The sequence below is a fragment of the Moschus berezovskii genome, chromosome 4, assembly GCF_049115385.1.
Source record: "Moschus berezovskii isolate FMDL1 chromosome 4, NW_MosBer_1.0, whole genome shotgun sequence".
Taxonomy (NCBI): Eukaryota; Metazoa; Chordata; class Mammalia; order Artiodactyla; family Moschidae; genus Moschus; species Moschus berezovskii.
The window spans coordinates 54987954-55262131 of NC_142463.1; the positions used below are offsets into that span (position 1 = coordinate 54987954).

The 274178-nt window shown below is 37.9% G+C and overlaps 4 protein-coding genes and 2 non-coding genes across 32 annotated transcripts; 4 read left to right on the forward strand and 2 right to left on the reverse strand.

Annotated features, from left to right (window-relative positions):
* Positions 1-4478: 4478 nt before the first annotated feature.
* USP33 (ubiquitin specific peptidase 33) lies at positions 4479-57752 on the reverse strand. 2 transcript variants are annotated; one of them, XM_055402122.2, is made up of 24 exons: positions 57546-57752; positions 35837-35968; positions 35576-35629; positions 35090-35152; positions 33770-33922; positions 30687-30789; positions 29875-29944; positions 28489-28602; positions 27351-27429; positions 25510-25927; positions 23197-23337; positions 21867-21982; positions 20570-20742; positions 20374-20444; positions 19717-19750; positions 17563-17608; positions 16950-17130; positions 16370-16496; positions 15247-15416; positions 14205-14286; positions 13400-13508; positions 7320-7422; positions 6092-6160; positions 4479-5662 (listed from the first exon to the last, which is right to left on the reverse strand). In XM_055402122.2, the coding sequence occupies exons 2-24, from the start codon at positions 35915-35917 to the stop codon at positions 5505-5507; spliced, it is 2715 nt and encodes a 904-aa protein (XP_055258097.1). In that variant the 5' UTR covers positions 35918-35968; positions 57546-57752; the 3' UTR covers positions 4479-5504. The 2 variants fall into 2 exon arrangements, with proteins under 2 accessions (XP_055258097.1, XP_055258096.1); XM_055402121.2 differs by having other exon boundaries at positions 20374-20468.
* A 25403-nt stretch (positions 57753-83155) lies between these two features.
* On the forward strand, positions 83156-162396 carry MIGA1 (mitoguardin 1). Of its 3 annotated transcripts, none has more exons than XM_055401323.2 (16): positions 83156-83271; positions 86171-86283; positions 96927-97104; positions 102785-102921; positions 105059-105185; positions 107785-107918; positions 108646-108769; positions 133875-133972; positions 147933-148051; positions 148298-148370; positions 149058-149144; positions 150960-151058; positions 152485-152619; positions 153937-153990; positions 156584-156700; positions 158799-162396. In XM_055401323.2, exons 2-16 carry the CDS (start codon positions 86185-86187, stop codon positions 159015-159017), a joined length of 1800 nt encoding a protein of 599 aa, XP_055257298.1. In that variant the 5' UTR covers positions 83156-83271; positions 86171-86184; the 3' UTR covers positions 159018-162396. The 3 variants fall into 3 exon arrangements, with proteins under 3 accessions (XP_055257298.1, XP_088691531.1, XP_088691530.1); XM_088835405.1 differs by lacking the exon at positions 83156-83271 and adding an exon at positions 83286-83598; XM_088835404.1 differs by lacking the exon at positions 83156-83271 and adding an exon at positions 83606-83807.
* On the forward strand, positions 87982-88089 carry LOC129541935 (U6 spliceosomal RNA). The gene has a single exon (XR_008682973.1). It is a non-coding gene; the product is annotated as a U6 spliceosomal RNA (small nuclear RNA).
* On the forward strand, positions 117669-117778 carry LOC129541934 (U6 spliceosomal RNA). The gene has a single exon (XR_008682972.1). It is a non-coding gene; the product is annotated as a U6 spliceosomal RNA (small nuclear RNA).
* Positions 162397-169879: 7483 nt separating the features above from the next.
* On the forward strand, positions 169880-230752 carry NEXN (nexilin F-actin binding protein). Of its 9 annotated transcripts, XM_055401316.2 has the most exons (15): positions 169897-170306; positions 182215-182350; positions 194544-194622; positions 195856-196047; positions 196259-196334; positions 196419-196567; positions 202190-202231; positions 203407-203604; positions 203693-203869; positions 205540-205728; positions 211862-212059; positions 219212-219433; positions 224262-224447; positions 224705-225059; positions 225155-230752. In XM_055401316.2, the coding sequence occupies exons 3-15, from the start codon at positions 194596-194598 to the stop codon at positions 225166-225168; spliced, it is 2025 nt and encodes a 674-aa protein (XP_055257291.1). In that variant the 5' UTR covers positions 169897-170306; positions 182215-182350; positions 194544-194595; the 3' UTR covers positions 225169-230752. The 9 variants fall into 9 exon arrangements, with proteins under 9 accessions (XP_055257296.1, XP_055257297.1, XP_088691547.1 ...); XM_055401315.2 differs by lacking the exon at positions 182215-182350 and having other exon boundaries at positions 169898-170306; XM_088835422.1 differs by lacking the exon at positions 195856-196047 and having other exon boundaries at positions 169902-170306.
* Positions 225699-262358, reverse strand: FUBP1 (far upstream element binding protein 1). 16 transcript variants are annotated; one of them, XM_088835418.1, is made up of 23 exons: positions 262142-262358; positions 255989-256079; positions 255101-255163; positions 254255-254293; positions 253256-253295; positions 252762-252811; positions 252598-252669; positions 252416-252473; positions 250748-250910; positions 250554-250652; positions 250327-250428; positions 249965-250067; positions 249763-249863; positions 249248-249389; positions 248519-248679; positions 244643-244794; positions 244476-244555; positions 241132-241260; positions 238818-238892; positions 231498-231557; positions 231271-231416; positions 228608-228654; positions 225699-227705 (listed from the first exon to the last, which is right to left on the reverse strand). In XM_088835418.1, the coding sequence occupies exons 1-23, from the start codon at positions 262259-262261 to the stop codon at positions 227675-227677; spliced, it is 2124 nt and encodes a 707-aa protein (XP_088691544.1). In that variant the 5' UTR covers positions 262262-262358; the 3' UTR covers positions 225699-227674. The 16 variants fall into 16 exon arrangements, with proteins under 16 accessions (XP_088691544.1, XP_088691543.1, XP_088691545.1 ...); XM_088835417.1 differs by having other exon boundaries at positions 252762-252814; XM_088835419.1 differs by lacking the exon at positions 231498-231557 and having other exon boundaries at positions 262142-262356.
* Positions 262359-274178: the final 11820 nt, after the last annotated feature.

Genomic DNA, 274178 nt, shown 5'->3' on the forward strand with positions numbered 1-274178 from the left:
TGAAAAGACCCTGATGCTGGGAAAGATCAAAGGTGGGAGAAGAAGGGGACAACAGAGGATGAGATGGCTGGATGGCATCACCGACTCAATGGACTTGAGTTTGGGTAAGCTCCAGGAGTTGGTGATGGACAGGGAGGCCTGGTGTGCTGCAGTCCATGGGGTCACAAAGAGTTGAACACGACTGAGCGACTGAAGTGAACTGAACTGAACTGAGCAGTATATGGGTCTTAGTTCCTTGACCAGTGATGGATCCCATGCTCCAAGCAGTGGAAGCACAGGATCCTAACCATTGGACTGCCAAGGAATTCCCTTTTTATTTTGAAGAATTTCAAACCTAGAGAAATTGCAAGAGCAGTTCAGTTCAGTTCAGTCGCTCAGTCGTGTCCGACTCTTTGCGACCCCATGAATCACAGCACGCCAGGCCTCCCTGTCCATCACCAACTCCCGGAGTTCACTCAAACTCATGTCCATCGAGTCAGTGATGCCATCCAGCCAACTCATCCTCTGTCGTCCCCTTCTCCTCCTGTCCCCAATCCCTGCCAGCATCAGAGTCTTTTTCCGATGAGTCAACTCTTCGCATGAGATGCCCAAAGTATTGGAGTTTCAGCTTCAGCATCAGTCCTTCCAATGAACACCCAGGATTGATCCCCTTTAGAATGGATTGGTTGGATCTCCTTGCAGTCCAAGGAACTCTCAAGAGTCTTCTCCAACACCACAGTTCAAAAGAATCAATTCTTCGGCACTCAGTTTTCTTCACAGTCCAACTCTCACATCCATACATGACCACAGGAAAAACCATAGCCTTGACTAGACGGACCTTTGTTGGCCAAGTGATGTCTCTGCTTTTTAATATGCTATCTAGGTTGGTCATAACTTTCCTTCCAGGGAGTAAGCATCTTTTAATTTCATGGCTGCAATCAGCATCTGCAGTGATTTTGGAGCCCAAAAAAATAAAAGTCTGACACTGTTTGCACTGTTTCTCCATTTATTTCCCATGAAGTGATGGGACCAGATGCCATGATCTTAGTTTTCTGAATGTTTATGTTTCAGTTCAGTTCAGTTCAGTCACTCAGTCGTGTCCGACTCTGCAACCCCATGAATCACAGCACGCCAGGCCTCCCTGTCCATCACCAACTCCTGGAGTTCACTCAAATTCACCTCCACCGAGTCAGTGATGCCATCCAGCCATCTCATTCTCATCGTCCCCTTCTCCTCCTGCCTCCAGAATGTTTAGGACCCCTATAATATAGAAACTGTATATTCACTATTTTTTTACTTTTTTTCTTAAATCAAAGTATAGTTGATGCATACTACTACGTTACAGGTATACAATATAGTGATTCACAATTTTTAAAGTTTATACTCCATTTATAGATATGGTAACATATTGACTATAATCCCTGTACTGTACAATATATTCTTGTAGCTTACTTTATATTTAGTAGTCTGCTTCTCTAAATCCCTTACCCTGTACCACCCCGCCCCCGTTCCCACTACCTACTGGTAACCTCTAGTTTGTTCTCTGTATTGGTGAGTCTGCCTCTTTTGTTACATTCATTAGTTTGTTGTTTTTTAGAATCCACGTGAAAGTGATACCATACAGTATTTGTCTCTTATTTCACTTTAGCCTAATACTCTCCAAGTCCACCAGTGTTGCTGCAATTGGCACCATTTCATTCTTTGCATGGGCCAGTGAGTATTCCATTCTGTAGAGTATTACTTGTTTATCTGTTTATCTATGGATGTACACTGAGGTTGGTTCCATGTCTTGGCAATTATAAAGAATGCTCTTATGAATATTGGGGTGCACGTATTTTTTTGAATATGTTTTTGTATTTTCTGGATATATATCCAGGAATGGAATTGCCGGGTCATACAGTAGCTCTCATGGACGTGGATTTGAGCAAACTGCAGGAGACAGTGAAGGACAGGGAAGCCTGGTGTGCTGTATGTAGGCCACGGAGTTGCAGTCAGACACAACTCAGCGACTGAAAAACAATGAATAGCAGCTTTATTTTAGGTTTTCTGAGAAACCGCCATACTGTTTTCCACAGTGGCTATACCAATTTACATTCCCACAAAACGCACAAGGGTTCCCTTTTCTTCACATCCTAGCCAACATCAGTCATTGTGTTCTGATGACAGTCACTGTGACAGGTGTGACATGATATGTCAATGTAGTTTTGACCTGATTCACCAATTAACACTTGCCACCTCTTTGTGATCTCTCTTCCTGCTTTATCTCTCACATATGTTTATCTCATAGAGCATGATTTCAGTCCTGAAAACTTAACCATGTATTTCCTACCAAGGTCATTCCTTCCTACTACTTACTATAGGAGTTATCACACTAGACAGATTTAATACTGAAATATTATCTAATGTATACTCCCTGGCTAATCCAAATTTCCCCAACTGTCCTAATATCACTCCTTATAAATTTTGTCCAATCCAGGATCCAATCAAGGACCACACGTTACATTTTTCTGTAATGTTTTCTTAATCTTCAGGCTTTTGTTATCTTTCATAACTAATTTTTTAAAGCACCAGGGAAAATTATTTTGTATAATATGCCTTTTTAAAACAATTATCTTGATTTCCTCCTTCATGATTAGATTCAGATTAAATATTTTTGGCAGCCTTCTTGACATAGATGTGTCCTTAAAAGTTACACATTTTGAAAAGGAGAAAGAGAATAAGAGATTATATCAAGTGCCAAGTTAAGTATATATAACAATACCCCTAACTATCATAATCCTATTATCAAGTATGACAGACACACAGATGTTCAGACCACCCTTCAAGAAAGCACTCACTACCAGATGAGAGGAGTGCTTGGCTGACAGCATCTTGCTGTTAGTCCCTCCAGTGTCAATTGGACGTCATTCTCTTTTCCAGGTAGTCCCTACTAACAGTAAAGAGCCAAGCCATTTCTGCCCAGTGTGAGACTTCTCTAATGGACAACCTTAGTTAGGTTTTCACTGTGCTGCAGAGACTGTCAGGTCTGCATTATGGTCTGCTAACTCCTGTTCAATCCTGCTTCCTATTTTCTTTCACCGATGTTACTCTTCAAGAAAGCATTTGCACTTCTTGCTCCATCTCAGTGTCTGCTTCCTGGAAAACTCAGCCTGAAACATTCTTGTTTAAGAGATGAAAAAAAAACAGATCTGGGGACTTTAAGTGCTGTTCCAAACCAATTCATAGTAGAAAGATGATTTATCTACTATTAAGAGGATATGAATATAGGCAAACTGACTCCAGGGTTCAAAAACTAATCACCTTCATGTTATAAATCAATGTAGTAGTCTTAAAATATTGTAGGCCCTCAGTATCTCTTAACTGCAATTAAGGCAATGACAAGACACTCCAGTACTCTTGCCTAGAAAATCGCATGGACAGAGGAGCCTGGTGGGCTGCAGTCCATGGGGTCGCTACTAGTTGGACACGACTGTGCGACTTCACTTTCACACATTGGAGAAGGAAATGGCAATCCACTCCAGTGTTCTTGCCTGGAGAATCCCAGGGACGGCGGAGCCTGCTCGGCTGCCATCTATGGGGTCGCACAGAGTCGGACACGACTGAAGTGACTTAGCAGCAGCAGCAGCAGCAGTTCCAAGAAAATCATCCTCAGAGAAACCGAATTTTTTAATATGATTATCTATTAACACATATGCCAACTTTTAGCTGAGTCTATGGGGTTAACCCTTTATGTACTATTTTGTTATGCATTTAGATGATTATAATGTAAAAAAAAAAGTGTACTCTTTCTTTGGCCATCCCATGTGGCAGGTGGAAATCCCCCAACCAGGGATCTAATCCATGTCCCTTGCATGGAAGCGTGGAATCTTAACCACTGGACCACCAGGAAATCCAAGACCAGTATTCTTATTATATATCCCAATGACAGATGCTATTAATGAATCTAATGCTAACACCATAATCTGTTTTAAAATAATTCAGTGGGTGATAATATACCATGGTGAATGAAAACAGTGGTATAAAGTTACAGTGACTTTAGTTGTAGTCCCATATCTGCTACTTCTCTGCTGTGTGTATGATTTTCGGCAAGCCACCTAACCTAAGTCATAGGATTGTAGCCAGGATTAAGTGTAAGTAATACACTTTAGTATAGTGTCTGAAACATCATAAATGGAAAGCACTAAACCTTTTTTGATTATCTCCCAAATGCCAGACATTATACTAATCTCTGGTGATTTAAGACAGATCAGTCATATCATTCAATCCTTGAAGAGGATCACAGCATAATCATGAGAAAGAAGAAAACTAAAAGCTATCTATATTTTTAAAAATTCAAATAGATTCTAATGGCTGTTTAATTTCATTAAATACCAAAACTTTAAATACTATACCAACTGACTTAATTTGCATACTGCTGATTAAGAAATAACAAGACATTAGTATCAACAGACTTTATACCCTTCACCCTTAATATCTGTCAAATAAATACAACATCCAAGTTATACATTTTTAAATCATTTTTATTGAACTGATTTTAATAACACTGTTTTAGCTGGTGGCAGCTGCCCCAGACCAAAACAAAGCCATTGTGAATGCTATTCAACATCCTCAAAGTAATCCCATTTGTTTTTGTACTTGGAATATAATTAAACTTTTGACATCACATAATCAAGCAAATAGCAGTGCATACTATGTTATTCAAAAAGACTTTATGCATTTCATTTAAAAAATCATTTTGCAAGAGGCTTCAGCTTTAGCAACACATTCTACACTTCATGCTCCCAAAATAAAAGTGCCCTAAAACTAACCCTAAGGTTTTTTTTTACTGTTATTAATGAACACTATTCAAGGTTATAGGAACTGAAATTTAACATTTTACAGTATAAGAGGCAATAAATTATTAATATCTGCCAACACAAATTCCACTCAGACTAAATACATCATTGCTACATTCAAAAAGACATTTTGTAAATATTAATATGCTAATTCATATGCTGCAGTGCAAAAGAAGTGACACCCTAACAGTTTCCTGAGCTTTAGGAAATTAACAACATCTTTCTGACTGTGACTCTCAATTTAAAATAGGCTCTTTATAGTATGAAGCCATGTCAAAACTATACAATTAAATTAGGTTTTTAGAGAACTAAAAAGATTGGTCAGAGTTATGGTGGTTTAGGGTAATGAAAAAGTTTTCAAAGCAAAAGTATTTACAAAGCTACAAAGGACTACGGATTTACATGTAGTAAAAAGATCAAAGATAACCTGATTACCAAATGATCACAATTATCCCTTCTCTTTCAAAAATATTACACTGAAAGACTTTATAAGTTATCTAGCATTAAATATGCCAACCTGTAGAATATTATACATTTCAACACATTCTTCCATAATGCCCAGTAAGAAGGAATAAAAGCTAAAACATTAAAAATCGAGAAAATAAACATGCTTTTAGGAATGTTTTTGCATGGGAATATGCTAGGGGAAGTGAAAATGATTTCTCATCAGAACTCTATATATCCTCAAAATTACAAAGACCGAGTTTCTACTTCAATTTTTTCTTCTGCTTGTACTGCATCAGGATCAACATGAACAACTGGAGGTCGCAAGATAACTTCGGGCCCTCCACCATATATAGACTGTAGAAAATTCCACGTTTCTTCAGAAATCTGACCAGAATCTGCTCCTAACAATCAAGTACATAGAGAAAAAGCAGTATTTACAAACTTTCATATTGCAAAAGCTTTCATAATGTCCCCGCAGTATGAATACTCTAGAAATAATAGAGAAGTTTCAGGACATGAATCTTCAGTCTATCAGTCCATATGGTTATAGGCTGCAACTTTATGGTCTGCCTTAAAAAGTTAGAGATTCTTTTGCCCACATATTCTTTTTTTTTAATTAATTTTTATTGGTGTACAGTTGCTTTACAATGTTGTATTAGTTTCTACTGTACAGCAAAGTGAATCAACTATATGTACACATATAGCCCCTCTCTTTTGGACTTCCTTCCACTTTAGACCACCACAGAGCACTGAGTATTAAGAGTTTCCTGAACTACAGAGTGTAACAAATCACTAACAAGTGAAGGCTTAACAGCATTAGTCAAACTTACCTTGCCTGAGTATCACATTGCCACATTTGGTGACTGCAATTTTAGTGTTATCAATAGGACCTGGAGGATCTAAGTTAAAAGGCAAAACAAACAATCAACATGTATAAATGCACCAAACAACTACATATTTCTATACCTGAATTAATGAAGGATATAACTGTTTAATCAGATTATTTTTTAGTCAGATTATTCTAGTCAGCTCTGAACTGTCTTATTCCGAGCTTCTTTCTTTTTGGGTCTTAGCTCCCCAAAACAGAACCAGGAAAGCAGACAAGTGAAGTTTTCTCACTACCATCCAAAATGTAATAAAAATAATTTCTTAACCATCCATTTGGGGATTACAGATTAAAATGTACTTTTAATGCTACAAAAGAACAATTCCTTTGTAATTTAAAAAGAATGCAACTCTCAGTTTCAGACTGTCATTAAAAATATTATGCAATGAAATGTTAAAATGCATATATATATATATATATATATTTTTTTTTTTGGCTGTACCTCAAGGTTTGCAGGATCTTAGTTCGCTGACCAGGGATTGGACCTGGATCCTTGGTAGTGAAAACACAGTATCCTAACCACTGGCTATCAGGGAATTCTCAAAATGAATCCTTTTTTAAGGAAGAAAAACTTTGTTTTCCCTCTGAATACAAAAGTATAGTGCACCTTCATTATCAAAAAACTTTTAAAAGAAAAAAAGGCAAAAGAAAGAAAAAAATATTGTGATCCCACTACAGAAAGATAGGCAAATTGTTTTCGCATCTTTCTGGTCTTTTTGCCTTTGTACATGTTTGCCTTTTTTTTTAAAAAACAAACAAACAAACAAAAGGTTCCAACTATGCATACTATATTATAACCTTTTTCATATATCAAGAACATCTTATTTCTTAATTATTAAACACTGTTATACAAATAATTTTTAAAGTTCATATAGTATCCCATTGTAACGGATGCACAGTAATTTAACCAATCTTATTGTTGGAAGGATCAAAAAAATTTTTTTAATATTAAGATTGTAGACTAATTTTTATTTAGCTCCCTTATACTTTCCATGAATATGCTATAATTTGTGAAAGTTTTTAAAAAATTAAAAACAACCAAAATATAAACTAGACTGTATGATCCCTGATCTCTTGTTCAGTAGTTTAATTCCAAATATATATATTCAAAAAACATTTGTCAAGTAAACAAAAAATTTGCAAAGAATTTTGTCTTTCTGTTAAACACTTACCTCCATCTTTACCCTTCACAAAACTTTCCCATTCTCTAAACCATTGCATACTGATGCAATAAAAAGTAGCTGGAGAGTCCTCCTCTTGAAATGCTCTGTTAAGCTACAGAGGGAAAAAAAATCAGTCACTTAAAGTCTAGAACGTGTTTTGTAGCAGAATACAACCATTCTACTTCACTATCTGATGAGGAAAACTCCTTATACACAAATAATGTGATGTACTTTGATGCTAAGTTATCTTAATAGGACATGTTAACACCTGATAAACATTCAATCAATCCATCTATTGAGTTTTAAGACAAAAAAACCCTAGAGTTATGGAATAAATACAGACTTGCATTTTAAAAAACAGCTTTAAAAAATACAAAAGTTTTATTAAATAATCCACCTACTATTAACACAAAGTTCAATAGTTTTCAGTTAAGTTTACAGTCCTTCAACCGCTACCACAATCCATTAAAACATTTCTGACACCCCAAAAAGTTCCCCTGCACCCGTTTGCAATCAATCACTTCCTCTCAGCCCCAGGCAAGAGTTGATCTACTTTACCTTTTTTAAAAAGAAGTTTCATATAAATGGAATGAGACATCACAGAGTCATTTTTTGTCTTATCTTCTTTCACTTGGCATAATGTTTCTAAGATTCATCATATGCATGCATCAGTAGCTCTACCTTTTTTATGCTTAGTTGTATTCCACTGTATGGATATACCACACCTTGTTTATCTATTTGGCACCAGTTGGGTGTATCAATTATTTCCAGTTTGGGACAACTACAAGCAATTCTGCTATGAGCATCTGTGTACAGGGTTTTGCAGACTTTAATGATCATTTCTCAGGTGTTTTGTGAAAGTTGCTCAGTCTTGTCCGACTCTTTGAGATCCCATGGACTATACAGTCCAGGGAATTCTCCAGGCCAGAATACTGGAGTGGGTAGCCTTTCCCCTCTCCAAGGACTCTTTCCAACCCAGGGATCAAACCCAGGTCTCCCACATTGCAGGCAGATTCCTTACCAGCTGAGCCACAAGGGAAGCCCCATTTCTCTGGAGTAAATACCTAAGAATGAGATTGCTAAGTCACATGTTGCTGCTGTTGTTCAGGCGCTAAGTTGTGTCCGACTCTTTGTGACCCCACGGAAAATCCCATGGACGGAGGAGCCTGGTAGGCTGCAGTCCATGGGGTCGCACAGAGTCAAGACACAACTGAGCAACTTCACTTTCACTTTTCACTTTCATGCATTGGAGAAGGAAATGGCAACCCACTCCAGTGTTCTTGCCTGGAGAATCCCAGGGATAGTGGAGCCTGGTGGGCTGCCATCTATGGGGTCGTAGAGTCAGACACGACTGAAGCGACTTAGCAGCAGCAGAACTGGATTTGGGTCTACTTTCCTAACGTACGTTTCTTCCAGTATCAGCATTGCTGGTCTTACTGATTGTCTCTTAACTGAGATGATATCCCATCCCACATTATCTCTGACAATGTAACTAACTTTATACAAAATAAATGAAGAAGGGGGCTCACATCCATACAATTTACTAACTTTCAGTTCAGTTCAGTTGGTCAGTCGTGTCTGACTCTTTGCAACCCCATGAATCACAGCATGCCAGGCCTCCCTGTCCATCACCAACTCCCGGAGTTCACTCAAACTCACGTCCATCGAGTTAGTGATGCCATCCAGCCATCTCATTGTCTGTTGTCCCCTTCTCCTCCCGCCCCCAATCCCTGCCAGCATCAGAGTCTTTTCCAGTGAGTCAACTCGTCGCATGAGGTGGCCAAAGTATTGGAGTTTCAGCTTTAGCATCAGTCCTTCCAATGAACACCCAGGACTGATCTCCTTTAGAATGGACTGGTTGGATCTCCCTGCAGTCCAAAGGACTCTCAAGAGTCTTCTCCGCACCACAGTTCAAAAGCATCAATTCTTCAGCGATCAGCCTTCTTCACAGTCCAACTCTCACAGCCATACATGACCACAGGAAAAACCATAGCCTTGACTAGATGGACCTTGGTTGGCAAAGAAATGTCTCTGCTTGGTTGGTCAAAACTTTCCTTCCAAGGAGTAAGCATCTTTTAATTTCATGGCTGTAATCAGCATCCACAGTGATTTTCAGTTCAGTTCAGTCACTCAGTCATGTCCGACTCTTTTGGAGCCCCCAAAAATAAAGTCTGACACTGTTTCCACTGTTTCCCCATCTATTTACCATGAAGTGATGGGACCAGATGCCATGATCTTTGTTTTCTGAATGTTGAGCTTCAAGCCAACCTTTTCACTCTCCTCTTTCACTTTCATCAAGAGGCTTTTGAGTTCCTCTTCACTTTCTCCATACGTTATTGTTGTTTAGTAGCTAAGTCGTTTCCAACTCTTTTGCGACCCCATGGACTGTAGCCCACCAGGCTCCTCTGTCCATGGAATTATCCAAGCAAGAACACTGGAGTGGGTTGTCATTTCCTTCTTCAGGGGATCTTCTCGACCCAGGGATTGAACCTGAGTCACCTGCATTGGCAGGTAGATTCTTTACTACCGACCATCACCTAAAAGTCGCTGGCCTACTGAATACTGTTTTTGTGCCTAGGTGACAAAACACTGTGGGTCTGGTACTGTCCTATATGATGCAGTATATACCCCAAACTGTACAGTCCATGGGGTCGCAAAGAGTTGGACAAGACCGAGCAACTTTCACACAACACCAGAGAAATGATCATTAAAGTCTGCAAAACACTGTACACAGGGTTTTCTTAAACATCTGACACAAATGATAAAAACCTAGAAATACTGATATAATACTAGCATCTAATCCTCGGACTCTATCATTTTTCTAAATAATTCAATAATATTGTTTTTAGCCAAAGAATCCAGTTAAGAATCACCTATCGGGTGATTCCTGGCAGTCCAGTGGTTGAGACCCTGCGCTTCCATTTCAGGGGGCATAGGTTTGACCCCTGGTCCAGGAACTAGGATCCCACATGCTGCATGACCAAAAAAGCCCCCTCAAAACCAGGAAATCCCAAGAATCACCTGCTGCATATAACTTCACATTTCCTTTAAGGTGACACAGTTCCTTAGTCTTGACTTTCACAATCAGGACAATTTTGAAGATTACAAGCCAGTTATCTTATAAAATGTCCCCCAATTTTGGTTTGTCTGACTTTCCTCATTTGAGATTCAGGTTATGCATCATGTACCAAACAAGTGATGCTGTGTTCTTCTCATTGTATCCTTTCCTGGCAAATGATTTTGATATGTTCCATTGCTACAGATGTTCACTTTAATGACTTCATTGAGTTGGGTGCCAATCTCTTCTCTTTGAAATTAATAAGTATTTTGTGAGAAATAAGTTGGAACTATGTTAATATTTCATTTTGCATCAGTCTTTCAAATTTATTCACTTATTTATTTATAACAGTATGGACACAATATCTCCTATTTTGTTTAAAGGCTTACAATACTATTATATATATAATACCATTATTTGCCAACAAAAGTCCATCTAGTCAAGGTTATGGTTTTTCCAGTGGTCACGTATGGATGGATGTGAGAGTTGACTGTAAAGAAAATTAAGCGCAGAAGAACTGATGCTTTTGAACTGTGGTGTTGGAGAAGACTCTTGAGAGTCCCTTGGACTGCAAGAAGATCCAACCAGTCCATCCTAAAGGAGATCAGTGCTGGGTGCTCATTGGAAGGGCTGATGTTGAAGCTGAAACTCCAATATTTTGGCCACCAGATGCGAAGAGCTGACTCATTTGAAAAGACCCTGATGCTGGGAAAGACTGAGGGCAGCAGGAGAAGGGGACGAGAGAGGATGAGATGGTTAGATGGCATCACCAACTCAATGGACATGAGTCTGGGTAAACTCCAGGAATTGGTGATGGATAGGGAGGCCTGGCATGCTGCAGTCCATGGGGTCACAGAGAGTCAGATACAACTGAGCGACTGAGCTGAATACTATTATAATTTATTTTGAAGCACAAACTGTCCCAAATTCGGCAAGAAAAAAATCCCTTCAAGCTGGCTTCTGTGTACTTCTGACATTTCCCCATCATTCTTCAAAAACGTCTTAACTTTTTGGAACAGTATGAAATTCCAAGCTCATCTTGCAATTTCAGCCCTGAAAGCAACCATTTCTCCAAGGAGTGCTGGTCACTTTGACTACAGAAAGATGTTTAGAAACCAAGTCTGAAGAAAGCTGGGTATGCTCAATCCTACTGGAGTTATCCAGGCCTTTTCAGCAACAAGAGTTAGGAAATTAATTTAGCTACATCATTTATTTCTATATACATATACGCATACACACATTCCTAACTCCATATGTATGTGTATGGGCTTCCCAAGTGGCTCAGTAGTAAAGAATCCACCTGGCAATGCAGGAGACACAAGAGACTCGGGTTCATTCTCTGGGTTGGGAAGATACCCTGGAGGAGGAAATGGCAACCCACTTCAGCATTCCTGCGAGGATAATCCCATGGACAGAGGAACCTGGCGAGCTACAGTCCAGGAGGTCCCAGAGCTCGACATGACTGAGCACACACACACATATGCACATGTCTATTGACAGTGAGTCCACAAAGATATCTACAATTTTAATCCAATAACAAAGAGTCTGTTTTAGTTTTCTCTCTTTCAATATTTGTAACTCCTTTATCTGACAATATGAAATCTGGCTCTCATTATACCTGTATTATCTGATCAATCCTACACATGAAATCAATCCCACACAAGGAATCAGTCCCTCAAATCTACCACCACCACTATGCTGTGCCTCCTCACATATCCATCTCCAGCCAACATGGACATCCATGTCTATGTTGCCTGTGCTCCAACACCCTTGACCAGGCCCACACTACTACAAAAAGCTTTCTTTACCTTGTCTGGGCTTTGAATCCCCACTCTGAGCCAACTGTCCCTGCTCCTGTCTCTAGGATGGCAGCCTACCCACCTTCCATATTTCCTGAAAGTCAGCTATGGTCTTCTTGATCTTCACTGACCAGTCCTTTTAGTAGTTATTTAAGTCTTGCATTGCTTGTATTCCTATTCTACTCAAAATACTTAGAATGGCTTCTATTGATCAAACCCTAATGGATACAGTCATTAGCCATCTATTTAAGTATTCATGGAATGACCTATTTTTAATATTCAACTAAAACTTGCCTCTTTATATTTAGGAAGCAAATGAGGCTCAAGAACAATAAATCAATCCACACTGGTAATATTCTCCTGTGTATGTAAAAATGTCTTTACTTTATTTAGGCAAGGGCACATACACAAAAACACCTGTAAATCTATGAAAAGAAACAGGTATGTGTGAAGAGAAGCGTGTGTCCACAACATGAAATGTACTATTCACCTATAATATCTATTCAATAACTTCTCCCCGTCTTTTACTAAAAGAATCTCAATTTTCCCTTACAGAATTATCCCTCCACCAATATAATTTGAACAGGAATATAATGAACATGCCTCTCAAGTGACCCAAACTCTAGTAGGATTCTCTACTAGGAATTCGAATAAATAAATAACTGGAGCCGTTTTACTGACAGTACCACTTTGAAGAAACTTACTTCATGCTACCTAGTCAAATGGAAGTGTACTCTCTCTCTCCATAAAACCTGGTTATTCAGCTCTTCCTACTGATTCTGTGATCAGACTTTCTATTGCCTGTAATCAAGAAACATCTTGTAATATATTCACTTTGTGGGAACTAGGTATAAGTATAGACAGCTCCTCCAAACCATATTTACTTTACAAAGGGGTGAAAGTAGAGAATGCAATCTGAGTAGATGCTTTCCGAAAAATCACTAGTTTATCGAAATCTATAATTGACTATTTCAGTAAGATTTCCTGCCAGTGCCAATACTTAAACCAAAATTTATTACCAATCCATGAAAACAAAAATCCACAAAGGAAGAACTTAACTCACTAGAACTACAGTCACCTTACTGGGGTCTCTCACTGTTAGGTGCTCGTAACACTTAAAATCTATTACAACTCTTTCATCCAATCATTTCTCTTACAGAGTTTTTCTAAGGGTCACTTCTTTTTCTTTATTCTAGATCATTTTTCTAATTTGAAAAGCATCATTTTTTTACCCGAATAAAAATTTCCAATTCAGTTTTTCTTCTTTTTTCAATTTTCTCCGCTTCAATCTGGCAAGTGTGACAAATGTACAGATGGTTGACGGCTGGTCCTCCTCCATACCTAAGGCATGAAGATTATTAATAATTATGACAATTTGGAAGAAAGCTGATCTAGGAAATGTATCCAAGTTTTCATAAAACGTAAAAACTGAATTATTGTGAGGACTTGATTTTATGCTTTTCAGGGTCTATGATTATATCAGTTTATTGATTTGTCTGCTTTATCTATATTTGAACGTTCCCTTATAGCTACTTTTGTTACAAAATGTTTGTGGCAACACTAACATACAATAAAAGAAGTAGCTGTCAAAAATTAGCATATTTATATGTTTATAAATCTTAAGTTATACATAGTCACAGTTTTAATCAAGTTTTAATCAGAAGGAGACTTCCCTTGTCCACTCAAGTAAGAATTCATGAAATGAATTATTTTCAATATTTAAGAAATATATTAGGGAATTACGTAAAACATTTTTAAATAAAATTTAAAACTTTAGAGAGTTAAATACCACAGCAAAGCTTTACAGATACAGATTATCAGAACAGAAAAATTAGAATTAATTATCTAGATCAGGGCCACTCTAGCTACAAAAGTCTCTCCAGTCATGCTTCAGAGTGAATAAATGAAGGAAAAAGGGAATGTTCTACATAAGCAACATGCAGCACAAGGAGCACAGACAAAATAACCAATCTCTCTTTAACAAATTTCATAAACTCATTTTCACAATATCATACTATCTGATTAAAAAAAACAAACCTGCTATATAGGTTATCCCAAATGTTCTGAGGCAGCATCAAAACCAGGTCTTCAATATAACCAGCTTTTCGTGGAGGAACACCTAGAAAAGTTTAAAATGAGTCTGTCTCATTCCTTTTGTTAATTTTAACTGATTAATTCCTAGCATTTTTTTTGTTAGTCTTAAAAATTCTCCCCAAGAGGTAGAAAATTAACTATAAACATATGTTCCTGAAGATGTATTTTCTCTTGAAATATAAATGCTAAAGCTGAAACTCCAAATTCTTTGGCCACCTCATGCGAAGAGTTGACTCACTGGAAAAGACTGATGCTGGGAGGGATTGGGGGCAGGAGGAGAAGGGGATGACAGAGAATGAAGTTTAGATTTTTAAATCCAATACAGGACATTTCTACTATCTCTTGAAGTTTCACTACAAAAATAATTAGTAAATGAGAGTAACAAGTCTTCGACCATGAAATTTAATTAAAGCTGTCACACTAAGGTATTATTTGTCATGGGAATAAGCAGTAACACAGTCAGTCACAAAGGCAGAAGTTATATTTAGCAAATAACTGCATGAGATTTTTTTTGTTGTTGTTAAATTCCAAGTACATTTTTCTGGTTAAGAAAAGAGCCAGCTATTCATTTAGACAAAAGGGATAAGAGCCATGGATACAGTTGAAGCTGGATGTCTCTCAGCTGAGAAAAATCATGAGCAACAGAAGTGCTCCCTGTACGTTAATTGGTTGTTTATGCATCTGTCTTTATTATGAAACTGGAGATTTGAGAACAGAAACAGTGTTTCTGGTATTTTTAGATTAGTACAGCCTTTGGAAATGGTACCCAATAAATATTAATATCTATTCTACGAAGAGGCTATAGATTACCCATACTTACAAGAAAAAACTAATTTCTGAGACCATAGTAAATTAAACACATTTAATTTGGAATGCAGATGGGGAAACGGAAAATAAATGGAAGAGAAAAATCCTTGGCTCTTGCCTTATCTGTAAATTATTTAATAGCAAATTCCTACTACTACTTTTCATTTGAGTTTCTTACCTCCATGAATACAGAGAAAATCATTATTTGAAATAGGGCCAGGTTCAGCAAAGGTCTTAAATTTATTTAGCCACTGTCGAGAAATATAAAACTGAAGGAGACTTGGTTCCATTATGTTCAACAAATTCGATATTCTTCGCCTCTCTTTTTGTGCTTCTTCACTGCTCTTCCTATTAAGGACAGTGATTCATTATATTCAATAAGCATTTTACTCCATTAGGCTAGTAAAGTGGATTTTTCCACTTCCTTATTAGACTTTGCATACACACTAATAGAGTTATCCCTCCATACCCATGGGGGACTGGTTCCAGAAACCCTGCAGATACCAAAGCCTTATATAAAATGGTGTAGCATTTGCATGTAACCTGTGCATATCCTCTCATATACATTAAGAGATTACATAATACCTAATACAGTGTAAATGCTATGCAAACATTAGTATATAGGGCATAAATGGTAAGTAGATAGTTACTGGTGAGCAATTTCAAGTTTTGCTTTTTGGAACATTCTGGAATCTTTCCCTCCCCAATATTTCTTATCTGTCATTGGTTGAATCCTCAGATGCAAAACCCATGGACATGGAGGGTGGACTGTACTGTGAATCTTATTAGGTCTTGAATATTATTCATAAGAAATATATTGTACTTTGCTCCCCGCTTTCCCCATTACACTATAACCCTAGGGGTGATATCTAGGTGATAACTACTGGTATCCACATAACTACTGTTAGAAAACAGACACTCAATGATTGCTAATAAGACAGTAGCTTGTACAATCTTTTAGAGGAGACTATAAAGTATTTTATACTAATACCTCCTTAACTCGCTATGTTAGGAGAAAATCTGGTATTTAGTTCCTACTATCAGTGCCTAATTTTTAAAAGTAAAACAAATGTTTCTAAAACAAAATATAACCCTTTGCCCCTCAACTAAATGATTTAACATTTTCTTAACAAAAAATCATTCTACACAAACTTTCACTTTTACTCACATAATGAGATTTTACTCATTTCTAATCTTTACTCAGCAGTCCACTTTGAAAGTCTTAGAAGTCACTATTAACCTCAACATGAGACACTTTGTCATCTTTGTCAAAACAGCCTACTCATGAGTCATAACCTCACCTGTAAAAGAGAACATAAGCTTCTGCATTTTGTACAGTAGACTCTGAAACTTCAGTGACACTCTGGTCATCAAATTCATACCAGAGATTATTTAAATTGTTTCGGCAGTAGGCAATATAATGTCCACCTGAATTTAGGCAGAGAAAATTTAAATTATTTAAGTGAAACAAAATTAACACAAGAATGGAAGATAAAACTAGTTTTGTAGCCTCAGTTCCTACCTAGCAGAGATATAGCAAGAACTACACTATTTTTTCCAGTATGTACCCTTACTTATCACCATCACTGGAGGAAATGAAAATCAGAACAAAGAATGAAATCTTAAAAAAACCAGTGTACAAATAATCATGTTAAAATCCTTACTATTTATCTTAACACAAAATGTATTTCTACTATTTTAAATATGAGAGTAAAATTATTCAAATTCCTAAAAATTTCTGGTGTTTTTAAAAACCAAAATAATTAATAAAAATCTACTTTTACACATTTTTTTCTTTTGTTCAATCAGGCCTTGTTTAAGAGATCAATTCAGATGTTTCTTTTTCTAATGTAAAATCATATGTCAAACTTGGATACTTACTACTTGCAGTTCCATGGTGACAAATGACTGACAGAAGATCATAGGTAACAATTTGCGCTGGACTATCTTTAGCAAGAAATGGTTGAAGATCCAGGCCTTCCAGTGGAAATGAAACATGGGTACTGATTTTGGTGGAAAACATCAGTTCATGTCTGAATCTTTTAAGATGGATGCACAAAATCTTTTTAAAAGAGAAAGGTAGGATCATTTCAAAATTTCTTGTTCTAGATAAAGGAGTCTATTGTCAAGATTAAATAAAATCATCCAATTTTGATAACCTGATTCCAGAGATGTTAAAACGTGGAAATCCTGAAATGTGGTACTTCCTAAGTCCATAGTCTTAAGTCCATAGCTACTGGTTTTTCCAATTTTACACGTTATACCTGCAAGACCCTACAATATCTGATTAAACTGTGTTTAACATAGTTTTACTTACTGCTAGGGGCACTTACTTGATATGCAATCCAGTATTTTTTAAATGGACAATCATAATGGGTATACATAGCAACTGGTCACTTCACTCTTCAACAAATGCTAAAGAATTCTCTGCACTGTGTTATATTAAAGCTTTACCTACCACATAAAATAAAATGAATTGTCATAAAGCCCATACCTCAGGAAACTTTTGTACTTTACAGAACTTTACTCCATTTCTCAACCTAAGGGGTAAAAAGGGAAAATCAATTTTAATAAAACTGTTTCCCATACAAATCTACAAAACTTTTAGCATTTTCAAATATACAGCAAAATCTTTTAGAAAATGCAGAGACAAAGGTATCAAACTAAAAATGCTTACTACTGAATTATATGCTACCAATTAAAAACATACTAATAAAACACTGGAATCACTTTCTGTAAAATATTAAATTAAGATAAAACTTCAGAGTTACATAATTCTTTGATGAAAAATCTACTTTCTATGGTCTGGCTATGCCTTTAGAACATTCATGTATCAATTGAAACTGGTTAAATTAAAATCCTAGTTTTATAGAATTGGTTGGTCAGGTCAATATATTATATAACCTTTATTCTTTTTTTTTTGTAAAAATATATCTATTTACTTGGTTACACCAGGTTTTAGTTGTGGCATGTGGAATCTTTTATTAATAGGCCCCCTCCATTGGGAGCATGGAGTCTCAGCCACTTGACCACCAGGGAAGTCCCTACAACCTTTACCCCTGAATGTGGAAATGAATAACTTGAAATAAATAAAGAGTGATTATTACTAATAATCAATTTTTTTTTTTTTGGCCATACCACATGGCTGGCAGGATCTTAGTTTCCCAATCAGGGATCAAGCCTGGGCCCTTGGCAGTGAAAGCACAGCGTCTTAACTACTAGAGTGCCAGGGAATTCCCAATAATCAATATTAACATATACTTGACAGATCTCAGGGCTTCCCTGGTGGCTCAGAGGTTAAAGCGTCTGCCTGAAATGTGGGAGACCCAGATTCGATCCCTCGGTGGGGAAGATCCCCTGGAGAAGGAAATGGCAACCCATTCCTGTATTCTTGCCTGGAGAATCCCATGGACTGAGGAGCCTGGTGGGCTACAGTCCATGGGGTCACAAAGAGTCGGACACGACAGAGCGACTTCACTTTCACTGACATATCTCTATCTTGGATTTTGGATTCTGGGGTGAATGCAAGTTCTTTTCCACCTTCACTACTACCTTTTTATCAGCTGGCACTGTTTTCCCAAGAAAGACTCCCTCTGGGCCAACTCTGTCTTCAGCTATCAACTGTGGCTTCCAGGACAAACTGATAATACTTTCCAATTCACTAGAAGTGTACTTTTTTCTAGAAAGTACAAGGCAGTTTTTCTTCTTTACTGACCAAACAGTACACTATACCTTTTTGTCATGAAGAAGACCAATAGCTGTAGATCAACATTTCCCTAGGTTTTTGACAAAAGCCAGAAGTTTGTATTATGAAGATTTTGTATCTTATTAGGAGGCCTTTATTTTTCTATTAGAGACATTCAGAAAAATTTTCTAGTTCATTCTACCTCAAACGTATTTGCTTTCAATTCTTCGTTTTTCTTTTCTAACTCATCAACAAGAAGACTTAAAAGCCTAAATTTATTACAAGATAGAAAAAGGCAGCTAGTACAGATATAAAGAAACAAAATCATACATTTTCGTTTTTTAAATAGTATGACGCTTTTTATTGTTCTTATTTTACTTATTTTTTAATTGGAGGATAACTGCTTTACAATGTTGTCCTGGTTTCTGCCATACAACTTGAATGAGTCATGATTATAAATACATTCCTTCCTTCTTGAGCTTTCCTCCCTCCTCAAATACATACTTTTCTTATCTTTTTTATTTGGCCCTCATACAGCAGGTAACATTACAGACAGTATAACCTTTCTGAATTTTACGTGGACTTGAAACTATGTACCTTTATAATTACTTTCACTTCTTAAATCTAGCCTGTGAAGGTGAGAAACCAGAAGAGAATACTGCATTTATGACAGCAGAATTAACCTATGTAATAAAAATGCATGCTATATATCCTAGTATATGTCTATAATATATATAGAAAATGTTTTTTTTGCAAAATGACATACTTACCTTATCTCAAAATACACTGTCACATATTAGCTAAGCCTATTAAATTTGTTAAATTTTTACCTTGGATTTGTTTTACAGAATAGGTTTCTTCATTTTTACTAGGATAAATCTCACATATCCAATTCAAATAACCAAGAGAAATATCATTTAAAATACAAAGCATGCAATTAAAAGCATTGCCAATGATACTTACTTTTTGCATTTTTCACAACTGTACATATTGTCACCTGAGAATAGAACAGATATGGTTATTCCTCTCCAACTGAAAGCAAGTTATTTTCTTTTGGTTTTGCAATTCTTTGAGTTTGTCATGCTGATCCCGTAGAACAGTAACACATTTTTTTAGTCTCTGCTCAAGTCAGCATGTTAACCTTGCCTATAACACCCTTCACTTCCCTCTTGTTTTCAACCCAGAAGGCCTATCTCAAATAACAATGTGCCCACTTATTCATTCAACAAAATTTAGACTATCGTATGTTGAAGCAAGCTGCTGACACCCAAAAATAGTGAAGGAATGGATTTAAACACTACTGAGAAATTCAGACTAATTCAGATATACAGTCTTTTATATTGGCTGAATTTTCTCTTTTTTCAATCTCAGAGAAGATTTAACACACTTCAAATATCGTATTGTCTAGTACTATAGGAGTCTGTATCAATTATTTCAGGATATTACTTATAGTACTTATGTCGTCATGATAGATGCTGGCACTGTGGCAATATGGGCAAGCACTATTTAAGCTGCTTCAAAATTTAGCTTTTATGAATACGTTTCATATTTAGTCCTACTAATATTTTAGCTCACTCACAACAGTTTGGCCATAGATGAAAACTATTTTGTATTTCTTACCTTTTAGTTCATCTCTGGCAAAGAAGGCAGCAAGACAATCTTGCAAGGTTACTATTGGACCCCAAAACCAGCTAGGGACACATGAGACAACAAACCTGAAACATCATTGACAGAAAAAAGAAAGGAAATGTTCTGCCAGTACAGCAGAAACAGCAGTTTTAACAATGAACTAATAACAAAGAAAATACACACATACCTCTTCACGTACTCCATGAAAAAAGCTATCCATCCTTGTGGAGCATATGCTTCACCACATGATCCTGCTTTGACTATAGATGTTGGATGACTTGATGAATGCAGCTTAGCAAGGTCTTCCTTGCCAGGAATCGGCAAGGACAGATCTTGAAAGGTCTCGAGGGTTACAGACACCTAAAATTGTTTTGTGTTTTAAGAATGGGATGAAAATAATCCAGCACAAACACCTGAGGACAGATTTTAGACGGCAAAGATCCAAGCAAATTATAATAAGGAAAAAAACCAAAATACCAAACTGCTTTTTATAGTAATAACAAAGCAAAAATAGTAACAACTAAAGTAAAACTGCTTTGTACCAGGCACTGTTCTAAATTTAATATTCACATAAACCGTTAACTACTAACATCCCCATTAGTTGAGGACACAGTGGTAAATAGAAGTACCTCACACCCAGCCACTGTAGCTTGAGGTTCAAACTGTTTATCACTACTGAATTTATTTTTGGAAATGACCTCTAGTGACAGTTATTAAATGTAGTTTAAAAAACAAGATGCAAAACCTAAACAGCAGAAAACATTTCAGGATAATTCTATAAATAACTGATACTAAAATAGGCTATTGAAAACCCTTAGATTTGACTTAATTCTAACACAATAACAGAAAACTTTCTTTGGGTTCTTTTTTTGAGATATGTCATTTTACATTTATTTTAATTATATTCATCACTATACTGAAGTAAAACCATTCGTAAAACCTCTAAGAAATTCAGGAATTTAGAGGTATTATTAAAAATTTCATGATATTAATTTACACTCTTCTGTATAAACCTGATACTACTTTTATTATCTGAATCCAATCTTAACATGAGAAAATATTTACAAACCATACAACCAAGTGAGATGATACATTCATAGCCTTGTACAAGTCAGTAACAACTGTTTCCTACTAATTTCATCAGCCTTGGGAGAATATGCATGTATTTCAAATTCTGGTTGCTGAGCAACATATCTCTTTTATTTGTGACCAGAGATGAAGAACTGAGTTAATTCTTCCTGCTAATGCATGCCTGTTCAATGACAAGTCAAGACCCATCCTTAAAAAAGTATGCTGCTAATACTTCCAAAAAACAAGTTCTACTCTTAGAATCAATTTATACTTATGCAAACACCTGAAATACATGTATAATCATCAACAGCAAAGAGAAGGAATTAAAACTAAAACTTCTCAAACCATCTTGTCAGTTTTTTTTAAAGCATTTGAAAGAAATTTCCTGTGTATTATAATTCTCACATACTCACCCTGTCACAAGTCAGACACTGAACTGAACTAATGATTGTTCCATCAAATATGTCCGAAATAACACTTCGGTATTTCTTGTGCTGTTTTTTTTTCTTTGGAGATAATGTAGATTGAACTAGGATTGAAAAACAAGTATAGAAGAATTTTTTCTTTTAGAAATCAAAATAGTTCCTTTACATTTTTTCTGAAACTATTAACAACAATATTACTCTGCTGAAAAAATCTGTCAAAATACCATTCAAGGGCACTACCTAAAGTGCTCTACTACAAAGCACTACTACAAAAAACAACCAAAAATCCTCAAAGAGAAACCGTGACGAAATAGAAAGGGTTCAGTCTCCCCATCTTGACTTCAACCAGAACAGTTTTGCTTTTACTTATTTGTTGTTGCATCCAAGTAAGGCTTTATTTGAAGAAAGGATTCTATTAAGCTTCTGAGAATTCTTTATATTCTAGATATAAGTCCTCTGTCAGCTATGTGATTTACAAATATTTTCTCCCAATCTTTTCATTCTCCTAATAATTTTGCCAAGAAAGATTTTAATTTTTTTTCATTTATGGATCATGCTTTTTATGTCTTTGATGTCTTTAAATAATTCTAACACAAAGCCATGAAGACTCCTTTAACTTCACGCAACATTAAGCATAAAATTAACATAAAATCCAACCATCCCACATCCAGGTGTTTACCCTGAACAAGTGACAATTTATGTTCATACAGAAACTAGTACATTAATATTTATAGCAACATTATTTGTAACTGCCAAAAACTGGAAACAAATTCAAATATCCTTCAGTGAGTATATGCACTCACTGAGTTCAGTGTATTACACAGCATAGTCACACAATGAAATACTAAGTAATAAAAAAGAACTATTCAGACATGTAATCTATCTCAAATGCATTAAGCTAAGTGAAAGCAGTCTATTCCAAAAGACTATGTTCTTTATGATTACATGTATATGACATTCTGGAAAAGGAAAAATAATAGGAATAGAGAACAGATAGGGCTGGGGCTTTGGGAGGGAATGGAATAGTACTATGGATGGAATAGTACTATGAGGGACTATGAGGGACTTCTTTGGGGAGCTGGAACTGTTCTACACTGTTTGTGGTGGTGGTCGTAACAATCTATGTACGTGCTGAAACTCAGAACCCTATGCCAAAAGAGTAAACTCTATCATACATAAATTTGTCCACACACACAAAAATATTTTAAATCAAGGCTGTATAAAATGATGCTGTCAATACTAAAAAGCCTGAATAATACTTCATAATTAACACTTTAAATTATCAAAGCAAAGGAACATGAGTAACTGAAACTTCTACCTTTTTTGTGTGTGGGTGGCAATCCTGGCCACAAATTGCCTGATTTAGGTGGGCTTGCTGATAATCGTGGATTAACACCTTCATTTGATGGGAGAATCTGTGGTGTAGACAGGTCATTCAAATGGACATCAGTAATATATTCTGTAATATTTAAAATTTGTATTATTACCTTAAATAGTAAAATTATTCCACCTGTCAAAGAAAGCTTTTTTCATTTGAGATTTTGAACACAATTCACATTAATAAATGTCAGGTGAAATACTCAACAGACATTATGCTTGCTAAGTGAGTAACAGTGATTTTTCCCCCTAAGAGTCCAATTAATGTTCATAACACATTACTGTTGTAGATAATACAGAAAGTGTGCAGTGGAAATATAAAGCGGAAGAGGACTGTATTTGTCCTAATTTAGTATTTAAAAACCTAAAGCAAATTGGGGCAGTTTTTAGAAAGCTTTAAAACCATATGGGAGAAAAAGAGATTATCTTCCTAAACTAACATAGTAATCAAAATCCAGGAAGAAATTTAGGCATAAAATAATTATAAATTATTTTATTCTTACTGTAATAAAAGGAAATAAAACCCTCTGTCAGAAAAAACATCTTTTTTTGAGAATTAAATTATGAATCAAGAAAATATAAGCTCTATGAGAGCTATCTTGATTTGCTGTTGGATTCCTAGTATATAACATATGTTTCATGGCGAGAGACTGCTAAAAAAGCATTTGAGTGAAGAAAAGAGAAGTGTACATAACAGATGCTGAAACAGAATGATTTCAGAGATTTTTCCAGGTAATGCACAAGAAATGACTGTTATGACTTTCACAGAGGCATTTCTCATTATTATCTCAACCATGACTAAAAGGATACTGGTAATACTAGGGAAAGAAAATAGGAGAGGAGGAGACTCACTCTAGGCCTTTTAGAAGGGAATAAAGTTAATACAATCTAGGTCAGGGAAGGTCAGGGATTAGCAAATGATCCCTACAGAAGACCAGATGGTATATATTTTAGGTTTTGCGTGTCATATATCGTCTTTGTCACATTTTTCAATCAGAAAACGTAAAAGCTCAGATCCCTAATCTAGGTCATCAATTAGTAAGAATAAACTTGTTATGGAACAATAAAGAACTAGTAGGTCGCTTAATTAGGTTTTTTATGAGGAAAGGCCAGATAGCAGACTGCTAAGTCTTTCACTACTGAAATTTTACATAACTAATGATTAAACAACTTCTAACCACATCTAAACTTCTAAACATTATGTCAGTATAATCAAGGGGCCTGACACATTTTCTTGACTAGAAGGCATTTATGCATTGCACACAAGTATTACTGCACAAGTATTAATGCACTGAACCACGAGTATTCCAGTGGTTAAGGAAATATCCTTCTCCTGAAAAAAGTTGTGTTCATTCAAAAACATCAGTAAATTTAGTACTGTCCACTATTCAGTAATTATAGAAGATAAATTTTTTATGTTCCTTGTCTGCCATTTATTTTAAGATCAGAGAATCTGAACCTATGATGGTTTGATTTTATGTGCTTTGGAGAATTAAATACCACATTAAGCTAAGAAAAGTTAACCCAAGAAAAAATAAATGTAAAATGCAAAACAACTCAACTGTCTTTCATTTGGCCACTTGCTCTTTATCAAAAGAACAGTGACCAGTACTGTGGTATAATCTATCACAACAGAGTTCATTGTAATACAGCCAAGCAGACACTAAATATTTTGTAGCTGACTTGACTCCAATGACAGCAATCTAAATCTAATAGTCTACAATTTGGATTACTTTGCTGTTTTACAAATCTGCTTTAAATGACACCAACTTAATACTCACATGCAAATAGTACTAAACTCTACTAGTTAGACCACTCCAGTGTTCTTGCCTGGAGAATCCGAGGGACAAGGGAGCCTTATGGGCTGCTATCTATGGGATCACAGAGTCGGACACGACAGAAGCAACTTAGCAGCAGCAGCAGCTACTAGTTAGAAAGCGCAAAAGTAACATCTACTTAATTCCCTCTTTTTTTTTGGCTGTACCACGCAGCATTGGGATCTCAGATCCCTGAATAGGGATAGAACCTATACTCCCTATAGTGGAAGCACAGAGTCTTAATCACTGGGCTACCAGGCAAAGTCCCTCCCTACTTCTTTAAATTAGTATGGCTGAACTATAAGGTCACAAAGTGCACACAAAATATTAAGTTATTTTAGAAAACAGTAAAATTACAAATATAATCTGGAACACATATTTTGTACCCTTTGTCCACAAATGAAACACTATCATTTGCAAATTATAAAAATTGTCACCTGAAGCTCTGCTGTGTATTTGCACTTTGACGGTTTCCTGGTTGTTCAAATCAGCTGTTTCAGATACAGAGTCTCTGTCTTTACCTAATTCCCCTTCAGAATTTACTTTATTAATCTTGTTGAATATCTTTTCTTTTTGCCAATCTTTTGACATTTCTGAATTGTTTTCATCATCCTGAATTAACATTGTTGTCTCATTATTATCTTCAGAAAAGCTTCTAGAGCCATTTTCATTTTCAGCTTTATCACTGCTGCTACAAGATTCACAGGACTGAAAATCTACATCTGACTGGCTCTTGTCTTCCTCCATGGTCTCTTCAGTCATTATAGTTTGAGGATCCTCTTCTACTTCCATGACTTGTTCTTTCAATTCTTCATGAAGCAGATCCATTAAACATCGAAGGAATTCTTGAGCATCCTATTATATATAAGCAACATGGACAGTACCATTTCATTAAAAATATGTGTATAAAGAAACTTGAGAGAAAATACACAAAATGTGGTTAGCAACTGATTTCTACACGTGTAGCATTACACTGTGGACATACAACTTCACAGAACATAGGGCACTGGAGGGATAGGATGCTCTAAGTACTATAAAGTTAGAAAAACAAAAAAAAGAAAACAAAAGCAAGGAAAAACTGAAGATGTATTTCAATAAAAACTTAAAAAAAACAACAACAAAAAGCTGAGGATGATCTGAAAGTAGCTTTAGTACTGCTGTTACTGCAAAAAAACTTGAGGAGTAAGGTATAAAGAAAACATGGATTTGCCTCATCAGACAATAAGAATTCAGAGAGATATCAAATTCAAGTATGTTTGGCTTAAAATTAAAGCTTTATCTAATTTTGTACTATATCTCAAAATCCTCGATCAATCTAGAATGTTTATCAAAAATACAAATTCATAGCCCCCAAGTTACATCTATCAAATCAGTGTCTGTGACCCAGAAATTTTTAAAACATTAATTATTTGGCTGTACTGGGTCTGAATCCGCCTGCAATGCAGGAGACCCTGATTCGATTCCTGGATCAGGAGGATTCGCTGGAGAAGGGATAGGCTACCCACTCCAGTATTCTGGCCTGGAGAATTTCATGAGGTCCATGAGAAGTCCATGGGGTCACAAAGAGTCAAACATGACTGAGAGACTTTCACTTTCACTTTTTTCTTTCACTGGGTCTTAGCTGAGGCACTTGGGACCTTATGTGAGATTTTTTAAAAGTTTTAATGTGAGATTTTTTTTAGTTATAACATGCAAACTCTGCTGCATCATGTAGGATCTACTTCCCTGACCAGAGATCAAATCTGGGCTGTGTGCACTGGGAGCACACAGTCTTAGCCCCCGGACCACCAGGGAAGTCCCTATGATACAGGTATTTGTACAAGAAAAAGTTCATAGGGAACAGGTATTTATTTGAAAAAAGGAAACATATGTGACGATTAGGTATTAACGTGAAAAAATATTACATAAAACAACAATAACTGAAACTGCCACTGGTATCAATTAAAAAAAACAGGTCAATGAAGTACATTAGAAAGTTCAGAAATAGACCTATTAAGCACAAAAATTAATGAAGAAGAAACTTTCAAAAACAGATTAAGAAAATTCTTAAATCTGTTGTTTGCTACATTTGTTAGCTGTATGTGAAAAATTAAATTTGGATCATATTGTAATGTGAAATAAATGACAGTATTAAAAATATTTAATTTAATTATAAAATACAGAAAATATAAGTAAAAATTTATCTCTGGATGTGAAACTTTTCAAAGCTAAAGCACTAGAAAATACTGGCATATTTACACACCCCCAAATTTAAAATTTCTAAGCAATAAAGACCTACCTGCTGAGAATACCCCCGAAATGTTGGATTTACAGTTTTAATTCCTTGAAACAGAGTAGTAGGCACAACTGATCCTGGCCTAAGGAAGAAAACATTTTTAGGAAGAAACTTGTGATTTTGTTTTTTTTTTAAAGTATCCAGCAATTATTTAATTTATTTATTTTTTACTATGCCTTGTAGCATGCGGGATCTTAGTTTTCTGACTAGGGAATCCAACCCTGCACTGGAAACTGAGCATCCTAAACACTGGACTACCGGGGAAGGCCCTAATTTTTATTTTAGAAATGAGAAATCAAAAATTCAAAGAGTCAAAATGAAAAGTGTTCGTTTCAAAAAATCAAAGTGGCCCAGTATTAAGCTTCAAAAGTTCATGAAAATAGCTTATTCTTTATATTAAAGCTATAATTTATTCCTCTCTCCCCTAAAAAAATGACTGTGCTCTATCATACGATTTTTCAAAAAATACTACTTAAAATATTTTAATTACTTAAAATTCCTGCCAAAATTAAGATAAGGATACCTAGTACACTACCTAAATAAAAATTTTAAACCAGTTATCAAATACCCATGAAAACAAAAATGAAAAGTAAACCATAAGAGATTTAATCATCTAGAATCCTGTACTATGACACTTCTGAAGTTTAGTAAACTTCCAAGTATATGAAATTCATAGTTTCAGAGCAAAGAAACTTAAACACAGCAGTTAAGGGCAAGTTCTAGCTATAGAGTAAGGAACTTGGAAACATTAGAGAAAGGTAATACCCAATAGGGATAAACGACTAAGAGTTCTAATACAAAAAACTTTATAGCAGACAATCGCTCTTCTAATGCTACGCTTAGAAGAGTAAGAATAAATATAAGCAGAAAAATAAACATTCATATATGTCTCTATGGCTGATTTTAGCATTGTGAGAATGTCTACAAAATTCAGAAGTGTAATAGCCACTGCAGCAATTTAACATTTTATCTCCAGTCCAGATACTTCATTTGGATGTTCACTGTCAAATGTAATGTGGCCAAAACTGAATGGCTCAATCTGTCTCTCTTCTACTTCTTACATCTCTCTAAATGCACATGCAAATATTTACATTATTCAGTTTAAAATATAATAAAGAAAATAAACATAATAAGAACACACCTGCTTTTATGCCAGAGCTCTGTCATCAGTTTGAGATAACTTTTACAAATAGCTGGTTTCTTATCGGTTCGAGCCAGTCCTCCACAATCAAGAAAAAACTGTGTCAAAGGCGGGCTAGTTTAAATAAAAAGAAGTTTTATAATTGAGTCAAAGCTTAATACTGATTGACTTCTAGTCATTCAATGAACTATGACAAATAAAGCACTGTATCTCTTATCTCTTTGCTCCCTTTCACAGCTTCACATTCATTTCCTCATTATTTTGCTGAGCACATCAGCAGATTTGACCCACAACATTAGAGTCCTCAATGCTGTCAGATCACTTTTCTACTTTTGTTCCTTACCTCTCTGGCAACTCTTTCCCCTCTTTATTATTTTTTTCTGCTCTAATCAGGTGTCTAAATATCAGGGTTCCTCAGAACTTGATTCCATGACTTTCCCTCTCTTCCCTGGATGATCATCTACAGAACATTTCATACTGCATCTACCTGCTTCACAGGACTAAGATTGAGGGAAAAAAAAAAAAAAACTTAACTGCTTTATTAGAGACTTTCCACCTACAGAAAAATATAAAATACTTTCCTAGGATCTCTGAACGAAAAGTGATTAGAGGAATTAGTTCAAGCTCCTCCTTTTCTAGATGTAAAAACAAACAACTTCCTCAAAGATGTACAACTCCCTAGGAGCTCAGCCAGGACCAGCATTCTTAGGAAACCACACTCACAGAGTAGTAACCCTATCAGGACAACAATGGATTATGTCCCAACTCAGTTTCTTGCTTACTCTACCTTAGGAGTTAATTAACAAGAAAGAGGAAAATTTTTCAGGAACATTTGTACATTTAGTTAATCCAGATAATTTAAGTGAAGGCATTTCACGTGTTGAGAGGGGTGACAAAGAGGTACAGCAAGGGATTAATGGGATACTGCTGGCTAGGGCGGAGAAGGCAATGGTAAGCCACTCCAGTACTCTTGCCTAGAAAATCCCATGGACAGAGGAGCCTGGTAGGCTGCAGTCCATGGGGTCGCTACGAGTCAGACATGACCGAGTGACTTCACTTTCACTTTTCACTTTCACACATTGGAGAAGGAAATGGCAACCCACTCCAGTGTTCTTGCCTGGAGAATCCCAGGGACGGGGGAGCCTGGTGGGCTGCCGTCTATGGGGTCACACAGAGTCGGACACGACTGAAGTGACTTAGCAGCAGCAGCTGGCTAGGGAGACTGAACATAATTATTAACTTTTGAATATGACTGTATTGAGTATATTTCTTTCTTTCCCCTCTTTCACTTCTCTTTTTTTTCTAAGCATACTAGAGCATTCATGGTTTTCTGCTCCAAGAATAACTTTAAACAACTATACTAACAAAATTAATTTCTCTACTTACCAGTTAGAAAGAGCCTGCAAAGCTGCATTCATATAACAAGTATTTCCAATATTTTTCAAACCTGTAAGACCTATTAAATATTATGTTATGTCATCATTCAATAATCCAATGACTCAACTTCATGAGTGTTCACTAAGTATATAACTAGGTAATTATTACAGTTACTAAGCCATGGTAAGGAAATACAAAATACATTATAGAAATACAAATAGCAACAACTTGAATAACTCAAAGAGGGGTTAGACTTACACCAAAGTGATAATTTTCAGAAAATTATTTAGATATACTCTTAATGGGCTAAGATTCCCTTATATGAATTATAAAACAGAAAAGTTTGTACAAAACTATATATACAGATAGTTTATAGTTTATACCGTGGGATTTAGTAAAGTGATGCCAGAGAAACCAAGTATCAAAACTGTCAGTTTGCTTTTTTCATAAATAATAATTTTTCTAGGTAAAATTTCAGTTTTTAAATAATACAATTACTTTATTGATTTCTTACAATCAAATATTGCCAGCTAGCATTATTTTCACTCATGCATCATTAAAAACAAAAGGATATTTCCTTGGTATTTTCAAATGATGGATAATGCAGTAAATAAAAAAAGTTAGAACTTAAAATACACCTAGATTAATTATACAAACTGGTGATTTTTTTTAAAAAAAGCATTAACAAATAGCTTGGTTCCTAGAATTTATTTTTATAATTATCTTATCACCTCTAGACTTTGAAATTTTCACAATATAGTCCCCTAAAGAAATGGGCAATGGCATACAAAGGAGTGTGTTATATAGGAGAATTATTTTACCTCTTGCCTTAAGTTCATCTTCTTCTTCTACTTCTATATCCAGATCATCAAATACAGCAACCAGAGGAGTTTTTAATGTTGTGTTACTGGGTATTTTAAAATCCTTGATAACAGAAAAGATAGCAGGCTTAAACAAATCCTTAGGTTAAATTTTTAGAGAATATTTTACTCAACTGATGTGTAGACTTCTACAGTCTCTCCTGATACTTGTTACTGAAGTTATTTTGCATTCTTTTATGCATATGAAATAGTTTTAAATATTTTCTAAAATTCCAAAATTAATTCCTGAAAATTGGATTAACTCAAGAGGTTGCAACTGGTGACTTGCTGGTCAAATGCCAGTCCACACTATTTAAATTAAAAAAAAAAAATTTTTTTTTAAGGCCAAAAACCTAAACAAAAGCAAAACTTCTGAGCTAACATTCTAAACACTGGGATAGCTCACATAAAAAAAATCAAATTTTGCTGCTGCATGACAAAAACCAACATAATACTGTAAAGCAATTATCCTCCAATTAAAATTTAAAAAAAAAAACTCAAATTTTACAAGTTCTCTTCTAATAGAAGAAGCTCAAAGCACATTGCACCCAGTTAGCAAAAATCAGTGGGAGGCTGAAATTGAATAGCAGAATGCAACTTAGCACGTGCTCTGGTTCTCAAACTTTACAGCTTATTCCTCTTCCACATGGCATGCATATGCACTCATACCCACCCACTTTATACATTTACTTTACCTTCCTGGCATTTGTAGATACTAGACATTTGGGAAGGCCCATGTTCTCACTTTGTTGTATTGAAATACAGAGAAGTAGAACAGTTTTTCAGATAAGGCAATGGCACCCCACTCCAGTACTCTTGCTTGGAAAATCCCATGGATGGAGGAGCCTGGGGGGCTGTAGTTCATGGGGTCGCTACGAGTCAGACACTACTGAGTGACTTCACTTTCACTTTTCACTTTCATGCATTGGAAGAGGAAATGTCAACCCACCCAGTACTCTTGCCTGGAGAATTCCATGGACAGAGGAGCCTAGTGGGCTGCCGTCTATGGGGCTGCACAGAGTAATACACTACTGAAGTGACTTAGCAGCAGCAGCAGAACAGTTTTTAGAAAAAAATCGTTCAAAATCTTACCTCCTAGAATACTGTTTGAAAAATCTTAATGACATTTGACTGATTTCCAATATTGTTAACTTGTAATTAATGCTCTGATGAATTGGGTTCAAATAGCCTATAAATTTTATATCACTAAAGAAATCTGTACAAATAACTTTTTCTTCTGAGCAATTTCTTTAACAAGATCACTGGGAAGTTGTATGAAATTAAATTCATGTCTTTTATGTGTTATAAAAATAACTCACCAGAAAGTTATTTACAAGCTATCAGAAAAGTATCAGTATTCTTATTCAACCAGACTCAGCATTCATTAAGAGGTTGCACTGGGTCTTCGTTACCGTGCACGGGCTTTCTCTAGTTGTGATGAGCGGGGGCTACTCTTCATTGTGGTGCGTGGGCTTCTCATAGCAATGAAGACCCAGTGCAACCAAAAATAAAATAATAAATGAATAAATAAGTTATGTATATATTAAAAAGTCACTTCTTTAAAAAAAAGAGCTGCAATTATAATCTATCAGGTAGAAATGGCAGATGGCTGTTTTAACATTTTTCTTTAGTGATGATTATTTTCTTGATGTGTTTTTATTTGATTTCTTCTTCGTGAACTACCTGTACTTATTCTTTGATTAATATAAATTGTTATCAGTTCCTCGTGTGATCAAACTTTCAATTATCACGTTTTTGTTAGTAATATAAGAGGGTTCACACAAACTTCTTTTCAAACTACCATGGCATTAACAAAACCAAAAAACGTATTTCTGGATGATAAATAGGTATCAGGAGAGAAATAGCAATGATCATTTATGAACTAGAGTCATTCAACTGTGAAACTAGAAACACAACAAGTATACCTTGTCTAAAATCTAGTCACTTTAGGTTATATTATATGTGAGGCAAACAAATTTACTATCACAAATTTCTACCATCAGAATGTAATACAAAGATTCAACAGAAAAAATCTTTAAGAACTGGCATCAAAGAACACAATTCTAGAAACACACTGTAATTTCTATAACCCACAGGGAAAAAACCTCACTGATGTGTTAACTAAAACAGATCAAATGATAATTAGAATAAGCAGACACCAACTACTCTTATTTTTCCATTTTCCTCTCCTATTTCCTTCTCTGGGGCACTGCGAGGCATGTGGAATCTTGGTTCCCCAACCAGGAATCGAATCCATGCTCCCTACAGTGGAAGCATGGAGTGTTAATCACTGGGCTGCCATGGAAGTCCCTCCCTTTCCTATTTTTATAGAACTTGAAAATTCTCAAATGTAAGTAAGCAATCTTTGCAAGTTCACACATATTTTGTAGTCAAAGATTGATGTTAAGTTTTAATATATTGTGGTTTTCAATAAATTAGTAAAACGTTCACAATAATAGACATGGGAGTGAAGCAGGGAGGGAAAAGAGGAAAAGACAGTTGAATGAAGGCAGTGGCACCCCACTCCAGTACTCTTGCCTGGAAAATCCCATGGACGGAGGAGCCTGGTATAGGCTGCAGTCCATGAGGTCGCTAAGAGTCGGACACGACTGAGCGACTTCACTTTCACTTTCCTGCATTGGAGAAGGAATGCAACCCATTCCAGTGTTCTTGCCTGGAGAATCCCAGGGACGGGGGAGCCTGGTAGGAGGCCGTCTATGGGGTCACACAGAGTCAGACACGACTGAAGTGACTTAGCAGCAAAGAAGGCCCATCATCTCTCCTAGAGCCAGTTGCTTAAGTTTTCAAAACCTATAAGGTGCTTTTCCATCTTTAGACACGTGTGAGATTCCATTTTACCCTAATCATTCTACAAAAGAAAAAAGGTCAGATTCTGTGTCTCATTTCAGGAAAAAAGGCACATTATGGAAACCTGATAAAGTAAAAGTGAAGAAGGATTCTTTAAAATTTCAGCTACATGATAAATTCTGAAATTATTTTCTGAAAATATTTAATATTTTAATTCCATGGACTTAAATTATTACCTGTACGCCATTTTCTTGTATTTGGTGAAGTGGTTTTACATGAGGTAATGAAGGCTGAGTTCCTAATTTCCTATCCAAAAATACTTCTTTGCTGCAAGCATAACACCATACTCGAAGGGTGGTAAGGTTCACAGTTAGATAATGCTTTGTCTCCTAAATAATTTGATGAGAGAGAGAAGAGGAATAAAAATTAGTTATACTTGAAAGCCTTTCAAAAGATCATAGAAGATAAACTGCTGGCCTTTAATGAATAACAATATATTCAAAAGAGATTTAAACCAGAGCACCAAATAAACATTACTTAGATAAACCACTACTGCTTTAGCAGTAGCTACTTTAGTGAATAGTAACAATATCCAAGACTACTACAAAAATTATTCTATTATTTTCACCACTATTCAGTATAAAGTTAAACAAAGAGCTGTTATGAGAGTCTGCTTTGCAGTTAGCAAGTAATTATAATACAAGAAAACTGACAATAGCACAGTAAGTGTTCAAGTACATCAGAATGGCAAAAGAATACAAATGACATGAATTAAAGCACAAAAGAGCTCAAGCAACAGTGAATATATGATCGTGGATATGTGAAATTCTTGCCTTTCTCATCTGGAGTTCTGCAAGACAATAATGCCCTACAGAAAATGATTTGAATAACCATTTTCTCAGTTCTCCCAAGAATGGCACATAGCACCATCATTGTCGATGCACCAAAGAGAAGTAAATTAATTATGTATGAAGATGCCTAAGATTCTTAAGCAATTTTCTTGAGGAACCCTGTCAAGAATAGTTGATGCTGTAGAGATAAATATAAATGAAAAAGATGGTTCATTCTCAAGAAATGTATACTTTGGAATGGGAGCTCTATCTAATCTGTAAAAGCAGCATGCCAGAATTACACACGAGCAGCAAACCACCCAGGTGATGCAGATAGGAGACTCCAGTAAGGAGGATGTTGAGCAAAAGGTAACATGAGTTGAGCCTTGAAGTCAGTCAGGGCCCTGTCAGAAGCCTAGACTTCTAGTCTTGACTTCAACTTCCATATCCTAATATTTCCAGCGAGCACCTCCATACACCTGGAGGTACATTTCTTAAATCACTGCTACTTTAATTACCATCTCACATTACCTAATATTGACCTTTCCAGCAATTCCCGTCCCCACCTTTTTATGAGCTAAGATTTAACTCATTGCTTATTTTAAAAAAAGAATAAAAGGACAAAATTTTGAATGACAACTTGAATTAATAATGTTGTATTGGTTTTTCTTTTTCCTCAGGCTATATTTAAAAAATGTCTGGCATGAAATTTTTCTATATACATACCTGAGAATGTATGGTGCTATGATCCACTTGTGATTCACCACAGCCAACATATGAACACCTATTCTATAAATATATAAAAAGGAAAATAAGGCATTTTATAACGTACATTTACAATAATAAACATTACAATTACATTTACAATGAAGTTCTGATCACATTTTAACCTTAAGATTAAATGACTTCCAAACTTAGTTATTTTAACCAAAAGATACCAGGCACAAAAGAATATAATCAGTATACTTTTAAGCTAAAAGATATGTCACCTCTAATAAAAAGTAAGTGTAAAATATTTCAGTGATTTACTAAACTCTGCAAAAAAGCATTGTAGTTAATACCCAAAGTTTAAAGTTCAATTTTTATTATCAATAACAATCTTTTTAAAGTACGTTCATTTATGAAATCCTGTGTGAAAAAAATCTTCTAATTCACCCTATTCAGATATAAATTTTTATAATATCAAACTTTTGAGAAGAAACACACACATACCTCCAGGCATGCCCAAAGGTTTGGTCCTCTGACTTTACAATCCTGACAAGAACCCTGTGAGAAGATCGCAGAGATAAAACATCACCATTCCATTAACACGGCCAAACACATATATTCACTAATATCATACATAAAAATGTGGATTCATGAACACAGGATATTGTAGTAATTTATTTAAAAAAAAAAGAATCCCACATGTTTGTTTGAGAGAAAAATGAGTATGGTTTTTTAAAGGAAGGGAAAAAAAGCCCTCTATCTTACATGAGATTTTTGTATTAAATCTTCTTTAGTTATTTCACCAACTGAATCCAAATGTGGACAATGACTTCGAAAAGATGACATTTTGTTAGAAATGTTTTCCTGTTTCTCAAGGCTTTCCAAATGAGGTAACACCTAACAGAAAAATTGACCAGAAAAGTTAATTTTAAAAGTGCTAATATATGAAAAATTATTAAAAGGCAAAATAAGAAGCATACATGTTTATAAGTTTGCCCCACAAAAGTATATATTTTCAAATACAATGAACCTATTCTCACAATTGAATTTCACAACTGAATTTTGCTCAGTTCAGTCGTTCAGTCATGTCCGACTCTTTGTGACCCAATGAATCACAGCACGCCAGGCCTCCCTGTCCATCACCAACTCCTGGAGTTCACTCAAACTCATGTCCATCGAGTCGGTGATGCCATCCAGCCATCTCATTCTCTGTCGTCCCCTTCTCCTCCCGCCCCCAATCCCTCCCAGCATCAGTCTTTTCCAGTGAGTCAACTCGTCGCATGAGGTGGCCAAAGTATTGGAGTTTCAGCTTTAGCATCAGTCCTTCCAATGAACACCCAGGACTGATCTCCTTTAGAATGGACTGGTTGGATCTCCTTGCAGTCCAAGGAACTCTCAAGAGTCTTCTCCAGCACCACAGTTCAAAAGCATCAATTCTTCGGCGCTCAGCTTGCTTCATAGTCCAGCTCTCACATCCATATATGACCACTGGAAAAACCACAGCCTTGACTAGCCAGACCTAGTGCCCTACAAAACTGTATATTTTCAAATACATTGAGGTTATTTTCAGAACTCACTTTCAACACTGGAAGTTTATCTACTAATAAATAATCATTTTATTAAAATTGACAACTGTGAGTCAATGTAAGTTTGTTTCTCCACTACTTTTGCTGTTTTTCCCCCTTCTCCAAGTTCATTTTTTGAGGTAGATGAAAGGGAAAAAACATCAGGTTATTTAAGTATTTACATCCCCTATTTTTCTTTTAAAAAGATTAACCCTTAGGCTAGAATTGGAATGAAAAGAAAAAGAATTCAGATGGAAACTATTTTCACACTAGCAACAGCCCCCACTGATGATATAAATAAAACAGTTTGGTACAATATACCTCGATAGTCACTGTGTGTATCAGTTTCTCCACCCCACACCACTCACACTTTAGGCCAGATAATTCTCTGTAGCTGGGGGTGCCCTGTACATTGCAAGACAGCTTAATAACATTCCTTCTTCTACCCACTAGTTGCCAGAATTCCCTCACTACCACCCTGAGCTTCAATCATCAAGGTCACTACACAGTGTAAAATTATATTCTCTAGGGATGGGGGAGCCTAGTGGGCTTCCGTCTATGGGGTCACACAGAGTCGGACACGACTGAAGTGACTTAGCAGCAGGAGCAGCAGCAGGCAACAAAGTTATCCCAGGTTGAGACTTTGACCAGACTTAAAGAGCTTGAAAGCGAGAGTGAAAGCTGCTCAGTTTTGTCTGACTCTTTGCAACCCAGTAGACTACACGGTCCACGGAATTCTCCAAGCCAGAATACTGGAGTGGGTAGCCTTTCCCTTATCCAGGGGATCTTTCTGACCCAGGGATCAAACCCATGTCTCCTGTGCTGCAGGCGGATCACCTGAGTTACCAGGGAAGCCCTTAAATATTTGATTTGATGAATCTTTTTGTTTAATTATGTTTGCTAACAAGGCTATGGTTTTTCCAGTGGTCATGTATGGATGTGAGAGTTGGACTGTGAAGAAGGCTGATTGCCGAAGAATTGATGCTTTTGAACTGTGGTGCTGGAGAAGACTCTTGAGAGTCCCTTGGACTGCAAGGAGATCCAACCAGTCCATCCTAAAGGAGATCAATCCTGGGTGTTCATTGGAAGGACTGATACTAAAGCTGAAACTCCAATATTCTGGCCACCTCATGCAACGAGTTGACTCACTGGAAAAGACTCTGATGCTGGGAAGGATTGGGGGCGGGAGAAGGGGACGACAGAGAATGAGATGGCTGGATGGCATCACCGACTCGATGGACATGAGTTTGAGTGAACTCCGGGAGTTGGTGATGGACAGGGAGGCCTGGCGTGCTGTGATTCATAGGGTCGCAAAGAGTCGGACACGACTGAGCAACTGAACTGAATGTGTTAATATCAGCACATTTATAATTGTGTACATTTATTTTAAAACACTTACAAATGTGCTGAAATATTGACGCATTAGTAAATATATTAAAAAGGTTCTCTCAAACCAAATCATTTTAATAAGTCCAATATTACACTACAACCTACAAAATACAACAGGAATCACTCTGAAGTTAATGTTGATTAAGTCATGATTTCTAAATATCCCATTACTGCTGCTACTGCTGCTAAGTCACTTCAGTCGTGTCCGACTCTGTGTGACCCCACATACGGAAGCCCACCAGGCTCCCCCATCCCTGGGATTCTCCAGGCAAGAACACTGGAGTGGGTTGCCATTTCCTTCTCCAATGTGTGAAAGTGAAAAGGGAAAGTGAAGTCGCTCAATCATGTCCGACCCTTAGCGACCCCACGGACTGCAGCCTACCAGGCTCCTCCATCCATGGGATTTTCTAGGCAAGAGTACTGGAGTGGCTTGCCATTGCCTTCTCCGATCCCATTACTACACAATATCAAATAAGCCATGCTCCTTGCTTTCATAGCATGAAGTAATTGCTGGGACTTGCCTGGCAGTCAAGTGGATAGAACTCCAAGCTCCTAAGGCAGGGAGTATGGTTCTGGATCCCCAGCTGGGGAACTAACATCTCATCTTCTGTACAGTACAGCCAAAAAAAACCCCAAAACTAAATTTAAATAATTGCTAATATTTTCCATTTTTAATTTATGTATGGGGGAGGGCTTCCCACCCACCTCTCACTTCCTTGTGAGGTTGAATCATCTTTTCCCTCTTAGCCAATTACTCCCATTTCCAACCACAATGGAGTAACAAGCACCAGATTTACCCTCTAGTTCCAGAAAAACATTTATTTCTGCTTTATTGACTATGCCAAAGCCTTTGACTGTGTGGATCACAATAAACTGTAGAAAATTCTGAAAGAGATGGGAATACCAGACCACATGACCTGCCTCTTGAGAAACCCGTATGCAGGTCAGGAAGCAACAGTTAGAACTGAACATGGAACAACAGACTGGTTCCAAATAGGAAAAGGAGTACGTCAAGGCTGTATATTGTCACCATGCTTATTTAACTTATATGCAGAGTACATCATGAGAAACACTGGGCTGGAGGAAGCACAAGCTGGAATCAAGATTGTCGGGAGAAATATCAAACACCTCAGATACGCAGATGACACCATCCTTATGGCAGAAAGTGAAAAAGAACTCAAAAGCCTCTTGATGAAAGTGAAAGAGGAGAGTGAAAAAGTTAGCTTAAAGCTCAACATTCAGAAAACTAAGATCATGGCATCCAGTCCCATCACTTCATGGCAAATAGATGGGGAAACAGTGTCAGACTTTATTTTTCTGGGCTCCAAAATCACTGCAGATGGTGACTGCAGCCATGAAATTAAAAGATGCTTACTCCTTGGAAGGAAAGTTATGACCAACCTAGACAGCATATTAAAAAGCAGAGACATTACTTTGCCAACCAAGGTCCGTCTAGTCAAGGCTATGGTTTTTCCCGTGGTCATGTATGGATGTGAGAGTTGGACTGTGAAGAAGGCTGATCGCCGAAGAATTGATGCTTTTGAACTGTGGTGTTGGAGAAGACTCTTCAGAGTCCCTTGTACCGCAAGGAGATCCAACCAGTCCATTCTAAGGGAGATCGATCCTGGGTGTTCATTGGAAGGACTGATGCTAAAGCTCAAACTCCTATACTTTGGCCACCTCATGCGACAAGTTGACTCACTGGAAAAGACTCTGATGCTGGGAAAGGTTGGGGGTGGGAGGAGAAGGGGACGACCAAGAATGAGATGGCTGGATGGTATCACCGATTCTGTGGACATGAGTTTGAGTGAACTCAGGGAGTTGGTGATGGATAGGGAGGCCTGGTGTGCTGTGATTCATGGGGTCACGGAGAGTCGGACACGACTGAGCGACTGAACTGAACTGAACTGAATGGTTTTTCCAGTACTCATGTATGGATGTGAGAGTTGGACTGTGACGAAAACTGAGGGCAGAAGAATTGATGCTTTTGAACTGTGGTGTTGAAGAAGACTCTTGAGAGTCCCTTGGACTGCAAGGAGATCCAACCAGTCCATTCTAAAGGAGATCAATCCTGGGTGTTCACTGGTAGGACTGATGGTGAAGCTCAAACTCCAATACTTTGGCCACCTGATGCGAAGAGCTGACTCATTGGAAAAGACTCTGATGCTGGGAAAGATTGAGGGCAGGAGAAAGGGAAGACAGAGAATGAGATGGCTGGTGGCATCACCGACTCAATGCACATGGGTTTGGGTAAACTCTGGGAGTTGGTGATGGACAGGGAGGCCTGGCGTGCTGTGGTTCATGGGGTTGCAAAGAGTCAGACACGACTGAGCGACTGAACTGAACTGAAAAACCTCCAAACTGAAGCAACACAAAACATAAGAACAAATAATACCATGGCATATCAAAAACAAGTAGCTTAAAACTGGTAACAGAAAGGACATCTTAAAAGCAGCCCCAAAAGATCCATAATGTAAACTAGAAACAAATAAGCCAGAAGGCAGAGGAGCAACACCTTTAGAGTCTACTGAAAGAACACCATCAACCAAGAATTCTATACGTAGGAAAACATCTTTCGAAAACAAAGGCAAAATAAAGACATCTTTAGTCATACAAAAGCTGAAGGAATTTATCACCAGCAGACTTGCACTATAAAACCTGTATGTATGCTTCAATATATTTCCATATAAATCATATACAAATAGAGATACATAATATCAATAATATTGGCATTGTTTTATTTTCTTCAATAATATTTTTTAAAAATCTCTTAAGTCTAATTTTTCATGGATATACGTGAGATGCATTCACACATGGATACATGCACTCAATCAATCTTCTAATAATAGACATTTCCTTTGTTTCCATATGCTGTCATTTAAAAATCCATCTAAATGTAATGGGCGTGCCATTAGATTTGTATTTGTATTACATGGGCCAGTTTATAAAAATAGAGTTTGCAAGATTACTTTCCAAAAATGCGATAACAACTCATATTTCCACTCATAAAGGAATACTATTTTCTGCACAGTAACACCATTTTCTCTACTAGCAACAGATACTACTGGTTTTTTTTAAACTTTTGTCATTTGATGGGTGTGCTGTTATATTTCACTAGTATTTCATTTGCATTGCCCAGACACGACTGGCTAGCTCAGTCAGTGGAGCATGAGATTCTTTAATTTGCATTACCTTGACAACCTGTGAGAATAGACTGAGTGTCTTTTCATCAATTTTATAGCCTTCTAGTTTTATTAATTTTCTTTAACGGTTCTTTAAATCTTTTGCCCTTCTTACAGTTGAGCTGATAACTTCTTCTTGTAAAAGGAATCCTGTCTTCTACACTGCAACCATTTTTTTCAAACTATTTGTCTATTATTGTTCAGCTGCTAAGTTGTGGCCAACTCTTTGCGACCCCATGCACTGCAGCACTCCAGGCACCCCGTCCTTCACTATTCTCTCGGAGCTTGCTCAAATTCATGTCCTTGGTGTTGGTAATGCCATCCAACCACCTCATCCTCTGTCATTCCCTTCTCTTATTTGTCTATTATGTTTATCCTAATCATTTTTAAATGTACAGTTCAGTAACATTATGTATATTCACACTGTTGGGTAATCAATTTCCAGAAGTCATTTCATAATGCAAAGTGAAACTCTACAGCATTACACAGCAGTTCTCCATTCCCCCTCCCACTAACCACTGGCAACCACCATTTTACTTTCTGTCTCTACAATTTTGATGAGTCAGGGTATTTCACAAGTGGAATATAGTATTTTCTTTGTGTTTTGCTTATTTTATTTAGCATAATGTCCTCAAAGTTTATCGATTTTACAGCATGGGCAGGAACTTCCTTTCACAGTTTGATTAATATTCAATTGTGGTGATATCTATTTTCATTCATTTACTTGGCTGTGCTGGGTCTTAATTGTGGTACATGAGATCTTTCTAGCGGTGTCATTTGAGATCTAGTTCCTTGACCAGGATTGAACCTGGCCCCCTGCATTGGGAGCTCAAGTCAGCCACTGGACCACAAAAGAAGTCCCTCCACTGTGGTTTTGATTTGCATTTCCATAATTACTAATGTTGAGATCTTTTCACGTGCTTGTTAGCTTGTAAGGTTGTTATTTATATACCTTCTTTGGAGAAATGTCTATTCAAGTACCTGAGTCATTTTTTTAATCTAATTGTTTGCTTTTTTGTTGTTGAGTTGTAGGAATCCTTTATATACTCTGGATATTTAACTCCTTATTGGATATATGATTTGCAAATATTTTTACCCATTCCATAGGTGGCCTTTCCACTCTCTTGACTGTGTCCTTTGATGCATGATAATTTCTAACTTGATACAGTTCAATTTATCTATTAACTTTTGTGACCTGTGCTTTTAGTGTCATATCCAAGAAATCACTGACAAATCCAATGTCACAAAGTTTCCCTCTCTGCTTTCTTCTAAGTGTTTTAGTTCTTATGTTTATGCCTTTGATCCACTAAAGTTAATTTTTGTATGTTTGGGTGAGGTAAAGATCCAATGCTGTATTTTTGCTTCTGAATATAGTTTACCCAATACCCTTTCTTGAAAAGACTGTTATTTTCCCCACTGAATGGTCTTGGCACTCATCAAAAAACATTTGTCCAGGGATACCTTACTAAGATAGTGAAATAGGATTTTGAGTTCACCTCCTTTCACCTGCACATGAAAATCACAACTATTTACAGAGCAACTATAGGTGAGAATGACCTGAAGGCAAGCAGAAAAGATTTTTCAGTACTAAAGACATGAAGAAGGAACCATGAAATGGACAGAAGGAGCAGAGATGCAATGTAGTCAGGATCCACACACCTGGGCAGGCAACCCACAAAAAGGAGAATAATCACAACTGCTGAGTTTCTGCCTAAGGAGTAAAGGATGTGATCTCCACACTGGGCTCTCCAGGCCAAGGGTTCTGCAAAGGGAAAACACGCCCCAGAACATCTAGCCCTGAAGGCCAACTAGGGCTTGAGTACAGAAGAGATGGAGGTCCATAGGAAACAAACCTCTACTCTTTTCAAAAAAAAAAAAATATATATATATATGTATGTATGTATTTTATTTGGCTGCGTATTGGGTCTTAGTTGCAGCATGTGGGAGCTAGTTCCCTAACCAGGGATTGAATCCAAGCCTCATGCATTAGGAGCATGGAGTCTCAGCCACTGGATCACCAGGGAAGCCCCAAAACTCCACTCTTGACTGGCAACCTTTACAAGAGGCAGAACCTGACAGCCAATAATGTTAATGTAACAGTCAAAATATGGAAGCAACCTTAAGGTCCATAAACAGAACAGATAAAGAATATGTCACACACACACACACACACACACACACACACACACTTGAATACTACTCAGCCTTAAAAGAAAGAATGAAATCTTGCATTTGTGACTACATGGATGGACCTAGAGGGTATTATGCCAAGTAAGGTAAATCAGAATGATAAAGACAAATACATGTATGTGTAATCTAAAAAGCAAAACCGAAACAGATTCAAAAAAAACAGAGAACAGGCAGCTGCCAGAGGGGAAGGAGTAGGGGTGACAAGGGAAAAAAAAAGTTAACTATGTGAAGTAACAAATGCTAATAGCTTGATTGCGGTAATTCCAGTGTATATTTATATGAAACCACCACATTATATACCTTAAAAATATTAATTTTTGTCAATTATACCTTAATAATAAGCTGAAGTTTTTTTAAAAATTGATCACATATGTGTGCATTATTTCTGGGCTCTATGCTATTCCATTAGTCTATGCTTATCTTACGATCAAAACTATTATTAACCTTCTTATGGTATGCTTTATCATTAAAAGTATTAATTTTTAATAAAATCAGATACATCTCTTATTTTATAACAGCTTCTGAGTTTCTAATCTTAAGGTTTCCTTCACCCTAATTTATAGAGCTAAAACTATAGAATAGCCTTAAATTTTTTTTAAACAAGGCTTTAATCTATCAGGAGGTTATCTTAAGACAGGAACCCAGATTTATTTTCTTCCAGATGGGCAGACATTTATATCCGTGCCATTTACTACATAATCTAAATCACTGCAGATGGTGACTGCAGCCATGAAATTAAGACGGTTGCTCCTTGGAAGGAAACTTATGACCAACCTAGATAGCATATTAAAAAGCAGAGACATTACTTTGCCAACAAAGGTCCGTCTAGTCAAAGCTATGGTTTTTCCAGTGGTCATGTATGGATGTGACAGTTGGACTATAAAGAAAGATGAGCGCTGAAGAATTGATGCTTTTGTACTGAGGTGTTGGAGAAGACTTTTCAGAGTCCTCTGGATTGCAAGGAGAGCCAATCAGTCCATCCTAAAGATCAGTCCTGAGTGTTCACTGGAAGGACTGATATTGAAGCTGAAACTCCAATGCTTTGGCCACCTCATGAAGAGCTGACTCATTTGAAAAGACCCTGATGCTGGGAAAGATTGAAGGCGGGAGGAGAAGGAGAGGACAGAGGATGAGATGGTTGGATGGTTTGATGAGATGGTTGGACAGAGTATGATATGAGATGGATTACCGACTCTATGGACATGAGTTTGAGTAAACTCCAGGAGTTGGTGATGGACAGGGAAGCCTGGCACACTTCAGTCCACAGGGTCGCAAAGAGTCGGACACGACTGAGCAACTGAGCTGAACTGAACCCATTTCCTACTGAACTGTAACATTATCTTTCAGTTCAGTTCAGTTCAGTCGCTCAGTCGTGTCCGACTCTCTGCGAAATCTGCACATATTTCTATACATATTTTCTAACTGATCTGTCTATGCCCATACTATATTAATCTAATTTAGAGACTACAATATTCTATACAGAATAGCTGACACACTTCCTTCACTGTTCCATTTCAGCTTCCTTGGCTATTCTCTAAATATACTAGGAAATCTGATAATTTTACCTCTTATGTTCCAATATTAAAGTCAGTTATTTAATTTTACTGTTTTAATGCATCTATTAGAATCTCTAAAGGCAATTTGAATATAAAGGTGATGTGAGCATCTATGTCAGGGACCTTATATTAATGTTTTGCCATTCAGGGTATTTTCTATCAATTCTTTCAATTCTTAATTTGCTTACATTTTAAAAATTTGAAATGGTCTATTTAAAAACTGCAGTTTAGTTGATTTACAGTATCGTATTAGTTAGAAATGGTCTCAATGAACTCTATGAAATGCCTTTTCAGCAGCTACTGATGGCTTACTATATCCTTGGTTTAATTTGTTGATTCTATCTATTATGTTAACAAATTTAATACTAATGATCTTTGCACTGATGCAATATATCCTATTGAGTCAAAATATGTAATTAGTCAGTTACATCATATCTAAATTCTATTGGCTAATATTGTATTTAGAAATTTTGCATTTCTAGAAACAAGACTGATCCTTTTTGGTAGGTTTTTTTTTCCCCCCCTTTTCTGGCCAAGATGCAGGACCTGTGCGATCTTAGCTCCCAAACAGGAATTGAACCCATGCACCCTGTAGTGGAAGGACAGAATCCTAACCACTGGACTGCCAGGGAAGCAGTACTTTTATTCAGGATAAAAGTATGTGTGCTTCCCAGAATGCACTGAGTAGTTCTGCATCCTCAATAACATAGAATACAGTTTTATGATATGGTGTTTATAAATTAAATGAAAGTCAGCTGTGAAACCATCTGCTATGCTGCCTCGTTTAAGGACCAACTTTCAACGGCCTTTTCAATCCCTGATGGAGAATTGGTCAATTCAAGTTTTCCACTTCTTGCATCAATCCTACTAATTTATATTTTGCTATAAAATTATCCACTTATCTCAATTTTCAACTTTGGCATCATGGCATAACATGTAATATTCTGAAGGTTTGAATATGATTCCATTAATCCCTCCTATATCTGGGTATCTATGATGTTTCCTTTCTCATTCTTAATACTGCATATTTTTACTCTGATTTTTTTCCCCTTATATGAGGTTTATCTATTAATAATTCATCAGTCCTTGTAAAGAACCAGCTCTGGGATTTATCCTTCCAACTGTTTTTGTTTTGCTATTTGCAATTCCATTAATTACAGTTTTATCTTTAATCCCCATGTCCTAATTGGTTTCTGTTTTATTTTGTTAATCCCTAAGTATAGGTACTGAATTCCTTTAGCTTTATTTAGTTAATAATAAAAGTATTTAAACTATAGATTTTCCTCTAAATACCAATGTCTGCCAATAAGATAGAAATATTCTCCTCAGTGCTTTCTAGATAGTATGTAATCTCACTTTTTTCTTTAAATCTCACTTTTGATGGTAAAATGTTTTAAGTCCATCAATATAAGAATGAATACACACACGATTTAATATTACATAACAGTTTAACTTGTTATTATCCATCATGAACTGGATGGATAATTTATCAACATGCATAGATCTAAAGGAGCTTCCCTGGTGGCTCAGACAGTAAAAGTGTCTGCTTGCAATGCAGGAAATCCAGGTTTGATCCCTGGGTCAGGAAGATCCCCTGGAGAAGGAAATGGCAACCCACTTCAGCACTCTTGCCTGGAAAATTCCATGGATGGAGGAACCTCATAGGCTACAGTCCACAGGGTCCCAAAGAGTTGTACACAACTGAGTGATTTCACTTTCACTTTTCATAGATCTAAAGGACATAATGTTGAATGGAAAAAAAGGAAGATGCACAATGTTACATTCTCTATGATACTACTGAAGTAAATATTTAAAACATGAGAAAGAGATAAATTCGGAGTTTGGGATTAGCAGATACAAAGTACTATATGTAAAATAGATAAGCAAGGTCCTACTGTGTAGTACAGAGAACTATATTATCTTGTAATAAACTATCATGGAAAACAAGATGGAAAAGAATGCATATGTATAACAGAATCACTTTGCTGTACACCAGAAACTAATACAACATTGTAAATTAACTATACTTCAATTAAAAAAAAAGAAAAAGTTCAACTAAAAAAAAAACCAAAACATGTATAACAATAGTACATTGTACCTATCTGTATATACACATCCACTGTAAAAGCACAAAAATATAGCCTTGAAGGTTATGTACTCTGAATGTTGCCTCAGAGCAAAGAAGAAAAGGTGACTAGGGAAAGATTAGTTCTCTCTTGTCTTGCAATTAATGTTCTGGTATTTAAACAACTTAATGAGAACTAACACTTGCAAAAAAAATAAGCTATTTGTATCAAGGCTATTTAGTATTCTCTATAATTAAAGACAACACTATCAAAATAGAAGGCCCTTAATATTGTAGTTATTTAGCTTTACTTAGTTAATTCACTATGGTTACAAAGTCATTCTTTTTCCTTCTGTTGATAAAGAACATTGAGAGTAAGGCATTCAGATAAAGGAAGGTAAGACAACAGGAGTCATCAGCTACTTCAATTTCCTCTAAAAGTGTACACCAAAAGAAAGAAGGCATGCATGCTTTCATTCTGGTCTGAAAGTTTGTTCAAGGGAGACAGGAACTAGACATTAGAAAAGACAAGCAATGTGAAAGCAGTAAAAACAATAACTACAGGAAATAGCTATTTGTTCAGTCCACAGATGAGTTCGAACCCACAAAACTCTGAGACTCCTTTAGAAGCTTGTGGATCAAAGCATGGGAATCACTACAGAGCAAAAAAAAAAAAATCAAACTTTGCATGGAAATTAAAGCTTTCCATAATTTGACCTCAATCTGCAATCTTTATCAGGCAACTTTCCCCTCTTTCTACCACACCTAGACAATCTGAAATCTCCTCAGTCATAAAGATGGCAACAACAACAACTGAAAAATCTTCTAGACTGAAACGACAGCATTCATTCTGTGTGATGTACGGCTGTGGCAAGGACTCAACTGCTCATCCACACATTTAAAACTGCTTCTGAAGATTCGACTTTTAAGGCGGTGGGGGATATTTTAGCAGTACCATCTCCAAGTTTCAGGCCCCAAATTCTAACCTGGTCATCCTACTAACAGAACAGTAGATATTCAAATTTTAATACTGGAAAAGCATAGGGACCAGTGTTATCAATATTTGTTATACATCAAACGTATTAATAGTTGATAATCTACGGAGAATATTTTAATATTGAAAAACTGCCTGTAATCCATTATCTAGCCTATTCCAAGATCATGGCATCTGGTCCCATCACTTCACAGCAAATAGATGCGGCAAACTTTATTTTTGGGGTTCCAAAATCACTGTGGACAGTGACTGCAGACACGAAATTAAAAGACACTCCTTGGAAGAAAAGGTATGACAAACATAGTGTGTGTGCACTTAATCACTCAGTCGTGTCCAACTCTTTGTGACCTCATGGACTACAGCCAACCAGGCTCCTCTGTCCACGGGGATTCTCCAGGCAAGAATACTAGAGCAGGCTGCCATGCTCTCCTCCAGGGAATCTTTCCAACCAAGGGATTGAACCCAGGTCTCCCGCATTGCAGGTGAATTCTATATCATGTGAGTCACCAGGGAGGGAAGTCATGACAAACCTAGACAGCACATTAAAGGGCAGAGACATCCTTTTGCTGACTAAGATCCATACAGTCAAAGCCATTGTTTTTCTAGTCGCCGTGTAAGCGTAAGAGTTGGACCATAAAGAAGGCTGGGCACCAAAGAATTGATGCTTTCAAACTGTAATGTTGGAGAATACTCTTGAGAGTCCCTTGGATAGCAAGATCAATCCAGTCAATCCTAAAGGAATCAACCCTGAATATTCATTGGAAAAACTGATACTGAAGCTGAAGCTCTGATACTTTGGCCACCTGATGCAAAGACCCAACTCTGGGAAAGACCCCAAGGCTGGGAAAGATTGAGGGCAGGAGGAGAAGAGGCGACAGAGGATGAGATGGTTGGATGGCATCACCAACTCAATGGATATGAGTTTGAGCAAACTACCAGAGATAGTGAAGGACAGGGAAGCCTGGTGTGCTGTAGTCCATGGGGTTACAAAGAATGGGACACAACTTAGCTACTGAATATCAAGTCTATTCTAAAACATAAAGCTATTTATAAAGAATCAGAGTCAAGAAACTGTGAGGAAAAAAATTTATGTCAGGAGAACTAGCTGGTAATTTATTAGCTACACAGAAGATTAATATGAATCCAGAATAAAGTCTGTAACAGCAGATGGCAGAACTCTTAAATATTTTTAACAAAAATATGAATAAAGACACAGAAGGCAGGCTAGTGAAATCTAATTATAAAAATAATTTTACCAAAAAAAGTTTATTTAGGAAAGTGAGCTAAAATTAACAAGGATGAATGTAATATTCTATATTGGGATTCAAAGAGTCTACAGTCTAAAGTAAGGCCAGAAAAGGGTTTCAAGTATTTAGATTCTAGATGCTACAGAAGATGAATGAAACAACAGTACAGTTCTTGCTCAATTTATCAACAGAGCAACAGGTTTCAGAACAAAAAGAGTAGCTGGTTTTACTGTACTTATAAACTAAGTAGATTATATCTCCAATGTATTATTTACAAAGAATACTAAAAGCTACAGAATACAAATGCCTTCCACAGTCTTAAATAATATGAAAATTGTATCATAATAAGACAACACTATGGCTAAAAGTAAAGTTGCCAAAGCAAGCCTAATTAAAGCCCTGGTTCAAATCCAAGCTCCACGATGTCCTAGGTTTGGGACAAGTGTTAAGTCACTTCTCTGTTCCTCAGTTCCCTTAACCATAAAACTGACATAATAACAAAAGTCTACCTTGTGAAGTTGTGGGTATAACACATATGTTAACATATATTGATATAAATTACTTGGAACAGAGTGACAGTAAGCACTCAATAAATGCTAGCTATTTATCAGGAAAAATCACAAGTATGAATAGTTAGACAGCAGAAGGCAAAAGCTGGAGGACTAGAGGGGAGTTCCTGGAGGTCCAGTGATTAGCACTCAGCACTTTTATTGCCTAGGCCTTGGTTCAATCCCTGGCTGGGGATCAAAGATCCTGCAAGCCTCACCATATGTCACCACTCCCCAACCAAAAAAGCTCTGGAAAGTAGGATATTCCCCATCACTGTTACACACAGAGGCTGGAAGCCCAACCGTTAGGTGTTTCAAAGGACAGCATTTTGGCCCAAAATCAGTTCTAATATTCTCTGACTACAGAAAAATTGATTTGTCTGTCAGTTTCAGCCTACACAACTGTTCCATTACTACAACTAATCTGAATAGTTCAACTGTACTATTTTAAATATTAGGTTTAAAAATTATTTCAACGCAATAAGCTTATAGCTAATTTTTCCATATTTACAACAGAAGAAACTTGCTACCCAACAAAAGCAAGCCAAAAATATTGACAATGGAAGTATCAGTGAAAAGAGTACAATAATAAGCAGAAAGATTTGGATTTCTTCTAAGTGTCTGTGGATACTTTTAATTTATAAAATCTGCTGTTGAGGACTAACTTTTAAGAACTGTTTCTTGTCTTTTAAACAAATATTCTAGCAAACACAAACTCTTTAAAATCTTCGCACAGATCTCACAGTGTTATAACGCTTTCCTTAATCATTCTTAATTTTCCTTCAAACTGTAAAACAGAAAAAGAAATTTAGTATTAATCTAATTTTCCTCTTCCTAAAAACATCGGGCTTCCCAGATGGTGTGAGTGGTAAAGAATCCACCTGCCAAAGCAGGAGATGCAAGAGACACCAGTTCTATCCCTGGGTCAGGAAGATTCCCTGGAGAAAGACATGGCAATCCACTCCTGTGGGTTCCTGCCTGGAAAATTCCACAGACAGAGGAGCCTGGTAGGCTACAGTCCTTGGGGTCGCAAAGAGCTGGACATGACTGAGCACACACACATGCACACACACATACATCTGTCCCTTTGATCCTTAACGGTCTAATTAATGACAGGCTTATTAAGTCTACTAAGAGAACTGTATGAACTGTATGATCCAACATCCGCTGGATTATCGAAAAAGCAAGAGAGTTCCAGAGAAACATCTATTTCTGCTTTATTGACACCTTTGACTGTGTGGATCACAATAAACTGTGGAAAATTCTGAAAAGATGGGAATACCAGACCACCTGACCTGCCTCTTGAGAAACCCGTATACAGGTCAGGAAGCAACAGTTAGAACTGGACATGGAACAACAGACTGGTTCCAAATATGAAAAGGAATACGTCAAGGCTGTATACTGTCACCCTGCTTATTTAATTTATACGCAAAGTTCATCGTGAGAAACGCTGGGCTGAAAGAAGCACAAGCTGGAATCAAGATTGCTGGGAGAAATATCAATAACCTCAGATATGCAGATGACACCACCCTTATGGAAGAAAGTGAAAAAGCACTAAAGATCCCCTTGATGAAAGTGAAAGAGGAGAGTGAAAAAGTTGGCTTAAAGTTCAACATTCAGAAAACAAAGATCATGGCATCTGGTCCCATCACTTCATGGCAAATAAATGGGGAAACAGTGGCTGACTGTATTTGGGGGGGCTCCAAAATCACTGCAGATGGTGACTGCAGCCATGAAATTAAAAGACACTCCTTGGAAGGAAAGTTATGACCAACCTAGACAGCATATTAAAAAGCAGAGACATTACTTTGTCAACAAAGGTCCACCTAGTCAAGGCTATGGTTTTTCCAGTAGTCATGTATGGATGTGACAGTTGGACTATAAAGAAAGATGAGCTCTGAAGAATTGATGCTTTTGAACTGTGGTGTTGGAGAAGACTCTTGAGAGTCCCTTGGACTGCAAGGAGATCCAACCAGTCCTTCCTAAAGGAGATCATTCCTGGGTGTTCACTGGAAGGACTGATGCTAAAGCTGAAACTCCAATACTTTGGCCACCTGATGCGATGAGCTGACTCATTTGAAAAGACCTTAATGCTGGGAAAGATCGAGGGGAGGAGGAAAAAGGGATGACAGAGGATGAGATGGTTGGATGGCATCACCAACTCAACGGACATGAGTTTGGGTAAACTTCAGGAGTTGGTGATGGACAGTGAGGTCTGGCGTGCTGCGGTTCATGGGGTCGCAAAAGAGTCAGACACAACCGAGCAACTGAACTATCTAACAGAACTATATAATCTCCTGATTTCTCCACTTGCAATCTATTTGTTCTAGAACCTTATCTTACTTAACACTGCCACAGTAAATCAGCCAAACTGCATAGCTCTAATCTAGCAATCTAGCTTTAAATAAAATTCCTTAGTTGAGATGTGTAAACATTAATCAGCATTTGCCATAAAAAAAAAAAAAAAAAAACGTCCAATAATGGCCAAGTATAGTCAACTGTATGCAGGTCAGGAAGCAACAGTTAGAACTGGACATGGAACAACAGACTGGTTCCAAATAGGAAAAGGTGTACGTCAAGGTTGTATATTGTCACCTTGCTTATTTAACTTATATGCAGAGTACATCATGAGGAACGCTGGGCTGGAAGAAGCACAAGCTGGAATCAAGATTGCTGGGAGACATATCAATAACCTCAGATATGCAGATGACACTACCCTTATGGCAGAAAGTGAAGAGGAACTCAAAAGCCTCTCGATGAAAGTGAAAGAGGAGAGTGAAAAGGTTGGCTTGAAGCTCAACATTCAGAAAACAAAGATCATGGCATCTGGTCCCATCACTTCATGGGAAATAGATGGAAAAACAGTGGAAACAGTGTCAGACTTTATTTTTTTGGGCTCCAAAATCACTGCAGATGCTGATTGCAGCCATGAAATTAAAAGACACTTGCTCCTTGGAAGGAAAGTTATGACCAACCGTGATAGTATATTAAAAAGCAGAGACATTACTTTGCCAACCAAGGTCCGTCTAGTCAAGGCTATGGTTTTTCCCGTGGTCATGTATGGATGTGAGAGTTGGACTGTGAAGAAAGCTGATCGCCGAAGAATCGATGCTTTTGAACTGTGGTGTTGGAGAAGACTCTTGAGAGTCCCTTATACTGCAAGGAGATCCAACCAGTCCATTCTAAAGGAGATCAATCCTGGATGTTCATTGGAGGGACTGATGCTAAAGCTGAAACTGCAATACTTTGGCCACCTCGTGCGACGAGTTGACTCACTGGAAAAGACTCTGATGCTGGGAAAGGTTGGGGGCGGGAGGAGAAGGGGACGACCAAGAATGAGATGGCTGGATGGCATCACTGACTCTGTGGACATGAGTTTGAGTGAACTCCGGGAGTTGGTGATGGACAGGGAGGCCTGGCGTGCTGTGATTCATGGGGTCGCGGAGAGTCGGACACGACTGAGCGACTGAACTGAACTGAACTGAACTGATAGTCAACTGTAGCCTTTCCAGTAGAAATAATTGTGACAAACACTAGGGGGAGGAGGAAGAGAAGCAGGAGGAGGAAGAGAGAGGAAGAGAAAGGGAGAACAAAAATGAATGAGCGTAAGAGCTCTAACAGAAGCAAAAACCAGCTGACGGTAATTTTCACCTTAAGTCACTTCCGAGCAAGATGGAAAGGTAGTTAAATTAATAGACTATCAACATTATGGAATATTAACAGAATATAACATTAAAACTACTTTTAGAACATGTAGAATCATAGAAAAACACAGGCAACCGCCATATTAGAATGAGAACCATTCTAGGAAATCTTGTAGATTTTTAGACGTTATTAGAATACTATTAATTATTTAAAAAAAGAATCAAAATTTATTCATCTAAATAATGCCTCTGCTAAAAATATTAGCAATCCTTCCTTCAGGATTTTACAGGTAAAAACTGCACGAAACTATTACTTCATGTCACATTTAGTCCCATATTTTCACCATATTGACATATTTCAGGAGTGCACTAGTACCAGGAACTTAGAGGTTAATTTAACAAAGGCCTAATCAAGTATAGGTCAGGCACTATGTATCTAGGGCGGGTGGTGGCACTGTTCAATTCTCCACCCTACTTGCCCTTTTGAATGACTAGTTATCTACACTGTACTTTATCAACACTCTCCAACACCCTGTAATTCTTTTATGCTCCTGAAATAACTAATTTGAATGTCAGTGGCCTGTCAATCCTCCTCAATCACAAGTTATCTAACTCTTAAACCTCAGTGCCTTTTCATGTTACATATTCTATCAGTTACCAAATTCTACCACTTAACTTCTCTGATCAATCACTTCTCAACTAACATTTCTTCTAGGTCTCCACCTAAATTGAGGCTTTCATTTCACATCTGGATTATTTAATGAGAATGCCTGTTGACAGACACTGTTGACATCTGGCCCCCATCCCGTCAGCTCACCTTGAGCTGGCACAGAGTATTCTGTTAGCTTCCCAACTTCAACACTTCTCTGCTTCTAAGTTCTCCAGCCAGACAGGAGCTTGCCCAGCCCTAGCGAAGGCAACTGAAGAACAATCTCAATCAGTGAGGCCTCGGAATAGGTAGAAAAACTCCCCAGCTACCTTTCATTTGCTAGGACAATTCTGAGGCAGTTCTACAAAAATTTCCACAGGATTAAACCCCCAGTTGCCCATCACTGGCTTTTTCCCCTTTCCTGACTCTTTACCCTTGCACTTCCTGGCATCTCACCTGCATTCACGTTATATCCAGGTCTGCTTTCAAGATAGCACTTCAGAGGAACTGTAAGAGTCACAAAAGTGACACTATCAAGATCTTGCTTAGCCTAAAGTTGCCCAAGTGTTCTCTTGGTCTCAATCCTCTCCCAAACCACAGCTCATTCTGCATTCATGTGGATCACATACTGTGTGTGTGTGTTAAGTCGCTTCAGTCCGACTCTTTGTGACCCTATGGACTGTAGCCCACCAGGTTTCTCTGACCATGGGATTTTCCAGGCAAGAATACTGGAGTTGGTTGCTGTGCCCTCCTCCAGGGATCGAACCTTCATCTCTTATGTCTCCTGCATTGGCAGGGTTTTATTTTGCCACTAGCACCACCCGGGAAGCCTGAAACACACACTTCTTCTAACAAAACATCTTCAATTAAGGCTTTCGAAATTTGTCTTTTTCATCTCTATTAGCTTATATAAACCATAACGTATTATCAGCCAAATTGCTCTACTGATCCTTTCTCAAATATGAGTTGTACCTTCCCAGGAACACAATAATCTGTTCATTAGAAATGTCCTCCTGTTGAAAATCCTGCAAAGCTCACACATGTCAAATATCATCTCTATCAAGATTCAATCACAAGTAATGTCTTCCTCACCTAAATTCCTGATTATAATACCATAGCATGATTATATGATTATAATACCATAAATACCTGATTATAATACCATATACAACCTTACCATAGTTGTATAAAAAATTACCCAAGCCTGACTACAAACCTGACTCTAAGAGCTGAAACCATGTTTCACTCTTTTTATTTTCCAGAGGGCTTTCCCTGACAGACCCACAGAAACTGACCTACTTGGCATTCTAAAGTAATTTTTGAAAAGAACAGTTATTTTGACATATGCATTGTCTCTTAAGTATTAGTTCTCCTGATACACACACGCTCACACACGCACACTATATTGTACAAAATTCATGTTTTTTATAGACAAACCAACTGTACTCATCTCACTCTCTTTGAAACTACTTATCAAAATCCTCTTGAAATTTCATGCAGACTTGAAAAGTTTAAAAACTACACAAGGGACTTTGCTGTGGTCCAGTGGTTAAGACTCCGAGTTCCTAATGAAGGGGGCCTGAGTCTTATCCCTGGCCAGGCAACTAGATGCCACATGCCACAATTAAGACCCAGCGCAGACAAATTAAAAAAAAAAAGTCAAACAAAAAAATCTACACTAAAAAAAGCTGTTATTTATTCCTTTATTTTTTTAGAAATGACTACATTTCACATTTCTCACCAAAAATCTTTCACCATTTATGCTCTTCATTCCCTTCAAGAGTTCACAGTCTGTCACATGTTACAGTTCACTGTGCTCCAAAATCTAGCTGAATTCCAATTTATATCAAAGGTTATTTCAGCAAGATTATTTCAGGCTTTAGAGAAATTCTAATCCTTACGCAATCTCAAAATGTCTCTGTTGTGGGAAAAGGCTTTACTTCTTGGCATTCCTAACTCAGAGAACAGGCATGAGGATCAAATAAGATTGTATATTTGAAAAGTCACTGAAAACTATAACAGCAATGCATAAATGTTAAAATTATCTCCTTAACGTTGCATTTCAAACAATTAAAATAATTTATCTACTACAATCTAATGCCATTAAATGCATTTATGTTTTTGGTTACAAATAGGTTACAAAGAATCACAAAAGACAAAAAAGTGAAAGCTGGCTCTAAACCAGATCAAAAATAAGAAGCAATCTTAAGCAGAGTATCTCTCTTGCATATGGCAAGAGGTCAAACAATTTATTTCTGGAATATTTCTTGTACTGTCCATTTTTTTCAATCCTGCCAAAGTAAAATAACATAAAGCCCCTAGTGTAGTACAATTTATTCCTATTACTTTTTCTTAAGATTAGCATTGTCTTTCAATAAGATTCCCATTTCCCCCATGTTTATATTAACAGCATGAATTCACTAACAATATTCATATTATGTTCAGATCAAATAGCTTATTATTTGCTTTGGTGAGACCTTTCCAGATGATACATTTGCTTCAACCAGAAACGAACTAGGACAGCCTCATTATATTTTGAAACAGATTTTCCTTAAAAGAAAAATAATCTAATCAAACTAAAAAATTCTACAATTCTATACATCTAGTAAGCAAGAAGTCTAGAGATCCTTGTGGTAAAATTCAGCGTCAGTTTGGAGCCTACGCGCCTGCCGGTGTTGTCACCACTGTCCCAATTTTCCTGGCCTTATATTGATTGTATGAAAATGTAAACCCTAAAAATACTTGGGTGTAAAGCACCAGAGTCATCCAACAATCATTCAAAAGAAGAGCATTTTACAGTAGGTAAATATGTAAGAGTAAAGGTCTGGGAAACCACACACCATGGAAACTGACTCAAACAAAAGCTGCGGATGGACAAACCGCAAGGGCTACCGTAACCTCTGAAAACAGTCGGGATTAAATAGTCATCGAAGAAAAATTCCAGGGACGCCGCCGCCTAGGTTTTCCCGCTGACAACAAAGAATAACGGGGCCCCTGGGGCTGCACGAATGGGTCCGATCACCCCAACTGCGCCGCAAAGCGAAACCAGAACCCCGGAGCCAGAGCGCTGCGGGGCTGCCAGTCTCAGGCGCCCACCGTGCGGGGCTGGCAAGCTGGAATGCGGACCAAGGAAGGCGCGGAGACCTTCCCAGGGACTCGCCTCACCCCTCCTGCCTCCCAGGGAAGCGCCCCCTGGGAACCCTGCCTCAAATCTACGACTGACTCGCGTCCTCCGCCGACCCCTACCGGGGCGGCCACCAATCATCAGCGCAGAGCACTGGAGGGGCCTAGGCCTTCCACCCACCCGCGCGCTCACCACCATCCAGAATCAAGAAAAAGAGGCCGCGACGGCAGCCACAGCCCCGGTGCGCGGCAGCGAGGTCGGCCCCTGGCTGCAGCCGGGCGCCCTTCGGCTCCGCGCCCCTCCCAGCAGCGTCGCGCTCACCTCCAAGGCCTTCCCCACGGGCGCCGCCAGCGCGGCCAACGGTGGCCTGTGGCCGCACCTTCACCAACTCCTCTTCTCCTCTCCTGACCTAGGAGACGGGAGGCGTCGCGTCCCGGGCGCCGGAAAACAGCTCCGCAGCTTAGCCCGCGGGCTCCCCGCCCGCCGCACCGGCCACTTCCCGCAGCGGCTGCTGCTCCTTCCGGTGTCTCCGCCGTCGCCGCAGGCGTCTGGGGAGTTGCGGGAGGGCGGGGCTGCGCGGAGAGCCCGCCCCGCCTCTGGGGCGTGGCCACGGCGGCTGGGTCCAGGTGCGGGGACCCAGGCTGCTGTCCCCGCAGACTTCCCAAGGAGCTAGCGGCTCGGGGAGCGTGTACCTGTAGAGCAGTTTCAGATTTGGGACACTTTTCGTTTCTACACGAGTTCTCGCCCTCTTGTACAGTCACACTACGACCATTAACAGGTCTGTCTCGAAGCATTACAGAATTTGCGTTTAGGGTGCCCACTATACGGGCAAAGAAATAATAGTTTACTTAATTCAACACTTTTTCCTTCTTCTCTTTCTTCTCCCAACATAGGACCTAGACTCTCTGACAGTCGTTGTGTTTCTTTTTCCACATCTACAAAGCAGAAATTCATCTCTCCCATTTTCCCTTAGGCCAAAATCAAGACCAGATCAAATATTTATTGAAACCTTAGTATCTGCTTAGTGACTAGAGCATTTAAAGAGATCTGCCTTCTATTAATAATTTATGGACCTGTTAAAATCCATTCAGTTGATTAATATGCAAACAATAGAACAGTTAATATTAATTATTCCATATGTCAATTTCTACCTGTCACTTTATCTCTAACTTTTTGGTCTCCAAAATGGGAGCTTGTACTCAAGTGTTATGTAAGATGATTAATCTCTCTCAGAAACAAATAGAGAATATGGGAGCTTCTAATTCTATTCATATGGAAAAATGAAAGAAATGAATTTTTGCCATCATCCTATATAGGGATTGACACCAAGTCTTCAGTTTGCACCACAACCTTTCCTGGGTTAACTGACGATCAGCATATTTCAAAATATTGCAGTTTACATGCTGGAAGATGTCAGCAATGTGTTTAATTTTTATTTCATGAAACCACTGGTTCCCTGATACCTTGTAGCAAAGTACTATCTGACAAAAGGAGAGTTTTATAGGTTTATTTGAAAAAAGACAAGTGTTTTACATTTTAGAATTTTATGAACCTTTCTGGTGTAAGTGGCTGCTGTTAGCAATGCTAACAACAAAACAACTTTTTAATGTATACATTTCCCTATGGCCCTAGAGTAAAAGCTGTGTTTCAAAAATGACTGAGAACTGCTTTTTGAAAGAAACTTGTGCAATGAAGCGAGCATTTTGAAAAAAGAGGTTTGAAACTGTTTCCATTATTAAGTAATACTGCTGGCAAAAATTGTCACCTATAAAAAAGTCATCTCTGCATCAAAAGACACTATAAAGAGATGAAAAAGTTAAGCCAGCAAATAGAAGGTATTTGAAATATGTATCAATGTAACTAATAAAGAGCTCATATATAAATGTGTATGTACATATATATATTTCCATGAATCATTAAGACACTAAATAGACAAAAGACAAAAGTCATTGCTCCAAAAATTCCTGCGCTGAAAATGTACCAGTCATGTTATGTTATTACAGAGTTCGAGCAAATTTATCTCAGACCCAAAGTCTTCCCACCAACCTGCTTAATAACCAACATCCTCTTTTCCTCTTCGACTTATCTGTCCTTCAGGAATTTTAGGACAAAGGGAAAACAGATGATGTGACTTTTCAAGGCAGGTGTGACTCATTGCCTAGATGACAACAGGCAACTGCCTTTAATTTGGACACCAGGTCAAGTCCTTGCTATGGATCAGTCCTTAAAAATGAAGCATATTCACAATAACAATGCAGTAGCTCTCCCACTTTTAACTTTCATGGATTCCCACCCTTCTTGCCAACCGCTGGTTTACATTTATGCTTTTATCCCTATATATCTAGAATCCTTAATTCCTTCAGTTCAGTTCAGTTCAGTCGCTCAGTCGTGTCCGACTCTTTGCGACCCCATGAATCACAGCACGCCAAGCCTCCCTTAATTCCTTACTTTCCTTCAAACAATACCTCAACAATAGGCTATAAGGAAGGATGCTGTCACTGGGAAATCTATCAACTCCCTCTCAGACAGGGAAGATTATATATTCCCTAGAGTGGACACCCAGCTGAATCACATTAATTCTGGCACCGAACTCTGGAAGTGCCACTTGTGTCCAGCCTGATGTGAACTGTACACCCTGAAGTCGTGCATCAGGCCAGATAGTGAAGGCTCTCCAAGTGGGGATGGGGGGTGGGGCAGAGGGCAGGGAATGAACATCAAAACAAATACCTTCTCATTTTTGCAACTAAAGGCAAGTAAAGTAGCAAAGCACAAATTTCAATGCTCCTTAAAAGCCTTTACAAATGCTCTTCCCTTAGATACACTGGTATCAGATATAATTTGACCAGATACTCCAAACTCCAATCCCTCATTTACCTAACTCCTACCTAGATCAGTTCAGTTCAGTCGCTCAGTCATGTTCCCTGTTTAAAGTAGCACTCTTGGGAACTTCCCAGGTGGTCCAAGCAGTTAAGAATCTGCCTTGCAAAATGCAGGGGACTCAGGTTCGATCCCTGGTCTGGGAACTAAGGGCCCAATGCTGCAGAGCAACTAAACCCATGCACCACAACTGGAAAGTCTGTGGGCTGCAACGAAAAATCCCATGTGCCATTTAAGACCTGACACAGCTGAATAAATAAACAAACGTTTAAGAAAAACAAAGTAGCATTCCTAAAATAAATAAATAAAGTAGCACTCTTCACTCCATTATTTCTCATTTTAGTATCCCATTTGTTTCATTCAGAGAATTTATTATGAATTATTTCAAGATTTTTGTGTGCATTTAATTATTTCCCTATTTTCTCTGAACTGTATTTCTCTGAATTGTATTTCTCTCTTATTCTCAATATTCTCAGAGATTAGAACTGAAGGACACAAACCTTTGTTGGCTTTCAACTGGGGGCAGTTGACATCGGCCCCCTGGTGGATATTTGGCGACATCCTTGAAGAGGACTAGAGAAAAAAAGAATCACATTCCTTTGCATTAACCTGACAAAGGAGTCCAAAATGTTATTAGTGACACTGTTGAGAAACTCTGTTTAAACTAAATTGACACTTTAGAATATGTCTTTGGTTATAAGTGACAGGTAAGATAAGGTAAATAGTCAATTAGTGGTGTCTGACTCTTTGCAACCCCATGGACTATACCCCCTACCCCCACCCCAGGCTCCTCTGGTCATGGAACTCTCCAGGCAAGGATACTGGAGTGGGTAGCCATTCCCGTCTCTAGGAGATCTTCCTGACCCAAGGATCAAACCAGCGTCTCCAGCATTACAGGCAGATTCTTTACCATCTGAGCTACTAGAAAGCCCCAATAAGTGACAGAAATCTAATTAAATCATGGTTCCTAATTTGATGAACACACTGGATTTGGTAGGGAGCAAGCAGAAAACAGTTTTGTTCTCATTATAGTCCCTGAATATCTCCAAGGATCCCTCCCTATTCCTCAGACAAAATCTTAGTCAAAGCCTTTAGTTTTTTCCCTGGAATTATGATTTTTTTGAGTTTGCCATCTTACAGGGTTTTTTTTTTTTTTTTTTCGGTCATGCCACACAACTTGTGAGATCTTAGTTCCCCAACCTGCATGACAAAACTCTCTTAGCCTTTTCCCTGCTTCATTTTGTACTTCAAAGCCAAACTTGCCTGTTGTTCTGAGTATCTCTTGACTTCCTACTTTTGCATTCCAATCCCCTATAATGAAAAGGACATCTTTTTGGGGTGTGAGTTCTAAAAGATCTTATAGGTCTTCACAGAACCGGTGAACTTTAGGTACTTCAGAATCAGTGGTTGGGGTATAGGCTTAGATTACTATGATGTTGAATAGTTTGCCTTAGAAACGGACTGAGATCATTTTGTCATTTTTGAGGTTACATCCAAGTACTGCATTTTGGACTCTTGTTGACTTTGAGGGCTATTCCATTTCTTCTAAGGGATTCTCGCCCACAGTAGCAGATATAATGGTAATCTGAATTAAATTCTCCCATTCCCATCCATTTTAGTTCAATTATTCCTAGGATATCTATGTTCACTCTTGCCATCTCCTGCTTGCCATGTCCAATTTACCTTGATTCATGGACCTAACATTCCAGGTTCATATGCAGTAATGGACTTTATTTCATCATCAGACACATCCACAACTGAATGTTGTTTCTGCTTTGGCCCAGCCACTTCATTCTTTCTGGAGCTATTAGTAATTGCCCTCCACTCTTCCCCAGTAGCATATTGGACACCTTCTGATCTGAGAGGCTCGACTTCTGGTGTAGTGTCTTTCTGCCTTTTCATACTATTCTCGGGGTTCTCAAGGCAAGAATACTGGAATAACTAGGCATTTCCTCCTGCCATTTCCTTCCTAAAGTGATGAGAATACCATATCACCTTACTTGTCTCCTGAAAAACCTGTATGCAGGTCAAGAAGCAACAGAACCAGACATGAAACAACTGACTGGTTCAAAATTGGGAAAGAAGTGTGACAAGGCTGCCTGCTTATATAACTTATAAGCAGAGTACATCAAGCAAAATGCCAGGCTGAATGAATCACAAGCTGGAATCAAGATTGCCAGGAGAACTATTAACAACCTTAGATATGCAGAAGATACTACTCTAATGACAGGTGGTGAAGAGGTACTAAAGAGCCTCTTGATGCAGATGAAAGAGGAGAATGAAAAAGCTGGCTTGAAACTCAGTATTAAAAAAAAAAAACTCAGATCATGGCATCTGATCCCATCACTTCATGGCAAATAGAAGGGGAAAAAGTAGAAGCAGTGACAGATTTTATTTTCTTGGACTCCAAAATCATTGCAGGAGGTGACTGCAGCCTTGAAATTAAAAGATGCCTACTCCTTAGAAGGAAAACTGTGACAAACCTAGATAGCATGTTAACAAGCAAAGACATTACTTTGTTGACAAAGGACCATACAGTCAAAGGTATGGTTTTTTCAGTAGTCATGTACAGATGTGAGAGTTGAACCATCAAAAAGGCTGAACACCAAAGAATTGATGCTTTTGAATGGTGGTACTGGAGAAGACTCTTGAGAGTTCCTTAGACAGCAAGGAGTTCAAACCAGTCAATCCTAAAAGAAATCAACCCTGAATTTCTTCGGAAGGACGGATGCTGAAGCTGTAATACTTTGGTCACCTGATACGAAGAGCTGACTCATTGAAAAAGACCTTGATGCTGGGAAAGATTGAATGTAAAAGGAGAAAGGGGTGGTAGAGGATGAGATGGTTAACTAGCATCACTGACTCAAAGGACATGAATTTAGACAAACTCAGGGAGACATTAGAGGACAGAGGAGCCTGGCTTGCTGTAGTCCATAGGGTTGCAAAGAGTCAGACCTGACTTAGTGACTGAAAAACAATTCCCCCAACCAGGTATTGAATGATGACCCTTGGCAGTGAAGATACAGATAACCAGTGGACCATCCAACAGATGATGAGTTGGTTGGATGGCATCTCTGACTCCATGGACATGAGTTTGAGTAAACTCCGGGAGTTGTTGATGGACAGGGAGGCCTGGCGTGCTACAGTCCGTGCGGTTGCAAAGAGTTGGACATGACTGAGTGACTGAACTGAAACTGACTGAACCACTGGACAATCAGGGGTTTCCCTTCACTTCACTGTTCTAAGAGCAGAGATTTTAGTTTAAAAAAATCCCAAATTGGGACTTCCCTGGTAGTCCAGTGAGTAAGACTCCAGGCTCCCAATATAGGGGGCCTGAGTTCAAATCCCTGGTCAGGGAACTAGATCCTACACACATACTGTGACTAAGAGTCTGCAACAAAGATCCTGAGAAAGCCATAATTAAGACCCAGCACAGCCAAAATAAACAAATACATGAATATTTTTAAAAAATTTAAATCCCAAATAACGGGCTTATTGTCTTCACCTGGATTAAATGTATCCTTGGAGCATTCAGCAAGTGCACAAAAGAACAGAGTAGCTCCAATGACAATTACATGGATGAATGGAATGGAAGTTTCCAAGAGAGAAAAGTAAGGGATCAAGTCAACCCAATATCACACACACACAAACTGATTTGTGTTTAAAAGCTGAGGAAGAAGGTTTCTGATGAGCCAGAGAGGAGAGAATTTTTTAGGCACAGTGAAGTGCTTAGATGAAACCACATCAGCAAGAGGCCAAGTGCTAATTTGGGAATTTGCAAGGGGTCAGTTTTACTGGTGCAGAAATTGAGGGCAGGGAGTAACAGGACAGGCTACACATGGAAGGTCATGAATGATCATGTCAGTAAAGCAGAATTTCCTCTCTAAATATCCATGAAGAACTTTGAGAAAACCAACGACATGATGAGATTTACAGACTGGATTACTTAGATAGTAATGATGAGCATAGATTGGAGACTATTGCAGAATCTAGACAAAGCGAAGTAAGGGCCCACAGTGGAGATGACTGTGAGAGCTATTTAAGGGAATAGAATCAGTAGACTTTGAACTAACTACATGGGGATGGAACCTCAGAAGTTTCCACTACAGAGTCTCTTCATTTCTATTTTGATAGTTCCCTACCAAGTTTCTCTGACTCTAGTACCGTACCATACTTCTGAACACAACTTTTCCTAAAACAAAAATCAAATCACATAATGCTTTAATGATTCCTTGTTGCCCCAGAGATTTTCTTTTTTCTCCTCAAGGATCTACAATGAGAGGAACAAATTGCCCAGGGTTTAACATCTAAGTATTTTGCACCTGCCTGAACGAGAGACTAGCTTTTCAAATTGTGTGCCCTAAGCACCTAGGGACTAGATCTGATAGATAGAGTGCCTGATGAACTCTGGACGGAGGTTCATGACATTGTAAAGAAGACAGGGACCAAGACCATCCCCATGGAAAAGAAATGCAAAAAAGCAAAATGGCTGTCTGAGGAGGCCTTACAAATAGCTGTGAAAAGAAGAGAAGCGAAAAGCAAAGGAGAAAAGGAAAGATATAAGCATCTGAATGCAGAGTTCCAAAGAATAGCAAGGAGAGATAAGAAAGCCTTCCTCAGTGATCAATGCGAAGAAATAGAGGAAAACAACAGAATAGGAAAAACAAGAGATCTCTTCAAGAAAATTAGAGATTCCAAGGGAACATTTCATGCAAAGATGGGCTCGATAAAGGACAGGAATGGTATGGACCTAACAGAAGCAGAAGATATTAAGAAGAGGTGGCAAGAATACACAGAAGAACTGTACAAAAAAGATCTTCACGATGAAGATAATCATGATGGCGTGATCACTGACCTGGAGCCAGACATCTTGGAATGTGAAGTCGAGTGGGCCTTAGAAAGCATCACTAGGAACAAAGCTAGTAGTGGTGATGGAATTCCAGTTGAGCTATTTCAAATCTTGAAAGATGATGCTGTGAAAGTGCTGCACTCAATATGCCAGCAAATTTGGAAAACTCAGCAGTGGCCACAGGACTGGAAAAGGTCAGTCTTCATTCCAATCCCAAAGAAAGGCAATGCCAAAGAATACTCAAACTACCACACAATTGCACTCATCTCACACGCTAGTAAAGTCATGCTCAAAATTCTCCAAGCCAGGCTTCAGCAATATGTGAACCGTGAACTCCCAGATGTTCAAGCAGGTTTTAGAAAAGGCAGAGGCACCAGAGATCAAATTGCCAACATCTGCTGGATCATGGAGAAAGCAAGAGAGTTCCAGAAAAACATCTATTTCTGCTTCATTGACTATGCCAAAGCCTTTGACTGTGTGGATCACAATAAACTGTGGAACATTCTGAAAGAGATGGGAATACCAGACCACCTGACCTGCCTCTTGAGAAACCTGTATGCAGGTCAGGAAGCAACAGTCAGAACTTTACATGGAACAACAGACTGGTTCCAAATAGGAAAGGGAGTGCGTCAAGGCTGTATATTGTCACCTTGCTTATTTAACTTATATGCAGAGTACATCATGAGGAACGCTGGGCTGGAAGAAGCACAAGCTGGAATCAAGATTGCTGGGAGAAATATCAATAATCTCAGATATGCAGATGACACTATCCTTATGGCAGAAAGTGAAGAGGAACTCAAAAGCCTCTTGATGAAAGTGAAAGAGGAGAGTGAAAAGCTTGGCTTGAAGCTCAACATTCAGAAAACAAAGATCATGGCATCTGGTCCCATCACTTCATGGGAAATAGATGGAAAAACAGCGGAAACAGTGTCAGACTTTATTTTTTTGGGCTCCAAAATCACTGCAGATGCTGATTGCAGCCATGAAATTAAAAGACGCTTACTCCTTGGAAGGAAAGTTATGATCAACCTTGATAATATATTAAAAAGCAGAGACATTACTTTGCCAACAAAGGTCCGTCTAGTCAAGGCTATGGCTTTTCCCGTGGTCATGTATGGATGTGAGAGTTGGACTGTGAAGAAGGCTGATCGCCGAAGAATTGATGCTTTTGAACTGTAGTGTTGGAGAAGACTCTTGAGAGTCCCTTGTACCGCAAGGAGATCCAACCAGTCCATTCTAAAGGAGATTGATCCTGGGTGTTCATTGGAAGGACTGATGCTAAAGCTGAAACTGCAATACTTTGGCCACCTCATGCGACGAGTTGACCCAGGAAAAGACTCTGATGCTGGGAAGGGTTGGGGGCGTGAGGAGAAGGGGACGGCGGAGAATGAGATGGCTGGATGGCATCACCGACTCTGTGGACATGAGTTTGAGTGAGCTCCGGGAGTTGGTGATGGACAGGGAGGCCTGGCGTGCTGTGATTCATGGGGTCGCGGAGAGTCGGACACGACTGAGCGACTGAACTGAACTGAACTGAACTGAAGCACCTGCTTGCCTAATGCTACTCACCCTTGGCTTTAGTATTAGCCAAATTTACTCCTCCTATCTTATTTTTTGTTCACTAAAGGGAACGTCCTATCGTCATCTATTCTAATCTACATCCCATTCTCCTAATAGGAAAAACGCTTGTGCCCCTCCTATTTAGTGCCGCTTTCCTTAAGCCTAAATCCTTAGAATGCCCCCCTCCTTTTTTAAAAATCCTGGCTGTGCTGCATCTTCTCTGTAAAGTGCAGGCTCCTTGTTGCCGGGGCACAGACTTTCTTTAGTTGTGGCACCTAGGGGCTTCTTTCTAGTTGTGGTCGGCAGGCCTTCTCTTGCGGCCTAGCATGGGCCCCAGAGCATGCTAACTCAGCAGTTTTTGCAAGCCGGCTCTTCAAATGAGGCCCTGGCGCCTGGGGTCACTTGCCCAAGGTATGTGGAATCTCCTCTCAGCAGGGATCCAACACGCATCCCTTGTTAGCAAGGCAAATTCTTAACCACTAGACACCCAAGGAAGACACGGGTGTTTTTTGTTAAAAGTGAATCTCCACTCATTTTTCAACAGTTACCTCCTAGGAGAAGCTTTCTTTAACTTTCCCAGGCCATGTGAGCCCGTCCTTGTATTCACTAGAGTACTTTCTAGTGATATACTGTTGATTATAAATTATACAGTGTAGTATCATTATACATTGCAATAATTTTTCAGTCTCCTGAATCAAACCATGGGCAGGGATTTTTCTTACTCATTCTGGTATTTCCAGCATTAAGCATAGTACAAGACACAGTGTAGAAAATGGACAAATCAATGAATTTGCTGCTTAAAAATATGAATAAATGTGAAAATACGCAAAAATTATGTATTTTCTAACTTGGAGAGAGTGTAACTTTTTTATACTTTTCAAAATGCCCATCATTTAAATATACAGCCAGCAGATGCAGTTCATCTTATTAATTAACTAATTAATTTTTGTTTTCAGGTCACACTGGGCTTCATGCAAGAGTTCTTTGACCAGGGATTGAACCTGCACCTTCTGCAGCAGAAGCATGGAGTCTTAACCACTGGACCACCAGGGAAGTCCTTCGTTTTATTCATTTATTTATTTTTTTTTAATTTATTTATTTATTGAAGGATAATTGCTTTACAGACTTTTGTTGTTTTCTGCCAAACCTCAACATGAAGCGATAGGTATTCATATATCCCCTCCCTTTTGAGCCTCTCTCCCATCTCCTTCCCCATCCCACCCATCTAGGTTGATACAGAGCCCCTATTTCAGTTTCTTGAGCCATACAGCGAATTCCTGTTGGCTATCTATTTTACCTATGGTAATGTAAGTTTCCACATTACTCTTTCCATACATCTCACCCCCTCCTCCCCTCTCCCCATGTCCATAAGTCTATTCTCTATGTCTATTTCTCCTTTGCTGTTCTGTAAATCAATTCTTCAGTACCATTTTTCTAAATTCTGTATATATGTGTTCAGTTCAGTTCAATTGCTCAGCTGTTTCCAACTCTTTGCAACCCCATGGACTGCAGCAGGCCAGGCTTCCCTGTCCATCACCAACTCCTGGAGCTTACTTAAACTCATGTCCATTGAGTCAGTGTTGCCATCCAACCATTTCATCCTCTATCGTCCCCTTCTCCTCCTACCTTCAAACTTTCCCAGCATCAGGGTCTTTTCAGATGAGTCAGTTCTTCGCATCAGGTGGCCAAAGTGTTGGAGTTTCAGCTTCAGCGTCAGTCCTTCCAATGAATATTCAGGACTGATCTCCTTTAGGATGGATTGGTTGGATCTTCTTGCAGTCCAAGGTACTCTTAAGAGTCTTCTCCAACACCACAGTTCAAAAGCATCAATTCTTCAGAGCTCAACTTTCTCTATAGTCCAACTCTGACATCCATACATGACTATGGAAAAGCTATAACCTTGACTAGACGGACCTTTGTTGGCAAAGTAATGTCTCTGCTTTTTAATATGCTGTCTAGGCTAATCCTTCTAGGTCTTTGTTAATTGATTCTTGTGTTTTCTCCATTTTGTTTTCAAGGTTTTTGATCATCTTTACTATCATTATTCTGAATTGTTTTTCAAGTAGTTTGCCTATTTCCTCTTCATTTATTTGGACTTCTGTGTTTCTAGTTTGTCCCTTCATTTGTGTAGTTTCATTATTTTTTTTTAAACTTATTGTGTTTGAGGTCTCCTTTTTCCAGGCTTCAAGGTTTAATTCTTTCTTCCTTTTGGTCTCTGCCCTCCTAAGGTTGGTCCAGTGGTTTGTGTAAGCTTAGTATAGGGTGAGATTTGTGCTGAGAATTTTGGGGTGTTTTTTTTTTCATTTGTTTGCTTTTCCTCTGATGGGCAAGGCTGAGTGAGGTGGCAATCCTGTCTGCTGATGATTGGTTTGTATTTTCTTGTTTGTTGTTTAGATGAGGCATCCTGCACAGGGTGCTCCTGGTTGTAGGGTGATACTGGGTCTTATATTCAAGTGGTTTCCTTTGTGTGAGTTCTCACTAATGGCAAGCCACTCCAGTAGTCTTGCCTAGAAAATTGCACGGACAGAGGAGCCTGGTGGGTTGCAGTCCATGGGGTCACTACTAGTCAGACACGACTGAGCGACTTCACTTTCATTTTTCACTTTCATACATTGGAGATGGAAATGGCAACCCACTCCAATGTTCTTGCCTGGAGAATCCCAGGGACGGCAGAGCCTGGTCAGCTGCCGTCTATGGGGTCACACAGAGTCAGACACGACTGAAGCGACTTAGCAGCAGCAGCAGCAGGTTTAGTTCTCTAGTAGTCTAGGGTCTTAGAGTCAGTGTTCCTACTCCAAAGGTTCAGGGCTTGATCTCTGGTCAGGAACGAAGATCCACAAGTGGTTTGTTATGGCATTAAGTGAGATTAAAACAAATACCCAAAAACAAGAAACCAAAGTTGAACCCCAGACAAATGGCAGTTACAAAATTAGGCAAATAATAATTAAAATAATGGAATATATGCATATACGTATACATCCATCAGTCAGTTCAGTTCAGTTGCTCAGTCATGTCTGACTCTTTGCAACCCCATGGACTGCAGCACACCAGGCTTCCCTGTCCATCACCAACTCCCAGAGCTTGCTCAAACTCATGTCCATTGAGTTGGTGATGCCATCCAACCATCTCATCCTCTATCATCCCCTTCTCCTCCTGCCTTCAGTCTTTCCCAGCATCAGGGTCTTTTCCAGTGAGTCAGTTCTTCACATCAAGTGGCCAACGTATTGAAGTTTCAGATTCAGCATCAGTCTTTCCAATGAATATTCAGGACTGATTTCCTTTAGGATGGACTGGTTGATCTCCTTGCAGTCCAAGAGACTCTCAAGAGTCTTCTCCAACACCGCAGTTCAAAAGCGTCAATTCTTCAGAGCTCAGCTTCCTTTATAGTTCAACTCTCACATCCATACACACCCATAAGCAAAGTCAAAACAGTCCAGCAAAAATAAAGTACAGTAGATTGACTTGGCAAACAAAGGAAATAAAAAATTATATTTACCAGTTAAGAACAAAACTAACTAAAGCACAAACTGGAAAACAAAACTAAAGCAAGGTGCCAAGTGCAGAATAAAGCAATGAAAATAAAACTAACAAATATGTTGAGAGGAAAAGGAAGAAAGAAAGAATAGATATGCAAAGTTAAATAGAGGTAGATGAAGATTTATATAAAGATTAACTGCAAGGGGAAAAGAACAGAAGAAAAGGCAAACAAAGGAATAAGTGTAGAAAAATATAATTGTTTTAAAGAAGTTAAAAATCAAAATTATAAAAAAGACACAAGAAAAAGGAAGAAGAAAGAAAAAAAGGAAAAAAGATAACTGCACAGAACTGCAAAAGCCCAATGTAGGGGCACAGGTTTATAACAACAATAAAAAGTGTGACTGAATATACACATATACACCCATAAACAAAATAAAAACAGTCCAACAAAAATGAAATACAATAGATCGACCCAGCGAACAAAAGAAACCAAAAATTATATCTACCACTTAAGAACAAAACTAACTAAAGCACAAACTGGAAAACCAAACTAAAGCAAGGTGCCATTTGGGGAATAAAGCAATGAAAACAAAACTAGCAAAAACTAAAACAAAAAAGAAAAGAAAAAATAGATATGCAAAGTTAAATAGAGGTAGATAAAGAAGATTTATATACATTAAAGATTAACTGAAAGGGGAAAAGAACAGTAGGAAAACCAAACAAAGGAATAAATGTAGAAAAAATAATAGGCTTAAAAATTAAAATTAAAAAGAGCGGGGGAAAAAAGGAAAATTCCACAGAATTGCAATAGCCCAACATAGAAGCAGAGGTATATAACAACAATAAAAAATGTGACTGAGAAAGAAAAAAAAGCTCAAAAGCTTAATTAGATTTCATAGTACCAATAAAACTGACAACTACAACAGAGGGGGAAAAAAGGAAAAAAAATACCCGAAAGAATCTACAGAACAAGTCGAAACATAAGAATAATAAATGTTTTTCTTGAGTCACTGCTATCAGTCCTTTCCCTCACTGGGAGTCACAGTCCACCTCACCTCCCTAGGATGCCCTCCAACACTGTGTTGATCTCTGGACCTGCTGTGGAGGCAGCTCAGATTCCAATCTGGTTCTACCCCTGTGTGTTCTTGCCTCCAATATCCACAACTATCAGAACTAGTGTGTTTTCTTTTGTGGGAACTCTCAATGACCTTTTATATATTCCATAGACACCGAGTCTGCCTAGTTGATCATTTGGATTTAACCTGCAGCTTGTACAGCTGGTGGGAAGGTTTTGGGTCTTTTTCCTTAGCCACACTGCCCCTGAGTTTCAATTGTGGTTTTATTTCTACCTCTGCATGTGGGTTGTCCACTGAGGCTGCCCTGGAGGACTTAGGTTTGCCTCTGTGAGGGCCAGGTACTCAGGGGAGTTGGCGACTAGGGCAGCAGGAAATGGAAACCAGTATTGGGCAATAAGCTCCAATATTCTTGCCTGGAGAACCCCCCTGACAGAGAAGCCTGGCAGGCCACAGTCTACAGGTTCACAAAGAGTTGGACTAAAGATGGATAGATGGAAGGTGCATAGATGGAAGACTTATTTTTGCCTGTGGTAGCTCTGTCCCAGTAAGAGTTGAGCATGAAGGTGGCGCAGCTGCTTGGCTTGCAGGGATCCTGGTGGTGCTAAGTGTGCAGGGACACGGACTCCCTCCACAGCAGGAGTTATGGCCCTATCAGAGTCTGTTTTTGAGCCTCTTGTAGCTGGCAATCAGAAGGCTTCTTTGCCCAGTCTTTCTCCGTTGCTCTGTCCCTTCAGGTACTTAGAGGGTTCCCTTGCCTGGGGTCCTACTCTGTAGATCGGTGCATCAGGCACTTAAAGGAGCACTCTGAGTGGGGTCCTACCCTGTCGTTTAGTGCATCAGGCATTTGATGGGCCAGTCTCTCTATTATTCAGCTGCTGCACCTTCCAGTGGAGAAGAAAATGGCAACCCACTCCAGTATTCTTGCCTGGAGAATCCTGTGGAGGAGCCTGGTGGGCTGCAGTCTATGTGGTCGCACAGAGTCGGACACGACTGAAGCAACTTAGCAGCAGCAGCACCTTCCAGGGGACCTGTGTCCCTGTCTGGGGTACATATGGCTGCCGCAAGGACTGTCTGATTCTCATTCCATTTAGGCTGCCACAGATCAGCTGTTTCACTTTCAGCCTTAAATGTTTCTCCTCTGACTCAGACACTTGCCCTGATGTGGGGATCGGACCCCTGTTTCAGTTCCCCTATCTGCCGAGGGCAGGTCTAGTCCTACTAACACTCCTGTTTTTCCCCCAGTTCCTTCGTCCCACCGAGTTTTGCCGTGATTCTATATATTCTTTTCTGCTGGTCAGGTACTCCTGTCCACTCTCAGCTGGTATTCTGCATGGACTTCTGTGTCTGAAGGTATATTCCTGATGTATTCGTGGAGAGAGATGAACTCCACATCCACCTACTCCTCCACTATCTTGTTCTCTCCCTTCAATTTATTAATTTAAAAAATACAACATGGTTTTCTAGACCTTTGAAATATTAAGAGTTCTTAACGTACAAAATAGGAATTATTGTTTCCTTGAGGTTTAATTCTAATTTTATTGCTCTTCACTTTAAAGTAGTGTTAGAATGAAGCTCTTAATAGGAAAACATTTGTGTTGTTTATGCTTTATATTACATTTTGTTGTAAATACCTTCCAATAGAATGCATGCATCTTATTGGAGCAGCTCAGCATTTTGATAATTACTGAGGCCCGTGTTCAGTTCAGTTCAGTCGCTTAGTCATGTCTGACTCTTTGTGACCCCATGGACTGCAGGACGCCAGGTTTCCCTGGCCTTCACTAACTCCCGAAGCTTGCTCAAACTCATTTCCATCCAGTCGGTAATGCCAGCCAACCATCTCATCTTCTGTCATCCCATTCTCCTGCCTTCAATCTTTCCCAGCATCTGGGTCTTTTCTAAGGAGTCTGTTCTTCACATCAGGTGGCCAAAATATTGGAGTTTCAGCTTCAGCATCAAAGGAGATCAAACCAGTCAATCCTAAAGAAAATCAGTCCTGAATATTCATTGGAAGGACTGATGCTGAAGCTGAGGCCCAGGTGACTCAGTGGTAAAGAACCCACCTGCTAATGTAGGAGATGCAGATTCAATCTCTGGGTCAGGAAGATCCCCTGAAGGAGGAAATGACAATCCACTCCAGCATTCTTGCCTATAAAATCCCTTGGACAGAAGAGCCTGGAAGGCTACCACCCGTGAGGTGGAAAGAATTGGACATGACTGAGTGAGCATGTACACAAGGAAATGCAGGAAAAGCATGCTCTAGGTCAGTTTCTGGACTCCCATCTCTAGCTTTTATCCTTTTCATAACCTCCTTAAGTATCGATTTTTTTCACATAAGAAATCTTGGAGGTCTTTTGTTTCTTTAGGTAGATATATTCCTAAGTATTTTATTCTTTTCGTTGCAATGGTGAATGGAATTATTTCCTTAATTTCTCTTTCTGTTTTATCATTATTAGTGTATAGAAATGAAAGAGATTTCTGTATATTGATTTTATATCCTGAAACTTTATTATATTCATTGATTAGCTCTAGTAATTTTCTGGTAGAGTCTTTAGGGTTTTCTGTTTAGAGGATCATGTCATCTGCAAACAGTGAGAGTTTTACTTCTTCTTTTACAATTTAGATTCCTTTTATGTCTTTTTCTGCTCTGATTGCTGTGGCCAAAACTTCCAAAACTATGTTGAATAGTAGTGGTGAGAGTGGGCACCCTTGTCTTGTTCCTGACTTTAGGGGAAACGATTTCAATTTTTCACCATTGAGGATTATGTTTGCTGTGGGTTTGTCATATATAGCTTTTATTATGTTGAGGAATGTTCCTTCTATTCCCTCCTTCTGGAGGGTTTTTATCATAAATGGATGTTGAATTTTGTCAAAGGCTTTCTCTGCATTTTTTATATAATCATATGGCTTTTGTTTTTCATTTTGTTAATGTGGTGTATTACACTGATTGATTTGCGGATATTGAAGAATCCTTGCATCCCTGGGATAAAGCCCACTTGGTCATGATGTATGATCTTTTTTTAATGTGTTGTTGGATTCTGATTGCTAGAATTTTGTTAAGGATTTTTGCATCTATGTTCATCAGTGATATTGGGCTGTCGTTCTCTTTTTTTGTGGCATCTTTGTCAGGTTTTGGTATTAGGCTGATGCAGGCCTCATAGATTGAGTTTGGAAGTTTACCTTCCTCTGCAATTTTCTGGAAGAGTTTGAGTAGGATAGGTGTTAGCTCTTCTCTAAATTTTTGGTAGAATTCGGCTGTGAAGCCATATGGACCTGGGCTTTTGTTTGCTGAAAGATTTCTGATTACAGTTTCAATTTCTGTGCTTGTGATGGGTCTGTTAAGATTTTTTATTTCTTCCTGGTTCAGTTTTGGAAAGTTGTACTTTTCTAAGAATTTGTCCATTTCTTCCAAGTTGTCCATTTTATTGGCATATGATTGCTGATAGTAGTCTCTTATGATCCTTTGTATTTCTGTGTTGTCTTTGTGATCTCTCCCTTTTCATTTCTGATTTTATTGATTTGGTTTTTCTCCCTTTGTTTCTTGATGAGTCTGGCTAGTGGTTTGTCAATTTTATTTACCCTCTCAAAAGGGTAAAGAAACAAAAGACCTATATATAGACCTATATATAGAAAACTATAAAACACTGGTGAAAGAAATCAGAGAGGACACTAATAGATGGAGAAATATACCCTGTTCATGGATTGGAAGAATAAATATTGTGAAAATGAGTATACTACCCAAAATAATTTATAGATTCAATGCAATCCCTATCAAGCTACCTACGGTATTTTCCACAGAGCTAGAACAAATAATCTCACAATTTGTATGGAAATACAAAAAACCTCAAATAAACAAAGCAATCTTTGGGGAGAAGAATGGAACTGGGGGAATTAACCTGCCGGATTGCAGGCTCTACTACAAAGCCACAGTCATCAAGACAGTATGGTACTGGCATAAAGACAGAAAGATAGATCAATGGAACAAAATAGAAAGCCCAGAGATAAATCCACGCACCTATGGACACCTTATCTTTGACAAAGGAGGCAAGAATATAAAATGGAGAAAAGAAGTCTCTTTAACAAGTGGTGCTGGGAAAACTGGTCAGCCACTTGTAAAAGAATGAAACTAGAACACTTCCTAACACCATACACCAAAATAAACTCAAAATGGATTAGAGAGCTAAATGTAAGACCAGAAACTATAAAACTCCTAGAGGAGAACATAGGCAAAACACTCTCCAACGTAAATCACAGCAGGATCCTCCAAGACCCACGTTCCAGAATATTAGAAATAAAAGCAAAAATAAACAAATGGGACCTAATTAAAATCAAAAGCTTCTGCACAGCAAAGGAAACTATAAGTAAGGTGAAAAGACAGCCTTCAGAATGGGAGAAAATAATAGCAAATGAAGCAAATGATAAAGGATTAATCTCCAAAATATACAAGCAGCTCCTGCAGCTCAATTCCAGAAAAATAAATAACCCAGTCAAAAAATGGGCCAAAGAACTAAACAGACATTTCTCCAAAGAAGACATAAAGATGGCTAACAAACACATGAAAAAATGCTCAACATCCCTCATAATCAGAGAAATGCAAATCAAAACCATAATGAGATACCATTTCACACCAGTCAGAATGGCTGCTATCCAAAAGTCTACATGCAATAAATGCTGGAGAGGGTGTGGAGAGAAGGGAACCCTCTTACACTGTTGGTGGGAATGCAAACTAGTACAGCCACTATGGAGAACAGTGTGAAGATTCCTCAAAAAACTGGAAATAGAATTGTCATATGATGCAGCAGTTGCACTCCTGGGCATACATACCCAGGAAACCAGAATTGAAAGAGACACATGTACTCCAGTGTTCATCGCAGCATGGTTTATAACAGCCAGGACATGGAAGTAACCTAGATGTCCATCTGCAGATGAATGGATAAGAAAGCTGTGGTACACAATGGAGTATTACTCAGCCATTAAAAAGAATGCATTTGAATCAGTTCTAATGAGGTGGATGAAACTGGAGCCTATTATACAGAGTGAAGTAAGCCAGAAAGAAAAACACCAATACAGTATACTAACGCATATATATGGAATTTAGAAAGATGCAAATGATAACCTTGTATACGAGACAGCAAAAGAGACACAGATGTATAGAACAGTCTTTGGGACTCCTTGGGAGAGAGTGAGGGTGGGTTGATTATTATTACCTGATGTTTCCCTTTTTAGAGAAGCTTTTTAAGGCAGCTTTGACTCTGTTGAGCCTCTCAATTTTATTTTTATTTTTATCGCATTAATACCTTGTATGTATTGCTGCTGCTGCTGCTAAGTCGCTTTAGTCGTGTCCGACTCTGTGTGACCCCATAGACGGCAGCCCACCAGGTTCCCCTCTCCCTGGGTATGTATTAGGTGCTTTCTTTTCTTTATGAATATTCTGCTTATCTTGCTAACTTCTTAAACTGGCTGTATACTTGTATACTCATTGCTTTTCCTTTTTATGTAAAGTCTACTACATTTAAGGCCTCAGTGGATAATGTTTTCTATATCCCATAGGTTTTAAAACTTTGTATTTTTGTTATCTTTCTTTGATGATGTTGTTTTTAAATGCCATTTACTCAGTAAATTATTTAAAAAAACAAATCTTAGAGGATAACTCCTTTATTAAGACACAATTCACAAGCTATACAATTCACATATTTAAAGTATACAGTTGAGATTTTTTAGTATATTCACACATTTGTACAACCAGAACCACAATCCTCCCGCAAAAGAAATTTCATGCCGCATAGGAGTCCCCTCCATTTCCCCTCAGCTCTTTCTACCCTGGGTGACCATTAACTTGCTTTCTTAATAGAATTGTCTTCTGGAAGTTTCACATAAGCAGAATCATACAATAACATAATAATTTATGACTGGCTTCTTAACATATTTTCAAAGTTCGCCCATGTTGTAGCATGTATCAGTATTTCAATTATTTTTATGGCCAAATAATATTCTATTATGTAAATTTACCACATTTTATTTATCCATTTATCAGTTAGTAGACATTTGAGTTGCTTTTTTTATTTTACTTTTTGTTCTTTTTTGATTGTGTCTTAGTTCCCCAACCAGGGATACGACCACGCCCCCCACAGTGGAAGCACATAGTCTTAACCACTGAACCGCCAGGGAAGTCCCTGGATTGCTTTTATTTTTCAGCTATTATGAATAATGCTACTATGCACATTCATGTATAATTTGTACTTTGATGTATGTTCTCATTTCTCTTGCGTATTGTCTAGGCGTAGAACTGCTGGGTCATGTAGTAACTCTATGTTTAACATTTTGAGGAACTGAATCTGCAATATTTGGATGTGCATGAAATAGATGTTCTAAATTAGCATCTAGATGTTTTGGTTGGCTTAGTTCTGACTTGTAGAGGAGTCTTGTCAAACACTCTTGGGTGGGTGAAAAGAACAAAGATACAAGAGCCAGTATATGCCCAATGACATTCTGTTGATTTAAAGGAAGGACCTGAGTTATTTCTGGGGACTCTGCCAGGTTTTGGCAGTTAATATAAAAGGCAATTGGATACATGAATTACCTAAAATAATTCATTTACTTAGGTAATGTAATTGGTTTTAATTGTCAGAGTGCTAGACTTTGTTCAGGCTTAATGTTGACACTTGATAAGTGAAGGTTCCACCAATAATTAATGAAGTACATTGGTTATATATTATCTCAGCTGGAGTGAGCAGTAATCCTAAGTATCTGGAATAAATATCAGATATACCCAATCAGTAGAGTCAAATTCAACTGTGGTGTTTTCTGCATGTGGTCTACTCCTAAGAGCTGGCTCTTTTCTTTGGTCCCTTTAACACATTCCCCCTCTCCCAACTTGCTGGGGACTTTTCACTGTTTCATCTCCTAATACTTCACAAAAAAATCTGTATCTAACCATTTAGATGGTCCACTTTGGCCCTGATTTCAAGATATAACCTTTTAAGATATAATAATTCAAGCCTGCTACATTCTGTTGTATTCCCATGGTTCATAGGAAAATTTTCCTTGCAAAATTGCAAGTATAGGCCACTTCAGCTGCAGCCCTCTCTCTTTCTGCTGTGTCATCAAATGCCTCTTTGGATAGTCTGTTGCCTTTAGATTCTCCCAGGTGACACAAACTACGGGGCACAGAGGTCAAATTGAGTGTATTTTTGTATTTTTTTTTTTTTGTCGCTGCACGACACAGCATGTGGGATCTTAGTTCCTTGACCAGGGATTGAACCTGCATCCCCTACAATGGAATTATGGAGCCCTAACCATTGGGCCACCAGAGAATTCCTGAGTCTCTTAAAGTTCTTTCACTTGGCTCACATTAAGGGTAGGATGAAATAAGCAAGTACTCTTTCCTCTCCAGGCTTCCCTGGTGGCTCAGTGGTAAAGAATCTGCCTGCCAACTCAGGAGACTCGGGTTTGATCCCTGGGTCGAGAAGCTCCCCTGGAGTAGGAAATGGTAACCTACTCCAGTATTCTTGCCTGGGAAATACCATGGACAGAGGAGTTACAGTCCATGGGGTCCCAAAAGAGTCAGAGGTGACTTAGCGAGTAAACAGTAACTTCTTTTTCCATTCTTGGGAGAAGAGAAAAAAATGCACAGTGCTCCAGAAAAATGCTCAGAGGCATTTCTATTCTCCAGTCTTTTTTGATCAATTCTGCCATATCATTCCCTGAAGGTACATGTAGACTAACGGTTGCAAAATGGGCTTCACATTTTCCTAGCATGCCCTGTGTGGATGATCTAGCATCCTTTTTTTTTAGAATGCTCAGGTCACTTGGCATCTATTTTTTCTCTGCTTTAGAGCTTCTGCCAAGAGACATGGAAAAGTCCCACTTGACGACAGAGAATGAGACGTCTGAATGGCATCACCGACTCGATGGACCTGAGTTTGAGTGAACTCCGGGAGTTGGTGATGGACAGGGAGGCCTGGTGTGCTGTGATTCATGGGGTCGCTAAGAGTCGGACACGACTGAGCAACTGAACTGAACTGAATATGCCATATATCTTAGAAATACGTGTTGGGGAGTGTTCTAAATTCTTAACCATTTATTTCTTTTGGTGTCATGGGTGGACTCCATTGACAATCTGGTAAAACCTATGGACCCCTTTCTCAAAGTAATGTTTCTATGTTTATAAAACAAAATATTTATGATTCCAAAGGAAACCAATTATATGGAAATAGAGTTTTATCCTTGGATCCCACAGAGGTACAAGTAAGCCAGGTTAAAAACTTATAAGAAAATCTTAGTGCCTTACAAATGTTATTACATTTGTCTTCTCAACATCCCAGAAAGGAAACTGAGACATAATGAGGGTAAGTACCTTGCCTAAGGTCATGTACCTAGTAAGTGGCAGAGAATGAATTCAAACTCTGGCAGTCTGACCCCACAGTATGGTTTCAATACTATACACATCAGTTCAGTTCAGTTCAGTTCAGTTGCTCAGTCGTGTCCGACTCGCCGCGACCCCATGAATCACAGCATGCCACATAGGATCCCCAAATTCACTACTGGCTGGTGTAGCAAGTACCTCAGTTTTTTAACAATAGTAACAACTAATCTGGGGGATGGCAATGGCAAGCCACTCCAGTACTATTGCCTAGAAAATCCCATGGATGGAGGAGCCTGATAGGCTGCAGTCCGTGGGGTCGCTAAGGGTCGGACACGACTGAGCGACTACACTTTCACACATTGGAGAAGGAAATGGCAACCCACTCCAGTGTTCTTGCCTGGAGAATCCCAGGGACGGGGGAGCCTGGTGGGCTTCCGTCTATGGGGTCACACAGAGTCGGACACGACTGAAGTGACTTAGCAGCAGTAGCAGCAACAACTAATCTTACTTCATGAATTCCACTTCCTGGTTTGGTGAGCTTTACATGGGTTTCCCTGGTGGCTCAGAGGTTAAAGCGTCTGTCTGCAATGTGGGAGACCTGGGTTCGATCCCTGGGTTGGGAAGATTCCCTGGAGAAGGAAATGGCAACTTACTCCAGTATTCTTGCCTGGAGAATCCCATGGACAGAGGAGCCTGGTGGGCTACAGTCCACAGGGTCGCAAAGAGTCGGACACGACTGAGTGACTCACTTTCACTTTAGTTATCTGGGGGAGGGCAGACCTTTAGAATTAATATAAGCCCCATTTTTTTTCTTGGGCCAGGATAGCAGAAGATATCAAGTTCAAATATGAGACTGTGTTGTCTGTTGCTAACATCCATGTGGGCTATCCTGTCCAATGGTTTAAGTTACTATTTGTTCAGTTTTCTTCTGCTTCTAGCTAACAGCATCCTACCTGATATATCCAATAATGATTAAGATTGAATATTCTGGTAATCCATGAGAAAGGAGGCTTGGAGCACATTATATTTATTTAGAAAAATAAATAAAATATGGTATTTCCTAAAGAGTAAAATCTATACCCAGTGTGTAACAATATCTTTCTCATAATGGCTATTGTGGTAATGGAGGAGAGAGTGTTCACAGGAAAGTTGTTTTAAGTGGAATCATTATTATTATACTTCCCACGTGGCATTAGTAGCAAAGAATCCACCTGCGTGGGTTAGATCCCTGAGTCTGGAAGATCCTCTGGAGTAGGAAATAGCAACTCACTCTAGTATTCTTGCCTGGGAAATTCCTTGGACAGAGGAGCCTGGAGGGCTACAGTTCATGGGATAGCAAAGAGTTGAACAGGACTGAGCACACACATCATCATCATCATTATTACTCTTCTTCCCGCTAGGCTGAAAGTTTGAAAGTTGTGGGAAGTAGGAAGGAGGCAGCAGAGAGAAGATGGAGAAATAAACAAACATAGCCTTAGAAATTTCAGGTTCTTCATGTGTCAAGAACTCTATTTACTTCATGCTGCTGCTGCTGCTAAGTGGCTTCAGTCGTATCCGACTCTGTGCAACCCCGTAGACGGCAGCGCACCAGGCTCCCCCGTCCCTGGGATTCTCCAGGCAAGAACACAGGAGTGGGTTGCCATTTCCTTCTCCAAGGCATGAAAGTGAAAAGTGAAAGTGAAGTTGCTCAGTCGTGTCCGACCCTTAGCAATCTCATGGACTGCAGCCTACCAGACTCCTCCGTCCATGGGAGTTTCCAGGCAAGAGTACTGGATTGGGTTGCCATTTCCTTCTCCGGTTTACTTTATAAGTGCACAATATTTTTACGTAGGGGCTTCCCAGATGGCGCTAGTGATAAAGAATTGGCCTGTTAGTGCTGGAGACAAAGAGAGGTGGGGTTTGATGCCTTGGTCTTGAAGATCTCTTGGAGGACGGCATGGCAACCCACTCCAGTATTCTTGCTGGATAATCCCATGGACAGAGGAGCCTGGCAGACTACAGCCCATAGGGTTGCAAAGAGTTGGATACTACTGAAGTGACTTAGCACCCACACATGCGTTTTCACTTAGAACTCAGTCTGTACAATTTTAGTTATTAATTCATCTAGTAATGTCACCCGTGGGCTTCCCCAGTGGGTCAGCAGGAAAGAATCTGCCTGCAATGCGGGAGACAAGGAGACTCCTGTTTCATCTCTGGGTCAGGAAGATCTCCTGGACGAGGAAATGTCAACCCACTCCAGTGATCTTGCCCAGAAAATCCCAAGGACAGAGGAGCTTAGCGGAGTACAGTCCACGGGGTTGCAAAATAGTCAGACACCACTAAGTCACTAAACAACAACAATAATGTCACACATTGGTATTACTGTTCACCCTATTTTCCTTTTCACTAAAAGGGAATTTTGAACACCACCAGAAATAATTGTTCATTCTTGTTTCTTAGATAGGAATAGTAACATGTGCTCTCATGTTTTAGCAATCCTTGCAAAATTATTTTGGCTTTTCACCACAAATATGCTCAGAAGTTGGAATTTTTAAATCTGCAATTTGGACGAAATGTTTGGGCTCAGGACTGCATATAAAAACAGCATATTATTTTGTGTTCTCCTTCCTCCCTCATTAGTATATGTGTTTTAGACAGAAGCTCAGAGCTGTGAATATCTTGCCTGCTGCTTCTGCTGCTGCTGCTAAGTCACTTCAGTCGTGTCCGACTCTGTGTGACCCCATAGACGAAGCCCACCAGGCTCCGCAGTCCCTGGGATTCTCCAGGCAAGAACACTGGAGTGGGTTGCCATTTCCTTCTCCAATGTGTGAAAGTGAAAAGTGAAAGTGAAGTCGCTCAGTCATGTCTGACCCTTAGCGACCCCACGGACTGCAGTCTACCAGGCTCCTCCATCCATGGGATTTTCTAGGCAAGAGTACTGGAGTGGCTTGCCATTGCCTTCTCCAATACCTTGCCTAACTTAGAGAAAAGCTAAAGAGGAATTGAAGTAAATAAAACATCATTAATACAGGATTGGAATGCTCAACATTAATTTCTTTAGGGGCTGAAGGTCTGTAGTAGAAGTTCTTAACCTGGGGGCCATGGATTGGTTCAGAGTATCTAACTATATATATATATATATATATATATATATATATATATATATAAAATAGATGTATATATGTATTCTCTTGGTAATGTACAAGCTATTTTCTTTTACTAATGTATTTAAATGACATATAGAGAAAATGCCCCATATTTTTCACCGGATTCCTAGGATGGTCCTGAAGCCCTCAAAAGGTTACAAACTGCGATGCTATTTCTTGACAGCACTCTCAGTTCAGTTCAGTTCAGTCGCTCAGTCGTGTCCGACTCTCTGCGACCCCATGAATCACAGCACGCCAGGCCTCCCTGTCCATCACCAACTCCCGGAGTTCACTCAAACTTATGTCCATCGAGTCGGTGATGCCATCCAGCCATCTCATTCTCTGTTGTCCCCGTCTCCTCCCACCCCGAATCCCTCCCAGCATCAGAGTCTTTTCCAGTGAGTCAACTCGTCGCATGCGGTGGCCAAAGTATTGGAGTTTCAGCTTTAGCATCAGTCCTTCCAATAACAGGATGCAATTCTTCCACTGTACATTTCACAGCCATCGGGAAGGGCAGGAGCCTCTACCCTCAACAAAAATGGCGGGAGCTGCTTCACACGTAGCCCCTCACGCAGAAAGGCTAGGAGGCCCCCGCTACTTTCTCTCCACCTTCCCACTCCTGACCCCGGAAGGATCCGCCCCCGGGGCCAGGCTGCGGCTCAGGGCCGGGCTGCGGCGGGGAAGCAGGCGTGGACCGGCTGCTCTGGGCCTGGAGCACCAGGTACGCGGGTGGAGGGCTGTGTGGGGTCTCAGCGGCCGCGGGTTAGTGGCAGGGGGGTGGGCGGGAGCTCTGGCCTTCGCTCTCTGGATTCCGCGTTTGGGTGGAGGAACAGAAAGCCGAAGGGAGGCCCTCCACGGAGCGCTGAATCAGGGTGGGCTGGCTGGCGACCTCTTGGAGTCCGAGCGAGGGTCGGGGTGGCCGAGCCGAGAGGGAACCCCTTTCCTGGTCATCTTGGTGAAGAAAAAGAAGCCCGCAGCGGAGAACGCAGTGAGGGCAGAGGAGGCTTGCGGGAGGAGCCGCTGGTGTGGTCCAAGTTTCTGCAAGAATGTCAGTGGTTCGAGCGGGGAGTGGTTTTTGGAGGAGAAAGACTATGCTTTCTTTGAAAGGGCTTACTGAGAATTATTTAGCATCAGGAGGTTTGTGGCGTCGGAGCCCTCCTGTAAAGAAAGTTGTTCAACGTTTATTTTATGGAGAGAAGACTAAAAGGTTTTGCTCGTGCACAGACCTTTATCATTATTATTTTGTCAGTATTTCAAGTAAGCGTTTTGCTGTATTTCAAGTATCTTCTCAGAATTCTGTTGTATAGATTTACATTTCACGACAAAATTTGGGCGATATTTCAGACTTTCATTCTTGCTTGGATTATAAAGTCCAATTTAAGGGTGTTTAAGAAACAAACTGTATATATGGCACATTTTAAAAAGTGTCTCGTGGTTAGAATGGAGAGAAGCGAGTGATATTACAGAGTATAATATTTTTGGTGATGATGAAACTGTCTCCATGTTTTTTTTTTTTTTTATTAATACGTTTGAAAGCAACTGAAATGACTGGTTTTAAAAAGCTGTTCAATTATTAACGATTAAATTTGGAATCACTCAGCGATTTTAAATGAAAGGGTATGAGATGGTTAGAATGCAAAAGTGGACGTTTATGTTAAGAAAACCACTGCAGCAAATTGAAGTGTTTGCTTTATTTTCTTTTTCTTCTGCTTCAAAATCTGGAACTGTATTACGGAGAAAATCACTTTGGGTGAATTACTTTCAGGATTTTTTAAAGAATTCAATAGTGTAGGTAGCTTTATTGGTCCAGAATCTATTTAGTTACTAAAAATGTTTCTCAAAATGAAGTTTGTTTGTTTTTTTTTCTGGGGGGAGGGGTAAATGTGCTTCATTCTTGTTTTGTGAAACATTTGAAAAAAGTAATACATGTAGACACTTTAAAAAGCAAATATTACAGAAGCACTTTTAATGAAAAATAGTGGTTTCCTGCCACCCTGCATTCCTAGTCTCATTCCGAAGACTTATTTTTCACTTGTTTAACAGTTTCTTCATGGTTTCCTTGTATTTCTCATTAATATGTCCGTACCACAATTTGTCAGTTGGAATTAACATACTGATTATACTAAGCCGAAAAATTGTAGTTAGAATATGAGTGTGGGGAAAATTAAGTTTCCACTCCTTGGGTGTCACTAATAGGGAAAATGTAAACTGTCAGTAGCAGTAACCCACCTTAAAAAATATTACTGTGTTTGATATGAAAAGGAAACTACTACTTAATCAGTGGTTTTGATAGTCTTCTGAAAAAAAAAATAGGTGATTAACAGAAAGGTTAGAAAAATAGCAGAGATAAAGGACTTAAAGTATAGCAAATAAGCTATAGATGGATTGTTGGTAATTTTAATTTTCTGGTAGTTTGTACAGCACCATCCAAGGAAAAGAAATATTAAATTTGGTAGGCATAACATTCTAGTTAGTGGGAAGGCCTACTTTTGTATAATACATCAGAAACAGTTCTCAGGCTTTTTCTCAGCCTGTATGAAATATTGTTAAGGACCCATTAATTTTGTGCTTTCCACAGAGCCTTTTATACTTAATTCAACTCCCTACAGTGTCTTATTTCAGAAAGATTATGTTTTGATAGCATATAAAAGTATCGGGAGGTGATATATGTATACCTATGGCGATTCATGTTGAGGTTTGACAGAAAACAAAATTCTGTAAAGTAGTTATCCTTCAATTAGAAAATAAATAAATTTTAAAAAGTTTTCTTTCACTAGATAGTGTATTTCCTTAATATAAATGAACAAATTTGTATACTTAATTTATATGTCAGTATTGTGTGAATTTGTTTAATGTGTGTCCAGCTGAGTACACGTATAAAATTTGAGTTTCTGGCTCTATAAAGCATAGACCTAGACCCTGAACCATTGTGTTTTTTATCATCATTCTGCTACTTTTATGGGTCTCAGTGATGACTGCCTTCTCTGAACAACTGACATTTCTTTCTTTGGTTTCAGTAGAAATAGGCATTAAAGCAATATTAAAATTTCATAGGAGCTATGTGTCGTTTCTTTCAAGAGCTTAAAAATGGGACAGTAGGATCAACTATAGTCCAATATAAAATAAATTTTAAAAAAATGGAACAGTAGGAAGATAAATGCTTGAACTATGAAGTTCAGTGAGCCCCGAGGTTCATTTCTAGCCCCTAAAGTCAAGATGCCAATCAAATTTCTTTCAGTGCCCGCCCCCCCCAATCCCTGCTGTTGTTGGAAGGAAATGTGGAAATAAAAACATTTTAAATTACTACTTAAAAGCTGAAACATTTGTTTCACCAGAAAAGAGAGAATCTAGAACCCACAGTTTTTAAAGGAAAGTTTACTAGCTGAACTCAAAGTTCAAATCTAAGTCATTTTCTTTTTGGCTGCTTTGGCTAATAAATAAACTTTTAGTTTAAGTAAATTTGGCTCAGAATATTATTTTCTCCAGGTTAGTGTAATATGATTAATTAAGTGCAAAAAAAAAACTTTTTAAAAGAGTTAAATTTTCAATTTGTATCTTTCATTTGGTAGAATAACTAGAAATCTTTGTGGCTAATATATTTTGTGTTTCATTTAATTAAGATAGAAGAGGAGTCATGTCAGAAGAAACAGTGAGCGAATCACAGTTTTCCTTGAAGACAGCAGCACTGAGAGTGTTTGATCTTCCTCTGTCTTGGTACTATTCTCTCTGCCAGGTAAAAAAACTAAAAGAAATACGATGTTGAATAATAAGTTTCTTGCTCAGAGCATATTATGTTTATAGTATTTAAATTTCCTTTGGGGTTTTAAATGATTCAAAGTGTTTGTTAAAGTAGTTTAAAACTTACTTGGTTTGTATTTATTTCATGTTTTTTTTGTTGTTGTTATCAAAAATCTTCCTACCTTAAGTGAATTTACACAGTCTGTTATTACAATTATTTTCAGATAATTATGTTATTTAAATAGACTTGTTCTCACTATTACAGTCCTTTCATTTTAATTTTGTTTTACTGTGGTAAAATATATATAGCATAAAATTTACCATTTTCACCATTTTTAAATGCAGTTCAGTAGCATTAGGTGCATTTATACTATTATGCAACCAATCTTGAGAACTCTTTTCATCTTGTAAAACTGGAACTCTAGTGCCACTAAGCAGCAATTTTTATTTTTCCACCCACCAGCTACTTGCAACCTCCATTGTATGTTCTGTCTCTATGAATGTGACTACTCTATATACCTCATAGGGCTTCCCTGGTGAAGTTGGTAAAGAATCTGCCTGCAATGCAGGAGACCGTCTGCAATGCAGGAGACCTGGGTTCGAAAGGAACCCTTTCTGGAGAAGGAAATGGAAACCCACTCCAGTATTCTTGCCTGGGAAACCCCTTGGACAGAAGAGGCTGGTGGGCTGGAGTCCATGGGGTCACAAGAGTCGGACATGACTCAGTGACTAAACCACGACAGCTACCACCAGGTACTTCGTAAGTGGAGCTGTGTAGTATTTGTCTTTTTGTGACTGGCTTATTTTCAATTAGCGTAATATTTTCAAGATTTGTCTATATTGTAGTGTGTGTCAGAATTTCCTCTTTTTCTCCCAAGTTGAATAACATTTGATTTTATGTTTATACCACATTTTGTTTAATCATTCATTGCTGGATACTTGGGTTGCTTCTGCCTTGTGGTTTTTGTGACTAATACTTTTGTAAACATGACTGTACAAATAACTGCTTTCAGTTCTTTGGGACGTATGTCCAGAAGTGAGATTTCTGAATCATATGGTAATTCTGTTTTTAATTTTTTGAGGAATTACGGTACTGTTAACCATAGTGGCTGCACCATTTTTTATTTCTATCAGCACTACAGAAGGATTCCAATTTCTTCTCACTGTGGTTTTGATTTGCTTTTCCCTAATTAGTCACCTTGAGCATCTTTTCATGTGCTTATTCTCCATTTGTATGTTTTATATAGTAACGGTCCTTTTTCTTTTTTCCTTTGGGCCAGGCCACACAGCCTGCAGGATTCTAGTTCCCCGACCAAGGATTGAACCCAGGCCCTGACAGTGAAAGTGCTGAGTCCTAACTACTGGACTGCCAAGAAATTCTCAATTCTTATATTTTTAATAGCTGCTTCCTGTGCAGTTTGTACTCCATTGTAGTAAATAAGTAAAGGCTTCCCCAGTGGCTCAGAGGTAAAGAATCTGCCTGCAATGCAGGAGCTATAGGAGAGACAGTTTCAATCCCTGAGTCAGGAAGATTCCCCTGGAGAAGGGCATCGCAACCCACTCCAGTATTCTTGCCTTGAGAATCCCATGGGCAGAGGAACCTGATGGGCTACAGTTCATGGGGTCGCAAAGAGTTGGACACAACTGAAGCAACTTAGAACGCACATGTAGTAAATAAAAAGATACATATGGAGTGCTCACTTTGGCAGCACATATACTAAAATTGGAGCGAAACAGAGAAGATTAGCTATGGCCCCTGAGCAAGGATGACACGCAAATTCATGAAGCGTTTCATATTTTTAAGTCAGAAAGAAAAACACCAATGCAGTATACTAATGCATATATATGGAATTTAGAGAGATGGTAATGATAACCCTATATACGAGACAGCAAAAGAGACACAGATGTGAAGAATAGTCTTTCAGATTCTGTGGGAGAAGGCGAGGGTGGGATGATTTGAGAGAATAGCATTGAAACCTGTATATTATCATATGTGAAACAGATCGCCAGTCAAGGTTTGATGCATGAGACAGGGTGCTCAGGGCCAGTGTGCTGGGATGGGATGGGGAGGGACGTAGGAGGTAGGTTCAGGATGGGGAACACATGTACACCCATGGCTGATTCATGCCAATGTATGACAAAAACCACTACAATATTGTAAAGTAATTAGCTTCCAATTAAAATAAATAAATTTTAAAAAAAGATACATATGGAAAGTAGCATTTATTTCACTAAACTTACAATGAATTTCATCAAATCTAAGATGATCATTTTTCACATTTTAACATTTCTGAAACTTGCTTACATCTTAAATGAATAGTGTCTTAGAGTAAAATACAGTATCATTTTATTTCTTTTTGTTTGGCCACATCATGTGGCATGTGGGATCGAATAGTTAGTTCCGTGACCAGGGATCACTTCTTGGTCCACTTACCCAGCCATGGAAGCTCAAGAGTTTTTAACCACTGGACCTCTGGGGAAGTCCCCTATATAATTTTATATAGGAGAGGATGTTACACATCCTCTCATGTAATGTATGAGAGTAATACTTAGTGTTCACTGTGTTTAAGATATTAGGTCTTTTTTACATATAATGTCTCTAATCCTTAAAAGATTCTTCAAATTTCTGTATCATCTCCAATTTATAAATCTGGTGGCTTTTTAATAGCTTACTTGTCTAGAATTGTGTATATTATACGGGATTTGAACTTGCTTTTCTTTGATCCCAAAACCTATTTTCTCTCTTTTCCTTTTTAGGATTACATGATTAAAAGAAAATTTGAAAAATACAGAAAAGAATTAAAGAGAAAATAAAAATTGCCAACAACCCCTCTATAAAAGTTTACTGGCTACACTTTACTTAGGTCTTTTATTTCTGCATACATATCTCTGCTCCCCAGTCCCTCACTCCCCCCACCCCCAGTGCTTTGTCCCCCTAATTTGAGATTACATTTGAGATTATAAAGTTGTATATTTTGAGCATTTTCTCTGTCATTAAAAATGCTTTATAAATATAGACATGCTATAATTTATTGAATATTTCTCTATTTTTGAGTTTTTGGGTTGTTTCAACAGTTCATTATGTATATATATTTGTATGTATATGTGTGTGTGTGTATATATATATATGTCCAATTTTTATATAAATATATTTTTTATTCCTAGAGTTGAAAATATTAAGTCTGTTTGGTATTTATTCTTTTATTTATTTATGTTACCACACCATTTGGATGACATTTAAAAAGTCTAGCAACAGGACATAGCAGCACCCACTGTGTGTAAAACACTGTCTTAGAGATTTTATATTGTATACATTTGTAAATTCTTTAATCCTTACAATGATCCTGCTGCTGCTGCTTCTAAGTCACGTCAGTCGTATGCGACTCTGTGTGACCCCATAGACGGAAGCCCACCAGGCTCCCCCGTCCGAGATTCTCCAGGCAAGAATACTGGAGTGGGTTGCCATTTCCTTCTCCAATGTGTGAAAGTGAAAAGTGAAAGTGAAGTCACTCAATCGTGTCCGACCCTTAGCGACCCCACAGACTGCAGCCTACCAGGCTCCTCCATCCATGGGATTTTCTAGGCAAGAGTACTAAACTAACGTTATTCTTTAAAATGTATTATTTGAATAGTTGGAGGCTTCCCTGGTGGCTCAATGGTAAAGAATCTGCCTGCTGATGGAGGAGATAGGGGTTTGACCCCAGAGGGGTCAGGAAGATTGCTTGAAGAAGGAACTGGCAACCCACTCCAGTATTTTTGTCTGGGAAATCCCATGGACACAGGAGCCTGATGGGCTACAGTCCATGTGGTTGCAAAAGAGTCATTGACTAAACAACATTTATGGGTTCAAAAATCAAAACTATATATATGTACACACACACGTACATACATGGAAATGTTTATTTTATCTCAGTCCCTATCCACTTTTATGGATAACCATTTGGATTATCTGAGTATCTTTCAAGGTTTCTTTATTTAGATATTAAATATCAGCAAAAACAATTACATGTTCTAATTTTCTCTTCTTTCTAACAGAAGGTAACATACTACTTAATGTTCTTGCTCTTTTTTGTGCTTAAAAATTTCTTGGAGATTTTTCCATATTAATATATGTAGATTTTTTTTGTACCTACAGCTGCATGATGTTTTTATATATGGATATTTGGGTTGTTTCTGATTTTGTTCATTACAAACAATTGTTGTTCAGTCACTAAGTTGTGTCCGACTCTTTGCAGCCCTATGGACTGCAGCACAGCAGGCTTCCCTGTCCTTCACCGTCTCCTGGAGTTTGCTTAAATTCATGTCCATTGAGTTGGAGATGCCATCCAACCACCTCATCTTCAGTTCAATTCAGTCGCTCAGTCGTGTCTGACTCTGGGACCCCATGAACCTCAGCACGCCAGGCCTCCCTGTCCATCACCGACTCCTTGAGTTCACCCAAACCCATGTCCGTTGAGTCGGTGATGCCGTCGAAGCATCTCATCCTCTGTCGTCCCCTTCTCCTCCTGCCCTCAATCTTTCCCGACATCAGGGTCTTTTCAAATGAATCAGCTTTTTGCATCAGGTGGCCAAAGTATTGGAGTTTCAGCTTCAACATCAGTCCTTCCAATGAACACCCAGGACTGATCTCCTTTAGGATGGACTGGTTGGATCTCCTTGCAGTCCAAGGGACTCTCAAGAGTCTTGTCCAATACCTTAGTTCAAAAGTATCAATTCTTTGGCTCTCAGCTTTCTTTGTAGTCCAACTCTCACATCCATACATGACTACTGGAAAAACCATAGCCTTGACTAGACAGACCTTTGTTGGCAAAATAAAGTCTCTCTTTTTAATATGCTGTCTAGGTTGGTCATAGCTTTTCTTCCAAGGAGCAAGCGTCTTTTTAATTTCATGGCTGCAGTCACCATCTGCAGTGATTTTTGGAACCCCCAAAATAAAGTCTGTCTCTGTTTCCCTTGTTTCCTCATCTATTTTCCATGAAACAGTGGCACCAGATGCCATGATCTTAGTTTTCTGAATGATGAATTTTAAGGCAGCTTTTTCAATCTCCTCCTCTTTAGTTCTTTGCTTTCTGCAATAGGGGTGGTGTCTTCTGCATATCTGAGGTTGTTATTTCTCCTGGTAATCTTGATTCCAGCACAATGCTATAATGAATAAGTTTGATATACGTTAATTCACACAGTACAGATATAGGATTAATTTTTAGGCTTTGTATTTTTGGGTTGAGGAGTAAATGAATTTAAATTTTGGTAGATATTGCTAAATTTTCTCCCATAAGGATAGTATTGTTTTGCATTCCCCAAAACTTTGGGATTTTTGCCGGTTATTTTTGTGTGTTTTATCCAAACTATTTCTACTATACAACCTGCTTTTCAATCACAGGAATATTTTTTTGAGGCCAGGACTGTTGTCCACATTGTTCCATGGAATATTTTTATAAATAATATAAATAGTCATTGCAGATAAATTAAGGATAAATCCTTTACTCTCCAGTCACAGTATTGGGTATCCAAAACTCATTCCATGTTATGAAATGCACCAAGGTGGGTAAGCAGTCTACAGCCTATGGGCCAAATCAAGGCCACCACCTGTTTTTACAAGTAATGTTTTATTGGAACACAGCCATGCTCATTTGTTAATATATTACTGTAACTGTTTTTGTGCTGTAACAGCAGAGTTAAGTGGTTACAGTAGAGACCCATATGTTCCCCAAGCCTAAGATAATTACTATCTGGCCTTTACCAAAAGAGGGTGTTGGCCCTGTACTAAGAGAGCAGACTATGTTTTGAGTAGCATCAAAGGACCAAGTAAAGACCAAGGAAAAGCTCAGAGTTCTTGTGTAGACAGTTCTGTAGCTTTAGAATTATATTGATGTTTTATGGAAAAAGACATGTAAGAAAATTTTTGTTCATTAGTTCAGCTTCCCAAAACTGACAATCCATTTTGGAAGCCATTCAGTTATGTAATTAATTGCATACTAAGATACATTGTCAGTGCGACTGAAGTAATTTTAGCACATGGTCCATAGCGTGCATGGATTTAAACACATCTTCTGTGATATGTTTTGATTCACATCCCACTGCTATGGAATTGTGTGATCTTTGGCAAGTTTCTTAACCTTTTTTAAAGCCAATTTGTATCATCGATGAGAAGGAATGAAAAGCATGTTGTCTGGCGTACAGAAAAGATGAGTGAACACCTCCATAAATGTTAGCTCCTGTTTTATTTTCTTGTGCATTTAAGGAATGATATATTTTCCAAGTATTTTTTTCTTTCATTTGATAAATACATACTCTAAATAAATTACTTGTCTTTTGCTTCTGTGGTCTTTTTAAGGATTTCTTTGGTATATTACTGTGTCTCTTACTAATGCAAGCAGACTAGTTTTTCAGTTGGAAACCACAAAGTGAAGTGGTAAGTAGTGTAGTTGGTTCTCCAGATTCAGGGTGTTAATCAGAAGAGTCTAACAATTAACTCAGCACTTTAAAAAATTAATAAAAAATCTGTCTAAATGTAATGAATGTGGTATCCTGAATTGGCCCTACGATAGCAAAAAGAACATTAGTGGAAAAACTGGGTAAATTAGAATAAAGTCTGTAGCTTAGATATTATTGTCCTAACGTTAATTTCTCAGTTTTGACAAGAGCACTATTGTTATGTAAGATGTTACTGTTAGAGAAAAACTGAGTGATGTAAGAACTCTCTCTGCTGTCTCTGCATCTTCTCTGTAAATTCTAAAATTATTTCAAAGTAAGGTGTTTAAAATGTTTTAATTAAAATAATAAGCACATTTTTGGAATGCATGCTTTGTGTCAGATATTACTTTCAGCAACCCTTTGAAGAAGATGGTATTCTCTCTTGTCCAAAGGTCACAGTTAGTATGTGACATTGTGTGTTCCAGTTATCGGAGAGATTCAAACTATGTTTATTGAATATCTTCTCTGTTTCAGTTGATATAAAGTAGTAAATAATTTCTGCCCTTATTGAGCTTAGAACTTCATAAGGTTCTTAGAGCTGCCCCTGTGCCTCCCTACCCCACCACAATAAAAAAGTTGTGTAAGGTACTGTGTTAGAGGAATAGATCAATTTAGTTCTAGTTAGAAATGTATGCTGAGTATCAGGAAATAGGTTATTGGAGCAGGAAACTTGTGAGTGACTGACTGTTCTCTGTCTCCTGAGAACATTAGATGAGGGGTGAACTTGACAAGAACATTATAAACAACAGCATCAGGTTATGGAGTGGGGAGGATTGTGGAATCTGAGCACAAGGAACAGTGTCTTATTTCTTTCTTGTCATTCTCAGTGTTTGGACTATAAGTTGGTGCTCAGTTCATGTTGAATGAATAAGACAGTATTAGGTTTTCATTTTCTCTAGAGTTAAGGAAATGGACTATATCACTTCAAAAAACCCCTCAAGAATTTGGGATTGTGAGATGCTGTATTTTCAGTTTTCTGGGTGATGATATAGGAAGTAATTGACTTTCCTGTGGGGAAAAAAGTAACAGAATAAATGGTTCAGTTCAGTTCAGTTCAGTCACTCAGTCATGTCCAACTCTCCGCGACCCCATGAATCACAGCACGCCAGGCCTCCCGTCCATCACCAACTCCTGGAGTTCACTCAAACTCATGTCCACAGAGTTGGTGATGCCATCCAGCCATCTCATTCTTGGTCATCCCCTTCTCCTCCCCGCCGCCAACCTTTCCTAGCGTCTTTTCCAGTGAGTCAACTCGTCGCATGAGGTGGCCAAAGTATTGCAGTTTCAGCTTTAGCATCAGGAGTAATAGAAACTTTCAGACCTTGTGTTATCTAGATTACTTCTGATAAAAATCTTTTCCTGGGAAATTTACCTTGTTTTTGTCTTGGAAAGGTTTCTTTTTTCATAAGATTAAGACTATAAGTTGTAATGGATCTTTTATGCAAAAATAATAACATGTTAACAGAACTTGGATCTTAAAAGTAAATTGATTTATATTTGAATTCATATTAATAAAGTATGTTATATTTCTGACAGTAGTTTTAATATTGTATTTATGTCTCCTAATAGTTCTCTAATTTCAGTGCCCTATGATATAGCAGAACATGACCACTTAGCTGTGGCTGGGCCTTTGTTAATAGATTCTTTTTTTTTTTGACCACACCAGACAGCTTATGGGATTTCATAGTTTATGGGATTGAACCGTGGCCACAGTGTGAAAGTGCTGAATCCTAACCACTAGGCCACCAGGGAACTCCCAATAGATTATTTTCTTTAGTAGAGGTCTTAATTTTCTTATCTTACATTTGCTTATGCCATAAATATTAAAATTTGACCTAAGAAGCATTTTTTTGGAGGGCAGGATATAATAAGATCATGGCAGTTTATAAAATATAATGAGAAGTAAGGTGTTCTTAATGACAGGGCTATTTTTAGAATTTATATTATTGGATGTTTAGCATCCAAATTCTAGGAACTGTTTTCTTTTTTCCCCCCAAATCTCATTTGGTTGCCATGAACATTGGAACTATGGTTCCAGAGGGAAAAGCAGAAATGGAAAGAATAAAAAATTTGGCAGTTCCTGTAGTGAAGACATTACTGAAGAGAATAATTCTTACAGTTTGTAAAGGGAAAAAAGCCTGGGACTGCACTGGAATGTTCCGATTTTTCATGATAGTTTTGGGCGAGTTAAGTGGATTTGGAAGAAAAATAGAGTAAGAATAGTTTTAAATTTTTTGTTAGATCATAGTTCTTGACGCCAGATTCTAATGACAAGTGGAAGTAAATCATTCCTGGTATACAAAAAAAATGAGCTTTTTTTAAAATTTTATTTTGGCTGTGCTGGGTCTTTGTTGCTGCAGGGGCTTTTCTCTAGCTGTGGGAGCGGTGGCTTCTCTTATTGTGGAGCACAGGCTGTAGGGCCACAGATTTAGTAGTTGTGGCTCACAGGCCCTAGAGCACACAGGCTTCAGTACTCGTGGTGTGTGGGCTCAGTAGTTGCAACTCTTGGGCTCTAGAGCACAGGCTCAGTTGTGGTGGTGCATGGGCTGAGTTGCTCCTCGGAATGCGAAATCTTCCTGGACCAGGGATTGAACCCGTGTCCTCTATATTGGATTCTTAACCACTGTACCGCCAGGAAAATCCCAGTTTTCATGTCAGTCTTTCCTTGCAAATACCATTCTTCTTAGTTTGGGGGCCATTTGATTACCCTCCAACTTCAGCATTCTGATGGATTAAAAAAAAAAATTGAGAATTTGGCATTTGGCTTTTTTGTAGTTGGAAGATTGAACTCTTTGTGATACTCTCTCTAGTTCTCATTATATCCCCTAAGCTATAGCTTTATTTTAAAGTTCTTTTGCATTTTAGTTGATCAATAGTGTTTGTCCTTCAAGAAAAAGATAATTACCGCTTGCTCTTATGTTAGTTCTTAGTTCATACTTAACATTGCTATATTTATCACATTATACTGTAGTTATTTGTCATACATTATTTGTATATCTGTCTTTACTCTTAGCACACTGCTTGAAGAAAGCAAGATCTGTATCCTCTGGTGCTTCTTGATCAATGGAAGACATTTGATAAATACTTACTTGTTTTTTGTGGCAAAAGCAAGTTTACTGAAGAAAGAACAGAAGGAATACCTCAAAGGAAGGGTGGCCAAGCCAAGAGAGGCATTGGCTGATACATACTTACTGAATAGAATTATACCAAGATTTTAATTTTAACACAGTCCTGGTATATTGTAAAATGCTGAGTAAATGTTTGTTGATTAATTCATGAATAGAAAGGCTTATTCAAATGACTGGTGGCTCAGTATTAAAGAGTCTGCCTGCCAATGCAGGAGATGTGAGCTCAATTCCTGGGTCGGGAAGATCCTCTTGAGTAGGAAATGGCAACCGACTTCAGTATTCTTGCCTGGGAAATCCCATGGACAGAGGAGCCTGGGGGGTTGCAGTCCATGGGGTCTCAGAGTCAGACATGACTGAGCATCTGAACAACAACAACAAATTATATTTATAAATTGAGTTAATTTATGTTTTCCCAGATTTCCAGATAGTTTGAAATAAAACCAGTTCATTTTAAGATGGCCAGTGGAAATTTGCTGTATGACTTGGAACTGAAATGGGGGCTCTGTAATAACCTAGAGGGGTGGGAAAGGGTGGGAGGTGGGAGGGAAGTTCAAGAGGGAGGGGACGTATGTATACCTATGGCTAATTCATGTTGATGTGTGGTAGAAATCAAACCAATATTGTCAGGCAATTATCCTCCAGTTAAAAATAAATAGAAAAAAATTGGTTCATTTTAAAAGTCTGATTAAATCATTCCTGCAATGATTCCTGCTGTTATGCTGATAGAAGATTGAGTTGCATGAATTAATCATTAGTTGTTTAACAGATATTAACGGAATTGAATTATTTTGTGCTCCTGATGACTTTTTGATTTTTAGTGTTTAGCTGAGAACTTTAGAGTAGTGGATGATAAATTACTACATTTTTTTAGTATGTTTTTGAAATTCATTTGGGCTAGCTGTCACTGAAAGAGTGAAATAATGTTATCTTGGCAGTATTTAGAACTATATTAGCTTCAGAGTAATTTTAGTCTTTTTGTAGGTTTTAAGCAAGCAAATAAAATACTTACTTTTCACTCTCACTGCATCTTTTCTAGATCAAGTTTTCGCCAGTAGCTAAAAAGTTATTCATGGTAACTGCAGTGAGCGCTGTATCTGTAATTTTTCTGGCCCATCACTTTAAAAGAAGACGTGGAAAAAAGAAAGGAAAGATATTACCATGGGAACCAGAGCACCTCATACTTGAATACACTAAAAGAGCAGCGTCAGACAAAGGTATGTAGAAATAGCTGAATTAAGTCTACAAAGGAAATTGTATATGTGCATCATTACTGGAGTGCAGTAATTTCAGTGTTTTAGTTTCCAAAATCTCCTTGCTTAATATATAGCGGAAAATTGGATTAAATATTTACTGAGCACGGCCCCGCCCATCAGAACAATTTGCCTCTGTCGGTTTCAGTTTACCCAGTTTGCCCCTCAGTCAGTCTCTCCCATCAGGAAGCTTCCATAAGCCTCTTATCCTATCCATCAGAGGGCAGACAGAATGAAAATGACAATCACAGAAAGCTAACCAAACTGATCACGTGGACCACAGCCTTGTCTAACTCAATGAAACTATGAGCCATGCTGTGTAGGGTCATCCAGGACAGATGGGTCTTGGTGGAGAGTTCTGACAAAATGTGGTCCCATGGAGAAAGGAATGGCAAACCACTTCAGTATTCTTGCCTTGAGAATCCCACAGATAGTATGAAAAGGCAAAAAGATAGGACACTGAAAGATGAACTCCCCAGGTGAGTAGTTGTCCAATACGCTTCTGGAGAAAAGTGGAGAATTAACTCCAGAAAGAATGAAGAGACAGAGCCAAAGCAAAAACAATACCCAGTAGTGGATGTGAGGAGAAGCCAATGGCAATCCACTCCAGTACTCTTGCCTGGAAAATCCTATGGACGGAGGAGCCTGATAGGCTGCAGTCCATGGGGTCGTGAGGAGTCGGAGACGACTGAACAACTTCCCTTTAACTTTTCACTTTCATCCATTGGAGAAGGAAATGGCAGCCCACTCCAGTGTTCTTGCCTAGAGAATCCCAGGGACGGCAAAGCCTGATGGGGTCTCACAGAGTTGGACATGATTGAAGCAACTTAGCAGCAGCAGCAGTGCATGTGACTGTTGATGGAAGTTAAGTCCAATGCTGTAAAGAGCAATATTGCATAGGAACCTGGAATGTTAGGTCCATGAATCAAGGCAAATCGGAAGGGCTCAAACAGGAGATGGCAAGACTGAACATCGACATTTTAGGAATTCGTGAACTAAAATGGACTGGAATGGATGAATTTAACTCAGATGACAATTATATCCACTACTGTGGACAAGAATCCCTTAGAAGAAATGGAGTAGCCATCATAATCAACAAAAGAGTCCGAAATGCAGTACTTGTATGCAGTCTCAAAAATGACAGAATGATCTCTGTTCATTTCCAAGGCAAACCATTCAGTATCACAGTAATCCAAGTCTATGCCCCAACCAGTAATGCTGAAGAAGCTGAAGTTGAATGTTTCTATGAAGACCTACAAGACTTTCTAGAACTAAAACCCCCAAAAGATGTCCTTTTCATTATAGGGGACTGGAATGCAAAAATAGGAAGTCAAGAAACACCTGGAGTAACAGGCAAATTTGGCCTTGGAGTATGGAATGAAGCAGGGCAAAGGCTAATAGAGTTTTGCCAAGAGAACGCGCTAATTATAGCTAACACCCTCTTCCAACAACACAAGAGAAGATGCTACACATGGACATCACCAGATGGTCAACACCGAAATCAGATTGATTATATTCTTTGCAGCCAAAGACGGAGAAGCTGTATACAGTTAGCAAAAACAAGACCAGGAGCTGACTGTGGCTCAGATCATGAACTCCTTATTACCAAATTCAGACTGAAATTGAAGTAAGTAGGGAAAACAAATAGACAGTCAAGGATGACCTAAATCGAATCCCTTGTGATTCTACAGTGGAAGTGACAAATGGATTCAAGGGACTAGATCTGATAGAGTGCCTGAAGAAACATGGATGGAGGTTTGTGACCTTGTACAGGAGACAGGGACCAAGACCATCCCCAAGAAAAAGAAATGCAAAAAGGCAAAATGGCTGTCTGAGGAGGCCTTACAAATAGCTGGCAAAGAAGAGAAGCTAAAGGCAAAGGAGAAAAGGAAAGATACACCCATTTGAAAGCAGAGTTCCAAAGAACAGCAAGGAGAGATAAAAGCCTTCCTCAGCGATCAATGCAAAGAAATAGAGGAAAACAAAAGAATAGGAAAGACTAGAAATCTCCTTAAGAGAATTAGAGATACCAAGGAAACATCATGCAAAGATTGGCACAATAAAGGACAGAAATGGTATGGACCTAACAGAAGCAAAAGATATTAGGAAGAGGTGGCAAGAATACACAGAGTGAAGTGAAGTCGCTCAGTCGTGTCCGACTCTTTGCGACCCTGTGAACTGTAGCCTACCAGGCTCCTCCGTCCATGGGATTCTCCAGGCACGAGTACTGGAGTGGGTTGCCATTTCCTTCTCCAGGGATCTTCCAACCCAGGGATCAAACCCAGGTCTCCAGCATTGGAGGCAAACGCTTTAACCTCTGAGCCACCACAGAAGGACTATACAAAAAAGACCTTCATGATCCAGATAACCACAATGGTGTGATCACTCACCTAGAGCCAGACATCTTGGAATGCAAAGTCAAGTGGGCCATAGGAAGCATCACTATGAAAAAACCTAGTGGAGGTGATGGAATTCCAGTTGCGCTATTTCAGATCCTAAAAGATGATGCTGCATCAGTGCTGCACTCAATATGCCAGCAAATTTGGAAAACTCAGCAGTGGTCACAGGACTGGAAAAGGTCAGTTTTCACTCCAATCCCAAAGAAAGGCAATGCGAAAGAATGTTCAAACTACTGCACAATTGCATTCATCTCACAGACTAACAAAGTAATGCTCAAAATTCTCCACGCCTGACTTCAACAGTACGTGAACCGTGAACTTCCAGATGTTCAAGCCTAATTTAGAATAGGCAGAGGAACCAGAGATCAAATTGCCTACATCTGTTGGATCATTGAAAAAGCAAGGGAGTTCGAGAAAAACATCTACTTCTGCTTTATTGACTATGCCAAAGCCTTTGACTGTGTGGATCACAACAAACTGGAAAATTCTGAAAGAGATGGGTATACCAGACCACCTGACCTGTCTCCTGAGAAATCTGTATGCAGGTCAAGAAGCTATAGTTAGAATTGGACATGGAACAAAAGACTGGTTCCAAATAAGGAAGTAGTACATCAAGGCTGTATATTGTCACCCTGCTTATTTAACTTATATGCAGAGTACATCATGCGAAATGCCAGGCTGGATGAAGCACAAACTGGAATCAGGATTGCTGGGAGAAGTATCAGTAACCTCAGATATGCAGATGACACCACCGTTATGGCAGAAAGGGAAGAAGAACTAAAGAGTCTGTTGATGAAAATGAAAGAGGAGAGTGAAAAAGTTGGCTTAAAACAACGTTCAGAACACTAAGATCATGGCATCTGGTCCCATCACTTCATGGAAAATAGATGGAGAAACAATGGAAACAGTGACAGACTTGATCTTTTTGGGCTCCAAAATCACTGCAGATGGTGACTGCAGCCATGAAATTAAGACGCTTGCTCCTTGGATGAAAAGCTATGACCAACCTAGACAGCATATTAAAAAGCAGAGACTTTACTTTGCCAACAAAGGTCTGTCTAGTCAAAGCTGTGGTTTTTCCAGTAGTCATGTATGGATGTGAGAGTTGAACTACAAAGAAAGCTGAGCGCCAAAGAATTGATGCTTTTGAACTGTGATGTTGGAGAAGATTCTTGAGAGTCCCTTGGACTGCACAGAGATCCAACCAGTCCATCCTAAAGGAAATCAGTCCTGAATATTCATTGGAAGGACTGATGCTGAAGCTGAAACTCCAGTACTTTGGCCACCTGATGCGAAGAACTGACTTATTGAAAAACACCTTTATGCTGGGAAATACTGAAGGTTGGAGGAGAAGGGGATGACAGAGAATGAGATGGTTGGATGGTATCACTGACTTGATGGACACAAGTTTGAGCAAGCTCTGGGAGTTGGTGATGAATGGGGAAGCCTGGCGTGCTGCAGTTCCTGGGGTTTTAAAGAGCTGGACATGACTGAGCGACTGAACTGACTGAACTGAATATATAACTCACAGTTAATACAAATTCATTTTAGACAGCTTAGATAATACAGATAAGCACCAATAAAAAATGACAATCGCTTGAAATTCTGCTACCCAGAAATAACGACTGATAATATTTTGGCATATATATAGTCATTTATATTTGCATTTAAATACATTGAGACTTAATATTTTTATTATATACAAATAAATGGTTTATATATTTTAAGTAAAATTCATACTTCTTGTAGCCTTTTAATATTTAATATTATGGGGGCTTCCCTGGTAGTCCAGTGGTTAAGAATCTGCCAGCCAGTGCAGAGGACATTGGTTTGATCTCCCGTCTGGAAAGGTTCCACATCCTGTGGACCAACTAAGCTCAGCAACTTTTGACCGCCTGTGCCCAGAAGTCCATGCTCTCCAAAAGAGAAGCCACCACAATGAGAAACCTGTGCAGCGCAACTAGAGAAAGCCTGTGCGCAGCACCGAAGACCCAGAGCAGCCAAAAATCAATCAGTAAATCTTAAAAATATATATAGTATTATGTAAGAATGTTTTTAAATGTCAATAGATATATCTCTATGCTATCATTTTTTAATATATACTTAGTGTGCAAATGTGCTTTACTTTTTTAACCAGTTCCCTATTGCATTCTTTAGGTTATTTTTCTTGCTTCGCATATAGTTATCTGATTATTTCCTAAGTTTATAAAGTTCTAGAAGTAGAATTGCTGGCCTTTATAAAATCTGTGTATTTTTTTAAAGACATGGTACATATTATCAAATTGTATCGATTGACGTAATTTCTTGAGCATGCTGGGTTTATTCTTTAAATTTAAAATTATTTTTTATTAATTTATCGTATGCTCTTGTGATTTGTTGGTGTAGCAAATAAAGAAAGACTGTTTTGTGCCAAGTGTTGTGAACATATTACAACAATAATGATGCCTTTCAGGTTCAGTCCCTGTGTTGGGAAGAACCGCTGGAGAAGGGAATGGCAACCCACTCCAGTATTCTTGCCTGCAATATCCCATCGATGGAGGAGCCTGGCAAGGCCCAGTTCATGAAGTTGCGAAGAGTCGGACATGACTGAGCGACAAACACACACTTATTTTTTTTTATTAGGTTTTTATAAGATCTTAGGTACAGTGTGAACATGCTGTATATTCACTGTGTTGAAATAACCTTTATAACAATCCTATGAATTAGGACTGTAATCCTATTGGGATATGGAAAAGTTAAGTAACTTGCTCAAGTTCGTATAACTAGTAAGTGCCAGGATTTGATTTGAAAAGTTTAACTGCTGTATTAAGATAAACTAAGATACAACATTTGCCTGAGATGAATGGGTAGATGGTTAGGGGAGACAGATGTATAAAAGGCTAAGATAATGTGATATGGATAAAGTTTTGGTGTAATTCAGGCAAGAATATAAGAAGTGCTTATATTTTGTTAAATTTATAATTTGAAGGTTCATAGTTGCCAATATTTTTATACTGATTGTACAGTAGGCCATTCAGATACCACCTTAATTAATTAGATGCATGTTTGAATCTTCATTTCAGAAGCAGTGTTAAAAATGTTATTTAGAGATGTAGATTTTAATAATGGTATGATATATTTAATAATTTACACAGTTAGGGGAATTGTATTTTAAAATAGCTCTCTGAATGAATATATAAACTCTGAAATTTTATCTGAAATTTATCATAGGGGTTATTGATACTTTTAATATGTTTGTTTGGTAGGTTCAAGTTGTTCCAGTAGCAGACAGAATTTGACATTATCTTTAAGTTCTGCCAAAGACAAAGGATCTCAGTCTTGTAACCTTGCTAATGGAGGACTCTTCAGTAAATACTCAGGTTCTGCACAGAGTTTAGCCTCTGTAAGTAAACATTTTATTAATTTTTTCTTTTAATTTTGATTATATATCTATCATTATATATTGGTTTAAATGTCATACAATTAGATAGCTTTTAGTATGGAGAGAACCTTAAGAAATCTGGCTGATCCTGTTTTCTTCAGACAAGTAAAATTACCTTTTTGTGAAATATTCAGCCAGCTTGGTTCCAGGTTTTTTTGAGTCAGGTAATGTGATCCTATGGTGTCCTGTGAGGATAGTGTTGGTATGGAAGTGTTGCTTCAAAGCTAGATATTCTACAAAAACCTAGAAGATGCAGCCAAACGTGGTACTAGGTTACAAAAACTGCTTGATGAACCTGCTTATGTAACAGTATTTGGCTTGATGAAGCCAAGTATGGAGTCTTTCACCTCTTCCTTTACACCATTAACATAGTATTGATTGACAGGTGAAGAGTAAAGTTAATATTTATTTAAATATAATATAGTTTAAAAGTTCTTTTACAGAACAGGTAGGATATGCACTTGCTACTAAATAATGTACATGAAAAATATGCTCCTAATCTTCTCAATTCGCCTCTTTAGAGATGAACACTGACAGTTTCTTATGTGTATTCCAGGGAGAATATGCCTCTAACATCATGTATATTCATTTAAAAAATAGTTTATAGGATACTATAATCTGTTCATACCTTGCTTCTGTATTTTATTGGAACATATAGCTGCTCCTTTCTTAAATGCTTAAAAACATATCACATTTTAAAGGCTCTTCTATTGAGCTGTGCTGTGTTGTACTTAGTCACTCAGTGATGTCTGACTCTTTGCGACCCCTTGGACTGTAGCCCACCAGGTTCCTCTGTCCGTGGGAGGAACATTTAGATCAAAGACATGCCCTTTCAATTCCTCTGGGAAACTGAGCAGGATAATGAAGTATATGCCCATTCTATAACCTGGACCTCCTCCGTGTCAGAAAGGTACCTCTCTTTTAAATTTTCTCAACTGAAAATTGAAGCTGTTCTTGACTAGAGAAAAGGATTTTTGTGATAACAGTATAAATAATTAGTCTTTAGAATCACTTTGCTATCCATGCATTGGCCGACCTACTTACTTACTCCGCTGTCAGGACTCTGAACCCAGATTTCTGCCTCTTAATGAGTGCCTGAGAGTCATGACAACAGGAGTAGAAAAGGAGAGGACAGGGTCCACAGGATTTGATAACTAGATATGAGAGGTGTGGGAAGAGAAGCTAAAGATGACTTCTTGTTACCTAGTTTGAGAAGTTATGGAGATAAAAGTAATTTTACTGAACTTGGGAGGAGTTTTTGTTTTGGGAAGATGCAAAGCTCTTTTTTCGTATTATCAGTTTGAGATGCCAGCAGAAGAGCCATGTGGAGTCACCAAATAGGCAGGTGGAAATGTGAGCTTAGATTTCTCAAAAGAGGGCAGAACTGAAATTCAAGATTTGGGAGTCTTTGCGAAGAAGTGACAAATGATTGGCTCATCAGACCTTGCTACAGAAGTAAAGATGATAGAGGCTTTTCGATTTTCATTATTACAGCAGAAAATAAGCATTGTAATAAGTTCTGAAAGGAAAGTAAGCTAGTTACCTCAAATCAAAGTAGGTGTGTGTAAAATTTATAAGTAAATACTTAATGACAGTAAACTATAAAAATAGCTGCTTGATTTTTGAAGGAAATAAATTCCCTGGTGGCCCAATGGTAAAGACTCTACCTACAGTGCAGGAGATGCAGAGATGTTGTTTTGATCCCTTTCCCTGTTGGGAAGATCCCCTGGAGAGGGAAATGGCAACCCACTCCAGTATTCTTGTCTGAAAAATTCCATGGACGGAGGAGCCTGGCGGGCTACAGTCTTTGGAGTCAGAAAAGAGTTGGATGCGACTGAGTGACTAAACAACAACAACTGGTTTATGTTCAAAATATTGTTCTACATGTATCATTTTGAGCAAACAAGCATTCAGAGTATTTAGGGTCTTATGAATTCTAAGTTTGATTGAGTATAATCAGATTTATTTCTTCAGGTAGAAATCCCATGGGTTGTTTTACCAGGATTAGGATTTATGTAAATAATTTATAAATATAAAAGAACATAAAATACTGTTATAAAAAGAGATTTTGAAGTAACTTCTGTCCATCCAATTTCAGGTCCAGAGTGTCAATTCTTGTCATAGCTGTGCTTGTGGCAATTCTAATTCCTGGGACAAAGCAGATGAAGATGATATTAAACTTGTTAATATTCCTGTGACGACTCCTGAGAACTTATATTTGATGGGTAGGAATAACATAATAATGGTTTAAGATACTGTGCTCACATGTAATGTGAAAATGAAGAATGATGAATTGTTCTAAGGGAAGCAACTGTAATTCTAAAATGTTCTTTTATCTGTTGACTCCAGTCTGTATAACATAACATGTTATATTAGTTTTCTGAGGCTGCTATACAAACAACCACAAACTTGGTGGCTTAAAATGATAGAAATATACTCTTTTGAAGTTCTGGAGGCCTGAAGTCTGAAATAATTATCACGGGATTGAAATCAAGGTGTCATTTGGGCCGTGTTCCCTCTGGAGTCTTGGAGGAGAATTCAGTCGGTGCCCCTTGCAGCTTCTGGTGCCACTTTAGGCTTGTGGCCACATGACTCCGACCCTTCCCTTCCTCTTCACTGTGTGTTTCAGATCTCCCTCTGCCTCTCTGTTATGAGGATGATTGTGATTGGATCTAGAGCCCATCAGATAATGTAGGATAATCTTAACCATGTTAAGATACTTAATCACACCCACAAAGACTGTTTTAACATTTACAAGTTCCATAAACTAGGAACCATCTTTGGGTGGTCATTATTCAGTCTATTACACTCACCTGACCTCATCTAATCAATCAATCAAAATGCACTGAAAGTAGCCTTTTATCTAGCTATCATTTGTATTCTTCCTATATCTAGGAAGGATTTTACATAGAAAGGGGCCTCTGTTTACAGCTAGAACATAAACATGTCTAGAAAGTTTCACTGGAGCCCAGGAAGAGGACCAGACTCCTTAATACTGAATCAGACTCAAATACTTTTTCAAATCCTTGTCTGTGTTCCTCTGTTCTCTGTTTCAGGCTATATTCCTTTTAAGGGGAATGCATGCTAACTAAAAAATAAAACCAAAAAAGTCTTGTGGTCCTAGCCAGTGAGCAGTAAGCGGGTGATGAGCTGGCAGAAGGACTGGGTACCTTCCTCACACTCTAGAATCAATCGTTAAAGGTGCTGTCATCTGCTGTGGTGCACTGGTTACTCCTGCCCTTGGCAAAGGAAGTAAGAGTAGTTCTTCTGCTACCTTTTCTGAAGTTTCCAAGAATTAAGCTCACTGTGCTCCTAGATTTAACTATGCCTAGTAAACCTACTTTGGCCACTTCATAAGAATACTGAGAGAGTTGAAGAGAAGTAGAGCAAAGCTAGAGAAGCTGTAGGAAGTCTCAGTGTCATACAATTAGGATTGGTAGGGAATACTGTTTCAGTTCTATTACAGAATTGCTGATATAAGACAGTTGGGCCACGTTCTGCAGTGAGGTGAGACACAGTACTTCCTGAAAGGCACCTTTTCTCTTTGGGCAACTCTGGCGTTAAATAGTTCTTCCTTATATTTAGCCAAAATAATCAGAGGGGCAGAGAGGGGAGGGAGTGAGAAAGGATGAAGGAATGAGAATTACATAGCTTAGAAAAAGGAGTCTTTTAAGTGTATAATTTTTTTTAGAAGGAAGATCCAGGCAATGATTCTTTGCTACAGAAAATGAAACAAAAGAAAAGCCTACGTTTCATTCACAGAACATTTGTTTAGAGTAGTAGATTCTCTAGATAACCGAAGAAATTATTTTTGAGGACAGGTGTTCTGTTAACTCCTGGAGAAGGGAATGGCAACCCACTCCAGTATTCTTGCCTGGAGAATCCTTATGGACAGAGGAACCTGGCGAGCTGCAGTCCATGGAGTTGAAAGAGTCAGACACGACTGAGTGATTAACACACATTCTCTTAACTACCATATCTTAAAAACATCTTGAGAATGACTTGGCCAGATTCTTAAGCAGCTTTTTAAAGATCTTTTACTTCTATATGTCTAGAGAAATTGAGCTTTTGAAATATTTTGGTTTTGTTTGAAGTACATAATGATTTTGGTAAGCTATATTTTTAAAAAAAATTTTGAATAAAAAGAGGCACATAATCACTTATTTTTTCCACAAAAGCTTTCTGTAAGCAGGGATATGAAATTTCTACTTGGACTGTAACCTTTTATGGGTTCTTGTGTATTTTTAACTCTGGTCCAGCACTTTATCCATCCAAGTCAGCAAGTTGGTGTCATAGTGGATTAAAACACTTTTTGGTGGAAAAAAGATAGAAAAGACATTATTTTAGACTTCTGTGCTATTATTTTTCTTCTTAGCTTTGCTTTCTTCTTCTGAAAGCCTCTTATAAACCTTATAGTTTCTTCTCAACTAGTTTTTCTATTTGCCTATCAGTTTTTAATTTAGAGGGATATTTTGATAGTTCTGTGACTATAAAAATTAGCTATTATTGTTGGAACTTTTGGTGAATTCATGATATTGTTTTGGAAAAATTCCAATCAGTGTATGCATTTGACTTACTAGTTTTAAAAAGGAAAAAACACGTCAGTCATTTCTCCCTTATTGTTGGTTGACTGGAACTGTAGACCTGGAATATATTAGGATATTAAGATTCTACTAAGAAGGACTTATGGTGGTCTGGTGGTTCAGACTCTGCACTCCACTGCAGGGGGTGTGAGTTTGATCCCTGGTCAGGGGATTAAGATCCCATAAGCCGCGTGGCATGGCCAAAAAAAATAAATAAAATTGTTCTGTTCTTAATTTTTAGGTATGGAATTGTTTGAAGAGGCGTTGCGTCGATGGGAACAAGCTCTAACCTTTCGAAATAGACAGGCTGAAGATGAAGCCTGTGGTTCCATTAAATTGGGTGCAGGAGATGCCATTGCAGAAGAAAGTGTAGATGTAAGGGTGACTTATTTGGGAATGGTCTTCATAATATTGGAAAAGTTTAACTATTTTTAATGTTGATTCAGTGACCTTGATTTCTGTGGCATTTAACAGAACTTTTTATTTTTTTCTCCTTCAGGATTTGTGTAGGGATATTTCTCACTGGGCTCTTCCTGTTCAGTTAGCTGTTAAATATGCAATTCATCATTTCATGATTTTCCAAGAGTATATAGAATTAAGCAGATATGATTTCTGAAGGAATTTTTAAACGTCTGCTTTGTGCTTTGGGTTGAATTAAGTGCCATTATATTCATAGAGTAATGTAGAGCTAGACTGTTATTTATTGATCATCATCTAGGCTAATGATTTTCAGAGTTGAGTATGCATTACAGGCCTCTGAAAGGCTTATTAAAAAACAGACTTGGGGGCCCCACCTCCAGAGTTTCTAATTCACTTCTAATCTCAAGTTCCCAGGTAATATTGATGCTCCTGATTAGGGACCTTACATTGAGAACCCCTGATCTAGTCCAGCTCAATTATACAGAGTACGAAATGGAGATGATTCTATGTGAGGCACAGCCAGAACCCAGGCCCCCTGACTTCTATTGCAGTATTCTCACCACCCAACCAGTAGTTTTTAAAATAACATTCCTCACTTTTCTTTCATTTAAAAGTGGAAAATGTGTAGAATTTTAACATTAGCATCTAATACTTGCTGTGTGTATGTGTTCTCTCATTGTAGGATATTATTAGTACTGAATTTATCCATAAACTTGAATCTCTGCTGCAAAGAGCATATCGTCTCCAAGAGGAGTTTGAAGCTACCTTGGGGGCATCTGATCCTAATTCCCTTGTTAATGATACTGGTAAGGCGGTTATTTTATGTGGTTTTTATGGAATGTGTCATTTTATTCTTTTATATTCTTGAAATCATTTGCTAAAGTGTATTAATATGTACTACTTTTTAGAAAATAGCCAAGAGATCAACAGTTCTATCATATTTATTGGTTTTTCTCCTTTCAGTTTAACTTTGCAACTGAACTTACTGATACAAATTCAAGTACTTATCATAGATAGGATTGTAACACTATTTTAAAATTACATTCCAAGTGAAAGAATCCCAGTTAAAGTGTTGGAGGGTGGAAAAAAATAATAATATGAGAGAGAGATACGCTACCTCAGAAATGGTTGTTTAGCTCATGACTTAAATTTAAAGTATTTTAAGTAATTCTATTTCTTGTCCTTGTTTCAGTTGCAGGCTACATTTTGATGTAAGTAGTCAATATATACATTATCATACACCATTATGTTTGTTTCCTACTTTAAAGAGAAAAGAACTTTGAATAGACTTCTTAAGTGAAGTCTTCCAAGGAGGAGTGATAAAAACTGCTTCTGGGAGTAGTCGTTAGGATTCTGGACCTTCACTGTGATGGCCCAGGTTCAGTCCCAGTCAGGGAACTGAAGGCTGCCCAGTGTAGCTTAAAAAAAAAAAAAAGAGAGAGAGAGAGAGTGAGAAAAAAAAGTTGCTTCCTTGACTTACTGTCTTAAAAATTTTTTCATTAGACTTCAGTGTTTTTTAATAGTTTCTCTGCTCTTGGCATAGGTATAAGAGTTTGACATATAGAGATTATAGGCCAGAAAAAAATATAGATCATATTCATGTCAACAAATAGAATTTGTCAAAGTTTTCTTTATATATATATATATATAGGTATATATTTATACAGTTTCTTTTGTAACTTATTAGAATGGTATTTGTGACAATAAGTTTTAAAAAGAACAAAGAGAAGGATTTTTAAAAGAAGTCAGATGTAAAAGTGGGAATGGAACAACTAGAAAAGATAGCAAAGTGGATAAACAGCAAAGAAAGCCACAGAGAAAAAGAAGTAGGAAAAATTTATAAATATGAGGAAGGGGGCCTGAGACTATTCACGTTTTATTTTAGGAAAGTTGTATTTGCCATCACTATTCTAATCTTCTGCTTGCAGTTTCTGTCTGACCCTTATGATAAGGATCAGGTAGATGTGGTGTTGTATACTTATTAGTCTCCTAATATGTGTCTCAGATTTTGTTCTGTTTGGCATGCCCAGAGTTTCTTTTTTCTACTGATCATAGCAGTTGGTGGAATCTATCTCTCATTTCTTCAGGTTATCAGTTACAAAAGGTTTTTGAGGTACTGCTCAGAGGGTCTGTGTTGGTTTTACATTGCATCTGGACAAGAAGACCTCTAGGCAGATGGTTTGATTTCTGGGGCTCCAAGTTGTTTCTGAAGAATTGTTGTTAATTTGGAACTGTAAATGGCTAGGATTTCTAGAGTGGGACCCATAATCCACCCATCCATTCGGTTAGCTTAGGTTTGTAATAAGTTCCTAATCCCACCCATGTCTTAACTTGAGCTGTCAAAGACTATTTGGCTGGCTGGCTTTTCCTTTTCTCTGCAGCCTAACAGTGCCTTGCCTGTTATTGCCCTGGAGACTCCAGTTGACATGATGCTGTTTTATTTTGTTCCTTCTTGGGAATTATTTGAATATTTTGTTACTACAAGTTTCCATTTTGGAAATTCTGGACTGAAAGAGCTGAATCTATGGCCAGAACTCCAGTAAGGGAGTATTTCTGTTATATCTGTTATTTGCTGTTAATCAGGATTGCTCAGAAGTCATTTAACTATCCTTGTCCCCTAGAGTCAACTTATTAATAGTCATAAATAAAGAGAGGTTAACAAATGCCTTCAGAAGCTCAGGGGTGAACTTAAACCAATTTTTGATTGGTTTAAGTATTCAGTGAGTACTTTATCGTTTTGGAATTTGCTTTGTCTTATTTGATAAAAATTAATTTTTTTTTCTTGCTAAGAATTTGATAGGTTTTCAAGGTTGGAGGATTTTTTTTTAGCAGCAGTCATCTAATTCATCTCCTTTCCCCTGAACTTAATATCTAACAATTACTGTTGTTTGCATGTTATGTTTTAGGCTCTTTGCTACGGCCCATGGTTCCTTTTTTGGATCAGGCACAATTCTGAGTAAAAACCATCCCACTTAGTCCTCACAACAGCTTTTATGAGGTAATTATGGTTATCATCCTCATTTTTCAGCTGGGGAGAGAGGTACACAGGTATTAAGTCACTTCCCCAGAGTTCAGTTCAGTTCAGTTCAGTCACTCAGTCGTGTCCGACTCTCCGTGACCCCATGAATCACAGCACGCCAGGCCTCCCTGTCCATCACCAACTCCCGGAGTCCACTCAAACTCATGTCCACAGAGTCGGTGATGCCATCCAGCCATCTCATTCTCTGTCGTCCCCTTCTCCTCCCGCCCCCAACCTTTCCCAGCATCAGAGTCTTTTCCAGTGAGTCAACTCGTCGCATGAGGTGGCCAAAGTATTGGAGTTTCACCTTTAGCATCAGTCCTTCCAATGAACGTCCAGGATTGATCTCCTTTAGAATGGACTGGTTGGATCTCCTTGCAGTCGAAGGGACTCTCAAGAGTCTTCTCCAGCACGACAGTTCAAAAGCATCGATTCTTCGGCGATCAGCTTTCTTCACAGTCCAACTCTCACATCCATACATGACCACGGGAAAAACCATTGCCTTGACTAGACGGACTTTGGTTGGCAAAGTAATGTCTCTGCTTTTTAATATACTATCAAGGTTGGTCATAACTTTCCTTCCAAGGAGTAAGCGTCTTTTAATTTCATGGCTGCAATCAGTATCTGCAGTGATTTTGGAGCCCAAAAAAATAAAGTCTGACACTGTTTCCACTGTTTTTCCATCTATTTCCCATGAATTGATGGGACCAGATGCCATGATCTTTGTTTTCTGAATGTTGAGCTTCAAGCCAACCTTTTCACTCTCCTCTTTCACTTTCATCAAGAGGCTTTTGAGTTCCTCTTCACTTACTGCCATAAGGGTAGTGTCATCTGCATATCTGAGGTTATTGATATTTCTTCCAGCAATCTTGCTGATTGATAGAGTGCCTGATGAACTCTGGACGGAGGTTCGTGACATTGTACAGGAGACAGGGACCAAGACCATCCCCATGGAAAAGAAATGCAGAAGAGCGAAATGGCTGTCTGAGGAGGCCTTACAAATAGCTGTGAAAAGAAGAGAAGCGAAAAGCAAAGGAGCAAAGGAAAGATATAAGCATCTGAATGCAGAGTTCCAAAGAATAGCAAGGAGAGATAAGAAAGACTTCCTCAGTGATCAATGCAAAGAAATAGAGGAAAACAACAGAATAGGAAAAATAAGAGACCTCTTCAAGAAAATTAGAGATTCCAAGGGAACATTTCATGCAAAGATGGGCTCAATAAAGGACAGAAATGGTATGGACCTAACAGAAGCAGAAGATATTAAGAAGAGGTGGCAGGAATACACAGAAGAACTGTACAAAAAAGATCTTCACGACCAAGATAGTCACGATAACATGATCACTGACCTAGAGCCAGACATCTTGGAATGTGAAGTCAAGTGGGCCTTAGAAAGCATCTCTACTAACAAAGCTAGTGGAGGTGATGGAATTCCAGTTGAGCTATTTCAAGTCTTGAAAGATGATGCTGTGAAAGTGCTGCACTCAATATGCCAGCAGATTTGGAAAACTCAGCAGTGGCCACAGGACTGGAAGAGGTCAGTCTTCATTCCAATCCCAAAGAAAGGCAATGCCAAAGAATGCTCAAACTACCGCACAATTGCACGCATCTCACACGCTAGTAAAGTCATGCTCAAAATTCTCCAAGCCAGGCTTCAGCAGTATGTAAACCGTGAACTCCCAGATGTTCAAGCAGGTTTTAGAAAAGGCAGAGGCACCAGAGATCAAATTGCCAACATCCACTGGATCATGGAGAAAGCAAGAGAGTTTCAGATAAACATCTATTTCTGCTTCATTGACTATGCCAAAGCCTTTGACTGTGTCGCTCACAATAAACTGTGGAACATTCTGAAAGAGATGGGAATCCCAGACCACCTGACCTGCCTCTTGAGAAACCTGTATGCAGGTCAGGAAGCAACAGTTAGAACTGGACATGGAACAACAGACTGGTTCCAAATAGGAAAAGGTGTACGTCAAGGTTGTATATTGTCCCCAGAGTTACACAGCGATAAAGTGACAGAGCTTAGACTTGGACCCAGACAGCTGACTCTGGAGTCCAAAAGCCACCGTGCTGTATTGTCTCACCACTCAGAAGACAGGTGGTTCTTTGGATTGGAAGACTGACTATGAACTCTCTGCGGCATAGTTCCCTGTAAGAAATGTTGTTTTGAAGCTTGTAATCTGGAATCGCTACAGCTGCTGAAGTAAGGAACCTTATTTCTGGTAGTTGTATCATTTATTTTGTGTGGATCTTCCTTTCCTAGAAATTGATTTCTTCCTCCATATCTACCTAGGGATCTGCAGTTAACTCATGTGTCTTTCCTCCTCTCTTAGGCTCTCAAGGCAGTCTAGAGAGATTTCACTCATTTTATAGAAGGAAGTTGTCAAGGTTTAATCCAGGAACTAATGGAGTGAACTACTCTATCTAATGGAGGGAATAGGGGGAGAGGGCCCAACTGTGCCAACTGAATTTAGCGTATTGCTTTAATAAGTTACTCTAATGGATTACCTTTTGGCCTTCATCTGTGTAATGACTAAAAATACAAATTACAGATTCAGACTGACGGAGTCCAAATTCTAGGTTCACTCAGCATTTATTATTTATGTGATTATATAACTTGTCTAAGCCTCAACTTCTTCATCTGAAAAATGGGTATATCTTACTTATTTAACAAAATAATTATGAGAATTAAATTATATAACAAATATAAATTCCAGGGAACAGGGAAGCAATATTTATTGGCTTGGAGTTTCGAACTTCTCTAACACACCGAGGAAGATGGTTTTTGCCTCTAGGATAATTGCGCTATGGTTTTTTAGGACCTGCTTGAGTCTCCATTGGCTAATTTCAAGGTATTCTTTAAAATTTATGGTCTGGTGATACCTTTTCCATGTTTTCCAGTGATGCTGTTATTTTCTTCCTGTCTTTTTGTTTTTTTGGTTGCACCATGTGACTTGATTGAATCCATACCCGTGGCAGCGCAACTGGGGAGTTCCAACCACTGGACCACCAGGGATCCTACCCTTTTTAATGGGCCTTTAGAAAGGAGAAGTAGATCCTTATGCTCTGTCATACTGAACAAGAAATTCTGAACATTGTAATTACAGAGCCTAAGGACTATATTAGTTTGGGGGGTTTTTTTGTTTTGTTTTTAAGTTTATTTATTTTTGTCTGCTCTGGGTCTTTGGTGCTGCACGTGGGCGTCTCTAGTTGCCATGAATGGCAACTGCTTTCTAGTTGGTGCACAGGCTTCTCATTGTGGCGGCGTCCCTTGTGGAACACGGGCTCTAGGGGGTGGGCCCCGTAGTTATGGCTCACAGGGGTTAGTTGCCCTGTGGCTGTGGAATCTTCCCGGACAGGGATGGAACCCATGTTTCCCTGTAGTGGCAGGCGAATTCTTAACCCCTGGACTACCAGGGAAGTCCCTACATTAACTAACATTGCTAATGTTGAACTAATGGTAAGCTGAAACTTAAATTCTTTGTTGTTATTGTTAGATATGTTATTTTTAAGTCACTTCTTCCCTCATTTGTTCCTGTGTAGTTGTTTCTTTGGACCCAAGCTTTTAGATGTTATGTTTATTTTTCCTATTCAGTACTAAATTGTCCTTTCTCAAGTCATCATCCTGAATTAAGATAGATTTAGATTTGACATCCCTCTCAGCTTTCTATGACTTTCTTGTTTGTTCAGTTTGATCTTCTTGGTCATCAAGGCTCTCATTGAAACCATTAACAAAACATGTTTAAAGGAAAACTTGTTTCCCTTTATTTACAACTTTTGACACAAAATGAGTGGATTTTCCATGCCAAAAAATTCTCCAGTTCTCTGTGGACACCAGTTGGGGTGTCCTGCAATTCCCTTCAGGCAAACACTTAAATACCCAGTGTTAGTGCAAACTCCACAGGTTAAGTAAGGGCTTATCTCACAAGAGTGCCCCCACTCATATGCCAGTTGCAAAGCCAAACCGCTTGCGCTTCTGACCAGTGTTTTTTTTTTTTAATAAATCATAGGTTCCCACCAATCCCTCCTTAGGCTTGATAGTTTACTATTGATAGGATGGCTCACAGAATTTTGAGAAACACTTTACTTTCTGTTATTCATTTATTATGAAAGATATAATTAAGCAACAGTCAAGCAGAAGAGATGCATAGGGCAAGGTATGGGAAATGGGTGTAGAACTTTCATACCCTCTCCAGACACAGCACTCTCCTTGCACCTGGATATGTTCACCAACCTGGAGCTCTCTAAACTCTGTCATATTCTTATGGAGGTTCCATTATGTAGGCGCAGTTGATTAAGTCATCAGCTATTGGCGATTCACTTAATTCTCGGCCTTTCTCCCTTTAGGGGTCAGGGTTGGAGTTGAAAGTTCCAATTTTCTTTCTTTTTAATTTATTATTATTATTTTTGGCTGTGCTGGGTCTTCACTGCTACACAGGCTTCTCTCTAGTTGTGGTGAATGGGGACTACTCTCTAGCTGTGATGTGTAGGCTTCTCACTGGGGTGACTTCTCTTATGGACTGTGGGCTCTAACATATGCAGGCTTCCGTAGTTGCAGCTCCCAGGCTCGAGAGCACAGGTTTAGTAGTTGTGGTGCACAGGCTTAGTTGCTCTGCATCATATGAGATCTTCCCAGATCAGGGGTCGAACCCATGAATCCTGCATTGGCAAGCCTATTCTTTACCACTGAGCTACCAGGGAAGCCCCAGAAGTTCTGGATTTCTAATCACAGGGTTTGTTCCCTTGGTAAACATCCCCCATCCTCAGGAGTCACCTCATGAGCATAATCTTTGGTTGTATTTGAAAGGGACTTATGAATAGCACCCCTCTCGCCCCATCACTCAGGAAATTTCAAGAGTTTTAGAAGTTTTACTGTCACATTTTTTTTCATGTTGATCATAAAGAGATCTTCAGTTCAGTTCAGTTCAGTTGCTCAGTTGTGTCCGACTCTTTGCGACCCCATGAATCACAGCACGCCAGGTCTCCCTGTCTATCACCAACTCCCGGAGTTCACTCAAACTCATGTCCATCGAGTCGGTGATGCCATCCAGCCATCTCATTCTCTGTCGTCCCCTTCTCCTCCAGCCCTATATATCATGCCAAAATATATGTATATTTATCTACTTAACTAGTAATTTAAGAAAATACAAATTTTTTTTTGAAAAAGAGATAACAATTCATGGTTTTGGGCAATATTGTCAATGCTGAGATTTTTTGCAGATAGATATTTGCCATCAAGTACTCATGGCTGGTTTTATACTCAATTTCAAATAAATAAATAAATCATTTTAGTTTTCAAAGGCAAATGTGTCAGATTTTATTGCTATGAGAGCCTCAGCAAAACTTCCTTCACTAATTTGAGCATTCAGAATATACACAGGGACTCTGCTTAATTTCACATTCTCTTGTACGGCTTATAGTAAGTAGTTTTCCATGTTAACACTGTGCACAAGTTTAGAGGACACTTTCAATCCTCCCTAGCACGATCCTTTTAGTATGTTTAAAACTGTCTTTAGCATTTTTCTTTTTAGACAGCAGTGTGTTTGTTGAGAGTAAATTGTATCTTCCCATTTTAGCAGATCCAAAAAACTTTTGTCAGTATTACGAGTTAGTTTAAGTAAGTGAAGGGCTTTCCCGGTGGCTCAGCAGTAAAGAATCTACTTGCAATGCAAGAAACAGGTTCTATCCTTGAGTTGGGAAGATCCCCTGGAGGAGGAAATGGCAACCCACTCCAGTATTCTTGCCTGGGAAATCCCATGGACAGAGGATCTAGGCAGGCTACAGTCCGTGCGGTCACAAAGTGTCATATACACCTGAGTGACTGAGCACCCACAAGTAAGTGAAGCTAATAAATCTAAGATTTAAATTTTAGAGTTTAAAAAATGTATGATTCTAACACTGGATTGTGGTAATAGTTGCAAGATTCTATATATTTACTAAAATTCATTGAATTGTACACTTAAAATGGGGAAGTTTTATGGTTTGTAAATTACACTTCAAAAAAGCTATTTAAAATACAGTATGATTCTGTTAACTAATTTTAGGTGATTTTTTGGTGTGAATTTGAAACAGTACAAAATAGCACTTTATACTACAAATTTTAAGTAGTACAAATGTGCAGCAGTTTATGAATCTCTCAGTTTCAAAGCTGATAGACCTAGTGAATTACAAACGCCGTTTACTCTGGGTGTACCACTTCAGCTGGTGACAGGAATAGAGTGTCATATGCCAATATCTAGAGAACCACACTGTTGTTCACATGCACGGGGACTTCTGCAAATGGTTTTCATGATTATTGTGCTGTTATTTTTACTTTTATTCTTAAGTTTTTATATTCTGTAATATTGTCATTCCAAGTGGTCGTTGAATGTGGTAAAGAAGCTCAAATAACTGCTGATGCTCTTGCTGTTAATTTAGTACAGAGCATCCTGAAAATATTGGTACTAATGCTAAGAAAATAAAAGAGCAGAATTGAACCAGGAGCCCTTTTATTTAAAAAAATGAAAAACCTCTGGCAACTTGGCTTTAAAATCTCAAGCAGTCTAGGGCACCCCTAAGCCAAGCTATCTGTGTTAAAATCGAAAATTATTTTTGATGTTTGGGAAGGAAGTGATAGTGATACAAAAACTTTGCTACAAATACTTTGTGTTTTTAAAGCATTCTTAACAATTTAACATTCTTTAGTAAATGTGCTGCTCACTTTGGCAGCACATACACTAAAATTGAAAGAGTACAGAGAAGATTAGCATGGCCCCTGCACAAGGATGACACACAAATTTGCAAAGCGTTCTGTATTTTTAATAGTCAAGTTAATGAAAACAAAATAACAGTAGCTAATAAACTAATGGGCTTCCCTGGTGGCTCAGAGGTTAAAGCGTCTGCCTCCAATGCGGGAGACCCGGGTTCGATCCCTGGGTCGGGAAGATCCCCTGGAGAAGGAAATGGTAATCCACTCCAGTATTCTTGCCTGGAGAATCCCATGGACGGAAAAGCCTGGTAGGCTACAGTCCACGGGATCGCAAAGAGTCGGACACGACTGAGCGACTGAACGGAACGAACGGAACGGAATAAACTAATAAAAACCTTGTGCTTAGTTGCTCAGTTGTATCTGACTCTTTGTGCCTTCATGACCTGTAGCCTGCCAGCCTCCTGTGTCCATGGAATTTCCCAGGCAAGAATACGGAATGGGTTACCATTTCCTACTCCAGGGGATCTTCCCGACCCAGAGATCGAACCCACGTCTCTTGGATCTCCTGCACTGGTAGGCAGATTCTTTACCACTGCACCACCTAGGAAACAATAACAGCTATAGAAGCACCCCCCCAAAAAAATACACCCCGAAACAAGCTACATTTCCCAGACTCCCTTGTCCTTAGGAATCTGAATTTGGGTTTCACAAATGAGATAGATTCTCATCAGATTTGGAAAGAAGAGGCAGTGACCATCTTTCTACAAATTCTGTTTATGATGATTGAGAATATTGTGGTTTTTCTGATAAGTATGCTATTTTATAGTAGAAAAAATTGGAGGAAATAAACCTTCACAGATTAAAAAAAAGCAGACCTTATTATAGTCATTTATTATGCTTTGAGACTATGCTTGGGAAAAGACATACAGGACAATAGTTGTAAGGTACATTAGTATCTGTTTACATTTATTCTTACAGGAATGTAGCTTTGAATTAAGCAGTGTTTGGATTATGTTTCAAGGCATGAATTCCTTGTATAAAATGTAACTACCTGGTATTCTCTAATTCATCTTTTGTTGTATTCTGAACTGATATTTCCTTAACTGTTATGAATTAGTGAATCATTGTTGGATATAGTTCTGTATTTTCTCTTACACATCAAAAGTTTACTCCTGGCCTAAGCAGTCATTGTTTGTTCTGTTCTTCTGATTATTAAATAAAATGAAGATTTTAGTTCTCTAATTTAAAAAAATTTGTTTTCCTTCTTCACTTAGGAGAGACTGTTTAATGTTAAACGAAAGGTGTTGAAATCACTAGAGGGCAGCACATTTTATCTGAGAGTGGCACACCTATGACTCATAAATGCCATTCTGGGTTGTTCATAGCAATGGGAGTTAAATTTAGGTCACCGCTCTTTCTGGCATGTTCTGTATACACCTGCTACTGTAACTCATAGTGAGACAGAGCCAGGAGGTTATGCACAGAGACTTGAAATAACATTAGTGTACGTTTCCATTTGAGTGTGAGTTCTTCTAGCTAACTGCATGTTGTTAACATTTATTTGCAGTTTCGCTTTTTCAGATAATCGTTAATTTATAATTGTTAAACTCTAATTTTGTTACTGTAATTTTTGAAGGCTCACCCAAAAAACTTCAGTATGTTTTCAGTTATAGACAGTATAGCTTAGTAGTTCAGGACATGGGCTTTGGAGTTAAACAAACATGGATTCAGATCCCGGCTCTACCACTCTTACTAGCTGTGAAACCTAAGCAGGACTTGACCTTTCCTAGATTCATCTCCTTCATCTGTAAGCTGGAGGGCTACATGAGGATCAGCGTCATAGCACTGTGAAGATTAAGTGAGATAACATGCCTGTTGTATTTTAGCACTAGTACATGGTAAGCACTTGTGCATTCATACATATTCTCACATTTTTATGAGGCCTGTTCTAAGATTGTTTAAAAAATGCGTGGTTCATCCACATAGAGTCCACCTAATGGATCTGCCACTCATCTCAGTCTGTTCTCTCAAGTGGCAAACTGAATTGTGTCCTTATCATTTCTTCGACGTTCTTTTAGTTTGAAGCATGTAAAATTTCCAGTATTTGATCCTATTTGCCCTATGAAACAAGCAGTAAGATTAAATGCCATTGACTTATCACCCCTGTATGTATTCTTGTCCAGTTTATACATTTGACTCTTTCTTAGCTTGTTAGAAGATCAATGTTAATAGAAGATTAATCTTAAAATATGAATTTTGTGTCCTGGTTGTTCCTGTAATTATTGCACTTTTGAGGTTCAGTCATATTGATGTAGTAGAAACAAACACATTTCTAATGCTTGGGACTTCACATGTGGTATCTTTTCAAGATATATGTTCCTTCTGTTACTGACAGAAATTTTATTTCTTTGTAATTAGTTCTCTGCATAAATCTTTCTTGAAGAGGCTTTTACTTTAAAAAATTCATGGTTACTGGTAGGTGATATCACATGTTCATAACTTTTTTACATGATATTATTCAGTTATATTTCAGGAAGGATTTATTTATTTCTGGAAATTAATTTGACTTTTTCTCATAATAATAACATAAATTTCACTTCCTGAAACAAAGTATTTAGGCCATGTTCAAAGTTATTTATTTGGGAAGGTTAGAAAATTGCCATCTGAAGGACAAATACTTTGTTGAAGTATTTATTCTAAATATAGCTAAGATTTCTGATTTTCCTTGATTCTTGATCTTGCCATATGCAAAGGAGGAAAGCAAGAAGTGATAATAAATATACTCCTTGCCAGCACATCCAGTTATCTAGTAAGTTCTGTCAATTCTACTTCCATAATATAACTGTCATTTGTTCTCCTTTCTCTGCACCCTCATATTTTGCTGGGATTTAAGAATCCTCCAATAGGTTTTCCTGCTTCCCGTCTCTCCCCAGGAAATCTGTACCTTGTTTCTGGAGTTATCTTCTTGATGCAAAACTCTCATCCTGCCACTCCCACATTCTTAGATCACTTTTCTGACTCTGTTTGTTTTACTGTTTCCCATTTATTCTGAACTGAATATATTCCAGCCAGACTATATCTTCCAAAACTGAAATTCTTTTCTAAGATTGTAGTTTTATAATCAACTCCAGGTTTTAGTAAATTTTCCGTATATTTCTTTTTCTTTTTTTCTTTTTTACTGATACTCTTCCTTTGCATAATTCAACATGCTCTGAATCATTTTTTTCAGATGGAAAAATAGTGGAATTGGTTAGAAGCTGATTTTTTAAAATGTATTATGGCAAGCCACTACAGTACTATTGCCTAGAAAATCCCATGGATGGAGGAGCCTGGTAGGCTGCAGTCCGTGGGGTCGCTAAGGGTCCGACATGACTGAGCGACTTCACTTTCACTTTTCACTTTCACACATTGGAGAAGGAAATGGCAACCCACTCCAGTGTTCTTGCCTGGAGAATCCCAGGGAAGGGGGAGCCTGGTGGGCTTCCGTCTATGGGGTCATACAGAGTCGGACACGACTGAAGTGACTTAGCAGCAGCAGCATATTATTACTCAGTTTTTTGTTTTAAGCGTTTGGATAACTAGTGGCCTTAGTGCCATTCATTGAATGATGTGTTCGGTTCTTACTGATTTGAAATACACCCTCTCATATGTAAAGTTGTTTTATATGTGTGTCTTCTTTGGACTCTCTTGTTTTGTTCTGTTTATCTGTTTCTGCATTGGTTTCTAGTATCTTAATTACTATAGTTTTATAAAGTTTTATAATGAGTCTGGATACCTGGTAGGGTGAGTCAATTCACTCTGCCTTTTTAGAACTGCTTTGGCTGTTCTTAAGCCCTTTGCTTTTCCCTGTGAAGTTTAGGACAGCTTGTCAAGCTTCATGAAAACGCCTCTTGGGATTTTGGTTATGTTAGGTCAACTTCATAAGCTGACCTAATATTATGAAAAATGTACATCTTCATAATATTAACGTTTCCATCTACAAACATAATATGGCTCTTTATTTACTTAAATCTTATATGTCTTTCATAACTTTTTATGGTTTCTCCATACAGGTCTTATATATCTTTATTCCTAGGTCTCTTATAGTTTTGTAGTTTTGTTGTCATTGTACTTGGTACATTTTCTGAATTTATTTTCTAATTTTTTATTACTAGTATCCAAAATATTGTTGATATTTACATTTGAGTATTATCATCTACCCTTATTAACTCATATTAGTTCCACCACCAGTAATTTGTCGCAGGTTCTTTTGGAATTTTTATCTAGACCGCATATCTACAAACGATAGCCTGTTTATTTTCTTTCTTTTTAACACTTGTGCTTTTTTCCAACCTTTGTGCATTCCTTTCTTTCTTTCTTCCAGCTCCCCCCAACCGATCCCCCCCACCTTACTGCTCTGCACAGATTCTTAGAGTCTTTTTGCCTCTGAAGAGCTGTTTACAGAGGAGGACTGTGAGTTAGCTGGCCTACTACACAGAATCAAACACTGTGCCTCTATTGCTGTAGCCTCCCAGTTAGGTACAAGAGCATTTACGTAGGGACTTGTGAAGACTGCTAAGGTGAATTACAGCTTAAAAGTCAATTTGCAACTGTTTATTTAATTGTTTATTGTAAGCTTTATGTGTGATGACATGCAGATGAAATAAGGACTAATGTGCCTGTTTTCAGGTTATTTGTGGTCTGATTGGCAAAGTAAGACTTACTTTTAGGAAGCAGTTAGAAAGCAATATCATATAGATAAGTGTAAACCTCAGTGAGCTATTTTGTAAAACACAGAGCTTAAGCTCCCTCTACAAAGCAGAAAATCCTTCTTTTATCTTTCCCACCTCCATTCTTTCCCATACTTCCCAACTGAAGTGCCCTCAGCCTACTTAAGAGCCTAAGTTAAGAACTTAAAAGTAAACAGATCTGGTTTGGGACATGTGGTTATCTTTGGTTATCTGCTGCTGTTTTTACTGAATATCTCTGAAATTTATTTGGAGACTCATGTATCATGAGTATCAGATATCTACAGTACTGTCTTCTGCATGATTATACTTTTTCCCTTTCAATTCAGTTCAGTTCAGTCTCTTAGTTGTGTCTGACTCTTTGCAACCCCATGCAGTGCAGCACACCAGGCCTCCCTGTCCATCACCAACTCCCAGAGTTTACCCAAACCCATGTCCATTGAGTCGGTGATGTCATCCAACCATCTCTTCCTCTGTGGTCCCCTTCTCCTCCCGCCTTCAGTCTTTCCCAGCATCAGGGTCTTTTCCAATGAGTCAGTTCTTTGAATTAAGTGGCCAAAGTGTTGGAGTTTCAGCTTCAGCATCAGTCCTTCCAGTAATTTTGTAAGTTTTATGACATGGTTATAGGGACTTGCCTGGCAGTCCAGTGGTTAGGACTTTGCACTTCCACCGCAGCGTACCTAGGTTCCATCTCCGGTTGGGAAACAAAATGCACTGTGTGGCCAAAAAAAAAAAAAAGTGGCTGAAAATGGGTAGTAGATTCACAAATGTTTGTTTCAGTGTTTTGATTCAAAATATTATACACACTTATGCTATGTATAGTTTTTGTATATATCAAATATTGTATAATAAAAGTACATATATCTATTGTATTAAACAAATTTATGTTATTTGAATTATTTTGGAAAAAAATTAGACTTTAGTTGATCACAACAACTAATGAGAGATTGGTAAATTATGGGATTAAAACCTGACACCAAGGAATGGTTTATATTTTAGGAGACTTTTTTTATCTTCATATCATTCAGAGTGTACACCATTACTTGGTTTGGTAGTTTGTTTCTGTAGCAGTGCATTCAGGAAGTAAGGTTAGTTTTTACTCACTTTGGCTAGACTATTTGGGCAGGACCAAAATGCTGAATTTAATACGAGTGTAAAAATATACCTGATTAATGACAGATGAAGCTTGTTTACAGTTTCTTGGGCATATTATTTAGTTGATATGTTTTACAGCAAACATAATTTAAGGAATTTGTATTTTAGCTCTCTTCTAAAATTAATTGGGCTTTATAGTTTTCTTACATTTCTCTCTTTTTTTTAATTGAAGTATAGTTGATTTACAATGTTGTGTTAATAACTGCTGTACAACAAATTCTTCCCAGGCAGTGCTAATGGTAAAGAACCTGCTTGCCAGTGCAGGGGACATAATAGAAACGGGTTCGATCCCTGGGACGGGAAGATTCCCTGGAGAAGGAAATGGCAACCCACTCTAACATTCTTGTCTGGGAAATCCTATGGACAGAGGAGCCTGGTGGCTCTAGTTCATGGAGTCGCAAAAAGTTGGAGACAATTGAAGCAAATAAGCACAGATACAGCAAATTATCTCAATTATACATATATATATATATATATGTATGGGCTTCCCTGGTGGCTCAGAGGTTAAAGCGTCTGCCTCCAATGCGGGAGACCCGGGTTCGATCCCTGGGTCGGGAAGATCCCCTGGAGAAGGAAACGGTAACCCACTCCAGTAATCTTGCCTGGAGAATCCCATGGACGGAGAAGCCTGGTAGGCTACAGTCCACGGGGTTGCATAGAGTCGGACATGACTGAGCGACGGAACGGAACGGAACGGATATATATGTATACACACACATTCTTTTTCTTTTTCATTATGGTTTATCACAGAATATCGAATATAGTTCCCTGTGCTCTAAGTAGGACCTTGTTGTTTATCCATTCTATATATACTAGTTTGCATCTGCTAATCCTAAACTCCCACGCCTACCCTCTCCCACCCCCTCCCTCTTGGCACCAGCAGTCTATTCTCTATATCCATGCTTCTATTTCTGTTTCATATATAGGCTCATTTGTGTCATATTTTAGATTTCACTTATAAGTGATATCATATGGTATTTGTCTTTCTGACTTTCTTCACTTAATATGATAATCTCTAGTTGCATCCATGTTGCTGTATGTTTGCTGCTGCTGCTGCTAAGTCACTTCAGTCGTGTCCGACTCTGTGTGACCCCATAGACGGAAGCCCACCAGGCTCCTCCATCCCTGGGATTCTCCAGGCAAGAACACTGGAGTGGGTTGCCATTTCCTTCTCCAATGTGTGAAAGTGAAAAGTGAAAGTGAAGTCGCTCAGTCGTGTCCGACCCTTAGCAACCCCACGGACTGCAGCCTACCAGGCTCCTCCATCCATGGGATTTTCTAGGCAAGAGTACTGGAGTGGCTTGCCATTGCCTTCTCCGGCTGTATGTTTACAGATTCTATAAAGAATAGTATGTGTTTGCAATAGCTGTGTTAGAAGGCAACTCTGAAGCCATGAGTTTGATAAGTGTTGATTTTTTTGACTAAAGCAAAGGACTTTGAAATTCTTTCATAGTGATGTGTACGAATAAATTATAAATTTAGCCCTTAGAAACACACCAGGAATTTTTGTAGCTTAACAGCATCACTGCATATTTCAGATATGTGTTTAGGCCTCTTTATAATCTGTTTTTTTAACAGAATGAACTCAGAATCTTAGGGCTGGAATATTTATTTAGCAAACATTTGATTTCCTGGTGTATGTCAAACACGGTATAAGACACCGGAGGGACTAGAGTGAAGGTCTCACTCTTGCTTTTAGGCAACCCAGAATCTGTCTTTGAAGATAGGCATTAAAATTTTTTATTTTAATAAAAACGTGCTGTAATAATGTGTTCAGAAGGTGCTCTGGAGGTGTCACACAGAAGTGTGCTTGAAGAAGGTCCATCAGGAATAGGAAAAAAGGGTGTTCCCAGTGGAGGGAACACCATGGGTCAAGGTGGAAAGTGGGGACTGTTTAGGGAACTGTAAATTGTTTGATACCTCTTGGGAACACAGTGTAAGTAAGAGAGTGGTGGGAAAGGAATCTAGAAAGGTGGGCAGAAGATAAATCTTGCAGGTCTTTGCTTTATACGTTTAGGCCAAAGGGCACTGCTGAGAATGATAAGAAGTCATTTAATTAAATTTACTTGTTTGCAGGAGATAGTGGGAGCATTTACTGATACAGTTTAGGTATTTTATCCATCTTTCTTTCTGCTTACTTATACACAGGACTTCACTGAGACAGGGAAAATTAGGGATTTTTCCAGCCTAGTACTGACTGTTGGAGAAGGAAATGGCAACCCACTCCAGTATTCTTGCCTGGAGAATCCCAGGGACAGAGGAGCCTGGTGGACTGCCATCTGTGGGGTCGCACAGAATTGGACACGACTGAAGCAACTTAGCAGCAGCAGTACTGACTATACAAATTTTCTGGCAGAGAACAGGAAAAGCTGTAAAGTGGGACCTCCTGACCACTAGAGAAATGTTTTTCTTCTCTCTGGTAAGCAGCCAGGTAGAACATTTAGTGAGATTGAAAGAGCTGGCAGCAAGAGGAAATAACCTCAACCTATTGTCTTATGTCAAACGTCAGACAGCCCAGAGTTGACGCTTTAAGACCTTGTCCCTTTCCTTCCATGCAGAATCACTGTGGTCAGAGGATAAACTCCCTGAGGGTTTATTTTTAGGAGGTGACATGAATTACAGGCTTAACTTGTATACTCAGACTTCTAAATATATATACTGCAAATTGTAGAACACATGAGAAATTTGCCCTGTAACTTCCTGTCATGCATTAAGGCTCATAATCCTAATTTCAAAATGTTTAATAATACTACAAAAAAGTCTAACTGGTGTTATATATGCACGTCAAAATAGGTTCTGAGATGAAAGCAGTATAATGAAAATTGCTGGGGTGCCACATAAAGGGAAATTCCCGCTTCTTGCCTTTGGTTTTTATGTATTCAAGTTATATCTTACCCACTTCGATTTCGAAGTGCAGGACCTACACTAACCCATCCAAGGCCTTTGTTTGATTTAGATAAAGGCCTATGTAGCCCCTTGGGAGTGGGCTTCCCTTATGGCTCAAAGAATCTGCCAATGCAGGAAATGCGGGAAGATCCCCAGAGAAGGGAATGGCAACCTGCTCCAGTATTCTTGCCTGGGAAAGCCTATGGACAGAGGAGCCTGATAGGCTACAGTCCATGGGATTGCAAAAGAGTCAGACACGACCTAGCAACTGTACAACAGGCCCTTGGGAAGGGCACTTTTGTGATAAGAAAAAGGTTCATCTTCCAGGATGATATAGGCCCAAGATGTGGGCTGGAGTTCCGCCTGCCTTTGTCCCATTGACCAGGGACCTTTTGTATAGCGTACAGATTGACTAGCGGTACTGCTGCTGCTGCTGCTGCTAAGTCACTTCAGTCGTGTCCGACTCTGTGTGACCCCATAGACGGAAGCCCACCAGGCTCCCCCGTCCCTGGGGTACTAGTTGCCCCATTAAAGTCTCTATAACATCAGACCTACCCTTTGTTATTTTTTGCCCTTTAGGTTATCCAGTTACTTCTCTCTTCTCCTAAAAAAGACATAAAATGCTGTTATTCCTTTTTCTTTTCTTCTGTTACTCGTTTTGCATTAGCAGCTGTATTTCCCAGTTAGGAAATCACAGTTGTTTCATTGGCCAATCATGGCATCTAAGAAGTTTTGACAAATAGGGAAAGCCAGAGACAACTGTTGTGGAAATATTGTTTTGAGTAGTGCCATAGTATGGGGCTGCTTTGTGCATGTGTTTCATACAGGCAAAATTGTGTACGTGATAATAAAGTAAGAATTGATTTCATTAGATAGCCTTTCTTTTGTTTTATGAGATTTCATTGTTACTCTTTTCAGTGTTTAGGCTCATCGAGGGAAAAATCAAGAAAGTATCATCTGTTGACTCACTTAATTCTTCCACTTTATGAAATTACGTTTTTTTCCTTCCAGTTTTATTGAACTGTAATTGACATATAGCACTGTGTAAGTTTAAGGCGTACAGAATAATGATTTGACTTACATACATCATAAAATGATTACCACAGTAAGTTTAGCAAACATCCATCACCTCGTATTGGTTCAAAATTAAAGAAACAGAAAAAAATGGTTTTTCATTGTGATGTGAACTCTAGGATTTACACTTAGCAACATTCATATGTAACATACAGCAGTGTTAATTATATTTATCATGTTGTACATTACATAACTCGAAATTTGTATCTTTGACTACCTTCATCCAATTCCCCCCCCGTTGTTTTTGATTTTTATATTCCACTTTGTTTTTAGTATTAAAATAAGTGAGAATAAAAAATTATCCTCAGTATGGATGGAACAGATAGTTGTACAGGGTAAACAACAGCAGTAATTTTCTAGATTTCTTAATTATTTTAACATTTTATAGAAGATTCTGGAAAATAGCTTGTCTTGTCAGCAGTGGACCTTTTCCATCTTTAATAAAACCATAGAAAAGACAAGGTTCCAAATCATATTTTAACTGCTAAAAATCATCTGGAGAATAGCTGCTGACATAGAAGTCAGATGATGTTGAGACATTTGGCAGACATCCTCTTCTTGCTGGTGTTACAAAACCCACAGTGGACAGCCTGGATTTGAAAAGAAGAGTGGCATCTTTGGAATCTCCACTAGAATCTGTTGAAGTTAAAATAAGCCCGATGCCTTCTAAGTGACAGAAAATGGACCATGTCTGGGGATGGCAAAAGTGAGACATGTTGAAAACCCACTTGGATTGGTTTAAAGAAAATAGATTCAGGCCTAAGGTTCCAAGTTCCAGAGCCGAAGTGTCTTCTGATTTTTCCTTTTTATAACTTTCAAGCAAATTCTGCCTTGGAAAAAACTTTAGTAATATGTGAATTATGAGATTGTGAAAGGAGGAGGAAGGCTTGAATCCAGTCAGATTTTTGGCCTAAGCTATATGACTATTTAGTTAAAAGTAAACATTATTCTTTCAGTGTTCTTCCAGAGATGAACATAGTTTATGTCTGTGTATGAATATTTTAAAAATTCTGGGTGATTGAGACATGTAAAAAAAATGTTCTTAAAAATGTTAGAATTTCTATTTAAGAAGGTTTAAAAAAAAAAAAGCTGCTCCTCTAAGAGCCAATGAGGTACATTTTTTTATATTTAGTCATCCAATTATGTGGAAAGCTTTTTTTTAGGTACTTCTAAGGTTAATGATGAATCCTTAAGGGACTTAAGCTGCATATTTCAGGTTTATAGTATAAGTTTAATTAATTTAGTGTATGGAAACATAAGAATTTTAACAGTGCTCTCAAAACAAGATAAAGCCGTATAACAGGCAAAATGACCCAGGAGAATATAGGAGAGGCTCAACAATTAGCATTCGCTCAGTCATGTCCGACTCTTTGTGACTGCATGGACTCTAGCCCACCGGGCTCCTCTGTCCATGGGATTCTCCAGGCAAGAATACTGGAGTGGGTTGCCATGCCCTCCTCCAGGGGATCTTTCCAACCCAGGGATCAAACCCAGGTCTCCTGCGTTGCAAGCAGATTCTTTACCATCTGAGCCACCAGGGAAGCCCTTGTAGCCTGGAATCTGGTGTCAAATGACCTGAGTTTGAATCCTGCCATTCCATTTCTAAATGGTGTGACTATGGGCCAAGTTACTTGATCTTCCTTTCCCTTAACTTTTTGATATATAAAAAGAAAAAAAAGAGTACCTACCTAAAAAAAGTAGGATTATTGTGAGAATTGTTAGATAATATATGTGAAACATACATTTGGTTTCTCGCATTTAGTATGTGCAAAATAAATATTTATTAATCACAATTTTATTGTTACAATTAGATTACATATCTCAATTTGTCTTCTTCCTGAGAATAGTTGATTATCTCCACCTAAAAATTCTCACTTAAAACTTGAAAACAGTCATTAAATAGCAAAGAAAAATCAGTGAGCTTGGAAAAGAAAGCTTGTGAGTGGTACACATGCGTGGCACTAGACTCTACTGTTGCTACTGGTGTTTCCCTAGAGGGTGCAGGTAAATTATTTTCAGTTTGCTCTTGTACTTAACCAGACTTACCAGATTTTTTGACATTTTGAATTTAGCATCATTTAGATACTTATTCTATCAGGGAATAAAATTCATATCTAATAATAATTTACAGCTTCATTGTGAACATTGAAATATGGAAAGTATTTTATTGTTTTTTTCAGCCATCGGGGGCCAAGATCCATAGAAAACATCATTTTTCTTTCCTTTTATTTAAACCCTTTTCCTTTTATTTAAACAGAAGAACTGTGTACAAAACAAAATATCACAGTGATTTATCATACCCTCTTATGTACCTGTTAGTAGACAGAAAAATAAGGCATTGCCAGCTCCCTAAAAGATTCTTCTGTACCCCGTCCCAATCAGTACCCCTACTGCCAAGCCCACAAATTAGCCCCCTGTCCTGAAGCTCGTGCTAATTACTCTCTGGCTTTTCTTTATAGTTTTACCAACCAAGTGTGTAGTCCTGATCACTGTTATTTAGTTTTGCCTGTTTTTTTAAATTTTATTTGAATGAAATCATGCATAACATTTTTTACTCAACATGTTGTGAGATTCACTTGTGTTCCTGCATGTAGCAGCAGTTCATTCAGTTTTATTGTTGTGTAGTATTTAATTGTATAATTACACCACAGTTTGTGTATCCTATGGTAGGTGGATAGTTGTTTTCTTTCCAGTTTGGGGTTGCTATAATCAGTGCTGTTATGAACATTTCTATGCATTTAAGCATGTATTTCTGTAAAACACACCCAAGGAGAGAATTGCAAAGTCATAAGAATGCAATCTTGAACTTTCATGGATAATGGCCAAACTTTCCACAGTGGTTTTACCAACTGTTTCTACCAGTGATGTGTAAGTTTCATTGTTGTATACCCTTAACAAAAAAATGGCCTTTTTTTTCTCAAATTGATCATTCTGGTAGATGTGTAATGATATCTTATGTTTTTAACAATTTTTTTTCTAAGAATTTGGTAAGAATTTTCTAAAACTATTGACTAAGATGAAGCCTTTGGTTTTTAATTTTCCTTGCTTTCCATGTCTTTTAATAATTAAGTTGATGAAACTTTTAGAAAAAGTATTTTAAATTTTAAAACTACATGAAAGCAGTTAATTTGAGATATTACCCAATATTCTTTCTTTATACTTTTTGCCGGCTTATCTAAAAAACAGATGTATTATTTCTCTTCATAATTATTAAGCTGCCATTCCAGGAATCATAACAGTTACTGAAATGAGAGGTATGGTCTGTGGTTTATGAAGTTGAGTTTAATGAATAAAACTTTCCAATTCCTCTGAGCCATTTTTCTTTGTTAGATTTTTTTAAAAATAAAGTACAACCATGGTAACTCATCTGGATGACATTGAATGGCTAGTTACTGTTGAGTGAAGTAAAACAGACTTTTAACAGCTCCTGGGTAATGTCTGAAAGGTAAAGTGACATAAGATAAATGTCTGTGTTCCACTCCGAAAATAGCGAAACGCATATGGAACCGAGATTTAACTTAGTTGACTTGTAACTTAATCCCACTTTAAATATGCTTTTGGGTTAATGAAGGTTGTACTGTGGTTTTTTTTTTTTGCAGAATTAGTACCAACAATGGGAAATAATTAAGAAGATAAAAGTTTGAAAGTTGTGAATGCTGATTTAATTTTGTAAATAATTTTCAAAAAGCATACATGCATTGAAAAGAGAATATTGGTAATTTTTCGGGATAACTGAGTGCCCCAAGTAATAGTATTACAGCTATTTATAAGTGTAAAACAATTTGTTCTCAAGCTTGAAAAAATTTTAAATTCCTAAAAGGACTTGTTTTTTTGAAAATAGAATAATTTAACCTCAGATTTTGTTCTGTTAATAGTTATTTATTAGTAGGATTTTGAACTGAGAAGTTAGGTGTTTTAAAAGGATTGATGTAAGCTTTATTGGAAAACAATTACAGCTTAAATTTGGAAGATAAATGGTTAAAATGTCAACCATGATCCCACCAAATGTAAAGTAGAAAAACATGCACTATGTGTATTTATACTTAATTGATAAGAATTGATGAACTTTGTCCCAATTTGCTCTTCTGCTTGGCTTAAGAATTATAATACAGATTGGTTGCAAATCTTTTGAATTTCAACTAAATTAATGATTTGGACTTTTTTACAACTTTACACTTCCTGTAGAGAATCACAAAATGTCTATTTTCTGGTACTTGGGGGTTGTAAATGGGATTTGGAACATTTATGGTAAAGATAATGAACTTTATTTGGGGAAAAATGATGGAATAGAAATCTGAATGAATGAAAGCCAAAGAGATTTCTGATTTCTTTTCAAAGAAGATAAAGTATCTGACACACTTAGCAGATTGAAAATGAAAATAAAAATCTGTATATTCTTTGCTTTTTTTATTCTTGTGATAGCATTTGAAGAATATCACTTGCTTGCTACAGTGTAGTCAGATCTATAAACAGGTATTGAATTTGTTTGAGAATATAATTTCTTTAAACTTCATTTCATATTGGAATATAGTTGATTAGCAATGTTGTGATAGTTTCAGGTGTACAGCAAAGTGATTGTTACACATACACATGTATCTATTCTTTTTCAAATTCTTTTCCCATTTAGGTTGTTGCATAATTTTGAGCAGAGTTCCCTGTGCTATACAATAGGTCCTTGTTGGTTATCCATTTTAAATACAGCAGTGTGTACGTGTCAATCCCAAACTCCCAATGTATACCTCCCCCATCCCCCAACCATAAATTCAGTCTCTTGAGTCTCTGAGTCTTTCTGTTTTGTAAGTTCATTTATATCATTTCTTTTGCATATAAGCAGTGTCATTCATATTTTTCTTTTTCTGACTTACTTTACTCAGTACGACAATCTCTAGGTCCATCCGTGATGCTGCAAATGGCATTATCTCGTTCTTTATAATGGCTGAGTAATATTCTATTGTATATATGTACTACATCTTCTTTATCCATTACTCTGCCAGTGGACAATTGAGGTTGCTTCCTTGTCTTGGTTATTATAAGCAGTGCTGCGTTGAACATTGGGGTTCATGTATCCTTTCAGACCATGTTTTTCTCTGGATGTGTATGCCCAGGAGAGGTATTGCAGGATTATATGGTAGTTCTGTTTTTAGTTTTTAAAGGAATTTATGTACTGTTCTCCATAGTGGCTGTACCAATGAAAGTATAACATCGACAGTTAAGATTCCGGATGATAGTATGTGAAGATGCTGACATTCACATTCAGGATGCTAGGTGTTGGCAATAGGTAGCCTGTCTTGGTATGGTCAAATTAATCATTTAGAAATGCCTTTAAGCTTTTTCAATCCTTTGAAATCATTGTGGGGAATTCCCTGGCAGTCCGGTGGTTAGGACCCTGTGCTCTCACTGCCAAGGGCCCAGATTCAACCCCTGGTTGGGGAACTAAGACCCATAAGTCTCTGTGCTGTGGCCAATAAATAAATAAATAAAAATAAAATCATGAGGGCAGTTATATTTGACCCTCAAGTAAGCAGAATCAACATCAGCAAGCTACCCTGATCACTTTAGGCCTTTCAGTGTTTTAAAGTAGACCCTAAAGACTAAAATCTTCCTGTTGCTAAGTCGCTTTAGTCGTGTCTGGCTCTGTGCGACCCCATAGATGGCAGCCCACCAGGCTCCCCCGTCCCTGGGATTCTCCAGGCAAGAACACTGGAGTGGTTGCCATTTCCTTCTCCGATGCATGAAAGTGAAAAGTGAAAGTGAAGTCGCTCAGTGGTGTCCGACTCTTAGCGACCCCATGAACTGCAGCCTACCAGGCTCCTCCGCCCATGGGATTTTCCAGGCCAGAGTACTGGAGTGGGTGGCCATTGCCTTCTCTGAATTATTTTAATTGATTGGTTTATCACAGGTGACTAGCCAGATAACATTTTATGCTGATAACTCATTTAATGTAAATGAACCTGCCAGTTATCTCAATTTGGGTATGGCCACTTGCAACTTAAATTGCTGTGTTTCAGACTACCTGTGATTTACCATGCTTGGTAGATAATCAACTCCAGTTATTATATACCAATTTATTATTTACTCAAAAGCTTTAAAAGCCCGAAATAGTTTCATCTCTTTTAAAAATAAAGTGTCTCCTATCTACTGTGCAGTACTTTCTTCTCCGCTTGGTTGTATTCAGCCTCAAGTTTGAAGCACTGTGAGAGTCTTCTTAGAGTGTATCCCATCAGTTTGTATTGTTTTCTTTTAGATTCCAGAATTCTAATAAAGACTGAAGTTTAAACAAAGAACAGAGAAAGTCAACAATAGAATATGAAATATGGCAATGACAAGGAATGTCAACTTCTGAACTTTTTGCCTTTTCTTTTCAGATAAGGATACAGATATCACCACGAAAGGGGCGGATGACTTAGGCCTGAGAGACACCTTCAGCGTCGCGTCAACCGATTCTTTTGCTTCAGCAGCAGAGGTAGGACATGGATGTTCCTAATGAGGATTTCTTATTCTTTTTCAGCTGGACATTACTGTTTTGCCATTTGTGCTGTAACTCAGTTCAGTAGCCATTTATTTAGTATTAACTCTGTGGTAGATACCAGGATACAAAGATGAATGTACCATGAACATAAGTTCCCACAGGAGTTTAGAGTCTCTTTAGAGAGGTGGACATATAAACATAGACTTTAAGTGAACACTTTCACAGACTGTGGGTTATGAATGAGGCATATCAATGTGTTAGTGGAAAGCAATTCACCTTAAGAATCTTAAAATTATTCAGATTGTTTAGCTGAGAAATCATGTTTCTAGATTTTTTTCCCAAAGAAATGAGATTCAAAGATTTATATATAAAAACTATTCACAGTAGAATTTTTAATAATAATGAAAAACTGAAAACAGTGTAATGCCAAATTATGGAATATCCACAATTTGAAATATTATAGTGCCATAAACACGCTTCCAGTGTTTTTAATGACACGGGAACATAAGTGAAATGAGTATAGAGACTGTGTGCTTGTAATTTTGTAATGAAGTAAAACCTGTATGTGGTGTATTATGTGAGTATTTAGGCTGAGGGAAAAAAGGCTAAATATAAATATACTAATGTGTAAGCAGTGGTGATCACTAAATTATGGATTTATGGGTAATTTGTTTTATGCTGAGACTTAAATTTTTTATCCAAAGAGAAGGTTGCAAAGTGGTCATCTGTTTATAATCTTTTCTACTTGAGACAGTTTTAAAAATTACATATGGCCAATTTTATCTTAGAATTGTTTCATTTTTATGGTAGATTCTTAGATATTACTGCTGTCCTTTTTCATATAAATAGTATCACACATCTGTTATTGATGTGTGGATTCAAGCTCTAGTGTGGAAAGCTTAGGTATTCCAACACCCTTTTCCCTAAACTTTGATTCTGCCTTCTTTAAAGCTGTACAGACCATAATCTTTCAGCCTCTCAAGATTTTTCTGTATATGTGTATTTTAGCTATTCCTTAGAGTATCATCTCCTGAGTTCACAGTTTTCCTTATATTTTTATACTTGTAAGTTTGCAACACACAAAATATATCTACTCATTTTATGAAGTAGCTATTTCCTCTGCTTTTTATGGATTGTTATAGACAGGGTTATCTTTCTTTCTTCTCCCCCCAGCTTTGTTGAGATACAGTTGACTTATAACATGAAGCTCAAGCTGTACAAAGCAATGATTTGAAACATATATTTGGAATAATTACCACAATAAGGCTAGTTATCACCTCCAGCACCTCACATGATTACTTTTTTTTCTTTGTGGTATGAAGATTTGCTCTTTTAGCAGCTTCCAAGCATATGATACAGTACTGTTAACTAGAGTCACGATGCTGTACATTACATCCCTGGAACTTATTCATCTTCTAACTGGTAGTTTGTACCCTTTGATCAGCATCTCCCTAATTTTTTCTACATCCTGCTCCTGGTAACCACCATTCTGATCCTCTGTTTCTATGAGTTTGGCTTTTTTAGATCAAAATTATGTGATACCATACAGTACAGTTGACCTTGGCGCTGCATACGTTTGAACTGTGTAGATGCACTTATACATGGATTTTTTTTTCAATAAATACATACTGCATCATCTGCAGCTGGTTGAATCCAAGGATGTGAAACTGTAAATACTAAGTGCCAACTATGGGACTTGAACATCTGAAGACTTTGGTATCTGAGGCAGGTCCTGAAAAAGGGAATGGGGGGATGACTATTTCAACCACAGACGGGGTCAATTCCTCTAACCCCCACATTGTTCAAGGATGAACTGTATTTGTCCTTCTCTGTCTTATTGCACTTAACGTAATGCCTTCAAGATCCTGCCCCATACATATTGTCACAAGTGGCAAGATTTCTTTCTCATGGATGAATAATTTTGATTGACTATACATACATGTATGTATGCCACATCTTCTTTATCCATTCATCAATTGATGTACACTTGAGTTGTTTCCATTTCTTGACTATTGTGAATAATATTTCAATGAACATGAGAGTGCAGATATCTCAAGATAGTGATTTCATTTCCTTTTGTTACATACGCAGAAGTAGGATGCTGAATCATGTGGTTTAAGCTACAAAGGTTTGATAAATTATGGAAACAAAATGCATGAATACCACAGGAAGCGCTCACTATCGGCGAAACCTCCTAGGAATGCATCTAAGTATAAATGTATGATCTCAGAATGTGAATGTTCCAAGATAAATTCCTTTTTAAGAAATGTTTGTTAAATTATTTTTAATTGCACTTACTGTATGCCAAGAACTTAGCAGAAAAAAAAAATTGTTTAATGAAGAAAGTTGTTAAGAAAATAAGACCAGAAATCCTTGGGAAGTTTAAACAATTTGTGATAATTTGAAAGCTTTAATTCAGAATTATCAGAAACAGTTTTTGCCTAAATATTTAGATTAAAGCAAGTCCTGGCATAGACTTTTCTCTAAGGTTGGTCAGTCATTTTTGAAAGTGATTAACAAGATTCTCCTGTATAAGCTTTACCAGACAATGGTTTGGAACCAGAGCCTTTTTTCTCTGAAAAGTCTTTCTTTTTTTTTAAACTAATACCTTTATTGAGATATAATTCATGTACTATAAAAGTTCACTCTTTTAAACTGTACAGTTGAGTGGTTTTAGTATATTCACAGAGTTGTGCAAACTTTGTAATTCCAGTACATTTTTATCACCTCAGAAGAAACTCCTACCTATTGGTAATCATTTCTTTTTCTCTCCTACCCCACTGTCCTAGGCTGTACTTTCTATCTTTGTGGATTTGCCTATCCTAGACACTTCATACTAATAGAATCGTGCAATATGTGATCTTTTGCGTTTGATGTTCTTTTACTTGGCATAATTTTCAAGTTCTGAAAAGTCTTTTTAATGTTAGGGTGCCAGTGCCTTGACTGCTCTCCTGACTTTACTGTCTGTTAAAGAGATTGTCATTTAATTGTTGTTGTTGTTTACTCAGTCGTGGCCGGCTCTTTGCGACCCCATGGGCTGCAGCACACCAGGCCTCCCTGTCCTTCACCAACTCCTGGAGCTTGCTCAAACTCATGTCCATCGAGTTGGTGATGCCATCCAACCATCTTGTCCTCCGTTGTCATTTAATAGGTAGAAACTAAAACTGCAAAGGGCTTCCCAGGTGGCTCAGTGGTAGAAGAGCATGCCTGCCAAGCAGGAGATGCTGGTTTGATCCCTAGTTCAGGAAGGTCCCTTGGAGAAGGAAATGGCAACCCACTCTAGTATTCTTGCCTGGGAAATCCCATGGACAGAGGAGCTTGGAGGGCTGCAGTCCATGGGATTGCAAAGAGTGGGACATAATGACTAAACAACAGCAACAATATTTTTTAGCTGTAAATTTAGTTTTTCTTAGAATTACCACAATTACCATTGTGTGTCTGTATATAAATTTAATATATAAAATAATTAGCCCCCGATAAAAAAATATTTAATATATAAATTGTATTTATATTAAAATTTTAAAATTTATTTATTTATTAAGCTGTGTCAGGTCTTAGTTGCAGCATGTGGGATCTTTCAGTGCATGCAGGGGCTTAGTAACTGTGGCACACAAGCACAGTTGTTCTTCAGTAGTAGGTAGGATCTTAGTTCCCAGACCAGGGATTGAACCCGTGTCCTCTGCATTGCACAGCACATTCTTAACCACTGGACCACCAGAGAAGTCCCTGGGGTGCTCTTTAAAGAGAAAGTTTTATTTCTTATAATTCAGATACCTCTAGTCATATTCTAAAAGGAAACTTGGAAAGCTTTTGCTGTACTTCTCTGACTTGATAGCTCTTGTTTATAGCAACCCAGAATTATCTTATTTCCTCTGGGGTCAATTTTGTCTGTTTATCCTGAGCTTTCATTTTTGTACTGATGGTTTTCAAATTTGAAAGCTTAATTGGTAACTGGATTGATTTTCTCAAGTAGATTGTGTGGGATAACAACCTTGTTTTATGTTTGTTTCTTCTGGAAGAGGCGAACAGGGAAGGATAACTGGGCTCAGCTGATTTCTTTGAGGTTGTTGATTGGCAGGCATTTCTTTAGGATGAATGGTCTGGAAATAGCCCAATCATCAGGGCACACCTGTATACAGAATGGAAAGGGCTTTACTCTGGCAGATCCATCTCTCACCTTGGCAGACTTACTTTCCACAGGTGGTTCAAGTAATGTGTTTTGTTTTTTGGCCATGGCACCTGGCTTGTGGGATCTTAGTTCCCTGACTCTCGGCAGTGAAAACACGGAGTCCCAACCACTGGACCGCCAGGGAATTCCTGTTCAAGTAATTTTTAAAAAGAAATGTTCTCTGGTTGCAAATTTGTTTTCCTGTAAGCTGCCTTTCTATTCCGTGGCAGAAAGTAGAATAAGATATAGGACAGCTACAGTTATTTGGACACAAGACTTCATTTAAACTCCCATTTTCAGCCCCTTTTCTTCAGTCCTGCCCTCAGACCTCTCACTGTGGACCTGGTGCTCCTCTTTGACTATGCTGCTGCTAAGTCATGTCAGTCGTGTCCGACTCTGTGTGGCCCCATAGATGGAAGCCCACCAGGCTCCCCCGTCCCTGGGATTCTCCAGGCAAGAACACTGGAGTGGGTTGCCATTTCCTTCTCCAATGTGTGAAAGTGAAGTCGCTCAGTCGTGTCCAACCCTTAGCGACCCCACGGACTGCAGCCTACCAGGCTCCTCCATCCATGGGATTTTCTAGGCAAGAGTACTGGAGTGGCTTGCCTTTGACTATATCCTCTCTTGAACTTGGGCTTCCCTTGTGGCTCAGCTGGTAAAGAATCCACTTGCAATGTGGGAGACCTGGGTTTGATCCCTGGGTTGGGAAGATCCCCTGGAGAAGGGAAAAGCTGCCCACTCCAGTATTCTGGCCTGGAGAATTCCATGGACTGCATAGTCCATGGGGTCGCAAAGAGTTGGACACAACTGAGCAACTTTCACTCACTCACTCACTCTCTTGAACTTATTCTGGACTATGGCTTCCTCATCTCTTTCATCTGTCAACACACTTCCATTTGCTTTCCAGTTTTTGGAAGTCTGTGTATCTCTCCACTATTATATTAGTAACTTGTTGCTATGTAATAAACTACCCAAAATTTATTGTCCTAAAACCAATAAAATCCAGATGTGGACTGGGGGCTGGTGCCAAGACTGTAGGTCTGTCCCAGGCCTCAGAAATGTGTCTTAAAGGGTGGGACCATGTGCTCCAGTTCAGAGGTTAATTGCCAGAGTCCTCAGTTTCCTAGGGATTAAATCAGGTAGGGGGCATGTGTCTTTTTGTTAGTCTATATTAGAGCCTTCTATATATCCTGGGGGTTCCACAGTCGGGGTTTAATAGAGGCTCAGCATTTTAGGAGTCTCCTTCTTAAAATCCAAGGCTTATGGGGTAGTTTTCTAGAGGTCATGGGCCTTAGGGTTAGTCCTGTGAGAACTACGTCCTAAGCACTAATCAGAAGGACCCGTTGTTTTGGTATTTAATTCTAAAGTCACATATATTAGATAAGGAATGACTCCTGGCCTGAGCATGCCTACCAAAGGCAGCAGACACCATTTTTCAAAATAGAAAGAGGGTCCTGCTTGAAGGAGAGGCTCTCACAATACAAGAATGTTGGTCTGGGCTTCTAGGCACCCAGACGGCCACTGGGGGCCCTACATTGACAAGAAATGTCCCTTTACTGGTAATATCTCCATCTGAGGGCAGATCCTGTCTGGTGTGGTGACTAAGATGAAGATGCAGAGGACCATTTTCATCCCCTGAGACACCTCTGTTATATCCAAAAATACATAAAAACATGTCCATTCACCTGTTGCTCTACTTCAGGGGCATCCAGATTGGTGACATTGTCACAATGGGTAAGGCTGCCCCCTGAGCAAGATTTTGTGAGTTCAGCATGCTCAAGGTCACCAAGATTGCCAGTGCCAAGAAGTGATTCCAAAAATCCTGAGACTGGACACCTGCCCACTCCCCCAGTTATTTTCCATTCAACAACAACAATGATAGCAAACATTTATTATCTTGTTCTGAGGAATAAGAATGTGGAAATGGTTTATCTGGGTGGTTTTGACTTGAGGTCTTTTGTACGCTGTAGTCAAGTATGTTGGCTGGGGCTGTAGTCACCTGAAGATTGACGAGCTGGAGAATCTGCCCTAAGATCACTTACATAAATGGCATGTTGGTGCTACCTTTTGGTAGGAAACCTATGTTTTTATGGTTTCATGGACTTTTCAATAGTACTGCTTGAGCCTTTTCATGACATGGCAGCTAGCTTCCACAAGAGAGAGTGAGACAGAAGCAGTGATTGTTTTGATCCAGCCTCAGAAATCACACGCCATTATTTCTGTCTGTTATTGGTTACCCAGGTTAGCCCTCTTCAACATGAGATGTGGTATGAAGTACCAGGAAGAGAGAATGATCATGAGTGGCATTTTATCTTTTATTTTATAATTAAAAACTGTTTATTTATTTGGCTGCATTGGATCTTAGTTGCAGCATGCAGGATCTTTCATTGTGGTCATATGTACATGGTACTCAGACTTGGTTGCCCCACAGCATGGGGATCCTAGTTCCGCAACCGGGGATCAAACCCGTGTCCCCTGCATTAGAAGGCAGATTCTTAACCACTGGACCACCAGGGAAGTCTCACGAGTGCCATTTTAGAAGGCAGTTATTGTAAGTTTATTTCCTTTTTTTTTCTTTTTTATTAGTGAGATAGGGTATATAGTCATCCTGCTTTCTTTAACTATAAGTCCTATTTATAATTTTAGGTGGTTATTTTGAAAGGACAATGTAAATGTTAAAAATAGTCTATATTAATATTGAACTTAGCCTATTTTATGATCCAACTTATAATAGTTTTGGGACTTTGGACATTTCTTTCATGGTTGTTCAGAGGCTTTTAAAAATATTACTTCACATTCAACAAAGTCATTGCTTGCCAAAGAAGATAAGGCCCAGTCTCTCTTGCATCTCTTGGAAGGCATGGGGGAGTAATTTGAGATCTTAAATAACTTAGAAACGAAGGGCATTTCAAGTTTCAGCTCACAAATAAAAGAACCCTTTTTCATGGTGAATTACACGTTTCCATATGTGGGGATTAAACTGTGTTACTGACTTCCGCTTCTGAAGTAACACCTCAGCTCTAGTAAAATGTTAACCTTTTTCTGCAACCTTTTAAAGTTTTTAGGAATTTTGTCTAAAAAAATCTTACTATAAGATATATTCTAAAATGAGGATTTAAGCCATCATTTAGTGATTTGCTTAAAAAAAATTCAATCCTAATTTAGGATTTAAATTAGTAAATTCTGAGTTGTCATTGTCTCTTAGGAAGAGTTGATGATAATGTTAGCTAGTGTCACATTTTCAGTGTGATATATTTTCACAGCTGCAAGCTTATTTTAAGAGACTTATTTACACTGTCACCTCAGCCAAACCAACAAATAAACAAGATAGACTAATAAATCAAGACTTGACTCTGGAATCTCTTATTGTTGGTTTTGTTCACTTCTTATTAGTATAAAGTATTTATGTAGCAAGTTTAATTCGAGCCCTAGTTTCCTCTGTAGGATTTTTTTTTACTGGTAGGTGTATATAGATCCTATTTGTTTTGACAGTGTTACAAAACTTTAAACTATTTACTATCTAAAGAATTTCCACTCTAAATTTTTAAACTGTTATCTTTCTAACCTCAAAAACACTTTTCCTTTAGCATAATCTATTTTCTGTAAAATATAAAGGGATATATTACTTAAAGCCGACAGTATATAATGTCAGATATTGTCATTTCTGTCTACTTTTTTTTTTGCCTCTGGACTAATAGACATATATATATTTCAGTTCAGTTCAGTTCAGTTCAATTCAGTCGCTCAGTCGTGTCCGACTCTCCGCTACCCTGTGAATCACAGCACGCCAGGCCTCCCTGTTCATCACCAACTCCCGGAGTTCTCTCAAACTCATGTCCACAGTCGGTGATGCCATCCAGCCATTTCATTCTCGGTCGTCCCCTTCTCCTCCCGCCCCCAACCTTTCCCAGGATCAGAGTCTTTTCCAGTGAGTCAACTCGGTGCGTGAGGTGGCCAAAGTATTGCAGTTTCAGCTTTAGCATCAGTCCTTCCAATGAACACCCAGGACTGATCTCCTTTAGAATGGACTGGTTGGATCTCCTTGCAGTCCAGGGGACTCTCAAGAGTCTTCTCCAACACCACAGTTCAAAAGCATCAATTCGTCGGCGATCAGCTTTCTTCACAGTCCAACTCTCACATCCATACATGACCACGGGAAAAACCATAGCCTTGACTAGACGGACCTTTGTTGGCAAACTAATGTCTCTGCTTTTTAATACACTATCAAGGTTGGTCATAACTTTCCTTCCAAGGAGTAAGCGTCTTTTAATTTCATGGCTGCAATCACTATCTGCAGTGATTTTGGAGCCCAAAAAAATAAAGTCTGACACTGTTTCCACTGTTTTTCCATCTATTTCCCATGAAGTAGATGGGATCATGATGGGATCAGATGCCATGATCTTTGTTTTCTGAATGTTGAGCTTCAAGCCAACCTTTTCACTCTCCTCTTTCACTTTCATCAAGAGGCTTTTGAGTTCCTCTTCACTTTCTGCCATAAGGGTGGTGTCATCTGCATATCTGAGGTTATTGATATTTCTCCCAGCAATCTCGATTCCAGCTTGTGCTTCTTCCAGCCCAGCGTTCCTCATGATGTACTCTGCATATAAGTTAAATAAGCAAGGTGACAATATACAGCCTTGACGTACTCCTTTTCCTATTTGGAACCAGTCTGTTGTTTCATGTACAGTTCTGACTGTTGCTTCCTGACCTGCATACAGGTTTCTCAAGAGGCAGGTCAGGTGGTCTGGTATTCCCATCTCTTTCAGAATGTTCCACAGTTTATTGTGATCCACACAGTCAAAGGCTTTGGCATAGTCAATGAAGCAGAAATAGATATTTTTCTGGAACTCTCTTGCTTTCTCCATGATCCAGCGGATGTTGGCAATTTGATCTCTGGTGCCTCTGCCTTTTCTAAAACCTGCTTGAACATTTGGGAGTTCACGGTTCACATATTGCTGAAGCCTGGCTTGGAGAATTTTGAGCATGACTTTACTAGCGTGTGAGATGAGTGCAATTGTGCAGTAGTTTGAGCATTCTTTGGCATTGCCTTTCTTTGGGATTGGAATGAAGACTGACCTTTTCCAGTCCTGTGGCCACTGCTGAGTTTTCCAAATTTGCTGGCATATTGAGTGCAGCACTTTCACAGCATCATCTTTCAGAATTTGAAATAGCTCAACTGGAATTCCATCACTTCCACTAGCTTTGTTCGTAGTGATGCTTTCTAAGGCCCACTTGACTTCACATTCCAAGATGTCTGGCTCTAGGTCAGTGATCACATTATCGTGACTATCCTGGTAGTGAAGATCTTTTTTGTACAGTTCTTCTGTGTATTCTTGCCACCTCTTCTTAATATCTTCTGCTTCTGTTAGGTCCATACCATTTCTGTCCTTTATCGAGCCCATCTTTGCCTGAAATGTTCCCTTGGAATGTCTAATTTTCTTGAAGAGATCTCTTGTTTTTCCTATTCTGTTGTTTTCCTCTATTTCTTTGCATTGATCGCTGAGGAAGGCTTTCTTATCTCTCCTTGCTATTCTTTGGAACTCTGCATTCAGATGCTTATATCTCTCCTTTCCTCCTTTGCTTTTTGCTTCTCTTCTTTTCACAGCTATTTGTAAGGCCTCCTCAGACAGCCATTTTGCTTTTTTGCATTTCTTTTCCATGGGGATGGTCTTGGTCCCTGTCTCCTGTACAATGTCACGAACCTCTGTCCAGAGTTCATCAGGCACTCTATCTATCAGATCTAGTCCCTTAAATCTCTTTCTTACTTCCACTGTATAGTCATAAGGGATTTGATTTAGGTCATATCTGAATGGTCTAGTGGTTTTCCCTACTTTCTTCAATTTCAGTCTGAATTTGGCAATAAGGAGTTCATGATCTGAGCCACAGTCAGCTCCTGGTCTTGTTTTGGCTAACTGTATAGAGCTTCTCCATCTTTGGCTGCAAAGAATATAATCAATCTGATTTCAGTGTTGACCATCTGGTGATGTCCATGTGTAGAGTCTTCTCTTGTGTTGTTGGAAGAGGGTGTTTGCTATGACCAGTGCGTTCTCTTGACAAAACTCTATTAGCCTTTGCCCTGCTTCATTCTGTGCTCCAAGGCCAAATTTGCCTTATATATATATATATTTACACTATCCTAAATAATGCTGACACTTAAACTACTCCTTTGGATTTTTGGATAAGGCTGATAGTAGAGTACATATCGTTTGATATTTAAAAGTACATATAAGCTCTGGAATAAATGCCTGGTTATAAGTTCTGCCATTTAGTAGTGGGCGTTGGGGCAAGTTCCTGCTAATCCAAATCTCTATTCTTTACCTCTGAAATGTAGATAGTAATTTGTTGTTGTTCAGTCGCTCAGTCAGTCCTGCTCTTTGTGACCCCATGAACTGCAGCACGCCAGGCTTCCCTGTCCCTCACCATCCCCCAAAGTTTGCTCAAACTCAAGTCCACTGAGTCGATGATGCCATCCAACCATCTCATCATCGGTCGTCCCCTTCTCCTCCTGTCCTCAATCTTTCCCAGCATAAGGGTCTTTTCAAATGAGTCAGCTCTTCGCATCAGGTGGCCAAAGTATTGGATTTTCAGTTTCACATCAGTCCTTCCAGTGAATATTCAGGATTGATTTCCTTTAGGATTGACTGGTTTGATCTCCTTGCTGTTCAAGGATTCTCAAAAAAGTCTTCCTCCTTTATCAGTGGTTGTAAAGAAGTGAGATAATTGAGTATTTTGCACAGCATTTAGCACAGCACTGGGTGGAAATGAAGTGCTAGAACTACAGCATGGAGAAACACTTCTGAAATAGTAGGATGAAAGCATCCAAAGATCTCCTCCACAAAAGCAATGAAAACTCTGGCAAAAATTGTCAGAAATTTTCAGAACTCTGAAAATTAAACACTTGTAAAAATTCAGAGAGCATTTATTTAAGGACAATGGCTGAATCTCCATGGGAAGAGTGAACTTTGTAAATCTTTTTTTTAACTGTTAAAAATTTTTGGCTCACTCAGTCTTTGTTGCTGTCTGAGGCTTTCTCTAGTTGCGGTGAGTGGGAGGTTGCAGTGCATGGGCCTCTCATTATGGTGGCTTCACTTGTTGCAGATCACAGGCTCTAGGGTGTGCAGGCTTCAGTAGTTGTGGCCCATGGGCTCAGTAGTTGCAGTTCACTGGCTCTAGAGCTCAGGCACAGTAGTTGTGGGTCAGCTGCCTTTTAGCATGTGGAATTCTCTTGGACCAGGGATCAAACCTGTGTCCCTTGCGTTGGCAGGTGGACTGTCAACCACTGGGATCACCAGGGAACTCCACACTGTAAATTCTTAACTTGTTCGTTTTCCATCCCTCTCTCCAGAGGAGTCTTGAAAACCAACAGGTTCACCACTGTGGTGACTGTGAAAATCAAGGGCTCAGCAGCCACTGGAAGAAACTTAATGGCTTTGGAGCCTCCCAAAAGTCCTATCACTAGAGAATTGTCACCATTTGGCCTGTATGGCAGCTCCTTGCAAAGCTCCGTTCTAAGGACTTGTCTTTATTTGACCAGACTTAGAGCCTGCTATGTACGAAGTTTCTATCCCTAGAGTCTTTGTTGAAAAATATCAGCAGGAATTAACACTGCAGCTGCTTGAAGTGGTAATACCATCAGAGCTAGTACGAGGGTGAACAAAAAACTTAAAGGAAAAATTGGGCAATGAGATGTTTATAGGGAGCTTTGAAAAGCTCCAACATATTCCTGAGAATCTAGAAGGTCACAAGCATGTGCAGGGCTATGCATGTGTCCAGGGAAGACCTTAGAAATGCCTAACCTCTCACCTCTGGCCAACCTTCATGTTCTGTACAAAACAAAACTTAAGGTGGACAAGAGAAAAAAAGAAGCAATTAATTGGCATTTATCAGAAGTAGAAACTTTTGTGCTTTAAAGGACACCAACAGGGAAGTGAGAAGGTAGTAGAATGGGAGAAAATATTTGTAAACCATTTAGCTGATAAAGGTCTTATATCCAGAATATATCAAGAACTGTTGTAACCCAACAATAAATGGACAAATAACCTAACTTAAAAATGGGCCAGGGATTTCAATAGATATTTTTCCAAAGAAGATACACAAGGGCCAATAAGGATATGAAAGATGTTGCACATCATTAGTCATTAGAGAAATTTAAACCACTTCACACCCGCTAGGGTGGCTATAATAAAAAAAGATGGACAGTAATAATTGTTGACAGAGGTGTGGAAACATTTGCTAGTGGGAATGGAAAATGGTGCAGCCACTTTGCAAAACAGTTTCCTCAAAAAGTTAAACACAGAGTTACCATCTGACACTTCCATTTTTTAATTATATACTCAAGGGAATTGAAAACATAAAAAACTTGCTCAGTTCAGTCGCTCAGTCATGTCCGACTCTTTGCAACCCCATGGATTGCAGCATGCCAGGCTTCCCTGTCCCTCATCAACTCCTGGAGCCTACTCAAACTCATGTCCATTGGGTTGGTGATGCCATCCAACCATCTCATCCTCTGCCGTTCCCTTCTCCTCCTGCCTTCAATCTTTCCCAGCATCAGGGTCTTTTCCAGTGAATTGGTTCTTCGTATCAGGTGGCCAAAGTATTGGAGTTTCAGCTTCAGGATCAGTCCTTCCAATGAATATTCAGGACTGAAAAAAACTTGTACATTAATGTTTAAAGCAGTCTTATTCATGACTGTCAAAAAGTGGAAAAAAACCCACAAGTCTGTCAGCTGTGGAAAGAATAAACAAAATGTGATATACTCACACAATTCAGTCATAAAAAAGGATGGAGTACTGTTATATGCTTCCTTATAGGTGAACCTTGGAAACATGATGCTCCATGAAAGAAACCGAGTGCAAAATGCTGCATGTACTTGAATCTGTCTATATCGTTCCAGAGTGGGAAACTCTACAGACACTGAAAAATTATTGGTTCCCAGAGCCTGGAGAGAAGTGGGGGTGGGGAGTGACTGCTAACAGGCAGAGGGTTTCTTGTTGGCATAGTATAAAAATATTTTGAAATTGCAAAGTGGTGCTGATTGCATAACCCAGTGAATGTACTAAAAACCACTGAATTGGATACTTAAATGTGTGAATTTTATAGTATGTGAATTATATCTCAATAAAGTATAGTATATTTTATTTTTAAAAACCAAAAACCCCTACAGCATTCTATTTAAGTGGATCACCTGGTATTGGAAAATAAAATTGCTCTGAAGTTTTCCTGCTTAGCTGGCAACTCTGTAGTGTTTACAGTTATTTTTTAATGAACTGTCAGAAGGCTGGAGTTCCATTTGTAGAGTTGTTATGCTAGCCAGAGTACATGACTATTTTTCAGTTATACAAATGTTAACCAAAGATACATATAAGAAAAAAATTCCCTAGAATTCACCAAGTTGAGATTATTACAGTATTTTTGTAGAAAGTTTACTTCATATACAATCGTGAGTTATAATACTTTAAAGCGTTCTTTGGATGATAAAAAATTCTCTTTTTTTTCCAGTGCTTCATCATCAATTATTATTGTTGATGAGCTGTGAAATACTGCTTTTCTGTACGCTCTGTGAATTTAAGTAGTTGGATTCAAAATAAACTAAGCTTGTTATAAAATTTTACTCCTTACAACTGAATTTTGAAATAAAACGAATTCAGATCTTACTAGCTGTAAAATCTTATTGAATTATTTTCACATTTTAATCAGATTGAGTACATTAGTAAGATCCTATTTTTTATTTTTTATCATTTTTCATCCTGTATCAGTGTAGTCTGTTTTAACACACTGTATTCTTAGCTTGCAGAACACAAAGAAGTACGGCATACCTACAGTCTGGAGTCTCTTTGCCACTGCCCTTTTTACGAAGAGGCCATGTGTTTAGTTGAAGAAGGAAAAATTTACTCGAGAGTGCTTAGGTATCATGCTTATGTTTATGAAAAATATTAAGATGCTGTTGATATGTTTGTCCGATACGTGTTTAAATATTTATGAGAATAGGGGGAAAATGTTTTTAGGCTCAAAACAATTTCTTTATGTGTTTTGTCAGTATTGAAAAGACATGTGTTTTTTATTAAGGTCCTGAGGTTAAGCCTTATTCCAGACTTATAGTAGGCTTGATCTTAAATGCACTTTAACAGTTGTCTCCCCTGTTTATTACTTAGAACTGAAATGTTGGAGTGCCTAGGAGACAGTGATTTTCTTGCCAAACTTCACTGTATTCGACAGGCTTTTCAGGTATTTTTTTTAACATTAAGTGACTTCATCCAGCCACTCATCCCCACCCTCATGCTATAGAGTCCAGCTGAATATAAACAGGACAACTCTTTGCTCTTTATCATCCTTATTCGCAATGGCAAATAAAATGTACTAAGTTTATTTTTTCTCCCTGCTTTCTCCCTTCATTTGTCTTCATTTGTCACCCTACCCTGTAACTTCCTGGGTCTATCACATTTGTCAGAATACAATATTTTGATGCTAGAGATGTGTGTGTACAAATAACTGCTTAAAAATATAAGTCCTTTTTCTTATTATCAATTAGTATTTGTTCTAGAATGTTTTTCACTTGAATCAGTTGTAAAATCATCAATTTCATAAGGTAAAATAAGGTCATTTAACAACAAAATTCTCTATATTTTTCTGTTCTGGAGTTTTGTAATTATTTTGAATTTTTCTAATATTAAATTGAACAGATTTAAATTCAGATTTATCTCCCTTTAATCTTTTAAAATTTTCTGTTCAAGAGTTCTTTTTATTTTAGTTAATTAGGACTTTTTTATTCCTGTGGTGTACCTGCTGAAATAGTATTGTATATGATGTATTAACTGTATTAGGGTTATTTGTACATACATGTGCTATAAAGTCAGATATCCATTCAAATTAATTATAGGTTTCCTTTTTTCTTTGGGGATGGATATTTTTCAGGTAATTCTTTCAGAAACGGCCAACAGGATATTCCTTGCTGAGAGTGGAAGAAAAATTTTATCAGCATTAATTGTAAAAGCACGAAAGGTAAACTTATTTTGTTGGCAAGTTTATTTTATTGTTATTATTTCAATTGAACTGATGATTAAAATCATTAAATCTTTAATAGAAGAAAATATTTTTGTAGATATTTGTAAAAATTCACATACTAAAAGTAAATAACCCCAAAAGTATTTCTACTTGGGTTGATTTATTTTCTGTGTATAAAGTTCATACAGTTTTGAGCAAGTTGATGAATATATTCACAGTTTCCCATAAAAAAATCTATTATTGTTATGGTAAGAATTATCATTAGATCAGCTATACGGCCACCACTATTATTATTTCTGATAACCTCTTTTCTTATGCCTCCCTCAATCCTGTTCAGTAAGAAGGTCCTAGGAAATAGTGTAGATCTCAGAAATCTGGAAATACAAACTGAACTGCCTCTCACTCTTGCTCATCTTCATGGGTCTAAATGAGGTAGATGCAATGGCAAGAATTTCATTAATACTGTAAGGAAGCACTTTTCATTTATGCAGGATGTGTCCAGATGATGAGAAAAAGAAACCTCAAACAGACTTTGCCTGAACCATTTGAACACCTGGCTTTCAAACACAATCCCTTTGAACCTCAGTTCCCTCATTTGTATAATAGGATTATATTTATGGTACCCTATTTCAGAGCTCTTATGATGATTAAATAAATGATAAATAGGAAAACATATTTTAAAAGTGAAACATAAATTTGCAGTTTAGTTGCTAAGTCGTGTCTGAATCTACAGGATACTGTAGCCTGACAGACTCCTCTGTCCATGGGATTTCCCAGGCAAAAATACTGGAGTGGGTTGCCATTCCATTTTCTGGGGATCTTCTGACCCATGGATTGAACCCACATCTCCTGCATTGGCAGGCAGATTCTTTACCACTGAGCCACCAGGGAAATTTAGGATCATATTAACTACTTATAATTTCCAATGTAAATCTTTTTTTAAAAAAACAAAAGAAACAAAATATTTAATAATTATATGAAAAAGTTCCATAGTATTATAGTCAAATAAATTCAGATTAAAATAGCAAATAGGACTTCCCTTACAGTCCACTGGTTAAGACTGAGATTCCAGTGCAGGGGGTGTAGGTTCCATATCTGGTCAGGGAACTTAAGACCCCACATGCTACGTGGCCAAAAGATTTAAAAAATAGTAATAAAACACAGTAGCGTGTTCTGCCTATCAAATTGCCACCACTAGAAAGAGTGAAATGTGTTGATTGCTCAGTCGTGTGTGAATCTTTGTGACCCCACGGACTGGAGCCTGCTAGGCTCCTCTGTCCATGGAATTCTCCAGGCAAGAATACTGGAGTGGGTTGTCGTGTCCTTCTCCAGAGGATCTTTCTGACCCAGGGATCGAACCCAGGTCTCCCTTATTGCAGGCATAAAGACAGTAAACCCAATATAAATCTTATGTTGTTTTCTTGGCCTTCCCAAAGCTGATAAACCCATTTATTTGAATTAGAGTATGATTTGAACTAGAGTTCCTTCAAAAGGAATAGAACTCTATCAAAAACATCACATAGTATCTTCTATAACCAAGTTTTCATCTTAAGGACTAACCTAAATAAGCACATATATTTGAGTAGTAAGCATTTGCTTATGACATTTTACTTACGTTCTTAGTCTTGACTTCTGCAAAATGTTGGACTAACAAAATAAACCAAATGAATATGGCATACTTTGAAATTGTGTTTTAATTGTTACCTAATAGAATGAAGATCTTACAAACTTACTTGAAGAGTATATTTACTTTGAGGGTTTGAGCACTGTTATAAAGTTGAGATTAGGATTAAAGTGTGTTTTCTTCTGCAGAATCCAAAGAAGTTTGAAGATGTTTTTGATGAAATGATCTATTTTTTAGAGCAGACCGATCACTGGGATAATACTGAAATGGAACTTGCTGCTAGAGGAGTAAGTCAGATTTTTTTATAATATTTATCCCCTTTCATTATTTATACATAATATTTACATAATTTGAGGCCACTGTTTCCTTGTCCTTGTTAAATGACTTAAAACCAATTTTGTGATGGTGATTATGATACAGTCATAAACAATAGCAACCACAGTCTTCATACATTGGGGCAACAATTGAAAATAGTGTATTTTTTAATAAGCCCTTTGCTCCCTCTCGCACTTTTTCCTTCCTTCCAAAACTCAATGAGCAGAGGCTTTAGCAGAGTGGTAGTGGTAACCTGTGTAAGGGTGGTTTCAGATAGGACAGTGGCAGCTCAGGGGAGATGGGAGATTGGCTACATATACAGGATCAAACAATAATACATATATTGAGAATAATCAGAGTGAGATTTCTCATGATAGAGAAGTGAGGTATAAAAAGCTGGGTTGAATTGGAGCTATTAGTGTGAATTCATAGTTTACTAAATAGAGAAATAAATAGGAAGGTTTGCATATACATAAACACATAAACTTACTCTATTCACAGAGAGGGTCTGGGAGCAAGAACACCTCAAAGGAAATTATCCCTAACACACAGATCTTAGCTTCTAAGTCGCACTCTCCACTAAAAGGAACTAGGACCCCTTGGAAATTTGGCTGATTTCAGCACTAGAATACAAAAAGCATGTGATGAGCCTGGAATATTTTGTTGTAATGGAAGCTTAAAGAATGAGTTTGCAAGGGGCTGGAAGGCTTTCTTGGCAGAGAAAACCGTAGATGCAGAGACACAGAGGCACAGTCTTCACAGTCTGTCTTTCTCTGGCGTTCCTTCACTCCGTTAAGAACCTCTCAGTATCTCGTTCACACGTGGTATAGCATGTAGCGCAATTCAGTCTGCTGAATGAAAGAGTAAGAGATTCATAATGTGGTGGAGAAGACAGGCAGATCTACCAGTAACTAAACGACAGGCTTCCCCTGTGGCTCAGCTGATAAACAGTATGCCTGCAATGCGGGAGACCTGGGTTCAATCCCTGGGTTGGGAAGATCGCCTCGAGAAGGGAAAGGCTACCCACTCCAGTATTCAGGCCTGGAGAATTCCATGGACTATATAGTCCATGGAATCGCAAAGAGTCGGACACGACTGAGTGACCTTCACAAAAATGACAGAGCAGAAAGAGCCTGTAGATACCATAACAAAAGCACGGACAAAGGACTCCTAGAATAGAGTGGAGGGAGAGATTAATTTCACTTGATGGGATCTAGGAAGGAACAGCTGACATGTGAATTACAGTTTTTGGTTGTGAGTTGTTTTCAGTGTTCTCTCTCCTCTTTTCACCTGATTCAACTAAAAACGTGCTGCTGTTGTCATATATGAAGCCCTCACTCAAGACTTTATTTCAGCTCTCTGTAATAATAATTTCTGTTTTAACTCAATTTAATACAGGTAAAAAATCTAAACTTTTATGATGTTGTTTTGGATTTTATATTAATGGATTCCTTTGAAGATTTAGAAAACCCACCTACATCCATACAGAATGTAGTAAATAATCGCTGGCTGAACTCCTCCTTCAAAGAAACTGTAAGTGATGCTTTACCTTTCTCAACATTTAAATTTGATGAAAAGTAGTCAGAACTGAGCATATGAATAAGATTAATAGATATAAATATATGTCTGCCTGTAGAACGACTATTATGGAAACTGAGCTCATCGTTTGATATCAGGATCAGATGTGTATGATATATAACATATGAAAGTGACATTTTCCTTTTGGCTCTTCTGTCAGTCCCTGCCTTGACTTTGGACCCAGTATTTCTTTAGATCTCAAAAAACACTTGGGTTTCAAACTAGGTCAGGCCTAACAAAAAATTGTAACCGAAATGACTCTATGACTAAACAGAAATATAGCAGTTTCAGTGAAAAGATGATATATATATATTTTTGGAGGAAAATACAGAGTTTCTTGTTCCCAAGTACTATAAAAAATTCAGGTAGAAGGGAATTCCCTGGTGGTCCAGTGGTTCGGATTCCACACTCTCAGTGCCAGAAGGCCCAGGTTCAATCCTTGATCAGGGAATGAAGAACCCAAGGCATGGACTTGCAAACCACGCCACCCCCCCCCAGTAAGGTAGAAAAAAGTAAGCATGTTCAAAAATAAAATGGTTTAAACTGTATTGTATGCTTTGAATATTTTCAGTTTCTGTTGTTTTTTTGTACTCAGATTTCTATTTAACATTTTTTTTGTTGGGCTGAAATGTGTACCTTGAAGTCGGTAGAATTAATGAAAGTTTGAATCTTTAAAAAACTTTAAAAAAAGTTTCAATTGGGTATTTCACAGTTATTTTGGAAATGCCTGATACCACATTTTAAAGCATTTTTCATAAATCCACTTTTCCCTCAAAGTATGTTTTAACCATAAAAGGTGGATGGTCTCCATTTCTGTAACTGCTTTGGGACAGTGACCTTGATCGAAGTTGGGTCATGCCACTGTAGGGTCAGATTTCTTCAGAATCCACTTGGGTGTTTTAGTTCCTGTTATTATGGATGTCTCTTAGTTCTTTATTTGAATAAAACTTTTGGCTCAACTCATAACTATTTCCAGCACTACTACAATTCTTGAGGAAAAAATATTACTTGAATTTAATTACTGAGTTCCTTGGCACCAGAGTTCAGCCTTTCTCTGTCAGTGGCTTTGAATTTAATTTTAAAATTTATAAATACCTTTTCATTAATATTTACAAACAATAGAAAGAACATGAGCTAGTTCTTTTTAGTTAATATTTTAAACATTTTAGAGCTTTTAGCTTTGAATTTCTAATAAAAGTCACTCTTTTTTAAATGGAAAGTTTATATAATTATTAATTTAAATCTTGCCTTTTCTCCTTTGTATATATTTAGGCTGTGGCTTCAAGTTGTTGGTCAGTGTTGAAACAGAAAAGGCAACAGATGAAGGTAAAACTCATCATGTCTTGGATTTCTTCGTAATTTGACGCTCCTGTTGAAGAAACATCTGAGTCAGTTTTCTGCTGGGAATGGCAGCTCATAAGCCCTGTCCTTCAAGCTCGATGAATGATCTTTTGGCACTGGGTTGGGTTCTCTGTTTTTGAAGTAGGGAACAGAGTTTTTGCTTTTTTGTTTTTTCACTTAATGATATTCTAAGATTTAAAAAATTGTTTAACATAGTGGATGTTATTTTGTGTAATCCAATTGAGAAATGATGATTGATTCTTAAAGCTGCTTTAACACCAAAAATTCACCTCAAAGTTTATATCCTGTGCCCACACTGCACACCTTCCAGCCTATCTCACCCTCCACACGCTGCTCTCGCCACACACTCCTTTGGTAAAGGATGGACTCTGGAGTGAGACTGGTTCCAAATGCCACTTGTCAGTCATGACCTGGGGCAAGTCTTAACCTTCCTATGTCTTAGTTTCCTCATCTCTAAAGAAGAGCATAGTATCTACCTTGTGGGTTTTTTTGTTAGGATCAAAGTGCTTAGAGTAGCTTGGCATAGTGCATCATGCAAGTGTTGGTTATCATTATTATTTTTTTATTACTTCCCAATGACCTATAGTATTTTATCATGTCCATATTTCTAAGCCTGAGCCTTATAACTTTGAGATAGTATTTCTGAGGGCAGTGTTTTTGAGCATAGTCCTCACAGTGTCTGCAGAAGGGTGCTTGTTACAAATAGTTCTGGAGACCATATATTTGAATAATTCTTGTTTAAAAGATGTTGAACAGGGATGTATTGTAAAACATGGGGAAATATAGCTAATATTTTGTAATAACTGTAAGTATAATGTAACCTTTAAAAATTGTATAAAAAATGAGGGACTTCCCTTGCAGTCTCATGGTTAAGACTCCATACTTCCACTGCAGGGGGTGCAGGTTCGACCCCTGGTCCAGGGACTAGGACCCTGCATACTTGGCAGCAGAGCCAAAAAACAAAAAGAAGAAAAAAAATTGTACAGAAAATGATTCCAAAGACCCTGTATTTTAAACAAGGTCCCCCAAAGATGGTTAGAAACTCTAATGTTTGAGAACCACTGGTTTAGGGCTGGGGAACAGACTTGTAGACTTGGGTTTGATTTTCATATTCACTGGTATGATCATAGGTAAGTTACTGTCAGCTGACCTTCAGTTTTCCTACTTGCAAAATGGAATTAATACTTGCCTCATAAAGCTGCTGTAAAGATGAAATGAGGTAAAACATAAAACTTAAAAGAGTAAATATGTAAAAAAAAAGTAAATATATAAAAGTTTAATAAATAGTAGTATCGATAATAATAACGATTGTTATAGAATATTATTAATAATATGTTGTTATTATTATTATACTTAACCTTATTTCTTCTTAATATAAATCTTGTGCCTTGGACTACTGTTCTTCGTGTACCCACAGATAGCTATGTATTTCACCTCTTGGGGAACTATTTCCTATACCTGGAATGCCATACTCTATCCTCTGTACTTAAATAATTCTTACCTACTGTTGAGTTCAGCTTACATTAATCCCTGGTGCCTGTGCTAACTTCTTACCTGTCTGAATTCCTAGTATAGTTAACATATATAGTTAATATAAATATAGGATTTAGAATTTTAATATATTCAGGACATCTCTTAGACTATTGTCAGTGTATCCATGAAAACCTTTTGGCCTTTACTTATTTGTGAGTTAGGATAGGTTTTTATAACCCCTCTGAAGTCTCACTTTTTATGTGTGATAATGATGTTAATAACATGACCTACTTTTTCAGGAACATTTTATTAAATTAAGTAGAACTTAGCCTATTATCTGGAATATAATAGGTACTCATTAAATGGCAACTGCTGCTATATTTTTAAATTGAGGTTTGATCAATGCCTTGGAGCCTATAAAAGAGAAAATAACTTCTCCAAGAGATAGAACCTTAAGGCATACTTATGCCCAGTAGATGCTATGATAAATCTCACAGGATGCTATTTATTTAACATGGGAAATTTAGAAAGTTATTAATAAACTTAGAGAGTTTCCTACATCACAGCTGTATATATTACTATTTCACAAGAAGGTGCATTACATAATTAAATGCTTCAATAATACCTGTTCTTTAACTGAAAGTTAAAAATCCTAGTAAGCATATTTTTGTGGTTAATCAATGTAAACTTTATTTTAGTCTTTTTTGGATAATCTAAGTAAGTGAGTAGAAGTTCTTCAATTCTACTGAACTAGCTAAAACCATGGTAGTCTCATTAATCCTGAAAATTGTACTGCTAAGGAACGTTTGTAGCATTGTTGTTATTGCTTGGTTACAGCACTATGATTTCTTTTTTATGAGGTGAAAATGCCTTTAAGAAGTAATGTTTTCAGCACATTGAAATTGTTGGATAGATTATAAAATGTTCCTAAAGCATTCTGTGACTCCTAATTGTTACCTGTAAGTTTATTAGACTGGCTTATCATTGACCCTTGGTCTGTCCTCAAAAAGAGCTGGTCATATGATGGCTAGCAAGCAAATTCAGGAAGGCAAAAATAATTTGATTCTCCTTTACTTTGCAACAGATCCCAGATGGATTTTTTGCCCATTTTTATGCCATTTGTGAGCAGATCAGCCCTGTCCTAGCCTGGGGCTTTTTGGGTCCTAGAAATTCTCTCTATGATTTATGTTGCTTCTTCAAGGTATGTTCAGTCATTGAATCATTTCTTTTTTCTAAATTGAAAAAAAGTTTTATTGTTTCATTTTGCTTTTGTAGAAGAAAGGATGTTGTTTAAATATAAAGTTATAAAAGTCACCCTTGCCAGTGAAACAGTTTTATATAGATCTGTGCTTTATCCTGGAGAAGAGTCAACAATTCCATTCACCATGTCAATTCCTTCTGTAATGGATACAGGTTTTCATATGTGTTACAGTGTTAAAAAGTTGCTATAGATAATTCTTCATGCCTGACACTTTTGAAATTTGTAAAACAAATAATATCTATTTTATTGCACATACGGCAGTTTAAAAATAAGTTCTGGTTCAAAGTAATGTGAATGACAAAATCCTAGCTATAAGAAAGAAGGTGGGAATTTAAAATTGTATTCTAATGTCAGCAATTAAAATTGACCAAAACACAAATTGCATCTTGTTGCAGAATTTTCTGCCTGGCACAGTGCCAATAAAAGTCTCACTATTTAATAGTCCTGAATTTAGGCTGAGTTTCAAGGAGCAAGTAAAAGTAAACATGCTGCTGCTGCTGCTAAGTCACTTCAGTCGTATCCGACTCTGTGTGACCCCATAGACGGAAGCCCACCAGGCTCCCCCATCCCTGGGATTCTCCAGGCAAGAACACTGGAGTGGGTTGCCATTTCCTTCTCCAATGTGTGAAAGTGAAAAGTGAAAGCCAAGTCGCTCAGTCGTGTCTGACCCTTAGCGACCCCACGGATTGCAGCCTACCAGGCTCCTCCATCCATGGGATTTTCCAGGCAAGAGTACTGGAGTGGCTTGCCATTGCCTTCTCCGAAAAGTAAACATAGTCAAGTATAAATTTGAAAGTTTTTAATATTTGGAGTTTTGGATGTTTCTCTATACCTTTCATTTAAAAAGTTAAATTATTTTGTTTATGTGCTATTAATGTAGCATTTATGTAAATAGCTTATGACTTTTTTTTTTTACTGTCATTGAAAACTGATACATTTTTGATGTATTTACTTGACCTCTCAACTGTAAGGTTGGTGTTTAGTGGAAAAACTTTGGACTGGGAATTGTCTACCCTTAATGAACATCCGTGACTGTGGGCAAATCATGCTTTGTTCTCCTCCTCATCATCTATAAAATGAGGGGACTAGACGAGTTGATTGCCAACAATCCTTTCCAGATATAAAATCCATTGAAATCTATGATGTGCCTTCTTAGTCCTTCTTAACATTTGATTTCTGGAGCTTCCCTAGTAACTCAGATGGTAAAGCATCCGGCTACAATGCAGGAGAAATGGATTTGATGCCAGGGTCAGGAAGATCCCCAGGAGAAGGAAATGGCAACCCACTCCAGTATTCTTGCCTGGGGAATTCCATGGACAGAAGAGCCTGGCATGGCAGGCAAAGAGTAGGACACAACTGAATGACTAACACACGTAACATTTGATTTCTGTAGGATAGAAATTAAATATTCCTGTTCGTTTGTTTTCTTGCTGTTGCTCTTTGGAAATACTTTTTTCCATCACAACATAACAACCTGAGACATAATACTTAGTAGCATACAAGATGCTTAAAATGCCCCAAGTGTTAAGTTACTGAAATGAAATCTCCTTTACCATCTTCCACTGATTTGAGACCTGAAATTATTTTTATTTTTCACGTCTTAACTTTTTTTGGCACAGAGAAATAGACATTTGGAATTTATAATTATTGGAAATAGTTTACTCTTCTGTCTTCGAATGGTACCAGTGCTCACAGGTAACACTGAAAACTTCAGTTATTGGGAATGGACTAATAATAGTAGACCCTTACCTTTATACAGTGCTCTAGTGTTTACAGGCATTTCTCAGGGAGCTCCTTTTTTGGTTGTTGACCATTCCGTCAGCCATGAGTAGTAAAAACAAGAAGTAGTAATTAGCCCTTATTTTACCAAAAAAGAAAACAAGACCTTCCAAAAAAGTTGAAACACTTTTCCACTGAGATTTGAAATTAGTAGTGGAAGTGACCCCTAATTCAACATTTGTTACAATATTAGTAACTATTTGGATTTAATATAATTTTGGTCTAACAAGTGCCAATTTGTTTTGTGTTCATTTTCCAGAATCAAGTTATTTTCTTTCTCAAAGACATTTTTGATTTCGAGAAGGTGCGCTATTCCAGTATAGAGTCTCTAACTGAAGACCTCATGCAGTTGCTTATTCGCCGCACTGAACTTTTAATGGCCTGTCTTGGAGCTGATGCACTGAGGCATACAAGTAGCTGTTTAAATAGTCATGTTCCTGTTATGCCCAGTGGCCTATTAGAAGCCAAAGTACAATAAGTACCATAAAAATCAGACAATTTGAGTGTGCTATGAAATATTTTAAGGTAACTATTAGTTTTGTAACATACATTACACGGAATTGGTGGATATGGACTCAGGGAGGATTAAAAAAAACCTTGTAAAGAATGAGTGATTGTACTGTACTTACACAGAAGTTCTGTCATTGAATCCCTGTGAAGTGTATCCAAAGTGTCTTTTTACAAGCTTTAGGTAATAATTGTTGTGAAATGTTGTTTATTTTATAGAAATATTGCTTGAGTTGAAACCAGTACGTGGGAATTAATCGATTTGTTGTCTTCAAGCTGTCTGAAATGTCCAGTTTCATTCTCAAAAGCTTTGTTTTTATGCTTCACACCTTGAAGATATGTACCTTAGCCAAGACTTTTATGGCCCACACATGCAAGAATATATTACTCCTAGTGTCAACGAACGAACTTAACTTTGCCTGAAAATGTATTTTTAATTGTAAAGTTGTTCGTAGTTTAATCTAGTTTAGGCAGTAGTGGTGTTTAATATGTACTGCTTACGTTATTGCTTGTACATTTGCTTAAGTATTTAAATCAAAGAAATTGTAATGGCCGAGTATTGTTATAAAACATGTAAATGAATTGCCACTGGGAAGTTTACAAGTTTATATTAGATTTACTGAAGTTTCCAAAATATATTACTGTTGGTCCCATAAGTTACAATAGAGAGACTGAAGAAATTTATCTTGGTATAGATAAGAGCATTTCCCTTGAATGAATGTTGATAATAACATTTATTAACTATGACAGCAATTAAAATTTCTCCCATGTATTTTGGAGACTATCTCCCAACATCCTAAGGTATTAATTTTGACTTAGTAAAATAATTTCTTCTTTCTCCTTCTACGAAACTAGCTTTTAGTTATTTCATCGAGAATTTGTCGTATTATGCCCATATTTTTGAAATATTCATTGACACTTTGAATCTTAGGGAGGTCTTAAAGATTTTTCCCCCCCCTGAATATAGAACAACATATTTTTTAATGGTATGGAAGTATGTTTTCTTGTCCTTTGTGATAAATATATGAACAAATGGGTTGTTTGTATGAATAAGGGTCTGGAGTATATTAGATACTTTCACAGTTGTTTTAATTTTGTGTGTAAATTATATACCACTTAGAGTGGCTGGCTCGGTATAACAATGGATTAGATTTGTTGATTTTGCTCCTAAAGTGATCTTTATTCATTTTGGGAGTGAGTTATCCAGAAGGATCTAAAATATATATTTTTTAATGTATTTTTAGATTAAAGTGCCTAGTTTCTGATTAATGAGTAGAAAATGAAAAGTGGGGAAAGAAGCATAATCTTTTAAGGTTTTAAGTTTATGTATGTGCCATATTTATGTAATACTAGTTACAAAATAGATTCAGAATCTCTATGCTATTTGCATGTACTGAATTCCATAATGTGTAGGTTACAGCATTAAACAATATGAAATATTGCTGTAATATTTTTTGAGTATGTAGCTCCTTGATTTTTCTTACATGTATTCTTAAATTGACACTTGACTGTATAATTCTTATTATTAATGGAGGAATATCTTTAGGTATATCAAAGCTAAAAATTCCATTATATAGTGTTCTGTATTTCATTTTTTAATTTAAATTCTGTATTTTGGTTTCTTGTTGAGGTACCACTGACCTTGAATGATTCACACATATACATATGTCTGCACATACCCCTCCCTATTATTGTATAAGCTAGATAGTTATTGCTTGGGTTAATTTTCCTGTTTGAAGGACTGAATGTTTTAAGCTGTGGTTTTATAAACAAAGCTATAAGTAAACTTAATTACTTTTTTATTTGAGTAGAATATTGTTTGAAATCTGTTTCAAAGAATTGCACTATTTAATTATGCTGCTAGTACATGAAACAACTCTGGGGGGTTTATTTCATCAGATAAAATGAATGGCTTTCCAGAAGTTGTGTTTTTCTCTTTTATACTTCACCTTTAAAAAAAAAAAATGTCCAGTTTAAGAGATTAGTTTGTCATGTTAGTGCTTGAGGTTTATTAGTTTCTGGTCAGTTCAGAAGCTACTACTTTAGTAAGATGCTTTCTTTGTGGCCTTTGACACAAGAGACAAGAATGACCAAATAGATTTTTAGGGTAATGGGTATTTAAAAAACCCCTCTCTATTGTAAGGGAAGAAACTTGACTTTTCTAAAGAAACATCTCTTAAAAATGTTTCTAACCACTCAAGAGTACTTAAGGTGTATGTTCCAATTTCAATTTGCCTTGAAATTGGGTTGAAGAGATAAAGCAATGTTTTAAAAATAAAAAGTAAACTAGTCTAGAGCCTTTTAGGATAAAACCCTGTTTAACACTTACTCACGGTAGTATTATCAGAAAATTGCCTTTGCCACCATGAATCCTACTATCTGCTTCCCTATATAAATTATAAGAGGACCTTGAATTAATCATAAGAAAATGGATTTTTTTTCCTCCTATTTTCTGGAAGAAAAAAATAAGTGTTCAGGTGATTTCTATTTGATAATTTTTCTTTCTCCTTTGGTTTCTCTACAGCTTTGTTCAACTAAAAGGCTAGTTACTCTTGAAGGATTACAATATGTTTATTAAATGTCAAAATGAGATTCTTTTTTAAAAATAAGGCAAGTTTTTCATACTGTTATAGTCAGCGCCAAAGAGCTTTTTCCTTCCCATAAGTATTTTTTATTTGCATCTGTTTGATTTTATTAATTTTTTCAATTAACTGACTTTATAAAAAATATTTGCAAACTTTTTCTTGCCTTAAGATGTAATATTTTCCACTTAAATGATTGTCTGCAGATTATTATCTGCATTAAAAAAGAATTCTTTAGCTTATCATTCCTTTAAACCTATGAGATAGGAATGCCAAAGTAACATTTAACATACTTCTCTGTGACCTTTCATAATCAGAAATTTTAAGTTATGTTCATAACATAATCTGCTTTTATTTTTAGTGAACACATATTAGGGAGTTATTTGGACTATGTCAGTACATTTCAAAGTGATTATAAGAATGACGCTGAATTAAAAAAATTTTTTTTTGCTTGGATTAAGCAAATTTAGAAATATCTCTATATGTGAAACTGAAGAATTTATATAATCTGTGATTAATGGAAATAAGGGCATCCTTTCTTTGTTACTTGTGTTTATATTGTTGTTTTGCTTAGTTTGAGAACAACTGTGTATTAGCTTCATTTGGCTGATACCCGTAAGTATGTCTATTTCCTAAGTGTAAAGACTGCATTCATTAATTTATGTAAAAGTGAAACACTACGGTAGCAGAAACAAAAAGTAGCACTGACTCTTTAGCCAAAATAAGCACTGTAACATGGTATTTCTATATTGCCAAATAAAAAGTGATGGTGCATCTTGCTGGTGTATTGAGTACTTTATACAATACTTATAATTTGTAAGGTCACACTTGTCTCATTAAATCCTGTGCACCCTATGGAAACTTTCAGTCTCCATAAGACCACATATATAGGCACGGAGAATATAGAACACTGCGGAAGTACTGAAATCAAGTGTGAAAGTATGTGTTTCCTTTACGTCCTAACTGGGAGAGAAAACAGTTTCGTGATGAATAAAGGTAAAGTACTTATGGGTTTTTTTATTAATAATTTCAAGGGTTATGGTTCAAATTGCCATCAAACTCAGTATGAATCTATCATATTGATGGACATGCATCCTTCCCTATTCAGACATGCCCCTTGCCCACCACTTGGTAGGGATTCAGATATATTTACTTAAGGAGAGGGATGCTGCCTGGATACTGCTGATGATACCAGATGGAGAGAAAGGTTTATTTGGTTATAAAAACAGTGTATTGATTTGGGACTTTTAATGAAGAGGTTTGTTTTAGAACAAACATGTATAGGATACGTAAATGTATATAGCTATATTTTTAGACTCTTAAGTTAGACATAAACTTAAGTATATTAATAAGCAAATCATCTAAACAGGAGTTAAACTTTTTCCTAGCAAGGATTTGAGGTTGGAGATAGAATGGAAAACTAGATCTGTGTCTCCATTTCATCTTCTGTTTTCTTTGCTGTCTGCCATCCTTCTGTTATCTCATGCCATCTTCTTTGACTGTGCTATGTGAACTTAACATTTTGCACTTTAAATATATCTCTCCAAATTCTGATGGTTGTTTAAAATACTTCTCTACAAGCATCTTGGTGTTTTCATTGCTTGCATGCTCACAGGTGTTAGTCTCTCAGTTGTGTCTGACTCTTTGCAATCCCATGGACTGTAGCCAGCCAGGCTCATCTGTCCATGGGATTTCCCAGGGAAGAATACTGGAATGGATTGCCGTTCCCTTCTCCAGGAGATCTTCCTGACTCAGAGATTGAACCTACATCTTCTGGGTCTCTTGCATTGGCAGGCAGATTCTTTACAACTGCACCGCCTGGGAAGACCAATTGTTAACACTAGTTGTAGAGCTTTGCTGGAAATCATTAAAAACTCACTTGGTTTATACACTGCCTTTCTTACTTTTCTTGTGCTGCTTTGACTTCTGTTTTTTTATGTAGTGTTGCTTCCTACACCCTGTATTCTATAATCCTTTACCCTGCATTTCTTCTCCTTTAATCTCTTTCTCTCCTCATGCTACTGACATATTTGATCAAGCTGCACAGCTCTTTTGTCTGATGAGGTTCTTTTTTTGTTTTTTTTCTACCTTTTAACAGTGAAAACCCTTAAGTAACCTCTATCATTGGGGCAGGAAAGGACTGAATTCCCATACAGAAAAAAAAAAGGGCAAACCTTCCTTCTATGATGCTTTTTATTCTTTACTTAAAAGCCACAGCAAGGCAACTGGTATATCAAATACCACCTCAACGTTTTGCTTTTAACTGTCTCTTATGTGTGTCACAGAAGCCTTTCACACAGTGTACTTATTTATAGGAAATTACAGAACTTTTGTAATTTGCTATTTGAAATAATATCACAATACTTAAATATAGAGAACTTTGACATTTGAAAACACCTGAGATACATGACTTTACCAAAAAGTTATGTAAAAGTTTGCTAATTCTTTTATTTGATAACACTGTGAGAGAATAGGTCCAGAGACTTTAAAAAGGACTGAGTATGTGATGTGATAGCAAATGGGATTTTTTTTAAAGTAGGTTAAAGCAGGTATACTTGTTATCTATTGCTACCTAAAAAATTATCCCCAAATTTAGCAGCTCTAAACAATGAACGTTATGTCCCATGGTTTCTGAGGGTTAGAAATTTAGAAATGGCTGGTTCCAGTGGTCCTCACTTAGAGTCTGTCCTGAGCCTGCAGTCATCTGAAGGCTTGACTAGGCCTGGAAGATTTTGCTTCCAAGAGTTGCTTACTCATATGGCTGTTGTCAGAGAGCTTTAGGTCCTTGTCACATGGGCCTCTGAACAGAACTGCCTAAGTATCTTTAAAACCTGGCAGCTAGCTTTCCCCAGAGTGAGTAATCCAGTAGACATTAAGACAAAAGACACAGTATCTTTGATAACCTAGACTTGAAAGGGACATGCCATCATTTGTGCCATATTCTATTGGTCACATAGACCACGTGGACGGGAGGACTAGGAGGCAGGATCATTTGAGGTTATCCTGGTGGCTGAATATCACACCAGGGAATCATCATAAATTGTAAAGAGATAATATATATATAATGTATCATAATGTATTACATATTATAGTTACATTATGTAAAAATATATATTACATTATGTATTGTAATTATTTTAATTTTAAATGAATATGTGCACATTCCTGGGCCAATTTTTTGGGGTAGGGTCAGGGCCTTTATTTGTGAATATGGATCAGCAGAGTATTCTGAGATGTCTGTTGCATAAAGTATATCTCTAAATCATCATCTGGGACTTATCGTTTCCCTTGCTTTTATTTATTTATTTTGGCTGTACTGAGTTTTTGTTGCTGCATGGACTTTTCTCTAGTTGTAGGGAGCGGGGGCTACTCTCTAATTGCAGAGCACGGGTTTGTCATTGTGGTAGCTTCTCTTGTTGTAGAGCACAGGATCTAGGGCATGTGGGCTTTAGTAGTGTGGTTTCCCAGCTCCAGAATATAGGCTCAACAGTTGTAGCACACAGGCTACACGGGCTTAGTTGCTCTTCAGTGTGTGGGATCCTCCCAGATCAGGAATCGAACCTGTGTCTCCTGCATGGCAGAGCCACCAGGGAAGCCCTCCCTTACTTTTAAGGAGAAAAAATTTACATGAAAAGCAATGAGTGCCAACTCCCCATACGTTTTCATAATTTTCTACACATTCTTTTACATTGGTCTTCCCCACACCTAGTTGGATGGTAATTTTTGAAAGCTGTTTGCCTTCAGGTCTTCAAAGAATTCAACTTAGCTTTTATAAAAACAATAACTATTTTTGCTTTTGTGATTTTTCCTTTTTGTAATGTTTATGTAATTTCAATAATGTGCAACTAATAGGGTCAAGTCTGAGAACAAATCCAATTGATTCATGTAAGTATACAAGAAGTGTTTATGTAAGTCAGCAAATCTTGAATTTCTAATAGTTTTCTCAAACTTAGCGTGTCCAAAAGGGAGCTCCTACCCGTACCTGCCTAAACCTTGTCCCAGTCTTTCTCATCCTAGTAAATGACAACTCCATTTTTCCAGTTCCTCAGGCCAGAAACTTCTTTTCCTCACATTTCATACTCAATCTGTTACCAAAATCCTACCAGTTCCACTTTTCAAAAGTACCAAGAAAAAAATACACCAAGCCTTCAGAACTATCACCTTGGCCCAAACTCCCATTGCCTGTCATCACGATTATTTGGAAGTCTCCTAATTGGTCTCCCTGCTTCATTTTAGTGTATTTGCAGCACATCAGCCAGACTGAGGACTTCTCTTGTGGCTCAGCTGGTAAAGAATCCACTGGCAATAAATGCAGGAGACTCTGGTTCAACTCCTGGGTCGGGAAGATCCAGTGGAGAAGGGATAGGCTACCCACTCCAGTATTCTTGGGCTTCCCTGGTGGCTCAGCTGGTAAAGAATCCACCTGCAATGCGGGAGACCTGGGTTTGATTCCTGGGTTTGGAATATCCCCTGGAGAAGAGAAAGGCTACCCACTCTAGTATTCTGGCCTGGAGAATTCCATGGACAGTATAGTCCACGGGGTCGCAAAGAGTTGGACACGACTGAGCGACTTTCACTTCACTTCAGCCAGACTGAACACGTTAAAAATAATATCACATAGTGTCACTGCTTTGTTCACAATCCACCGATGGTCACCCATCTTACTCAGAGTAAAAACCGAAGTCCTTACAATGTGAAAAAGGTTTGTCACAGTCAGTCTCCTGCCCCACTCCACTTGGTATTAGTTCATCCTTTGCCTACTTAGCTAGAAAGATGATGCTGTGAAAGTGCTGCACTCAATATGCCAGCAAATTTGGAAAACTCAGCAATGGCCACAGGACTGGGAGAGGTCAGTTTTCATTCCAATCCCAAAGAAAGGCAATGCCAAAGAATGCTTAAACTACTGCACAATTGCACTCATCTCACACGCTAGCAAACTGATGCTTAAAATTCTCCAAGCCAGGCTTTAGCAATATGTGAACCATGAACTTCCAGATGTTCAAGCTGGTTTTAGAAAAGGCAGAGGCCCCAGAGATCAAATTGCCAACATCCACTGGATCATCAAAAAGCAAGAGAGTTCTAGAAAAACATCTATTTCTGCTTTATTGACTATGCCAAAGCCTTTGACTGTGTGGATCACAATAAACTGTGGAACATTCTGAAAGAGATGGGAATACCAGACCCCCTGACCTGCCTTTTGAGAAACCTGTATGCAGGTCAGGAAGCAACAGTTAGAACTGGACATGGAACAACAGGCTTGTTCCAAATAGGAAAAGGAGTAAGTCAAGGCTGTATATTGTCACCCTGCTTATTTAACTTATATGCAGAGTACATCATGAGGAACGCTGGGCTGGAGGAAGCATAAGCTGGAATCAAGATTGCAGGGAGAAATATCAAACACCTCGGATATGCAGATGACACCACCCTTATGGCAGAAAGTGAAGAAGAACTAAAGAGCCTCTTGAAAGTGAAAGAGGAGAGTGAAAAGGTTGGCTTGAAGCTCAACATTCAGAAAACGAAGATCATGGCATCTGGTCCCATCACTTCATGGCAGATAGATGGGGAAACAGTGGACACAGTGGCTGACTTTATTTTTCTGGGCTCCAAAATCACTGCAGATTGCAGCCATGAAATAAAAAGACGCTTACTCCTTGGAAGGAAAGTTATGACCAACCTAGATAGCATATTAAAAAGCAGAGACGTTACTTTGCCAACAAAGCTCCATCTAGTCAAGGCTATGGTTTTTCCCATGGTCATGTATGGATGTGAGAGTTGGACTATAAAGAAAGCTGAATGCTGAAGAATTGATACTTTTGAACTGTGGTGTTGGAAAAGACTCTTGCGAGTCCCTTGGACTGCAAGGAGATCCAACCAGTCCATTCTAAAGGTGATCAGTCCTGGGTGTTCATTGGAAGGACTGGTGTTGAAACTGAAACTCCAATACTTTGGCCACCTGATGTGAAGAGCTGACTCATTGGAAAAGACCCTGATGCTGGGAAAGATTGAGGGCAGGAGGAGAAGGGGATGACAGAGGATGAGATGGTTGGATGACATCACCGACTCAATGGACATGGGTTTGGGTAAACTCTGGGAGTTGGTGATGGACAGGGAGGCCTGGAGTGCTGCGGTTCATGGGGTCACGAAGAGTCAGACATGCCTGAGCGACTGAACTGAACTGAACTACTTAGCTTCACCCATATGGTCTTCTTGTTCTTTCTAGAATATGTCAGATAGCATCCTTCATGGGGCCTTTGCACTTCCTCCTGGACCAATCTTCTCCCAGAGATCTCCAGATACTTACATAGCTCATAGGGGTTTGAGGTTTTCTCTAAACTCTTATCCAAAGGGATACTATCCAGCCATTCCATTTCCAGCATTTCCTACTTTTCTGCTCTGCTTTATCTCTATTGCTTATTACTAAGCTATTTATCTGCTTATTGTCTGTCCTCTTCCACTAGAATGTATGTCATATGATGTCAGGGCTTTTTGTTTTGTGACTGGTGTATCCTCAGTTCAGTTCAGTTCAGTCGCTCAGTTGTGTCCGACTCTTTGTGACCCCATGAATCACAGCACGCCAGGCCTCCCTGTCCATCACCAACTCCTAGAGTTCACTCAAACTCATGTCCATCGAGTTGGTGATGCCATCCAGCCATTTCATTCTCTGTCGTCCCCTTCTCCTCCTGCCCCCAGTATACTAAGTAGAACTAAATATTTGTTGAGTGAATGAATGATGAATCGAGGGGAGAAGACACAGCTTTGCCTGCTGTGGATAGCTAGCAAAGTTTATAGAATGAAGAGCTTTGTTGTGTCTGGTGAATCTGCTGAGTAGATTCTTTAGGAGAGTTTCTACTTACTTCTTTAAGTCATAAATGTGTAATTATAAATTGCTAAGTGTAGGGAGGAAGAGTGGAATAAGAATTTGTAATGGGACTGATAGATGCATGCATGCTTTCTGTCCAACTCTTTGTGATCCCATGGACTGCAGCCCAGACTCCTGTCCATGGAATTTTCCAGGCAAGAATACTGGAGTGGGTTGTCATTTCCTACTCCAGGGGATCTTCCTGACCCAGGGAGCAAACCTGTTTCTACCACATTGTGGGTGGATTCTTTATTGGTGAGCCACACTGAAAGCCCAGGGACTGATGCAGATTGGGGTAAAAGGAAGACTGCTCTGAGAAAGCAACATATAAGCAGAGAGCAAAAGCACGTGTTGAATTTAGATAGGTGAAGAGTCTAGGGAAAGAGAGTTTCATACTGGGGGAACAGGTTGTGCAAAGGCCCGGCAACCAGAGTGACCACAGAAAATTCCACAAATCAAAGAAGGTCAGGGTGATGGTATTGAAGGGAGCAAGAGAACAAGTTTAAATAGCTGTTATTACCAATCTAGAACTTTTCTGTAATTTAAGAATGAATGGCTTATACCTCTTAAAAGAATTGCCATCCTGAGTAAATAATGTATGGAGATGGGGTGGAGAAAGAAGGTTATAGTTAAGACCAGAAGGCCTTTTCAACATCTCTGAAAATGTAACCTGAGCACCACTGTCTTTCCAGCTCTAGAAGTTGGAGGTGGTTGTCCCTGGTTTGTGTAGATGCTAGTTCAATTTTGTTCATTCATTCACTAAATTGATATTCATCTTATGCATGCAGTGAAGACTTGAAGATCTCCCCCACGAGGAAAATGTCCCCATTAAATGAGTATTTCAGGCTTTAATATGGACTGTCTGATGGCTTTAACTGACAGGCTGGTGGTCCAGATTGAAAATATTCAATTTAGTTCTAATATTCAATTAGCTGGTGCTAATATTTGCAAGACACCTTAATATGGATTTAGAAAGACCAGAGATGATTTGCTCTCAGTTAAGGAAAACTGGAATATTATATAAATCTCATTTCTTTTTATGCCTCCTCTTCCCCGTCCGCCCCTCTCTGGCATCCTGTCTTTCATCCACTTTTCTCTATCACCCATTCTGTTGAGAGTGAAAGAGGAGAACCAAGAGAAGGAGAGCAACAGACAGATGAAGTGGTCCCCGGTCTGCTGCTCTCTGCTCTCACAGTAAAAGGAAAGTTGGCCGAGGGGCGACGCTTTGGATGAAGATGAGGTGGTGGTTTGGCTACTTAGAACCCAGAACCGATAGCTCAGCTGAGAAGCAGGCCCTAGCGCAAACCGTTAGTGGGTAGAGGGAAGGCGGCCTCAGCCTGTTCCCAAATCCCACTCCAGTAGCTCCCGTTCCTCACTGGGGAGGCAGCCTCTTTCCCCAGAGCCCGCCGGGACGCGGAGGCGGACCCGAGGCGAGGGGGTCAGCTCTGGGATCCAGAGCCGGACGACCGGCAGGTCCCGGCGGAAAGTTGGCAGCCACCGCCCCCCGCGCCCGCCTTCCTTCTCGACTCTCCACCCCTCTCCGGGCGATACGGCGGAGGCGGGGGTTGGGGGAACTGGCCTCGTGTTTTGGAACAGCTGCAGCCGGCGCTGGGCCCGCCTGGAATGCGGGAACAGGCTGCGCACCAGGACTTTTATGGAAACTTGCTGCTGGAGCGGGCGGCGGCGGCGGCGGCCAGAGAGAACGCAGCGGCTGAAGCGGCGGCCGGAGCACCCGGAGCCCTGCCCTCACCCCGGCGCCCGACGCGCACAGCCTCCCCGCGCGCACCCCGGACCTTCGCGTGTTGCCGGCTTGAGGCGGGTGAGAGGAGTCGGGGGGACGTGGGACTGGGGCGGCCGAGATCGAGCCGTCGGCTCCCCTTGGGCGATTGGCGGGGGCTCCGGGCCGGGGTCCATCCAGCCGGGTGGATGCGCTGATCCCCGGCGCGAGCGAACCGGCCTTTGGAGCCGCATCCCCGGGCTCCGCGCGGCGCGGGGCGGGCCGGGGCGGCCTGGCCGTCTCTCCGCGGTCACCGGCCTTGGGCAGATTCTGGCCGCGACATCCCTGCGCAGCTCCGCAGCTTCAGCTCAGCTTGCGCCCAATGTGTACAGTTTCGGGAGCTTTCTGCGTCCCGCAGGCAGTGATCCTCTGCAAGTGGAGCGGGCTCCCGACCCCCTGCTCGGTCCCAGTGGGCCCGGCAGGTAAAGTACCGCGTCCTCCCCCACCACGTGCCCCCGGCGCTGTCTCCTTGTCCGCCGGCACTGCCTGCTGTTTTTAGGAGAAATCATTCCCCATCTGTCCCCGGGGGAGGCTGGGGAGTGAGATGTGATTTAACTACCTGTCGTCTGCCCCCTCCCTCCAAACTAGTTTTCCGCGATTCTGTCTGAGGTTGGATGTTGGGAGTTGTGCAGCTAGAGCTGAACTTGGAATGAGTGATGGAATCGCCTCTCGAGACCTCCCTTGACTAGATCCTCTTTAAAAACGCCGAGCCATTCCAGCTGTGTTTGTAAACTGTGAAACGCTCTACAAATGCTAAAAAAAAAAAAAAAAAAAAAAATGTTAATGGCTTTTGTAAAGAAAATAGCCAAGTTCAGAGGTTCGTTGATGGCTTCAAGGTCTTCATTTCATATTTATTTAAGCTCCAGAATGTGAACAAAGAGTTGGAAAGCGGGGTGGGGGGAAGAGAGAGAGAGGACAGAAGGAGAACAAGATAAAAATAGCATAAGGATATGTCCTAACAAAATGTCTGTCCTTGGGTAGGAGACAGGTAGAGAAAAGAAATAAGCCACAATAAGAAAGAAATCAGTTCCATGAGCGAAGCAACTGGAGCATCATTCACCAGCTAAATTTTGTTAATGAATTCATGTGTGGGCCCACGGGTCTTCGAGTCACAGCATAACTATGTGTTGGGTAGCGTGATTAAGTCAACTTAAGTATTTATACCATCTTAGTCACCCGTCAGTCATTGAATGAATTGCGTTACTTTTCCCTTGATAATACTTTTACAGTTTAAATTTCTGCCGTAAGAAAATGCAGAATACACATAAGTCTCTGAAATTCTTTTCAGTTTTGAAGTCCAGTAGGGTGGAAAGGTGAATAATTAATTAAATTGACGGACAAGGTTTGTTTTGTTTTGGTTTGGTTTTTTGAGGAGGTATATTTAGTAATAAGGCTTGCCAAGTGGCTCAGTGGTAAAGAGCCCCCCTGCCAATGCAGGAGAGGCAGAAAACTCAGGTTCGATCCCTGAGTGGGGAAGATCTTCTGGAGGAGGGCATGGCAACCCACTCCAGTATTCCTCCCTGAAGAATCCCATGAAGTGAGGAGCCTGGCAGGACTACATGGAGTCCCAAAGAGTCTGACAGGACTGAGCACACACACACACTTAGTATAAATGAACTTTCGTTATTTAATGTAGTTAATTAAGATTCTCACAGCTATTAGCCCCCTATTTTAAAAAATATTTTGTATTTTAACTGGAATATTTTAAAGAAAAATGTGGCAATTCTGTATTTTATCTGCAGTGATTCCCTTAAAGAGCCCAAAGTAAAAACCACAAGATTCTTTAAAATCCAGTTTACTTTAATACAGTTTTGATGTAATTCCATTTTCATGAAAGAGTCACACTTTTAAATCCATTTTAAACTAAAATGTAGAGAATAGCAATTTTTTCCTGCTCACCTGAAAATGGAATCTGTGCTATTTTTGAAAATTTGATATGTAAGACTGATCATTGTCAAAATGTATGTCATCTTGAGATGACTATATTTAGCATCAACCAAGGAATGCATTATCTAGGTTTTTGAACAGTATTTTTCCCCTGAAATTACATTTGAGGTATTTGGGTTAGGGTTTCACTTGTGAACAGAATAAAAACTGGGTATGTATATTTGGGTGAGATTAATTGGCAATTTAAGAGCTTCCCTGGTGGTTCAGCGGGAAAGAATCTGCCTGTAGCACAGGAGAGGCAAGAGATATGGATTTGATCCCTGGATGGAGAAGATCCCCTGGAGTAGGAAATGACAACCCACTCCAGTATTCTTGCCTGGAAACTTTCATGGACAGAGGAGCCTGGTGGGCTGCAGTCTATGGGGTCGCCAAGAGTCGGACATGACTGAGCACAGGCACACATAATTGGGAATTTAGATTGCTTAGAACCCAAATGGCCTGAAATGAGATACTATTTCATTTAGGGGGGAAAAACCCCTGCTGTTATTGCTGAAACTCATTAAGGAAAATAAGGGCTTCCCCCTTGGCTCAGCTGGTAAACAATCTGCCTGCAGTGCAGAAGACATGGGTTCGACCCCTGGGTCGGGAAGATCCCCTGGAGAAGGGAAGGGCTTCCCACTCCAGTATTCTGGCCTGGATAATTCCATGGACTGTATAGTCCATGGGGTCCCAAAGAGTCGAACTCAACTGAGCAACTTTCACTTTCACACTGGTGGCTCAACACTAAAGAATCCTCCTGCAGTGCAGGAGACACAAGAGATGTAGGTTTGATCCCTAGCTGGGGAAGATCCCCTGGAGAAGGAAATGGCAACCCACTCCAGTATTCTTACCTGGAAAATTTCATGGACAGAGGAGCCTGGCAGGCTACAGTCTATGGGATCACAAAGAGTCAGACATGACTGAGTGCTCACACACACACACACACACACGCAAAAGCAAATAAAAATTTTGTTTAAGTAAAAATATATGCCTAAAAGAAAGAAAACAATGTATTATAGTAAATGTAGAAAAGTATGTAACAGATGGGCAGATGTCTGGATATTTTTATAGAAAAGAGGACTCTGTGCATTTTATGTTACGCTGGCCAGACACATAAAACATCTTAGTAGTCGACTTTATAATTAAGAGGGAAAATGACCTATACCATTCTTAGTAATTTCACATATTTCTGTTCTTATTTAAACTATGTGTGGTCTACATCACCTGTATGGTTTCTTTTATGTTCTCTTCCTTCTGGTTTTATCATTTATCAAGATTACATATTTATACACACTTGAAGTTGTTATATTTTCTTCATCTGTTTAAATACTCAGTGCATGGTTTGGCTTGACTATGATAGTATGGGTCTTCCCAGATGACTCAGCAGGTAAAAAATCCATCTGCAATGCAGGAAATACAGGGGACGCAGGTTCAATCCCTGGGTCGGGAAGATCCTTTGGAGGAGGAAATGGCAATCCAGTCTAGTATTCTTGCCTGAAAAATCCCATGCATGGAGGAACCTGTAGGACTACAGTCCAAAGTGTTGCAAAGAGTCAGATATGACTGAGCACATCCTTCACATTGCATGCTAATATACTTTCAATATGGTAGGACGGATGAATTCTTACCCAGAAATCCAGCTATTTAACTTTCAAATTTTTTTATTAGAAAATTAATACAACTATTTTATATTTATGGTTAAAAATTGTGGGGAACCGAAAAGGGAGCTCTTATCATCTGACACATAAACTGTTAGTACTTTGATATAGTTCCCTCTTTTCCCCACAAATAGGAGTTTTTTTACCTCACAATGCCATATCTCAGTGGAAGTACCTATGTGAAAGCATTGATGCAGTATCTGCCACCTAGTAAGTGTTCAACAGTTGGTTCTTTTTCTTTTTTTGGGTCATCTCTTCCTTTTTGTTCTCCGATTAGAAGACAGTTTGGCGGGGGGGTCCCTAGGCCAGGTTTTGAGGTTGGTGAAAAAAATTTTTTTGTCTTGATACAGCCAGTTTGATTTTAGATTATATGGGCTTCTGTTACGAAGTGTAAACCAACAGAGTTATCACCATACAGCCCCTTACCCAAACCCTGGGATTTACTGTCCTGATTCCTAGTCTGATGTTGCTACACCCTGCAAGGCAGTGGAGGAGGCGGGCAATGTCTCTCCAAGGCTGGTTGGCAAGAGCCTCCTGGCCCAAACCTGGCCCCTGGGTCTGGTTTTCAAGGGATGACCCTATCAGCACACTTAACAAGACGGATGAATCAAAATGTTGCTACTTTGGAAATTCAGGCATGTGATTAACACAATGGACATTTAGGCTTTAATGACTTAAGTAGATACTTGAGAAACCATAACTTCTTGATGCCTGGACCCATTTGAGGTCGGTGAAATTTGACTTTGCCTTTCTTTCTGGCCCTGTTTCCTGCCATTTCCTTCCTTTTCACTCTGCCTCCCTCCTTCTAGCCAAAACAGCACCGCCCCCCCCCCCCCCCCCCCCGCCGCCCGTCTCTTTGTATTTTCTCAATGCTGCTTGTTTATTTAGATCAGGGTCTACAAATTGGGAGCCAAAAAGCCACTTTTAGCCACAGGCATGTTTCAAAATTGTACATTTTATATTGAAATATGGATTTTCAGCCTCTCTTGAAAAAATGAAAGGTCTTGGCAAAACTGGTCCACATTTCTGCATAGCAGGGCTACTCTGAAACTAAGTAGTGACTCCCTTCTCAGACAGGGCACACAACACACTCCTCTTAACAGTCTTCACCATCCCCTATTGTTTGATAACCAGTTATCACTGATATACATTACTTGTCAATTATATTGCATAACATTAACTTACATTACCTGACCATAGACACTTGAATATGCAGGGCCCTGATCTAAGTATTAGGGCAAGTCTGAAGCAATGATATGATGGAAAGTCTGCTGGACTTGGCATTAGGAAGCTGGACTTTAAATGCTATAGATATATTTTGATTAGCATCCTTCTCTTAAATAATGTAATCATGGAGCTGGGAAGGAGAGGTTAACTGTCATTGACACTAATTGCTAGTGTCAGCTGAACTGAAAGGAACCATGTATTGAGAACTAAAACAAAATATGTTGACTGATGGCATTGTAGAAAGTATAGGGGAGATACTTCTGGGAAATAACTCTTTCCTAGTAACTCTAAATAATCCTACTTCTTCCCCATCTTAGAAGTCTTTAGGAGAGTTTTAGCAACCCTTACACATTGGTCATAAAGTGAAGTTTACTGCTATTCTTCTATTGCACTGCCCTACCCACTTGTTTGGAGCCAGAGGCCTGGGTCTTTCCATTCCCAATTGTGTCCCTCATTGAAAGGCCATCTTCCACTTGAAGAGGGTTGAGGAATTCCAGTCTGTTCCAGAAATCACTGCAACCATTTGCTTGGGAATCCCACATCTGGTTTTTCATGATAGCTAGCTTAATGTAAACTGACTCCGTTTAGTTTTACTTTCTACAGTTTTGTTTGTTTGTTCGTTCATTCACGCATCCTCATGATCAGCTTTCCTTTTAGAGATATCATACAAAAGTTTCATTTGGGCTCATTTTGGATCAGACAGTTTTCTGGTATCTCTTAGTTATTCATCCGCTAGCTCAAATGTGAACTGACTTTGTACTGTGTCCTAGTTGCTATGTGAGACACTAAAGATAAAAAATGGAGTAGAGCACAGTTTTTCCCTTCAGGGACTCAGAGTATGATGAACGCGCTTTGAGAAACATTCCACACAGTCATGTGAGTGCAAAGTATTATATATTAATATGGAAGAATGACGAGGCAGGTTGAAAATAAGATTCTTGGTATGACTGCAACCAGAGATTATCTTACTAAGTCAGAAAGAGACAGACAAATGTCATATGATATCACTTATATGTGGAATCTAAAATATGGCACAAATGAACCTATCTACAAAACAGAAATGGATTCACAGACATAGAAACAGACTTGCGGTTGCCAAGGGAGAGGTGGGTAGGGAGAGGGAAGGACTGGGAGTTTGGAGTTGGTAGATGCAAACTATTACATTTAGAATGGATAAGCAGCAAGGTCCTAATGTATACCACAGGGAACTGTGCTGAATATCCTATGATAAATCATAATGGGAAAGAATATTTAAAAATGTGTAAATGTGTATAACTGAGTCACTATGCTATACAGCAGAGATTGGCACAACATTGTAAATCAACTGTACTTCAATTAAAAAAAATAAATTAAAAACTAAAAAACAAAATGAAAGAAACAGCCAAAGCAAAAGAAAAAGACCATTGATTATCAGTGAGGAATTATGTATTGGGAGGAGGAAAAAACTATTTTAAGTAGGTAAAATAGGATCTAGTTTCATATTTTTGAACTGTAATGAGGTTTATAATGTTTAATAATATAATTTTCAAAGTAGAAGGTTACAACCTTCATTAAATGTAATAAGATTACATAAGTTTATATTTCTTGTACAAGTAGAAAATGATAAAAATGTAAGCTCAAAAATTTTTTGAAGCTGAAAACAGTGTTGTTTTTTCTATAAAGAGGTGGGTTTTAACATTTACTTCTAGTATATAGGTAAGTGTTCTGTCTATAACCTTCTTAAAAGTTGAGATAAACAATTTACTTGAGTTTAATGAAATGAAGATTTAAAGCGGTCACTTTCTTGTCAAGTCTGTTCTCCTTGAGAAAGGAGATAATACTTTAACACGATGAAACAGTTATTGTAAATGATAGAGGGCTGTGATTTAAAATTCTTAAGTCCTGCATTATTTGCTATCTTGAATATTTTTTTTATCTTGAATATTTTAATTGCACATATAAAAATCAAATAAAGTAACTAAATTTAGAACATTTAGAGGTCAAACAGTGGTCCAGTAAAATTTTAGAATGGGAACATCAGCATGCATATTTTAAGATGATCTGTTATACTTAATATGATATTCTACTTTGAGACTTAATATTATTTCAACGTTTGAGTTCTATACCTTAATATTCAACCTGTAAATTACTTTCTAACAGAGGCAAAGTATATTTTTGAAACACATTTTATTAGGCTATTAAGTCATTTTCAAAAACTTCCTGAAGTCCACCTCATTAATAGATATGCCAGTTGATACCAACATCAGTATATTTGTTTATGCATACATATATACAGGCTTTCCTGGTGGCTCAGAGGTAAAGAATCTGCTTGCAATGCAGGTTACAGTACATAGAGTCACAAAGAGTCAGACAGGACTGAGCAACTAAGCACATCAGTTCAGTTCAGTTCAGCACATTTCAGTCACTCAGTCGTGTCGGACTCTTTGAGACCCCGTGAATCACAGCACGCCAGGCCTCCCTGTCCATCACCAACTCCCGGAGTTTACCCAAACTCATGTCCATCGAGTTGGTGATGCCATCCAGCCATCTCATCCTCTGTCGTCCCCTTCTCCTCCTGCCCCTAATCCCTTCCAGCATCAGGGTCTTTTCCAGTGAGTCAACTCTTCACATGAAGTGGCCAAAGTATTGGAGTTTCAGCTTCAGCATCAGTCCTTCCAAAGAACACCCAGGACTGATCTTTAGAATGGACTGGTTGGATCTCCTTGCAGTCCAAGGGACTCACAAGTCTTCTCCAGCACCACAGTTCAAAAGCATCAATTTTTCGGCGATCAGCTTTCTTCACAGTCCAACTCTCACATCCATACATGACCACGGGAAAAACCATTGCCTTGACTAGATGGAGCTTTGTTGGCAAAGTAATGTCTCTGCTTTTTAATATGCTATCTAGGTTGGTCATAACTTTCCTTCCAAGGAGTAAGTGTCTTTTAATTTCATGGCTGCAATCAGCATCTGCAGTGATTTTGGAGCCCAAAATAACAAAGTCTGACACTGTTTCCACTGTTTCCCCATCTATTTCCCATGAAGTGATGGGACCAGATGCCATGATCTTTGTTTTCTGAATGTTGAGCTTCAAGCCAACCTTTTCACTCTCCTCTTTCACTTTCATCAAGAGGCTTTTGAGTTCCTCTTCGCTTTCTGCCATAAGGGTAGTGTCATCTGCATATCTGAGGTTATTGATATTTTTCCCAGCAGTCTTGATTCCAGCTTGTGCTTCCTCCAGCCCAGCGTTCCTCATGATGTACTCTGCATAGAAGTTAAATAAGCAGGGTGACAATATACAACCTTGACATACTCCTTTCCTGATTTGGAACCAGTCTGTTTTTCCATGTCCAGTTCTAACTGTTGCTTCCTGACCTGCATACAGGTTTCTCAAGAGGCAGGTCAGGTGGTCTGGTATTCCCATCTCTTTCAGAATGTTCCACAGTTTATTGTGATCCACACAGTCAAAGGCTTTGGCATAGTCAATGAAGCAGAAATAGATGTTTTTCTGGAACTCTCTTGCTTTCTCCATGATCCAGCGGATGTTGGCAATTTGATCTCTGGTGCCTCTGCCTTTTGTAAAACCTGCTTGAACATCTGGAAGTTCATGGTTCACATACTGCTGAAGCCTTGCTTGGAGACTTTTGAGCATGACTTTACTAGCGTGTGAGATGAGTGCAATTGTGCGGTAGTTTGAGCATTCTTTGGCATTGCGTTTCTTTGGGATTGGAATGAAGATTGACCTTTTCCAGTCCTGTGGCCACTGCTGAGTTTTCCAAATTTTTGGCATATTGAGTGCAGCACTTTCACAGCATCATCTTTCAGGATTTGAAATAGCTCAACTGGAATTCCATCACCACCACTAGCTTTGTTCATAGTGATGCTCTCTAAGGCCTACTTGACTTCACATTCCAAGATGTCTGGCTCCAGGTTGATCACGCCATCATGATTATCTTCATCGTGAAGATCTTTTATGTACAGTTCTTCTGTGTATTCTTGCCACCTCTTCTTAATATCTTCTGCTTCTGTTAGGTCCATACCATTTCTGTCCTTTATCGAGCCCATCTTTGCATGAAATGTTCCCTTGATATCTAATTTTCTTGAAAAGATCTCTTGTTTTTCATATTCTGTTGTTTCCCTCTATTTATTTGCACTGATCGCTGAGGAAGGCTTTCTTATCTCTCCTTGCTATTCTTTGGAACTCTGCATTCAGATGCTTATATCTCTCCTTTTCTCCTTTGCTTTTCGCTTCTCTTCTTTACACAGCTATTTGTAAGGCCTCTCAGACAGCCATTTTCGTTGTTTGCATTTCTTTTCCATGGGGATGGTCTTGGTCCCTGTCTCCTGTACGATGTCACAAACTTCCGTCCAGAGTTCATCAGGCACTCTGTCTATCAGATCTAGACCCTTAAATCTATTTCTTACTTCCACTGTATAATCATAAGGGATTTGATTGAGGTCATATCTGAATGGTCTAGTGGTTTTCCCTACTTTCTTCAATTTAAGCCTGAATTTGGCAATAAGGAGTTCATGATCTGAGCCACAGTCAGCTCCTGGTCTTGTTTTTGCTAACTGTATAGAGCTTCTCCATCTTTGGTTGCAAAGAATATAATCAGTCTGATTTCGGTGTTGACCATCTGGTGATGTCCATGTGTAGAGTCTTCTCTTGTGTTGTTGGAAGAGGTGTTTGCTATGACCAGTGCGATGCTACCATCTTAATTCAAGCCCTTATCTTTTCTTGCCAAGATCATTGTACTTGTCTTTCTTCCTGTAGTCTTCCCTCATTTTACTCCAGTTTTCTGCACTGCTATCAGTCTCTCTTTCTCTTTTCTAGAATACATGTATCATTAAGTCACGTGTTTGCTTTAAAAATCGTTTGCTGACTCCCACTGACTGTAGGATCAAATCTAAACTTTTTCTTAGTCTGGCATTCGGGAATCTTTCCATTCTGTGTCCAGTCTATCTTTCTAGTTTTACCATACATTCTCTGGACAACTCATAGCTCCCCAGAGGGCTGTCAGGCATGAGTGTTTTTGATCACGTTGCTCCTTTTGCCTAGATGCCCTTACTTTCCTTTCTACTTTGTGAAATCCTCTTATCCTTCAGTGTCTATATCAAATGTCACCATTTATCTCTGTGTAATCTGCCTTAAACTCAACCTCCTCCTTAACCCCACCATGATCTTTTCCATGACTTTTCCATATTTCTACAGGTCTGTACATATCCTGCTATTATATACGCTTACTACTTTGTATTATAATTAGTTGTGGTCCCATCTTTTTTCCTAACAAAGCTAATTGATTTCAAAGGCTGTCATATATGTTTTGTATAGCATCACCAAGGCATAATTCCTGGTACATAGTAGGTTTTCCTCACAAAAATACTATGTTAGAAATACAGGTCTAATCTTTCAAGTTTGAAAAAAATGAATTTTTGATAAATCATAGACAGGCTACAGTAAGACTGCAATATTCCCTCAGAACCTTATGATGGATACTTAGTTGTCTTAATTTAACATCAGCACTTAATATGCTGAATTGGCATTCTTAAATCCCTTCTGTGTGCTGTTCTTGGTCACTCAGTCATGTCCAACTCTTTGCAACCCCATGGACTGTAGCCCGCCAGGCTCTTCTTGTCCATGGAATTTTTCAGGCAAGAATACCACAGTGGGTTGCCATTTTCCTTTTCCAGGGGAGCTTCCCAACCCAGGGATCAAACCCAGGATTGAACCTGAGTCTCTTGTGTCTCCTACATTGGCAGGCAGATTCTTAACCACGAGTGCCACCTGGAATTAAATCCCTTTATTATTCATCATCCCTTTATTATGACCAAATTTGTTGATGAATCACATGTTCAACCTTATCCTTAGGTCATTGTTTTCTCTTATTTTTGATAACAATTCATCTGGCTTGCCTGAGATCTTAGACATTTAGAAAAGTACTGTTCCGTTCCGTCGCTCAGTCGTGTCCGACTCTTTGCGACCCCGTGGACTGTAGCCTACCAGGCTTCTCCGTCCATGGGATTCTCCAGGCAAGAATACTGGAGTGGGTTACCATTTCCTTCTCCAGGGGATCTTCCCAAGCCAGGGATTGAACCCGGGTCTCCCGCATTGGAGGCAGACGCTTTAACCTCTGAGCCACCAGGGAAGCCCAATGTTGTGCTGCTGTTGCTCCTTTAAGTTGGATAAAGACCTTACATCTGCCTGCTCAGACAAGAAAAGTCACTTAATACTAGATTAAGAAAAGTCTATGAGACTCCAGATATAAAATCCCTTGGTATTTAGGTTACTGAGTGTAAGAATTAAGTTGTTAAACTAATCCTTATTTAGTATTCTAGAATACAGACAGGGAGTGCCCACTCAAACTACTTTCTTTTTTGAATTAAAACTGGTGTATTTGCTGGAATATTTTTCCTATAATTCAACAAATCTCAGAATATGGTTTCAGAACCCTTGGGAGTCCCCAAGACCCTTCAAGGACCCAGAGGCCTTTCTTTCATAACTACATGTCTGTATGAGGCCATGCTTTCTTTACATACTTCAGTCAAAACAACGTATCACGATAGTTTGAATACAGAGGTAGATATGAGAATATAGCTATCTGTTTTTAAGCCAGATATTAAAGGGATGTGCAAACATGTAAAACAATGTCATTCTCCTAAGTATTTTTATTTTGGAAAATACATTTTTTTCATAAAATGTGTGTATGTTGATGTATAATAGGTTTGTTATTATTTCCCATGACAAGTATATATTTGAAAATTCTCTTTTAATTTTTAATACATTGATATCTGTAGATACAATCTATATAAACACAAGCTTTCTGAGCTCCTCAATAGCAGGCCCATACATTGGGCCCTTTTATATTTTCTTGGTTATTGTCTGTCATTCCATGTGGTCTATGAGCTCCCTGAAAAGAAATATTCTACATTCATTTTTGTATATGTAATGCCTTATATTGTCTAGCACATTGTATCAGTTCAGTTCAGTCGCTCAGTCGTGTCCGACTCTCCACGACCCCATGAATCACAGCACGCCAGGCCTCCCTGTCCATCACCAACTCCCGGAGTTCACTCAAACCCATGTCTACAGAGTCGGTGATGCCATCCAGCCATCTCATTCTCTGTCGTCCCCTTCTCCTCCCGCCCCCAACCTTTCCCAGCATCACACAAGCTGGAATCAAGATTGCTGGGAGAAATATCAATAACCTCAGATATGCAGATGACACCACCCTTATGGCAGAAAGTGAAGAGGACCTCAAAAGCCTCTTGATGAAAGTGAAAGAGGAGAGTGAAAAGGTTGGCTTGAAGCACATTGTATAAAGATGTTTAATAAGTGTTTTTTAATTAATTAATAAGTACATATTTATTCATTTTAGCTAATTTTTCATTTCCCATTTATTTCTGACTCTATCATACTTATCACCTCTAAATTTATGAAATAACATGCAAACCACCTAGTATTTGGCACATAATAGGGATTCAGTTGTTAGTTTCCACTCTTCTCCTTTATATAATGTAGAGAAACCAGGTCTTTCCTCTAATTTATTATAACTTTTAAAAAATTCTTACATTTTGTTGATATATGTAACTTCATTTTATTAGTGACTTCCTCAAATGAGAACTCACCAGTTTTCTTTGAGTGGTTACTTTAAAGTCTTCTCAAGAAAGAATCAAAGGCAGGAATTACAGGGTTTGATTCTGGGCATAATTCTGAGGTGTTACGAGGATGCACTGCATAGTGCCTACAATGTGGCGAGTGCAGCTGGACTAGGATTTCAAGCATCTATAAAGTATTGTGCATTATGCTGAAGTAGATATTGGACAAAGTAAATGAAATAGGTTGTATTGTTGAAGACAATGGAAGAAGCGAATACTTGTTGAAACTTGGTGGTGGGTATATGAGGCTTGCTTATATTGCTTTCACTATATTCCTGAAATAATAAAAAGTTAAATAAAGAAGATAGATTAGACTAATATATATGATATGTTTAATATAAATTTTTTAATTTATGCCAGATTTATCTAGAAACCAGAAAATCTAGATATTATCTAGAAAAATCTAAGCACATTTTGAGATATCAGAGACTGAAAGCAAAACAGTCCATTCTTAGCCTGAAAGGCAGAAAACCACCATTGCTAGTTTGGGAAAATACTTCACTGGTAAGGAAGTGGCTTAAGGATTTTCTTGGAGGGAATTCTCTGCAGTCCGGTGGGTAGGACTCTGAGCTTCTACTGCAGTAGGCACGGGTTCCTTCCTGGTGGGGAACTAAGGTACTATATGCACTCCAGGGAGAAAATCAGTCTCTCAGAGGTAGAAACAGTCACTGAATATATTTGTCAAGGTGGGCAGTTGAAGGAATGGGAGAAGACAAGGTAAATCAGAGAGGCTAAGGGAACCTGCAAAGGGCCTAATAAGCCCAGGTAAGAATTTCAGGTCTAGTCTTACGCAGTTAACATCCTCAGAGCTGGAGTCATAGACTAGAGTTAAAGGGCACAGAGCGGTAGAGAAGGTAGTAGCCCAGCTAATGAAGGTAGAAAGAATGGCACGCTGTTACATTTTTAGAAATCAAAATAATTGGGGCTGGAAGTTACTCTGAATTTTTTTTGACTGCACAGCATATGGGATCCTTGTTCCCCCACTGGGGATCGAACCCGAGCCCCGAGCCACCTGCATTGGCAGCACAGAGTCTTAACCACTAGATCGTCAAGCATGTCCCACTCTGGAGCTTTTGAAAATTTATTTTACAATATGTAACCTGTACTTAAAATTATTATTCTGATTATATGTGCCAGTTAAGAACTTTGAAGAAATTGTGTTTAATAAGTTTTCCTATAGCAACCGAGGTAACTTTGTGTCCTTATCACTTTGGATTCTGGTACCAATTGAAAAGTTTTAATAATTCAAAAAGGTTTATCAGCATTCTGAAGGAGAGAAAACTATTAAAGTGAATACTTTGAATTTTATAGCTTCTCATTTTGTAAGTTTATTAATCATAATGATAATGATCCACATGAATAATAAATATAATATGAATATTTCTAGTAAGGATTATGTGAAGTTGAAGAAGGGCCTGGGAGCTCTGTGCTATAAAGCAACAAATATAGCAGCAAATTCCACATAAATTTATAGACAAGTAGGTGAAACTCATCTATATGTTAACTAATAATATATGTAGAAAGCATGAAAGTGGGAGATGATAAAACGATCAAAGATTGAATGGATATTTGGAATTTGAGAATATGTTTCCAAAAGATTAATTTGAAAATCCTTTGGAAATATTCATACCAGATTTTAAAATGTGGTATAGACAGTTTATTAAGGGAATTAAGAATTGAGTCAAAGGAATGGGATCTTTTAGAGTTCTTAGTTTTGATGGTTACTACATGGATGTGGAAAACCTTTTCATGATGGCTTTGGGGATTTATTTTAAATTATAGCTTATTAATTAGCAGGCAGGGAACTAGGCACTATAAAGGAATTAATCCTCTGTATTGTAGAAAAGGAACATAAAGTTTACCAAATGTACAGATGAAGGTCCAGGTGGAAGTAAGAGAAGAGCAAAATGTGGACTGAGAATGGAAGTCACTGACCTTAGACATCTAGTGGGAAGGCTGGGGTATGGTGTCCGCTGTCTTCAATTCTGTGTCAAGTATGGTTGATGTTAGAATCTTACCTGAGTCTACAGATAGCATAGTGGGCTGGACCATTAAAAATGCTGTTCCAAGGCTTTTTTTCAGAGTTTTGGCCAGGAGACTATTAATAACATGAGAATAGGGAGAGTGTCTGTCTGTTTAGTGCTTCATTTCTCAACACCTGGCAGAGTGCCTGGCACATAAGAGAAGCTTAATAAATATTTGTGTAATGAATGGTGTGTTCTATTTATATTGTAGTCCCACATAATGTTAACTATAATGAGAGTCACACATTATATCCCAGCATATAAAGTGCTTCCTCTGGAAGTTGGCAGGATTTACTTATTCAGTAAACAATTATTATATAAATCTTCTATATATCAGCACATGCTAAATACTGTGGATACAATGGTATATAAAATACAGTCTATACTCTCAGAGACCTCACTTTCTGGTAGAGGAGGTGGTCAAGAAAGTGCTTACCACATATTATGGTTGCTGTGTTTATTCAGTTGCTAAGTCGTGTCCCACTCTTTATGATCCCATGGACTGCAGCCCACCATGCTTCCCTGTCCTTCACCATCTCCCAGAATTTGCTGAAACTCAAGCCATTGAGTCAGTGATGCCATCCAACTATCTCATCCTCTATCACTGCCCAGAATGCTCAAGTCATGTCTGACTTTGCAATTCCATGGACTGTAGCCACCTCTCTCCTCTGTCCATGGGGTTGTCCCAGCAAGAATACTGGAGTGGGATGCCATTTCCTCTTCCAGGGAATCTTCTTGACCCAGGGATTGAACCAGTATCTCTTATGTCTCCTGCATTGGCAGGCAGGTTCTTTACAACTAGCGCCACCTGGGAAGCCCTTATATTGTGGTGAATGCCATAATTAGGGTAAGCATGAGAGTGCTGTTGTAACATACACTAGAGAAGCACCTAACCCAGTCTCATGAGTCAAGGAAGGCTTCCTGGAGAAAAGTGACAGTTTCAGAACTAAAGGATTAGTAAGAGTTAGCTAAGAGAATGAGTAGAATATCAAGCTGAGGGAGCTAGCTGTGGAAAGGCTCAGGTGGGCCAGTATTTCAGGACATGTGATAGAGTGGGAGGGAAGTATGGAGAAAGATGAGACCAGAGAGGTAAACTACCAAAGTGTATTAACTCATTGAAATACAAGTGCATGAAACATGGGGGCAAACAACACTGAAGAAGTGCAGAGAGGCAAAGAAACCCTCAAAAGAGAAGGAATAGTTAGAGACATGAAGGGACAGGGAGAGAAATGGTATCATGAGCCAAGTGAGAAGGATTTCAGAATAAAGAAGTGGCAGAGTCTCAGATGCAGCAGTGAAGTTCAGAAGGTAGAAACTGTCCATTTTATTTGCTAGTGGTAAAGAACCCGCATGCCAATGTAGGAGACATAAGAGATGAGGTTGGATTCCTGGGTTGGAAAGATCCCCTGGAGGAGAGCAAGGCAACAGACTCCAGTGTTCTTGCCTGGAGAATCCACATAGACAGAGGAGCCTGGTGGGCTACAGTCCACAGTGTTGCAGAGTCAGACATGACTGAAGCGACTTAGCATGCACACATAAAGAGAAAAGGGCTTCCCTGATAGCTCAGTTGGTAAAGAACCCACCTGCAATGCAGGAGACTGAGGTTCAATTCCTGGGTTGGGAAGATCCTCTGGAGAAGGGATAGGCTACCCACTCCAGTAATCTTGTGCTTCCCTTATGGTTCAGCTGGTAAAGAATCTGCCCACAATGCAGGAGACCTGGGTTTGATCCCTGGGTTTGGAAGATCCCCTGGAGAAGGGAGAGGCTACCTATTCCAGTATTCTGGCCTGGAGAATTCCATAGTCCATGGGGTCAAAAAGAGTTGGACACAGCTGTGTAACTTTCACTTCACTTCATAAAGAGAAAAACATTATGCCGAATTTACATGTAAAATGGAAGTTCACAGAATTTAACTGGCTTTCCCAGGACCATACATCTAATAATGACTTCATCGAAGTTTTCAGACTCTAATTCCAGTATTTCTTCCACCATCGTTGTCTTTTGTTTTTGCTTTTCTGGCCACACACACTGCACAGCTTATGTAATGTTAGTTCCCCAACCAGAGATCAAACTTGGGCCCCTGGCAGTGAAAGTGCTGAGTCCTAACCACTGGACTACCAGGGAATGCCCACCATCTTTGTTGCCATGTATTTGAAAAATCAACAATTAAGTGAGATATTATCATTAGGATATATTTATAATTCTGAATTCTACCAAGGTCCTTAAGCATCAAAAGTTCTAGGAGAAAATTTTGAAAGATTTCATATTATATTTGTATGAAACTTTTGTCCAATTAAAAAAATACACAAATCTGTAAGCTTTTGTATGAGAAGGTTTATGAATGTTATGACAAGATTGAAACTGTACATGTTATTTGTTTTGAAATTTTAATTTTATAACACACATTCTATCACATATAATTACGATCATTTACATATTGAGCAACTTAGTCCACAGCATGGTCTCTAGTTGGCTGACAGAAAAGGAGGTAGTTTTGTCAGGGTTGAAGGTTACTTCCCAGGTGGCATTAGTGGTAAAGAATCCGCCTGCCAATGCAGGAAACATAATGAGACTTGGGTTTGATCGCTGGGTGGGGAAGATCCCCTGGAGAAGGAAATGGCAACCCACTCCAGTATTCTTGCCTGTAGAATCCTTTGGGCAGAGGAGCCTGGCAGGCTCCATTCAGTCCATGGGGTCACGAAGAGTCTGACATGACTGAAGTGACTTAGCATGCATGAAGGTGACTGTGGCTGTCTGGTAGGAAGGGCATGAGTATTTCAGGCTTATAGAGTGAGGATGGAGAGGAGACAGAAAGAAGATTTAAGGAAACTGAAACATTTTCAGCTGCAAGTTAGCACTATGGCTCCATTCCTTGACTAAAGTTCAGTGTCTGCGACTCCCTTTCACAGGAATTTCCTTGATGGATTTATGGTTTAGTGTTGAGATTCACTAAAATGTGTGACATTCAGCTAATTTTTAAATGCTTCATAGAGTCCTTCTCATGACTTTGTTGGAGTCAACTAAATACTTTTAAAAGTTTTCATAGGACTTCCTTAGTGGTCCAATGGCTAAGACTCCACATTCCCACTGCAAGGGCCCTGAGTTTGATTCCTGATCGGAGAACTAGATCCTATATGCCTCAACTAAAGAACCTGCATGCTGCAACAAAAATAAAAGATTCTGTGTTCTGCAACTAAGACCTGGCTGCAGCCCTGGTGGTTCAGCGGTAGAGTCCAACTGCCAGTGCCTGCCAATGCAGATGTGGGTTTGACCCCTGGGTCAGAAGGAGCCCCTGGAGAAGGAAATGGCAACCCACTCCAGTGTTCTGACTTGGGAAATCACATGGACAGAGGATCCTGGCGGGCTACAGTCCATGGGGTCACAAAGAGTCAGATACTACTTATCAACTAAGCAACAACAGCATTAAAAAAAATAAAAAGTTTTCATAAAATCAAAATTCTCAGTCACTAACAAATAAAAGGGAATTTGGTTACCCTAGGAGTACACTGTTAAATAATGTTCTGTTAGATAAAAATTTAGAAGTCTTTTGTACTTTTGGCAATTTAGCAGAATGATAGAATATATCCATGTTTTCCTTAATCAAGAGAATAACATACATGTGAATATTGTTACTGGATTCTTCATTGTCATTAGTTGCAGCAGTCAGAGTGCTGCTTGCATGTTGCTGACTTGGGCACTTTAAAAATCAGAGCCCAAACGGCCCCTGACTTCATCCCACATGAATGAATTTGCTAAATGAATTCTAAACCACAACCAGCTGAGATAGCAGCATTTCATTCAGTACCTGGGAATAATTTCGTAACCTCAGTCTGTGTTCTGCTTAACGTCAAGAGAATAACTGTTAGCCTGTATCACTTTAAAAGGAAATAAGCTACTTAAATGAACACTCTGTGATGTTCTCATAGGGCCAAATACCTGTTTCTCAATTTATCTAGCACCATATTCTGCTATTAGTTGCCAGCTAAAGATTACAAATTCACTAAATGTAGAGAATACCATGAATCATGTCTTTTCAGCTTCCGACATATTTCTACTGCTTGGAATTGTGGTTCTCAAATCACTGGATTAAAGGCTCTGTTGATTACACAAGGAAGTCAAAGCTTCTAAGCTGGTTGGTATTCCCCTCGATCCCAGGACACAAAGCAGCTGTGCCGCTTTCTCGGCATCAGCATAACACAGTGGGTGAGAATGCAGACGCAGTAGTCACACGGCCAGTCTCTTCCCCTTTGTCCACCACTCATTATTTGCGTGGCTTTGGCAAGTTACTTGACTTTTCTAAGTCTCAGTTTTCCGTAACAATGTCCATAAGACTTCAAATCCTACGAGAGAAACTCCAAGACATTTTTCTCATATTAATATTTTAAGAAATTTTAAATGACTGAGTTTGGAAAGTTTTTTGAGATAGGGTTTGATAATAGTATTCACTTCAAAGGATTATTGTGGAAAATAAATGAAATAATGATTGTTAACCAGCTGGTACATTACCTGGCACATAGTAAAGGCTCAATAACTATTAGCTTGGATTATTATCATCATCATAAATTATTCATATTGTGATAAAAGGATGTACTAGTGAGAGAATACAATATGGTCGATGACTGTGGAGCAGAATTTTTTCCTGTAAAATAAATAAGCCAAATGCAGTCAAATTTACACCTTAACCCTGGTTTAGCACAGAAAGACAACAGAGTTAGCAATGGAATCCTGCTATTGTTTCTACCAGGCAGTGTAATGTCTTTAAAAAATTATCTATGAATCCTACAAATATTTATCTGCTTGATTTTGAAATTTTTTTGTTCAACCTAAAACTATGAAAGAGATATGGGTCCTACTGGTTTGTAATTTACACCTTAAAAAACAAAAGCTAATAAACTTATTTTGCTACAATTTTTTTTATCCTCAAAGCTCAGAACAGAGTAAACTGTCAGCAAAGTATAGTTTGCTTATATTTTAAGCAAAAATGTTAACATTAGTATGATTCAAATGTTCATAGACTTTCAAAATGAGAGTTCAGAATATTGAAATGATACTTTAAAAACTATTTTAAGTGGTTTTGTTCATACTAAATTTAAAAAATCAATATTTTATTCTGAATCTATAAGGAAGTCAAAATATAATTTGAATTTTTTTTAACTAGGTGACAAGGGTTAATTGATCCATTTATTCTGCAGGATTACTCTTGATAGGCTGATTCTTCAGTATCAACAAGCCACACAATTTTGTTTCATTTCACCAGGATAAAAATTCCAGAAGGAATCCTGAAATTCCTTCTGGTCAATTAATTCAGCTAAAATGATCAGTCCTTATAATCTCATGAGACTGCACAAATTTTCATCATAACCTTTTGTATTACTATTTTAAATTGCACAAATAATATGTTAATATATGCTCACTGGCAGGGAAATGTAGGTTTTTGCTGGAAAGGGTAAGGGAGACCATGAGGAATGAAATCAATCAAAATTATTGGTACTTAATAATGTAAGGCATTATTCTTGAGATAACATGTTACATGTTAACTAATCCTAACTAGGAAGCAGCAGAGTTGGAATTTAGATTTAGGTCTGATTATCAAATTGTAGTAATCAAACTGTGAGGTGATGAAGGCTGTATTAATACTGGAGCAGTGAAAATAGTGAAGTAATTAATATATAAGAACAAATTTGAAAGTAACATTAACAAATTGTGATAATCTATTAAAATTAGGAGATATAGAAGAAGAATGAACCGTAAATAACTCTAAAATTTGAGAAGCTATGACAATGAAGACTAGGTTTTGTTAGTTATACAGGAAGAAATATCTAATAGGTAATGCTAGATATAATAGAATGGCTCAGGTAAGAGACCAGAACTAGAGCTGTTTGTTATTTTTATCTCAGGCGCATAGATTACTCAAACCTTGGTTAATGACATTCTCATTCATGCATGACCTATTTTTATTGGGCAATTATAAATGGTAGGGACCTAACAGAAGCAGAAGATATTAAGAAGAGGTGGCAAGAATACACAGAAGAACTGTACAAAAAAGATCTTCACGACCAAGATAATCACGATGGTGTGATCACTCACCTAGAGCCAGACATCTTGGAATGTGAAGTCAAGTGGGCCTTAGAAAGCATCACTACGAACAAAGCTAGTGGAGGTGATGGAATTCCAGTTGAGTTTTTGAAATCCTAAAAGATGACACTGTCAAAGTGCTGCACTCAATATGCCAGCAAAGGCAATGCCAAAGAATGTTCAAACTACCGCACAATTGCACTCATCTCACATGCTAGTAAAGTCATGCTCAAAATTCTCCAAGCCAGGCTTCAGCAATATGTGAACTGTGAACTTCCAGATGTTCAAGCAGGTTTTAGAAAAGGCAGAGGAACCAGAGATCACTTTGCCTACATCCGCTGAATCATTGAAAAAGCATGAGAGTTCCAGAAAAACATCTATTTCTGCTTTATTGACTATGCCAAAGCCTTTGACTGTGTGGATCACAATAGACTGTGGAAAATTCTGAAAGAGATGGGAATACCAGACCACCTGACCTGCCTCTTGAGAAACCTATATGCAGGTCAGGAAGCAACAGTTAGAATTGGACATGGAACAACAGACTGGTTCCAAATAGGAAAAGGAGTAAGTCAAGTCTGTATATTGTCACCCCTGTTTATTTAACTTATATGCAGAGTACATCATGAGAAACGCTGGGCTGGAGGAAGCACAAGCTGGAATCAAGACTGCTGGGAGAAATATCAATAACCTCAGATATGCAGATGACACCACCCTTATGGCAGAAAGTGAAGAGGAACTAAAGAGCCTCTTGATGAAAGTGAAAGAGAAGAGTGAAAAGGTTGGCTTGAAGCTCAACATTCAGAAAATTAAGATCATGGCATCCGGTCCCGTCACTTCATGGCAGATAGATGGGGAAACAGTGGAAACAGTGGCTGACTTTATTTTTCTGGACTCCAAAATCACTGCAGATGGTGATTGCAGCCATGAAATAAAAAGATGCTTACTCCTTGGAAGGAAAGTTTTGACCAACCTACGCAGCATATTAAAAAGCAGAGACATTACTTTGCCAACAAAGGTCTGTCTAGTCAAGGTTATGGTTTTTCCAGTGGTCATGTATGGAGGTGACAGTTGGACTAAAAAGAAAGCTGAGCGCCAAAGAATTAATGCTCTTGAACTGTGGTGTTGGAGAAGACTCTTGAGAGTCCCTTGGACTGCAAGGAGATCCAACCAGTCCATCCTAAAGGAGATCAGTCCTGGGTGTTCATTGGAAGGACTGATGTTGAGGCTGAAACTCCAATACTTTGGCCATCTGACGTGAGAGCTGACTCATTGGAGAAGAATCTGATGCTGGAAAAGATTGAGGGCAGGAGGAGAAGGGGACGACCGAGGATGAGATGGTTGGATGGCATCATCGACTCAATGGACATGGGTTTGGGTGAACTCTGGAAGTTGGTGATGGACAGGGAGGCCTGGCGTGCTGCGGTTCATGGGGTCGCAAGGAGTTGGACACGACTGAGCGACTGAACTGAACTGATTGTTAATAATATAGCAAGCACTCACAGACCTACTAAATGACCAAAGTTTAGAAGTTGTTAATAATTACATGCAATCATGTCCACCTTCCTTCTATCATATTTTCTCCTGCCACAAAAGAAAACTTTAGCCCCAGATGGCTTCACTGGCAAGTTCCTGCAAACATTTAAGGAAAAACTAATACCAATTCTGCATGAAACGTAAAGAAAAGAAAGAAATTTCTTAGGGAAAATTAAAGGAAAGGAAATACTTCTCAACTCATTCTATGAGAGCAGCATTACTCTGTTAACAAAAACAGACGTTATAAGAAAAAAAATCTGCAGACCAATATGCTTTATAAACATGGATGCAAAACTTCTCAAAAGTTTTTATCAGATTATCAGTATGTTAAAGGATAATGCATGATGAATTTTATCCTGGGAATATAAAGTCTATTTAACATTTGAAAACAAATTAAGTAGTTCAACATAATGAAGATAAACATTATCTCACAGACGCAGAAATATTTGGGTCAGCTGATGAAAAGAACCAACTGATTGGAAAAGACACTGATGCAGGGAAAGATTGAGGGCAAGAGGAGAAGGGGGAAACAGAGGATGAGATGGTTGGATGGCATCACCAACTCAGTGGACATGAGTTTAAGAAAACTCTCGAAGATAGTGAAGGACGAGGAAGCCTGGTGTGCTGCACTCCATGGGACTGCAAAGAGTCAGACCTGACTTAGCAACTGAACAACAATAAAATGGGCAAAAGATTTAAGTAGACACTTTCATAAAAGAATATTTACAGATAGAAAAGAAATATATGAAAAGATGTTCAATATCATTAGATATCAGGGAATGTTAATACCATAATATGATGTCACTGCATACATTTAGAATGTCTGAAATTAAGAAGACTATACTAAGTGTTGATGAAGATGCAGACAATGTATAGCTCTCATATTGGTAGGAAGATAAAATAGTACAGCCATTTAGAAAACAGCTTGGCAGTTCTTTAAAAGTTGAACATACATTTACCATAAGGCCTAGCCATTATAGTTCATTTATTTACCCAAGAGAAATAAAAAAGCATATGTCCACACACAGACTTGTATGTGAATACTCATACCAGCTTTATTTGTAATAGTAACTGGAAACAACTTAAATGTCCATCTGCAGATGAATGATTAACAGTGGTTAACTCTGGTATATTCATCCAATGGTATATTATTCTGCAATAAAAAGAAATAAACTTTTGATATATGCAACGACATGGATGAATCTCAAAATAATTATGCATGGTGAAAGAACCTGAACAGTAGAGTATATACTTGTATGATTCCTTTCATAGAAAATTTAAACTAATCTACAAATGACAGAAAGCATTATCTGCCTAGGAATGGAGGTGGGAACAACTGAAAGAAAAGGGAGGTTAAGGGGATCTGAGATACTTTTGGATATAAATATATATTCAGGTTTTTTCTTTCTTTTTTTTTTGGCTGCACTCTGTGGCTTCTGAGGTCTCAGTTTCCTAACCAGTGATTGAACACAGGCCACAACAGTGAAAGTGCTATGTTCTAACCACTTGACCACCAGGGAATCCCTATATATTTATATCTTGATTGTGCTGATAGTGTCCTAGGTATATACATATGTCAGAACTTACTGAACTGTAAACTTTCAAAAAGTATAGCTTACTGTATGTCTATTATACCTTTGAAATTTTTAAAAATTAAAAATTTAAAGCCAATAGACAAAATAAAATTCTAAAAAATATTCAATCACTACAGAAGTAGGCAGAAAAGGGGAATGGCATATGTACAGACACACACATGCATATGCATTGTTAAAAGTTTGAAATTACATGAAATAAAAATGACAGAATTAAAGCAATAGACAATTCTTAACCAAAACAAATTTTTTTAGTAAAGACATAGAAGATCCAAATAACATGATCAACCACCTTGACCTCATTGATAATTATAGAATAATACACATCCAATAACAATACAAATTCTTTGCATAGGCACTTGATACATTCACTAAACTATTTTGGGTTATTAACTTACAAAGATTTTTTAACACCATGCACCTTATACCTTCTAAACCCTAAATCTTGGGGAGAGAACTGAGTTACTATAATTAATTATGTGCTTAGATTATATCATTATTTTTTGAGGGGTAATAAACGTGTTATTTCTCTTTATAAAAATATTTATATAACACATTAAAAAATTAAGTCATCAAAAATTCTTACTCAATACTGACATTTTTTTTCAGGTTCAAAAAATTACAAAGCTTCATAATCACCCCAAGACCACATACAGCAAACATGAATGATATTTCCCAAAAGGCTGAGGTAAGCTTTTTAACTTAAAAGTTAAAAAAGAGGGGAATCATAGAGTTGACTGCACAACTGCTGGAAGGGCAACTGGTGGAAAGGTCATTCACAGAAGTTCATAGTAACACAGTGTCAAGATGTAAGACATAAGAAGAGATAAAATTCAAAGGCTGGTCTCAGTATTTTTATTTGGATTCTTATCTAGGAAGCATGATTATAAAATTTTGTGTTTGATAGTAAAGTGGATGTGATAGCTAAAATCTTGAGTAAATTTTAACATAATATATTGACAAATCTTAGAAGTTGTTTTTTCAGTATTAAAAAAAGAGTATCAATGACACCATAAGTAGAAAATAAAATAGAGGCTGTGTATTCTACAGATTAATTAATCAATTTGCCATTGTCACTAGGAGAAGGAGTTTGGTGTTCTGAGGCGATGAAGTTTTATTTACTGACACTTCTTTTAGAGATCAGTGTAATTTTCAAAAAGATGAAAATAATTTGCTTTCCTGGTTTCAAAATGGAGGAAACCGGTTTCTCCAGTCTTTTAACAGATTTCTCCTTCTTTGGAAAGCTTGTTTGTCATTTGGAAATTTTCCCCTTAGAGCACATCCTACTTGGAATGATATAGCATTCTCACGTATTTTCAGGGTGGGCTTAAAGAAGTTCTAGATGGGCAGTACAGCAGTAGTAACAACAAAAATCACTGTTTGTGCAAAGACCATGGCTCACCTCAGCCACAAATGAGAAGCAAATGCTCTTCAGTTTTCCTCATATTAGAAACAGAAACAAGCAAGAAAATGAATATGTAAATTAGTTTTAAGCTTTTTGCTTTGTTTTCAACTTATCTAACTTATTAAAATTAGACTTGGTATCTTTTAGGCAAGTAATATAAAATCTGAATCTTTAATAATGAAATAGGTCAGTAGGATACAGGTTGTTTTGAATTGGAATCCAGTCTTCAATGTTTATATTTTTCCAGCGTTCAGCTTCAGTGGAACACATACAGAATGGGACTTCCTTGCAATATATTAGTAACATTTTTACTCTCATATTTTCTGTAATATCATCTTTTATACTTATATTTTAGAAGGTATCTAATCAGATTCTTATACAAATAAAGGTTTCAAACTCATTTCTATATTCTGTTTTGATAAATATTTCTTATATTGCTTATTCTGATCTATCTTTACCTAATTTCTTCCTTTCTTATTTTTTTAACTTTCTTCTCTTTATTTTCTTCTAATGAAGATTCTGCTTTCTTCATCTAAACCTATACCAAAAACCTATGTGCCAAAACTTGGCAAGGGTGATGTAAAGGATAAGTTTGAAGCCATGCAGAGAGCAAGGGAAGAAAGAAATCAAAGGAGATCTAGAGACGAAAAGCAAAGAAGAAAAGAACAATATATTAGAGAGAGAGAATGGAACAGGAGAAAGCAGGAGGTTATTTTATTTTATTTTTATTTTATTCTTGTGCAAATATTCATTTTCATCATTTAAATTTACATTAATTTATTATTCACATTAACCACATTTTATATTAACTGTACTTAAAATATTTTCTGCATTTATAAGCTAATTTCAAACTCTGCATATATAATATGATTTAGTGTGAAGTTTGGACATGTTCATATTAATTTATTTACCCATCTAGATTAAAGAAATGCTTGCTTCTGATGATGAAGAGGTATCTTCTAAAGTAGAAAAGGCTTACGTCCCAAAGCTAATAGGTAAGCCCTTGAGGGGTAAACTGTAAATAAAACTGCAAACAAGGAAACAAAACAAAAGGTCAAACTTGTTTCATATATTCTTAGGAACCGTTAAAGGTAAATTTGCTGAAATGGAGAAACAAAGACAAGAGGAACAAAGGAAGAGGACGGAGGAGGAACGAAAACGCCGAATTGAGCAGGATCTCTTAGAGAAGAGGAAGATACAACGTGAATTAGCAAGAAGGGCTGAGCAGGTACACAGTAGACGTTAAGTCAGTGTTTGCTTCAGAAACTAACTGTACAGAGTAAAACTAACCAGTATGTTGCCTAATCAAAGTGTTTCATTATAACATAAACCTATTGAATAGTAGCTAGCATGAAAGTAAGGTCTTAAGCACAATATTTAATATCGAATGCTGAGAAGGATAAGGGCAGAATGTGTCTATTTCAAGGTTGAGTACTGAGATGACTTTTGTTATATACTGTCTTATTCTGTCCACATTCCGTATTTTTCCTGACACATCAGAAAATTTTACAAAGATATAAGGCAAACTCATTATCCAGACATGTAACAAAATGCTGATCTTTTAATAGCAATCAAAAATACTTGGTTATTATCAAGCACTAAGGCTTAATTAGAATATCTTCCTACTCAATTATTTGTAACATGTAACAAAATTAAGTCACATTATATTCAATAATGGTATTATTAGCAAGTTGGGGATGGTAGTAGGAGAGGGGAGATACGTGTGACAGTCATGTCCTTCACGTAGCCATTCCTGATGCCCATAGCCATGAAGGACAAACTAGAAGAAAGACATTATTACTATGATTTTATAGAATCTCTTAACGAACTTAAAATTCCCATATATTTTCTGCTCAAAAGATGAGAACTAGGAGGCTGGTAAAGATTTTAAAATACTCAAGAATCTGATCTAAGTTCCAGAAAAAGTTAATCTCTCAAAATGATTAATGATTGTAATGACATAGAAACTTGAAATTCTAATAGTCAAAATGAACATTTTATTAAGAAAGGAACTGATCAGTTCACAAAAATTTCTCTAATATATTGATATTTGTTTTATATTATAAATGATCTGTAGTCATAGAGTTGAAAAAAATACCAGAAGACACTTATATTGCTTATGTACTCTAACCTTGTCTATATTGTAGGATCAAAAGAGATGATTAATATACTGATTTTAGTGAGACTAAACTAGTACAATAATGGTATTTATCTCTCAAAGTTTTATTAAGATTATATGAGTTAATAAATGGAAGCATTTAGGACAGTGCCTGGTACAAAGTAAGTGGGCTATAAATGAATGTTTCATCTAAATAGTAGTACATATAAATAAAATGTCATGAAACCATTTTAATTTTCCCTTCTCTCAACATTTTAACAATTATCCTAACATAATCTTCATAGTGTATTGTCTCTTTCATAACCATTTATATTGTGAGGTTGTACTTGGCTCCCTTTTGCCTTTGCTTTAAGTGTCTTAAATCTATTTGCTACGCTTCTTTCAGTTCCTACAACTTTTCTGAAAAAAAGTGACAGGGGCTTCCCTGGCAGTCCAGTGATTAGGACTCAGCACTTTCTCTGCTGGAAGTCCAGGTTCAATCCTTGGTCAAGGAACTAAGATCCTACAAGCTGCACAGCATGGCCAAACAAACAAACAAACAAAAAACCTCAAAACAGAAAAGTGACAAAGAAGACAAAGCATATGCCATATTTGCACGTCAAGGAAATTTATTTACTCTGACTTTGCGAATAACCACTTTTATGGCACAAGTAGCCATTTTTATGGTGGCAAATAATGATATATGCCAGATGAAATTATAGAAACGAATTGGGATTTTCTATATTTTATCACTTCGTATCTCTTTGTGTAAAGAGAGAATGGTATACTTTACCTGTCACCTCCAGTCATCAAAGATTAGGATTCATTTTGAAAAGAAATTTCAGAAGGGAGCACAATTATTAAAAAATGAACATTTTAGGTTATATGTTATAAATATAAAACATATCACTATATATGTAATTATATTTATAATACAAATTATAAAAGAAGGTAATAAAATTATAGTAAAATATATAATATATGGTGCTTGGCAAGAAATAATGAGTATACACATGGGGTTAGTCTACTTCTTTTAAATCTTGTGTTCTTTTCCAAGGTGCACTGATTACACACTAGACTTTGAGACCCACTGCAACCCTATGAACTGAATATGCAGGCAGTGGTTTCACAAAGAACTATGTATGTGTTGAAGAGGTGAATTTGAATCTGATGAAGACATAGGGTACTCAGAAAGAAATGGAAAAAAGCTAATCATGAAAAAGAACCACTGTAGTAACCATAGATACTGCATGGCAAGAGAATCTTGGTTAATAAAAATTTTAGCCTATTGAATTATTTGAGAATACGCAGATAGAGCAATATAAACTATTAATAGTAATTTCATTTTGTAAATATGGGAAATCTAATTTAAAAACCTAATTAAGTACATTTTCCACTCAAATCTAATAAAATTTAATCGATCTTTGAATACAAGAAGTAAATCATGATATAGGTAGTTAAGAAGAGTCTTAATGAAAAATCATCTTGTTCAAGTCCATTACTATAGATAGGATTTTTGAGTCAGACAAGTAGCTGAGTAATGTTCGAAATAATTACCAGTTATTGAACTTTATTGAACAGTCTATTCACTATTTCATTCCACTACGTTTCTCAGGCAACTTCGTAATTCCATTTTCCCAAAACTTTTTATCTTTTTGATCAAACAACTGTTCCAGGTACCTTTTACAGTCTTTCAGGGAACTGAAGTTTTTTCCATTAAGATAACTTTTTAAAGACCAAAATAAATGGAAATCTGAAGGTGCAATGGCTGGTAAATATGGTGGATGAGTCAGAACTTCCTAGCCAAGCTGTCAGAGAAGGCAATGGCAAGCCACTCCAGTACTCTAGCCTAGAAAATCCCATGGACGGAGGAGCCTGGTAGGCTGCAGTCCATGGGATCACTAAGTCAGACACGACTGAGCGACTTCACTTTCACTTTTCCGTTTTATGTACTGGAGAAGGAAATGGCAACCCACTCCAGTGTTCTTGCCTGGAGAATCCCAGGGATGGGGGAGCCTGGTGGGCTGCCGTCTCTGGGGTCGCACAGAGTCGGACATGACTGAAGTAACTTAGCAGCAGCAGCAGCAGCAGCAGCCAAGCTGTAACAGTTTTTGCCTGGTCATCAAAAAAACATGCAGTCTTGTGTTATCTTGAGGGAAGATTATGCATTTTCTGTTGATTAATTCCAGATGGTTTTCATGGAGTGCTACTTTCAGTTGGTTTAATTGGGAGCAGTACTTGTTGGAATTGTTTGGTTTTCCAGAAGGAGCTCATGAGAGAGGACTCTCTTCCAGTCCCACAATATATATAACATCACCTTCTTTGGAAGGAAGTCCGGCCTTTGGTGTGGTTGGTGGTGGTTCATTTTGCTTGCCCCATGATCTCTTCCATTCCACATTATTGTACAGTATCCATTTTTCATTGCTTGTCAAAATGTTTTTAAAATGGAACATTTTTGTTATGTTTAAGTAGAGAATCAAATTCGAAAATATAGTCGAGAAGATTTTGTTGTTGTTGTTTATGTGGAACCCAAATATCAAAGCAATTAACATAACCAAGCTGGTATAAATGATTTTCAGTGCTTGATTTGGATATTTTGAATATGTTGAATATCTCACTCCTGGTATAACACTGATTGTTCTCAGTTAATGTCTTGATTTGATCACTATCAACTTTAACTGGTTTACCCAACCATGGAGTATCATCCAGCAAGAAATCTCCAGCACAAAACTTTGGAAACCAGTTTTGACACATTCCATCAGTTGGCACCTTCTCCATGCACTGTACAAGTATTTTGTGCATTTCAGTTGTTTTTTACCTTTCCCGAAATAATAAAGCAATTTTTATTCCACCTTCAATATTAAAATGGCTGTATAAAATTCACCAATTTTGGTAAGTTTTTTTAAATGCACGCAGATATGACAACTGTCACAATACAATCTAACAAAATTGTTTCAAATGAAGTTCTGTTCGTTCCATTCCGTTGCTCAGTCGTGTCCGACTCTTTGTGACCCCATGGACTGTAGCCTACCAGGCTTCTCCGTCCATGGGATTCTCCAGGCAAGTATACTGGAGTGGGTTGCCATTTCCTTCTCCAGGGGATCTTCCCGACCCAGGGATCGAACCCGGGTCTCCCGCATTGGAGGCAGACGCTTTAACCTCTGAGCCACCAGGGAAATACAAAGGCAACTAAATGCAATTAGAGCCAGTTTACAGAAAAACCCAAATGAAGTTTTTGGCCAACACAATAGTTTATTATCTACTGCAAGCTAATAGCGGAGAAGGCAATGGCAAGCCACTCCAGTACTATTGCCTAGAAAATCCCGTGGATGGAGGAGCCTGGTAGGCTGCAGTCCGTGGGGTCGCTAAGGGTCGGACACGACTGAGCGACTTCACTTTCACTTTTCACTTTCACACATTGGAGAAGGAAACGGCACCCCACTCCAGTGTTCTTGCCTGGAGAATCCCAGGGACGGGGGAGACTGGTGGGCTGCAGTTTATGGGGTCACACAGAGTCGGACACGACTGAAGTGACTTAGCAGCAGCAGCAGCAGCAAGCTAATAAAAATCTGAAAAGGTGGTAGCACCAAGAAAAAGAAATCTGGGGTTAAAAAATTTAGAACTTTTACCCCTGTGCTCTCAATTTCTCACTTCCCACCATACCTCCTAGAACTTCTTATTGAGATTAACACAAATTATAGGGTAATTATCATCACTCTTTTGAAGGGAAATAATTTTATAATTATTTTATTATAGATCTACTAAATTTTTTCATAGTATCATTTATCATTCAATAAAAGTTTCAACATTTACACAGCAAATCAGTATAATAGATAATTCCATAACAAAGCAAATTATTCTGAACAAAACTATTTAAAATAAATTATTAAAATATACAATAGATTTATTTTTAAAAAAGTTTGTTCAGAATAATTTATTTCAGCCTGAGTGAGGAACAGACTACTTCCGGATTCTTTCACTGATGTTAGAAATCAAATTAAAACAATAAACAATTTGAACTTTTCCTTTCTAACTTTTTCATTTTCTCATTGTTTATGTTTCTTTTTCCTGAGACTTCAAACATTGTGCTATTTAAATCATCTTTCTGTCATTTCTCACTCTGTTATGTACATTAGCCTGCTAACCTTATTGGCCAAATGGAGTTCCCTTCTTTTGAATGAGGGCCTTTCCTATATAGATCTGGTCAAAATATACAATAAACAATTATGATTGTTTTTCCTTCTAAACTAGACATGTGAAAGCCTGTACCTTTCACTGCACTTTATTATTGTGTCAGTTATATTTTGGCTATATTGTAAAATATAGTCATAATAATTATTTGGTTGCAAATGATAGGTTTTCCTTTCATTGTGGCAGAGAATGGAGAAATGTTTTTGTATTTCAGTTTAAATTGCTTGTTTATTTAATAACTGTTGGTTGTAAGCTCACAGCCATGTTGTAAGAGCTTGGTCCGTTATTCAAATTCCAGAATTACAAAGGTAGGCTTTATTTTAATTTTTTCTTAATATACTGTTCCCAAGATATTGATATCAAAATGCAAAAACTAATAGAAGGTTTAACTCTATTTAAAAGGACATAATTGGCTAATTTGGAGCAACATAAAAATACTTCAAAAATTATAAATTTTGAAAATTTACCATAAATCACAACTAAATTACTTTTGAATTATATGTTTAAAGCAAAACACAGAAATCTGATGTAATGTAATGATATGAAATTCTTATTCAATAGATTGAGGACATAAACAATACGGATACTGAATCAGCACCAGAGGTAAATGGACATTTCCTTTAATGAAACATTCACCTAAAACTATCTGGTTCACAAATAATCTTTCAATTAAAAAATTAAAAGAGTTTTATTATGAATATAGCAACAAGAAAAAGGACAAAAATGTTTTGCAAAACAAGGTCATACTTTTGCACTTTCAAACACTATTAGCTTAGTGTTTTTGGAGAAAAGTATGTTTTTGCTCTCATGGTTCAAGTGGAGACACAAATCTGATTTTGAAATACTCTGCCAAGACTATATATTTCTTGAACTATTACTAATAGTTGAGACTGCTAAAATCTAACGTTGAAAAACGCAGTTTTCTTTTCATCGTTTGTCTTCTTTCCTCAGAGTTCCTGATTGTTTTGGTTATTACATACTAGCAGAGAGTACAGTATCTGTTACCATGAAGGAATGTTCAGCAACCACAACAGTTTTAGATCTCTTCTAATCTAACATACAAAGTTAAAGATCAATCAGTTTGATGGTGTGCCTAGAAGTACAGACAAATTGGAAGCAGTTTTACTTCAGGGGAATGTGTTACAAATTATAATTCTTCACTTTGTTTTTGAAAAAAGTTCAGAGGCAATAATAGATGATGTAAAAGAACTAATTAAAATGAATTTCAAAAACAAGTTTAAGAATATGTGAATAGGACCAAATGCCAAAGAGTATTGTCTATAACATAAATGTTTTCTAGATCACTTGGAAATACTGTTTTTTATTTTCCTCACTAAATGTTGGTTGTTAAATATTTAAAAACTTACACGGAGAGAAAAGCCAAATGCAGAAAGCTTTCTTGTGTGTTTACACTGAATCTATCCACCATCAAATTGATTGAGAGTATGCTCACATGCACATTACCTCTTGTGGGATGAGTGCATGATAGCGAAATTCAGATAATGTCACATGGTTTTATCTGAACACTATTAACACCATCTTCTAGGAAAAAGGATGCTTCTTGAACCTTGTCAGCAATGGATTTCAGTAAGATTAATTCATAATGTACAATGAATTCAGAAAAAGAGCTATTTAACAGAAATCTGTAAAAACTACATTTTTATTCTTCATAGCATTGATAACAATGTAATGAAATCCACCAATGATGGCAGTAATGTCCCGTGGAATCTAAATTTTGATTTGGAAGAAATATGCTAATCACCTATTTTATAAATTAGGAAGGAGATGAGTCACTGCTTGTAACAGTGGTACCTGTCAAATCACACAAAACATCTGGAAAAATAAAAAAGAATTTTGAAGATCTAGAAAAAGAACGAGAAGAGAAGGAAAGGGTCAAGTATGAAGAAGATAAAAGAATAAGATGTGAAGAACAACACCGATCTCTCAAGGAAGCAAAATGTCTTTCGTTGGTCATGGTAATTTTTTTTTTAAGAACAAATAAAAAGTTGATTCAAATCATATCCTTTTATGATTAATGGGTAGGTTTTCATTATGTTTTCTTAGGATGACGAACTAGAAAGCGAGGCAAAAAAAGAATCACTTTCTTCTGGAAAACTGAAACTGACTTTTGAAGAATTGGAAAGACAAAGACAAGAAAACCAAAGGAAGCAAGCTGAGGAGGAGGCAAGAAAACGTTTAGAAGAAGAGAGGCGTGCTTTTGAAGAAGCACGGCGGCAAATGGTAACACAAACCAATGTATATGTAACATTTATATATGTGGATTATAATACATAATTATATTATGCTATATAACATATATTACAATATTATATAAATTATATGTATAATATGTTATCTGTAAAGTATTCAATATTAAGGGAGGTAGCTGGATTTGGAGAGGTTCATTGCTATAAATTTTAGGAGATTTTCTATGTTGAAGGGTCTGATTTTGAAATGTATACATATTCCATATATAACATGCATACATATTATGTTCTAGTTTTCATTTTGGGATATTTTATCTAATATTCTCCAAATTTTTATTTTTATAAATTGTTATAAATATACAAAATATTTATTCAACAGAATAATTATTCAACTCTTTATCTGTTAGTTCAGTCTGCAGTGTGTTTAATAGCATGGTGCAGCACACTTTCAAGTCTAATCATATGTATTCATTTAGTGTCAATGTGTGTATATATATACACACACACACACACACATATACTGAACATATATGTGTGTATAAATGTATACAATCTAAGTGGTTAAGAACATGGGCTTTGGAGCCAGACTGCCTGGATTCATATATCTAACATTTATTAAATGTGTATCCATGGACAAGTTATTTAACTTCTCTATATCTTTCCTCATTTGTAAAATGGTGAAAATAACTGGGCCTACTTCTTAAATTATTAAATGAGTTAACACAGAAAGCGATTAGCATCTAGCATATAAGAAGTGAATTATTTTTTATTTATTTTTATTTTATAATTTTTATTTTTTTGACCATGCAGTGGAGCTTGCAGGATCTTAATTCCTTGACCAGGGATTGAACCTGTGAACCCTGCAATGGAAGTGCAGAATCCTAACCACTGGACCACCAGGGAACTCCCAATAAGTGCTTTAAAATCATTAACTGCTATTATAGTAACAGATTTACCAACAAAAAATAAAACTGAAATAAGAAAACACTGGTTCCAAATCTCATTGCAAGAACTGAAGAATGGAACATATATAATTTTTTAAGCTTTCAGACTTTCTTGATTAACTTTAAATAACGATGTTCTAAGGACTGTACCTCCAAAATTTTAATTTTCTAGATATTTTGTTTGAAATTGTTACTTTTGGGCAGTTATAGTTGGATATCTACACATTTTAGATATCACTGGCGATCAATTTAGTGAAAAGACATAGTAATATCATTAATTAAATCATAAATTTCAATGATTATTTAATTAATTTGTATTATATTACAGTTTTAATTATAAAATCATTAAATTTGAATTGTATATAAAATAGCTCGATATTTTACCCATTTAATTACCATAGTTCATAGTAAAAAAAAAATCCATGAAAATTACAGAATGACTTTTACTTTATTATCTAAGAGACTGTGTGTGTATACTTGAACCTCAGTTAAAGTACATACACACAAAAAATTTTTCCAGCTTAGATTTTTTTGAATCATATTAGATTCATATTTTTGAACATTAGATTATTCTAGAATTAGAATATTAATCTAATATTGATTAGAATATTAGATGAAATATTATTCATTTTTTTTGAATCATATAAAGGAAGGAGATTTTGGTCCCCTATGTGAGGTGACTGAGTCTGTGCCTTTTGATTGGTAATTTGTTCCTGTCTTTGATGACTCTCAGTTCTTAAATGAGTTGTTTGTTGGTTAGGTAAATGATGAGGAGGAAAACCAAGACACGGAAAACATTTTTAAAGGGTACCGCCCTGGCAAACTCAAGCTCAGTTTTGAAGAAATAGAAAGACAAAGGAGAGAAGATGAAAAAAGGAAAGCAGAAGAAGATGCCAGAAGAAGAATAGAGGAAGAAAAGGCGGCATTTGCTGAAGCAAGGAGAAGCATGGTAAGACAGAATGTAACTGCAGGCGGCCATTGGGATTCAGCTTTTTAGAGTATGTTAGGAGAAAGCATTCAACTGTGGGGATACCCTATTATTTCTGGAAGTTGTTCCAAAAGTGGGGACGGCATATAAGTTTTCTCCTATGGCATAATACCATCAGTTAAAGATGTCTGCTTCAGTATCATGTTGAAAAGGTTCTGATTAAATTGCTCTGCCTAGTATCTTCCTTCTCTGAGAAGCTGTGTTTTCTAGAACCAAGTATCTAAGCTAGGAGGGAGGGGGTTCCTACCCCCACCTTCCCCACCAGTCTCTCCATTCTCTTCTCCCTAGCTGCATTTCCTCCTTCCCTGCCTCACTCCTTTCCTTCCCTCCTTTCTTTCCAAGTTCCATCCCATCAGGATACATTAAATGACCAAAGCCATTTAATCACAATTATTTAACTCTCCAAAATGCTTATCATCACTCTGGATATTGCTATCCAACTGAACTCTGCTATAAAGTTATACTTCTTATGCCATTTTAATGTTTGTAAATATACAATTATCTGACAAACTCTATTTTTAGGTACGTTGACATGTGAATGCGCACAACCTTCTTGAAACATTTTCATTCGCTTCAGCCATATCATGACCTAGTTTTTTCCCTATGTCTGGGTGAGCTTCAGACACATATTCAAAGTGTTTTTTGGCCTCATTATCCACACAGATGCTTAAATCAGACCTAAGAACCTTAAGCACTTCCACCTCTCATTTGTGCCTCATATCCAATCACTCACTAAGTCTCATTTCCTATATATCACTATTAAAATTCCATTTCCCACTGTTGTTCAGTTGCTAAGTTATGTCTGACTCCTTGCGACTCTATGGACTGTAGCACACCAGCCTTCCCTACCCTTCACCATCCCCCGAGTTTGCTTAGATTCATGTCCATTGAGTCAGTGATGCTATCTAACCATCTCATCCTCTGCCACCCTCTTCTCCTAATTTTGCCTTCAATCTTTCCGAGCACTTCCTACTGCTACTACTATAATGCAGGTCACTGTTACCCCTTGCCTCAGGCCAACTCCTAATTAATTTGCTTTGTGGCCTATGAGCTATTCTTTCCTATAAAGCCAGGAAAGAAAGAAAGAAAGTGAAGTTACTCAGTTTGTGTCTGACTCATTGCAACCCCTGGACTGTAGCCTGCCAGGATCCTCCGTCCATGGGATTTTTCCAGGCAAGAATACTGGAGTGGGTTGCTATTTCCTTCTCCAGGAGATCTTCCTGACACAGGGATTGAACCCAGGTCTCCCACACTGCAGGCAGACTCTTTACACTCTGAGCCACCAGGGAAGCCCATAAAGCTAGGAGAGTTCTCCTGATGAAACTATGGATGGAGGTTCATGACATTGTACAGGAGACAGGGATCAAGAGCATCCACAAGAAAAAGAAATGCAAAAAAGCAATCAAGGCCTTAAAAACAGCTGTGAAAAGAAGAGAAGCAAAAAGCAAAGGAGAAAAGGAAAGATATACCCATTTGAATGCAGAGTTCCAAAGAGTAGCAAGGAGAGATAAGAAAGCCTTCCTCAGTTTTCAGTGCAAAAAAGTAGAGGAAAACAACAAAATGGAAAGACTAGAGATCTCTTCAAGAAAACTAGAGATACCAAGGGAACATTTCATGCAAAGATGGGCTCAATAAAAGACAGAAATGGTAGGGACCTAACAGAAGCAGAAGATATTAAGAAGAGGTGGCAAGAATACAGAGAAGAACTGTACAAAAAAGATCTTCATGACCCAGATAATCATGATGGTGTGATCACTCACCTAGAGCCAGACATCCTGGAATGTGAAGTCAAGTGGGCCTTAGGAAGCATCACTATGAACAAAGCTAGTGGAGGTGATGGAATTCCAGTTGAGCTATTTCAAAGTCTAAAAGAAGATGCGGTGAAAGTGCTGCAGTAAATATGCCAGCAAATTTGGAAAACTCAGCAGTGGCCATAAGACTGGAAAAGGTCAGTTTTCATTCCAATCCCAAAGAAAGGCAATGCCAAAGAATGCTCAAACTACTACACAATTGCACTCATCTCACACGCTAGTAAAGTAATGCTCAAAATTCTCCAAGCCGGGCTTCAACAGTATGTGAACCGTGAACTTCCAGATGTTCAAATTGGATTTAGAAAAGTCAGAGGAACCAGAGATCAAATTGCCAACATCTGTTGGATCATCATAAAAGCAAGAGAGTTCCAGAAAAACATCTATTTCTGCCTTATTGATTATGCCAAAGCCTTTGACTGTGTGGATCACAATAAACTGGAAAATTCTGAAAGAGATGGGAATACCAGACCACCTGAGCTGCCTCTTGAGAAATCTGTATGCAGGAAGAAACAGAACTGGACATGGAACAACAGACTGGTTCCAAATCGGAAAAGGAATACATCAAAGCTATATATTGTCACCCTGCTTATTTAACTTATATGCAGAGTAAGTACCTCATGAGAAATGCTGGGCTGGATGAAGCACAAGCTGGAATCAAGATTGCCGGGAGAAATATCAATAACCTCAGATATGCAGATGACACCACCCTTATGGCAGAAAGTGAAGAAGAATTAAGGAGCCTCTTGATGAAAGTGAAAGAAAAGAGCGAAAAAGTTGGCTTAAAACTCAACATTTAAAGAACTAAGATCATGGCATCCAGTCCCATCACTTCATGGCAGATAGATGGGGAAACAGTGGCAGACTTTATTCTTTTGGGCTCCAAAATCACTGTAGATGGTGACTGCAGCCATGAAATTAAAAGATGCTTACTCCTTGGCAGGAAAGTTATGACCAACCTAGACAGCATATTAAAAAGCAGAGATGTTACTTTGTCAGCTATGGTTTTTCCATTAGTCATGTATGGATGCAAAAGAAAAGAAAGCTGAGCACCAAAAAATTGATGCTTTTGAACTGTGGTGTTGGAGAAGACTCTTGAGAGTCCCTTGGACTGCAAGGAGATCCACCCAGTCCATTCTAAAGGAGAGCAATCCTGGGTGTTCATTGGAAGGACTGATGTTGAAGCTGAAACTTCAATACTTTGGCCACCTCATGCGAAGAGTTGACTCATTTGAAAAGACCCTGATGCTGCGAAAGATTGAAGATGGGAGAAGAAGGGGACGACAGAGGATGAGATGGTTGGATGGCATCACCGACACGATGCATATGAGTTTGTGTAAACCCTGGGAGTTGGTGATGGACAGGAGGCCTGGCGTGCTGCAGTCCATGGGGTCTAAAAGAGTCAGACACAACTGAGCAACTGAACTGTTCTTTAAAAAAAGTTAATTTGATTATGTTACTACTTTGCTTAAAATTTTTCTACTTCCATTAAAGCAAAAATCCAAATACTACCATTTTAAAACAAATTTCTTTACTATCTTGCCTTAGTATTTTCTTGTTTTACTTCTTGATTCTTCGTTAATCTGCCATGTTTGTTCCAGACATACTAAATTTCTTTCCATTTCTTCAAAATGCTATGCTCTGATCTCTGGAACTTCATAAATACTGTATGAAACATGTCACCCCCGCCTTTCCCTGTGCTCTGCTCTCTATTAATATACTCCGTTTCCTCTGGAACCCTTTCCTGATAGTACAAGTTCCAGAAAGGGTTCCTTCCATGTACTCTCAAAGCATTGTGTGTTCCCCCAGCGTAGCAGTAGAGCTGTATTCTTGTTGCTTGTGACTGTGTTCCTCACTCAGTGAGGCTGAGACCACATTGAGTACATGGCACAATGCGCTCTAGTGTAACAAACTTCCTAAAATGCTTGTGGAATAAGTGATATTAAAACTATCATGTCTATTATTAGGTAATCCTTGATTCACAAATGGTTTCTACACAGAAAACCCTACAAACATTGTGAAAGCACTCCTACAAACATTGTGAAAGCACTTAATTTTTAGAGAACAAGCTGGTTCAGAAGTACTAGATGAGAAGTAGCTGTGAAGATTAAGAAGTCTAGTCCTGGGGCAGACTTTTAGGCCAAATCTGTCTTTTATCATGATGTACTAGTGAGAAAAGTTCAGGGAAGGAAAATGTCATTAAACCAAAATTCTAGTTTCCTAGAGACATTTCTGTATTAGGAAAGAGAAACTTTTTCCTTCGTTTATGTGCTTTTCTTATCTAGGACCAAGTATTGTCATTTCATTATTGTTGTTCGGTCATCCAAGTCGTGTCTGACTCTGCGACCCCATGGACTGAAGCATGCCAGGTCTCCCTGTCCCTCACCATCTTCAGGAGTTTGCCCAAGTTCATGTTCATTGCATTGGTGATGCCATCCAGCCATCTCATCCTCTGATGCCCTTTTTTCCTTCTGCCCTCAATCTTTCCCAGCATCAGGGACGTTTCCAATGAGTCATCTGTTCAGATCAGATGACCAAAATACTGGAGCTTCCTCTTCAGCATCAGTCCATGTTATAGCTCAAGTAGCTCACATATTATTAAAAAATTTGGGAGGTAATATGTGGATTGTAAAACTATATAAACATTGTTTCTGAGTTGAACTGGTTTTGTGGTAAAGCCTGTCATTTATAAAACTTGGAACAAATAAATAATTACCATTTATTTTTTCTTATTCAAGTGTCTAGTTCAACCACAGGGACATAATTTAAATGAGAGGTTTATGTATGTACTTTCAGGGAATAGAATTAGGTAATTTCTTGTCATGCAAAGTGTATTGCAAGTCAATGACTTAAAAGCAGAGTTTTTATTTGCAGTTTAGAGACTGCCTGTATACAATGATATTGTAATAATAAAACTGTTATTTGGGAGCTTACCTTGGTGTCAGGCACACTGCAGAGTGTTTCCAAACTTCATGTGACTCTCATGACAATTCAATGACAGTTGTCGCAGATAAGGAAATTCAGATCTAAAGAGGCTATGTAACTTGTCCACGGTTGCAACTAAATCACAACTAAATGGCAGTTAGACATGTAATTTATAAATTTACAAAAAGCTGGTCTAAATAGTTATTTATAATTTTATTAGACTTCTAGAGTTTTGGATCTCACCTTTTCCATATAGTATTTGTATTGACTTTGGACAAGCTACTTTTTATCGCCTTAGTTCCCTCATCTATTAAATGTGGATATTAATAACACCTGCTTCATATGGTTATAGAAAAATAAGTCAATACATGTAAAGTGCTTAGAATAATACCTGGCAGTTGTAAGTGTTAACTATTATTTATTTTTAATTATCCTGACAGGAAATAAATCAGTAAAATAAAATCACAGCACAGCATTAAGTGATTATTGCCTGATTATGAAGGGATCATAATGATAACTCATTCAGTTAAAACCATGATTTAACGGAAACGTTCTATTTTAATTACCAGAATTGAGGTTCATTTTACTTTTAAAAAAAATTTATTTATTTGACTGTGCCAAGAGCTAGTTAGGGCATGTGAGATCTTTGATCTTTGCTGTAGCATGTGTGATTTTAGTTATGGCATGTGGGATCTAGTTCCCTGACCACGAATCAAACCTAGGTAGCCCCCCACATTGGGAGCATGGAGTCCCAGCCACTGGACCACCAGGGAAGTCCTGAGGTTCCTTTTAATCCAATTAAAAAATTTCCCAATATTAGAACATCTTTTTAATTTTTTTAATGAAAATTTTTGTTGTTGCTAGAGTATCTTGTGTCTAATTCAAATTGTGTGCTCAATCTCTCAGTTGTGTCCAACTCTTTGTGATGCTGTGGACTGTAGCCTGCCAGGCTCCTCTGTCCATGGGAGTCTCCAGGCAAGAATACTGGAGTGAACTGCCATTTCCTCCTCCAGGGGTCTTCCCCATCCAGGGGATTGAACCCTCATCTCTTGCATCTCCTGCATTGGCAGGTGGATTCTTTTACCACTGTGCCACTGGGAAGCCCCTAATGCAAATTACTCACAGTAAAAGTCAAAGTATTTATTTGTGTTCATTGGAATGGAGACTAGATGGTCACCATTTTCTCCGTTACTACAAAATACTTTAGTCTTATGTTTTCTAATAATTATTCCTTGTTTGTTTTATATTTTTAAAGAGAATTTTTGGGTTTTAGTTCAATGTGAAATCTTTCTATTCAAGAGATAGTCCCTTTTTAGTATGTATAATTCTGGCAAGAGTGATAAAATAATTATTTTAAATAGGTAGTAGATGATGACACCCCAGAGATGTATAAAACAATCTCTCAAGAATCTCTTATACCGGGAAAACTGGAAATTAATTTTGAAGAATTATTAAAACAAAAAATGGAAGAAGAAAGACGACGCACAGAGGAGGAGCGGAAACATAAACTAGAGATGGAAAAACAGGAATTTGAGCAACTGAGACAAGAAATGGGAGAGGTAAGATTTTAAGAAATACCATTTATATCCCACAAATATTTATTAATCTAAGTATTTCACATACATTACCTTATAACAACTTTCTAAGTATTAGTATTCACATAAAAGACACTCCTTTGAGGCACTTGGTACAAGTTTTAGCATAGCTGAGTTGAGTGTACCTTTCCAGCCTACTATAACTCTACTCCTGCTTGCTAGTTTGAAAAATACATAATTCCAAATGACTGAGATATTACATCAGTACTTAAGTAAATATTTCTTCCTATATACCTCACAGTTGTGTGTGATTACACCATGATTGGGAACTGTTGCTCTAGAGTGTTTAATATACCCATTTATACTTATTTTCCTTGAAACAGAATTAAACTGATCATCAAAATAAGAAAAACCTACAAGAGTAACATGGATGCTAATAGGAACATCAGTTTGGCAAGTCTTTGAATCATTTTACAGGCATACTTCATTTCATTGTGCTTCACTTGATTGCACTTTACAGATACTGTGTATTTTAACAAATTAAGTCTGTGGCAACCCTGCGTGGAGCAAGTCAGTGGATCCATTTTTCCAACATTTGTTCACTTTGTGTCTCTGTATAACATTTTGGTACTTCTCACAATATTTCAGACTTTTTCATTATTATTATATATGTTATAGTGGTGTGTGATCAGTGACCTTTGTTGTTACTATTGTAATTGTTTTCAGCCACCACAACCTGCACCCGTATCAGATGATGAACTTAATCGATACATGTATTATGTTCTGACTGTGCCACTTACTGGCTTCCCCTCTCCTTGGGCCTATTTCATTACACAAAAGTACTGAAATCAGGCCAATTAATGGCCTCTAAGTGTTCAAGTGACAGTCTCATGACTTTCACTTTATGCTTGGTTGAGAAGCGATTTGTCTCACTTTAAAAGCTAGAAATGAATAAGCTTAGTGAGGAATGGATGTTGAAAGCTGAGAGAGGCTGAAAGCTAGACCTCTTGTGCCAAATGGTTAACCAAGATGTGAATGCAAAGGAAAAATTCGTGCAGGAAATTAAAAGTGCTACTCCAGTGAACACATGAATGATAGTGAAGTGGAACAGCCTTACTGTCATGGAGAAAGTTTTAGTGGTCTGGATGGAAGGCCAAATGAACCACAATATTCCCTTAAGCCAAAGCCTAATCCAGGGCAAAGCCCTAACTCTCTTCAATTCTATGAAGAGTGACAGATGAAGGAACTGCAGAAGAAAAGTCTGAAGCTAGTAGAGGTTGGTTCTTAATTTTAAGGAAAGAAACCATCTCCATAACATAACAAGTGCAAGGTGAATCCGCAAGTGCTGTTGTAGAGGCTGCAGCAAGTTATCCCGGAGATCAAAGATAATTAATGAAGGTGACTACACTAAAAAATAGATTTTCAATATAGGCACACAGGCTTATATTGGAAGAAGATGCCACCTAGGACTTCCTTAGCTAGAGAGAAGTCACTGCCTGGCTTTGAAACTGCAAAGGACAGGCTGACTCTCTTTTTAGGGGCTAAAATAGCTGGTGACTTTAAGTTGAAACCAGTACTCATTTTCCATTCTGAAAATCCTAGGACCCTTAAGAATTATGCTAAATCTACTCTTCCTATGCTCTATAAATGGAACAATGAAGCCCAGATGATAGCACACCTGTTGAAAACATTGTTTACTGAATATTAAACCCGTTGTTAAGACCTACTGCTCAGAAAAAAAGATTCCTTTCAAAATATTATTGCTCATTGACAGTGCACCTGGTCACCCAAGAGCTCTGATGGAGATGTGTGATGATATTAATGTTGTTTTCATGCCTACTGGCACAGCATCCATTCTTCAGCCCATAGGTCAAGGAGTAAATTCTACTCTCAAGTCTTATTATTGAAGAAATAAATTTTGTAAGGCTTCAGCTGCCATGAAGATCTTTTTTTTTTTGTATAGTTCTTCTGTGTATTCTTGCACCTCTTCTTAATATCTTCTGCTTCTGTTAGGTCCATACCATTTCTGTCCTTTATTGTGCTCATCTTTTCATGAATTGTTCCCCTTGTATCTAGAATTTTCTTGAAGAGCTCGCTAGTCTTTCTCATTCTATTGTTTTCCTCTATATCTTTGCATTGATCACTGAGGAAGGCTTTCTTACCTCTCCTTGCTATTCTTTGGAATTCTGCATTCAAATAGGTATATCTTTCCTTTTCTCCTTTGCCTTCTGCTTCTCTTAGTTTTTCTTTTCTCAGTAAGGCCTTGTCAGACAACCAATTTGCCTTTCTGCATTTCTCTTTCTCGGGGATGGTCTTGATACCTGTCTCCTGTACAGTGTTACAAACCCCTGTCCATAGTTCTTCAGGCACTCTATCAGATCTAATCCCTTGAATCTGTTACTTCCACTGTATAATCGTAAGGGATTTGATTTAGGTCATACCTGAATGATCTAGTGGTTTCCTCTACTTTCTTCAGTTTAAGTCTGAATTTGGCAATAAGGAGTTGATGATCTGAGCCACAGGCAGATCCCAGTCTTGTTTTTGCTGACTGTATAGAGCTTCTCTATCTTTGGCTGCAAAGAACATAATCAATCTGATTTCAGTATTGACCATCTGGTGATGTCCATGTGTAGAGTTCTCTCTTGTGGTGTTGGAAGAGGGTGTTTGCTATGACCACTGCGTTCTCTTGGCAAAACTGTTAACCTTTGCCCTGCTTCATTTTGTACAAAAAAGATCTTCATGACCCAGATAATCATGATCACTCACCTAGAGCCAGACATCCTAGAATGTGAAGTCAAGTGGGCCTTAAGAAGCATCACTATGAACAAAGCTAGTGGAGATGATGCAATTCCAGCTGAGCTATTAAAGATGATGCTGTGAAAGTGCTGCACGCAATATGCCAGCAAATTTATAAAACTCAGCAGTGGCCACAAGACTGGAAAAGGTCAGTTTTCATTCCAATCCCAAAGAAAGGCAATGCCAAAGAATGCTCAAACTTCCACACAATTACTCTCATCTCACACGCTAGTAAAGTAATGCTCAAAATTCTCCAAGCCAGGCTTCAATAGTATGTGAACCGTGAACTTCCAGATGTTCCAAGCTGGTTTTAGAAAAGGCAGAGGAACCAGAGATCAAATTGCCAACATCCACTGGATCATGGAGAAAGCAAGAGAGTTCCAGAAAAACATCTATTTCTGCTTCATTGACTATGCCAAAGCCTTTGACTGTGTGGATCACAATATAACTGTGGAAAATTGTGAAAGAGATGGGAATACCTGACCACCTGACTTGCCTCTTGAGAAATCTGTATGCAGGTCAAGGAGCAACAGTTAGAACTGGACATCGAACAACAGACTGGTTCCAAATCAGGAAAGGCATACGTCAAGGCTATATATGGTCACCCTGCTTGTTTAACTTATATGCAGAGTACATCATGAGGAATGCTGGGCTGGAGGAAGCACAAGCTAGAATCAAGTTTGCTGGGAAAAATATCAATAACCTCAGATATGCAGATGACACCACCCTTATGGCAGAAAGTGAAGAGGAACTAAAAAGCCTCTTGATGGAAGTGAAAGAGGAGAGTAAAAATGTTGGCTTAAAGCTCAACATTCAGTAAACAAAAATCATGGCATCAGGTCCCATCACTTCATGGCAAATAGTTGGGGAAACAGTGTCAGACTCTATTTTTTGGGGCTCCAAAATCACTGCTGATGCTGATTGCAGCCATGAAATTAAAAGGCGCTTGCTCCTTGGAAGAAAAGCTATGACCAACCTAGACAGCATATTAAAAAGCAGAGACATTACTTTACCAACAAAGGTCTGTCTAGTCAAAGCTATGGTGTTTCCAGTAGTCGTATATGGATGTGAGATTTGGACTATATAGAAAGCTGAGCGACAAAGAATTGATGCTTTTCAACTGTGGTGTTGGACTCTTGAGAGTCCCTTTGACTGCATGGAGATTCATCAAGTCAATCCTAAAGGAAATCAGTCCTGAATATTCATGATGAAGCTGAAACTCCAGTACTTTGGCCACCTGATGTGAGGAACCGGCTCATTGGAAAAGACCCTGATGCTGGGAAAGATTGAAGGTGGGCGGAGAAGGGGAGGACAGGATGAGATGGTTGGATGGCATCACCAACACGATGGACATGAGTGTGAGTAGGTTCTGGGAGTTGGTGATGGACAGGGAAGCCTGGCGTGCTTCAGTCCACGGGGTTGCAAAGAGTCCGACATGACTGAGCTGAAATGAACTGAGCTGATGGTGATTTCTCTGATGAATATGTACAAAGCCAATTGAAAATCTTCTGAAAAGGATTCAGCATTCCAGGTGCCATTACAAATATTCATGATTTATGGGAAGAAAGAAGTCAAAATATCAAATTCAGAAGAGTTTAGAAAAAGTTGATTTCAACTCCATGGATGATTTTGAAGGGTTCAAGATCAGTGAAGGAAGTGACTGTAGATGTGGAAACAGCAAGGTAACACAAATTAGAAGTCGTCTCTGAGGGCAGGAATGAATTGCTGAAATCTCATGATAAAACGTTAATGAATGAGGAGTTGCTTCCTATGAGGAGTGAGCAAAGAAAGTGGTTTCTTGAGATGGAAGCTACTCCTGGTGAAGGTGCTGTGAAAATTGTTAATTTACAACAAAGTGTTTGGAATATTGAATAAACTTAGTTGATAAAGTACTAGCAGGTTTTAGATTGCCTCCAATTTTGAAAAAAATTCTACTGTGGGCAAAATGATATCAAAGAGTATTTGTAAGCTACATGGTTCACAAAAGAAAGTCAATTGTTGCAGCACACTTCGTTGCTGTCTTAAGAAATTGCCACAGCCACTCCAGCCTTCAGCAATTACCACTCTGATCAGTCAGCAGCCATTATCACTGAGGCAAGAATATCCAAAAGCAAAAAGATTACGACTCACTGAAGGCTCAGATTAGCATTTTTAGCAATCTTTCTAAAGTTAAGGTATGTACTTTTGTTTTTTAGACATAATGCTATTGCACACTTAATAGACTATAGTATAGTGTATGCACTGGGAAACCAAAAAAGTCATGTGACTCACTTATTAAGATGTTTATTATGGTGGTCTAGAATTGAATTCACAATATTCTCAAGGTATGCCTGTATTATAGACTCTACAGGGCCAGCTTCGTAAGAGCATGCACCTTGTGCCCACACAGGACCCCAGACTCAGGATGGTCACACTTAGGATTCTGTGCTCTGAGGTTGTCTTTTGAAATTTTAGATGTTTATCTTTGAATCTCCGTGTTACAGTAAAAGTAGCTGGACAGTGGAGGCTGCACTAGAGTCTTGGAGCCTTGCCTCAACCACTCCTCATGATCTCTCTCTGCTTGTATCCATGGTGGGCTCTTGGCACCTCTTCTCCTACCTCCTGATGCTGCAAAACCCTGTTTAACCTTCTTCCTACCCCCGGACACTTCTTTGCTCCATCTGGATGGCCAAGCAGTTAAGAGGGGAGGGTGAGGGAGGAGGCCAGCCTTCTACTGTCACCTTAGGCTTCTTCTGTCTGGGCAACGGGCCACAGCAGCAACACAAGCAGCTGTCTAGGATGCATGCACAACCCCATTGCTTGGGGTGAGGCGAGCACCCCAACTCAAGTAGGACTGGTAGTGTAATGGCATGTTTAACAACTGACTCTGGGGCAACTTCTTGCCAGCTCCTGATCTAGGAACCGAGTGGGTTCCTTCACAGAGGTTGCAGTCTCTTAGAAGCTGACTCTGTCACGGGTTGGAGCAATCGACCTGTAGGGATATTTACTTCCTTGCCCAAATCGACCAAGAGACTACAAATGCTGTATATATAGTTAATAAGAAAATATAAAGAATATGCTACAGGAAAATACTGCAAGGTCTAGCCTTGAAATTTAAAAAAAAAAGTAATAGCATTTATTTTATAAAGGAAGCTGAATTGTCCATCTAGAAAAATGAAGTAAACTAGAATGTATTTTAGTATATTATTGAGAAGTAATCTAATTAATACATGGCAAGTTAATTGTCAGACATTCTGGTGCTACTCTGCTATGTCTGGGAGTTTTCAATCAAGTAGAAAGCCAATTTCAAGATTACTCAGATTGTAACTGATTAGTCAACCATTAATTTTGATCAGTGACCTGGGAACCACTGTGATATGATACAATGTCATAACTGTTAATTTTTGCTATTTTAGGAGTTGCTCATTTTTATCCAATAGACCAAAATGTGGAGGTAGTATGAGGAATAAATTTTTTTTCCTTTTGTTGAATCAAAAAATTAAGCCTCATGTCAACATCATCCACTGTAACTCTCCCTGCATACCATTCGCCCCTACCCAAACCCCAGTCCCACCTTTTTATTTCTCTGCCTGGAACTCTAGGTCTTCCCCAGAAAAAGTGTACCAGGAATAACTGCAATATTCTACTACTTCATTAGGATTTAGTGTAAGAAGTATACAAATACTTTATATTTGTGATATACACAATATTTTGTGAAAAGCAAAGGGAAAATTTGAATAAAAATATTCAAGATACAACGGTATAAAGAACTGGAGCCTGATTTTCAATGACTCCTTATCTTTCTTGGCAGAACATAGAGAATACAAGTGATATGTAGCAAAATGTAAGGATTTTACCACACTATGTCTGTAGAAATGCTTAATTCAGAGTACTGAGTGATATTTGACTATTATCAAATCAAAGGCAGGAGTAATTTTTAGAGATACTGTGGCTGTATAGAAGATGAAAAAATCATGTACAGTGGACTTAGAGACCAGGCAAAAGGCCACACAGTATCAGAGTCAGAATTAGAACTTCTCTTAGTCCAGTGAATTTTAAAAAATTTCTTTACCTCCCCCTAAAAGATTCCTCTACAATTCCTCATAAAAGCTAATCTTCATATGCATATTTTAGTTTTAGCTGGTAATAATAGAATATTAATGAGCTTTTCAGCCATAGTCTCTAGTTAAGTAGTATTTTAAATGAAGTAAGATGTTATCTGAAGTCTTAAATTTGTAGCATTACTTTTAATTAGTAAATTTAGGCATAGTGTTTAGGGGAAAAGTTATTTATAACATTTAGTTTTGGTTTCAAATAAGAAATAGTGAACTTTCTGGATAACTCAAGTACTAACCAATTTTATGGTATTTAATATGTAAAAAATCTTAAATTTTTTTGAAGGAAGAGGAAGAAAATGAAACCTTTGAACTGAGCAGGGAATATGAAGAATTAATCAAATTGAAAAGAAGTGGTTCTATTCAAGCTAAAAATTTAAAAAGCAAGTTTGAAAAAATTGGACAATTGTCTGAAAAAGAAATACAGAAAAAGATAGAAGAAGAACGAGCAAGAAGAAGAGCGATTGATCTTGAAATTAGAGAGAGAGAAGCAGAAAACTTTCATGAGGTATATATATATATAGTTTTATATTTAAGTTATAATACAATGACGATGATGAATTTAACAGAAGTAACAATGACTTTGAAATAAGTGTTGGTACTTACAATTAACCATCAGAGTATATAATAATCTGGGAACTAATAAAGAGCAAAATCACATTAAGATCTTGAGGCTTTGAGATTTCGCTATTCTAGTATTGTTCCAAAATGACTTTGGAACAGAGAGAATGAGAGCCTATAGTGAACATCAAATAGTTCACTCTAGCAAAAATAGCTCAAAGGTAAATATTGGCACAAGTTTTCACTTTGAATCAGTAGGAACCAGTGTATATTTGAGCTAAACTCCAGGCATTATTCATGCCTGCTGCTGCTGCTAAGTCACTTCAGTTGTGTCCGACTCTGTGTGACTCCATAGACGGAAGCCCACCAGGCTCCCCCATCCCTGGGATTCTCCAGGCAAGAACACTGGAGCGGGCTGCCATTTCCTTCTCCAATGTGTGAAAGTGAAAAGTGAAAGTGAAGTCGCTCAGTCGTGTCCGACCCTTAGCAACCCCATGGACTGCAGCCTACCAGGCTCCTCCATCCATGGGATTTTCTAGGCAAGAGTACTGGAGTGGCTTGCCATTGCCTTCTCCATATTCATACCTACTTTTACTTAAAGATGAGGCCAACAAAGCCTATGTGATCTGCTGAGTCATGGTAAATCATCCAGGAACAGAGCCTAAATAAAAATTCAGGTGACGTGAATTTGAAGTACCTCCATATGTAAAATAAGGAGGTACTCACTAGATGACTATAATGTCCCTTCCAGTTTAAGGGCCAGTTCCATGATATGAATATTGGTTTAAATACAATCTGGAAAGACTATTGTCAGAATTGCTATTTTGTTGTATCTAACACATCGGAGAAGGCAATAGCAAGCCCTCCAGTACTATTGCCTAGAAAATCCCATGGATGGAGGAGCCTGGTAGGCTGCAGTCCGTGGGGTCGCTAAGGGTCGGACACGACTGAGCGACTTCACTTTCACTTTTCACTTTCACACATTGGAGAAGGAAATGGCAACCCACTCCAGTGTTCTTGCCTGGAGAATCCCAGGGACGGGGGAGCCTGGTGGGCTTCCGTCTATGGGGTCACACAGAGTCGGACACGACTGAAGTGACTTAGCAGCAGCAGCAGCAACACATACTCTTCTAAAAATTCATTCTCACTAAACATTCAACTATAATACAAGCGTGAGAATTTGGGAGGGCATTCAGAGATTGCTGAATAAAAACGATGAAACTATGGGCAAACTCCAGAAAATAAGCAAATTCATTGAGACGGGAGAATGCGAGCACAGCACAAGGTAATGAAGACACAAGCACCAGCAAGATGACCCATCTTAGATGCCATGTAAAGCAACTTTATTGGGGTGCACTGAAGGGATTTTTAAAACATCGGATATTATCATCAAATAGGCATCTTCATTGCATGATCGTGTTGAAGCTAAAGATGGTTTTGGATTCACGCATTAAAAAATTATTTGAAAGCCTACTAAGTTCCAGGGACTGTTCTGGACACCGGGGCTACATTGGCAAATAAACCTGCATGAGTCCTGGCTCATATGGTGTTTAGAATCATCAAACAGGTGTAAAATAATGACTGGTAAGTAAAGTCACATGGTAGAGTAGAACATAGTTTCAAACAATTATAGGTGATAGGATAAAAAGTTGTAAAACTAGGCGTTGTTAGCTGAAGGGCCTTTTTAACCTCGCAGGCGCTATGATTTAGGAACAATGTTAGTAATCAAAGTTTTAGGACAGAGTATAAAAAGCTAGCTTCAAGAATCCTGGGGTCATGGAGGATGAACTGGGACAAGGTAATGAAGTTGGGGGCAGGGGAGAAAAACTGAGTTACAGGCAGGTGGTTGCTGAGAAGGCTAACATTTCTTTAAGATTACTAGGGAAACTATATGATGCTACAGTGAATTCAAGAGGAGGGGGTGGATGAACAAACTGCTTTGGACCTGTGAAGTTTGAGCTATATTTGGACAAGTAATGGCAGTCTGAAACATAGGTATTGAGCTCGGTTAAGAGACAGGAGCTAAAGACTAACTTTTCTGAATACTATTTGAAAGTACAGATGTAGATAAAGCCATCTTGAAAGGGTTAATAGTTGTCAGATGAATAAAATCCTGGAAAACACAACATTCAGTGGATGGGTGGGCCACAAGATCAGTTGATTCCTTAGAGATAAATCACAGAAGATAAAAGAATTTAAATCAGGATGCACTTAACCCCCTTCCTTTTTTTTCTGGTTAAAGGTAGTGAAACCTCACAGCAGTCATACCTAGCCCTATAAAACTTGTAGGTAAGAATAAAAGAAATGATACTGGTGGTTTGTTTTAATGCTGTTACTGGCTCTCTCGTATAAAAGGACATGAGATTAGGACCTGGCTGACTCTCTAACCCATGAGGATGTCCTGAGTTGAGTTTCCTGTGAGGAACCTGACATTCTTATCTCAATAAACTAAGGGTCACTGAAATATTGTATTAGCATAGTTTTAGCAGAGTATAGCGGAGAAGGCAATGGCAAGCCACTCCAGTACTATCGCCTAGAAAATCCCATGGATGGAGGAGCCTGGTAGGCTGCAGTCCATGGGGTCGCTAAGGGTCAGACACGACTGAGCGACTTCACTTTCACTTTTCACTTTCACACATTGGAGAAGGAAATGGCAACCCACTCCTGTGTTCTTGCCTGGAGAATCCCAGGGAAGGGGGAGCCTGGTGGTCTTCTGTCTATGGGGTCACACAGAGTCGGACACGAATGAAGTGACTTAGCAGCAGCAGCAGAGTATAGTCAACTTCCAGGGTAGGACCTGTCCCTTCTGTTTCAGGTTTCCTTCTTTACAAAATACCTTCTCTTTATATTCCAGACATCTTTCAAGGCCTAACTCATTCATGTAAACTTACCTAATCTAAGAATTCCATCCCAGCTCCCATAGCCCTTAACTGTACCAACATTTGGTACATAAATCACTTAACTGCCCGATAGTGTTTGATTTTCTAGTTAGATTCTCCAGAACCATCCTTTACATTCTCTTTTATCCCAAATTCATTGCTTAATTGTATTGCCTGTAATATCCACATGCTGGGAGTACCAACGCCCTACTAAGAATGTACCTAAAGAAAGATCATTCCATTTATAACCTAATTCTCGGTAGATCCATTTCCTCTTAAAACTTCTAACCTGGCTTTACAGGGATTCAAGGAAAGGCAACTGTATTTAATAACTGTTAAGACTGTCCATAAACTTTCAGTTAACTTTTACTTAAATTTATTTTCTAAAGGCAGGTTTTAGGTAACTACATAAGTAAAATTTATGAGTTTACACAAACTTTTATAAAATAATCTAGAAGGCAAGTTATTAAGTGGGAGGGATTTAGTCAGAATAGTAGTTGTTATACTTGCTGAAATATACTATCTTGAAGATTTGTTAAGCAAAGAATAACATTAAATATTCAGTGTGAACAAAGAGGTCCATTTTTTTTCCCACGTAAGTTTCGTAAGAGTCTGTTGAGATAAAACTGCAGTTATTAGTTTGCTTGTTAAACAAGCAAGACCATTGTTTAACATGTATTTTTTACCCTATCTTTTCAATATAACAAGAAACAATCAATAAAATTCATTAGCAATAATGGTAGTCTGGTATGTTTATCAACTGAAGGCTAAATAATGGCATGAACAATAGAATTTACCCATCAAATCTCTAATTATGTCTGATATCCTAGCATTTTCCAGTATCAAATAAAAACTGGATTCAGGAGAACCAGGAAAACAGTCTTACTTTTAACTTCTACATTCATTGGAGCTGTGGTGCAACACTTCAAACTATAAAACATCGACGAACCAATATTTTTCTTATACAATTATTTTATAGCTTATTTCAAAATTTTATTTGGTAGCATAGGGTATCTGGAAGTAATTTCCTCATAGTACTTTGAAATACAAATGGTGAGATTTCCAGATAAACTCACAAGAGTCTAAGTAGTTTAGAGACCAAGAGTCAACTACAACCAGGGTATTTTTGAAACCATGGGTTAACTGTACTCACAAGACCCCATTCTACTAAAACTGCTCTCAAAGATCAGTGAGTGACCTTCTCATCACCAAATTGGTTTTACAGATGCACTACCTGACAGTTCAAATTCTACTCTCACGTTACCCCTTTATTTTCATGGCTTCCAACTCTTACCCCTAAATAAATTGACTCAGAACTGTATTTCCTCAGTTTTCTCAAGTTTCCATCATTGCCTCTTTCAACAGTTGTCTTCCTATTTTATCCTACCTGTAAACATTCTTGCCATTGCTTATCGATAATTATTTACTGGATGGAATTCATCTCAGTTATGAACAAAAAAGGGTGAGGAAGATATCATGAAATGGGAAATAACAAAATTGCATTTCTGTACTATGTAGTAGGGTAAAGAGTTATGTGGAGACTCTTATCAAAGTATTTTAGTAATAGTTAATAGTGTATGATTTCCTCATCCTTTTCTGTTACTCAGTACTATACTAACAAGCACTGAGATTTGGTTGGGCAAATAAAACACACCAGGACTCGAGAGACAATGTGTGATATTTACACTGGGAGAACAATGACAACTGTTAAAAAGAGTATTTCACAAGTGAACTTTCAACTTTCCTAAACTGGGGGATAGTCTGCAGTGTACTAAGTACCAAAACCCAAACATGTTAATTATCTTGTGCCTAGGCATCTTCGAAACTATTAACATTTTAGTTCTTGATGGTTTTTAGAAAGTAAACAGTTCTTATTCTTGGCCCCTTTTTGTAAAGGAGGAAGATGTTGATATTAAGCCTGCAAAAAAAAGTGAGGCTCCATTTACTCATAAAGTGAATATGAAAGCTAGATTTGAACGTATGGCTAAAGCAAGAGAAGAAGAAGAACAAAGAAGAATTGAAGAGCAAAAGTTACTACGCATGCAGTTTGAACAAAAGGAAATTGATGCAGCACTACAAAAGGTAGCAGGCTTTCATATCCTTTCTTTTCCAAAGATGATTTCTGAAAAACAATGAAACTTAAGAGGAGGGATTAAAAATAATTTTAATAGCTTTCAAATCAGTGAAATGTTAATGTAAAACACACTTGATAGTAAGCACTTACATGTTCTTTACTTTGGGGGAAAATATATCTACCTCCAAATTCTATTACTAAATCACTGTCCTGAAAACACGACTGCAGTATAAATGCCAACCTGAATGCACTTATTTTAATACAGAAAAGAGAAGAGGAGGAGGAAGAAGAGGGTACCATGAATGGATCTACTATTGAAGATGAAGAGCAAACCAGATCAGGAGCTCCGTGGTTTAAGAAGCCTCTAAGAAACACATCGGTTGTAGACAGTGAGCCAGTTAGATTTACTGTTAAAGTAACAGGAGAACCCAAACCAGAAATTACATGGTGGTTTGAAGGAGAAATATTGCAGGATGGAGAAGACTATCAATATATTGAAAGAGGAGAAACTTATTGCCTTTATTTACCAGAAACTTTCCCAGAAGACGAAGGAGAGTATATGTGTAAAGCAGTGAACAGCAAAGGATCTGCAGCTAGTACCTGTATTCTTACCATTGAAAGTAAGAATTAATCACTCTTTGAATCTAGAACTTTCATTCTATTTAAAAAATTTTTTCTGGGAAAAAAAAATCATTTTTCTTCTTCTCTTTTTTAGCTGACGACTACTAGGTCCCCTTCCCTCTCCCTGGAACACACCCTCTCTCTCCGACTTTCTTACTACATCCATCTTTTCTGTGGCGGGGCCAAAAAAGGAAACTGGAAGTGCCACTATGTTGACTTCTTATTCCTTTCCCTAACAGTCTTCAAAAAACAAGCTCATCTAAAACATACCTTTTTCCTTTCCAAAAGAGCACCAGATTCATCACCCCATTATGCAGTGTAAGTTAATGTGTAATTTAATGGGAAAAGGGGGGAATTTACTCAATTATTCTATTAGAACCTATTACAAACGCTGTGTATTTTTCATGTTTACAGCAATTAAGTTTTAAAGAAATTATAAACAGGACACATTTTGCATGAAAAGATTATCATTTATGAACTAGTCACACCTAAAATTAGCCTGAAATAGATGAGTTAGTGAATTTGGAACCTATCAATTTAAGTGGGCTTTTCCCCTCAGCAGTGTATCATTTTGGTTGTTGTAGTTTCAAAGTCTTTCTGGAGCAGAGAGATGAGGGGGAAGGGTTGTCATTTCTCCCTCTATGCAGAGAGAACACAAAACAAAACAAAACAAAAATTAAGACTTATAAGAAACAACTGCCAGAGCAAATCTGATGGATACCACTGCCTAATACGGAATGTTGGGAATATCAAACATGTATTTTTCAAATCTGTGTAATATATATTCAAGCTTATAAAAAGCAAATTTATGTTGTGACTTTCCTGAGCAAATTATATTTTAATGAGAAAACTTTGTATTAATAGTTCATGCAGGAGAAAACATAATCAAAGATTTTCGGATCTAAGAGAATTAATTAGATGTAGGGAAAAATGGCACAATCATCAATTTTGAGTTTTTAAAGTGAGTTTGTACATAATTAGCTATCATGTTCTATTATCAAGTTGTTTTATATTTTAGTTTTCTGGAAAACAATTTAATTTTACAATGTAAACCCATAATAAAGTCACTTCTGTATTTAAGAAAAGAGACAAATACTCCTTTATAATATTCACCAATGTACATTTATTTTTTTTATTGAGAAAACCATAATCAATACAAAATTACAGCAATCACGTACCCCTTTACATACAATGGTATTAAAACAAACTAAACCACAGTTTGTAAAGTATTCAATTTACCTCAAGTCCAAGCTGCATCTCCCTAAGACACTGTTCCCATCACAGTAGCCATTTTAAGCCAATCTTCTTTTTACACGGGTAGTTTCTGTAGAGAACACTTTTCTCAGGACGAAATGCATTGAGCATGCATAAGAAAAAATATATATATGTGCAAATACATTTATGAGTTCCTATAAGGGGTATCACTGAAGAAAATAAAATCCTGGGACTCATTTGCTTTCTTAAAAGCACCAATTAAAAAAAATCCCTCAGAAGTTTATACTGTGGCAAGAAAACTCACGTGACTAAACAAAAAATAAGGTTATTTTCAGAATCAAAATTATCTTTAGGTATTGTTAAAATACATTTTAAAGTGAGGCAGAATTTTCAGAAAATAAAAAGACATCTTTATTAACTAGTAATTTCTACAACCTTATTCTAAAGAACGTAACTTTGCAGGTAGAAGTGGTTCTCCTGGCAAGAGTATTCAAACAAACATTATCACTTCTGAATATATTCCTATCTTCCTCTTAAGGTATTGTTTACTCCTACACAAACCCACTCCTGTAAGTTAACTACTCAGGTATTTGTCTAAGAATATATTTTACAATGCTCATAAACAACTAGTATTAAATCACTAATTTTAGTATTAAAACCATTTTCATTTATTAAAAATAAAAGTATACTTCCCATTTTTAAGAGAAACATCAAACTGTAAGAATTCTAATTATCACCACTATGAAATCTTAAAAACAAAAAACATGTTGTCAAGTTTAAGTGCTAAATAAATCAATTTCAAGCCAAACATTGTCTCTACCACTCCTAACACCACTGCATTCAAATCAACTGGCTCACCTTTTCTGCTTTCCATTTATTTCAAGGTTAAGATTAGCGCCATTTAAAAAATGCCTGCAGTATCAATGAAGGCTTATGCTAATGAATAAAAAAATTCTCATGAGATAGAAACAATGCCCCAATATCTATTAGCATTCATATGTATTTTTTTATAAAAATGCAAACTACAACTAAGCAAAACTTGACAAGCTCTTAAGGTTCAAAGAGCTCCTTTATATTATCAATTTTAACATTGACTTAAAACACATATACACACACATAAATGTGGTGCAATAACTATATAACTTTCAAAATTTAACATTTCATGGAACATTTAAGATCAAGTGAATAGCACTTTAAAATGAAAAGTGATAAAAAGCAGGTACAGTACACCCTGTATCATATTACGTATGGGAAAACATTTCATTTTTCTCAGTTACGATTTGCCAATTTTACCTTCTACATTGAGCCCTTCTATGGTCCATGCTCATCGGCTCACCAATGGCATACACTCAAAGGATTCCTCTTTATGGGTAACTATCTCAGGACCTGATTTTATGAGCTATGATTTGGTGCTTGCAGCATCTTCAGCACTGTGTGTGAAAATGAAGGCAGTATTTTTGAATATTTTTCTTTGTTGCAAAGATAAGCAGGAGTTTTAAAAGGATCAGCACATTTTAGAAACTGAATAAACAAAACTGATATGATGCTGCTTTAATACATTCATCTTAACTCAAAATATTTACCAGTTAAAATTATCTACAAGAACACACAAACATTTAAAACTGGCAAAAAAAATAAATGCAGCGTCAAGTTATTAAAGTATTATAAATCAGAAAAATATTGGTTGCTCTACAGATTATGAAAGGTTATTTGCTATACAGTTAACATTTCACTGATGCACATGCCTTTTATCAAACATACTGCCAGTATTTCTTTCGGTGTACATAAATAAGAGTTAGGAAAACTGAGTTGTCTTAAGAAAAAAAGGTCATAATAAAACTCTGACCCATCACGTCCTTACTGAATTGCTATAGTTCAAGATCAAGAAAAAAAGTAAAGACTCCATAGCTTTGGAGGGCAAAGAAAATGTCTTGTCAATCATAAACAGACTGTGAAGGCTGTTGAAGTTTCTGACCAAATGATCTCCTAAATCTTGAAAACTATGTAACTTTCCTTTTAAAATTCTAACAATTTTTCTAAATTAGGGAAAAGATTATAAAAAGTTTGGATGTAGTTTAATTACAGCAGCAATCTACTCATCATTTTCTTGTTTTAATAAAAAGAAAAATCAAAATAAAAACATCACCTAGAAAAGTAAACAGTTGTTTGAACAACTTACAGACTTTCCACTGAAATGGTAGCAATAAATAACAAAATACATTTTGGGGAAGCAGTAGCAGATTGCTTTTGAATACACAACCACAAAAACCTCACAGGGACAACATTAATGTACTGAAATATTTATTTATATATGTCCTTAGGTTGTGCTTACCTGTTGCTTTTTGCAGCAGAACCTAAGGTGGAAGGTCTGGGAAGGCACTGTGAAGTATAAATAATTGCACTGTTTGCAATTAATAAAGATTTTAAACCTTAAATGAATCAAAATCAACAGCCTCCAATTTGTGAGTTATGATACTGAATCCAACTGAAAACTATCTCTTCAGTTTAATTAATAAATGCACCACTTTCCTAAAAGGTCATCTGTAAAACAGTATCATGCAAAATACTGAAACTGTTCACATCAATACCCTACTCTTAAACAGATAACTCCTTAACTATTAAAACTTCAAGCTAGAACTACATATCCATATCTAAATAAGGGCAAGGGAAGAAGTCACTCTAGGCTGTAAGATAGTCAAACACATTTCAAAATATCTACAATGAACTGTACCGCCATTTTCTACCCTATAATCTCAACATTTATGTCCTGTACATCTTCCTTTTATAGTATATTCAGAACAACAAATGGTGCTCCCCTACCAATGAAAGAACTAGTATATATATTTAGGAAATGGTATTAAAACCACTACATTGCTTAATATTTGCAAACTGAAAACCACCCTGTCTGATACATTTCAAGTCTTTCATATTAATATACAAGATATGCATTATTTTACACTGAAAAGCAATATATCTTAGGAGCACCAATGAGTAATACTATTCAACTTTGTTAATGATGAGTTTTCTTTAGCTATAGCTAAAGCATATCAAAAATACTTACCCATTAAGCTCACTTAAAAAAAAATACAGACCTATGAATATTCTATGTTAAATTAAGAAGCAGTTATGGTTTCCAAGATATAAGCACTGTATTCCAACATAATATTCAAACAAAGTACGGCATTTGCATTATGTGGAACATTGACAAAAAGATACTGTTGCAGTTCATCAATTTGTCATTCTGATGTACTTACAGTGCAATGCTCCTTGAAGGAACACAATCAAGGATGATACACAGCACAGTCCTCCTCACCCCTACAGAGCTAGTTCTATACTGGCTGGATCAAACCTGCACTTCAACAGACAATGGCAAGACAGACTGTATTTGCATGTAGTCTAATATATTAATATGCAAAGAGCCAACAAATATGCAAAGAGTAAAACAATGGATTTCAACAAAATATCAGAACTTCAGCATGAGTGTTATAGAGTAATAAAATGACTTCAAGTACATAAAAAAATTAAGTTGATTCAATGATTGGACTTGTGCATTTACAAAACAAAGCTTATCTATACTGCAAAAAGAAAAAAAAAAGAAAAAAAAATAGCTCAAACATTTTCATACCGCAATAATGTTTCAATGGCAGATGCACTGTAGCTATACTTTTTGCATACTATTCACTTTTTCTACCCTACATTTAAAAAGAAACACACTAATATTGCATACCTTGCAAGAGCTCCTTTACATGAAAAAAAAAAAACTGTTCTTATTATAGACTACTCATATTTACTATCTGAAAACTGTTTAAAATTAGTTATGCTGAAACAGTCTTGGAAATCAAGTAATTATCAAATTAAAAACAGAAAGGTTAACTGTTATAGCAGCAGTACAGGTCTGAAAACAGTGGTCATGTATAAAAGGAAATTTCACTGTTAATGCAATGGAAGTATGCCAAAAGATCATTGTACACACATGCAGTTTTTAATCAAACAGAAGGAAAAAAATGAAGACATCAGGATTACTTGTGCTGAAAACAGCCAAATACAATAAATGGAAAAGATCTTCCAATCTACTACTATACTGCAAGGGGGAAGAAAACATGCCAGTGTTTAAAAACTCAAATTAATATTTCATGGGGAAAGCTTATATATTTGTGTATATGTATCTTAATTTATCATTACTATGAAATTATGAATTCTTTAAATACCCACATATCCAACTTACCGACACAGGAGGTTTCATATCATTTATTGTAAAGCACAAAACAGGCATTTTAAAAGTGAAAGTATACATTGAAAAAAGTACATTTATATCACAAAGCATTAACCACATAATAGTTGCAAATACATTTGCTGGAATGTGTACATCTACACTAAATACTAAAAACAAACCAATTTTCATTTCTACACAGAAATATTAACCTCCTATCAGTAGTGATAGATATTTTGTACATTTTCAAAAAAAAGAAAAAAGAAAGGAAGAAAGAAAGAAAGGAAAAACACTATTTAAACCAAAAACAAAATTAAGATCTTCATCAAGCCGTCTGCATCCATATATTTAACAAAGGTTTTTTTCCCCCACACAATGAAGCAAATACTGTATTGTCCACTTCTTATTATTGGCCCTGTGCAGAAGAGATACATAAGAAATACACAAAAAGTTAAAGAAAATCCTTTAAATGGAGCTAACTCAGGAGTGAATCCTCTAAGAAAGAAAAACTGGTTAATAAAAATGGTGGTGGCTTCTTGCATGATTTGCAAATCCCTGGGGGAAAAAAGTTTATTTTTAAAATCAAAGGCATTATAGAAATATTCAGCACTCAGATGCCAGAAAGCATTATAAAAAACAAACAAAAACCCAAACAATATACCACAGTACTTCATTTATAGTTTTGCCAGATAAAAATTTAAAAGGCAAACAGAATCCCAGACAATAGTAAACATGCATAGAACATGACTGAAGTTGAAATCAACACATTAGCAAATTTATTATACCTGAGGTGCTGGAGGATGCTGTGGCATTCCCTGGGGACTTGTTTGGGCATAGTAGGCTGCTTGTTGTCTGTAGTACTCAGCCCAGGCTGCACTATAATCTGGCTGACCACCTGGTGGAGCACCAGTAGGAGCAGGAACTGCTTGACCTTTTGAGAAAACAGAACAACTTTGTTGCTGTAACGACAATGAAAAGCCCCAAAGAATCTCATTTCTAATAAAAACAATACCTTGCTTCTTGTAATATTCCTCCCAAGCCTTTGAATAATCTTGTGTCTGCCCTTGTTGACCTAAAAAAAACCCCCTAAATTTTAATACAAAATTATATCCACTGTAAGTACAGGTTATAAAGACAAAAGCACAGAGGGTCAGAATTGCTCCTGTTCTACTTTTAATATTCCTTAGTGTCAAAAACTACTCTGTAATTAAAAAATCAAAATGCTCTTCAGTTTCTTTTTGCCATACTATCATAACTTTCAGTTCTTTGGCATTACTCTTTAATAAAAAACAAAACTATCTACATAGTTTCTTGATTCAGTTACAGTTTTTATAAGCTATTCATATTCTAAATTGAGTCTGAAACATGCAGTCCACGGTTCCCCAATGGCTATGCTGGGGAAATGAATGGACCATTATTTTTTGTAGTTTTCTTCTCCATTCCGATTTGTTATACTGCAAGTTTTAAAATAAAATGAAAATCTTCAATGAAGAGAAAGAATATTTCCCGAGATACAAAAACCCAGTTAAAAGCTATTATTTTAAGATCTGGCCAAGATTTGTTGTTTCCAGATTAGTAACCTATAAACTATGAATAGAGATGGGAATCCCAGACCACCTGACCTGCCTCTTGAGAAACCTGTATGCAGGTCAGGAAGCAACTGTTAGAACTGGACATGGAACAACAGACTGGTTCCAAATAGGAAAAGGTGTACGTCAAGGTTGTATATTGTCACCTTGCTTATTTAACTTATATGCAGAGTACATCATGAGGAACGCTGGGCTGGAAGAAGCACAAGCTGGAATCAAGATTGCCGGGAGAAATATCAATAACCTCAGATATGCAGATGACACTACCCTTATGGCAGAAAGTGAAGAGGAACTCAAAAGCCTCTTGATGAAAGTGAAAGAGGAGAGTGAAAAGGTTGGCTTGAAGCTCAACATTCAGAAAACAAAGATCATGGCATCTGGTCCCATCACTTCATGGGAAATAGATGGAAAAACAGTGGAAACAGTGTCAGACTTCGTTTTTTTTGGCTCCAAAATCACTGCAGATGCTGATTGCAGCCATGAAATTAAAAGACGCTTGCTCCTTGGAAGGAAAGTTATGACCAACCTTGATAGTATATTAAAAAGCAGAGACATTACTTTGCCAACCAAGGTCCGTCTAGTCAAGGCAATGGTTTTTCCCGTGGTCATGTATGGATGTGAGAGTTGGACTGTGAAGAAGGCTGATCGCCGAAGAATCGATGCTTTTGAACTGTGGTGTTGGAGAAGACTCTTGAGAGTCCCTTAGACTGCAAGGAGATCCAACCAGTCCATTCTAGAGGAGATCAATCCTGGATGTTCATTGGAGGGACTGATGCTAAAGCTGAAACTGCAATACTTTGGCCACCTCATGCGACGAGTTGACTCACTGGAAAAGACTCTGATGCTGGGAAAGGTTGGGGGCGGGAGGAGAAGGGGACGACGGAGAATGAGATGGCTGGATGGCATCACCGACTCGATGGACATGAGTTTGAGTGAACTCCGGGAGTTGGTGATGGACAGGGAGGCCTGGCGTGCTGTGATTCATGGGGTCGCGGAGAGTCGGACACGACTGAGCGACTGAACTGAACTGAACTGAACTGAACTGAAACTATGAATAACACTAATCTTCAAGATATCTTCTAATAAGATATTTAAAGTTTTAATATGCTATGCTCAAATGATAACAATTTTATTAAAAATAACCTGATGCAGGACATAAAGAATAATCACTACTGAAGAGGTTCTAAGCAACAAAATAAATGAAACACAAAGCTCAACAGCTTTCAGAAACAGGTCTTTTTTCTAGGTGACCTTCCTGAATTAAGAGACTAAATAGAGACATAATCAAATGTAACACATGAAACTTGAATGGGCTTTGCATTAAAAAAAAAACAAAACATAATAACAACCCCATTTCTCACATACAAGCAGTTACAAGGCATTGTTTTCTGACAACCAGGGAAACTTAAACATTATTAACAATTTATTTAGAGCAACAGCTTGCAACTTACTTTAAAATGGCTCTGGCACCAAAACAAGTATATATACACACAAAGTACATATGACAAACTTTTTGAAAATGGTGAATCTGGACAGAAAATATACATATGGGTGTTCGCTGTACTGGTTTTCCAATTTTCTGAAGGTATTAAAAAAATCAGAAGTTGGGAAGAAAAAGAACATAATTTTTCCTACTTAAGTCCTATATTTGAACAGAATTTTATTTAGTGTGTAATTCATTTGGCTTTATGAAGTTATGACAGTCAGACAAAAAATACTCAGAGAAAGCAGCTTTATGTTTGTTAGATGTGCCAGCAAGGCAGTTTTAGAAAATAGTCTATCACCATCACAAAACTGGTTAAAGAATAAAAGCAACTGAGGAAATAAAAATTGAAGATGTATGACTTAAAAAACATAAGAAACTCCCCCTACTTATACAGGTAGCAGCACAGAGAAATCCTATATTCTCTTAACAAAATCATCACACTTTCATTTTCCATACTCTTTTTAGGAAATGAATTTAATATTTTGATTTTATGAGACACAATTCAAGTAAATCTAACACCAATTTCAGTATTTAGACAACTGCCAAATATCCTGGTACTAAGAATAAAAAACCAATTTTTTTTCTAAAAAACAAACTGCCCACTGGAAAGCCTTCTGACTTGAGGCCAAATTTATTTAAGGCAACAACAACGTCCACTTCAGGTTTAAAAATGTAACTAAACCTCATTAAAAGATACTCATTTTTAGAGGGGGAAAAAACTACAGTATCATGGAGACATATCAAGAAAATATCAAACTCAAATGTTCACTGAAAAAACACTGCCCAAATATTCCTGTGGAAACCTGAAAGTAAACATGTTAAACTCCAAGAAACATAAACACGTGGTTAAGTCATCAACATCTGACACTCCAATCTTGAAAGCATCCATAGAAAAACTCATCCCACTCCTGTATGAAGAACAAATGTGATTTTTTCTGCTCAGCTGAAAAGTAGGGAAAGAACTTTTCCCATCTAATCTGTTTATGTTTTGGCTCTTCCTCTAGCCTCCTGCCCTTTGGAAAGGCATGTACTTAACTTGTTTCCTTTATTCTTTGTCTCAGTTCAAAAACTGTTTTGACATGAGACGGTTTAGTTTATACTTCAGTAGAACATTACTTAACATTTATATATAACTTGACAATGTATGAAGTCTTAATTTCATTTCATTCCAGAGATAAGACTTACCACCCTAGAGTTCACATGCAACATTCCATTACAGCCTAAGAGAGAGTTCTGTTTGAATAGATTCCATCCTCAGACACCTTTATCTTTCCCACAACCACTCTCTCCTGGCTCTTTTAAAGGTTTAAGGTATCATAAAGGGTTCAGAGTTCACCGTATCAGTGCTTAACATTAAAAGGGGCTCCCTGAAGTCAAACTTACCCAAAATGGCATCACTTACTCTCTTTCAAATAGAAACTTCCTTTATTTTGAAGTCCTATTTCTCTTTAGGGAGTTTACTTCTTAGAAAAGTTTCCTTTCGTTCTAGCTTCAAAAGCACACACATCCAGGTTACTGCCATTCCTTATATGGCAGCAATATGAATTTCTTAGTTTCTTTCATTAACCCTCAAGAATCTCATCTTTAAGAATTTCTCTCCTTAGTTTTCTTTGTGCTAATTGCAGGTAATTTAGAATTGTCTTAGAAAACGAATTTAAAAACAACCCATCTGTTTTCAACAGAGATCTATTTACTAATAAGCAAACTGAAAAAATCTACAGTGTTATTGGAGATTTTCTTAACAGAAAAAGCTGAGAAGACTTCAAGTCTGGGACAGTTCTAGTATGGTGACAAGGACACTGGATGGAAATCAGGACATCCAGAGTCCTAGGAAATCCTACCTCTGCCACTTGGAAGAGTAAAAATCTCAGCAAATAAGGGAGTTGACTTGGAGATTAAAGATCATTGTCTCTCCCTGGTATTCTAGTACTCTTTTCTTTCCCTCCCATTTAACAACATCAAGGATTCAACTGATTAGCTTCATCCTTTAAGGTCTCTTATTTGTAGCTATCCTAAAAAGGTCTTGGGCTTCCCTGGTGGCTCAGAGGTTAAAGCGTCTGCCTCCAATGCGGGAGACCCGGGTTCGATCCCTGGGTCGGGAAGATCCCCTGGAGAAGGAAATGGTAACCCACTCCAGTATTCTTTCCTGGAGAATCCCATGGATGGAGAAGCCTGGTAGGCTACAGTCCACGGGGTCGCAAAGAGTCAGACACGACTGAGCGACGGAACGGAACGGAAAAAGGTCTTAAGGACAAGCACTTAGAAGAAATCAAAGTGGTTAAGCAATCAATCATATACCAAAATAAAATCCAAAACAAAAGAAAACTTCCACAGGGAAAATAGCTATCATTAAGGGAGAAGGAAATGGCAACCCACTCCAGTGTTCTTGCCAAGAGAATCCCGGGGACAGAGGAGCCTGGTGGGCTGCTGTCCATGGGGTCGCACAGAGTCGGACACAACTGAAGCACCTTAGCATGCATTCATGCATTGGAGAAGGAAATGGCAACCCACTCCAGTGTTCTTGCCTGGAGAATCCCAGGGATGGGGGGAGCCTGGTGGGCTTCCGTCTATGGGGTCACACAGAGTCAGACACAACTGAAGTAACTTAGCAGCAGCAGCAACATCTATTTAAGATTTACATTTAAGGGGAATCATTCAACCAGTTCATTTTGCTCATAAAATTAACAGCTTATACTTGCAGTGCTACAGAAAACTAACAAGTGAAAAGAAGGCAAGGGTTAAGGAGGATCTTCAGTCAAACATAGTGTTTTAAGTTATTTCTATACCACCTTTTCCCACAAAGGTTTCAAGGCAGACCAGCAGACTACCTCTATAATTACAATTTTATACAGCAGTCAGCAGGGAAAAGAACACAAACAACTTTTAAAAAGGCAAAGTGAAATGTCTACCCTTAAAAATAAAGATTTGAATGGTTAGACCCTGCAGATTATACAACACATTTTGGGTGAATAAAACGTGCATTTATTAAATACCTAACTCTACCAACAGGGTTTGTTTTTACCCAATTTCAATATTAATGTAGGGATCATATAAAGCATACTGCCCACTGTAAAAATAACAACTCTTTAACCTTTAGTAATGACGCTACTTCATAAAAGCTAGAGTGACCCCAGGTCATGACCACTATGTTGTTAAGGAATGATTACTAATAACATTCCCAGTTATTCTCAACAGTATCCCAATTTGGGCAATAAATTGTGTGATCACCTTGATTACAGTATTCTGTCTTAAAGTATTTTTAAAATTTCTTTCTGCAGAATTTTAGTTGTTGTAGGTCGGCCTGAGATAAGCTGGGTCACAAAAACATATATTAATGAATTTGTTACAACCTCAGGAATAACATATAGCATGACTTTTCTGGAAAGCCTTTCTAACATGAGAAATTTCTTTTTTTTAAAACACAAATTAGCTGTGTAAAACATTCTTAACACCAGTTTTATGTACTTTTACATAAAGATTAATAGAATCACCACTCTGGAAATTTTTTTCTGTGAAAAATGGCAAACATTCTTTGGCAAATAACCCTGAAATTTACACTGAGAATCAATCACAAGTAGACTGTTATGATAAACCTATCACCTATAGATACTTTCAGTATCAGTGCAGGATGGGCAAGTTTATATGATTAGCTTGTTTGTCATTTAATTTTAAATGACTAAGAGAATAAGCATCCGATAAACAGCCAGATCTATCCAGAAGTACATCATTGGATTTGAAATGGTCCCTGAAAAATGCAAACTTAAGAGACAGGTTTGGAACTTGGGCCTTCTTAACAGTTCCAAAGTCTGGTTCCACCACTCTGCAGTGTGTGACTTGTTTCCCAATCCGTACATGTGTCAGTGAACAGACAGTAGCCCCCCCCACCCCCATCCATGGTTTAGTTTTCAGCAGTGAAGTGACCTAAGGTCAACCGTGACCTGAAAATATTAAATGAACAATTCATAAGTTTTAGACTGCACATCATCCTGAATGGCAAGGTGGAATCTCATGCTGTCCCTTTACCCGGTATATCCCACCCATTAGTCACTCAGTAGCCACCTTGTTTATATAATATTGACTGTCCTGGTATTGCAGTGCTTGTGTGTCCAAGTAACCTTTATTTTACTTAATAATGGCCCTAAAGTGCAAGAGGAGTGATGCAGGCAATAGGGTATGCCAAAAAGAAGGCTTTTCCTTTAAGTGAAAAGGTAAAAAGTTATCTATTTAATAAGACAAAAATTGTATGCTGAGGTAGCTAAGATCTACAGGAAGAACAAATCTATTAAACTGTGGCAGAAAAAAATTCATCGAAGTTTTCCAATCACTCCTCAAAATCCAAGTTATGGCTACAGTGTGTGACACATAGTTATGGTGTGTGACACATGGTTGGCTAAATTTGGACAAGGCATTAAATTTGGACAAGGTATTTTGAGAGAGAGGCCATTTATGTTCACTTTCATTCAATATACTATAATTGTTCTATTTTATTAATGTGCTCTTACTGTGCCTGATTAATAAACCTTATAATAGGAAAAAAGCTTAGTACATATATAGAGCTCAGGACGATCTGCACTTTCAGGAATCCATGCGGGGAAGTACTTAGAACATATCCCCCATGGGTAAGGGGGCGGGGAACAACTGTAGTTCTCACTCGCACGAGTTTGCAATAATATATTTGCAAAGTATTTTTATTAACTGTACTCTCCATTAGAATATAATAACCCAGAGGGGCAGGACTCCTAGGTGTTATGCCCACAATCACATTCTCAGCATCTATTTCTATGCTTAGCAGGTAATACACGTTCTATGTTTATTGAATGAAGACAGCAATTCTAGGTGACTGTTTCCTTTTTCATATATGTAAATGTTATTTAATTAACTTCCTTTATCACCATAGGTTACTTCTGCATCTGTTTATTTTGCAGCAAAAAATAACATTAAACACAACCAATTTTTGCTTTGTGCTCTATATTTTAGTTTCAATTAGTAAGTGGCTGATAAATGTGCTAAGAAATAAAAAAATTTCTTAACCACAATTTAAACAATGATTTGTAATGACCATGACACTTCTTAGAGTTGTGATTTTGGAATGTATCCTTCTACATGTCAAGATTTTAAATTATTGGATGAAAGAAGTCCAAGGTACTAAAACCATGGAAAAAACATGCTTTTTATCAAAACCTTTAACCTTTTAGCATGGTATTTACTGAATACTTTAATTTAACAAAACACATAAAAAATGAAATGTAGAACATACCCATTTTCTTGTAGTACTCTTCCCAAGCCTTGGTATAATCAACCTGTCCAGCTGGAGCTGGATTCTGCTGATCTCCTTATTCAAGAAAAACATAAAAAAAATTATTATTAAGGCTTTTAGAAGGCAATTTTGGCCCTGCTGGGGTTGTTTTTGTGTATGTGAGAGGAGCTGGGAGTATTCTGTCATGGGGAATGAGGGGAGGGAAATGCTGTGTGGTACTGGCATCCTTGTTGGTGCCAAAGACCCACCCAGGATTCTGGGGTAACAGAGATAGTGGGCAGAGAGATGGTCTATCTACTTAGAAGAGTAGTTATACTGAGCATTTAAGTAAATTCACTGGTCAAATAAGAAAACACACTGAAGATACCAGGTCTTTCACCATCTTAAGCATGGAAAACAAAAAAGCTAGGAAAAAACTTTAAAGTCTTAGAATAGAATTGCAGGGTATATGAACGTACAGTTTAAAAAATATATACACAAATGGATATTTATGTATTTTGATATGTATGTAGGTACGCATGCATGTAAATTCATCTCCTAGCTCTGCACACTGGATGGAGCTAGTAGCAGTAACACCTCAGTGGCAATGAACACAACTATTTAGCTTCTAAATATCATCATCTACTAAAAAAAATCAGGGCTCCTTGGAAAAATGGTTAATTCAAGGGCTGAAGCTCCAAAAGCACAAAGTAAGCATCTTATTGTGCAAGAAAGCAGGAAAGTGCTTATAGAAATGACAGGCGTGTCAAAAGAATACAGGAGCCATCTTGAAATGACAGGCATGTCAAAATAATACAGGAGCCATCTTGAAGGTGCCCCTGACTGGCCAATCCTAGGGCAATCTGGGCAAGTTTAAAATATAACCTACTAAATCCATACTGACATAAAGAAATAAACAGAAAGAAAATGAAATTTTCTTACAGTAAAATACCACCTAATGTAGAAAATGATGGAAGTAGAAATTATCATATTTGTAATTGAATTAGGTAGGTACTATCATGGAGAAGGCAATGGCAAGCCACTCCAGTACTCTTGCCTAGAAAATCCCATGGATGGAGGAGCCTGGTAGGCTGCAGTCCATGGGGTCACTAAGGGTCGGACATGACTGAGCGACTTCGCTTTCACTTTTCACTTTCCACTTTCACACATTGGAGAAGGAAAAGGCAACCCACTCCAGTGTTCTTGCCTCGAGAATCCCAGGGACAGGGGAGCCTGGTGGGCTTCTGTCTATGGGGTCACACAGAGTCGGACACGACTGACGTGACTTAGCAGCAGCAGCAGCAGGTACTATCAATGAAGGCTAAGGCCTTCAATGAGAACAGAATCCTAAGTTTAGCTGAGAAATCTTAGAAAGTTTTCTAAGGAAGTTTAGCTGTGGCGTTGTTTTGATCAGAAAGCTAATTTCTCTTTGCTCTAGTAGTTTTATAATTTGTACTAGTTCTTTATTTCTATTCTCATTTGTTTTAAAAAAGTTAAAATTATAAATCACGTCTAATCAAACTGAACTGTAAAACTTCTACTGTGTCTTTAAGGAAAACAATAAAATTATCCCACTTGTCCTGCCAAAAAGAGAATAGAACAGTGGTATAATCACACTATAACTCTCCTGCTGCTTTCTAGACAATATTAATTTCAAAGAGAAAAACGGTGATTTTATAAGACCTTGGCAGACCTCATTCATTTTTTTGCAGTATTCTTGCCATATTGTATGTAAGCAGGAACCCCGATCATGACCTCATCTTCATGAGAAAAGGTTGAAGGGACCTATGGTTGACCCATAAGCATCTCACAAAAGGTCTTTTGAAAGAAAAAGATAGGAATTATTTTTGACTGGTGAGAAATTGTTGGAATAATTGGTGAAATGGAGTAAGGGCTATGACTTGGGATGATAAAATGTATCAATGCTAATTAACTGATTTTGAATGCTGTGTGATGGTTATATATTTTTTGAGAAACACAGAAAAGAGTACTTAAGAGTAATGGGCCATTAAGTCTACACTTTGGTCTTAATGATTCTGAAAAAGAATCATGACAGTAGATATGGACACATAGATAGGGTAATGGAACAAATGGGGGAGATACACATTTAACAGTTAGGTTATCTGGGTATTCTCGGTAATGTATCTTACAACTTTTATTGGTTTAATAGTTATCTCAGAGTAACTTGTTTTTAAAAAGCGAAGGCTACTTACTTAAGCTATTAACTGAGTATTATAAGTATGGGGGTATTATACACTGATGTACTTCATATATAATTCCAAACACAAGTTTTCATTTCTATATAAAAAATAAATTCTTTAGTTACCATAGTTACCTTGTCCATTGGTTTGGGTTGTAGTTGGTGCACCAGCAGGAGCTGCAGGTGGTGGCTGTGCTTGTTGCTGATAATAGTGAGCATAATAAGCAGCCCAAGCTGCTGAATTTGGATCTGTTCCTGTTTTAGCTAGAATAAACAAAAGTTATACATCAGTTAATCACACACACACCCCTCTCTAGCAAATAAACAGAACTCAAAGTTAACTGGACATTAAAAAATAGTAGGTGGAAACTTCCAAATTCTTCTATTATTTTTACTGCCATAATTATCTTTTATTTTAGAAAAGTGAGGCTCAGATAAGTTCCTGGAAAACTAGCTTGTGGCAGAGTTGGGATAGGAATGAAGATCTTTTGGTTTCAAATCCAGTGCTTTGTCTCAAACCACCCTGTGTGGTTTTCCTAAACCAGGATTGCCTCAAGCACAACAGTCCTTATGAAGAATTTCCAGGGACTAGCCCGTACAAGAAGCAATTATTTTAAAACTGTCCTATCTTCTTTCAATGAAGAGCCAATTAAAAAATCTTGGAAAAAGAAATCGAGATTAGTGTATTTCATCTCATCATATTCCAGTAATTATCCTAAAAGATAAATTTGATGTCACTGTCCTATTTGAAATTCTTTATTTCCTGGTGTCTTTAGGACTAATAAAACCTTTAAGGACCACATATCATTCAATGTTTTTACCAAGATATTTGGACACCCTGGCTTATACTTTCCTTTCCAGCCTTTCCCTGCTGTTGGTATGTTTCCAACACTCAAGGTCTGAACACAGAAACTGGCTGTATTTTTCAAGTCATCATGCCCATATCTGGGCCTTTCAGCATGTTACGCTTCCTCTGCACTTGACTGACCCGCACTCAATTCTTCATAAAAAACTGATGCATTAACAGTGTGGGACTATTCAGTCAGAAAAAGAAATCCTCTTACTGATTTTTATACTTGGGAGTATCATAGGATGCTATATCTATTAGTTTGTATCCTCAAGAAAAATCCTGGTAATTTCCTTAACCGGCCTATATCTATATGAAAACCAGTCTACACATATAACTACTACATACCGAGGACTGACTAAATTCATTCAATATAATATTCATTCATCATTTTATAGATAAAACAGACTTAGAACAGTTCAAAACTTGCTTGTTATCCCATAATTAGTAAGTTGTAAGAATAGGACTTATTCAAGTCTCTTACCTTCTGAAGTCAGTTATGGGACTTACTACACAAATCTTTCATAATCCATTGATTTTTTATAGGAAGACTTAATTCAGAGAATACTGACTTTATTGTCAATACAGGCCTACATTAAAATACCAGGGTATTTTAACACAAAATCAGTTTCATTTAAATAAAATATTTTGGTTTTACAAGCAATATCTAACCCTAGATGCTATCTTTTAGCTAAATGGGTAAGTAACTTCTTTCCCAAAGGTACTGCTGAAAGCCACATTCAGTAATACCAGTTCTTAGGAGTGGTGACTTCACCACTACTCCAAGTGGGAAAACGAGATTGTGATACAGAGACCACTTCTTTTTTTAAAAAAGCAAAGGAAGATAAGCTTTTACTTTCGATACAGAGATATTCAAACATATAAACCATCTTTTTTTTTTTTCAGTAGCTTGAATGAACAGAAAATAAAGTTACATATAATTTTTGATATTTGGTCTTCATTAGCAACTCTCACTTCAAGGGGATGGCCTCATACAAGGACATCAACTGTTCTAGGCATAAAGAGTATGAGGAGCTACATTTTTTTTTTGAGAATAAGTGCTTTACGATGTTGTATTGGTCAGAGACCACGTCTCATTTCCATTATTTCTTTCAATCGTACTACTTACCTGAACAGAGCACCCAAATAGGTGCAATCCTACAGATTCCAGTTAACCAATATAAATCTACCCCGTAATTTTCTCAGTCTCTTCAGTGGTGTGATTCCTCAGCTTAATAACATCACACCTTAGCTTATAAGAGGGAAAGAAAAGTTCTTCCATTCTTTAAAGACTAACTTTTAGACTATTATACAATAAATCGTATTTGACCTTTCTTCTGATAAGTCCTTCTATTAATAGCACAGTATTGCTAACACTTTAAGTACCCTCTTCTGCTAAAGAATGTAAATTCATTACTCAGATGTCAGCACACTTCTTAAATGTGTGAGAGTTGAGGTTATTTGCTGTCATATTGTATCATCATATTCCAAAAAGCATACCTCTTATCATTCCAAAGAGCATGAAAAGTGAAAGCGAAAGTGTGTGTGACTCTGTAGTGCCTGACTCTATGTAACCCCATGGACTGTAGTCCACCAGGCTCCTCTGTCCATGGCATTCTCCAGGCAAGAATAGTGGACTGGGTTGCCACTCCCTTCTCCAGCGGATGTTCCTGACCCAGGGATTGAACCCAGGTCTCCTGCATTGCAGGTAGATTCTTTACCGAGTTACAAAAGGCATACCTCCTATGAAATTAAGGTATGTTAAAATATAGGACCACTCTCAAATACCAGAAATGTTTAATAAAGTTCACTAAAACAATTTTATTCAAATCAATTTAGCTGTTTTAAAAAATATATATACATATACATATATGCACTAGTATGAAAAGGAATCCTTAATTCTGTACCTTCCTTGAAACTACTCCAGTGAAAAGGCACATAGTAGGTGAGAAAAAAGGATCATAAAAATTACTGGTTTCAATGAATTCCCTCTTTGACCATAATGGAAAGAAAACTACAGGGTAGGAAAAGATTCAAGAATAGGGTAAAATGTGACAAATGCATAAATCCGTATCTGAACAGAAAAAAATCTTTATCTAAATGAATTTTAAGAGTTTCAACATGCAGATCTTTAATACAGGCCTGACTTTTACTAATATGTGAAGTTATCATATCAGGAATACTAAAATAGACAACTTGCATATCTTATTTGAGAATCTATGAATTTAATGCCAGTATTAAACATTTCAATGGACTAATTTTGTTAATTTTGTAAACAAATGTACATTATTCTTTCAAGGATAATGTCACAATTAACAGACAATATATTTGATGGCACGAGCATCTAAAACCTAACAGTGTACTTCTTCCTATAGCTTTGGCTTTTAGCATTCAGCTGTATCATTTCAGAAACAGAGAAAGCCAAATGAAGGTAGAAAAAGACTCATGAAAACACACCATATTCACAACAGTCTTATTTGCTATGGTAGAACCAGAATCGAACACTCCTGCTGAAGGAGTGAAACAAGTACAGAGAATGCACACAATATAGAATCAACACTAGAACACCTAATGAATGTAACACGAGTGGCAAGCAAAAACAGATTATACCCAAATGATAATCATCATTTACCTGGATCCGGAGGGGCTTGTTGCTGCCAATGTGGATATGCATTTCCCCACCCTTGGGGAGCATAAGGGGCTGGAGGGCCACTGAAAAGACAGAAATCAATTTAAAAATACAATTTACCAAAATCTGTAATCTTTGAAGAAAAGCCAAGAGCAAAACTCAAAACTTACTGAGGAGCGGGGCCAGGCGGTCCTGGATTATAAGGTGCAGGGTTATATGGTCCCATTGGAGTTCCTGGTCCAGGAGGCCCAGGAGGCCCATGGGGGCCAGGGACACCATGGGGCCCATGGGGTACAGGTGGCCCTAAAGGATTTACTGGGCCCTGCAAAAAGACAAAAATCACAAAGACAATAAAGGTTAAACATTTCAAAGGTCAAATGACCTTTCAATTCTACCCCTTTACCTACCTGCAGTCTAAAATTTATGTTTTTCCTCCATTCCTTATCCATGCTGCAAAAATCTAATTCTACCACATTAATGAGACATGTAAAATTAATTCAAATTAACAGTATTAGCAAAGACCTTATACATTTCCTTTATCTTCTACTCTTTTCAGACTACTCCCTTTTCCATTATTTCCCTTTCTTTGTATAATTCTTACTTTTACTATTCCTTTATCATCTTAATCATGGAAGCTTACCAAACATCAAGTTCTTTCCTGTATCTCTTCTCTCTCTGCATCAACTCTACATCTACTCTACTAACATTAATCAGAGAAATATCTTAACAACATAGTGAAATGGCTGTTGAATACTTTACCAATAATGAATACTAAACCAATATTTAGCAAGTTCTTCTTCAACAAAGTAGCCCTCCTCCTAGCCCTTCTGTCACTGAACTCCATTTGAATCAATAATTTAAGATCATTTTCTCCCTTACCCTTTACCATAATTTTCTAAATACAACAAAGATTCCCTTTTAATTGATTTAATAAGTCACAGACTATTTCATATGCATTTCATGTTACAGCATAATTAATAATGCTTAGCTGATTCTCTTTTGATAATCCAACTTGTAAGGACCACTAGATTCACCTGCTCTAAAATAAAATACTGTTAGTACTCACCATGTGACAATTTGTACAAAAATGCTTAATCTATATTTGGTTGTCAATTTTCTCAAAATAAAGCTAGACTTCAAGATTTTTAAAATCCCTTTATTAACATTATCTCTCACTTCTATTAGCCATAACCTATCCTTTCCAAAGAGTAAAAAAAAAAAAAGATTACTGGAAAAAAAGCAGCAACATTTTCATACGGTAGGCACCCTTTTAAGTGATACACACATATACTTCAAACATTTCATCCCTATAACCCTATAAGGCAGGTATAATTATCCTCACTTTCAGAAGAATGAGAGGCAAAAAAAGTGTAAATATCTTCCTCCAAGATCACGCAGTCAGTGAATGATTGAGAGTATTTTGAACCCAGATAGCCTGACTCAGGAGTCCATGTTCTTAATTGCTTTTCCAGAACAACCTGTCTTGTATGTCCATCAATTCAAATGCAATCCTAATTTTGCTAATGATAGCAAAATCCAAAACCAAGGTGCACTAATCATTCTTCTGGCATCAATTCTTGCCATCACTGAGTCCAACAATTATTTTCCTCATGTTTTTGAACAATTACACTTATTTTCCTTATTAGAGAACTTAGAATATTTGTGTATATTTTTAAGGTATTCTTAAGTGTCTTTTCTACATCTATTTTTGTTTTCCTAAGCACGGAGAAACACCTCATTCAGAGCATGGCAAACATTAAGGAGAATTTTCCTAAGATATTCTAATTAGTAGTAAATTAAACAGCTCCCTCACAATATGTTAATTCTTCATAGTAAAACATAGTAAAGCAGTATTTTGGGGGCTCCAAAACCACTGCAGATGTGTGACTTCAGCCATTAAATTAAATGACGCTTGCTCCTTGGAAGAAAAGTTATGACCAACATAGATAGCATATTAAAAAGCAGAGACATTACTTTGCCAACAAAGGTCCGTCTAGTCAAGGCTATGGCTTTTCCAGTAGTCATGTATGGATGTTAGCGTTGGACTATAAAGAAAGCTGAGCACAGAAGAATTGATGCTTTTGAACTGTGGTGTTGGAGAAGACTTTTGAGAGTTCCTTGGACTGCAAGGAGATCCAACCAGTCCACCTTAAACGAAATCAGTCCTGAATATTTTTTGGAAGGACTGATGCTGAAGCTGAAACTCCAATACTTTGATGGAGTTTTGCCACCTGATGGGAAGAACTGACTCACTGGAAAAGACCCTGATGCCAGGAAAGGTTAAAAGTGGGAGAAGGGGATGACAGAAAATAAGATGGCTGGATGGCATCACCGACTCAATGGACATGAATTTGAATAAACTGTAGGAGTTGGTGATGGACAGGGAGGCCTGGAGTGCTGCAGTCCATTGGGCTGCAACGAGTTGGACACGACTGAGCGACTGAACTGAAAGCACTATTTCCTCATTATTTTCAAACTTGGTTAGGCATCAGGACTACCTGGAACATTTCTAAAATTAGACACTGGGCGCTACTGCAGACATTCTGAACTACAACTATATGTTATATGTCGAAATGTAAACCACACAAGCTGTCTACATTCCAAATTCCCCTAGATGACTGTCTGGAGCTAGTCTAAGAAATAGAATAATAGGATAATGTAGAGTTCTACTTTAATGAGGGGGCAGGCATCTGATTCTTTTTTGCCTCAACAAGGTTGCCCTTAATAAATAGGAAGCAAATAGTAACAATCACCAAGTAAGTCCTTAATCAATAGTGACTTCTGGTTAACTATCTATACCTTTTAGTATTTTTCACAACCCTCTACTAACCCTAATGTTATAATTCAAAGTCAGGAAGCAACAGTTAGAACTGGACATGGAAAAACAGACTGGTTCCAAATAGGAAAAGGAGTACGTCAAGGCTGTATATTGTCACCCTGCTTATAATGCAGAGTACGTCATGAGGAATGCTGGGCTGGAAGAAACACAGGCTGGAATCAAGATTGCCGGGAGAAATATCAATAACCTCAGATATGCAGATGACACCACCCTTATGGCAGAAAGTGAAGAGGAATTGAAGAGTCTCTTGATGAAGGTAAAAGAGGAGAAAGAAAAAGTTGGTTTGAAGCTCAACATTCAGAAAACAAAGATCATGACATCTGGTCCCATCACTTCATGGGAAATAGATGGGGAAACAGTAGAAACAGTGTCAGACTTTTTTTGGGGGGCTCCAAAATCACTGCGGATGCTGACTGCAGCCATGAAATTAAAAGACGCTTACTCCCTGGAAGGAAAGTTATGACCAACCTAGACAGCATATTAAAAAGCAGAGACATTACTTTGCCAACAAAGGTCCATCTAGTCAAGGCTATGGTTTTTCCAGTGGTCATGTATGGATGAAAGAGTTGGACGGTGAAGAAAGCTGAGCGCCGAAGAATTGATGCTTTTGAACTGTGGTGCTAGAGAAGACTCTTGAGAGTCCCTTGGACTGCAAGGAGATCCAACCAGTCCACTCTAAAGGAATTCTATTCTGGGTGTTCATTGGAAGGACTGATGCTGAAGCTGAAACTCCAATACTGTGGCTACCTCATGCAAAGAGCTGACTCACTGGAAAAGACTCTGATGCTGGGGAGGGATTGCGGGCAGGAGGAGAAGGGGACGACGGAGGATGAGACAGCTGGATGGCATCACCGACTCGATGGACATGAGTTTGAGTGAACTCCGGGAGTTGGTGATGGACAGGGAGGCCTGGCGTGCTGTGATTCATGGGGTCGCAAAGAGTCGGACATGACTGAGCGACTGAACTGAATGTCTTCTTAATTTACCCACACTCCAGTACAAGATTTTGAAAACCTGTAACTATATAACTCTTTTTTTTTTTTTTTACTGCTGGAGAATCTTTTCTATATGTATATGTATCTATTATGTGATCAGATCTATAATTTTTTAGTAGAAATTAACATTTTTCTTATAGGAACGTATGAATTAACGTCTTATTTAACTAATAGAACCTGTGCTAACAACAGGAAGTTTAAAGCATACTCACACCAATCTTTTCTTCTATGAGTTGCCGAGCATAGTCTATTTGCTGTGGAGTGCCACGAATTGTAAATAACTTCATATTAGGATCTGCATTAGGTGGAGGATTTCTCTGAAGTTCTATTCTTGCACCAGACTGTTGGCTTATGCTTTTTATGGTTTCACCCCCTAAAATCAAAACACAGTAATTTCTTTAAAGATTCATAGGATACAAGTGGAGCTATTCAAAAGGAACTGGTTACAATTAAGGAATTTTTGAATAGTATCCCATCTGCCAATACGCAATTAGGAGTTTCAATTTATTCTACACTTTAACAACCTTAAAATGAATTATCGTATCAACACTTGGTTCAAAGAAATTGCTTTTATAAGCAATGAGAAACTAACACAGTTACTTAAAAATTCAAAAATTTAAAAACATGTGTCAGGAAACAGCAAAATGAAAACACTCAAACCATTTTCCAGCTGAGAAAAAGTTTTTTACACTAATAATTAAACTGCTGATCCTATTCTCTAAAAACCAATGTGATTCAAATCCCACTCTAGATTTAAGTTCATATAAGGCCCTTCATTTAGGCTTTAGCTGTTACGTATCGGCATAAGAACACTTTCCTACTAAAATACAGCCAAAGAAAAATCACTGGTATTCATCTACAAAAGCAACAGAAATGGCATCCAGAAAATCAGATAAAACGTTAAATTATTAAGCACACATTAATAGTTTTAAATACATTGCCTTTTCCTATTATTAATCCAGTTTTCCCAGTTGGGACAATGAAATTAAATTCTTGTAGTCCACCAGGTGGTCCCATGTTCCAGTTGCCTTGACCTCTACCTCTTCCTCGACCACCAGGTCCAGGTCCACCAGGATTACCAGCCTAAAGAGGGCAAAGACAAAGTCAGAAGAGTCAGAAACTCTTCTTTCCACAATAAAATTGCATGTCTATTTTCCTCAACTTTCATTTTCCTAAATCTGAAATTTAGAGAAGCTGGGAGACACCATCCACCCCCAAATCAACAACCACCACCTTTTATTCTTTTTTACTGTGGTGAATAAACTAGTGCACTTATGTAGCTGCCCTCCTGCTTCAAGATGTGTAACTTAAAGCAATTTAAACTTTCTAGCAATTAATAAAGTTTCATCAAACAGATTTTGATTTAAAACCTATGGAGGGGGACTTCCACATTTAATGAAGGAAAATATTTTTTAAATGAAAACAAAACAATGAAAATATTAACATTCTATCAAACCTGAACACTTCGAAGAAGGTCTGTAATAATTTCTGCAGCATGTTGACATCTGTCTGGAGGTCCTGTTATTTGGGCTATTCTATCAGGTGTTGTTCCATCATCTTCAAAACAATGAAACCAAATTGGATTAATTTAACATTAAATTAATGAGTGTTAAAAGAAACTGCCAGCAATGCTCAGTAAATTAAACATAAGAACTCACCTGGCTTAAACTGAATTCGAACACCAGCATCATTCTGTATTTTTTTAATCATCTCGCCATTTCTTCCTATTACAATGCCAACAGCAAATCTTGGAATGGGGACCTTATGCAAAGAAAACTAAGTATTAGGAAAGCCATTTCCTGAAAATTGTATCTGCCTCAAACCATAGAAGCACTATATTTATATAGAAGAGGTTAAAAAGATACAAAATACACTGTATTCTAAGTTGAAAAGTGTGTGTGTGGGGGGGGTGTGTGGTACAATACAATGTTAGAGAAGGCTATGTAACACAAAACAGGAAAAATCCTACTTTATTTATGGACTAGCAGTCAGTCGTTTCTGAATTGGTATTTTTACTTACATCTATTCCTTCATTTCCTCCTATTCTGGACCCATACTCATTTCGAACTTCTCTGAAACCACCTTGATCACGAATTAACTCTAACACCATCTCCTTGGCTTGCTGAAGTAGAAAAAAAATTACCCAATTTAGGAAGTATGTCTCAAAACATTGTAATTATTCATGCATGTTTTGCCCACTGCCATCCACCCCAAATCCCCCTCTGTAAAATATAAACTTAAGTTTACTTGAACTTTGTATGGGTCTCCTGTAATCCTAAGCGGTTTGTCAGCACCAGTATTCTGAGGTCCATCTTGGATCATAACCATTTTAACTCCAGCCCGTTCCTGTTAATCATAGAAATCAGATGTATTAACAAAAGGGGAGAAGGAGGAAACGGGCTTCAAAATAGACAGAAAGTAATCATTTTACATAGTAATACCTGAAGTTGTTTAATAGTCTCTCCCCCCTTTCCAATAACTAATCCTGCTTTGCTAGCTGGAATCATGATTTCTTGAACTGCATTTCCTGGCCCATCACCATGATGGAAGCCAGGGGCTGGTCTTCCTTTTTCAACAATCTGGTCCAGTAACCGTTTTGCTGATCTGTTAACAAATTAACACATTTTAGGTGGCCTAAAAGTAAATTTTAAAAATTCAAAGAAAATATCATCAATATAAAAAACTGAAACCATGCAATAAATTTTCCAGGTATATAATCTTCAATATTTTTGAGAACAGCATGAAACTTCCAAGAAGACATACCCTACTTCTAAAGTTATCTCAGAATATAATAAAGCTCATTCATCAAAAAATTAAATAATGCATTTATTTTTAAAACTTTACTTTGGTTACTCATGTTAAAATTTATTTATTCATTCAACAAATAATTTAAATATGTCAACTATTATGCCAGGTACTATTCTAGGTTATGGTTACAACACTGAAATAAATAGTCAAAGTATTTGTTGGTGTGGCTTAACTTTATTAAATAAGGTTAAACAAACAACTCATTTGTTAAGTGCTATAAAGAATATTAAGCAAGATAAGAAGGACAGATTGTATGTGTGTGTGAAGGGATGCTATTTTATGTAAAATAGATAAATAAGCAATTCCCTGGAAGTCCAGTAGTTAGGACTCTGCACTTTCACTGCAGTGGGGCGTAAGTCCAATCTCTGGTCAAGCAACTAAGATCCGGGCAGCCGCATGGTAGTGATCAAAAAGTAAATAAATAAAAATAAACAAAAACTTTACTGATAAAGAGACATTTAAGCCAAGACCTGAAGTAAGTACAGGAGTGACTATGAAAACATCTGGGGGAAAAACATCCCAGGGAAAAGGACTAGGAAATGCAAAGGATTCAGATGAGAAACATTCTTGGTGTTCTAAAAAGCTAAACAGAAAAGAAGCTACTAGAACAGAGTGAACTGGGAGAATGGCAAAATAAACAGTGAGAAAGATGGCAGGGAACATGAGCCATGATAAAGACACTGACTTCCACTGTAAATGGGAAAGCATTAGAGGGTTTTCAACAAAGTAGTGTGGCTGTAATTGGACAAAGCCGAAACAACAACAACAAAAACGGAAACACCTTGCAGTAATATAGGCAAATAGTGCCAGAAATCAGGTGACATGGAAGGTGGCAAGAAGAGGCTGAATTCTAAATAAATTATGAAAGATAAAATGACCAAGAGTTGCTTATGGATAAATGAGTCATAAAAGAAAGATAAAGTATTAGAACTGTTGTCATACAATGGACTGGAAAAACAATGATTCTGTTTTTAACAAGCTAAACTTTGAAATGTCTAAAAGACACCCAAGTGGAGAGTATACTGAGGAAGCAACAGGATATATACGTCTGTCATTTAGGGAAAGAAATCAAGGCTGAAGATTCAAGCAGTGACCACCTTCCAAGTTTTTTAGTAAAAGAGACCTGAGAAATAGAAATGTGGGGTTCAAAGATGGTTTTATGTTCAGATAGAGGGATTTTTTTAAGCTATTAGAAATCTTCTAGAAAAGGGGAAAAGTAATAGTGCAGAAGAAAAGTTGGTTCAATTGCAGGGACAATATCCTACGGGAAGGAGGAACTGGAACATGATTTTCATACTTACTGGACAGATTCGGGTGTTCCAGTTAACATACAAGACCTTTCTGGAAGGCCACCACTGTCTACAATTAAAAACAAACAAAAATCTTAGGCCAAGAAAAGAGTAACAGCATCATTTTCACTAACAACTTTAAAAATGCTAGTTTTCTTGTGACTTTGAAAATTACAGCAAGAGAATAACATTACCAGGAGCTATCTGTATTTTACATCCAGATTCCTGTTGTATGCGTGAGATCTGTTCACCTCCTCTGCCAATTACTAGTAAGAAAAGAGAAAATTATTTGCTGAAAGGTTTGAAAGTGTATTTTGATTATGTCTTTTCAAAGCTTAAAAAAAATTAGATTACTTACTAAATCCAACCATTCCATCTGGAACTTTGTATTCTTCTGTCATTACAGACCTGCTAAAAAATGACAAACTAACATTTTTCTTCGAAGAAACATAATTTGTTTACAAATAAAAATAAACATAGAAATCTAACAGCTTCTAAAGCTTAAACTAAGTTTGTAGGCACAGACTTAAAATACTCAAAAGTCAAAATATGAGGCCTACGTAGCTAAAAAAGCAGTTGGGATGCAGTTCAGAAGTATCATTTTAAGTTATTTTAATCCACGTTAGTTTTTCCAAAGGGTGGCTAAATCCATCCATCCTTCCAAAGTATAAATGTATCTCACTCAAAAAGAAAACTGATCATTCACTATTACCTATCTGAGTCAAGGGAAAGGAGTCACACACACACAGACAAAGACGTGTATATTCACTACATACTAACTTGGTTATATTTCACATTGTATTCAACTAAAACTTGCAAAATACTCTTAGAAAAGCTTTTATTTTACTATACCTTTGCTGCTGATGCATCGGTGGTAACTGTGTTCCAAAAGCTACCAAAAAATTAAATGAAATAAAAATTATTTTATTTAAATTGACACCATGTTTAACAACATAATCATTTAAAGCAATTCTACAATTTTCCCCTGACATCTTAAAAAGAATAAAATTTTATGCAGAATACTTAAGTCAACAGAGTCGGCAAGAAACTCAGTGAAAGGGCAGACGTTATTAGCAATAGCATTAAAAAATGTCCTTTTTCAAGTGTTGTTAAGCAAAGATTAAGAAATGGAACTGTAACACTTATGTTCACAGCAGCACAACTCACAATAGCCAAGACATGGAAACAATCTAAACATCTGTTGACAGAAGAATGGATAAAGGAAGATATGGTATATATACAGAGTGAAATGCTATTAGCCATAAAAAAGAACAACACATTGCCATTCACAGGAACATGGATGCAACTAGATATTATCGTATTAAGTGAAGTCAGAAAGAGAAAGACAAATACCACATGATATCACTTATATGTGGAATCTACAATATGACACAAATGAATTGATCCAAGAAATAGACTCAGGGGCAAAGAACAGACTTGTGACTGGTGGGGGGGGTGGTGTTGGTGGAGGGATGGAGTGAGAGGTTGGGGTTAGCAGATACAAACTATACATATATATGGATAAGCAACATGTTCTTACTATACAGTACAGGGAACTATATTCAATATCCAATGATAGACCATAATGGAAAATGTTAACAACTATCCATCAATTAAAAACTGGGAGTTATAAAACAAATTGAATACATAAAATGATTTAGCAACAAAATCTTATATACACTGCCATAACAGAAGTGGAAGATTATAAAGATAAAAGGTATATTTTTACAAATAAATTCATTCAAAAAGAAAATTTATGGCCTTCAAATAACTTCAAAGATACCACAAAACATAGGAACAAAATCCTGTTATTAAAATCTAGTTTTTAACAAATTTAAAATAAATACTTACAGTCATTTTGAGGAGCAACTTTCTTAGCATCTGGCTGATCTGCAAAATTAAAGAGTCTTTTAATTTTTTGCCAATAATATAAGACTCAGCTCCCCCATACCCAATCAAGAACAATAATATAAACATTTATTGAAATAGCTGAGGGTATGGTTTATCATTTGAACAAAAACACCAAAACTCAGCCCAAACAGGAATAGAAACAAAGAAAACTGCACTTCTTTCATGCTCTTCATGTTTAAAAGATGCACAGACATTAAAAGAAAATTCTTTTTTTACTGAATCAAATCACTGACCTTAACGTATGTCAATCACTTTAGAATGATACAAGAAAGTATTTAGTCCATTAGTTAGCAAAACATCACATGCTAAAGTCTAATGATGCTTCCCACTGTAGGAACTGAAGACTGGAAGGAAAAGAACCTATCAAAATGTGAAATTTTGACATATCAAAAGCTGAGTGTACCTGACAATGAACACAAAGCTATGCAAAATAAGTAAAAAAAAAAAAATAAATCACATTACAAGGCAATCTCAAGCTAAACTGTTCTACTGTTCCTAACCAAACATTTCACAGCATAAACTTCAGCAGAAACTCAACAACTACATGACTTCATCTTTATCTACATCCTTTACACACATGAATACAATGCATACCTTAGAATAGGCAACCTACAGCTCAAAGTACTACATTCTCCTCCCCCCTTCAAACTTAAATGATTAAACATCAGAATGTTGTGCAGCAAAAATTCAGACACATAATCCAAGAAATATTTGTGTCCACTTAAGAATCCACTGGTTTATTTCACGTTTACATACTGAACACAGGTAATAAATAAAAATTCCTGCCTTTAAAAGGAGAGGGCATTCCCTCCCAGTGTGTTGTACTGCTCGGACTTGTCCAAGAGCCATCTACACATAAAATAAAAAGAATACATTACATACAACATCTGAAGCATCATTAGCTCATTTTTTTTTGTATATTAAAACCTCACTATAAATGTGAAAGACACTTAAATAAAAGGAAACCAAGTACTCCTGATCAAAAGCTACAAATACATTCTATAAGCTCATTCAGACTCCTCCTTTAAAAAAGAATAAAAGGGCAAAAAGAAAATGTTCAAAATTCATACATCAAATCTAAAGTAAAAAATACGTGCAGACTTCTAAATTCAGAAGCTTCAACAATTGTTTTTTTAAAAATACAAAGCACTGTATATCTACTGTTTTAAGCCACATTTTGAGTTAAACCTGAAACACAAAACAAGGTACTAAAGCAAACAAAAAGGTAACAATGGTATAACCTGCAACACACGAAAGTAGCAAACTATTTAGCAACTTCAACCTTTAAAGTGAAATCTAAAATAACAAAATAATGAGAATATAGCATCTCAGATTAATTCATGTATGATGAGAAAAACCAATGAAATGTTTCCTAGACTTTTACTTCAGTATATTAACAAGTTGTCTGTGCAAACTATCAACCTGGCACAATCCTAAAAGACGGAAAATGATGTTTTCTACTAGGACAAAACTGGCTGGTTAACTCAAATTTTACCTACCTTGTTCAGGTCTCTTTTTACCCCCTCTCCTTCTGAGGCCAATATAACCCTTACAATATTAGGAACCTTATGATAAAAGCAATGTTTCAAAACAAGAACACTTTGAAAAACAATGAAAATCACTTCAACTAAACTCTGTGTAAAACCATTTAAAATATTTATGGCTATAACTTACCTCCATCTTCCAGAGGTCTTTTTTGTCCCCCATAACCATAGTCATTTGAATTCAGTGACGTACCAGCATCACCTCCAATTTTTGCTGCAATCTTAAAAAACAAAAACACATCATTAAGGAGAGTATCATAGCTTTAACTATTCAGTACTAAATTTCCTCACATATGCTAAATATCTGTCACGTAAGAAAATTAACTTGACAGACAAAATAATTCAATTTATTACTATCATTAATAATTTCAGACAGTTAATCATCATCATCTGAAAGTTTCTGATATATATCTATAAAAACAAACTAGTAATCAATTAGGAATTTTTAGAAGACTAACTAAAGAACTTTGAGGAAAGTCTGACTCCTAATTCTGTCTTCTACATGACCATGTGTTGGCACAGAAAGAACAGTTGTGAACAGCTTATGAGATGCTAAGGCTATGCTGTCTGCTGCTGCTGCTGCTAAGTCACTTCAGTCGTGTCCGACTCTGTGTGACCCCATTGACGGCAGCCCACCAGGCTCCCTCGTCCCTGGGATTCTCCAGGCAAGAACAGTGGAGTGGGTTGCCACTTCCTTCTCCAATGTGTGAAAATGAAAAGTGAAAGTGAGCTGTCTAACAAGGTGTAAAACGCCAGTCACATCTGGTCAGTGAGTACTTGATATGTCTAGTCCAAACTGAGATGTACTTCAAGTGTAAAAGACACACTAAGTAGTGAAACTGTGGAACAAATACAAAGAATGTAAAGAATCCCCCAAATTTTTATACTGAATACATTAAAATGGCAATATTTTAGATATGTTGAATTAAAATATGTAACTTGCATAATACTTCTTCTGGACAATCTTTTTCTAAGGAAACATGGAGGTGTGGGAGAAACCTGGGAAGTTGTACATCTAAGTCTATTATAGAACCAAGACCTGGGGCAAACATCGTGTAAGAAATACCAGCTTCACAAGTGAGGCAAAGCCAGGGGATGTTTATGGCATTTTTCTATGAAAAAGGAAATGGAACCAAAATTGCTGAGTGCCAACAGACCAAACTCTGCACTGTAATAAATGTTTTATACTCATTTTGTCACTGAATCACCACAACAATTCTATGAGATAGAGTGCTAATGAGATAAATCATTTTACAACTGAAAAACATCTCAAGAGGTATAGTAAGTCAAAGGTGAAGTTCCAGTTTCTACAGAGCTCTACAGAAATTACTAAAGGGGTAGTCACCAAGGACGGGTGATGCACTGATGCTATTCTTTGAATCTTGAGTATGTCTGAAATTTTCCATGATAAAAGTTAAAGAGAAAATGAAACTTTTGATGACTGGAATTCTTCCAAAGAGAGATCGTGATGTGGAACTAAACCAGGTGCCTCAAGCTTCATTATAAGTAGCAAACTGAGAAGGATAAGCGTATTCAACAACCTGAATTCAAAACCTATCACATAAGTCCTGATACTTATATTATCTGTTCCCATATAACAAATATATTTCCTAGGGTTCCCAGATTTCCCTTTTAATCATCTGTAAATGCAAACACCCACTACAAAGCATATTAGGATTAAATATAAAAATGCTTGATATAAGAGTTATATATTTCTTGATGCTATAGCTTTGGTCACTCTAACCTACCTTAATCATCTTTCACTTTCTCAAAAGCTTATTTGTATATTTGATCTAATTAATATTATTTCTTTTCTGAAAATTTTCCTCATCACACCTGAAAATTGCTTTTCCACTTCAGTTTTAAAGCAATGAGCATCTGAATTGTTGCAAAGGAACTTAGCTGCTGGGCACTGATTTATAAGGGAAGTATTTGAGGTCTGAGAAACAATATAAGTGAAGAAAATAGTTTAGGCTGGTAATACCTTCTGCAATTAGCTTTTATAAATACTCTGAGTTTGCAAAGCAGCACTCCTTGAACTCCAAGGAACTTCTGCATATAGAAAAAGGATACTTAATTGGATACCTTCCTATTTATTGAACAGTTCTAAAAATATCCAAACGAAAACTGATCATTAAGTTCACTCAGAAGAACCAGTTAACACCATCTCAAAAATTCCAAACCAACACAAAAACATTGTGTGTGTGAAGTCGCTTCAGTCCTGTTCAACTCTCTGCAACCCCATGGACAATAGCCCACCAGGTTCCTCTGTCCATGGGATTTCCCAGGCAAGAATACTGAAGTGGGATGCCATTTCCTTCTCCAGGGGATCTTCCCAACCCAGGGATCAAACCCACACTGCCTGCATTGGCAGGTGGCTTCTTTACCACGAGTGCCCCCTGGGAAGCCCCCTTCACTAAAAACGTCAGTGAAGAGCTTTTAGTAAAAATACTACTATTCGATCAGTTAAATATACATTTGCCAGGTTACTTCACAGGATTAAGAGAAATAGTAATCCTTAAAATTCAACCTCTAGCTATATAAAATTCTTATGAGACCAGTAGAACTAAGTGTAGGCAACTTCTTTGATTTTAATTTACAATAAAAATACGAGTGTTCTATTTGGACTCTCCTTACTTCTCAAAAGGGTAAATATTTTTTATATTTTCATTGTTTTAGCATTTTCTACCTTTCTTCATTGATTATTCCTAGAATCCAAGAATTTTGGAGTTGAAAGGAAATTAAGAAATTCAATCATAACACCTGATTTTCAAGATTAAAACAATAAAACCACAAACAATAACATACAAAAGGCTGACTTTCAGAAGTAATTATCTAAATGCCCCAAATGACTATCTCCTAAGTTTCAGTCTACATGCTTCCTTAGGCTTTGGGGTCCAACCGTGACTTGGGGTCAGTGGTAATTCTGGTTTTACTGCTTTGTGTCCTTGCCAAATTTCCTTAAGCATTTTGTGCCTCCTTCATCTTCTGTGTACGAAAGAGATAAATAGTTTCTCCACTTACCGTGTAGGATAATTGTGGGAATTAAATGAATTAATACACATATGCTTAGCATAGAGCCCTAATATGTATGTAGCATACAAATTGCCAGTTACTATGAACAAGTCAGCATACTAGAATTCAACAATAATCCAGAGTTCACAAGACTTCAAATGTTTGGTTCAAAAATTTTAACAGCTTTTTATTTGTACTGGCCAAAGACATACATTTTGAAAGAATATAATTATTTTCAAAAAAAAATTTCATCACTAATTCATTAAAGATATGTTGATTCAATTTAATAAATACTGAGTACCTACTATGGGAAAGGTCCTAATGAATTGTTTCCATGTACCAGAAATGTGAAGAGACTAGAAATATTACTAGGCCCACTTTATTAATATTGTCCCCTCTCTATAGTCCTAAGTCTTTATTATCATAATCAAGCTTTGCTATCCTATCTCAAAATATGTTACGAAAAAAAGCTTGCAAAACAAAACTCTCAAATGCTAGTTTTCAATGAAGAGAATAATGGTAAAAAGTCAAAAGTCCTATTTTATAAATTTTTCTTTTTATTCAAACATAATAGTCTGAATTACTTTCACAATTAGCTTAACCTGCAATCTACTACTCAGTCTCACATTTACTTCTACCTTCATGTAACTTTAAGGGGAAAAAAGTAGATATACATTAATTTTTCAATGCTTCAGGGACAGAACTTGTTATCAGTGAGATCACTAAATATCTAGTCAAAGAATTTCAATATCACCCTCCACAGATAGAACTTGAAATAACCAAATATAATTTCTAAACTATACCGCCAGAAACCCTAGAGAAGCAATTTGGTGCCCCTGTGTTAGATTTAGCTCAGAGTATTATAAAATCTGAAAACTTCACATTAAAAAAAAAAAAGCTATTAGAATTCTCTGGAAAAAAGACTGAGCTCCCCTGCCAGATGGCAACAATCAGCTGGAGTAAACGCTACTAGCTTTAACTAGATAGGGTCCAGGGACCCTAATCATTTGTTCTGCTTTCCTGCATAACAAAGAACTGTTCAGCTGAAATGCCAATAGATTTCCCACCAGTATGTAGCTCTTTGAAGGCAATAAGCTGTTCTTATACCTCTTCCTTCCAAAGAACATAGCATAATACTCTGGATAAAGAAAAGAAACTTAAAGTTAGATGGAGATTTTGGAATTCAGAATCCACTTAATATAAATAAGGAAAAAAGTAGTTCAAATATTGACCTAACTTGTTCCTCCAGCCCAAACACCTTTTCCCTATACTCCACCTGAATAATCAGACAAGCAGCTACAACCAACATATATGGAAGCAGTCTCAAATACAATGAGAAGGGGCAATTCAACTCAAATACTAAACTTGAGAATACCAGATTTAAGATCAATTCTGTAGAAATAATCATATCACAGCAAAGACAGTTGTAAACTCTCTTGCAGGACAAGAAATTCATAGTTTGAGGACAATTTCTATATTAAAAAAGCATTCCAACTTGGTAAGAAAATTGTCTTCAGAAGTTGTATCCACCTGCACTCACCTCATTTTCCACCCTCCTTCCGCACCCAACCCTATCCTCCAATGACTTCACTCTCAGGTTCTTATCTTCCCCCAAACCCCCATACCTTAGCGCATGCTGCTTCTTTATCCACTGGTCAAACTCATTCTTTAATGCCTTGCTTAAAATATCAGTCCTTTGGCAGTAGGGTACCCCACTCCCTTGTGATGTGTACAGTACCTGATTCACAGCAGAACTCTATAAATGTTTACAGAACAAATGGACGAATTAACAGTGCCTAAATCTTATCTACTCTTTGAAAGCATTAATCAGGTACTACTACTGTTTTGTATTCGGCTCCTTGACTATATCATGGCTTCCTAGAAAGCAAAAAATCCAATTAACACATTTAAAAAAGTCTCCAGTATCGAAGTATAGTGTATGGAACAAATTGATTCAATATGCTGCTTGAATAAATTAATTCCGGTTGAGTCTTCTCTAAAAACCCCTCTAACAGGGTTGCTGTCATTATATTAACGTTTCACTTACTATTTTAAACACGTTCAGAAGTAGTAAATAAAAATTAGGTAAACAATCGAATAGTTACTGTTAATGGTATCCCCCTGTTGACTACTTGGAAAATGTCTGATTATAAACAAGTACAGGTACATTTTTATTTATAATATGTTCACATTATATAAATATGAGCGATATGCTACATCACTACGGATTTTATGGATTCTGAGTCAAACGATTCTTTAATCCAACCAGGGATTTAAAAAAGTAAGTTAACGAAGTGAACTCCTAATGTTATCAAAACATACCACAAAATTGATTTCTGATTACCATTAGCTTAACTGTATTTCATAAATGTCTAGCATCTAATACGCATCGTGTCACAAAGATTCTTACTTTTGCTTTAGACACAAGTTCATACCGACATCATACATTTGAAAATTACATGAAGGTAAAGTTCAAATTAAATCTTGGAGCACAACGTTACTTCTTCGTGGTTTTTTTTTTAACAGCTCCGGTTTGGGAAAGAAGTGCCTTCAGGGCAAATGTACGCACCTACGTAACACAAAGAGTCTCGGTCAGTTTACGACTCTGAACTGAGAGGCAGATTCAAATTGAAACTTCGGGTATGAAGGACCCGAAGCCATTTTGAGAAGAGGGAAGAAGCCATAGAACACGCGTACATCCCGCCCTGAGGAGGGATTCCAGCCCGGGATAACAGTGCTAATTCTCTTCCTTGAATGTGTGAAAGTGAATGATACCGAAAGATTAACTGCGGGAGAGTTCGAATGGGCTGGAAGCTCTAAAGACTGCTTTAATGACAGGTCCTTTCCTTTACTATGGCTCATACGGACGGATCCTAGTCCTTTCCCAAACTCATTACTAGAAGCTTCCATACTATTGTGTAAAACTAGCGCGCTTTATCCCATGGAGGTGGATGTTCACTCAGAAGAAAAGGAAATGCTAACTCCTTGGAGAAAAAAGCGCGAGTACCGCAGAAGCGGGAGAGTAACCTAAAGCCATCTTCGCAAAGCATGCGCTGGGGTTCAAAGTGGCTCACACACTAAGAAGACAAAACCCGAATTCCAGCTTCTAATCAGTATTACCAACGTGGAGAAACCTGAGTCTTCTCACATTTCAGGGGCCAGAAGGGCACTTCTTTCCTCTTCCTAACGCGCGGAGAAGTAGCGGCCTACTCAGCCAGCGGCCAATTACCGTGAGCTGTCGGGATCCCGCCGCGCGGTCCAGACTTACCTGCCGAGCTCTCTGCAGTGCATCTTTGAAAGCATCGTTAACTCCTCCACCACCGCCGCCGCCGCCTCCGCCACCGGCTGAGCCAGAGGAGGGTGGAGGCACTGTTGAATAGTCTGCCATGCCTACACTACAGTGGCCGCTACCGATTCTTCCCAGTGACCTCTCAGCCAACTGCTAAGAAAGAAAGAAAATGGCGGCCGTCAAGCCTGTATCGCATTCTTGTGCGACCATCGTGCCGTAAAGGGGCGGAGATTGAGAGAAGAAAATCTCGCGATGTTTTGAGGCAACGCGCTGGTTTGGGGGGGTGATGCTAGAAAAAGACAGGCAAGGAGATATCGCGAGAATTGTCTATTTCACGAGAATGGGGTTTACTTTGGCACCGCCTCTTTGTGCATCCCTTTGGCTAAGGCGGTAGGGTTTTCCAACTTGGGTGGTGGGTAAAGACTTGCTGGGCGACTGCGGTTCTCTTTAATTTTGGAAAGCCTGGGGGAAAGGAGTAGTGTCTTATTGGCCGCCGCCTCAGGGAGTAGAGTGGATGGATTTTTCCACCGAGGGTCATTCTGTTGTATCTTGGGGAAGCAGGTGACGTCGACAAGCGCAACGGCGGCGCAACAGTGTCTCGAGAGCGCTGCGGCCGGGGGTGCGCCTGGGAGAGAGCGCGCCCCGGCCGCCGCGAGGTGATGCTGCCGAAAACGTCCGCCCGGCCTAGCGGCGACGCGGCCTGATTTTCAGGGTAGTAAAGTGTCCCTATATTTTACTTTTAGATTGTCAGTTTGAAGTTTTATCACAAGCGGGGATGAATTCAGGCTGGAGGCGATAGTTCTAGAGTTGATTTTACAAAGGTTTTGTGGAAATATTTTGGATGAGACTGTGACGATGTGATTGCTCATTTAATTTTTAGAAATGTAATTGTTCTTAAAATGTAGTTTTCGCCGGACTTAGTAACCTAATATCGTATGTAACCATGGCCAGTTTTGTTGAGGTCCTTATAGTTACGAACAGCATCCATTTCTTGACAAAAATTCTTTGTGGCCTCTTGGCTTCCTAGAAATAGTGTCCCAAACCTGTGGGAACTCAAATGTAATTTATTGTCATCTGGGGACTAGGTTGTTACTGTTACGTATTTTCTGTTATCGTCAGTTACCAGGTAATTTCCTTTGGAGCATATCGTCACACGTAATTTACTGCAATAGTAGTAGTAGTAGTTTAGACTCATTAGTAATAGTTTCAGACACATTACAGTGCTTTAGGAGTCTTATTAGAGTGATTGTATTTCCCTCCCTGCCCCCATTTTTTCTGCTTAGGTAACAATGAGGTAAAATGAACTTTACCAACTTTGGTATTTTGTGTTTAGTGAATCAGTTCTCAGAGAGTTTTTGTTTAGTCTCTCAGTCGTGTCTGACTCTTTGCGACCCCATGGCCAGCAGCACGCCAGGCTTCCCAGTGGGTCACCATCTTCAGGAGTTTGCTCAAACTCATGTCCATTGAGTCGTTGAGGCCATCCAACCATCTCATCCTCTGTCATCCCCTTCTCCTGCCTGCTATCTTTCCCAGCAGCAGGGTCTTTGCCAATGAGTCAGCTGTTTGCAGCAGGTGGCCAAAGCATTGGAGCTTCAGCATCAGTCCTTCCAATGAATATTCAGGATTATATCTTTTAGGATTGACTAGTTTGATCTCCTTATTTTACTAGGGACTCTCTAGTCTTCTCCAGCACCACAGTTCTGAAGGCATCAGTCCTTTTTTATTGTCCAGCTCTCACATTCGTACATAGCTAGTGGAAAAACCATAACTTTGACTCTGTGGGCCTTTATGGGCAAAATGATGTCTCTACTTTCAATATGCTGTTTAGGTTTGTCATTACTTTTCTTCCAAGGAGCAAGCGTCTTTTAATTTCATGGCTGCAGACACCATATGCAGTGATTCTGGAACCCAGAAAATAAAGTCTCACTGTTTCCATCCTTTCCCCAGCTATTTGCCATGAAGTGATAGAACCGGATGCCTTGATCTTCATTTCTTGAATGTTGAGTTTTAAGTTTCGTAGTTTTTCCATTGCTAGTCTTACAGTAATTGAGAGAAATATGTGCTGCAGCCTTCGTTACAGCTGAAGTTAATGTGTCCACTTGCTCAAGGCCCAAAATAAGTCGGATAACAGTTACCTGCACGCAGATACACGTGGGTCATCATTCTCCTATTACTAGCTTTTCCTACCATCCTACAGCTCTGATTATCTTTTTCATTGTGCAGCATGGCCATCTATTTCGATATAGGGGAAATTTGTATTTGGAAAAGCAGTGCATGTGTTGGGCTACAGATTTAAGCATAACCGGTAAAGAGAAAATCTTAAAACAGTGTTGGGTGGTATTGCTAAATAGACTTTCTTCAGTTGTTCTTTGAGAAAGTCTGCCCAATAAATGACATTTGGTAGCTCAGATGGTACAACGTCTCTACAATGCGGGAGACCTGGGTTCGATCCCTGTGTCGGGAAGATCCCCAGGAGAAGGAAATGGCAACCCACTCCAGTATTCATGCCTGGAAAATCCCATGAACCAAGGAGCCTGGTGGGCTATAGTCCTTGGGGTTGCAAAGAGTCAGACATGACTGAGCTTCTTCACAATTGATTTTTAATACTTTATTAATTAGACATACACCAGTTAGTCCTTATTGACATAGTCTCAGAGTGTTATAATTTACCTCCAAAGAGATAGATTTTATGTATACCACAATTTTAGTTATCTCTAAATATTAAAACATCAATTTCTGCTTTATTGACCTTTGACTGTGTGGATCACAACAAACTGGAAAGTTCTGAAAGAGATGGGAATACCAGACCACCTGACCCGCCTCTTGACAAACCTGTATGCAGGTTTGGGAGCAACAGTTAGAACTGGACGTGGAACAACAGACTGATTCCAAATAGGAAAAGGAGTACGTCAAGGCTGTATGTTGTCACCCTGCTTATTTAACTTTTATGCAGAGTACATCATGAGAAACGCTGGGCTGAATGAAACAAGCTGGAATTAAGATTGCTGGGAGAAATATCAAACACCTCAGATATGCAGATGACACCACCACCCTTATGGCAGAAAGTGAAGAAGAGCTAAAGAGCCCCTTGATGAACGTGAAAGAAGAGAGTGAAAAAGTTGTCTTAAAGCTTGACAGTCAGAAAACTAAAATCATGGCATCCGGTCCCATCACTTCATGGGAAATAGATGTGGAAACAGTGTCAGACTTTATTTTTTGGGCTCCAAAATTACTGCAGGTGGTGACTGCAGTCATGAAATTAAAAGGCATTTGCTCCTTGGAAGAAAAGCTATGACCAACCTAGACAGCATATTAAAAAGCAGAGACATTACTTTGCCAGCAAAGGTCCGTCTAGTCAAGGCTATGGTTTTTCCAGTGGTCGTGTATGAATGTGAGAGTTGAACTATAAAGAAAGCTTAGCACTGAAGGATTGATACTCTTGAACTGTGGTGTTGGAGAAGACTCCTGAGAGTCCCTTGGAGTTCAGTCCATCCTAAAGGAGATCAGTTCTGAGGTTCATTGGAAGGACTGATGTTGAAGCTGAAGCTGCAATACTTTGGCCACCTGATGCAAAGAGCTGACTCATTTGAAAAGACCTTGATGCTGGGAAAGATTGAGGGCAGGAGGAAAAGGGGATGACAGAGGATGAGATGGTTGGATGGCATCACTGACTCAACAGATAGGAGTTTGAGTAAACTCCAGGAGTTGGTGATGGACAGGGAGGCCTGGTGTGCTGCAGTCCATGGGGTCGCAAAGAGATATGACTGAGTGACTGAACTGAAATATTAAAAATAAGTGAAGGCCTCCATTTCTAATGTTTTTTTTTTTTTCTTCTTGGTAAAGTCTTCTGGAAGTATGGATATTCTAGAATGGGAACCATTTGAAATCAGTCAAGACCAGGATTTCTCAGGCTCAGCACTGTTGACACTTTATGACCAGATGCTTTGTTTTGTAGCACAACTGTGCATTGTAGTATGTTTCGTGGCGTCCTTGGCCTCTACCCATGGATGCCAGAAGTACATACCCCCCTCATACCAATTATGACAACCAAAAATGTCTCTAGATACTGTAGCTGTCCTCTGGGAGGCAAAATCACTCCACAGTGAGGACCACTGCTGCTGCTGCTGCTAAGTCACTTCAGTCGTGTCCGACTCTGTGTGACCCCATAAACGGAAGCCCACCAGGCTCCCCCTTCCCTGGGATTCTCCAGGCAAGAACACTGGAGTGGGTTGCCATTTCCTTCTCCAATGTGTGAAAGTGAAGTCGCTCAGTTGTGTCCGACCCTTAGCGACCCCATGGACTGCAGCCTACCAGGCTCCTCCATCCATGGGATTTTTCCAGGCAAGAGTACTGGAGTGGCTTGTCATTGCCTTCTCCGTGAGGACCACGGGTCAGCCTTAATAGCTGCCGCTGATTTTCCATCAAGAAGACGTATTTACCATCCTTCAGAGGTATATTCTACATGCCACTACTTTTAATCTCCACTGCTCCTGAGTTACCATCACCACAGTCCTGGGCTGTTATAGTCGCATTCTAGATTTCCTGCTTCTACCCTTACATCTCTTCAGTTTACTTTTAAAAATTATGAGATTTTGTACAGCGAAGTATATAGTTATATACGTAAGTTCTCAAAAGTAACAAGCACCCGTGCATCCACTTTCCAGGAAGAGTCTCCAAGAAACAGACCATTAACAGTACTTTTGAAGCTCAAAGTTGCCTCTACCTGATTGTATTATAATTGTTTCTTCATATAGGAGCTTAAAAGCTTTATTTAAAACATCAGTCAGATAGTCTCACCTATGTCTTTCCTACTGCACTTTAAATCCTATCTCCTGGAGTGGCCTATGGGCTTCATATAATCAGGCTACTATCTAAACACTCCTGTTCCTTATTCCACTTGAGCCACCTGGCTGCCCAAGATCATTCCTGCCTCTAGGGTTTTATATTTGCATTTTCCTTTACCTGATTCAGATGTTCTTAGGGACCTTCACATGGATGAATTGTCCTAGTCATTTCAGTTCAGTTGCTTAGTCATGTCCGACTCTGCGACCCCATGAATCACAGCATGCCAGGCCTCCCTGTCCATCACCAACTCCCGGAGTTCACTCAAACTCATGTCCATCGAGTTGGGTCTCCGCTTAGATGTCATCTTAGACCATCTCTGACCTCTGGTTGTGCCATTTTGCAGTCGCTCCCCTATTACCATGCTCTCTTTATAGAACTGATTGAAAATTGTATTATGTTGTATGTGTTAACTTGTTTATTGTCTCTCTTCTATTAGAATGTTAACTCCTGGATAGCAAGGACCTTGTCTGCCTCTACCATTGACTAGTCCCTAACATGTAGGCTTACATATTTGTTGAATGATTGAATATTGAAAAAATTCCACTTCCACATTTTAGTTGACTCTGTGATCTTGGACAAGTGAACTTAGCCTCTGTGTCTCAGATTTCTCATCTATATAAGGATCATAATCTGTGTTGGTATCCTCAAATGAGATAGCTCTGTGAGCTCTTCAGAAACCAGGAAATACTATCAAATGGAAATTGGCATTATTAAATGTAGAATTTGTCTTCTGGTATTTCATAATTGGGGCTTCCCAGGTGGCACAGTGGTAAAGAGTCCACCTGCCAGTGCAGAGAACACAGGAGACATAGGTTCTATCCCTTAGTTGGGAAGATCCCCTGGAGTAGGAAAAGTCAACCCATTCCAGTGTACTTGCCTGGAAAATCCCATGGACAGAGGAGCCTGGCAGCCTAGAGTCCATGAGATTGCGGAGTGTCAGATACTACTGAAGTGATTTAGCATGCACACCTGAGTTTAAGTCTCAAATTCATCACTAACTACCTGGGTGACCTTAAGCCACTGTACACACATCAGCGCATTTCATAATTAGGAAAGTATAATCAATGGTACACCACTTCTATATACTTTTTGAATTAAACATCTATGTTCAAATCTTAGTTTTTGTAAAAGCCAGGATCCTGAAATAGCAACTGAACTGTGGAAAACCAATGACTTTTGGTTATAACTGAATTAGTTCTGAATCCACTCAGTCTTCAAACTCATTTGTACTTTGCTTGTTACTCTAGATAATTGCATTATAACTGATGAAATCAAACTTTTCTTTAGTAAGTTCATTTCCCTTTGCCTAATGTAAGTCATCTTAAAAATGAGGGCTAAAGGGAGGAGGGAGGTGGGAGGGGGGTTCAGGAGGGGGAACTTATGTACACCCGGGGCGGATTCATGTTAGTGTATGGCAAAACCAACCAATATAATATTGTAAAATAATTAGCCTCCAATAAAAAATTAAAAAAAAATGGGTGTATAACAGCTAATAATCTAAAACTGGTTTATTGTACTTTAAGAGATTGGCTAATTGTTCAGCTGAATTATATTTTATAGTCATTGTCAACATAGAAATTAGTATTTCATATTTCATGCTTAGAATGAAACAAATTCAGTGTTTTTAAGCTTATAAAATGCTTTGCACTATTGAATTTGTTAAATCTGTGTGAAATATTAACAGATTCTTATAGCTGCTGAACAAAAACAGTCCTTTATGGCTTTTTGGATAGGTGTTTGAGTGGCAAAATTGTAGACTTCTTGCCTCACTTTTATTATCCATCACCTACATTCAAACAACTCTTGGCCAAAAGGATCTGATAACTTCATCCTGTACTCTCTGTGTCGTTTGAACCAGGCCTGTACTTTCTCAGTGCACAGTCACAACAGATCCAGGTTAGATATGAGGAGGAAAGTGGCCAATTCAAACTCAAGTAAGTGGTCCACAGTGTTATTTTAAGGTATTTGATGGTTAATGTTGTTTTGCTGCTGCTGCTGCTAAGTTACTTCAGTCGTGTCCGACTCTGTGCAACCCCATAGACGGCAGCCCACCAGGCTCCACCATCCCGGGTGTTTGAGTATTGGTCTTAATGACTTGTATCCTTTCTGACTGAGTTTGTAGGATACCATTTCAGACTAAGGTGTGAATGGAAGCAGGGAATACTTTTATTTTAAAGGACAAAGTTGTTAACACAAAGGTTACTTGGGAACTTTGAGGAGAATTACAGTTTGACCAGTGTCTGAAACTGGAGGCAGCTTCCTGTAGTGAAAAGAATTCTGGACTTGGTCCTAAAGGATCTAGATTCAAGTCCAACCCATGTGCCCTTTGGTAAGTCATGTAACTTCTTCCTTTTACCAGCATACTAAAAAGAGAGAGCAGTTTAATCTGTTTTTGAAAAGTAAAATAATTTTTTTAAAGTCGTTTTAAAGACAGTAATTTTTGTTTTCTCTTTCAGAAGTATCATCTCACCCTCAGTTATTAGAAATTTCTTGTCTGATTTGGATGTCAGGTTTAATATTGTGTCCTGATTGAAAAGCTGTTAGCAGATTGACAGATCCTCTAGGATTTAGGTGATGACCATTAATTTGCCATAAATCCAGCCTTTTGCCATCTTTGTCATTCCTACCTATTCTTAACTGCAGAGCCCCTGGACCTTTACCCATATCTTTCTTTTTGTCAGGAACACTTCCTCACCTCTTATTTCACTGTTATCTGTTGAAAAATTTCCGTTTTTCAAAAAAACCTGTATGAAACTCTAAAATTTAAGGATTCCTATTTGTTCTCATGTACCATGTCATGGTAAATAAGACCGTAATATCATTTATTGTTTACTTAGAATTTCACTAGATTGGTGAAATTAGGTTCATGATGGTGAGGGCTGTCTCTTCCTATGTCTTTACTGCATAGCACACTCTACAGTGCTATATACAGGGCACTCTTCTAAGTGCTTTGCATGGGTGCATGGTCAGTCACTTTCAGTCATGCCCCACTGTTTGTGACCCTATGGACAGTAGTCCACCAGGCTCCTCATTCCATGGGATTTTCCAGGCAAGAATACTGGAGTGGGTTGCCATGCCCTCCTCCAGGGGATCTTCCCATCTGGGGATCAAACTCGTGTCTGCTGCGTCTCCTACATTGCAGGCAGATTCTTCACTGCTGAGCTACCTGGGAAGCCACCTCTAAGTGCTTTATTATGTTTAATTCATTTATCCGTACAATGGCTTTATGAGGTAGGTGCTATTAATATCTCCATTTTACTGGGGTAGAGATGAGTTAACTAACTTGCCCAAAGTCACATGTTAATAAATGTTAGGGCTGAGATTTGAACTTAGGCAGCCTGACTTGAAAAAAAAAGAAGAATCTATTAAAAAGTCAGGTAATGAAACGTAGCTCTCTGTAATTTCTAGGGTATTAGTCACAAGTTGTCATTTCTTACTTGGATTTTTAAAATATTTGCGTTAGTTTTTATTAAGATGTAGGCTAAATAAAATTCTTCATGGAAAGACAGCTCTTAATGTAAGGTAATAAAAATATTTAGATTACTTACAGAATTTAAAGAACCTACGTGTTGTATGTTATAGAAGCTTGTTTTTCTGTATTGCTGATTGCATTGGTGGATTAGTAATATACCTTACTAAAGTACATAGTGCTTTATGGGTGTGTGTGTGTGTGTGTGTGTGTGTGTGTGTGTATGTGTATACACCTGTATATTTGGTGATGCTGTGTTATTTTTCAAATATATTGTTCAAGGGGTTTGTGTATTTGTAGTACACATCACTAACTAGACTATAAGATTCTTCAGGACCAATTCCAATGATCTTGTCTTTAATTCAGTGGTTGTCTGCAATTGATTATAGGAGATTTTTTTTAAATGTTAGGGATGAGCCCCAACTATCACTCCCAGAGACTCTGATTTAACTGGTCTATATCTGTATCTGTAAAAACTAAAAATGTTGATTTTTAAAGTGCAGCCCACACTAGAGAACCACTGAAATATAACGTCTACATGCTCCATCAGACTTTTGCTTATTTTTAATGCCTTGCAATTTGCCCTCTGGTCATTACAGGCATATAATCTTGAGAACTTAAGCTCTAGAAACATTCTGTTTCTAAACCCTATCAGCTTTTTGAAAAATGTGGATACCTGAGCCCCACCTGGACCTAGTGAATTATATTTTTGGGAAATACACATTTAAAAACATAAGCATCTTAAGGAAATTCCCTGGCAGTCTGGTGGTTAGGACTTGATACTGTCACTGCTAGAGGCCTGTTCAATACCTGATTAGGGAACTAAGATCCCACAAGCCACGGGGCGTGGCCAAAAAAAAAAAAGCATTAGATTCTTACGTTTATCATAGTTTGAAAACTGACTTTTATACAAAAAAGTATTTAATAAGTATTTGCATGAGGAGGCTGAATCAAAATTTGTTTCCCCAGCTAGACTATAGTAAATGTTCTGAATTCAGAAATCTTATCCTATCTAGTTTCCCCTGTGTAAGAGAGGGCTGTGGTCAAGGACTGCATCTTATTCTTTGGCTTTCCCCATCTGGCTTACACATTTTTGCTGGTAGAAGCCTAAATACTTATTGAATTGAGTTTTATGTGTAATAATTATTTTTATCATTTTCCTGCCAAGCTAGAGCTAAAAACAAATTGTTCAAAATGATTATGAATGTTGGGGCCCTTTGAGGCTAAATGGTGCTGAACAGCATCTTCACTCAGACTTTTTCTAAGAACTTGGAAAGACGTTGAGGATCATCTAGTCTATTTCTTTCATTTTACAGTAGAGGAAATTGTGACCCAGACTACTTTGAGTGCTGTGTACAAAGTGACAGAATTAATTGCAAGGCTAGATTCCTAGTCCAGTGCTTCTTATTTCATGAAATAACTTCTCTTTTGAAGCAGCAGTGATTGGGTTAAGTTTCAGATAGAGGTTTTCTGCTTTTTAGGTACAAGGGAAAGAAGAATCTGTGCAGAACCAGAAACATCTTGGTTTTTTAAATTAGGATATCTGCCTTTACTCACATTTACATTTTAAGATAATTAAAAGATGGAGAATCTTTGCCAGTGAAGTCCTTAACTGAAGATATGTGGGTATGAGATAAAACTCATTTGGCATACAATATTGTTGTTGTTTTTAGTGGAACTTTGCTTCTCTGTCCTGACATTTCCACATCTCTATTTATAGCAGTGATCTCTTTGGAATTTGCCTTCTGATTCTGTTTGTTCTTTTATGTTGCTTCATATTAACTGATATTCTCACTTCATTTTTTAAAAAATGTACTTTAAAGGACTGGAGAAGGAAAATAAGGAATAAAATTTGTAAAAGAATCTGAAATTACTATTTTCCTGTGACTTAACCATAATATTCTTTATAACATTATATAATTATAGTGCCTAATGATAGAAATACTAACTTTTCAAGATAGAATGGTAATTTATTTTCTAAATTTAAAAACATGAAGTCTACAGTGAATTCCTTTTATCCAGGATAGATATTACTTTGAGTCTTAACAACTTGCTTTTTAAACTATACTCTGATATAAGTAAAGATCAAGAAATTTTATTTTGTTAGAGCCTTTAAATGGTATACTCTTAAGGGCAGGAACTGTCTTATTTACTTTTGAGATGAATATACTATCTGGCATCTAGTGGCTACTTATTAATCTATTCATTTATTCAGTTCAGTGAAAATGCTGGGCATTGTTCTAGGTGTCAGAGATACAGTAGTGAACTAAATAGACAAATATCCTTACCCTCAGGGAGTTTATTCTAGTGAGTGAATGTTGAATGAAACCGTGAATCACTTTGTAAGGACTCTCTATTTGTTTTTAGGTAGTTATTTACATCAGTCTGAAAAAGGGAATTCCCTGGTTGTGCAGTGGTTAGAACTTGGTGCCTTCACTGCTGGGGCCCTGAGTTAGATCTGTGGTCAGGGAACTAAAATACCGTAAGAGTGAGATGCAGCCAAAAGAAAAAAAGAAAAAAGACTTTGAAGGAATGGAAAAGAATAGACTGTAGTTTATTAAGCAGTGTGTTGCAGAGTTAGAATGGGAGATCGTGTCATTCAGTTATTTAAGTACTGATTTCCTAGTGTATGTAAAGTTATTTGAAGTAATTACGTAACTGCCGGTCTCTGTCATCCTGATTGTCACTTAATTCTTGTGTTTTGTTTGTTGTTGTTGTTCAGTTGCCCAGTCGTGTCCAACTCTGCGACCCCATGGACTGCAGCACGCCAGGCCTCCCTGCCCCTCCCCATCTCCTGAAATTTGCCGAAGTTCATGTTCATTACATTGGTGATGTCATCCAGCCATTTCATCCTCTGACACTCTCTTCTTCTGCCCTCAGTCTTTGCCATCATCAGGGGCTTTTCCAGTGAGTTGGCTCTTTGCATCAGGTGACCAAAATACTGGAGCTTCGGCTTCAGCATCAGTCCTTCCAATGAGTATTCAGGGTTAGTTTCCCTTGAGATTGACCTGTTTGATCTTGCTGTCCAAGGGACTCTCAGGAATCTTCTCCAGCACCACAGTTCAAAGGTATCAATTCTTTGGTGCTCTGCCTCCTTTATGGTCCAGCTCTCACAACCATGTGTGACCACGGAGAAGACCATCGCCTTGACTATATGGACCTATGTCGGCAGAGTGATGTCTCTGCTTTTCAACACACTGTCTAGGTTTGTCATAGCTTTCCTGTCACGAAGCAGTTGTCTTATGATTTCACGTATCGTCCACATGTCAGGTTCTTGTTGTTTTTCCCATCTGTCTTGATTCCCACTTGAAACTCATCAGCCCAGCATTTCTCATAATGTGCTCAGCATGTAGGTTAAATTAACAGGGTGACAGCAGACAGTCCTGTCATACTCCTTTCTCAATCCTGAACCAGTCAGTTGTTCCATACAGGGTTCTAACTGTTGCTTCCTGACCTGCATACAGGTTTCTGAGAAGACAGGTAAAATGGTCTGGTATGCCCATCTGTTTAAGAGCTTTCCAGTTTCTTATGATCTACACAGTCAAAGGCTTTAGATAGTCAAAGAAACAGAGGTAAGAGGTTTTTCTGTTTGTAATCCTGAGTAAAATATTCTGTTTGTAGTTCTGAGTAAAGGCCTCGGTTGCAAGGCCAGGGAACTTCGTAAAAAATCAGATACCACTGAGTGCCTCTGACTGTGGGGCC

Coding starts and splice junctions, on each gene's coding strand:
- NEXN (XM_055401316.2), top strand. CDS start 194,596: ATGAATGATATTTCCCAAAAGGCTGAG. Junction 205,729..211,861: donor CTGAAGCAAGGAGAAGCATG/GTAAGACAGAAT, acceptor TATTTTAAATAG/GTAGTAGATGATGACACCCC. Junction 219,434..224,261: donor AAGCAGAAAACTTTCATGAG/GTATATATATAT, acceptor CTTTTTGTAAAG/GAGGAAGATGTTGATATTAA.
- USP33 (XM_055402121.2), bottom strand. CDS start 35,917: ATGTCATCTTTTCGAAGTCATTGTCCACATTTGGATTCAGTTGGTGAA. Junction 33,923..35,089: donor ATAGCACCATACATTCTCAG/GTATGTATATAG, acceptor CAAATTATTTAG/GAGACAAAGCATTATCTAAC. Junction 7,423..13,399: donor AATTGGAAATTTTTATTCGG/GTAAAAAAATGA, acceptor TTCCCTCTGTAG/CTTAACAGAGCATTTCAAGA.
- FUBP1 (XM_088835417.1), bottom strand. CDS start 262,261: ATGGCAGACTATTCAACAGTGCCTCCACCCTCCTCTGGCTCAGCCGGT. Junction 252,474..252,597: donor TAAAATACAGATAGCTCCTG/GTAATGTTATTC, acceptor TTTTAATTGTAG/ACAGTGGTGGCCTTCCAGAA. Junction 249,864..249,964: donor TCGAATTCAGTTTAAGCCAG/GTGAGTTCTTAT, acceptor ATTGTTTTGAAG/ATGATGGAACAACACCTGAT.
- MIGA1 (XM_088835404.1), top strand. CDS start 83,642: ATGCTTTCTTTGAAAGGGCTTACTGAGAATTATTTAGCATCAGGAGGT. Junction 97,105..102,784: donor AAGAGCAGCGTCAGACAAAG/GTATGTAGAAAT, acceptor TTTGTTTGGTAG/GTTCAAGTTGTTCCAGTAGC. Junction 133,973..147,932: donor CTTTTGCTTCAGCAGCAGAG/GTAGGACATGGA, acceptor CTGTATTCTTAG/CTTGCAGAACACAAAGAAGT.